Source organism: Carcharhinus amblyrhynchos, chromosome 19 (assembly GCF_965287045.1).
Source record: "Carcharhinus amblyrhynchos chromosome 19, sCarAmb.v2.hapA, whole genome shotgun sequence".
NCBI lineage: Eukaryota > Metazoa > Chordata > Chondrichthyes > Carcharhiniformes > Carcharhinidae > Carcharhinus > Carcharhinus amblyrhynchos.
The window spans coordinates 4448918-4737275 of record NC_137342.1 but is presented as its reverse complement, the minus strand read 5'-3'; the positions used below and the strand labels follow the sequence as shown (position 1 = coordinate 4737275).

At 43.5% G+C, this 288358-nt stretch overlaps 2 protein-coding genes across 3 annotated transcripts; one reads left to right on the top strand and one right to left on the bottom strand.

Moving 5' to 3' along the window:
- The first annotated feature begins 54890 nt into the window (after positions 1–54890).
- plxnc1 (plexin C1) lies at positions 54891–212750 on the top strand. The gene is made up of 34 exons (XM_080207165.1): positions 54891–55972; positions 80238–80368; positions 83092–83226; positions 90105–90205; positions 99313–99445; positions 100777–100945; positions 101822–101930; positions 103887–103977; positions 104062–104148; positions 108979–109071; positions 118052–118139; positions 119265–119326; positions 121129–121268; positions 122908–123096; positions 125650–125740; positions 125915–126112; positions 126210–126365; positions 141128–141233; positions 149674–149775; positions 163194–163303; positions 163447–163506; positions 169186–169313; positions 171191–171386; positions 172704–172850; positions 181626–181812; positions 186530–186633; positions 189703–189757; positions 190537–190568; positions 190669–190770; positions 193324–193487; positions 199182–199329; positions 206685–206825; positions 206913–206987; positions 212229–212750. Exons 1-34 carry the CDS (start codon positions 54970–54972, stop codon positions 212328–212330), a joined length of 4935 nt encoding a protein of 1644 aa, XP_080063291.1. The 5' UTR covers positions 54891–54969; the 3' UTR covers positions 212331–212750.
- Positions 212751–215536: 2786 nt separating this feature from the next.
- Positions 215537–281756, bottom strand: cep83 (centrosomal protein 83). Of its 2 annotated transcripts, XM_080207163.1 has the most exons (16): positions 281612–281756; positions 279476–279757; positions 275337–275487; positions 271942–272034; positions 271706–271837; positions 261511–261762; positions 251195–251326; positions 249988–250102; positions 248863–249007; positions 247302–247451; positions 243353–243428; positions 242527–242684; positions 240406–240535; positions 239463–239563; positions 231199–231385; positions 215537–219341 (listed from the first exon to the last, which is right to left on the bottom strand). In XM_080207163.1, exons 2-16 carry the CDS (start codon positions 279625–279627, stop codon positions 219240–219242), a joined length of 2076 nt encoding a protein of 691 aa, XP_080063289.1. In that variant the 5' UTR covers positions 279628–279757; positions 281612–281756; the 3' UTR covers positions 215537–219239. The 2 variants fall into 2 exon arrangements, with proteins under 2 accessions (XP_080063289.1, XP_080063290.1); XM_080207164.1 differs by lacking the exons at positions 275337–275487; positions 279476–279757; positions 281612–281756 and adding an exon at positions 272666–273214.
- Between the last annotated feature and the right edge of the window lie 6602 nt (positions 281757–288358).

Here is a 288358-nt window from a genome sequence, read left to right as displayed (position 1 = left end):
TAAACGCCCCCAAACTAGACGCATTTACAACTGCAGCAGGCAGGGCATTCCAATCCTTCACCACCCGCTGGGTAAAGAACCTACCCCTGACATCTGTCCTGTAGCTACCCCCCCTTAATTTAAAGCCATGCCCCCTCGTGCTAGCTTTCTCCATCCGAGGAAAAAGGCTATCACTATCCACCCTATCTAAACCTCTAATCATCTTATATGTTTCAATAAGATCCCCTCTTAGCCGCCTTCTTTCCAATGAAAACAACCCTAAATCCCTCAGTCTCTCCTCATAGGACCTCCCCACCATACCAGGCACCATCCTAGTAAACCTCCTCTGCACCCTCTCCAACGCCTCCACATCCTTCTTGTAATGCGGGGACCAGAACTGCACACAGTACTCCAAGTGCGGCCGCACTAGAGTAGTGTACAGTTGCAACATTACACTGCGACTCCTAAATTCAATCCCCCTACCAATAAACGCCAAGACACCGTACGCCTTCTTAACAACCTTATCTACTTGATTCTATGTACACACACACCTAGATCCCTCTGTTCATCCACACTATTCAAAGTCCTCCCGTTAGCCCTATACTCGACACATCTGTTGCTCCTACCAAAGTGAATTACCTCACACTTCTCCGCATTAAATTCCATCCGCCACCTCTCGGCCCAGCTCTGCAACCTAAGTCTCCCTGCAGACTATGACACTGGAAGAGTATTAAGTGACTGTGTCTCTTAATTTAGGATGAGGGACTGTGAGGAACGTGCACAGTTTGACACAGGAAGTAAGAAGGTATTGTAAGGAAATAAGAAGGAATGGAGGCCTGTGACTAGTGGTGTGCCACAGGAATCAGTGCAGGGTCCATTGTTGTTTGTTATCTATATCAATGATCTGGATGATTATGTGGTAAATTGGATCAGCAAATCTGCTGATTATACAAAGATTGGAGGAGTAGTGGACAGTGAGGAAAGTTTTCAAAGCTTGCAGAAGGATTTGGACCAACTAGAAAAATGGGCTGAAAAATGGCAGATGGAGTTTAACGCAGACAAGTGTGAGGTATTGCACTTTGGAAGGACAAACCAAGGTGGAACACACAAGGTAAATGGTAGGACACCGAAGAGTGCAGTAGAACAGAGGGATCTGGGAATACAGATACATAATTCCCTCAAAGTGGCGTCACAGGTAGATTAGGGTCGTAAAGAGTGCTTTTGGTACATTGGCCTTTATAAATCAAAGTATTGAGTATAAGAGTTGGAATGTTATGGTGAGGTTGTATAAGACATTGGTGAGGCCGAATTTAGAGTATTGTGTGCAGTTTTGGTCACCTAATTACAGGAAGGAAATTAATAAGGTTGAAAGAGTACAGAGAAGGTTTACAAGGATGTTGCCGGGACTTGAGAAACTGAGTTACAGAGAAAGGTTGAATAGGTTAGGACTTTATTCCCTAGAACGTAGAAGAATGAGGGGAGATTTGATAGAGGTGTATAAAATTATGATGGGTATAGATAGTGAATGCAAGCAGGCTTTTTCCATTGAAGCTACAGGAGGAAAAAACCAGGGGGCACGGGTTAAGGGTGAAAAGTTTAAAGGGAATATTAGGGTGGGCTTCTTCACACAGAGAGTGGTGAGAGTGTGGAATGAGCTGCCAGATGAAGTGGTAAATGTGGGCTCACTTTTAACATTTTAAAAAAAACTTGGACTGGTACATGGATGAGTGGGGTGTGGAGGGATATGGTCCAGGTGCAGGTCAGTGGAACTAGGCAGAAAAATGGTTCGGCACAGCCAAGAAGGGCCAAAAGGCCTGTTTCTGTGCTGTAATGTTCTATGGTATTGGAGGTTTGGACAGGCATAAAAATGGACAAATTCCCTAGCCTGGATGAACTGCATCCCAGGGTGTTGTGGGAGGTGAGGCAGGAAACTGCAGCCACTCTGACACAATTTTTAAATTCCTCTCTGTTCACAGTGGAAATGCCAGAGGATGGATAATGTGGTTCCACTTTTCAAGAAAGGTGGTAGAAATGAACCAGGAAATTACAGACTGGTGAGTCTCATGTCATTGGTAGGGAAACTATTGGAGAGAATTCTGAAGGAGTGAAAAGGCAGGGGTTATCAGGATAGTCAGCATAGTTTTGTCAGAGGGAGGTCGGAGGAACAGAGACCTTGTGGTAATTATTCACAGATCCCTGAAGTTGGCAGAGCGCATTAATAGAATAGTTAAGGAGGCATATGAGACACCTGCTTTCATCAGTCGCAGTATAAAGTATAAGCATTAGGAGGTAATGGAGTTGTACAGAGCATTGGTTAGGCCACAGCTGGTCACCTCACTATAGGAAGGATATAATTGCAGTAGAGTGGCCACAGAAGGGCTTTTCCTGGGATGGAGCATTTGAGCTCGAAGGAGAGAGTGCATAGGCTTCTATTATTTTCTTTAGGGCATAGAAGGCTAAGGAGGGACATGATTGAGGTGTATAAGATTGTGAGGGAAATGAAAGATAAGCCCCCATCTCCAAGGTCAACAGCCAGCCTTCGCTGAGAGAGATATCAGATTTTGCACCCAATACAAGGGGCAAAGGTTACAGAGCTGAATAGGCAGCTTTGATTCACCAAGTGTTGCAGCAGTGTTCCACTACCTGAATGTGCAGGTCATCTGCGGTAATGCCTGTATTGTTCCTGTCAAGCGTGACAACAGCTACATCCTTGACTATTCCCAGATCTCGGGGGTCTTTATCGGACAGCAGTAGCTGGAGGGCCGTCTCCATGGGTAGGAGGGGTATTGGCTGATGACACAAGTGAGGAGGCCACAGAGTAGAGCTAAGACACAATATGGTAAGGCTCATGCTGCCTATGACAGGAGAAATTGCCGAGATAATATCCTGCTGAAATGAAGGCCCAGACCCCATGGGGGGACATTACTGCCCAAGCTTGTTTTGTCATTTCCAAAATGAGAGACTATCAGGACATCCTAAGTCTTGTGCCTCACTTGGATCCTAGCCATCTCCCAAGGTGCAAGCTCAGCCTCCTTCTGGGTTTCTCACATGGTACACTTCTTGATGTCTTCCTCACCAGAGGAGATGTGGCAGTTGTCTATTTCCTCCATTGCCAGCTCCTTGCTCCACTGCAGCAGCAGGTTATGGGGTGTACAGCACTCCTCAAGATTACGCCACTTGGGGCTGTACTGCAGGCACCCCCCCACAACCAGCCCAAGCACCAGAACTACATCCTGAGGAAGCTGATCACCTGCTCAACAATGTGCAAGCTGCAGCATGAACTCCATTGTATGAATTCTCAGCTGCACATTGTAGCTTCCACCTGTTCTGGCTAATAGACACTTCACAGCTTATCAGTGAATGACCCAGAAGCCTGTCTACTTGTTACTCCCACTGAGCTGCCAGTATCTATGCATCTGGAGGGTGCAGGTGACAGCTGGGAAATTACTCTGATGCTAATCTCTAATATATTTTCCTCAGAGCTGTTTGGCTATGATGTCTCTAAAGGCCAAGATGGAACAGGCTGGTTGACTGATTAGTGCATCGTAGGGGCATTAGGATAGCAGAAATACAACTCAAATGAGGCTGGTGCACCATGGCTGGATCTGTTGTAGGTTCTCAATTTTGTCTCCTGCCCCACCTCTCCCTCAGCATCGGTCCTGCTCCTCTCCAACCAATTGAAGTGCTCGTTCCTCAAATGGTATGAGGATCTTCATCTCCGATAGCACTCTAGCCAGGTTGTGCTCGCTCCAGCTGATTGTGCTAAATTTGTCCTGCAATGAGGGACCAGTGTAGCCAGGACATAATGACAATGATGCCTGGCATGTGTGGTTGGTGAATATGATGAGGAGAGGAGCCACAGGGGAATAAAGAGGAGTGCGTGAAGGTGACTGGTGGGACCCCATGAGGCAATTGTAAGTGTGTGCATGAGTGGGTGCACAAAGGAGGTTATTTGTCGTCTTCCTGCGCTGGATTCACATCCACCTATGCAGCGAGCTGGCACTCAGTGCTGCCACCACCACCTACATGGGGTTGGTGACCTTGCAGGCAGGCTGTCTGCCCGTCTAAAGGAAGAAGATCATTCGTCTCTGCTCCACCCTATTGCCGTTTCTTGGTGAGGGATCTCTCTGAAACCCTTGATGCTATTATCCTATCTGCCATCTCCCTGACTGGACTTAAAAAAAAAGTACGAGAAGGCATTTAGTAGGTGCACCTCCTGATTGATGATCTAAAGTGATGCAGGCTGCCATGAACACGTGAAACTCATGCGGCAAAATCTTGTTGCTGTTGAAGCTGGAGGGATCTTATGGTCCAGTACACGGTGCATTCCTGCCTTAGGCTTCTGGTGGCGAGGGGTTCTTTCAATGGGAAACCCCATTAACAGCAACAAGATCCCACTGCCAACAAGCAGCATACTGCCTCCCACCACCACAAAACACACCTCGGAGGGTGAGGAATATCTTTCCATGGAAATTCTTTTTTAAGGGCTGGAGATACCCCGTGATTTCTCGTTGATAGCACCAGTGGAATTCTCTGATTCTCCTGCTGAACTTGAAACTTTGTCAAAGTATCAGAAGATTCCACCTTTTGGCTGGAATTTTCCAGCTGTTCCTGCCTGCGGGATGTTTTGATATTTTGGTATTGCTGGTGGCAGGGAGAGAGAGTGAGTAGAAGGGTGGGTAGCACATACAATCGGAATTCCTGCTGACAGCAGCTGGAACAAATGGCCAATGGTGGGCCACCTCCGCTGTGGGGTTATGGAAAATCCTGTCATATAGGGAATTTTCACTGGGAAATGGGATTAGAGTGGGTGTTGGCTTAAAGTTGAAGCCCAGCTGGCTTTAGTTTTCCCTGCACTATGAGCCTGATCTGTGTGCTGTAGGTGAGCTCCTAACCCAGAACAGATGGGCATGACTAGTAATCCAGTTGCAAGAAGTCAGGTATGTCTCAGAAAGGGGTTTTGGTGAGTGAAACCTGGGCACTTCCCTTGTCAGGCTCAGAGGAGCACACAACACCCAAAGGCAAGTTAAAAATAAACACAGCTTGATGTGGACACTTCATCTCTTCATCATTCATGATCTCTTAACAATCTCCTTGAGTTGTATACTCAGAGCCAAATTATCCATGTCTCTAACTGCATCACTCCAACATAATCCTTTACCCCCAGCCTTTATCAGGTAATCTCTCACCTATTCTCGAAAACCTCCTTAAACCTGTTGCTTCCATTGTGTTGGGCTGTACTCCCTCCCCGATCTAACATTTTCCTAGCTCCTTGCCCACTTCCTTGCACCAATGGGATAGTTTTGGGCAATTCTCCCAAAAAAGTTCTAAGTGCTGAATTTGCAGGAAAAATAATGTAAATCACAATTATTTTTTCAGTGGGTGTTCACATTCATCCCAAAACAATTAGTGTGGTGGGATGGGAAAATCGCTCCCTTTGTTTCCAATATATTAACAAATCTTTTCAAAGTTGATTATAATCCATCCAAAGCAAATAGGAATGGAGTGTATTTATACAGCACATTTAAGATGGTGAAAACATCCCACTCACCTCACAGAAGTGTTGGCAGTCAACCTTTCATTCCAAGCCACATAAAGAGATGCTACAGCTCAACATTTGGTGAAAGAGCATAGAAAATAGGAACAGGAATGGGACAAAGAACAAAGAAAATTACCGCACAGGAACCAGCCCCTTAGCCCTTCAAGCCTGCACGGCCATTCTGCCCATCTGAACTAAATCCTCCTACCTTTCCAGGGACCATATCTCCTTTATTCCCATCCTATTCATGTATTTCTTAAGATACCCCTTTAAAATCACCATCATATCTACTTCCATCTCCTCCCCCTGCAGCAAGTTCCAGGTACCCACCACCCTCTGTGTTTAAAAAAAAAACTTGCCTCATACATCTTCTTTATACCTTGTCCTCCACGCCTTAAACCTGTGCCCCTTAGTAATTGACTCTTCCACCTAGGGGAAAAAGCTTCTGGCTATCCACTCTGCCCAAGCCCTCATAATCTTGTAGATTTCTATCAGGTTGTCCTTCAACCTTCATTGTTCCAGTGAGAACAAATCAAGTTTTTCTAACATCTCGTCATAGCTAATGCCCTCCATCCAAGGAAACATCCTGGTAAATCTCTTCTATATCCTCTCTAAAGTCTCCACATCCTTCTGGTACTGGAGCGACCAGAATTGAACACTATATTCCAAGTGTGGCCTAACTAAGGTTTTATAAAGCTGCAACATGAATTGCCAATTTTTAAACCCAAAGCCCTAGTCGATGGAGGCAAGCTTGCCATATACCTTCTTGACTGACTTCTCCATCTGCATGGCCACTTCCAGTGACCTGTGTACCTGTACACACAGATCCCGCTGCCTATCAGTACTCTTAAAGGTTCGGCCATTTAACGTACATTTCCCATCTGTATTAGATATTCCAAAATGCATTACCTCATGTTTATTCTGATTAAACACCATTTGTCATCTCTCCAAGTCTCCAACTGATCTATATCCTCTGATGGTCCTCATCACTATTCCCAATTCCACCAACCTTTGTGTTGTCCGCAAACTTACTAATCAAACCAGTTAATTTTCCTCCAAATCATTTATATATTATATATTATATATTATTAACAGCAAAGGTCCCAGCACTGATCCCTGAGGAACTCCACTAGCCACAACCCTACATTCAGAAATGCACCCTTCCACTGCCACCTTCTGTCTTGTATGAACGAGCCAGTTCTAAATCCATCTTGCCAGCTCATCTCTGATCCTGTTCAACTTCACCTTCTGTACCAGTCTGCCATCAGGTGAGGGACCTTGTCAAAGGTCTTACTGAAGTCCAGGTGGAGAATACCCATTGCTTTACCCTCATCAATCATTTTCATCACTTCCTCAAACAACTTGATAAAGTTAGTGAGACATGACCTCCCCTTCATAAAACCATGTTGGCTCTTGCTAATACAACCACTTATTTCCAAGTGTGACTAAATCCTGTCTCGAAGAATTCTCTCCAATAATTTCCCTACTATTGATATAAGGCTCATCGGCCTATAGTTACCTGGATTATCCTTGCCACCCTTCTTAAACAAAGGAACAACACTGGTTATTCTCCAGTCCTTTGGGACCTCCCCTGTAGCCAGTAGGATTTCTCTCAAGGCCCCAGCAATTTCCTCCCTTGCCTCTCTCAGTATTCTGGACTATATCCCATTGGGCCCTGGGCACTTGTTTACCTTAATGTTTTTCAAGAACCCCAATACACCTTTTTGATCTCAACATGACCCACCTACCTACACACCTTCCCCAGACTCATCATCCACCAAGTCCTTCTCTTTGGAGAATATTGACGCAAAGTACTCATTTAATACCTCGCCCATTTCCTCTAGCTCCATACATGGATTTCCTCCCTGTCCTTGAGTGGGCCAACCCTCTTCCTGGCTACCCTCTTGCTCTTTATATATGTATAAAAAGCCTTGAAATTTTCCTTAATCCTACTGGCCAGTGACTTTTCGTACCTCCTTTTAGCCCTCCCGAGTCCTTGCTTCAGTTTCTACTTTTCTTGTATTCCACACTAGCTTCGTGTGTTGCTCGCCTTGAAAAATGCTTACTTTTTCTTTCTGACCAGATTGTCAATATCTCTCATTATCCAAGCTTCCCAAAACTTACTATACTTATCCTTCATCCTTACAAGAACATGACAGTCCTGAATTCCTATCAGTTTAAACTTGAAAGTCTCCCACATGCCAGATGTTGGTCTGCTCTCAAACAGCTGCCCTCAAGCTACATTCTTCAATTCCTGCCTAATATTGTTGTAATTAGCCTTCCCCCAATTTAGCACCTTCACCTAGGGACTACACTTATCTTCATCCATCAGTACCTTAAAGCTTACTGAATTATGGTTATTGTCTCTGAACTGCTCTCCTACTGAAAAGTCGACTACCTGGTCGGGCTCATTCCCCAATACCAGTATGGCCCCTTCCCTAGTTGGACTATCTACATACTGTTTCAAGAAGCCTTCCTGGATGCTCCTTAGAAGTTCTGCACCATTCATGCCCCTAGCACTAAGTGAGTCTCAATCAATATGGGGGAAATTAAAATCACCCATCACAACAACCCTGTTACTTTGCCAAAATACGTGTTCCTCCATCTCCTGCTGGCTGTTTGGAGGTCTACAGTAAATCTTCAACATTGTGACACCTTTTCTATTCCTGAGCTCTAACTGTATTGCCTTGCTGTATGAGGCCCTTTGAGGTGTCCTCCCACATTACAGCTGTGATATTCTCCTTAACCAATGGTGCAACTCCCTCACCCCTTTTACATCCCCCTCTATCCCGTCTGAAACATCTGTTTCCTGGAACGATAAGCTGTCAATCCTGTTCTTCCCTTAACCAAGTCTCTGTAATGGCAGCAACATCATAGTTCCAGGTGCTAATCTTAGTTCATCTGCCTTACCTGTTACACTTCTTGCATTGAAACAAATGCACTTCAGTCCATCAGACTCTCTTTGATTAGCAACCACACCCTGCCTGCTCTTGCTCTGAGTCTTACTGGTCCTACTCTCTAGTTCCTCTTCAGTTAACTCTTTGCTTTTGGTTTCCACCCTCTACCAAAATAATTTAAATCCTCCACTGTAATACTAGCAGATCTCCTGACCAGAGTATTTATGCTCCTCCAGTCTAGATGCAACCCCATCTTTCTTGTGCAGATTCCACCTATCCCAGAAGAGATCCCAATGGTCCAGATATCGGAAATCCTCCCTCCTACAACCAGCTACTTAGCCACATGTTAAGCTGCACTATCTTCCTATTCCTAGCCTCATTGGCATGTGACACAGGGAGTAATCCTGAAATTACAACCTGAGAGATCCTGCTCTTTAACTTTCCACCTAACTGCCTAAACTGCTGCTGCAGGACTCCATCACTCTTCACACCAATATCGTTAATACCAACATGGACCTCTGGCTGTTCACCCTCTCCCTTCAGAATGCTTTCTGCCCGTTCAGAGACCTCTTGATCCTGACACCAGGGAGGCAACATACCATCTTGGAGTCTCTTTCACGTCCAAAGAAGCACCTATCTGTATCCCATTTGGCCCTTCGAACCTGCTCTGCCAACGCCACTTCCTCCCCATGCTCTTGACACCTTTAGAGTCTAGGGAGTACATTTTCCAGTCCTGCCCATCATGGGAATCGTTGCGGGCAGGATGCAAAATTTGACAGATTGTTTAAAGGTCCGTTGATCTCAGGCAGGAATTTCCAGTCTTGGGATGAGCATGACAAGGAAATCCCACTATAGAAATCTATTTAGTTGCTTCTTAAATATGGTTCAATGACTTAGAGTTCACAGCCTTCTATTATAGAGAACTCCACAAGTTCAATAACTTTTAATGGATGTTTCTTAGTGTTAAATGCCCAACCCTGTATTCTGAGACTGTGACCCCTTGTTCTAGACCCTACCCCTGGCCAGAAAGAAGACCATCACTGCATTCAGTTTGTCCAACCCAGTCAGAATTGTATACTATCAGGATTATATATTGGTTCATCCCGATCTATTCTGCCAGGAAGGTTTTAAAAATAGATTTAATGAGAAAGAGGTTGAGAGCTTTAAGGCAATTTCCGTATTCAGCAAAACACCTGGGCAGACACAAGATGCCAAAATTGGAGGAACGGAGAAATCTCAGAGGACTGGAGATAGGAACCCAGATTTTCACTCCCAGGTCAAGTCTACAGAAATGGGAAAATTCCTGGCTTGATGAACACATCTTTAAAAAAACCTCAGCCTTTGAAAGATGTTAGAATTTATGCATAGGTGAGATGAAAGCAAGTTCTCTCAATAAAGTTCCAAGTGTCCATAATTGTCTATTACAGACATCACCATTGAAATAAAACTCATTCACAAAAACCCATTTTCAACAATAACGTTTCTTTAGCTAAGTAAAATCTTATAACTACAAACATTTCATTCAAGGGCACAATCCCTTCTAACAACAAGCACTGGAATTCATAGACCCACATCAAAGAGACTGTAATCACTTGCAGCTGTCTATCAAACTGAAATGACAGGCACACTATGTGGTAATGGATCGTTGTGAAATCAGTCATACAGCAACAAATAAATAAATAAAAGAACCCTTGTACTTTTGACACTAAAATGAAATAGCAAGCAATAAATTTGTTGAACACTACAGCTGGACTTATAAATGCTTTCATACATGACAGATCCCTTTATTTTCATGCACTGAGTTGAGATCTTGAGTGCATTGTCTAAAAGAGTGTAAGCAGATTCAGTAATAACTTTCAAAGGGCAATTGGAAAGATACTTTGAAAGGTGAGATTGCACGGCTAAGAGAAAAGAGCGGAGCTGTGTAAAACTGGTTCTTCTATTCTTGGCTTCCTTGAAGTTAAAGAAACTTCATGTGCTATTAGGATGTCCAAGTCAAATTATTAATTAAAGGGCACAGTGTTTCTTTTGAAAGGAATCACAGAAACATTTGATTAAATGTGACAATTTCACAATACTTTCAAAGGTCTAAACTCCACAATCTATAAAAAAAGGCAAAGCTGGGCTATTCTAAAAACAATGCTTCTGTAGATGTTATTTATATAAAGAACGTGTGGTTCAAAATGATTAAACTGAATTTGGCCAATTCATCTCCTGACCTTCCAGCATTTTACACAGTATTTTAAGCCTTATAGAACAATTGGAACATATCAGGCAACCTTGTGACTCAGCTGAAAAATGTGGCACATAATCCTGCTGATGCTTCTGAATGGAATTTCTAAAAAAAAGGAGTCTTTTGCAGTTTCCGGCAAATAATCAGAGTACAAAACTCCCTCCAAGCAAATGGGGCTCATTTTAGTCCAGTTTAATTCCCTGTCATGATTCTGTTGGTGATTACTGTCTCTACAAATTGTCTGTGCAGTCTTTTCCCTGTCCTCCTCCTGTGCATGTCTTACAGCTGCAACTCCCACTATGTGTTGATCTTTTACACTTTGATTTTTCAATATTGCTACTGCTTTTCTCATATTTGTCTTAAGTTTTTTGCTTCGTGGGGGGGAAGAGGGGAACTATAGTCTGAACTATTGATCCCTTAGGTCCTAATATAAGGTTCCCCATATTGGCACCCTTCTTATCAGTCCCAGCCATCCTTATGCCCTCTATCCTCGTGGTATTCTCCTTTGCAGTTCCATCCTCTAGTGGAATTCTCCTTTGCGGCTACTCCTCCCCGCAGTGACTGAGACCCTTCAACCCTTATGTCCTGCAGAATTCTGTTTTGCAGTTTTATCTTCCAGGGGACCCCAGGGTGGAACACTCCAATGCGGCTTCGCTCTTGATCAAACTCATACGTCTAACTCTTCCTTCCGTTAAGTTCTGCTTTTCCGAGGCAACGGGAAGTATAGACATGGATGGGAGGCTGGTTTGCACAATGGACTGGGCTACTTTCACAACCCTTTGTAGTTTTTTGTGGTCTTGGTCAGAGCAGAAGCCAGACCAAACTGTGATACATCCAGAAAGGATGTTTTCTATGGTACGCCTGTAAAGTTGGTGAGAGTCATAGCAGACATGCCAAATTTCCTTAGCCTCATGAGAAAGTAGAAGCATTGTTGGGCTTTCTTAACTATAGCATCAGTATGGAGGGACCAGGACAAGTTGTTGGTGATCTGGACATCTAGAAACTTGAAGCACTCAACCATTTCCACTTCCTCTGTGTTGATATTGACAGGGGCATAACACTCCACCGCATTTCCTGAAGTTGATGACTACTTCATTTTACTGACATTGAGAGACAGATTGTTATCATCATACCAGTTCACCAGATTCTCCATCTTTTTCCTGTACTTCATCTCATCGTTGTTTTAGATCTGACCAACTACGGTGATGTCATCAGCAAACTTCATAATTGAATTGGAGGGGATTTTGGTTGCACAGTCATAGGTGTATAAGGGATATAGTAAGGAACTGAGGACACAGCCTTGCAGGGCCCTGGTGTTGAGGATAATTGTGGAGGAAGCGTTGTTGCCTATCCTTACTGATTGCAGTGTGTACGTTAGGAAGTCTAGGATCCACTTACAAATCTGTTGCAGCTGCAATCACTGTGGAGCCCATCAAGCCTAGGGACATTAACTGTAAGACAGTGCTGCCACTAGGCTGTACTTCTCATTATCAAATTCAGTCAAAATGAAAGTGTATATACACGGACGACTAAGGCTTAGACAAAACAAACATAATGTCAACATTTGAGAATTTGGCAAACAGAGATCTATAGCAGACTGCAGCAAACAAACTAATTGCAAGGAAACTGAAAACAGAGAAATAAAAGATTCTGTAAGTTGGAAGGTATACATTGAATGTAAAAAATGACGTAAGGCCACGATTCTCCCGAATTGGGTCTAAGTGCCCATGCCAACAGGAGTTCTGGAGGTTTACCCCGCTGGTGTTAGCAGCATCTATCTGGTGGGATTTGCTTATAGCTGGAAACTGATTCATATCAGACAACCTGCCAGCCAGCCCCACTTCTTTAAATGGTGATCCGATCTCTGTCCTTGTTTACTGGACATCCCCCCCACAAAATGAAACGGTTGCCCCCCCCCTCCGCAGCCCCATCCCATCCTGCCACAACTGACCAGAGGAGCACCACCAACCTCTCACCAGAGAGCAGTATCCTCCAACCCACCCACAAGTAACAGGTGACCTTCCCACTGCAGCAGATAAACTGATGCAGAGGAAACTGAAAGCAGAGAAATAAAAGATTCTGTACATTGGAAGTGATGTAAAAAATGACATAAGGACGTGATTCTCCCAAATTGTGATGAAGCGCCCACGCCAGGGGGAGATCTGGAAGTTTACCCACTGATGTTAGCAGCATCTATCCATCTAGCTCACAACACGCAGGCGTGAGGGTGACCTAAGCTCCTCCAACCGCTCAGATCTTCACTCAACCTACCTTCGGTCCAAGCACTTTGGCAGTGCCAACAGTGTATCACCCCCTTGCAGTCATACTCTAACCTGGTGCCTTGGGCCCTGAGTGGGTGAGGGGGAGAGGGGCTGTGTGGTGGGTTGGGTCAGATAAACCTCGTGGTGTGGTTGCAGGGAGCAGAGGATGCCACTCATTGCTGAGGGATTGATTGGTGGTGCTTCCTCAATCCTCGGGATCCAACATGTCAAGTCCATGCTTGTAAGGACCTATACCAAAGCCCACCTGGTGCAGATCCTATTGCGGAGGTGGGTGAGTAGCGCGGGCCATGTGACTCAGGCTGCAAGCTCACTAATTGTATTTAAATCTGTGTATTTGAATATTCATAGGCTTCCCATCTGCTCTGGCTGGGAACCAAATTAATGCCAGCAACGCTTCATAGTGGCTCACAGCAAGCTTGGCGACTGGCGCAAAACCCACATTCCTGTCGAGTTCCAATTCTCCAGGCCATCACAATTTGCAATCAGGGCTAGCTGGCCTGGAGAATCCTGCCCTAAGTGTTATAATGGCAGTAAAACCAGAGTGACCTGTGCCAAGCTGTCTGGCGTGGACTGGACCGCAATCGTCCCACACTTAGTTTTTTTATGGGAGAGTGGTGAATTGTGTGCCTGTTGAGAGACGGTGGGGCCTAAACACATTGGTGAGCCTAGTTGCAAAGAAATCAGGTGCCATTTTTGAAAGGGCATCCTGATTTCACAATGCTTTGGAAGACCCCTTCCCTCTAACCACTGACATCAGGCCCCCACTCCCCAATCAGTGACATGTTTCGTCATGTCCTCCCTGACATGGATCGCACCGGGGCTCTCCCAATGGGATCCCATTCACAACCCTCCTGCACAGCACACCCTTCATGATCCCCACTCAGACCCCACCCACACTCAGGCCGCAACACCTTGGAATTGCAATTGGCATACTGGCAATGCCCACCTAGCATCACTAGTGTGCAATATGTGCCAAGGTGCAGCAAGGTCAAAAAATCACCCCAGATACAAAGGGGGAAATAGAGGCTGCAATCTTATAACTCATGCCACCCAACTTTTGGCGAGGTAAGGAGAGGTTGTAGGATGAAAGGTTTGCACCTGTTTCTTTCGTCTCCCCAATTGTATCTGCTTTCCCGATTTAAATATTAATAATATTATTTGAACGTCATTAATGAGTTCCGGACACTACAGTCCTGGCTCACTGCATCACCTCACTGGCCGAGGTTCACCCCAATGAGTAGTACATATGGTCCCCACCAACGTGGGGTGTGGGGAAATAGAGGCGATTGAAGCCTCCTGGGTAGTCGAGGATAGGGCCTGGCACCATGGCACTGCCCGCTGGCCACCCAGGCATTGCCCTAATCCCAACTCCCCCACTAGTGAGAATCACATGCTGGCACTTTTATTTGCACTAAATGCTACAAGATTGTACTTTCAAATTTGCCCAAAAAACGAGCCTGAAACTCTCCTTTGGCACTTTGAATTTTTTTCCTGTAAAATTCTGTCCAGAGAGCGAAAAAGGGTTATTAGAAGTTGATTTTCTCGAACTTTCCTTGATATTCAAATTGTGTCTTGATAAAATGAAATAAGAATACTCCTGGAATTAATTTTAGCCTTATTGTCTTTTTGAAATATTTTTATCACTATTTTAGGTAGCCAATGAAACCTTACCTCCAATCCACAACACAGCAGTGTTTGAATATCCTGGATTACTCTCTGTGTCAGCCACCATTGTACAAGACTGGATTGTTCTATTTCTTGGGACAGAGAATGGACAATTAATTAAGGTCAGAATCGATGTTTGTTGGTAAATTATATTTTTTGTTCAAAATGCAGTACAACCAACTGGAAACCATCACCTGCTGCTTTCTAGTAAAGAAAACATACACATTAATTTTAAAATGTGTTAATTCAATTTATCTACAGTTCTGACATGGAGAATGTTTTTTTTCCTCAGATATAAATGAATAATTTTACTTAGAAATAACTTGGTGACCTCAACATACAGATGTTAAGAGTCAGCATCTGCTGGCACTATCAGTGGAACAGGAATATTTGTTTGAAAATATTTGTGGTTCCCCCACCAGTGAGTCCAAAGAATTTGAAAGGCAGAAGTGTCTTCAGTCTAGCATTCCTCACAGGGAATGGCCCTTGTGGAGTGTGTCACAGGCATCTGGGGCAGAATTTAATGTTCGCAATGGGATCTCATCTTCCTGGAGAACCAGTGAGAACACAAGCTGCCTCTGTTTGCAAAAGGCCCACGGAAATTGGTCAGGAACAGAAGTGGCCTTTTTGGAAACCTCATCTCCTAAGCGCTGCTGGCCAATCAGATGCCATTGCCTCAGCATTTCACTTGATGCCTCCAGGAGCAGTGTTAATGGCAGATTGCTCCTCCGGAGACAACCAAGGGATGTGGAGGAGGGACTGCAAGTGTTTGACAGGGTGGGGGAGGAGGTCGCAGAAAAGGGCTCACTAGCAAGGATCGCTGAGGGGGTATCGAGTGGGAGGTGTCAGCAAAAAGAATAGAGTTAGCCCTCAGCAGTTTTCCCTTTCCGATGCCTGCTCCCTGATCAGATACTGAATGCCTTTGCATGAGAGAACCTTCCAGGTTACAGCATGATGATGCCCCCACCCATCACTTTTTAAATACCAATAGTGTCAGGTCGAGGTCTCTTGGTGGGCATTAATGACCCACTTAAGGCCCTCAGTTAGTGCCCAAGAGCCTCTCTCTCCAAACTAATTTTGGGAAAGGTGGGAAAGTGTCAGTCCTGCGCTATCCCATCTGATTGAATGTCCCTCTAGTTACAAATGCACCACCCATGGCCTGTTATTCTCTGACAATTTTAACAAATGGAAAATTATGTGTTGTGGCTTTGAGATCCCACGTCACAGGTGACCTAGACAGCAACAGTGTTCAGCTCAGAGTCAGGAGATTGTGGTTTCAAGCCTCTCTAGAATCTTGAGGTGGCTGACACACTGCTGAGGGAGTGCTGCATTGTTGGGGATGCTGTATTTCATATGAGACATTAAACCAAAAGATCAATCTGCCCTCTCAGGTGGACACAAAATATCCCTAGATGCTGTTTCTAAGAAGAGCAGGTAAGTTATCCCCAGTGTCCTGGCCAATATTGATCCTTCAAATAATGTCAGTAAAACAGATTAACTGGTCTTTGTCACATTTCTCTTAATAGGAATTTACTGCACACAAATTATACATTTGTCACAGTTATTCCGTGTCAGAAACTATGGCCCATAAGTTCCTGGTTGCCCACAGTCACATTTTGAGGGTACCCTAGTAATGCACTGGGGAATCCCTCCAGGAAATTCCCACACAAGAGTTCATCCAGCAATTGCCCAGAAGGGCTGATTTACTCTGGATAGTTATACTGGGCTGGGAACCATTGACAGAAATGATTTGAATCACTAGCTTTGAACGGTTCTGCCAGTTTTAACCTGACAGTTACTCTGAAAAAGTTAAAGGAAAAAATCTCTTCTAACTCCAGAGTAACTAAAAACCCAGACCCAATCTTACAGATGACCCACCACACCACTCATGGTCTGAACCCTCCTCCTAATGTGGGATATCCCCGCCCCACCACTCAACCTGTATTTTGTAAAATGGGGACACACCGCACAGCTCCTGCCTCACTCAGGTTAAGTGCAGAAGGTTGGGAGTGACAGGAGCTGTTAAACAAGGTTAAGTCTGTCAAGCTTGCAATTGGCATCGGAAGTTACTGGTCTACAATTTCTCACCGATTACACACACAAATGAAAAGCACCATGTTAATACACGTTGTTCTATCTCTCTCTCCTTCTCGCTGACTCCCTCTCTCTATAGGGTGACTTTATTGAGACAAGTAAGATTCTCAGAGGGCTTGGGAAGGGTAGATGCTGAGAGGTCATTTCCCCTGTGGGACAGTCTAGAACCAGAGGGCATAATCTCAGAACAAGAGTTTGCACTCAAGACAGAGGCGAGGAAGAATTTCTTCTCTCTGTGAATCTGTGAGATTATTTACTGCAGAGGGCTATAGCAGCTGGGACGTTCAAGACCAAGATGGACAGATTTTTAATCATTAAGGGAATCAAGGGTTATAGGGATAAAGTGAGAATGTGGAATTAAGGAATATATCAGATCAGCCACGATCTCATTGAATGGTGGAGGAGACTCAATGGGCCAAATGGCCTACTTCTACTCCTGTGTCTTATGGTCCAAAATATAATCAAATCCTCCAGTAATGTACCTCAATTCAACTCTGCATGTGATTGGTTGAAAAAATGTTGGAAAATTTGAGAAAACTTTAATAAACCAAATTTCCAGCAAATCCATTTACATTATATTCATGGGAATACCCACTAAACTGCTGGTTTTCGTCAGTAAGTGTTTAATATATGTAAGTATTTTTGCAGGATAACTGATCACTCTTGGCGCTGCTCTAGTAAAATAATCTTTGTCTTTTAAATTGCTATAATTGTTTCACTTCGTCTTTTTAGACCAGAACTGCCATGGATGGAGAGGAGGACGGTGATGGAGGAAGGTTTGATGGCTGGAGGAAGAAATGGGATAGAGGGAGGGTTAGATGGAGAGGAAGATTTATGGGGTGGAGGGAAGATGGATGAATGTAGAGGAACGGATTGACATAGTGAAGGATCAGTGGATGAAGAGAAGTCAATGGAGCGAGATGGATGGGTGGACAGATAGATGGAAGGAAGGATGGATGGAATAGAGAGTGAGATAAATAGATAAAGCAGGATGAGAGGAATGGATGAATGGAAAATAAAAACTGAACATCTGTACAAAGTAAAAATAATTATGGCATGAAGAGATACTTATTGTATACCACTTATTGCAATTGTTTCAAAATGTTATTCTGTTCACCAAGTGATGCTGGTTAAATTATTGTATTACTCAGTTTAAGCAATGATCCCAGTATTTGAAGGATTTAAAGAAAATTGTATAAAGTCACTTTACCATTGGGGTTTGGTGATTTTAGATTTAAATTTTCCTTTCAGCTGTCTTTGCCACTTCTTCTTCTTCCTCTAGCCCATCATGACAAACTTCTCCAAGATTACCCCCCCGCCCTCGTCCTGAACCTATGTCTTTCTTTAGATTCCATCCCATTTCTTGCAATGCTTTCTTTGACCTTATCTTTCCTATGAAACCTATTTCCTGCTCCCTCAATCCTCTTCTAAACAAAACTGTTTATCATTCAACTTACATGTTAGCTGATATTGTCAGCATTTACCTTTCCTCAGGTATTTTCTCACTGTTCTCTAACTTGCCCATTATTATCCTCCCTTCAACAATCCTATTCTTGAACAAAAACAGAAAATGCTGGAGAAACTCAACAGGTCTGACAGCATCTGTTGAGAGAATAAAGCCAATATTTTGAGTCTGGAGGACCTATTGTCAGAAGTGGAGAATTCTATTCTTAAAGTCTCTGCTCCTTCCAATGAGACAGCAATTTTCAACCTTCGTTTCCTCTCCAAATATGTCTGCTCTGTACTTACTTGCACTGTCGCCTGTAGTTCACAAGGTTTAGGGTTTATGTCCCATTCCACAGTTTCAGTATGAGGAACTTTTGATCTTTCAGAGATACCACCTTCCGGGTGAGAAGTTAATGCTCCATCTGTCTCCTTGGGTGGCTATTAAAAATCCCATGGTACTCTTTCAAAGAAGAACAGGGAGTTCTGTCAGGTGTCCCAGGCCAATGTTTATCCCTCAGTCAACATCGTGTAAACAGATTATCTGGTCACTGTCACATTGATGTTTGTGGGAGGTTGGTGAGTGGAAATTGGCTGCTATATTTCCTGTAACAATAACTGCACTTCAAGAAGTACTTCATTGTCTGTAAAGTACATAGAAATGTCCAGTGGTTATGAACAGCACTATAGAAATTAAAGTCTTTCTTTCTTTTAAATCATTACTACTTTCAAAATCAATGCCCATTTTCTCCCATTTTTTTGTCTGAAGCGCTTCAAACAGGTTTTCATAATATTTGACTCCAAGTTGGATTTCTGACCATGAATCCATCCAATCACTGGGACCTCTTAAGGATCAACAAGGTAATCTATGTGAGTATCCACAACAAATGGGTGAGATCCTAAATGAATATTTCTCATCAGTGCTTACTGTTGAGAAAAACATGGTTGTTATGGAACTCTGGGAAATAAATATGATGTCTTGAGGAGTGTACATATTAGTGAAGGCGGTGTGGTAGCCTCAAAGCCCATCAAGGTAGATGGATCCCCAGGACCTGATGAAACATGTCCCTGGACATTGTGGGAGGCTAAGGAGGATATTGCAGGTCCCCGAGCAGAGAATATTTGAATAAACGACAGTCACAGAAGTACCTGAAGATCGGAGGGTAGCAAATGTCTTTGTTTTAAGAGGGGCTGCAGGGAAAAGCCTGAGAACTATAGACCGGTGAACCAAATGACTGTAATGGGTAAGTTGTTAGAAGGTATTCTGAGAGACAGGATCTACAAGCATTTAGAGACACAAGGACTGATTAGGGACAGTCAGCTTGGCTTTGTGAGTGGAAAATCATGTCTCACAAATTTGAGTTTTTTGAAGGGGTAACCAAGAAGATAAATGAGGGCAGTGATGTTGTCGACATGGACTTTGGCAAGGCCTTTGACAAGGTACCACATGGTAGGTTATTGCATAAGGTTAAATCTCACAGGGTCCAGGGTGAGGTGATGACAGAAGACAGAGGGTGGTTGTAGAGGGTTGTTTTTCAAAGTGGAGGCCTGTGACCTTTGCTGTGTCTCAGGGATCGGTGTTGGTTCCACTCTTATTTGTTATTTATATTAATGACTTGGATGAGAAATTAGGAGGCATGGTTAATAAGTTTTGCAGATGACTCCAAGATTGGTGACATAGTGAACAGTGAAGAAAGTTATCTAGGATTGCAACAGGATCTTGATCAATTGGGCCAATGAATGGCAAATGGAGTTTAGATAAATGTGAGGTGATACATTTTGGTAGATCGAATTGGGGCAAGACCTACTCAGTTAATGGTAGGGCATTGGGGAGAGCTTTAGAACAAAGAGATCTAGGAGTACAAGTTCATAGTTCCTTGAAAGTGGAGTCACAATTGGACAGGGTGGTGAAGAAGTCATTCAGCATGCTTGGTTTCATTGATCAGAGCATTGAATACAGGAGGTGGATGCCTTGTTGAGGTTGTACAAGATATTGGTAAAGCTACAGTTGGAATACTGGATACAGTTCTGGTCACCCTATTATAGAAAGGATATTATTAAACTAGAAAATGTACAGAAAAGACTCACTAGGATGCTACCGGGACTTGATGGTTTGAGTTTCAAGGACAGACTGGGTCTTTTTTTCCCTGGAGCCTAGGAGACTTAGGGGTGATCTTAAAGAGGTCCACAAAATAATTAGGGGCATAGACAACATATTTTTCCAAAGGTAAGGGAGTCTTAAACTAGAAGGCATAGGTTTAAGGTGAGAGGGGCAGTTTTTTCACTCAAAGGATAGTGAGTGTCAGGAACAAGCTGCCAGAGGCAGTAGTAGAGGCAGGTACAATTTTGTCTTTGAAAAAGTATTTAGATAGTTATATGGGTAACATGGGTACAGACGGATATGGGCTACATGCGGAAAATTGGGACTTAGTGCAAAAACTGGGTGGCATGGACAAGTTGGGCCGACGGGCCTGTTTCCATACTGTAAACCTCTGTAACTCTATTCAGAATTAACATGCTCAGCAATCCACTAGTGACACCGTGAGCCACAATGGCCTGTAATCTCTGGCCTGAATCCCAACTTAAGTGGATGTCGAGAGAATGCAGAAGTACAGATCCACGGACAAGCACACTGAAAGCATATTCATCATGGAGTTCGGTTACGAGTGGTGTGCCTCAGGGATCTGTTTTGGGGCCACTGCTGTTTGTAAATTTTTTTAATGATCTGGATGAGGGTATAGTTGGGTGGATTAGTAAATTTGCTGATGACACCAAAGTCGGAGGTGTGGTAGGTAGTGAGGAAGGGTGTCATAGTTTGCAGGAAGACTTAGACAGGTTGCAGAGCTGGGCCGAGAGGTGGCGGATGGAGTTTAATGTGGAGAAGTGTGAGGTAATTCACTTTGGTAGGAATAACAGATGTGTCGAGTATAGGGCTAACGGGAGGACTTTGAATAGTGTGGATGAGCAGAGGGATCTAGGTGTATGTGTACATAGATCCCTGAAAGTTGGGAATCAAGTAGGTAAGGTTGTTAAGAAGGCATACGGTGTCTTGGCGTTTATTGGTAGGGGGATTGAATTTAGGAGTCGCAGCGTTATGTTGCAACTGTACACAACTCTGGTGTGGCCGCACTTGGAGTACTGTGTGCAGTTCTGGTCCCCACATTACAGGAAGGATGTGGAGGCTTTGGAGAGGGTGCAGAGGAGGTTTACCAGGATGTTGCCTGGTATGCTTCAGGAAGGACAGGGAGGGAGGCAAAAAGAGGTGGTGGAGTGGCATTGTTGATCAGGGACACTGTCATGGCTGTAGAGAAGGTGGATGCCATGGACAGACTTTCTATGGAGTCTCTGTGGGTGGAAGTTAGGAACAGCAAAGGGTCGATAACTTTGCTGCGTGTTTTCTATAGGCTGTCCAATAGTGACAGGCAAGTTGAGGTGCAGATAGGGAAACAGATCCTAGAGAGATCTAGTAATAACAGAGTTGTCGTGATTTAATTTCCCAAGCATCAACTGGAATATCCCTAGGGTAAGGGGTTTGGATGGGGAGGAGTTTGTTAGGTGTGTTCAGGAGGGTTTCCTGACACAACACGTGGATAAGCCTATGAGAGGAGAGGCTGTACTTGACCTGGTGCTGGCTATTGATGATGTGGGTATGCCGGCGTTGGACTGGCGTAAACACAGTAAAAAGTCTGACAACACCAGGTGAGTATATTATCAAATAAATAGGTTGGACTAAAACCTGGTGTTGTCAGACTTTTTACTGTGCTGGCTATTGAACCAGGATAGGTGTCGGATCTCTCGGTGGGAGAGCATCTCAGGGATGGAGATCATATCTCCTTCACGATAGCACTGGGAAGAGATAGGATCAGGCAGGCTAGGAAGGTGTTTATCTGGAGTAAGGGGAAATATGAAGACATCAGGCAGAAAACTGGACGAGTAAACTGGAAGGTGGTGTTCTTGGGGAAAAGTACTGAAAGAAGGTGGCGGATTTTCAAAGAATGTTTGTCTGGAGCTCTGCACGACAATGTTCCGATGAGACAAGGAGGTTTTGGTAGGTCGCGGGAACCGTGGTGTATGAAGGTTGTGATGAACCTAGTCAAGAAGAAAAGAAAGGTGTACAAAAGGTTCAGAGAGCTAGGAGATGTTAAGGATCTAGAGGAGTATAAGACTTGTAGAAAGGAGCTTAAAAAGGAAATTAGGATGGCCAGAAGGGGTCATGAGAAGGCCTTGGCGGGTAAGATTAAGAAGAATCCCAAGGCGTTTTACAAATATGTGAAGAGTATAAGGATAAGAAGTGAAGGGATAGGACCCATAAAAGGTGAAGGGTGAAAAGTCTGGGTGGAACCGGAAGAAATGGCAGAGGTGCTTAATGAGTACTTTGCCTCGGTATTCACGGTGGAAAGTGATCTGGGAGGTTGTGCTACAGGTTTGCGGTGGACTGAAAACATTGAGTATGTGGACATTAAGAAAGAGGATGTGTTGGAACTTTTAAATTCTGTCAAGATAGATAAGTCGCCAGGACCGGATGGGATATATCCCAGGTTACTGTGGAAGGTGAGGGAAGTGATTGCAGAGCCCCTGGCGATGACCTTTGCATCGTCGATGGAGACGGGAGAGGTTCTGGAGGATTAGAGGATTGCGGATGTGGTTCCTATTTTCAAGAAAGGGAACAGGGATAGCCCGGGAGATTACCTAACGGCGTGTCTGACCTCAGTGGTTGGTAAGTTGACGGACAGGATTTATGAGCATTTAGAGAAGTTTAGAATACATACATAAGAACATAAAAACTAGGAGCAGGAGTAGGCCATCTAGCCCTTCGAGCCTGACCCGCCATTCAGTAAGATCATGGCTGATATGAAGTGGCTCAGTTCCACTTTCCCGCCTTCTCCCCATAACCCTTAATACCGTTGCCTACCAAAAACCTATCTACCCGTGTCTTAAATATATTTAGTGAGGCAGCCTCCACCACTTCAACTGGCAGAGAATTCCAGAGATTCATCACCCTTTGAGTGAAGAAGTTCCTCCTCAACTCTGTTCTAAACTGCCCCCCCTTATCTTGAGGCTGTGCCCTCTAGTCCTGCTGTCCTCTCTGAGTGGGAAGAACCTCTCCACCTCTACCCTATCCATCCTTTTCATCATCTTGTACGTCTCAATGAGATCTCCCCTCATCCTTCTAAACTCTAATGAGTACAAGCCTAGTTTATTCAGCCTCTCCTCATAGCTCAACCCCCTCAACTCCGGTATCAGCCTAGTAAACCTCCTCTGCACTCCAAGGCCAAAATATCCTTGCGCAAGTGCGGCGACCAAAACTGCACACAGTACTCCAGCTGCGGCCTCACCAGTGCCCTATATAGCCGCAGCAAGACTTCCCTACTTTTATATTCAATCCCCCTCGCTATGAAGGCCAGCATCCCATTCGCCTTCCTGACCATCTGCTGCACCTGCAGGCTGGGTTTTTGTGACTCATGCACAAGGACCCCCAGGTCCCTCTGCACCGTAGCATGCTGCAGCTTTTCGCCATGTAAGTAGTAGTCCTTCCTACCATTAGTCCTACCAAAGTGGACAACTTCACACTTGCCAACATTATATACCATCTGCCAGTTCCTCACCCATTCGCTCAGCCTACCTAGATCCCTCTGCAGACTTTCCACACCCTCCGCACAATTTGCCGTTCCACCAATCTTTGTGTCATCAGCAAATTTCGACATCTTACACTCGGTTCCCTCCTCCAGATCATCTATATAAATGGTAAATAGCTGAGGCCCCAGCACCGATCCCTGGGGCACTCCACTAGTCACCAACCGCCAATCCGAATAGCACCCACTGACACCCACTCACTGCCTCCTATTTGACAGCCAATCCCCTATCCACGCTAACACCCTACCCCCAACTCCATGCCCCCTAACCTTCTGTAACAACCTCTCGTGTGGCACCTTATCAAACGCCTTCTGAAAATCGAGAAACACCACATCCACCGGTTCCCCTCTATCCACCGCACTAGACACATCCTCATAGAATGATCAGAAATAGTCAGCACAGCTTTGTCGAGGGCAGGTCGTGCCTTACGAGCCTAGTTGAGTTCTTTGAAAATGTGACTGAACACATTGACGAAGGAAGAGCGGTGGATATGGTTTACATGGACTTCAGCAAGGCATTTGATAAGGTCCCCCATGCAAGACTTCTTGAGAAGGTGAGAGAGCATGGGATCCAAGGGGCTTTGGCCTTGTGAATCCAGAACTGGCTTGCCTGCAGAAGGCAGAGAGTGGTTGTGGATGGATCTTTTTCTGCATGGAGATCGGTCATCAGTGGAGTGCCCCAGGGACCCTTGCTGTTTGTCATTTTCATAAATGACCTGGATGAGGAGGTGGAGGGATGGGTTAGTAAGTTCGCCAATGATACGAAGGTTGGTAGTGTTGTGGATAGTCTGGAGGAATGTCAGAAGTTGCAGCGTGACATAGATAGGATGCAAGACTGGGCAGAGAAGTGGCAGATGGACTTCAAAGCAGATAAATGTGTAGTGGTCCATTTTGACAGGATCAATGGGATGAAGGAGTACAATATCAAGGGTAGGAGTCTTAGCAGTGTTAAGGAGCAGAAGGATCTTGGGGTCCGGGTCCATGGGACTCTTAAATTGGTCTCGCAGGTGGAGGATGTGGTCAAGAAGGCGTATGGTGTACTGGCCTTCATTAATCGAGGGATTGGGTTTAGGAGTCGGAAGGTAATGCTGCAACTTTATAAGACCCTTGTCAGACCCCACTTGGAGTACTGTGTGCAGTTCTGGTCGCCTCACTACAGGAAGGATGTGGAAGCTATTGAGAGGGTGCAAATGTTGCCTGGATTGGGAGGCATGCCTTATGAAGATAGGCTGAGGGAGCTAGGGCTCTTCTCCCTGGAGAGACGAAGGTTGAGAGGCGACCTGATAGAGGTTTATAAAATGTTGAGAGGAATAGATAGGGTGGATTCTTGGAGGCTATTTCCCAGGGCTGAAATGATCGCTACGAGAGGACACAGGTTTAAGGTGCTGGGGAGCAAGTACAGAGGAGATGTTAGGGGAAAGGTTTTCACTCAGAGGGTGGTGAGTGAGTGGAATCAGCTGCCGTCGGTGGTGGTACAGGCAAACTCGCTGGGGTCTTTTAAAAGACTTCTGGATGAGTACATGGGATTTAATGGGATTAGGAGTTACAGATAGTTCTATGGGCTGGTAGGTATGGATGTGATCGGCGCAACTTGTGGGCCGAACGGCCTGTTTGTGCTGTAGTGTTCTATGTTTTCCTAAGGTCATAAGTGTTTCAATAAGAATAATAGTTCTCTAGGGCCCCAGCCAACCAGTCAAAATGAAAGTGGCAAGTGGATAGGATCGTAGATGAGTGAGATGGAATGTTGGCAAGTGGATAAGGATGCAGGATGCCAGGTGGTTAGGGTGGCAAGTGATGGGGTGGAAGGGTGGCAGGTGGGTAAGGTGATAGGTGGGTAGGATGGATGTGTGAGAGAGTGGGGCTAGAATTAGTTTGGGTTGGGGTGTAGTCAGGTCTGGTCAGGAGAATAAGTCGGGGCAGTAGTCCAAGGTCTGGGAGTCATTGAGAGGTCAAGTGGTAGGCAGGAGTGGGTTAAGGGGTAAAGAGTCATTATGAGAGATTGGGATGTTCAGTAATACAGTTACCCAAGAGTTAGACTGGGATTCTTCCAATATTTTTTGGGTAGCTTTCCAGGTAAATGAGTTTAAACTGTCTGAAGCCTACCACTGTAACTCAGATTTAGAGACTTTTTGAGAGGTCTCAGGGATAAAAACTACCTATCAGAAGTTCAAATTTCTCAGGCAACTCCCATGGCGTCAACACGTTGGGATTTCCATGGCATTCTGATGTGCATCTTGGATTGTACGTCCAGTATCATAATCCAGAGACCAAAGATCTGAGCCAGCTAACATATTGATCATTAGAATCTTTCTGTTATCTGGATTCAAAGTTTAACTATCATTAGAGTTCATCATTGTGCAGATGAGGTACGATACGAGATATTCTTAAATATTGTTGGTTTTACATTTTAATTTTTTTTTAGCCCATTGCCAGTAGCTGGTATGAAATCAGTCTGCTGTCAACAAGTAGTGATTTTTGGAGTTTGACAGCGATCTCACAAAGGAACGACAGAGTTGATCACATCTCTCGTTAAATAGGTCCAGGCTGCAATCAGGTAAAGCATCTCAGTACAATATTATCAGCGTCCAGAAATTAACCCCAAAATTAAGTGATTGTTGTTTAAGTAACTGATTACTATTAGTAACTGATACCAAAATCATTTAAGATATTTCAAACATGTTTTGTGACAGATTGGGTTGGTACAACGATGTGAATTCTAAAATCTAGCAAAGGAATCTCAGCTAACATATCAACAAGACATTATTTCCTACATACCACCGGTGACTACATTTCAAAAAGCACTGATATCTATAAAGCACTTGAAGCATTCTGAAATAATGAATGGTACTATAAAGATGCAAAATTTATTTATTAAATTTGAAAAAGCCTGAATAATAAACTGTCAATAATATTTTATTAACATTCAGATTGAGTGAATGAACACTCATGAATATAAAAATGGGTGCAGCATGAAATAGTTGTTACATCAGTGAGTATTTGATAAGGACAACAGCCCAAAGGACCTTTGAGCCTTAAACATATTATTTCAAGATATTCAACCTCCAAACAAGTCTGTCTTATCCGGAATCTGATGGTAGAGATTCAAAATCTTGCAGCAGGGTTACAGATGTCACAAGAAAAGTGGGAAAGTTACATAAATATGACCATTGAATCATAAAATGATTACAACACAGAAGGAGATGATGGAGCCTGTCACATCTGCTGGTTCTGCAAGAACCAGGGAGTTCCCCCTCCTTGCCTTTCCCCATAGCACTGCATTTTTTTTCTCTTCAGATATTGGTCCATTTTTTTTTCAAAACAAATTTGCATTTGCCTTCACCACATTCTCAGTCACTGAATTCCAGACTTTAACCACTCGCTGCATAAAAATAGATTTTTCTCATGTCACCGTGGCTACTTTTACCAATGACTTTAAATGTGTGTCCTCTGGTTTTCAATCCATCTGCAAATGGAAACAACTTCTCCCAATCTATTTTGGCCAGATCCCTCACGATTTTGAACTCCACTAGCAAATTTCATCTCAACTTTCTTCCTATAATGATAACAGCTGCAGTTTCACTAATCTATCTGCACAACTGAAGTTCCTCATTCCTGGAACTACTGTTGAGAGTCTTTTGCAACCTGAAGTCGTTATATCCTAAAGTGTGATGCCCAGAATTGGATACAATACCCCAATTGAGACTGAGCCAGTTTTTCAATTTCTCATAACTTCCCTGCTTTTGTAATCTGTGCCCCCATTTCTCATCTTTTCCTGTCACCTTCAATGATTCATGTATATACAACCTTATGACCCTCTGCTCTGCACAATATTGCCTTTAATTCAATACATTTGGCTCTGAGCATTACAGATCCACTGCAATGATTCTAGCTGATGCTCAAACTCTGAAAACTAGAGCTTAAGCTCCTGTAGCGATGATACTTCCTGCACTAGTGATTCTCCAGGACATGGAAAGGTTCCTGCAATTTCCATATGGAACAGGATGTGCATTTGACACGTACCCCTGCTGTGTCTCTAGTTATAAGGTTACAATTGAAAGTCAGGAAAAAAAAACTTAAGACTTAAAAGCTTAAAATTTTAAAGCCCAGTTCAATTGTTATTGTTCTTTCTCTTTAATCTAAAAGGTTCTTCTAGATACTGGCTTTAGTTCCCTTGGGTTTTGCTGCTACTTCCTCTCTGCACTGATCCCGACCTGTCTGACCCCGTCTAATCAACTTCTATCTTTGAATTGGTCTCAGCTTCTTCTTATGCGCTGGTGCCATTTCTGACCCAACACTTTACCCCTTATTCAGTTCTCACTCCTGGTATCCTTTGTCATTTCTCACAGATGTCCCATGTGATGGATAGCCATGTCATTGCTCATTGTTATGTCACTTTCCCATATCTAGTGTAATACAGCAGCGCTCCTTAAATTTGACTGAGATGCCTGGTCGTATTATAGATCAGGTTCATTGAGGAAGTATATCTTTATTGTTAACTTAATATAACCCCAGACAATGGCCATCATGATCAGAAAAGCAAATGTTCTGAAAAATAATTCAACTAGTTTGAATTCCACTTTAACAACAATATACATTCAATTAGCGACACTAATATGATTAAACTTCCAATGGTATTTCACAGGAGAACAATTAGGCAGAACTTGACACTAGGCCATGGAAGGAGATGTTAGGACAGGTAGAAATGGGGATTAGAGTGGCAGGCGGGTGCATGGAGGAAGTCCCTAATTGTGGACTGAAATGGGTGGAGGTAGAGAGAGGAGGAAACTGGGGATGTGCGATTTCCAGAATTGGAGGGTTCCAGAGTTGGAGGGGGTTACAAACACAGGGGGGGGATTTGAAGATAATGATAAAACTTTTTATGCTGTGATGTTGATGCACGAGGAGTTGATGTAATTCAGTATGAACAGGGATGAGGGTAAATGGACTTGGTGCAAACTGGATATGAGCAGCAGAGTTTTGAATGAGCTCAAGTTTACAATCAGGACATAATTTACTTTTGTTCTCCTGAAACATATATAATCATAGGGGAAGCCTCAGAACAAACAGTGACAGAATGCAAGGTTGGAATACTCCAAGGAAGTGAGAGTCCTTTGCAACTTTATCTACGTGACATATCTCCAGCAAGTGTATCATTTTCACCCTTGATATTCCAAAACACTGACCCCCATGTCCTCTCTCTTCCAGGATTTCCATCAAATGACACTGGGCCATCTGGGGTCATGCCCCCTTCCTCCCACCACATCTAACCCATCAGAGCACCCCAGACCACAATTCCAGAGAGGACTCAGATTTGTCATCCCTGCTTTCAGCAGCACCATCCACCAGCCTAGGAACACTCACCTCACTGGGACACATTGGACAGACTTCTAGGGCACTCACTGGTGGCCTCCACACAGCTGCTATTGCACACTGGGTGGAGGTAGGAACTTTGTAGATCTGCTGGTTTCTAGGAAACGGATGCTCCCAAGCCAAATGCCAGACCTCTGTCAGTGGTCACCACTGCTTGAGATGCAAATGCATAGTCAGGCTTTACAGGAGTGGTTATCAGCTGCATTCCAGCAACTGCAAGACCATCTGGAGGAGTCCAAAGCCCTTCTTTCACAGGAGATGGTGCTGGCATTGCTTAATACAGAGGCCAACACTGCAAGGGGGGCATCCAAAGTGGAAAGCCTGGGCCAAGGGATTTAACGTCTGTGGAGATCACTGAATTATCAAGGATGATGGAGTATTGATCAGGGCTAGCATGAACCTGAGAGGACACAGTTACTCTCCGAAGTGAGGGAGGATGCCTGATGGAACCTCCTGTGTGAACACCACACCACCTTCTTCTAGGCAGGTAGTCACAGATTCCAAAGAGTTGGACAGTTGCGCAATGACCTGGCACAAAGATCAAATGGTGGAACATTATCCGCCCCCAATCCTCAGACCCCCTTCCAGGATATAGACTTGACACTACAGTCCTGTACCATTCATGGAGTTGCTGGTCGTCCCTCAGTGCAAAAGCTCCACTCCTGACAATCCCTCCCGCACACGAGGAGCCAATGGGCACAAAATTGGGTGTTTGCGATAAGTCCTGTGACCATTCTCATGGGTTTCATTAGGAGTCCAGCAGTGAGGCTCCTCAGTGATAGTCCTTTGAGCTTTCTTGTCTGAGCTGTGGCAGCTATTTTTGTGGTGCAGGCAACTGTTTACAGCCAAGTGGTTCCTTCTGAAGAATGTGCTGTGGTGCCACAGAGTGAAGAATTTAGTCAGTGAGAAGTGTACCTTTGGTGGAACATGTGCAGTGTTGAGTGATAGAGCCAACGTTTACAATGAGAGACTTGTCAGAAAACATTTGTGATCTCCACGAAGGGTCGGAGATTATGAATGTTATCCAACGGGATAAAAATGAGGCCAGAGTGACCAGTTGCAGATCAGAAGCCTTCATGGAGCGTTGACTGACTGTATCAATAATGAAGTTTTGCTATGAAATGGATTGGCTGCCAACACATCTTTCTGCTGCTACAGGGGCATCTGATTCTTGTGTGCAATAACCTAGGTGATTCTCTTCCTTCTGCCATGGACTGTCAATGAAGGGATTTCCAAGAGTGCCAACAGCTTGGGCTCATTCAGGCTTGAAAGGAAGAGAGCCCGAGTGAGACTAACACTTCCTGTGAGCGAGAGTTCAGACAGGGCTGCCAACAGTTTAAGGTGGTGGACTGGGCATTGATGAAATCACTTCTTGGCAGCACTGTGGGTATACATACACCACACAGATTGCGACAATACAAGAAGGCAACTCATCATCAACTCTCAAGGACAATGTGGGATAGGCAATAAATGCTGGTCTAGCCAGTGACACCTCATGACATAGCATTGCAAGAATTGGGCAAAGTTTGGTAGGTCTTATTAAGGTATTCGTAATTCTGGATGGTGTTGAGCTTGTGTTATTGGAGCTGCACTCATCCAGTCAAGTCAAATAAAGATCAAGTTGCCATAGTCCCAGATGATCTCCAGCTGCTCTCCCCTTACAGGGGGAGAGCTGACTGGTGGTTATTTTCACCTTGGGATCTCCAAATCTCAGGCGAGGGACAAGATTGAGAAGGCAGACCTTCACGAATAGCCTCAGCTGGTACAGAAATTCAGCCCATGCTCTTTGTGCACTCTGTATCACAAACCAATCATCCCACCAGGGAGGTATTCCATCACACTCCTGACTTATACATGGTCTACAGGTTTTGAGGAATCAGGATGATTTATCCACCATAGAATTCCCACCTTTTGACCCGCTCTAGTCATATCAGTATTTTATATGGCTGGTGCAGTTCAGTTTCTGGTTAATGGTAACAATCGGATGTGATATTGGGGGACTAAGCAATGGCATTGCCTTTGAACATCAAGAGAAATTGTTAGAATATTGAGATGGTCATTGCTTGGCAATTCTGTAATGTAAATGTTACTTGTCACTTATCAGCCTAAAGGTCCTGCTATAACTTAGCATGAGCTGTTTCTGTATCAATAGAACATTACAGTGCAGTACAGGCCCTTTGACCCTCGATGTTGCACCGACCAGTGGAACGAATCTAATGACTCTCTAACCGAATCTAATCCAATGTTATCCATATGCCTATCCACTGACCATTTGAATGCCCTTAAAGTTGGCGAGTCCACAACTGCTGCAGGCAGGACATTCCACGCCCTTATTACCCTCTGAGTAAAGAACCTACCTCTGACATCTGTCATATAATTACCACCCCTCAATTTAAAGCTATGTCCCCTCGTGTTAGCCATCACCATCCGAGGAAAAAGGCTCTCACTGTCTACCCTATCTAACCCTCTGATCATCTTGTATGCCTCAATTAGGTCACCTGTTAACCTTCTTCTAATGAAAATAACCTCAAGTCCCTCAGCCTTTCCTCATAAGACCCTCCCACCATACCAGGCAACAACCTGGTAAACCTCCTCTGCACCCTTTCCAATGCTTCCACGTCTTTCTTATAATGCGGCGACCAGAACTGTACGCAATACTCCAAGTGCGGCCGCACCAGAGTTTTGTACAGTTGCAACATGATCTCACGGCTTCAAAATTCAATCCCTCTACCAATAAAAGCTAACACAGCGTACGCCTTCTTAACAACCTTCTTTCATCTATAGGCAAACTTATCAACATATCAAAACATTCGTTCCAACCAGCTAACCTGCCTTTACTTAAGTTTCCATCAGTAAATTTTTTTTAAAAAACAATCACTAGAACACATTTCCAATTACTGGATTTCCTTATTTTTCATTTTATGATGATTTCCTAACACATCTCATTTTTAGACAATGCCTGGTGCTGCTCCCGACATGTTATCTTACACTCCTCATTGAGCCATTCTTGCTGGTAGTGGTGGAATGGGCAATATACCGGTGCCATGAGATTACAGATTTTGCTGCTGCTGGTGGCCCACTGGTTGCCCAGTCCTGAGTTGCTAGATCTGTTCAAAATCTATTCCATTTAGTATGATGGTAGTGCCACACATGATGAAGGTATCCTCAATGTGAAGACAGGTCTTCTTCTCCATAAGGACAGTACAGTGAGGCATTCCTACTCAGACTATCACAGACAGATGGATCTGCAGCAGATAGGTTGCTGAAGATGAGGTCAATTATGTTTTCCATCTTGGTTCCCTCACCACCTGCTGCAGACCCCACCCAGTAGCAATGTCCTCTGGGACTCTGCTACCGATCCACTCATGGTTATAAGTGTTGAAGTCCCCAAGTGGTGACCTGACTAGTGTCAACAAAACCCAAAACAAACAACCTAAACATTTAACAAAGAACAACCCAGCACGGGAAACAGGCCCTTCGGCCCAACGAGCCCGTGCCGCCGCATCACCCTACACCTATTTTACCCTGCATGTCTACGAATGGGACCCTACTCAGTCAGATTCAGGGAAGAAATAGTGTCAATTTGGTGGAAACCGATTAGCCTAAGAGCACATCTTTGGGGTGTGGGAGGAAACCGGAGCGTCCGGAGGAAACCCACGCAACCACAGGGAGAATGCGCAAACTCCCACAGACACAGGCCCAAATCCATGTATCTGCACAGCTAGCAGTGCTAGTCACTGAGCTGTTGTGGCGCCCGTCTATCGGTCCAGGATCAAGCACACACACCGACATGAAGTACTAGGCCACTCCTGGACTTCCAAGAGCAGCCCACGCACGACCCGCCGTGTGCATGCCCCTCGCTTGACATGAGGTGGACCTCCACCTGTGGAATAAAGACAAAAAATATTAATCATACAGCCTGCCCTTCCGGTGTCTCCCGAGGTTTAACCCTATGTAATAGCCCCTACCATATCCCTCCATTCTTGTTTCACTCATGTGCCTATCTAACTGCATCTTAAACGAGTCCAACGTTCCTGCCTCCACCACCCTACTCGGTAGCGCATTCCAGACCCCCACAACTCTCTGTGTAAAGAACCTTCCTCTTACCTCCAAATTATACCTCCCCCCCTCACCCTTAAGTGATGACCTCTCGTGTTCGTACCCAGTCTAGGGAGCAGTCTCTCACTATTAACTCTATCTATTCCCTTCAGTATCTTATATACCTCTATCATGTCCCCTCTCAATCTCCGTCTTTCCAAGGAGAATAGCCCCAGTCTCTTCAATCTCTCCTCGTAACCCAGTCCCCCCATGCCAGGCAACATCCTGGTAAACCTCCTCTGCACCCTTTCCAGAGACTCCACGTCCTTCCGGTAATAAGGTGACCAGAACTGGACGCAGTACTCCAAATGCTGTCTAACCAACGTTCTGTATAACTGAAGCATTAGACGGCAGCTTTTATACTCTAAGCCCCTTCCTATAAAGGCTAACATCCCATAAGCCTTCCTAACAACGTTCTCCACTTGTGACGCAACCTTCATGGATTTGTGAACCTGCACTCCCAGGTCCCTCTGTACATCTATACTCCTAATCGGCCTACCTTTTATCACATAGCTCCTCTCTGCATTATTCCGTCCAAAATGCATCACCTCGCATTTGTCAGGATTAAATGCCATCTGCCACCTATCTGCCCACTGCACCAACCTATTTCTTCCATTGCTCTATGTTACATTTTGTAATCACAACAACTACACTTCCAAAGTAGTTCATCGACTGTGAAACACTTTTGGAGTTTTTGAGATGGCGAAAGGTGCTAGAAAAATGCTAGTCTGGTTCTTTTATTGCACATTCAATACTGTTCCCTAGTGACAGCTCCTTATAAAATTTATCAGTCATTCTGTGAGTCACTCATTGAACCAAGTTGTAATTATTGAAATAGGAAATGCTGGAAAAACCCTAGCAGCATCAGTAGAGAGACAGAGGTAGCCTTCTGAATCCAATATTCTTCAGAGCAGTTCTAATTTACCCCGTACATCACTGTCTGTGACGTATGGGGTGAATTAGAATGATAAACACATAACCATAGATTTAGGAACACTAACATTAGAATGAATGATTTTGGATTATGGGAACGTAGCCAGCCAGGGCTGTTGCCATAGAAGACAGCTCTGCATAATTATAAAAATTCTCATTTAAAACATGTATTTTGAATTTACAAGATGAATGAATTTTGCTTTTTGTTACATTTTGTGAAACTTCAATCTGTGACAAAACACAGGGAGAGGAAAGGAACAATAGATTCACTGAAAGCTATAATGCTATCAGCAGTGGTTGGGAACAAGACGGCTACCAATGCTAGCTGTATGAATACGGTCAAACAACTCTGAGAGATAACACAGGTGGTAAGCAGACATGAAGAATTTCTCAGGGTTGGTTCAATTCAGTGGGAATCAATCATTCTCCCATTTCACTGTCCAGATGCCATTTTGCTGAGCAACAGAAGGGACATAACATCCATAATTTAACAACAAATGAAATCCCACTAGGTCATGATGTGCGTTGTTATTGGCTGGAGTTAATGACAGGATGATTATTGACTGATTTATATTAATGTTCACTGGATAACGCCACCAGGAAGGTGGGCAATATGATTGAGGGAATGTATAATTGCTTTCACAGGGGCATTGTTCTTCAGACTGATAGCCGGCTGCCTGCATTCTATACCTTGAGGACAGAGCTTCCTCATATTATTCTCCCATTTGATCATTTGGTTAAATAAAGTCATGTCTTCAACATCAGTACACTGCATTGTGAGTTTATGTATTAGCTTTAGTAGCTATACATAACCTTAGAGGAAAACCCCCATCTGAGACTGTAAATTTTTTTTAATTTCAGGACCTGTAGTTTCTGTGCAGTAGCAATCAGTACGATTGAATTATCCCGTAAGGAGCCTTGTGGGGGTAGTTCAGGATTCCCCTGTGGTTATATGAATCAGTGTTGTGTGAATCAGTTCTTTATTTCCTTGGACGTAGAAGTGGTTTAAATTTTTCTAACCTTTTCTGGGTGAATTTGTTGTAAGGTAGTCAGAATCATCTGAAATTTTTGCTTTAAGTTGGAACTTCAGATGTTTCCAAGTTGCTGGACAATTGCCCAACGGAAGTATGAACTTCACATCAATTTCCATGCAATTCTAACATGGGGATTTCTGAGGGGAAGGTGGGGGGGTTCCCAGTACTTCTCTCAAGAACCCATGGTACGACACCCCGGAGCTCGAAAGTTATAGGCTCAGGCTGCGTGGATGTGCAGTACTTTGCTTTTATTACATTGGAATCCTTGTTAATCTTCAGCTTTGACAACCATTTAGAGATTAGCAGATCGGTCTTATGATCTAACTAAGAGTAATCATCGAGATGTTTGGCATATTTCCAATTGCCATGGCACCACAACTTCAGAAAGCCCACTAAACCTCAGATCTGGAACTTTTCACCTTATTAGCCTCTGACGTTGAGGTGCAAAGTATGTGTGGCAGGGCTGCTGATGGTCTTGCTGGAACCTGTAAGTGTACAAATTTGAGATGTTTGCTCTGTCTTTACATTAGTTAGGCTACTTCCAGAAGATGCAGAACTTGCTGAACGATGCAGCTCTTTAATTAAACAGTAGTTTCAAAACGCTTCCTCCCTCTCATCCTCACTCCCCTGAGATCCATTCCCTGGTACCAACCCCTCACCTCTGGGACCACTAGCAATTCTGGCTCTGCTATAACTCCTATATTACGGCACTGACAACACTTTAAAACACATTGGTTGTAAAGTGCTGGGGACATCCTGAGGTTAAAGAACATAGTACAGAAACGCAAACGTTTCTACAACATGCAGTACAATTCCAGAATCAAATGGATTTTCATGCATTTTATAGGAACAGGAGGCCCCTTAAACCTGTTCCACCATTTAATATGATCAAAGCTAATCTGTGACCTAACTTTGTATCATATTCCTTAGTGCAGGGCTTGCAAAATGTGGGTCACAACCAGATTGGATCAGCTTTGAGGCTGCAATGGCTGTCATCAGTCACCGATGGCTGAGAGATAGGGGTCCATAAGGTGCAAAGCACAAGGACCAGTGCCCTAGGGGGTTCATGTAAACATTTTCTGTATTATGATTCTGAGGTCTATCTCTGTCACTCCATCTGATAGCTAGCTGCCTTGGCCTGTTACTATGACATTGGGTGGGTCCAGTTTGATGGTTTGTGTTATTTAGTCCTGAGCCCCAGTATGATAGTGGCAGCTTCTTCTGGTCACATAAAAAAGTACATAAAACATTAAATGGCTGGGAGTTTGCACTTGACTTTGCTTTCAGTCATTCTTATGTGAGTATATGCTGTTTTTATGACAATTTCCAGCACACCTTTCAACAACTCCAATGCTGTTTGCCTGAATGATCTTGTTAACTACAGGAATGTTCTAGAGTTTCATAAAGCTTACTGTTCAGAAGATTTCCAGACCAGATTGATTTACGATTTCTGTTGCATTCACTGGTACTGAATGAGTGCATCCAGTTGATGTGAGAGGCCATGAAATTCTTAAACAAGAGTTTTGGGTGGATTAATAAAAAACGGAAAAGCATTTCAACTTAAAAAGTTATTAAACATGCAGCAATGAAGACAGGAAACACTGGATAAACTCAGCCAGTCTGGCAGCACTTGTGGAGAGAGAAACAGTTAATGTTTCAAGTCTGTAAGACTTCTTCAGAGCTGAACAGGATTAGAAATGTGGTGGATTTTTTAGTTGGAGAGGGGGGTGGAGAAGGTGGAGGATAAATGGGAGTTAAGGAGATTGTCTTCTGTCCATGACATCTTTGCCAAAGAGAATGTTAACTGTGACATTAAGAACTAAAGAAAGTCCTGATAGCGACGTAAAAGTAAGATGTCAGAACGTGTTAATAGGAGAATGAAGGTCAGTGCTCAGTGAAAGCAAAATTAAAGGATAAGTAACAGATGGTCCTGTGGGAGAGAGTGAGAGGGCTGCACTTTGGGACAAAGAAAACAAAAAATGGAAGGAAAATGTCACAATACAAAGTTATTGAACTCAATGTTGAGTCCAGAGCCTGTGACATGCCTAATCAGATGTTCCTCCAATGGATTTCCTCTGGGTGCTCTGGTTTCCTCCCACAGTCCGAAAGACGTGCTAGTTAGGAGCACTGGTTATGCTAATTTCTCCCTCATTGTGGTGACTAGGGGATTTTCACAGTAACTTCACTGTAGTGTTAATGTAAACCTACTTGTGACACTGATAAATAAACGTTCAATTTAACTTTACATTGGGCTTCACTGGAACATCGCAGCAAGCCAAGGTCAGACAATGTAGCCATGAGAGATAGTGAGTTGAAATGGTAAGCAACAAGGAGGTTCAGGTCCTGCTTTGCAACTGAGCTCTGACGTCTTAGACTCAAAATGTCAACTCTGTTTCTGTCAAATAATCTCAGAAACTCGTCTGCACTAATGAAAAGATAAGCTTCAGTTATTCCAGTCTTTCTTCGAACCCAATCTATCCTTTCCCCACGGTCTCTCAACTTATTTCCTGAAGCCGATAAATAGACCGGGCCGCGAACCCTGAAAGAACATTAACAACCCGCGAGCAGGTAAAGATCAGGACAGCGGGCTCACCTACACACTATTGCTGACAACATGGCGCCTCCCCTCAGGAGCTCCGGCAGTTGGGCAAACAACAACATGGCTGATCAGCAAGTCCGTGCGCGAGACCCAACTCATCCTCCAATCACGGCGGCCCTCTCTCCCGCTCTTGCGGCTGCTACTCCAGTCACATCGCCGCTCTCTCCCCGCCCGCTCGGCTCCTCATGAAACAGCTTCTGTGATTGGAGGAGATGCAAGGGGAGGCGAGGCAAGGGTGGGAGAGTGAAGCCCTGCGATTGGAGGGAATTGAGCAGTGGCATGGGGAAGAAGGGAGGCTACGATGGCGACGTAGTCTACTTAACGAAAATGGACCCGGCTCTATCTGAGGGACAGAATGAACGAGAGAGGAGTTTTTTTTGATACTTTTTCAAAGTGTAAAAGACCAGAAAGCCGAAGAGAATCGCGTTGACCTGAAAAGTCGCCGTAGATTCAACATCTTTAAGGAAAAAACGTTTCCATGAGTTTCACGCTATACCTATGGTCGTCTGCCTCAAATTTTCACGCCCTGCTGCAACGTAATGGTTGCCATCAGTGGGGCACACCGTTTAAACGCTTCCCCTGCACTTATTCCAACTGCAGTCAGGTGATGTCTGCCAGAAAGACAGCACCAGGCTTCACCAAAGGAGCCCTCAGCAAGCTTCTGGATAGGTTGGGCAGAGGTGAGAGATCCTCTATCCTTGATCAGACAGAATTTCTGCCAGCAAGATGACCAACCTTGCCTAGACTGTGGCTGTGATTGTGAGTGCCAACTCTCTCCACAAGAGGATGGGACTGCAGTTCCAGAAGAAGCTTAATGACTTCCTTCATGCAGCTAAGCTAAGTCTGCATGTTTCCCACACACCTCAACACACCACACCTCCATGATGATCTCATGGGGCCCCAGTACTTTTCATGCCACCCCAACACTTGTCATGCCATCCTTCTCCCACCCTGTTATCTCCTCTCTACTCACACCCCCATTCTGACTCGCCTCCCATGCATGCCAGACTTCATTCCCATTTAACCTGGCAAGCCAACCACCTACATTCTTCCCATCTGTCTCTTGCTGGACAAACTCTAGCACAACCTATGGACACACAGCAGTAGTGATGCTGAAGCAGTTGGGGGGGGGGTGCGTTCCAGGATTTTGACCCATATTTAATGAAAAAAATAGTGTGGACGCATTTAAGGTATATCCTCTTGAAAGAGAAAGGTAGGAATAAAAATCCAGAACTCACTCAGTGAAGAAAGAGAGAGAAATTAACATGAAAGAAGAAAAAGTTTATTTTTGACTGGTGTCCAACAGAAAATACAGTCGAGAACCAAGTTAACTAAAGAAGGTTCAGAGAAGATGTGGAGAAGCAAAGGAGGAACATGAACAGAGACTGGCAGATAATATAAAAAGAATCCCAAAGTTTTCTACAGACATATAAAAATAAAAAAAGTTGGTAAAAAGACGAGCAGAGCCAATTAACAACCAAAACAGGGATTTACACATGGAGTTAGAGGTGTTGAATATTTTGCATCTGTCTACCAAGAAAGAAGATGTTCCCAGATAACGATGGAAGAGGAAGTAATTCAGACAATGGACAAGTTTAAAGTTGATGAGGTGACATTGGAAAGGCTGTGCTTAAACTTGTTAAGTCACCAGGACTGGACGAGATGCATCCAAGAAGACTAAAGAAGGTGAGAGTGGCATTGGCCATCATTTTTAGTCTTCTTTAGATTCGCAGGTAGTGCTAATGAACTGGAGAATTGAAAACATTACATCCTTGTTCAAGAAAGGATTTGAATAAGTCCAGGCATTACTGGCCAGTTAATTTAACATTAGAGGTGGGGAAACTTCTAGAAATAATAGTCACATGGACTATAATAATAATAGTCACATGGACAAGTGTGGATCAATTAAGGAAACACTTCATTATGAAGTGTTTCGAAAGGTGATGGCACAAATCAATTCCGGCCTCCTGGACTACCTGGATCCACTACAGTTTACCTACTGCTGCAACAGGTCCACAGCAGACGCCATTTCCCTGGCCCTACCAACCCAGGAACACCTAAATAATAAGGACACCTATGTCAGACTCCTATTTATTGACTACAGCTCAGCCTTCAACACTATTATTCCCACGAAACTCATCTCCAAATTCTGGCTTGGGCCTCGGCAATTCCCTCTGTGACTGGATCCTGAACTTCCTAACTCACAAACCACAATCAGTAAGGATAGGAAACAACAGCTCCTCCATGATCATCCTCAACACTGGTGCCCCACAAAGATTGTATTCTCAGCCCCCTACTATACTCCTTATATACCTATGACTGTGTGGCCAAATTCCCCTGCAATCTGATTTTCAAGTTTGCTGACGACACCACTGTAGTGGTTGGATCTTAATGATGAGACAGAGTACAGGAATGAGACAGAGAATCTGGTGAACTGATGCGGCAAAAATCATCTCTCCGTCAATGTCAACAAAACGAAGGAGGTTATCATTAAGAAGTGTAAAGGAGAACATGCCCCTGTCTACATCTAACGGGGACAAAGTAGAAAAGGTTGAGAACTTCAAGTTTTTAGGTATCCAAGTCACCAACAATCTGTCCTGATCCCCCCATGCTGACACTATAGTTAAGAAAACCCATCAGTGCCTCTATCTTCTCAGAAGACTAAGAAAATTTGGCATGTCAGCTACGATTCTCACCAACGTTTACAGATGCACCACAGAAAGCATTCTTTCTGGTTATATCACAGCTTGGTATGGCTCCTGCTCTGCCCAAGACTGCAAGGAACTACAAAAGGAACTACAAAATGTTCAGCTAAAGCTAAAAGAAACAGTATATATAGGGAAAAGTATTATCTATAATCTGAATTTAGAATTATTATAGGCTAAGGCATTAATTGTAAATCTAAGTTGTCAGATGAGAACAGCCAAGCGGAATGTGTCGCTTGTCACGAGGGGTGCCCTGGAGTTATGGGGAGTTACATGTTTAAAGTGTTAGTCACACTGCAGCTAAAGGGACTAAAGGAAAGAAGGGACTGGGTGATCACCCAAGAGTCTAGAAAGAACAGGCAAGAAGTACAGGAGTCCCCTAGGGTCCTGCTCACTAACCGGTATTCCATTTTGGAAATGAATGAGGGCACTGGTACCTCATAGGAGTGCAGTCAGAGCGAAATTTCTGGCATGACGAGCAGTTTGATTTTATGGGGAATGGGATGCAGAGAGATGTTTTTGTGGCGAAAGACGGCTCCAGGAATGGTGTGTTGTATCTCTGGTGCCAGGGTCAGGGATGTCACTGAACAGGGCATCTTGAAAGGGGAGGGTAATGAGATGTTGTTGTGCATGCTGATGCCAAGGATATGGGGAAAGTGAGGAATGAGGTTCTACATCAAGAATTCAGGAAGCTGGGCTGTAGATTAAAAAGCAGGACCTCAATGGTTGTAATCTCTGGATTGATCCTGCTGGCATGTATAAAAATGATGTGGAGATGCCGGCGTTAGACTGGGGTAAACACGGTAAGAAGTATAAAAACAGGAAATAATAAGTATAGAAACAGGAAAAGAGAACAAACGAATGCTTGGCTCAAGAGCTGGTGCAGTTGGGAGAGTTTTAGGTTCCTGGATCACTGGGACATTTCTGGGAAAGATGGAACATATACAAGCAGGAGGTCTGCACCTGAATCACATTGGGGCCAACATCCTTGCAGATACTTTTGCAGGTACTAGTGCTGTTGGGAGGAGTTTAAATTAGTTTGGCAAGGGAAGGGGACACAGATTATTGGTGAAATAGAGACACGTCATGATACAGCAAAGGAGGCAAATCAGAATGAGTTTAGCCATGTTGAGAGAGTAAGGCAAGGTTGAATGATGTTCACTTTAATGCTGGGAATGTAATAGATAAGACTGATGAGTTAAGAGCATGGATTGACACCTGGAAGTGTGATATTGTTGCCATCACAGAAGAGTGGTGGAAGGAAAGACAGGACTGGCAACTCAAAGTTCTGGGATATAGGATCTTTAGGTGAGACAGAGGAGATTGTAAGAAGGGAGGTGGCATAGCATTACAAATTAAGGAATCAATTACTGCAATAAGGAGAGATGATATCTTTGAAGGTCTTCAAACAAGGCTTTGTGGATAGAACAAATTTTCAGAGGGAAATAGAGGAGCAAATATGTAGAAAATTCAGAGAGGTATGTAAGATTAATAATCGGATAATTGTGCTCGAGTATTTCAATTTTCCAAACATAAATTGGGGTAGTCACAGTGTTAAGGGTTTAGAGGGGGTGGAATGTACATTTCTTGAAATGTATCCAGGAAAGTTTTTTGTATCAATATGTATAAGGCCCAACAAGGGATTGGACAGTACTGGATCTAGTTCTGGGGAATGAACCAGACAAGTGTTCAGTGGGGGAGCATTTTACCAATAGCGACAGTAACATGGTACATAGAACATTACAGTGCAGTACAGGCCCTTCGGCCCTCAATGTGCACCGACCAGTGGAACCAATCTAATGACCCTCTAATCTAAACTATTCCAGTGTTATCCATGTGCCTATCCACTGACTATTTGAATGCCCTTAAAGTTTGCAAGTCCACAACTGCTGCAGACAGGGCATTCCATGCCCTTACTATGCTCTGAGTAAAGAACCTATCTCTGACATCCTTCCTATAATTACCACCTCTTAATTTAAAGCTATGTCCCCTCATGTTAGCCATCACCATCCGAGGAAAAAGGCTCTCACTATCCACCCTATCTAACCCTCTGATCATCTTGTATGCCTCAATTAGGTCACCTCTTAACCTTCTTCCCTCTAACGAAAATAACCTCAAGTCCTTCAGCCTTTCCTCATAAGACCTTCCCACCATACCAAGCAACATCCTGGTAAACCTCCTCTGCACCCTTTCCAATGCCTCCACATCCTTCTTATAATGCAGCAACCAGAGTTTTGTACAGTTGAATCATGACCTCACGGCTCCGAAATTCAATCCCTCTACCCATAAAAGCTAACACACCGTACGCCTTCTTAACAACCTTATCAACCTGGTTGCCAACTTTCAGGGATCTATGCACATGTACACCGAGATCTCTGCTCGTCGACACTAACAAGAGTCCTCCCATTAGTCCTATATTCTGTACTCCTGTTACTCTTACCAAAGTGAATCACCTCACACTTTTCTGCATTAAACTCCATTTGCCACCTCTCAGCCCAGCTCTGCAGCTTATCTATGTCCCTCTTCAAACTGGAACATCCATCCTCACTGTCTACAACTCCTCAGACATTGGTGTCATCAGCAAATTTAATAACCCATCTTTCTACACCCTTATCTAGGTCATTTATAATAATGACAAACAGCAGTGGCCCCAAAACAGATCTCTGAGGTACACCACTTGTAACTGAACTCCGGGTTGAATATTTCCCATCAACCACCACCCTCTGTCTTCTATCAGCTGGCCAATTCTTGATCCAAACTGCTAAATCACCCTCAGTCCCATGTATTTGCATTTTCTTCAGTAGCCTAGCATGGGGAATGTTATCAAACGCTTTGCTAAAATCCATATACACCACATCAACTGCCTTACCGTTATCCACCTCTTTGGTCACCTTTTAAAAAAACTCGATACAGTTTTATATACAATACAGTTCAAATTTGTTATGAACAGGGAGAAAGATGGCCTGCAAAAGATGGCTTTTGATTGGGGGAAGGTAGATTTTATTAAAATAAGGCAGAATCTGGCCAAAGTTGACTGGGAATAGCTCCTTGCGGATAATCAACAGCAGAGCAGTTGTGGGTGGAGAAGGCGTGAGAGAAGGCTGTTTGATGCTGGTGTCCAGAAGTATACCATGAGGTTCAGTACTGGGAACCTTATTGTTTGTTATGTGCATAAGTTATATAGATGAATGTGTGGGGGAATGATAAGCAAATTTGCAGGTGACATCCAGATTGTAGAGTAGTTAATAGTGAAGAAGATGGTTGTAGGTTACAGGAAGATATATTGATCAGATAGGCAGAGCAGTGGCAGATGGTATTTAACTCTGATAAGTGCAAGATGATGCACTTTGGAAGAAGAAACAAGACAAAGACACTGGGAAGCTCAGAGGAACGGAGAAGTCTTGTGATTATTATTCACAGATCCCTGAAGTCAGCAGAACTCATTCATAGGATAGTTAAGAAGGCATTTGGGATATTGCTTTCATCAGTTGTGGTATAAAGAGTAGGGTAGTAATTTTGGAGTCATACATAACATTGGTTAGGCCACAGGTGGATGAGTACTGTGTGCAGTTCTGGTCACCTCATCAAAGGAAGAATGTGATTGCACTAGATTGGGTACAGAGGAGTTTCACCAGGATGTTGCCTGGGATGGAGCATTTGAGCTCTAAGGAGAGTCTGGACAAGTTTATATTATTTTCTTTAGAGCAGAGAAGACTAAGGAGGGACATGATTGAAGTGTATAAGATTATGAGGGAAATGGACATGGTGAGTAAAGAGCAGCTGTTCCCTTGGTTGGGAGTTCATAATTTTAGGGTAAGGGGCAGGAGGTCCAGAGGGGAAAAAAAATCACTGAGGGTAGTGAGAGTCTGGAATGCACTGCCTGGGAAGATAGTCAAGGCACAAACCTTACAACCTTTAAAAAATATTTGGATGACCACTTGAAATATAATTTTCCAGGATATGGAAAATGGGATTAGCGCACCTTTAGCGGTAGTTAATGTCAGTGCAGGCCAAAGAGTCTTTACTGCACTGTATGACTCTGACTCTATAGGCCGAATTCTCCCATCCTGCCACAGGAATCGTAGCGGGTGGGACAGAAAATCCAGCAGACCATGCAAAGTTCTGGGTAGGAATTTCTGGTTTTGGGCTGAGCACGGCAGAAAAACCGCCCGAGCTCAATGGTTCTTAAGCTCAAGAAGTCAGTTTGTCTTTGTGGGGAATATAGACTAAAAGTCAATTGAGTCTCCAACTTGATAGGTCGCCCATGCCTCAAATCAAAGTAATTCTAAAAGATGTACTTGAGTCTGCAGGATTTATTCTCTGCGTGCAAAAACCATATCTGGAACCTTTCTCTTGAATAGCTTTTGAGTTCAAAATAAAATCCACATTCAAAATCATTTTTGAATGGTACCATGGCTCAGCATTATACACGAGGTTAATAGGCAGCAAGACATACTCCAAGTTGGACATGAGTCACACCTATCTTCACCTTGAACCGGGTGAGTCCTGCTGGCAATATGTGACAATCACACACATAAGGAACCCAATGAGTATACCCACTTGCCCTTTGTGGTTTTGTCAGCATGTGCCATTTTCCGAAGAGTTATGTGGAGAATCCTTCAAGGGCTGCCCAAGGTAGCAGTACAGTTAGATGAAGCCTTGGTTGTGGGGGCTTTGGAACTGGAACACCTGGCCAACTTAGAAGTCTTGCAGAAATTGCTTAGAGTGGGAGTTTGCTTGAAGAGGGAGAAATGCATCTTCAAATCAGCTGAAGTAACCAATTTAAGTTACCAAGAAGTTGGCAATGGTTACATCCAGTAGAGATTAAGGTAAAGGCCATCAAGGTAGCACAGATCCCAAAGAACATCATGAGTGTGAAATCCTTCCTTGAATTAGTAAGTTTTTTCCTGAATTTTTTTCCTGAACTTGACTTCCATGCTGGCCCAATGTATATCCTGCCAGACATGATCCTGGGAAGCTCTGTGGCAGAGGCTCTCACTAAAGTCAAATTTCAGCTGGTGTAATCGAACCTACAGGCCAATCTTGACTCGAAGGAAGAAGTTATATTGATTTGCGATGCTTTCTCAAATGAGGTGTGTGATGCTGTCACATTGCTGGAAAGACGGGATGGAAAAGTCCATTGCGTATGTAGAGTGAAGGAATTTTTAGATTGAGAAAGAATGGTTGGTGGTCGTATTTGGTGTGAAAAGATTCCATCAGTATGTCCAATGCTGAAGCTTTTTTTTATAGTTACCAACCATAAACTTAATGTAAGTTATTTGGCCTTTTCAAAGAGGATAAGACAATCCCCCATTGCCTGTGCTGAGGTACAGTGCTGGGCCTTGTTACTGGCAGCCTATGAATATCTTCGAGAACACCAACCTGGAATCCGGATAGTCAGTGCTAATACGGAGTCACTTCCTGTTGCCCAAAAGCCTTACTCCTTTACCAGCATTGGAAGAGGTCATGATGACTCTAAATTGTTTGGAGACTTTGATAGTGTCTGCAAGGCAGATTAAAGCCTGGACCCAAAATGTTTGTTTCACAGTATCTTCATTGTAGTGTTAATGTAAGCCTACTAGTGACATTAATAGATAAACTTTAGGCAATCCAACCTCATCTAAAATAAAGCACATGATCCTACACAATGGATTCCAAGGATGAACCTTCAAAGAAATGTAACCCAACTTACCAAGAAAGACAAACTTTGTGTTCAGGACGGGGATCATTCTTTTAGGGTCCTGAGTAATTCTTCTGCCCCCAGGATAACGTCCAATATTCACGGAACTATATAATGGCCACTGGAAAATCAAAAATGAAAATGCTGACTAGGAGTTACATCTGATGGGCCAATCTTGACTGACATCACAGACTTGCTGAAGCAATGTGAGCTGTGCCAAATCAAAATCACCCTCCTCAGCCTTCATATGCCCATGGTGGTAGTCTGGTAGGCCGTGAATGAATATGCATGTGGACTTTGCAGGATCCTTACAGGATGCAAGACTGAGCGGAGAAGTGGCAGATGGACTTCAACGTGGATAAATGTGTAGCGGTCCATTTTGGCAGGTCCAATGGGATGAAGGAGTATAATATCAAGGGTAGGACTCTTAGCGGTGTTGAGGAGCAGAAGGACCTTGGGGTCCTGGTTCATAGGACTCTTAAACCGGCCTCGCAGGTGGAGGATGTGGTCAAGAAGGCGTATGGTGTACTGGCCTTCATCAGTTGAGGGATTGAATTTAGGAGTCGAGAGATAATGCTGCAACTTTATAAGACCCTTGTCAGACCCCACTTGGAGTACTATGTGCAGTTCTGGTTGCCTCACTACAAGAAGGATGTGGAGGCTATTGAAAGGGTGCAGAAGAGATTTACAAGGATGTTGCCTGGGTTGGGTGGCATGCCTTATGAGGATAGGTTGAGGGAGCTAGGTCTTTTCTCGCTGGAGAGATGAAGGATGAGAGATGATCTGATAGAGGTTTATAAGTTGTTGAGAGGTATAGATAGGGTGGATTCTCAGAGGCTATTTCCCAGGGCTGAAATGGTCGCTACGAGAGGACACAGGTTTTAAGGTGCTGTGGAGTAGTAACAGAGGAGATGTCAGGGGTAAGTTTTTCACTCAGAGGGTGGTGAGTGAGTGGAATTGGCTGCCATCGGTCGTGGTGGAGGCAAACTCACTCGGGTCTTTCAAGAGACTTCTGGATGAGTACATGGGATTTAATGGGATTGAGGGTTATAGATAGGCCTGGTAGGTTGGGATATGATCGGTGCAACTTATGGGCCGAAAGGCCTGTTTGTGCTGTAGTGTTCTATGTTCTATGTTCTTTATGGGTTCCATGGTTTTTAATCATGGTAGCAGAAACTCCAGATGGATGGAGGTGCACTGCATGGGTTCCATGACCACTTGGTATGATTGAGAAACTACAACAAAGCTTCAGTACACATGGAATACCAGCAGTCCTGGTTTCTGATAATGACACAGCCTTTACTAGTGGCGATTTCCAGAAACCTGCGCTCTCTAATGTCATTCAACACGTTCAAACAGCACTTTATCACCCATCGTCAAATGGTCTGGCAGAACGGGCAGATCAAACCTTCAAAAATGGCTTGACGAAGCAACTTCATGGAGACCAGATCGGCACGATTTTGTTCGATTATAGGATCAAATCATACGCAATAACAGGTAAGTCCCAGCTGAGCTGTTGATGGGTGATGGTTTCATTCCAGATTAAGCCTACTGTTCCCAATCTTGCTGGGGAGGGTGGAGGCCCAAAAAGAAAACCAAAAAATAGGTTATCATAGAATCATAGAACACTACAATGCGGAAAGAGGCCATTCGGCCCATCGAGTCTGCACTGACCACAATCCCACCCAGGCCCTACCCCCATATCCCTACATTATGATTATGATTCTACAATGACAGAAATAACTTTTGCAATGGGTGATCTGGTTCACATGATAAACTTCGAGGATGATCCCATTTGCGTCCTTGGGATTGTTATCGTGAAAATGGGACCAGTATCTTTCAAGGTCAAAGTCCAGGGTAAAAGCTTAAAGAAATACTTGGATGATCTCAGAGCCAGGGAGTTCTTGCCTGAGCAGACCACACTGCTGGCCATGTAGATGGGTGCTTCCAGTATCAATCCTCAGCTCAAAATGGACTTTGTTATCCTCTCCAGATAATCAACTTGGAGATGGAGGGTGAGGAAGTAGACCTCCGGGCTGAAACAGAACCTGAGGAGGAACCCACATCAGTGACCCTGCAATGCTCCCTCTGGAAACAAAGGTCCCCAGTTCAATTTAGACAGTCTGGCCCAGTCCCATCCTCAACGGTCCTCAGACAGATCACTAATCAGTGGAAAGGATCTTCTCACAGTGGGGGTGCTGAGGAAAGACACAGGGAGGAGGGATGTTATGATGGCTGCAAAGGACATGGGGGATCATCAATAGATCTCCCTGTGGGCTTAGTGTATTACAAGCTTTCTTATTGAGTGAGCGGAGGTTCACCTACTGAACATAGAACACTACAGCACAAACAGGCCCTTTGGCCCACTAGTTGCACCGATCACTTCTATACCTACTAAGTCGTAGACCTATCTATAACCCTCAATCCCATTAGATCCCATATACTCATCCAGCAGCCTTTTAAAAGACGCCAGCGAGTTCGCCTCCACCACCACTGATGGCAGCCGATTCCATTCACTCACCACCCTCTGAGTGAAAAACTTTCCCCTAACATCTCCTCTGTACTTGCTTCCCTGCACCTTAAATCTGTGTCCTCTCGTAGCAACCATTTCAGCCCTGGGAAATAGCCTCTGAGAATCCACCCTATCTATTTCCTCTCAACATCTTATAAACCTCTATCAGGTCGCCTCTCAACCTTCGTCTCTCCAGGGAGAAGAGTCCCGGCTCCCTCAACCTATCTTCATAAGGCATGCCTCCCAATCCAGGCAACATCCTTGTAAATCTCCTCTGCACCCTTTCAATAGCTTCCATGTCCTTCCTATAGTGAGGCGACCAGAACTGCACACAGTACTCCAAGTGGGGTCTGACAAGGGTCCTACAAAGTTGCAGCATTACCTCCCGACTCCTAAACTCAATCCCTCGATTAATGAAGGCCAGTACACCATACGCCTTCTTGACCACATCCTCCACCTGCGAGGCCAATTTAAGAGTCCTATGGACCCGGACCCCAAGATCCCTCTGCTCTTCAACACAGCTAAGACTCCTACCCTTGATATTGTATTCCTTCATCCCATTGGTCCTGCCAAAATGGACCACTACACATTTATCTGCGTTGAAGTCCATCTGCCACTTCTCCGCCCAGTCTTGCATCCTATCTATGTCCCGCTGCAACTTCTGACATCCCTCCAGACCATCCACAACACCACCAACCTTCGTATCGTCTGCGAACTTGCTAACCCATCCCTCCACTTCCTCATCCTGGTCATTTATGAAAATGACCAACAGCAAGGGTCCTAGAACAGATCCCTGGGGCACTCCACTGGTGACCGACCGCCATGCAGAAAAAGACCCATCCACAACCACTCTCTGCCTTCTGTAGGCAAGCCAGTTCTGGATCCACAAGGCCAAAGCCCCCTGGATGCCATGCCCTCTCACCTTGCTGAAGTCCATGTAAACCACGTCTGCCGGTCTTCCTTCGTCAATGTGCTCAGTCACATTCTCAAAGAACTCAACTAGGCTCGTAAGGCACGATCTGCCCTCGACAAAACCATGTTGACTATTTCTGATCATTCTAAACGTCTCCAAATGCTCATAAATCTTGTCCCTCAGAAGCCTCTCCATCAACTTACCAACCACTGAGGTCAGACTCACCGGTTGGTAATTTCCCAGGCTATCCCTGTTCCCTTTCTTGAAAATAGGAACCACATCCGCAATCCTCCGGAACCATTGACGACGCAAAGATCATCGCCAGGGGCTCTGCAATCACTTCCCTTACCTCCCAGAGTAACCTGGGGTACATCCCATCCGGTCCCGGCAACTTGTCTATCTTGATAGAGTTTAAAAGTTCTAACACATCCTCTTCCTTAACATCCACATACTCAATCTTTTCAGACTGCCCCAAACCTGTAGTACAACCTCCCAGATCACTTTCCACCGTGAATACCGAGGCAAAGTACTCATTAAGCACCTCTGCCATTTCTTCCGGTTCCACACAGACTTTTCCCTCTTCACCTTTTATAGGTCCTATCCCTTCTCTTCTCATCCTTTTACTTTTTACATATTTGTAGAAGGTCTTGGGATTCTCCTTAATCTTACCTGCCAAGGCCTTCTCATGACCCCTTCTGGCTCTCCTAATTTCCTTTTTAAGCTCCTTTCTACAAGCCTTATACTCCTCTAGATCCTTACCATCTCCTAGCTCTCTGAACCTTTTATACACCTTTCCTTTCTTCCTGACTAGGTTCACCACAACCTTCGTACACCACGGTTCCCGTGCCCTACCAAAACCTCCTTGTCTCATCGGAACATTATCGTGCAGAGCTCCAGTCAAACATTCCTTGAATATCCGCCACCTTCCTTCTGTACGCCTCCTTCCAGTTTATTCGTCCAATTATCTGCCCGATGTCTTCATATTTATGAGAAGTGAACAGTGGGAGCTTATAAATGTGCTGCTCTACCTGGGCCAGCCTTGTAGGTCCCAAGGTGTAGACTGTCTAGATGTAAGCTGCAGTTGCACAATATGGGGTTTTTAGTGATGGGAGAGATTGGCATTGGGCTGACTTACTGCAGCCTCCATCAGCACAGTAACAATGCTGTGATTCTGTAATGTAATTTAATGTAATTGTCATAATTTTTATATCCCTTTCAAGTTTCATTGCATACTTCCATTTTGTACTCATACAATCTGCTTCATTATGCTTTGCTGCTCTCCTTTTTTGCCTTTGCTATTTTCCATTACTTATGCTATTCATTGTGTTTTGTATGCTTTTTCTTTTAGTTTTATGTTGTCACTTTTTTAAATTGTCCATGGCTGTCTGTCTTTCCAAATAGATCTCTTACCGTTAGGTTTATAACCTACTTCTCTCACTTTGTTATTTTTGAACACATTGACTATCTGAATTTTATCCACTAACAGATTTGCCCAGTTTTCTGTGAACTGTCCCTGTCTTATTGGATTGAAGTCAACCTTATCCAAATGTAGAATCTTGGGAACCATTTTCTGTTGCTCCCTTTCAAATACTTCATTGATCTCGATCATACTGTGATTGTTATTAGATAAACATTCACAATCCTTTAGGCTGGTAACTAAATCTGGCTGATTACTCAATACTATATCTGGTAACTGGGTGTTTCTGATCATGGGTTGAATGCCAATTGTGATGGGTTTTTCATGTGATAGCTTTGCTTAAAGTTATTGTGATATCTTTGTTTAAAGGTGTGGAGTTTAGCTGGCACAATGTATACGAACATTTGCAGCCTCAGGATGCTGTGGGTTGGGTGTGGTTTCTGTCTCTCTACTGAGGTTAGAAAGTAAAGCCACTCTCTGTTCTGTGTCATTGTATATTTTAGTGTAGAGAGGCTTGCTCCCAAGATGTAATCCTCTTGTTTCTTTGTTTTGAGCCATGCCTGAAGATGTTGCCTCTTATATAATTCAGTAATTCTGGAATTCTTGGTGAATTACATTAGGCCATAATCAAACCAAGGGCTGAGTTTCTCTGAAATTCTGGCAATATGCTGAGAACAAAATTCCTTTTCAATGAACTGTTTAGTTTCCGTCTGCTGAACGTTCGGTTTTAAAAAATCTAAACCTGATTTACTGGTGGAAGTCAGAGCTTGTACATTAAAAGAAAATGAAAGGTTATCTCAATCGTTCAATTTACACAAACATTCCATAGGTTGGTTTACTTTACTTTCAGTTAATATAGTGTGATGTATTCATTCATTACCTATGTGAAAATGATAGTGAGTTTTCTTTACTCAGAGGGTAGTAAGGTTGTGGAATGCCCTGCCTGCAGCAGTTGTGGACTCGCCAACTTTAAGGGCGTTCAAATGGTCAGTGGATAGGCATATGGATAACATTGGAATAGTTTAGGTTAGAGGGTCATTATATTGGTTCCACTGGTTGGCGCAACATTGAGGGCTGAAGGGCCTGTACTGCGCTGTAATGTTGTATGTTCTATGTGCCTTATTTGCACATTTGAGTGCAGTTAAGAGTCAAGTGCTTTGCTGTGACTCTGAAGTCACATGTAGGCCAGACCAGATATTGATAGTGAATTTCCTTCCTTGAAGGGGTTTAGTGAATCAGACAATCCAATAACTTTATGTTGATATTAGCTATTTGTTCCTGGATTATTTAATAACTGATTTTTAAACACCTTCAATTGAGACATCACTGAGCTCTTGGATTCTCAGCCCAATAACATAGCCACTATTATAACTTTCCTGAGAAGGACAGCAGTAAACAGGAGGCTTAAGATTCAGTAATGTTGCATTGCTACTTTCAAAATATTTTTTATATCTACATATAAAGCTGAGTAAATTGAGAACCACACGGAGACTATAACATTGAAACAGGCCATTTGACCCAATCAGTCTGTGTCCACACGATCCACTATGTTGGTGTTTTCCAAATTCCTTTACCCCTTTCCTTCAACCATTCATCTAATGCTACTGTTTCACCACCCTCTACTGAATGCAAATAGCAACAGGCAATAAATTGCTTACTCCTTTGTGATGTATCAATGCTGTACTTCCGTTGGGACAGACTAGAGTTTCGTGAATCTCCTGTTGAAGAAGCCCTGGTGAGTTACTACAGTGTGCCCTGTGGATAGTGCATAGTGCAGCCACAATGTGTCAGTAGTGGAAAGTGTATGTTAAAGGTCATCTTTTATCAATATCACAGCATTTTAAATGAGCAACTGTAATGATCTTTGATGTACAGAATTGGAGTATTTCAATTTGAAGGAGTTTCTCCAAGTTGCTTGCAGGTTTAGAAGTAAAATTATGGAGGCTAGCTTTTATTTCAGGCATGTATAAGCCATGTTATTTAAACGCACCAAGTAGGTTTTTTCACTGGAAATTTACCAAATTGGAGTAACCAACTGGAAGTATGTTGTGCTGTAGTGGCTAGAGCAATTGACTAAGAACCAAAGGATGTGAATTCCCAATCCCACCTTCAGGTGGTATGAAAGTTAATTCCGTTAATCATGTAATAACATGGTGGAACTGTGGAACGAACCTATCAACCGGCTCTGACCTGTGTGTTCTCAAAACGTTCTGTGGCAGGATGTTGTGCTTGTGTTAGCTGTGAGCATAAATGGTGATGTGGGCCCAAAATCCTGCATGAGCTAGGAAAGGAGATTCTTGCTGGTGAGAATTTCCCATTCGCTGCAGTGCCCACCGCAAGCAAAGAAGGCCTTGATGCTGCTGGTAGTCACTGCATGCTCCGTCTCTTGAGGACACCTGCCCACGAATGTAGAAGCGATAGAGGAACAGACAGTCAGGTTGGACGACCCACTCAATAAAGGTTTTAAACTACATCTAACAGGCACCATGCTAGCTTTAAGATATGCCTCTTGTCACTATAGGGGCCAAACCCCTGACCGTGGTGTTATTAGAACCACACTTTAATTGTAACATTCATAGGCAAGTCAATTATGCCCATTAAGGCACCTACCCCAAAGGGCACCTGAGCTCGCCTAAAGGTATCTGAAAATCCAAAAAGGAAAATTACCTCTCCAGAAGGGAATCCTAACTGTCCAAAGTTCAGATTCACTCTTGGGTCTAATCTGCACTCTTTGTGTTTCACATTTGTCGCCTACAAAAATTTGACTTTGGTGTGGGCAACTGTGGCCAACTGACTTTGTAATCCATGGATGAGTGAAAAGCCTTTGGCACTAATTCCTGTTCCTACATAAATGGTAAGTGACATGATTGGGAGGGGAATTTTAGATTTTTGGACACTTCAGCCATTCTCACCATGATGTACAATGTCTTGTGGTGAAAATCTGGGTCAGCAAATCATTCACTAACTTGCAATCTCAATTTGCATAGGCTAATGGCACACAGTAAAAAAAAATGAAAATAATGTTATACTATTCACTCTCATGGTTTCCGAGTTCTCTTCTATTCACAGTGAAGTTCAGATGCAGTGAAGGCTTTCAGTGATTTGTTATACTAATGTTTGCACTTTTGGGAAATAATATGTTTCTAATGTTGAGGAAGCTATTTCCTCAGGCAGTGTGGTTGGTAACCAGAGGACATAAATTTAAAATAATTGGTAAAGAAATCAGGGAGGAGGTGAGTTTTATTTTCATGTAGTGAGTTGAGATCTTAAGTGCATTGCCTAAAAGAGGAGTGTAAACAAATTCAGTAAAGACTTTTAAAGGGGCATTGGAAAGATACTTTGAAAGGTGAGATTGCACGGCTAAGAGAAAAGAGCAGGGAAGTGGGAATAGTTAGCTCTTTCAAAAAGTTGGGGAATGGACTGGAGAATGGACTGAGTACTGCCCAGCCACCATTTCACGCCCCACCCACATCAATCAAACTAAGTCAGCGTCTTTAAAATTGCAGCTACTGTTCCATTGCCTCTTTCCACGTAGGGCAGTGAGGATGTGAAATTCCCCACAATATGGAGTGGCTGAAACTGATAGCACTGATGTTTTAACGAGATGCTTGATGCAGAGAGAAAGGAATAGAGAGAAACATGAGAGTGGGGTAAAGGCATTGACTAGTTGGGCTGACTGGCCTGTTTCTCTGCTACCGATTCCATGTAATATGATGTAATTGCTGTTTACAAAAGAGGTACTGGAGATACGAACAGGAAGCCACAAAAACGGAAAAGGAAGCAAGTGGCACTGTAAGCTGGGCTGAAGGCAGCTTCATACTACACTGAAGACATTGAGAGCGCAGTTGAACGGACAGAATGCAAGTTCTGACTTGAACCAGTTCCGTAGATGTTTTGTATGGACTGAACCAAGCACAATTTGTGTGTATGTTTCCCTGGGACAATGGATCCAGTAAAGGATGTTTCTCTCCATCTTCTGTTCTTTGACATTTTAATTGTCTTGGCCACAGAGATTAATTCAAGGGATGTGTTCCTATTTCAGTCCCACATTGATAATATAGCGGTGAGTGCTAATGGCAGTGTGTTTGTGGCCACCAAGAATTCCTTGCACCAGCTGAACCAGAACTTGAGCCTAGAAGTTCTCGCAAAGACGGGGCCTCGTTTCGATGGGCCGTGCAGAAATTCTGATGGCTGCTGTGTAAAATGGGAAGAAAAGGCCAACATGAACAAGATCCTGGTCGTGGATGAGAATAGGAAGCGAGTCCTGACCTGTGGGACATTAAGGCAGGGAGCCTGTGAGGTTAGGGAGCTGCAGAATATCAGTCACTATGAAACTGACGAGCTCTCGCATGTTGCTGCTATCCACCCGGAAGCCTCGACGATCGCCTTTCTGGTAAAAGTCAAGGCACTTGAGTATTTGGTGACAGCCGTCACATATACTGGAAAGTTCAGTAGGTTTTTCCCACCTACCTGCAAAGACAACAGCAGTTACACTGAGAATACTGATAGCATCGCCCTAAGGAATCCTACTGATTCAAAGTTTTTGCGCTTTGATGTGGGAGAGTTTGGTGATGCAGCCATCAAGCTTTGTCATGGTGTCGAACTGCAGTATGTTCACGGCTTCCAATGGGAGAAACACGTTTATATTTTGTTTAATGCCAACATCTCAGGCCCGGAGTTCATCCACATGGCTATTGAAGAGGTTGTCAGACACACTTTTCATTCCTTCTCCCAAGCCACCCTGCTCTGCCCCATGGCTAAGAAACAAGCTGTCAGGGTCCTGTCCTCTGCCCTCATCAATCTCTCTCACTCCGAAGCCTTTATGGTTGCAATCTTCTCTGAACAAAAACAGACCGAGGTCAGATCACTCTACTTCTACAACTTAACTCAGTTTAATGAATACAAAGCAGGCAGAAAAAACTACTTCCAAATTGATGTGCAGGTAAGTTTTCTAATGATAACACTTTAAAATATATTTCAGATTTACTATTTTTAGTTAAGGAAAAATCAAGTCAGTAAAAGGTCATGTTCTCACTGGAGCTGCAGATAAACTGTTAATTAAAGAGTGAAATTGCTAATTGCCCCGTGAATCTTTGATGTTTAAGCAGTTTCACAAATACTGTCCAAGTTGATGGTATTCAAATCAATTAAACATGTATACTACTTTAAGACTTAAAGGTAATATATTCAGTATTAATATTCTGGTCACTGTGTCATCTAATAATTTCTCACTGAGTGACTTTTAATCATACAAGAAACGTAGGCTCAGACCTTCTGGTCTCCGAATGGGGTGAGACGTGTGTAAAGGGATCCCTCTGAAATCCCAACAAACTTACTCCACAGGAATTGTCTGTGAAGTTTGAACTTCCATTCCCTCTGGCAATTCCCCTGTTGCCTGGGACCTATCAAAGTTAATGTTTATTTATTAGCCACAAGTAAGGCTTACATTAACACTGCAATGAAGTTACTGTGAAATTCCCTTAGTCGCCACAGTCTGGTGTCTGTTCGGGTCAATCCACCTAACCCGCACATCTTTGGACTGCGGGAGGATACTGGAGTACCTGGAGGAAACCCATGCAGAGAAGAGGAGAACATGCAAACTCCACACAGACAGTGACCCAAGCTGGGAATGGAACCCAGGTCCCTCGTGCTGTGAAGCAGCAGTGCTAACCACTGTGCTACTGTGCCGCCCTCAAAAGGTATTTGGCTGAATGTTTTGGCCCATCTCGCCAGCAGGATCTCCCGGTCCCACGATGGTAAGCACTGCCAATGGGTTCCCCTGTGGCAAGGCCAAGAAGAATGCAAAATTCTGTATACATTGACAGGACTGTGAAAGATCCTGCCATCGGCCAGTGGTGAGCCACCTTTGCCTCCAGAAAAGATACCATAGGTGGAGCCGGTCATCCCTTTGGCAAGATTTTGCAGCCGTTCATGCCAACGGGATCTTCTGTCCTGTCGACAATGCACCCTCACTGCCAGTTTCATGGCACAAGGGGTATGTTCAATGGGGAAAACCTGTTGACAATGGCTGGCATGATATGGAGATGCTGGTGTTGGACTGGGGTAAACACAGTAAGAAGTCTCACAACACCAGGTTAAAGTCCAACCAGTTTATTTGATAGTAAACCCACAAGCTTTAGGAAACGCTGTTCCTTCATCAGGTGTGTGGAAGGAATGGCTGGACCAGAAGATCATGCACCAGAAGACGCTTGCCAATGTCAAGCTGCTCTCTTGCCTGGAAAATCCCATCCTTTGATTTTTAGTGCAGTGCAGCAGAGAAACAGCTCCAATTCAGGTATAGGCAGTGTTTTTGGAGAAGCTGGGCTCAGAAGTACCACCAGAATTACAAAGCTCTCTCTAGCATTGGCACAACAAAAGTAGAAGTGGAGAGACAATCTGATGTTGATTGCTGGTCCTCAGAAGGTTCAGGCCATGTTTTCATTGGGTCAACAGCTAAGAGTTTCCTGAGTTTTTGAGCTTCACGGATTAATAATAAACCTGGAATGGTTTCACAACAACAATCTCACTTCCAGGATTCAGTTATTAATTACAAATTATTATTATTAACTCAATATCTTGTTTTGGCATTATCTTGGTGCAGAGTTTTTATTACTGTACTATCAAATCCATAGTATCAATTATTCCATAATTCAATCTATTCTAACCAAAGACCACAGTCGGACTGAAGTCCAGGCCAATAGCTCACACCAGTGGTGAGAAATGCTCCTATGTCAGAGGTGGGGGAGGGGAGTTGTGACAAACTGGTAAGATTGCGAGAGAGGTGAAAAACAGGGTTCACGCCCGGTTCCTTGCCTTTCGCGTTGATACCAGCACTGATTTGCTGCTGCAATCAGCCTCATGTCTATGAAAAAATGGGTCTGAAACTCCCCTGTTTTCACTTGTCCGGCACTTGGAATTTTTTTGGTAAAATTGCTGCTGTGGTGTGAGGCTCTGACTCTACACTCTGTTGGATGTAAAATATCGCACAGCACCACTTGATGAACATATCAAACTTGCTATGCTATTCAATAAGATTATGGCTGATTTGATTGTAACCTCAACTCCTCATTCCTTTTACCTCTGTACTTATCAAGAATCCAACTTGCTCTGCTTTAAAAATATTCAAAGATTCTGCTTTCCCTGCTTTTTGAGGAAGAGAATTCCAAAAACATACTACCATCTGGGAACAAAAAAATTTTCCTCATCATAGAGCCAACTAAATAATAGAATGAAATATAAGATGAGAAATATGTGGTTAGAGCATGCATTGTTTATGATGGAGAGCCAGTCAGGAATGTGAGAGTGTGGGATGGAGATTAACACACAATTTGTTTGTGGACAAGTTTTTGCATATTCCTCTCTTGTATTTCCTGGTTAGGTGCATTGGCCATGCTAAATTCCCCCTCAGTGTACCCAAACAGGCGCCAGAGTGTGACGACTAGGGGATTTTCACGGTAATATCCATTGCAGTGTTAATGTGAGCCTACTTGTCACACTAATAAATAAACTTTAAACTTTAAATCTTCTGATTGTAAAATGGCTTGGTAAGTGAAGATTTTAAACTGATTATGGCAAACTAAACTCCAAGCTTACAAAAAACAGTTAACGATCACTGTTTGCCTTGAGTTCCTCGTGTTACATTGGCCATGCTTCACAGTGCCAGGGATCTGTGTTTTTCTTCACTCTTCGGGTTGCAACTTGAGAAATTTGGTTTTGTTTCTTGAGGGGGGGGACAGGGGGTAGTGGGTTAATGTTTCCAGTTGCACTGTCCTGTTCTTGTTGATGTGGAATTTCAATATGTATGTGCGTCTGTGACTACCATAGTTTATTCAGTCCCGGACCAGTTTTGTGTATCTTATATTTGTTTTAACTCAGTAAATCCTCTGAAATGAAGGACTTTTCTGTTTCATTTGGCTTGTTTTCTCAAGTTAAAGCAGTGTGGTTAATGCTTCTTTAAAGAGTTGTAAGTTTGCCTCTTCTGAGTCACTGGGATCAGAAGTACATTATCAACATATTGTTCAGCTTTTAATTTTGGTGCATATTTATCACAAACTGCACAGACACAATTGTTGTTGATGACTCCTTTCTGTCCTTCCTGAGGATGCCTGCTCATGGATTGATTGCTTTTAGAGATGGTGAGGAGAAAGACACATTGTCCTCTGAATTTGTGTTGTGCATTACTTTGCTGGACATTGTTGTAAATGTGTTTATGCTGCACTGAGAAAGTGCTGTCCTGTTGAAGCTGTCACCTTTCAAATGATTAATTAAACTGAGGCTTTGTCTCCTGTCCAGGATTATTAGCCACAGCCTTATTTGAAGAACAGGGAGAGTTCTTCTTGGTGATCCTGATCAAAAACGTTAAATACAGATTATTTGGTTATTGTCACATTGCTGCTTGTGAGATCATACTGTGTATAAATTGGTTGCCCTGTATCCTACAGTACAATGTATTGACAGAAAGCTGTATAAATACAAGTTCTTCCGTACAGGGAGGTTTGGAACTAATAATATGAAATATTATGGTGAAAGAAATAGGAAGTGTAGTTGGGAGCTGAAGAGGAAGATTGCAAACAATTTAAATCAGAATGTATCAAAATACTGATGTATAACATAAAAGGAAATAGTAAATTTTTATATAAGCATATAAAATGTACAAAGATGTAGATAGACGTGGACCATTCAGGAATGAAGGAGAGCATGTAATTGTGAAGGATGAGCATCTTACCCAGGCCCATCCATTTGAGCTATCCCCATAACCTGTGCATTTTCCATGGCTAATCCACCTAACCTACAAATCTGTGGACACTAAGAAGCAATTTGCTTAGCCAATCCATCTAAGCTGCAAAGCATTGATAGTAGAGATATGTTAAAATTTAGCAAATGCATTAACAAATAGATGGTGGAGGTGACAATCTGTATGTACTAGAGGAGGGAATGGAACGTTATTAAAGATAATATGCTTCAGGGATTTGGAGATTCCAAAAAATGAAAATAGGTGGGTGACAGTGAGAGGGGCTGGGAGGAAGCAGCCAGTGCGGAGATCCCCTGTAGTTGTTCCCTTCAGCAACAAGTATTTTGTATTGGATTCTGTTGAGGGGGATGACCTATCAGTGGTAAGCCAGAGTGACCGGACTTCGAGCACTGAGTCCTTCCCTGTGCCTCAGAAAGGAAGGCAGGAGAGCAATAGTAATTGGGGACACAATGGTTAGAGGGACAGATAGGAGGTTCGGCGGCAGCAAAAGAGACTCACGGATGGTATGCTGCCTCCCAGGTGCAAGAGTCCGTAATGTCTCCGACCGTGTTTTCAAGATCCTTAAAGGGGAGGAGGATCAGTCACAGGTCGTGGTGCATGTTGGTATCAACGATGTAGGTAGAAAGAGAGGTTGGGATTTAAAACAGGAATTTAGGGAGCTAGGCTGGAAGCTGAAAGCTAGGTCAAAGCATGTTGTCATCTGTGGTTTGTTGCCAGTGCCACGTGCTAGTGAGTTGAGGAACAGGGAGAGAGTGCAGATTAACATGTAGCTGCAGGGATGGTGTAGAAGAGAAGGTTTCATTTACTTGGAAAATTGGAGCACATTCTGGGGAAGGTGGGACCTGTACAAACAGGACAGTTTGCGCCTGAACCAGAAGGGAACAAATATCCTGGGAGGGAAATTTCCATCTGCTCTTCGGGGGGGTTTAAACTAATTTGTCAGGGGGTTGGGAAAATGAGATGTAGTCCAAAAGCCAGTCTTGAGGATCGTGAGGTACTGAGGAAGGTACCAAGGTCGCTGGAGTGTACAGGCAGGCAGGATGGTGGATTGAAGTGTATCTACTTCAATGCAAGGAGCATCAGGACTAAGGTAGCTGAATTTGGAATGTGGATTGGCACTTGGGACTATGATGTTGTGGCCATTACGAAGACATGGTTAGAAAAGGGACAAGAATGGCTGTTGGCTGTTCTGGGGTATAGCTGTTTCAGTAAGAGTAGGGAAAGTGGTAAAAGAAGTGGAGGAAGTAGCATTGTTAATCAAGGATAGTTTAAAAGCTGCTGAAAGGCATTTCGAGGGCGATCTGCCTACTGAGGTAATATGGGCTGAAGTTAGGAATAGGGAAGGATCGGTCACGCTGTTAGGAGTTTTCTATAGGCCCCCAAATAGTAATAGAGATATGGAGGAGGAAATGGCAAAGCAGATTATGGATAGGTGTGGAGGTCACAAGGTAGTTATCATGGGTGACTTTAACTTTCCAAATATTGATTGGAACCTTTATAGGTCGAATAGTTCGGATGGGGACTTTTTGTACAGTGTGTGCAGGAGAGTTTCCTGCACACAATATATGGATAAGTCGACAAGAGGTGGGGCCACATTGGACTTGGTACTTGGTAATGAACCAGGCCAAGTGTTAGATTTGTTTGTGGGAGAGCACTTTGGAGATAGTGACCACAATTCGGTGTCCTTCATTATTGCAAAGGAGAGGGATAGGATCACACGACAGGGCAAGGTTTGTAATTGGGGCAGGGGTAATTATGATGCAATTAGGCAAGAATTAGGGAGGATAAGATGGGAGCAGAAACTGTTAGGTATGGACACAAACGAAAAGTGGAGCTTTTTCAAGGAACAAATACTGCGTGTCCTTGATTGGTATGTCCCTGGCAGGCAGGGAGGAAATGGCCGAATGAGGGAACCATGGTTCACAAAGGAGGTTGAATGTCTTGTCAAGAGGAAAAAGGAAGTGTATGTAAGGATGAAAAAACAAGGTTCATTTGGGTTGCTTGACTGTTACAAGGTAGCTAGGAATGAGTTAAAGAAAGGGCTTAGGAAAGTCAGGAGGGGGCATGAGAAGTCCTTGGAGAGTCAGATAAAAGAAAGCCCCAAGGCTTTTTACTCTTATGTGAGAAATAAAAGAATAACCAGGGTGAGATTAGGGCCAGATAAGGACAGTAGTGGGAACTTGTGCACGGAGTCAGAAGAGATAGGTGAGACGTTGAATGAATACTTTTCACTAAGGAGAGGGGCCATGTTTTTGAGGAGGAGTGTGTGATACAGGCTGATAGGATGGAGGAGGCAGATGTTGTGAGGGAAGATGTAGTAGCAATTTTGAAAAACCTGAGGGTGGATAAGTCCCCTGGGCCAGATGGGATATAGCCTAGGATACTTTGGGAGGCAAGGGATGAGATTGCGGAGCCTTTAGCTTTGATCTTTGGGTCCTCACTGTCCACAGGGATTGTGCCAGAGGACTGGAGAGTGGCAAATGTTGTTCCTCTTTTAAGAAAGGAAATAGGAATGACCCTGGTAATTATAGGCCAGTTAGTCTTACTTCTGTGGTTGGTAAGTTAATGGAAAGTTTCCTGAGAGGATTTATGACCATTTGGAAAGATTCAGTTTAATCGGGGATAGTCAGCACGGTTTCATGAGGGGTAAGTCCTGCCTCACAAATTTGATTGAATTCTTTGAGGAAGTAACTAAGTGTGTGGACGAAGGTAGAGCTGTTGATGGCGTATGCATGGAATTTAGTAAGGCGTTTGATAAGGTTCCCTATGGTAGGCTCATGAAGAAGACAAGGAGGTATGGGATAGAAGGAAATTTGGCCAATTGGATAAGTAACTGGCTGTGTCATTGAAGACAGAGGGTGGTGGTGGAGGGAGAATTTTCAGACTGGAGGCCAGTTACCAGCGGTGTACCACAGGGGTCAGTGCTGGGTCCTCTGTTTTTTGTGATTTTTAAAAATGACTTGGAAGAAGGGACTGAAGGGTGGATTAGTACATTTGCTGACGACACCAAGATTGGTGGAGTAGTGGATGAGGTGGAGGGCTCTTGCAGGCTGCAAAGAGACATTGATAGGATGCAGAGCTGGGCTGAAAAGTGGCAGATGGAGTTTAACCCTGATAAGTGTGAGGTGATTCATTTTGGTAGGACAGACTTGAATGCAGATTACAGGGTCAACGGCAGGTTTCTAAGGGATGTGGAGGAACAGAGAGACCTTGGGGTTCATATCCACAGATCTCTGAAGGTTGCCACTCAAGTGAATAGAGCCATGAAGAAGGCTTCTAGTGTGTTAGCACTTAGTAACAGGGGGTTTGAGTTTAAGAGCCGTGGGGTTATGCTGCAGCTATACTGGACATTGGTAAGACCACCTTTGGAATATTGTGTTCAGTTCTGGCCAGCTCATTATAAGAAGGATGTGGAAGCATTGGAGAGAAGGCAGAGGAGATTTACGAGGATGCTGCCTGGCTTGGAGGGTAGGTCTTATGAGGAAAGGTTGAGGGAGCTGGGGCTTTTCTCTTTGGAGTGGAGGAGGATGAGAGGCGATTTTAATAGAGGTTTATAAGATGATGAGAGGGATTGATAGAGTGGACGTGCAGAGACTATTTCCTCGGGTGGATGTAGCTGTTACTAGGGAGCATAACTGTAAGGTTCATGTTGGGAGATATAAGAGGGATGTCCGAGGTAGATTCTTCACTCAGAGAGTGGTTGAGGTGTGGAATAGACTGCCTGCTGTGAAAGTGGAGTCGGACACTTTAGGAACTTTCAAGCAGTTATCGGATAGGCACAAGGAGCACACCAGAATTATAGGGAGGGGATAGCTTGATCTTGGGATTGGACATAACTCGGCACAACATTGACGGCCGAAGGGCCTGTACTGTGCTGTAATTTTCTATGTTTCTATAACAAGATAATATTGGTTCTAAAAGGAGACCAGTGGCCCGAGATTTTTTGTCCCATTTTTGGCAGGTAGGAATGACAGCAGCAGCGAAAATTCCAGCGTGAATCCCAAAATGACTTTTACACTGATGGGATTTCCTCACTGGGTTGTCCAACCAATGATGTAACAAGTTTCCGATCACACATTGATAGAAGCACAATTTAAATACATTTTAATATCATTTGTGGCTTCCCTACTCAACTACTCTCCCACATTAGGATTCTCCCCATTCCCGTTGATAAGCTGCCATGGCAGCGTTTACAACAGCTTTTGTAAGATGAGAAGTCGGTGAATGGTCCCTGCCAAGGGCACTCAGGTAAGTTATGACCCCATGGGAAAGAGGTCCATGTGCTGGCACTGCCTCTGGCAATAGGGGGGCAATACTGGTTTGGGCAGGGTAGTGCTTTCTTTGAGGAGGTCCATGGGGGTATGTTCCTTGTCCATGAAGGGGGGATTTCCATGTTGGTAGTGGGGATTCTTGTTGTTTTATTGCTGTTAAGGCACCAATTTTAAAGGGCATTTTGATCTCTTGAAGCCAGAGGTTGCAATTGGGCTGGGTTGCCAGCATGACAACATGGAACACGCTTCCAGCATTTTTTTCAATTAAGATTTGAAAAGTAAGGAGAGAAAAGTTGTCAGTGGAATCAGTGGACTGCTAACTGCTTTTCCTGCCCAAAAAAATCACTTTAACAAAATACAGAAAATCCTGCTTAGATTTCGTGTTGGGGAAGCAAATCCTGATAGCTGTACCTGGGCTGTTGAAAGACATTGGAGGTAAGAACGGAGGTTCTGGTCACAAGTATGCAATCCTCCTCAAATATGCAAATTGTATACGCAGGGATTAAGGGGAGCCAATGAAACACTTCTTTAAGAAGGGGTGAGACAATAACCCAGGAAACTCAGGACTGGATTCTCCCACAGCAGGTTTGCTGACAGATGTGAGAGGAAAATCCATTGGATCAGAAAATTTGGAAATCTGCCAGTGTAAAAACAGTTTGAAATCCTCCCAGTGACAGATTAATGATGAGTCAATTCTCCCGTTACCAAATGGTGTGAACATCATTTACATTAATATGCATTTCATGAATGCTCATTAAAATAACTGCTTCCTTTCAATCTTGTGTTCAAATCTGTTCGAAAAAGAATGAAGTGTGCAAGTTGGACCTCAGTTCACTTGAGGCTTCGAAGTGAATGCCCTATACGTAGTGTACCTGTCATAGTGCTGCACTCCTCCTGTTGCATTGAACACCACTCTGCTGGGGCAGACTGATTCATCCTCTGCAGTTCCACACTGAGCTGGCCTTTCTGGACAGCACTGTATCATCCCTGAGATGTGGCGATGTCGGTGTTGGACTGGGGTAAACACAGTAAGAAGTCTTACAAAACCAGGTTAAAGTCCAACAGGTTTCTTTGGTAGTAAACACCACTAGCTTTTGGGGTTTGCCCCTTCATCAGGTGAGTGGGAGTTCTGATCACAAGCAGAGCGTATAAAGGCACACAGTTTACAGAATACTGATTAGAAAGCAAGTCTTTACAGCTAATCAAGTCTTAAAGGTGCAGACTTGGGTATTAGTTCCGCACACATGAGGACGGCCTCAACCAAGATTTTGGGTTCATATCACGCTCTCTGTAACCCCCATGACTTGCCTGGGCTTGCAACATCTAACTTAATATCCTGTCTGGAGACAAAACGCACCTCTATAACCTATGCTTAATGCTATCTCCACTCATATTGTCTGCACCTTTAAGACTTGATTAACTGTAAAGACTCGCATTCTAATCAGTATTCTGTAAACTGTGTGTGCCTTTATATGCCCTGTTTGTGATCAGAACTCCTACTCACCTGACGAAGGGGCAAACCCCGGAAACTAGTGGCATTAACTACCAAATAAACCTGTTGGACTTTAACCTGGTGTTGTGAGACTTCTTACCATCCCTGAGACTCATGGACCCTCCCCTTCAATGGACCAAAGTTCGACCCAGGGTGGGTGTGAGGAGAGGAGGGGGTTGAAGGAGAGCTGTTCAAGGGCAGGCTGTGGGTGGCTGCATGGGGCAGGGTAGGAATGTCTATCACAAAAACAACTGGATTCAGAACATCTACACAAATGGTTGCTGGGGGATAAGGGTTACCCATTTAAACAATGGTTGATGACTACAGTGCCTTGCCCTTATATTTGTGCCAAGGAGAAGTTCAATGTTGCTCACAGATCCACAAGCACTCTCATGGGGCAGACAGTAAGACTTCTGAAGATATGACTAAGCTGCCTGAACCGCTCTGGTGGCTCTCTGCAACAGACATTGGAGAGGGTTCCCTGCAACATGGCAGTTTCTGTGCTGTTCACAATCAGGCTATGCAAAGAGGTGCTCCCTCCCCAGAAGGACCAGAGGAATATGACAGATGGGACGATGGTGATGTGAAAGTGTCCATGAGAGAATATATGTCTCCCACTAATGGGTATTTGATATCTGTGATGAGAGTCACTGTTTGAGTACACGATGCTATGATGAGAATTTGACAATGGAGTGAGCTGAGAGAGGACTTTCCCTGCTAGAGTAGATGAGATCATTCATCCACTTCCTGTACATCATGATGCTTCTGCTGCAGTTGCCAGCTGTGCTGATCTCATGGACAGCAGCCTTGCAGGCCAGAGAAGTGAGGTTGTCGTGTCTCCTGAAGCCATACCTTGGGTACAGGACATGCCTGTGCCTCTGGACTCCTCAATTCAAAGCCTCATGGGCATGATGGTTGAATTGAGGTGCAGACTTCTTCATGGTGGTTGAATCAGGGTGCACATTTTTTTCTTGAGGCTGCTAGCTTTTAACCTCTGGGATCCAGATATCCTTCATGGTTGCATGAAGACAATGGAGAGGTGGACTGAAGAGGGGCGTATGATAGTGCTGGACTGGTGTTTACATATGGTGTAAGATCTGGACCTTTGAACCCACTAGCTGGAGGCAGCCAGATGATTTGAAGAAATGCTCGCTTATACTTAATTACAAGAGCAGAATCGTGCACAGGTTCATGTTATTCCAGCCAGCAGGAACCACCTTCCACCACGCTGAGAAAGGAAATGGAGAATTTCACATTTGGCATCTATAACTCAAGATGAAATTGTGTATATTGAAATGCAATGAGTCATGAGCAGTCAGCATTGAATCATAATGTCAAACCACAAACCAGAATAATAAAGGGAATGCGATAAACATCTATATGGGTTTTTGAGCAAATATTGAGAACATTAGATCCTTTATCTTGATCCTATCTTCCTGGATTGTCCCCAGATCCCATGATCCCTTGATATCCATAATCTTTGATTTGATTTCCAAAGGGTAGAATTTTCTTACTTTTTTGCAGAATGCCAGGCCCCAATGGCAGCATCCTCTGCCACATTCTAAACAATGCAGAGAAAATATCAAAGAGGTGGCTTCCACAACATTATGCTGGCAGTGCGGTTCAATCATTTAAAATGTCTTTTTTTAAGAATACCTCCATAAATAAAACCAAAAATTGAACCCCTTCAACAGAACCTTGAAACCAATCCCCCTCCTCCAAGCCATGCTGGCACGCTACCTCCAGTATTACCTGGATGTGGACAAGGGGCAGTGCCAGGGAATACCACAAGACAGTGCCAGAGGAAGTGCCCAGGTATGACCCTTTCCCCACCAAGTCAGGTACTCACCTGAACTTCTCTGGCAGGTTCTGCTCGCCAGTTGCACACTGTAGGAGACCAGCTGTAATTCACATTGGTGTGCCCTCATGCCAAAATGAATGAAAAATCTAACAGAGGGATGGAGGGAATTATCAGGCATGGAGGCCTGTTAATAACATTTGAGTTTATTCTAATGCTCCTCATCTCAATCCAAAATGGCAGACCCCGTACTCCCAGACTGTAATGCTTAGTTCATGATTCTCTTGGCAAAGGAAACATCTCAGTATGTATCCTATCAAGCTGCTTAAAAATTTTATATATTTCATGAGATCACCTCACTTTGTTATAATCTCTAGGAATATTGGCTTTGATCTCACCGAACTACACACAGCATTCATATCTAGACTCATTCAGTCCTATATAATTGTTATCAGACTGCTTTGCTCCAATCTAGTTTTTGGAAAGGCTAACAGATTCTTTGCTGTATCTCTGCATGTTAACTTCCTGTGATTCATGTGCAGGAGCAGCCAGGTCCCTCTGAATTTCACATTCCCCAACCTCTCGCCATTTAAAAAAATATTTTGCTGTTTTTAATTTTCCCATCAAAGTTCGTATATTCACATTTCCCTGTGTTATGGGCAGAATGTTTTATTCTGATAGTAACCCTGATTCTCTCTCAGACATTTTCACATCATCATCCATCAATCACGTTGCTTCCATTCTATGTTCTGGCTCTTCTGGGGAGGGTTCACCACACATGGGGGGAAATGCATTTCAACAAAACCTTGTTATATCCCCTCCGATCACATGCCTTTCTTCCATCTTCCTGCAGGCTAAACTGACACACAACAAACGAGAGAGAGCCTAGACCAAATAAAGGTCTATGGTGAGCGTCATCACCCTCAGAGAATTTGAGTTTGCAGTCGACCTTGCAGGGAAAGACATGGATTGCTCCTGTGGAGAAGGAGAGATTGACTTCTCCCAACAACTTAGTATGGATCTCAGCTCCATCACTTCATCAAATCCTGACAATCACAATGAGTCAAATGTAGTCTGATACAGCTGATGCATATCAACTAAAATTCTTCTATCTTCTAAGCATTGGCAGCTCAAGTGCAATCGTTGCAGCTGAGTAGCACTCTAAACACATGACACGTCCAAAGGTGAAGAGGCTCAAGAAGAATAGTCACAGTGCTCACCCACACCCTCCACTAGCACAGAAACCTCAGTCAGGCACAGCTCTAGATTAGACTCTGAGTCACTTACTGGAGAAAACCTCATTGACATTTTCTGCAGCAGCCAGAGGCAGAAACACCTCTGGTCTCTAGGTCTCAGAGAGCTACTAGAGAGTAGCTATCTGCTCTGTTCCAGTCAGATGCTGAGCCTCTGGAAGCAAAGATGTGTGGACTGTGGATTGGCCATGGTAAATTGCCCCTTAGTGTCAGGGTGACAACTAGTGTAATTGCATGAGGTTATGGGGATATGGCCTGGGTGTAATTGTCATCAGTGCAGACTTGATCGGCCAAATGGCCTCCTTCTGCACTATAGAGATTCCATGATTCTAACTGTCAGCTGAATGGTGGAGATGCAATGACAGGCAGTGGAATATCAGTCAGAGATTTAAGAGTCACTCAGCAAACTAGAGTGAACGGTGAAAGAGTTTATCTGCGATCTGTCTGATGTTATGGCCCCAACATGTGAGGTTGCCATGAGAAGGTAGATATTCATCATGGAGACCATGGTCCAGCAGATGTTGCTGGATTTGCACATGGTTCTGCGCTCCATGACCACATGTCCTGGGTAGCACCATCAGGATGCAGAGACAGTGGGACGAGACAGCTTGATCTCCCTCCATGTACCCCATCTCTGGTAGAGCCCTCTGGCACCCACAGGGAGGATGAGCATCAATTGGACCTGCAAAGGCCTCCACTCAGGACACTCCTAAGTGTTTGCAGCCGCTCACAGTCCCTCGTCCGCACACACTACAGCAGCGCAGGCCATCGAAGGCACTTCTGAACCTGAGCAGTATACCAGAGCCACCAGAAGACATCTGCTAAAGTCATCATAAACATCAGGACAAAGCAGTCCATGAGCTGCTTCCATCTCTCTGCGAATGTCTGGGCTGTACCATAGTATATTAGTATGGTTAGGAAAGTTAAAAATTGTTGATCTCACTTTTGGTTCATGGGTTGCTACTGCAGCAAATAAATTGCACTTTTGCGGAATTATTTGATGGGTATGTGAATGTTCTGATCAACCAAAGGCATCGTGAATTTGTATATTGGAATGCTCTTATCTCGAGGGTTAGCCATCCTCTGAGATTAACATTCATGTGATATAAACCTCAGTTGAAGTAGTCTCTGCATCCTGTGTATTGTCAGGTAGATGTGTTTAAATCTTTATTTGAAGTGCATGATACAATTGTATCTATTCCTTCTTCCTCAAGAAAAACCAATGAGTGAGTGTTACTCATAAGGACTAATACAATAAGGGTTGACCTTGGGGGTCATGCACGTTAGCACTTGTCTCAATCACGGCAGCGTTAGCATAATAGATAGCATTGAAAATGCCATGGCTACTCTTGCATCATTGTTCTTCCTCGCTGAGTGAATACATTAGTAGGACACCACTAACTAAGGCTGAGATCATGTTCTAGCAGTCATGAGGTCAGAATGCATAAGTGTGATTGCAGGGCTCATTCTCTCGGCAATTATTTGACTGTCCCTGACATGGAAATGGCTTTAGAGGCTAGGATAGTTGTGACCATATGATCTTACTTAGTTTTCCTCTTCCTGAAACCTGTCAGCAATGTAATATAATGGGCATATCTCCTATGTCTTAATTTCTTCAAGATATCAGTGAGCTCAAATTATCCCTCAGCAGCCCCCTGAGCTTCCTGGAATTCTGCATCTTCATTTTCTGATGATATCTCATCTTCCACCAGTTCACCTTCTGTCAAGGGTTCACCCTTTTGCATAGCCAAATTGTGAATGGCAGAACACGCTACGATCATGTGAGAAACTCTCTTCAGAGTGCATTGCAGAGAGCCACCTGAGTGGTCCAGGTATCCGAAATGCATCTTCAGAAGTCCTATAGTCTGCTCTAGAAGGGAGTGTGTAGAGTTGTGAGTTGTACCTCTCGTTGGCATGTGTGACACCTAGCTCTCCTATTGATCCCTGGAAAAACCCACAGACAAAAAAATTGAGTGCTATCATCACATTCAAAGCCACTGGCAGGGAAAGCCTCCCACCCCACATAGTGTCAGGTCTTCACAAAGACTGTGGCATATGTGATGAATGAGGTTACAGGACAATTGTAGGCATGCCTGGCACTGCCTCTCACTCATTTAAAAGTAGGATAATCTTTTCATGATAAACCTTTGGTATGGTGAGTTGCCTCCTCCACAATCTGGGTCTGTCTTGTTCACCCTCCTGCTAATGCTCTGTTTCGCCTTGGCGGTGCTTCCTGCTGGAAGACAGTGATGATTAAGATGTGCAGAAAAATATGTTCTGATATAGAAACTGTTATAATTGAGGTCAGAAACTCCAAAATGATCTATGAGGTCCGCCTGGATCATAAGTTTTGCACTTTGAATTTGGCTAGGGTGATCATGAGATAGCTCTTTTCGGATATGATTCAAATGACCCACTAAGGAGCTTTCACCAAACAAAGTTTATTTAACTATACAGTTAACATGTATAGAAATAAAATTAGCAATAAATTTTACTAATTATAAACAAGAAAAAAAATTCATGATATTGTATAAACCTTAACAGCTGAACACTGTTCCAATGAAACAAATCCCATAAACAAAACCTTTGCCATAGGTTTAACACAGTAAGACTTGCATGACACTGGAATTTAGTCCTTTGGTTGAATGCTGCAATTCTCTTGAGGCACACACAGACAAGCTCGGAGTCAGAACAGCTTCAGTCCTTTGGTTGGAGAATTAAAATCCTGACTTCCCAGACTTGTAACACCCAGAAGAGCTTCCCAAAACACCAGGGAGACTCTAGTCAAGCCAACCACCAATAGCAGATTTTCTATCCAGAATGGCCAGGAACCTTGCTTCCAGCTAACAGCAAAATTTCCAAAATCAGGCAGTGTCCTTCTAAACTAAAACTAAAAATGAATCCTTAGATTTTTTTCTGGGGAGGAACCACCTAACTTTGACTTGTCAATCAATCTTCCCCCTCACAATTTAAGGTCATAAAAGAACCCAGAATAAAAATAAACAAAACCCATTTAAGCCATTGAATTAGCAATAAAAGGATTTCTAGCAGTCAGCCGGCAACACTGAAACCTAAAAGGCTTTTTTACAACTGCAGAGAACGCGATTTAAAGAAAAAGTTCATAAAGGTACACTAACATTCCTATTTCATGGGAAAAGACTGGTCCACAACTTTGGCTGCCTTACTTGCATTTTTGCCTGCTGCAGTCTTGCCTCTGAGAGGCAAGCGCACATATTGAGGTGATCAAGATACCATTCCAGAAATCTGACAAATGGTCAGTGATGTGATAAGGTGCAAATGAGATGATTTAGCCAAGGTAACTCAGAGCTCCAGTCTTTGAAGAGTCATTCTAATGACCTGTGATGATGGGACAATGGGCCTCTTGCTACACTGTAAAACCTTACTTTTTTTTGTCAATGAGTGGAAGCTGTTTGGCCAGTGATGAACAACAGTTATTGTGAACCCATAATTGGCTTTCATTGATGGCTTGCCAAATATGATGCAATTGTACTGCCCCCTTTGCTATTGCCTTCATGGAGAAGACTGCATTCCTACTTTATACTGTTGATGTTGCGTCTTTGATGTGAGTCTAGTGAATTATACTTGTAACAGCACTGAAGGAAAGTATTTGCTTTCTGTTGGTTCCTGGGCAATGAAGTCTTCGTAACTGACCTGGTCGCACCAATAGGTGACAGTACGTTACTTGTGTGCATGCAGTTTTGGTAACTTATCTGTTCTTGCTATAAAAGGAATGCAGTGAAGGTTCACCAGGCTGATTCCTGGGATGGCAAGTCTGTCATATGAGGAGAGACTGAGTCAGTTAGGATTATATTAATTGGAGTTTAAAAGAGTGAGAGGGAATCTCATAAGAACTTATAAAATTCTAATATGATTAGACTGGTGGACTTGGAAAGAATGTTCTTGATGGTGGGGACTTCGGAACTAGGCGTCATAATTTATGGAAAAGGGGTAACCCTTTTAGGACTGAGGTGAGGAGGAATTTCTTCACCCAGAGGGTGGTGAATGTGAGGAATTTACTACCACACAAAGTAATTGAGGCCAAAACATTGTATGATTTCAAGAGGAAATTAGATATAGCTAAAAGGAATCAAGGGATTATGTGGGGAAGGCGGGATCAGGGTATTGAGTTTGATGATCAGCCATCTTCAAAATGAACAGCGGAACAGGTTCAAAGAGTCAAACGATCTACTCCTGCTTCTAGTTTCCATGTGTCTATATATTTGTGTCCCAAGAAATGGCTCTATCACCCAGCATCACGGTCTTCACACACTGCCTCATTGCCCTACCGAACATAACCCATCTAACTTTTGTTTTTCCTCAATGCCATTGCTCAGGATCTCAGAATAATGCTGTTAGACCTTTACTTCATGGTTGAGTTTGACACTCTCTCCCTCAGTGTCTGTGTGCCTCTGATTTTTCTTGAGCCTCATGATGTGATGATAGAACTACCTGCTATTATTCTCCAGCCTCCCACTGTAATACTAGATGGTGGTGGTAGACATTCTGAAAGCAAAAATACTGAAGAGTGTGCATTAACAAGCGAACCGTAGGATTTCAGCGCAAACATATTCCAGAAGAAAAAAGAGCTCAGCAAGAAAATCCATCTGTGGCTTACACAGGATGTTAAAGATAGCTAAAATCAAATTACTTCAAATGCTGGAATCTGAAACAAAAACAGAAAATTGTTGAAAACTTCAGCAGGTCTGACAGCACCTATGGAGAGAGAACAGAGCTTGTTTTCAGTCTGGACGACTTCATCAGAGCTCTTTTTTTAAAGAAGAAATTGTTGAGTGAGAGAACAAGTTCAGCCAGATGGAGGAGAGTAGTGCTTTTACATATAAGAACATAAGAACATAAGAAATAGGAGCAGGAGTAGGCCATCTAGCCCTTCGAGCCTGCCCCGCCATTCAATAAGATCATGGCTGATCTGTTGTGGCTCAGTTCCACTTTCCCGCCCTCTCCCCATAACCCTTAATCCCCTCTCTTATCAAGAACCCATCAACCCGCTTCTTAAAAATATTTAGCGAGGCAGCCTCCACCACTTCAACGGGCAGAGAATTCCAGAGATTCACCACCCTTTGAGTGAAGAAGTTCCTCCTCAACTCCGTTCTAAACCGCCTCCCCTTTATCTTGAGGCTGTGCCCCCTAGTCCTACTGTCTTTTTTGAGCGGGAAGAGTCTCTCCACCTCTATCCTATCCATCCCATTCATCATTTTATACGTCTCAATGAGATCTCCCCTCATTCTTCTAAACTCTAAAGAGTACAAGCCTAGTTTATTCAGCCTCTCCTCATAGCTCAATCCCCTCAACTCCGGTATCAGCCTAGTAAACCTCCTCTGCACTCCCTCCAGGGCCAAAATATCCTTGCGCAGGTGCGGCGCCCAAAACTGCACACAGTACTCCAGCTGCGGCCTCACTCTGTTCAAGGAAGAAGCAGAAAGTCCTGAGGCCATTCTTGTGGGGAATGGAGGTATAAAAGTATTGGATATACATGGTATAGAAGAAGTCGTTGATATGACATAGGGCATCAGAAGCATCAATAGGTCAAAAAGGACTGGATTAGAGGAGAGAGGATAATGTCAAGATGGGAAGAAATGAGTTCAGTGGGGCAGGAACAAGTGGACATGATGGGCCTATCAGGACAGTCCTGTTTGTGGATTTTGGGAAGGAGCTAGAAATGGGCTGTCCGGGGTTGGGAGACTAAGATTGGAAGCTGTGGAGGGAAGATCTCTGGAAGAGGTGAGGTCAGTGACAGTTCTAGAAACAATGGCTTGATGCTTAGTGATGGTGTCATGGTCCAGGGGGAGGTAGGAGGAAATATCTGAGAATTGGTGCTTGGCTTCTGTGAGGTAGAGGCCAGACAAAACAGCCCCACTCACATCAGTGGGTTTGATGACAGTCAGGGTTGGCAAAGTGCAACAAGTTCAGAAGGAGACAGATTAGAGTGGGGTGAGAGGAGCAGAGAAATTGAGATGACTGATGTCACATCATGAGTTCTCAATGAAAAGATCAAGAGACGTAGGAGGCTAGAGGGAGGGTCCATATGGAGGAAGAATACTGGAAGTGGATGAAAGGACCTGTTGCATGAGGGAAGGAATTCTGTCCAGTGAAGTGAGCATGAAGTCAAAGGCGGCGAAAGAGGAATTCAGCAAGGTGTTGAGCCCAAAATTCGCAAGGCTATGAAACCAAGTCCTTGCTGAGTACAGCATATTAAGCCTCAGTGAGGGTAAGGTCAGAGAGTATGATTTGACTTACTATTGTCACATGTAATGGGATACAATAAAAATTATTGTTTCTTGCATGCATCAGAAGGGAAATGGTAAAACATACCGTTCACAAAGTAGATAGGGGAAAAGGAAAGGATAGAGTGCAGAATATAATGTTGCAGTTGCAGATAGGGTGAAGAGAAAAAATGAGCTGAATATCTTATAGGACCATTCAAAAGTCTGATGACAGGTGGGAACAAGCTATTATTGAGTCTGTCGGTACGTGTCTGCCGACTTTTGTATATTTTTCCCAACGGAAGAAGGTGGAAGAGAGTGTATCCGGGGTGCATGGGATCCTTGATTATGGTGGCTGCCTTCTTGGGGCAGCGGGAAGTGTGGATGGAGTCAGTGGATGGGAGGCTGGTTGATGGACTGGGCTTCGTTCACAATCCTTTGTAGTTTCTTGCAGTCTTGGTCAGAGCAGGAGCCATACCATGATGTGATACATCTGAATAGGATGCTTTCAATGGTGCATGTAGAAAAATTGCTAAGAATCGTAGTGGGCATGCCAAATTTCCTTATGAGAAACTAGAGGCATTGCTGAGCTTACTTAACTGTAGAGGTTCTATACATGGCAAGTTCTGTGGTTAGAACGGATAGGGTCTGAAGGACAGGAACCTGTGGAGGTTCCCGGATGGGTTTTGGTATCGATGAGTTGTTGGAGCTTATGTTCCATAAAATCCGAAAGGAAGAGAAAAAGTTTCTTGTTAAGGCATTAGCTGAGACAAATAATGAAATGGAACTGGGAATAAGGACAGCTTTGAGATAGGGTGATTTGATGCTGCTGCAAAGACATATTGCATGTGTGCATGTTGCAGTACATGGCGTTGAGTGTGGATCTCAAGATGCAGTGAGAACAGCAATCTGAGGAGCGTTACATACCTCGGAGAACCTGTAATCCTGGGTGGATTCGAAACATGAGAGGTGGAGCCTCAGTTGGAATCCACATGGGGTAAATGGTGACAGAGACAGTCACTGATGAAGGAAGTATGGCTGTGAAAGCAAGTTTTGGTAAACACCTTGTCAGACATCAGAAGGGAAATGGAAAACAATGAAAGTGGACAGGATGAAAGAGACAAACAGAAATTCTGTTGGAAAGAAGAGCTGTACTTCTTCAGGGTAGGCATTCCTGGAAGTGAAGCGGCTGTGAGTTAAACAGTAAGAAAAAGGGAATTACTGCGGATACTGGAATCTGAAACAAAAACAGAAAATGCTGGAAAATCTCAGCAGGTCTGGCAACATCTGTGGGGAGAGAATAGCTAATGTTTTGAGTCTGGATGACCCTTCATCAGTGCTGTTAAGGATGGCACACGGGCTCACTCGCTTACACATGCACTCGCCTCTTACAAACTGTAATGAACTCAATGACGCCTGTGCAATTTTCCTCTTGGGGTATGAGCTTCCTGATTGAGGTAATGAATACTGCCCAATCAGGGAGTCTCATCTGTATATATATCGAGGAGTGTCAGGCCTACTGGCACTCCAGCTTCTGACTTTGTATTCAAAGCATTCATAGGAGTGGAATTGAGTTTGTAAATCAAGAAAATATGGTGAAGGGACACCAGTCTCTGAAAAGTTCTTTCAGTGGTGATGGGGAAAAAGAAGACCCTAAGGAACTGGTTCGCTAAAAACTGGCTTCACTTGGGTTAAGCCATTTTCAAGTATCACGCCTCTGTTTGGAAAACTGGATTCTTTTGATCCTGCTGTGGAGTACTGGGCCCAATATTTGGAACGCATGCGTTACTTTTTTAGGGCTAATGACATTGTGACAGATGAAAAGCTGAGAACCATTCTTCAGACAGTTTACGGACTGTCAGCACTCGCTGTTATTTTCAGCTTAACTTTCTCGAACGCACCAGATACCAAAATCTTCCAGAAATTTGCGGACCTAGTGAGGGAATATTATGACCTAAGCCACCGCTGATCCTGAGAAGGTCCCGGTTTTACTTGGCACTCCAGGAGATGGGGAGTCTGTTACTGGTTTCCTAACAAGTTTGAGACAAATGGCGTCATAGGTAGATGGGGTCATGAAGAATGCTTTTGGAACATTGGCCTTTATAAATAAAAGTATTGAGTATAAGAGTTGGAATGTTATGGTGAGGTTGTATAAGACATTGGTGAGGCTGAATTTAGAATATCGTGTGCAATTTTGGTCACCTAATTATAGGAAGGATATTATTAAGGTTGAAAGGGTGTGGAGAAGGTTTACAAGGATGTTGTCAGGACTTGAGAAACTGAGTTACAGAGAAAGGTTGAATATGTTGGGACTTTATTCCCTGGAGCATAGAAGAATGAAGGGAGATTTGACAAAGGTGTATAAAATTATGATGGGTATAGGTAGAGTGAATGCAAGCAGGTTTTTTCCACTGAGGCTAGGGAAGAAAAAAACTAGAGGATGTGGGTTAAGGGTGAAGGGGGAAAAGTTTAAAGAGAATATTAGGGGGGACGGGTTCTTCATACAGAGACTGATGGGAGTGTGGAATGAGCTGCCAGATGAAGTGGTAAATGCGGGCTCACTTTTAACATTTAAGAAAAACTTGGACAGGTACATGGATGAGAGGGGTGTGAAGGAATATGGTCCAAGTGCAGGTCACTGGGACTAGGCAGAAAAATGGTTTGGCACAGACAAGAAGGGCCAAAAGGCCTGTTTCTGTGCTGTAATGTTCTGTGGTTCTAAGTGGCGGAAGCATGTGAATTCAGGTTGACGCTTAATGAGATGCTTAAAGACCGTTTGGTATGTGGGTTAAATAATATAACTATCTAAAAATGCCCATTGGCTGAAGCCCAACTGGACTTCAAACAGGTGCCACGCTGGCCTTATCACTGGAAAATGCTGCAAGTGGGGCATATGATTTGCAAGGTATCTCGATGAAAGTGGACATCCATGCCAGTTTGACTGACTACTTGAGCATAGGCAATTACATTGCCTCCCTTAGCAAGTATCTGGATACAGATAAATCCAGATCTGACCACAGTATAGCCCCAATGCAAAGCCAAGCCTTGACCACACAGTCAGCAGTTCTTTCAGAATCCCGCTGGCAAGGCATTGTAATTGCTGCTGGTATACGAAGTTGAAGCAGCAAAATAAGCTCTCAAGACCTAGATTTAGGAAAACGACATATAGACCAGTGTCCAGGAAAGTGCACAGCCTGAAAGGTTACCAACTTTTCATGTGGAGCAAGTAAATTTCAAAGCAATGTCCAAGTCGGATCCAATTCAGATAACCGTAAATGAATATCCAATATTAGTAGAGGTCGATACAGGTATGGCCATATCGGCGGTGAATTAGTCAGTGTTCAGTAAAATTCTCACTGGACTCCAACCCTTAAGTTTATCAAGACTGAAGACCTATACAGGGGACCCGCTGAGAAATGTGGGTACAACCTTTGTTCCTGTCTCTCACAAAAGACATTGGTTCACTTACCATTAATGGAGTGGAGGGCTTGGCCTGAGCTGAATGGTGTGAAACTGTAAATAAAGGGAATCTGTTGCAGGGGCACCAGCCTCTGAGGAGTTACTTCACAAATTCCCCCTCACACCCAAACTGACCTCTTCCGTGCACACTCATTTTTGTGCAGACTCGTTGAAACACACACACTCATCCTGATACATTCTCACTGTCCTTTTTCAAATCATTCTCCCCTCCTTTTCCAAGGCCCCAATTGTGCCCACTCCTCCTTTCCCAAGGCCCCACTGCCTCTGGGCCACACACACAAGCTGTCCTTACTGTCCCACTTTTGACCGATTTGTCTCCTGCCAGCTCCCACCTTAATTGGCCATCGAATAAATCAAATGCACCAATTACAGCAAGGCCTCTCAGAGCACTAGATACTAATAGGCCAATTAATCAGCTTGCTCTGACTGGCCCATTTGATTTGACTAATTCTTTTAAAATTTTGTGCATACAAACCGGCGTTTGCCAGCCATGTGACAACCTCCAGCTTTGTGAATCCCCTGGAGACCCTTGACAAACCCTGGGGTCTGAGGACCCCAGTTCGGAAATGAACACTTGTCATAGGGAATGACAAAATGGTAGAGATTTTGAACAAATACATCTGTCTTCACTGTAGAAGACACAAGTTGTACACCAGAAACAGAAAGTAACCCAGGTGATAGCTTTTGACCTGGAAGCAGTACAGAAAGCAACATTTGTGATTTCTTTATCATGTCTAAAATCCATAATTTCCAGCCACTGGTGCCAAGCAAGCCACTGAGATAATTGGGAAGAGTTAACAACAGAAAATGCACTTAGAAAATTGTAGTATAGTCAAACAAAGTAAATATGATTTTACGAAAGAGAAATCACATTTGACAAATCTGTTTTGAGTGTTTTGGGGATATAACTTAGTGGGGTAGATAAAGGGGAAGTAGTAGATGTTTCTACTTTGGGTTTGAGGAAGTATTCATTAAAGTGCCACACAAAATAATAATGGCTCATGAAGACAAGAACATTACAGTAGCATGAACTGGTTAACAGACAGGATAAAAGGGGGCATTTTTGAGTTTGCAGACTGTGACAAGTGGAGTGCTGCAACTTCTTATCTGTGCATTTATATTTGCCCTGATAATGTGCCAGAATGTTTCCACAGATAATTTTGTGAGAAATCTTATTTTATGATCTTGTGAGAAGATCATTCACTATACCTGCTGAGTTCACTTTATTAATCTACTCTGCAAAACAGTCAACTCTCCAAATAAATCCCTTACATTTCATCAAACATGACTTCTCTCTTTCCATCCTATGCTGGCTATTTTTGGTTAAAGAATATATCTCATAATGCTCACTAGTTTGATTTTGATTTCTAGATTTTAAAAGGTTGTCTGCAGACTTATTGGTCAATGGCTAATCTGTGTCCACTTCTCTCTCCTTGATCTAGGGTCTTGCATCAATAACTCACTAACCATACCACATCTATATGTCAGGAATCTTCAAAACTTCTGGCCAGACGACATCTCTGCTGTCTGTCTGTCTCTGAAGAAAATAGTAACAGGACAAGAGAGAGAGAGGGAAAGATGCTCAGAGAGAATGAAAGAAATGAAGAGAGAGAGAAATGAAGGCAATAAGAGATAAGGATGTCGAGAGATACGGAGCAAAAGAGAGGCATCAGTGCGAGTCAGCGAGAGACAGAAACCGAGATAAAAAGAACCAAAGCACAGCGAAAGAGAAGTACAGAGATAGAATGAGAGATAGAGACAAAGGAAAAAATAGTGAGCGAGAAAGCGTTGTTAAACAATTGATTTTCCAGAGCTTTTCTTGACATTTCAAATTGTGTCTGATCAAAATGAAATAAGAATACTCCTAGCATTAATTTCAGCTTTATTGTCTTTTTGACGTATTTTTATCACTATTTTAGGAAGCCAATGAAACCTTACCTCCAATCCACAACAAAGCAGTGTTTGGATGTCCTGGATTACGCTCTGTGTCAGCCACCATTGTAAAAGACTGGATTGTTCTATTTCTTGGGACAGAGAATGGACAACTAATTAAGGTCAGAATCGATGTTTGTGGATAAATTAAATTTTTGTCCAAAATGAAATATAACCAACTGGAAGCCATCACCTGCTGCTTTCTATTAAAGGAACCATGCACATCCCCACCCCACCGCTTAACCTCAGTCCCTCATTAAAAGGGAGCATGACCTTGTTCTTTGTGCCCCAGATACACTGTATTGATGCTGCTGGGGGCACGCTGCATAGCTACTGTCTCCCCCAGCATGAGTGTAGAAGGTTGGGAGAGATGGGAGGTGTGCAATTACAGTGAAGGTAAGTCTGTCAAGTTTTGCAATCTCCATCAGAAGTCATAGACCTACAGTTCCTCACCAATGAAATATATAAATGAAAAGCACCATGTTCATATATATTGTTCTATTCCTCTCCCCTTCTCGCTCACTGCCCCCCCTCTCTGTAAGCTGTCCTTATTGAGACAAATAGGGTTCTCAGGGGGTGTGACAAGTTGAGAGGTTGTTTCCCCTTGCGGGAGAGTCTAGGACCAGAGGGCATGATCTCAGAATTAGGGGTTGCCTGTTTAAGACAGAGATGAGACTTTATAAGACCCTTGTCAGGCCTCATTTAGAGTATTGTGCGCAGTTCTGGTCGCCTCACTATAGGAAAGATGTAGAAGCTATTGAGAGGGTACAGAGGAGATTTACAAGGATGTTGTCTGGACTGGGAGGCATGCCTTATGAAGTTAGGTTGAGGGAGCTGGGACTCTTTTCCCTGGAGAGACGAAGGTTGAGAGGCGACCTGATAGAAGTTTACAAAATGTTGAGAGGAATAGATAGGGTGGACTCTCAGAGGCTATTTCCCCGGGTTGAAATGGTTGCTACGAGAGGACACAGATTTAAGGTGCAAGGAGGGAAGTTCAGAAGTGATGTTAGGGGTAAGTTTTTCACTCAGAGGGTGGTGAGTGAATGGAATCGGCTGCCGTCAGTGGTGGTGGAGGCGAACTCGCTGGGGTCTTTTAAAAGACTTCTGGATGAGTATATGGGGTTTAATGAGATTGAGGGTTATAGATAGGTCTGTAGGTTGGTAGGTGTTGATGTGATCGGCGCAACTCGTGGGCCGAAGGGCCTGTTTGTGCTGTAGTGTTCTATGTTCTATGTTCTATGAGGAGGAATCCCTTCTTTCAGAGGGTGGTTAAACTGTGAGATTCTTTACTGCTGAGGGCTGTGGAGGCTGGTCGTTCAAGACTGAGATAGCCAGACTTTTAGTCGGTCAGAGAGTCAGGGGTTATGAGGATAAGACGGGAAAGTGGAATTGAACATTATCATTTCAGATCAGCCATGATTTCGTTGAATAGTAGAGGAAACTCGATGGGCCGAATTACCTACTTCTGCATCTTATGGTCCAAAATATAATCTAATCCTCCGGTAAATGCACCTCAGTTCAAACGCTGCATGTGACTGTTGAAAAGATGTCAGTTGCGAGGAGTCCATTTGCTATGAATTGATTTCAGTAATCTCTAACTGGATAGAGTGAGTGATGGAGCAGTAGAGAGTTAATTCACAACTTTGACTACAGACAACGCTGCAAATTACTATTTGGTGTTCTAAACAAGATTAATCATGGGTAATCTGACATTTTACAATCACCCCAGTGTCATTAGAATAAAGAAAATTACAGCACGGAACAGGCCCTTCAGCCCTCCAAGCCTGCACCAACCATGCTGCCTGACTGAACTAAAACCTCCTACCCTTCCAGGGACCATATCCCTCTTCCCATTTTATTCATGCATTTGTCCAGACCCCCCCTTAAAAGTCACTATCGTATCTGCCCCGGCAGCGAGTTCCAGGCACCCACCACCTTCTGTATAAAAAACTTGCCTCGTATATCTCCTTTAAACCTTGCCCCTTGTACCTTAAACCTATGCCCCATAGTAATTGACTCTTCCACTCTGGGACTATCCACTTTGTCCAAGCTCCTCATGACGTTGTAGACTTTTCTCAGATCACCCCTCAAGCTCTGTCGTTCCAGTTAGAACAAATCAAGTTTCTCCAACTTCTCCTCATTGCTAATGCCCTCCATACCAGGCAACATCCTGGTAAATCTTTTCTGTACCCTCCACATCTTTCTGGTAGTGTGGTGACCAGAATTGAACACTATATTCCAAGTGCGGCTTAACTAAAGTTCTATAAAGCTGCAACATGACTTGCCAATTTTTAAACTCAATGCTCCGGCTGATGAAGGCAAGCATGCCGTCATTAGAACTGACTATTTCTAATTGCCCTGCATCTTTACATACTTCCCTTTGCTTAAATCTGAAAGTAATAAAGAAATAAGTGTTGCATTTGGGGGCGGTTTAGAACAGAGTTGAGGAGGAACTTCTTCACTCAAAGGGTGGTGAATCTCTGGAATTCTCTGCCCGTTGAAGTGGTGGAGGCTGCCTTGCTAAATATTTTTAAGACGCGGGTTGATAGGTTTTTGATAGGCAAGGGGATTAAGGGTTATGGGGAGAGGGCGGGAATGTGGAGCTGAGACACGACAGATCAGCCATGATCTTATTGAATGGTGGGGCAGGCTCGAAGGGCTAGATGGCCTACTCCTGCTCCTATTTCTTATGTTCTTATGTTCTTATTTATAAAGCATCTGCCACAACTATAGGACATCCCTAAGCTCATTATCCAGGCAAAGATGTACTATTGAAGTGTAGTCACCGTTGTAATTTAAGCAGATGCAACTCTAGAGGCAGATTTGTTAACTTTATTTTTTGCAGCTGATTATGGACAGAGAAATGAATGTTATTCGCCCAATTGTTCTACATGAATTGAAAAGTGAAGCTTCAATTCTTCACAAAGCGATATTTGATGCTTTGGACCCAAATTATTTGTATCTAGCAGCTGAGATGGAGGTAAGCTGATGATCTCCTTGTACATTTTATCATAGCATTCTTGTTGTGATCAATTTGTTTAATTTATTCTTGAGATGTGAGTGTCATTGGCAAGGCTGGTGCATATTACCCCTCCCAATTTGCCCTGAGAAGATTATGGTGGGTGTTCCTGTTATGCTTGTCATTGTTTGGCATCACTGAGTGTAATAATTAAGGAAACAACTGGAAAGGAACAACATTTTACTTATATGACCATAAGATGTAGGAGCACAATTAGGACTTTCGGCTCATTGAGTCTGCTCTGCCATTCAATCATGGCTGATAAGTTTTACCAATCAAGAACTTATCTAGCTCTGTCTTAATTACACTCAATGACTGTCCACCACAGCCTTTTGTGGCAATGAATTCCATAGATTCACCACCCCTCTGGTTGAAGAAATTCTTCCATATCTCAATTCTGAAGAGGTTGTCCCTTTACTCTGAGGCTATGCCCTTGATCCTAGTCTCTCCTACGAATAGAATATCTTCCCCACATCCACTCTATGCAAGTCTTTCATTCTGCAAGTTTCAACGAGATCCCCCTCATCTTTCTAAACTCCATCGAGCACAGACCCAGAGTCCTCAGATACACCTCATACGTCAAACTTTTCATTGTCAAATCATTTTCATGAACCTCCTCTGGACCCTCTCCAAGGCCAGACTATCCTTCCTTAAATACCGGGTCCAAAATTGCTCACAATGTTCTAAATGTGGTCTGACCAGAGCCTTATAAAGCCTCAACAGTACATTTCTGCATTTGTATTCAAGTCTATTGTTCCTTGATAGTGGCTCCTGTCCTCTGGGAATATTCCTCTCGGTATCATTGCAGTATATTTTCATTACTGTTTGGAAAATGGCGTAAGCCGACGATATCCCCCAAAAGGTAAACGAGAATGCTCATACAACCCTATGCATGTGTTTACCATCATGCATTTTCTGGATGATGCTTCTAATTCCAATTGGAGGTAGGCATGGCTCACATCCAGTTTTGTAAACATATAGCCCCTCAACCAATTTTATGTATAGGTCCTCTATTTGCAGCATCGGGTATTTGTCCAATTAGGAAACCCCCTGGGGGGGGTGCGGTGTCAGGGAGGCAGATGCATGGCCATTTTCCCCTCTGCTACTGCCAGGCTGTGGAGGAAGGGTCCTTCAAGGTTCCTGAGAGTTGGATGGGTTTGGGCTGGGGCCAAGGAGTTGACCTCTCAATTCTCTGCTGGGATGGAGGGTCTCATCGCTATTCTGCCCCTTCTAGCCCTAGCAAACCTAAAGATCACCCCTGGTATGGTGATTCAGGAAGCCCTGTGATCAACATGAATGGGTTCTGAAAGAAATGGCAGAGGTGATAGCGGATGCCTTAGTAATTACTTATCAAAATTCACTGGACTCTGGGGAAGTGGCAGAAGATTGGAAAACGGCTAATGTTATGCCGCTGTTTAAAAAAGGTAGCAGACAAAAGGCAGGGAATTATAGGCCGGTTAGTTTAACGTCCGTAGTTGGAAAAATGCTAGAATCCGTCATCAAAGAAGAAATAGCGAGGTACCTAGAAAAGAACGTTTGATCAAGCAGACGCAGCACGGATTTGTTAAGGGGAAGTTGAATTTATTGGATTTCTATGAGGATGTGACGACTGTGGTAGACAGAGGGGAACCGGTGGATGTGGTGTTTTTAGATTTCAAGAAGGCATTTGATAAGGTGCCTCACAAAAGGTTGCTGTAAAAGGTTAGGGTGCACGGAGTTGGGGGTAAGGTGTTAGTGTGGATAGAGGATTGGTTGTCTAATAGGAAGCAGAGAGTTGGAATCAGTGGGTGCTATTCTAGTTGCAGTTGGTGACTAGTGGAGTGCCACAGGGATCGGTGCTGGGGCCTCAACTGTTTACCATTTATGTAGATGATCTGGAGGAGGGGGCTGAGTGTAGGGTAATGAAATTTGCTGATGACACGAAGATGAGTGGAAATGCAAATTGTGTGGAGGACGCGGAAAGTCTGCAGAGTGATCTGGATAGGCTGAGTGAGTGGACGAGTGGGCAGATGGAGTATAATGTTAGCAAATGTGAGGTTATCCACTTTGGTAGAAATAATAGTAGGAGGGATTATTATTTAAAAGGCAAAAAGCTGCAGCATGCTACGGTGCAGAGAAGGTGATCAAGAAGGTGGATGGAATGTTGGCCTTTATAGCGAGGGAGATAGAATATAAAAGCAAGGAGGTCTTGCTGCAACTGTACAGGGCACTGGTGAGGCCACAACTGGAGTACTGTGTGCAGTTTTGGTCGCCGCATTTGTGAAAGGATATATTGGCCTTGGAGGGAGTGCAGAGAAGGCTCACTAGGCTGATACCAGAGATGAGGGGGTTAGCATATGAAGAGAGATTGAATAGACTGGGTCTGTACTCGTTGGAGTTTAGAAGGTTGATGGGGGGCTCTTATAGAGACATATAAGACTTTAATATAATACATGAGAAGACTTTGGCGGATAGGATCAAGGAGAACCCTAAAGCTTTCTATAGGTATGTCAAGAATAAGAGATTGGTTAGGGCAAGATTAGGGCCAGTCAGAGACAGTAGTGGGAAGTTGTGCGTGGAGCCTGAAGAGATAGGAGAGGCACTAACGCAGGAAAAAGTCAATGTAGTCGAGGAGAATACTGAGATACAGGCTCTTAGATTAGACGGGATTGAGGTACATAAGGAGGAGGTGTTAGCAATTCTTGAGAGTATGAAAATAGATAAGTCCCCTGGGCCGGATGGGATTTACCCTAGGATTCTCTGGGAGGCTAGGGAGGGGATTGCAGAGCTTTGGCTTTGATCTTCATGTCATCATTGGCTACAGGTATAGTGCCGGAAGATTGGAGGATAGCAAATGCTGTCCCCTTGTTCAAGAAGGGGAGTAGAGACTATCCTGGGAATTATAGACCGGTGAGCCTTACTTCTGTTGTGGGCAAAGTTTTGGAAAGAATTAAAAGGGATAGGATTTATAGTCATCGAGAGAGAAATAAATTGATTAGGGATAGTCAACACAGTTTTGTGAAGGGTAGGTCGTGCCTCACAAACCTTATCGAGTTTGTTGAAAAGGTGACCAAAGAGGTGGATAACGGTAAGGCAGTTGATTTGGTGTATATGGATTTTAGCAAAGCATTTGATAACGTTCCCCATGGTAGGCTATTGCAGAAAATGCAGATGCATGGGACTGAGGGTGATTTAGCAGTTTGGATCAGGAATTGGCTAGCTGATAGAAGACAGAGGGTGGTGGTTGATGGGAAATATTCAACCCGGAGTTCAGTTACAAGTGGTGTACCTCAGGGATCTGTTTTGGGGCCACTGCTGTTTGTCATTTTTATAAATGACCTAGATGAGGGTGTAGAAGGATGGGTTAGTGAATTTGCTGACGACACCAAAGTCAGAGGAGTTGTAGACAGTGAGGATGGATGTTACAGTTTGCAGAGGGACATAGACAAGCTGCAGAGCTGGGCTGAGAGGTGGCAAATGGAGTTTAATGCGGAAAAGTGTGAGGTGATTCACTTTGGTAAGAGTAACAGGAGTACAGAATATAGGGCTAATGGAAGGACTCTTGTTAGTGTCGACGAGCAGAGAGATCTCGGTGTACATGTGCATAGATCCCTGAAAGTTGGCACCCAGGTTGATAAAGTTGTTAAGAAGGTGTACGGTGTGTTAGCTTTTATTGGTAGAGGGATTGAATTTTGGAGCTGTGAGGTCATGTTGTAACTGTACAAAACTCTGGTGCGGCTGCACTTGGAGTATTGCGTACAGTTCTGGTCGCCGCATTATAAGAAGGATGTGGAGGCATTGGAAAGGGTGCAGAGGAGGTTTACCAGGATGTTGCTTGGTATGGTGGGAAGGTCTTTTGAGGAAAAGCTGAGGGACTTGAGGTTATTTTCGTTAGAGAGAAGAAGGTTAAGAGGTAACCTAATTGAGGCATACAAGATGATCAGAGGGTTAGATAGGGTGGACAGTGAGAGCCATTTTCCTCGGATGGTGATGGCTAACACGAGGGGACATAGCTTTAAATTAAGGGGTGGTAATCATGGGACAGATGTCAGAGGTAGGTTCTTTACTCAGAGGGTAGTAAGGGCGCAGAATGCCCTGCCTGCAGCAGTTGTGGATTCGCCAACTTTAAGGGTGTTCAAATGGTCAGTGGATAGGCATATGGATAACATTGGAATAGTTAGGCTAGCAGGCCATTAGATTGGTTTCACTGGTCGGCGCAACATCGATGGCCGAAGGGCCTGTACTGTGCTGTAATGTTCTATGTTCTATAAGATAATGAAGGGGCTAGATAGGGTAGAGGTAGAGAGATTCTTCCAACTTAGACAGGATAGCAGAACTAGAGGGCACAGCCTCAAAATAAGGGGAGGGAGCAGTTTAGATTGCAGTTGAGGAGGAACTTCTTCACTCAAAGGGTGGTGAGTCTCTGGAATTCTCTGCCCATTGAAGTAGTGGAGGCTACCTCACTGAATATATTTAAGTCATGGGTAGATAGGTTTCTGATAGTCAAGGGAATTAAGGGTTATGGGGAGAAAGCAGGAAAGTGGAACTGATCCACTTCAGATCAGCCATGATCTTGTTGAATAGCAGGGCAGGCTCGAAGGGCTAGATGGCCTAATCCTGCTCCTATTTTTTATGTTCTTATGTTCACAGCGGTTAGCACCTCTGCTTCACAACAGTCGGGTTCAATTCCGGCCTCGGGTCACTGTATGTGTGGAGTTTGCACATTCTTCCCGTGTTTCGTGGGTTTCCCCCAGGTGCTCCAGTTCCCTCCCACAGTCCAATCAATTGCGAGTCAGTGCAAACATGCCCCCGAGCTTCTAGTTGCCTGTCTTTTTAATTCTCTACTGCACACCTACTCTAATCTGTCAAACTGCACTGTTCCAATGAAGCTCAATGGAAGTTTGAGAACTACAAACCTTGTAGTTTGACTGGGTGCTTTATCACCTTCCAGACTTAATATTGAATTCAACTAATCTGGATCGTAACCATTTTGATTGGGTTTTTTCAGACATCTCTAGACTCATCTTCGGTTTCTTCACTTTTACTTTTCTCTTTTATCTTGCACCATCATCCATTTTGTCATTTACTCACTCCTTCCTTCCACCTTATTACATACCTCTCTTTTTATTTCATATTTCCAACACTCGTATTTCACTTTTGTTTTAATGCTGATGTTTTTGAATTCGTCTCTAGATCACAATTGCTCTTTCTCGCTTTTTAATATCTTCACTCGATGTTTTCATCCTGTTTTCAAGTGAACAGACTTTTGTTAATGTCTTTCCTCCTGTTTGTTCCTCTGAAACTCTGGGCATGATTTTCCAGCCGCACTTGCCCAAGGCCGAAAAATCCCGCTCAAAATCCATGGATCGTTGCATAGTTTGTGTCCCGCCCATTACAGTTCCCTTGGTGGACAGGACTGGAAAATTCTGCCCCCTGTCTTGAAATGTTTTGCTGCTTTCAAATATTGCTGTGGAAACATACAATAAAAACATTTGATGCCAAGCCTGGAATTGAATCACAACTTCGAGGGTGATAGCCTGTGTGGAGTTTGCACGTTCTCCACGTATCTGTGTGGATTTTCTCCAGATGCTCCGGTTTCCTCCCATATTCCAAAGATGTGCAGGTTAGGTGGATTGCCCATGCTAAATTGCCCCTTGGTGTCCTAAGATGTTAGGGGAATTGGTGGGGTAAATGTGTGGGTTTATGGGGATGAGATAGGTAAGATACTCTTTCAGAGAGTTGGTGCAGACTCAATGAGCCAAATGACCTCCTTCTGCACTGTAGGAATTCTATGATTCTATGAATATAATAAAGTCACTCCATCTTCTGCAAATGTTGCTTCTTAGAAATGTTCGGACTGTGTCAGTGAGACTTAAGCTCTGTTTTCTGTATCTTTCTCCATCTAGCTCTCTTCTATTTTCTTGTACGGGTAAGACTAGTAGACAAGATTACAAACCACACAAGTGTTGATGGAAGCATCTCTCATCACCACTTTTAGCAAAACAACATTTCGACTTGTAAGTTTGCTGGCATGTAAGCTGAGTAGAGTGTTTTCTAATTATAGTGCAGTTGACTGTTGTTACATTTCTGTTGTAGATGTGCTTGATAAGTGCAGCATTTGCACATTACATTTGGGCTTTATTTAAAGTGAATTTAAGTGTGAACAACGGCTTCAGAATTTACAAATGGAATTGCTACCATTGAGCCATTGAATGCAGAAAGAGAGCTAAAATTTGGAAGTATATCTTAATTTTTTCATTGTCTCTGGGTCAAAATGCTAGAACTCCCTCCCTAACAGCACTGAGGGTATATCTACACCACATGAACTGCAGGCTTCAACAATGCAGCTCAACATCATCTTCTTGAGGATGTTTCGGTATGAGCAACAGATGCTGCCCTTGTTAATGATACCCACATCTAAAGAATGAATGAAACCTACATTGTGTTTGTTATTAATTGTATCTTTACAATTCTTATGTTCACATCTCAAATGAAATTTCATTTGTCATATGCCTGCCCATTTTTTGAACCTGGCTGTCTTTCTGTCTTTTTTCCCTTCAGTATTCCCTTCCCAAAAGCCTTATGTTTGTATCATCAGCAAATTTAGAGATTGTGTTTCCCATTGCCTAACTCCAAATGATCTTAAAATCTAGCACTGTCCCTGGAAAATTCCACTTCCAACACTGCTCCACTCCAAGAAATACCTGTTAAGTCTGGATTTCCTGTCCATCAATCAATTTTCTGTCCATGTTGTGACATTTTCTCTAATGCAGCAAGACTGAATTAAGTGACGTGCAAATGAATAGAATCAGTCTGTGAGTAATGAGTATCCTAAAGTTGTCTTGTTCTTGTGTCTGTAGGTCAGAAGGATAAAAGTGGCTTCCTGTGCCCAATACAAGACGTGCGCTGATTGCTTGTCTGCACAAGATCCATACTGTGGTTGGTGCACTCTGGAGAAAAGGTCTGTTTAGTGAAGGTTATCAGTAAAACTGTCCAACTCTTACAATATTCTGCTGTCTCCATGCTTCATTGGTGTTGCTCCAATTTGTAACAATAACAAAATATTTTATGAGCAGGATAATCTATTTTCCCCAGAAAGCACATCCTCTTTAGACTGGATTTCACAGCTGATTTTGGATTGTACTGTTTTTACCACCTGGACAAATCTTTCTGCTATTTCTTGAGATAACAAATGATTTGTGTTCACTGGAATTTCCAATGCATGCAAACTACTCCCAACTTATTCATCATTCTTGTCTCCTTCAAAAATAGGTTTTTGATTTGTTCAATATTTAGCTTTTGCTGAAACATAGTTATTGTTCACTAAAAAATGTCCCCAAATACAGAATGAAATTTTTATTTTATTTCTATCCATATTTTGTATTTAAATTTCATACTTCATTATTAATTTTCTCTCTCACCCATTTTACATTTTTTGTGATGTATACCAGTCTGCATTTATTGGCCTCCCAAGTGGAAAAGATTTGTACAACTTGGTGATCTGCTGTGTCATTAATGATCATAGTGGAGGAATTGGAGACACATGTAGACCAGAGTAGGTAATAAGAATGGGTGGGATTTTCTGGCCACACTCGCCCCAAAGGTGGAGAACCTTGCCTGAGGTCAGTGGACCCGGCGCTGCCGCCACCGCGCTCCCCCCCCCACCCCCAGGATGGAAAAATTCCCTCCAACATGTTTCTTTCCGAGTAGGATATTACTTGCCCGGTTCAGTTATTGCTCCAGGATGAATTTTATTTTACTCTTCTTGTGAAGTTAGGAGAAGCAGGAGAGCTTGTCCACCTCCACAGGACTGATTCCCCACTTGTCACAGTCCAAATTAACTCCTCTCCCAGGTCTTAACGTTAGACAAGCTGGTTGTGGAGCAGCAACCAGTGACAGCAGCTTGAGCCGAGATAAGTGATAAGGCGTGAGGACAAACTTCCTTCATTCTTGAGCCTCTCGGTTTGGGGTGGGTGCTGACCACTGACTAATTTCTGCGCTATTATTCTAAATTTATTTTCTCCTTCCTTGTGGGCTTGTATTGTCTAATTTGGTTGTAGGATCATTTTTCAGAACACTGCATTCTCACCACTTGATAACCAACTGTAAGGACAGTTTTACAGCATATTGTGAACCCCAAATTGTCGGCTAATCAGAGAGAGGCAGCATGGATTTGTACCGGGAAGGTGAAGTCTGACAGATCTGCTTGAACACATCAAAGTAGTGGATTGGGGAATGTTTGTAGATGTAATTGTGATGGCTTTCAAAAAATCATTTAATGTATTCCCTCATTACTGTTCCTCCGGCCATCGTTTGACTTTTGGCCAAAATGAACTTCATGGATTGAAGGCAAATTAGTGACCTGGTTGTGGAATTGACTGAACCAAAGGAGACAGAGAGTAGAGATAGTGAGCAGGTACTCTATTCGGCAATGAAATGCCCATTGGTATACTGCAGGAACTTGTTTTGGACATCAGCTATTCGCTATATTAATGGCTTTGGATGATGGGATAGAGAGCTACATATACGAATTTGCTGATGCTACAAAGATGGGAGAAATTCCAAGTAGTGTAGATGAGAGCAGAATTGTGACAACGTGGGCAAATGTCAGGTCATCCACTTTGGATCTTAAAATGATAGAACAGGATACATTCTGAATGGTGAAAAATTAGAAATAGTGGTGGTCCAAAAAGACTTGGTGTTTGTGTACACATATTAAAATGTCTACAACAGATAGAGAAAATAGAACAAAAACAGATAGAACAAAAATTATAATGGAATGCTGGCCTTTATAATTAGAGGACTAGAATACAGAGGGGTAGAAAATCATAATTCAACTACACAATATCTGGTTAGAACGCATCTAGAATACTATGAGCAGTTCTGGGCACCTCAACCTTAGGAAGGATATATTAGCTATGGAGGAACTGCAGTGTAGGTTAACCAGAATGATATGCGGGTTAAAGTATAAAGACTGCGGCATGGTGGCACAATGATTAAAATATAATGAGTGGCATGGTGACACAGTGGTTTGCACTTCAACCTTTTAGCACCAGGGACTGGGTTCAATTCCAGCCTTGGATGACTGGAGAGGTTGGAGAAACTTAGTTTGTTCTCACTGGAACAATGGAGGTTAAGGGGGCGACCTGATAGAAGTCTACACGATTATGAGGGGCATGGACAGAGTGGATAGTCAGAAGCTTTTTCCCAGGGTGGAAGAATCAATTACTCGGGGACATAGATTTAAGGTGCGAGGAGGTTTAAGGTTTAAAGGAGATGTATGAGGCAAGCCAAATGGCACCTCCTGCACTATAGGGATTCTATGGTTCTATGGAGAGAGTTTATAGAATTTAGAAGGTTAAGGGGTGATTTGATCAAAATTTTCAAGCTATTAAAGAGAACAATGGGTAGATTATGAGAAACTATTTCTGCTGGTTGGGAACTTTAGGCCAAGGAGACATAATCAGCAAATTGGATCATGACATTTCAGCTGTGAAATAAGGAAATACTGGCTCTGCAAGAATGGTAAAAATTTGGAACTCTCTTCTACCTGTTCTGCTATAATGCTTGATAAATTGTTAATTTTAATACTAATATTATAGATTTTTAACAACCAAAAGATATGGGGTGCGATTCTCCCATCAAGGTTCTCAGTGCTGAATTTGCGGGAAAGCTGGTGTAAATCACGATTGTTTTTTAGTAGGCATTCACACTCGAATCTCCCATACTCTGTGCAATGCAGAAGTAAACACGGTGAGAAGTCTCACAACACTAGGTTAAAGTCCAACAGGTTTATTTGGTAGCATAAGCCACTAGCTTTTGGAGCGTTGCCGCTTCATCAGGTGAATGGGATCTCAGTTCACAAACAGGGCATATAAAGACACAAACTCAATTTACAAAATAATGGTTGGAATGTGAGTCTTTACAGGTAATCAAGACTTAAAGGTACAGATCATGTGAGTGGAGAGAGGGTTAAGCACAGGTTAAAGAGATGCGTACTGTCTCCAGCCAGGACAGCTGGTGAGATTTTGCAAGACCAGGCAAGCCATGAGGGTTGTATGCCATGAACCCAGTTGAGGCTGTCCTCATGTGTGCGGAACTTGGCTATCAGTCTCTGCTCAGCGACTCTGCGTTGTCGTGTGTCGTGAAGACCGCCTTGGAGAACGCTTACCCGCAGATCAGAGGCCAAATGCCTGTGACTGCTGAAGTGTTCCCCATCAGGAAGAGAACTCTCTTGCCTGGTGATTTGTCGAGCAGTGTTCATTCATCCATTGTCGTAGCGTCTGCATGGTCTCCCCAATGTACCATGCCTTGGGATATCCTTTCCTGCAGCGTAAAAGGTAGACAACGTTGGCTGAATTGCAAGTGTATGTACTGTGTACTTGGTGGATGGTGTTCTCACATGAGATGATGGCATCTGTGTCAATGATCCGGCAGGTCTTGCAGAAGTTACTGTGGCAAGGTTACGTGATGTTGTGGCCGCTGTTCTCATGAAGGCTGGGCAGTTTGCTGCGGACAGTGGTCTGTTTGAGGTTGTGCGGTTGTTTGAAGGCAAGATGTGGGGATGGCCTTGGCAAGATGTTTGTCTTCATCAATCACATGTTGAAGGCCCTGGAGAAGATTCGTAGCTTCTCCACTCCAGGGAAGTACTGGACGACGAATGGTACTCTGACCGCCATGTCCCATGTTTGTCTTCTGAGGAGGTCGGTGTGGTTTTTCGCTGTGGCACGTTGGAACTGTCGATCGATGAGTTGAGTGCCGTACCCTGTTCTTGTGAGAGCATCTTTCAGCGTCTGGAGGTGTCTGCTGCGATCCTCCTCATCTGAGAGGGCTTGTGCATAGGGGAAGGCCTTATTAACGTGGTTAGGGTGGAAGCTGGAGAAGTGGAGAATCATGAGGTCGTCTGTGGGCTTGCGGTACAGTGAAGTGATGAGGTGATCATCCTTGATGGAGATGCGTGTGACCAAGAATGCAACCGATTCTGGACAGTAGTCCATGGTGGGATGGAACTTGTTGATGTCATCATATAGTTGTTTCAGTGATTGTTCACCATGAGTCCAAAGGAAGAAAATGTCATCAGTGTATCTAGTGTATAGCATCAGTTGAAGGTCCTGTGTGGTGAAGAGATCTTGTTCGAACTTGTGCATAAAGATGTTGGCATATTGAGGTGCGAATTTGGTCTGCATGGCTGTTCCTTGTGTCTGGATGAAGAACTGGTTGTTGAAGGTGAAGACATTGTGGTCCAAGATGAAGCAGATGAGTTGTAAAATTTCGTCTGGAGATTGACAGTTATCGGCGTTGAGTACTCAGGTAGTTGCAGCAATGCCATCGTCGTGGGGGTTGCTGGTGTAGAGTGCCATTGTGACGAGGAATACTCCTGGTTCAACTGCTCCATGTGTGCTGAGTTTCCGTAGAAAGTCAGTAGTGTTGCGACAAAAACTGGGGGTTCTTTGTACAATGGGTTTCAGGATGCCTTTGACATAGCCGGAGAGGTTCTTGCACAGGATCCCGTTGCCCGATACAATGGGATGGTCGGGTGTGTTTGCCTTGTGTATCTCTGGGAGGCAGTAGAGATCTCCAGCGCGGGGAGTTGAGAGCAAGGAGGGTGCTCTGCAGGCCCGGATCAAATGTCTTGATCAGTCTGTTGAGTTGATGGGTATGTTCTTTGGTCAGATCTGCGGGTAACTTTCTGTAGTGTTCCTTGTTGTTCAGTTGTTGGTACACTTCTTTGCAGTAATCTGTTCAGTACGACAATGGTCCCTCCTTTGTCTGCTGGTTTGATGACAATGTTGGGGTTGGTTTGAGAGCGCGGATGGCGTTGCGTTGTGCTTGGGTGATGTTCGAGGCTGTCTTGTGAGCGCGGCTGATGAATCTGGCTTTGACACATCTCCTGATAGCTTGGGCAGACATGTCAAGTCGAGGGAGAGGCCATAATCATGAATATCATTAAAAGCTCAGGGCGCGGGGCCTATTCATGCCATAATCTGACAGTTCCAGAACTCTGTGCATAGTGGTGGTCCCGAGCTGTCAGCCTGCAGTTTTATGGCCAGCTCAATCGCTGCCAGCTGGCCTGATCACAGCCTCCATGAGCATTCCTGGGCCAGCCCTGAAACTCCCCACACACCCCTCCCCCAACCATCCCAGAGCAGCCCAATCTCTAACACCCCCCCACCCAGCAGTGATGATTTCCCCACCACAGGAGGCAGACTACCCCCCTCCCCGCCAAGCCTACCCCAATCACTGGGCTGAACTCCAGCCCTGAATGGTCCCAATGGCAGTGGGATCTCCTAACCCCACCGATTGCCCCTAAGATCCACCCCCTTAGCACTGTCCAATGCCTGGTGGGCAGTGCCAAGGCACTCCCTTGGCATGGGCACTTTGCCCCTTGGGCACTGCTGGGGGCACAGGCTGGCATTGCCCAGTGCCCACAGGGCATCACCCCCCAGCCCCCAGGGGGGGCCCTGATTGCCCCCTCCCTTCACTTCAGTGGGGTCTCCAGTTCGTTCCCCAAAAGTGGAGAGCTATTCTAAACCCCAGTGGGGTGAAATTGTACTGGCAGGTTGTGAGATGCTGTCAGGCCAGGAGACTCAGTCCTGGAGCCGATAAAGGCATTTAAATGACATTAAAATAAGATTTAAGTTACTTACCTGCTGGTCCCTCCGGTTTCCAGCTTGGGCCTGACTGTGCCAGATATCCAGCGCTAGGGGATGCGCGAATCCCGTAAATTGGCCCACACCCTATTCACCTGGCATATCAGGATGGGAGAATCACCGCCATGGAGTTAAGCTGCAGATCAGCTGTGATCTTATTGAATATTGGAACACCTTTGAGTGATTAAGTCGTAAAGGTTTATAGCATGGAAACAGGCCCTTCAGCCCAACTTGTCCATGCTGCCCTTTTTTTTAACCACTAAGCTAGTCCCAATTGCCAATGTTTGGCCCTTATCCCTCTATACCCATCGTAGCCATATAACTGCCTAAATGCTTTTTAAAAGGCAAAATTGTACCTGCCTCTACTACTACCTCTGGCAGCTTGTTCCATACATTCACCACCCTCTGTGTGAAAAGATTGCTGCTGTGGGTCCTTCTGTATCTCTCTCTCCTCTCACCTTAAACCTATGCCCTCTAGTTTAGACTTCCTTACCTTTGGAGAAAGATGTTGACTATCTAACTCATCTATGCCCCTCTATTTTATAGACCTCTATAAGATCACCTGTAAACTTCCTGCACTTCAGGGAAAAAAGGCCCAGTGTATCCAGCCTCTCCTTATAACTCAAACCATCAAGTCCCGGTAGCATCCTAGTAAATCTTTTCTGCACTATTTCTAGTTTAATAATATCCTTCCTAAAATAGGGTGACCTGAACTGTACACAGTATTCCAAGTGTAGCCTTACCAATGTCTTGTACAACTTCAGAGAAAGAGGAAGCATTTGTCAAACTTAGGAGGCTGGGAACACATGAAGCAAGTGTGGAATACAACAAAAGTAGAAAGAAACTTAAGCAAGGAGTAAGGAGGGCTAAAAGGGGTCATGCAAAACATTGGCCAGCAGGATTAAGGACAATCCCAACGCTTTTTATACATATACAAAGAGCGCAAGGGTAGCCAGGGAGAGGGTTGGCCACTAAAGGACAAGGGTGGGAATCTATGCATGGAGCCAAAGGAAAAGGGTGAGGTATTAAATGAAGACTTTGTGTCAGTATTCACCAAAGAGAATAATTTGGAGGATGATGAGTCTGGAAAATGATGTGTAGATAATTTGAGTCATGTTGAGATCAAAAAGGAGGAGGTATTGGGGTTCTTGAGAAACATTAAGTTAGACACATCCCCAGGGCATGACGGGATATACCCTAGAATACTGAGAGGGGCAAGGTAGGAAATTGCTGGGACCTTGAGAGAAATCTTTGTATCCTCACTGGCTACAGAAGAGGTTCCAGAGGGTTGGAGAATAGCCAATAGCAAAGGGTAGCAAGAATAATCCAACTAATTACAGGCCAGTGAGCCTTACATCAGTAGTAGGGAAATTATTGGAGAGGATTCTTTGAGACAGGATTTATTCCCAGTTGGAACTAAGTGGATGTATTAGTGAGAGGCAGCATGGTTTTGTGAAGGGGAGGTTGTGTCTCACAAACTTGATTGAGTTTTTTGAGGAAGAAACAAAGATGATTGATGAGGTTGGGCAATGGATGTTGTCTACATGGATTTCAGTAATGCCTTCGATAAGGTCCTTCATGGCAGACTGGTTCAGAAGGTGAAGTCGCATGGAATCAGAGGTGAGCTGGCAAGGTGGATACAAAACTGGCTCAGTCAAAGAAGACAGGGAGTAGCAGTGGAAGGGTGCGTTTCTGAATGGAGCGTTGTGACAAGTGGCGTTCCCCAGGGATCAATGCTGGAACCTTTGCTGTTTGTAATATATATAAATGATTTGGAGGAAAATGTAACTGGTTTGATTGATAAGTTTGTGGATGACACAAAGGTTGGTGGATTTGCGGATAGCGATGAAGACCATCGAGGATACAGCAGGATATAGATCAGTTGGAGACTTGGGCGGAGAGGTGGCAGGTAGAGCTTAATCTGGACAAATGTGAGGTAATGCATTTTGGAAGGTCTAATACAGATAGGAAACATACAGTGAATGGCAAAACCCTTAAGAGTATTGATAGGCAAAGGGATCTAGGTGTACAGGTACACAGGTCACTGAAAGTGACAATGCAAGTGCACCTTTATAGAACCTTAGTTAGGCCACACATGGAATATAGCATTCAATTGTGGTCGCCACACTATCAGAAGGATTTGGAGGCTTTGGAGAGGGCACAGAAAAGATTTACCAGGATGTTGTCTGATATGGAGGGCATTAGCTATGAGGAGAGATTGGAGAAACTTGGTTTGTTCTCACTGGAACGACAGAGGTTGAGGGGTGACCTGAAAGAAGTGGACAAGATTATGAGAGGCATGGACAGAATGGATAGTCAGAAGCTTTTTCCCAGGGTGGAAGAGTCAATTACTAAGGGGCACAGGTTTAAGGTGCGAGGGGCAAGGTTTAAAAGAGATGTACAAGATAGATTTATTACACAGAGAGTAGTGGGTGCCTGGAACTTGTTGCCGGGGAAGGTAGTGGAAGCGGGTATGGTAGTGACTTTTAAGGGGCATCTTGACAAATACATGAATAGGAAGGGAATAGAGGGATATGGTCCCCAGAAGGGTAGGGGGGGTTTAGTTAAGTCGGGCAGCATGATCAGTGCAGGCTTGGAGGGCTGAAGGGCCTGTTCCTGTGCTGTAATTTTCTTTCTCTTCGCTCTTTCAACAAGACATCCCAACTCGTGTATTCATTGTTCTGACCAATGAAACCAAGCATGCTGAATGCCTTCTTCACCACTCTATCCACCTGTGATTCCACTTTCAAGGAAATATGAACCTTTACCCCTAGATCTCTTTGCTCAATAACTATACCCAATATCCTTCCATTAACTGAATAAGTCCTGCCCTGGTTCGCTTTACTAAAATGTATCACCTCACATTTATCTAAATTAAACTCCATCTGCCATTCGTCAGCCCACTGGCCCAATTGATCAAGATTCCATTGCAATCCTAGATAACCTTCTTCACTGTCCACCTTTCTACGAGTTTTGGTGTCATCTGCAAACTTACTAACCATGCATTTATGCATCCTAAATTCTCATGCAAATCATTAACATAAATGACAAATATGAATAGACCCAGCATCAATCCTTGAGGCACACCACTGGTTACAGGCCTCCACTTTGAAAAACAATCCTATACAAATGCCCTACAGCTCTCTTGTTCTAACGTTCCTTTGGAGTGGCAGAGAGATGGCATACTGAGGTAACCTTGGTGTTAACCTCCAAAGCTTGGTTACAAGGGAGGAGTACACCCATCTACAATGTTCTAAGTGAAAAAATACAAACAATTTCTTGACAAGAAACTAAAATTAACTTGTTTCTAACTTGCACATTTAAGGACTTATCCAGTATTATGTGGTTTGGAGCCACTAGATTATCAGCTATGGATGTTATCACTATATTTCCCATTTGTAAAACTCGTCTTTTTAAGGTGCTCCTTTGCTCATGAATGTAAAAACTCGAATGATTCAGTTTACTGGATTACCGTGAAAGAAAAAATCAACAGCTGTCCAGAAGTGATATTAATACCTTTGGCGATAGATAGTTCCTTCAAGGACACAAAGGTAATGGTCTAAAATATCTTTATATTTAGAAATTATATCTTGGGAAATTTGATGATAAATTTGTATCAAACTTTGATAGCTCACACCGTGCTCAGTTCTGGCCTCCACATTATATAAAAGATATTGAGGCACTGGAGAAGGTGCAAAATGAGTTACAAGGATGATACCAAAATTGAGAGGTTATGCTCATCAGAAAAGAGTGAACAGGCTTTTACATTGTATGAAATCTTTTGGCCCATTGTAATTGTACTGATCAAAAGGAACGAGATCTCCGGTCTAATTTGTTTTTATTCTTTCATGAGATTTGTGTAATTGGCTGAGCCAGCATTTATTATCCATTTTGAATGTACACAACTTTTAACTGTGGCATAATTAGGGTGTGATCTTTTTGTTACGCTGTGCTGGTTGATTAGCGGGGCAGGAAAATTGAGCAGGAGGCTAAAAACGCAAATCATGCTCGGCCTCAGGTCTTTCACAATCCTCCCAGGCTGATTTAAATGTTTCTAAACTTATTTAAATATGATTAGTGAGACTAGGATGTAATAATCCAGGCTCACTTAGCTTTCCGACCTTGCTGGTGGAGGTCCTCACCCGCAAGGATAACAGATAGTCCCCGCCAATGAGGACCAGTTGTGATGGCCTTGCCATGGGACCAGTGAAGCTCCTCAGGTGGTTAGGGACAGGGACGGTCGTGTCCCTGAGAATTTCACTGATATTTTTTGCCTCCTGTCAGGTTAATTGAGCCACAACTACCACGATTCTGGCTGCTGATGGAGCCAGAAGATATTACCTGATTTTTTTGTCCCCACTTGTTGGAGAGATGAAAACTGACAGCCTTAAGCATAAGGTAGTAGCCACAAGCAAATTCAATAGGGAATTCCAATAATCTTCTTCAGCCAAAGTGCTGTTATAATGTGGAGCTATCTGGCACATGGGCTGGAATTTCCTTCTCCCCTCTGCCTGCCAACCGTCCTCTAGGAAAGTGAGGAAAGCCCTAGGGTGATGTGGTGGGAGTAGAATATAATTCTTACCAAGGAATAATTGAGTCAGTTAACACATGTATTTAAGAGAAAGCTACATAAAACATATGAGGGAGAATGGATAATGGAAGGATAGGTTAGTGGGGTTACATGAAGAAAGATTGGAGGAGTCTAGCATGGAGTGTAGATGCCAAGATAGAAAAGTTGGGACAAATGGATTGTTTCTGTGCTATAAGTTCTGTCTAATTCTCAATAAAAGTGTTATAAAATTTCAAGTTGATGTGGTTGCAATGTCCTAATCCCATGAATTTGTTGTGAGGCTGTATTTTCATGTCAAACATCTTCTTCCAGCTTTTTATAGTGAAAACAAGTGGGAAACTCAGCAAGCTAACGAACAAAAATACAACTTGTGTGCTGAGGAACGTCAGAAACAATGAAGTCATTTGCAGAGCCAAATACACAACCAACTGTTCCTGCCCACTGTCCAACGAAATCTACACTCAGCTCGAAGATCAACCAGGTACCACATAACTTCACTGAACTGCTCGTATTTTGGGAAGTCCTTCAATTCTTGCAAACCAGAGATTGTTCAGGATTTAATATAAAGTAGCCCTAGATACAGAAAGGGCTTCTCTTTGTTCCCTTATCAAAACTTTACATTTGATGTGTCACTATCACAGTTTAATAATTGGATTTCCAGTCAATGTAATCTTCAAACCTGTAGAATAATCCCATTCCCTGGTGTAACTGAAGCCCTGATTTCATCCATCCCATGCAGTGCAATTCAAGTGTTTACCTAGTTAAAATAATGGTGGGCTGGACAGTTTGCACCATATCAAAGACACTTTCCTGCCTCTTTCGCAATTTCAACTACTAGGATTTTGACAGCGTGGAGGCAGCCCTCCCCAGGCAGGTGGGCACCTAATTAAAATGAGGTGATTGAAGCCCATTTGACACCATGCCACCATTTTAATTCTCGGGATTGGGAGAGCTGAGCGACTTTGAATCCCCCAGCACAGCATAATGGCAGGAAAGGGCCAGGTTTCTGTGGTCTAGAGGAGCAGGAATTCCCTTTCTGAGTCAACAAGAACACCTTAGGGCTTCACTCCCCCAACAACAAGATTTTCCTCCCATCATCTTGGTCCATTATGAAGCTGGTCCCTCTACTTCCTCCCTTCATTCACCTTCCCTTCTCCCCACAAATTTCCTGTTCTTCTGTCATTCCCACTGGTTTTGAGCAGACAAGTATGAATGAGCCTGGTTGTTAAACCAGGCTCTGGTGTCCACAAGAGTTTTCCCCGAATCTCATAATCTATCCATCCGAAATTAACATCAGCCCTCAGAACTCTGCAATGTACAATAACTTTAACATGTGTTTCTTTCCTGTTTTTTGTAGAACCAGTCATCATAGAGACATCTCTTGAACTTGGATCCTTGAATTTCACCACCCAGTCCATGATCCATAATTGTTACAAGATTGCAGCAGCTCAGTTAAATAATACTACGTAAGTTTTGCATCATATTTACATAAATAAGAACCTAGTTTTGTTTAGGAGGAGAAACGGGTGCCTAGAAAAGTAAAATGGGAAAGATTTTGTTCTCGGGTGTTGGTTACAGTTGGTTAAAACTTTTGTAATCATAATTAGGTAAACTGTAGGTTTTTATTGACTCTTAGAACTATTTACAAATGTCCTATAAAGGGTTTAAGCTAGGAGCTGTCTTCATATTTGCTGGTTAACACAGCTCTCTCAAACTAGGCAGGCGTTTGGATAATGTGCTCTTTTACACCACTGTGTGGGCAGTAGTGTACTCAGTCCAACACAGAATAATAAAACCCCTAAAACAGTGCAGAAGGAGACCATTTAGCCCATTGAGTCTGCACCAAAACATACCCAGGCTTTTCACGTAACACCACGTATTTACCCCACTAATCCACCTATCCTATATATTTTAGGATACTAAGCGACAATTTAGCCAGGTCAATCGACCTAACCTACATATCTTTGGACTGTGAGAGGAAACCAGAGCACCTGAAAGAAACCCACGCAGATATGGGTGTACTCTGGAACAGACAAGGTTGGAATTGAACCCAGATCCCTTGCGCTGCGAGGCAGCAGTGCTAACCACTGTGCCATCATGTCACCCACACAAACCCTGTATGTGATGGACCCGCCTATTACACTTCCCTCCAAGTCCTTACGCAATGTATTTTAAGTGATTACAGTGTACTTAAGTTTTACATTGTTATTACTATCATACATTTACATTGTCATTATTGCATTATCACTACCACAACTCCTCTCTTCAAGTCCTTGAACTTAAAGATTCAGGTGGTCTGATGGCCTTATAACACTTCCATATCTTGTTTGCACTACGTTGGATGAATACTAGACTCCATCACTGCTTGTTCTTTCTGTAAGTCTGGAGGTCATTCTGTCACCTGGATATGTTTGCAGCCTTCTCTTCTGTTCTTCAGTGTTAAATTACATTTGGTCATTTTGGCAATTGTGCTGGTTAGTGGTTGCTACCCTGAATTGCTTATTGCAGTGCACGTGAACATTGCATTCGTCTCTTTGTCATTTTATTTGTCACCATGTGGATCTTGGCAATGTTCTGTGTGGTGAACAATGAGCAGTCCTGTGACAAGAATGAAGTTTACTGCTACGCATACCTTTGTATTTTACTGCCGGCAATGGATGGCTGCCACCAGGGCTGGAATTTTCTGGCCATTCACGCTGGCAGGATTCTCTGGACCCGCCAGTGGCACATCTTCTTCCACAGTTCCACCCCGGCAAGCCTGGAAAATCCCGGCCCAAGTGTTATGATACTGAGGTTCCTGTCCTGTTAAGTTTCTGAGTTTGAAAGGGTTGTGTGTAATCTAAAGACAGGAAGTTGAATTTGGCTATGTTTATATCCTGTTCTGGAGAAAAGTTGTCATATTTTAAAATGTTTCATTGGAAGCAGCAGTGGAAAGATTAGTGTGAACACTGTGTTTCAGAGATTTTGGAAGTGAAGTCTGATCTTGGTTCCAGCCTGGATTTTGACTGTTTCTTTTCGTTGTAAATTAAGACCTTGCTGTGTAAACAGCCTGGGAAGCTGTTGGTCAGTGGAAAATGAAGGAGTATCCATGTGTCCCTGTCTAGTGTCAGATCCATTCTCTTCCCAAGATCCAGGAGAGTCTTTTTTTTAGGTTTTCAATGAGCTGTAGATGTTAATGTTGTTGTGATGTTTCTTAGTGTTGAGATTGTTCTTTCTGCTATCTCCTGGCCTCTGAATGTGAACGCTGCCTCACCTTTGACACTTCAACTGCCCTATGATCCTTCTGCCAATTCCATGAGCAAATGCTAGCACAGATTGGTTGAGCTGATTAGACTGTTTCTGTATTGTAATCTATGTATTTCTATGTATAACTCTGATTTCCAGCTGTTAATGAAGAACAACATTCTCCCTTCTTTAACCAGATGTTCTGAATGTCTCAACTCTGGATGTCACTGGTGTGTGGTAGAACAACGATGTTCACACAACTCGTCTTGCCGTGGAAATGTTGGAAAGGTAACCAGCGATTACTGAGATTGATGTTACTTTTTTTTTAAAGGGAAAACAGACTTAAAAATTAATAACAACTGATTTTTTCAGTCCTGCCCTCAGATCGATGAAGCAAAATTAAACACATCTTCAACCATGGATCTTGACATTTTGCTGAAACATGCCAAAGTGTTAAAAGTAAGTCTTAAAATAAGCCTAATATTTACCATGGGATATTTCAAATAAGAGCAGACAGTTCAACTTTGTGTCCTGGCAAATATTTATCCCTCAATTAACCTCACTAAAACAGATGACTCTGATCATTATCACATTTCTGTTTCTGGGAGTTTGCTGCACATAAATTAGCCACTGTGATTCTTGAATTACAACAGCGACTAAACTTTAAAAAGTACTTTGTTGTCTGTGAAATGCTCTGGGATGTTCTAAGATCACAAATGCCATTATTTGCCATGGCGTGATTCGAACCTGGATCTGGATTACTAGTGCAGTGACATTACTACTACACCACTGCTTCCCCAGTGCACCCCTCACCACCTAGAAGGACACGGGTAACAGCTGCACAAGAGCATCATCACTTCCAGGTTCCCCTCTGGTGTGATAGCACCAGAGCGGGTACAGAGGAGTTTCACCAGGATGTTGCCTGGGATGGAGCATTTGAGCTCTAAGGAAAGATTAGCTTGGCTTGGACTGTTTCCTTCAGAGCAGAGAAAACTGAAGGGGGACATCCTTGAAGTGTATAAGATTATGAGCGATATAGACAGGGTGAATAGGGAGCAGCTGCTCCCCATGGTTGCGGGGTCAATTACAACAGTGTAGAGTTTTAGGATAAAAGGAATTTGAGAAAAGACTTTTTCACTCAGAGGATGGTGGAAATGTGGAATGCACTACCTGAGAAGGCGGTGGAAGCTGAAAACCTTATAACCTTTAAAAAATATTTGGATGAGTACTTGAAATATCATAATATTCAAGGCTATGGGACAAGTACAGGAAAATGGATTAGCGCACCTTTAGTGGTAGTTATTGTCGGTGCAGACACAATGGGCCAAAGGACCTTTTTTGCGCTATATGACTCTATAACTCACAATCCATTCTAAACTTCCTTCAATGCTCCTTACCCATTGTGGCAGCTCCCATCTCCCTCACTTCAGCCTACAGTATTTGAGAAGGTACCCGTTTGCCTTTTCTGGACTAATGGAGATGAACAAGAAATGCCTGTCTTAGACATTACACCTACATCCCATAAATAAATGAAAAGAATTGTCAAATAGAGACTCAGACCCAACTGTTGTATATTGCAACCCTCAATCACCGCTAACTGACAGTCATGGTCTTCAAAATAAATGTCTGCTCCTCACAGATGTTACAAATTTTAACCAACATTTCCTGTTTCAGTAAGCTGGTTCCTCTTAGCTTTGTGCACAAGAAGGAATTCTGCTTCATGGACTCATAACATAATCCATAGGATGACTTGTTTTCTATTTTTTGCTGAGGAGGAAGATTGCTAAATTCTGTGAAAAGCATTTCAAAAGGCCTTTTCTGTATGGCGTTCTTGATCAAGACTCATTCTCATAGTTTAAACAGGACAGAGGGAGGCCACTCAGCCCATCTAGTGTGTGTCAGCTCTCTGTAGAGCAATTCAGTCAATCTAGTTTTCCCAGTCAAGTATATTGGACAATTTATAGTCTCAGCTATACTGCTGCAGAACACTATTTGATTCCCTGTTAAACTTACTTAACACCTTGGCCCACGATGAAACGTGCTTGGCTGATATTGTCAGTGATGAAAGGTGCAGTGAAATTTCACATACAACCCAGTAGCAAGTCTGTAGGAAAATGGAATTTGTTCAGCTGCATTCTGTAACCCAAATACTAACTCAATTGTATTAGAATTTCTGTAATTGCGTGTGACAATTGTGTTTAATTGTTCTGTGTTTATGAGAGTGTGGCACTTATTGCACTTGATTGGTTTAGCCTACACTGACAGCAATCCCACCCTGGTCCTATCCTTGTAACCACATGTATTTACCCTGTTAATCCCCCTGACACCAAGGGGCAATCTATCATGGGCAATTAACCCAACTGCTCATCTTTAGAGTATGGGAGAAACTGGAGGAACCTCATGGAGATACGGGGAGAACATGCAGACTCCACGCAGACGGTGACCCGATGGCAGAATTGAACCAGGCTCCCTGTTGTTGTGAGGCAGCAGTATTAACCACTATGCCAATGTGCCACCGTTAAATAAAATCCACAGAATGAACCTTGTGCTAGAAGCATAGGAAAGGACATTATAATGCTCTGTGTAATCTTCGTAAATAAAGTTCCTGCAGATGTAGAAATAACTGATATCTCTGTAATACTCTTTGGTAATATAAAATATATACAAAGACCCTCATTCAGCAAACCCATGGATAACAAATACCCAAGGGTAGACCCAGAATTAATAGAGATCCCAAGCCACTTTTGGAGGCTGCCCAGAATACTGTTAGGATTTGTCAGTGGACACTGGATCAATGTTGCACTCATTTTACACCCAAAATCTGGGCACAGCGCAGCACTGAGCAATTTCTACCTCAAAGATAGATTTTCAACTTGCTGCCACGGTGTAAATCTTGCATCAACTGCCCATCATAGAAAAAGCCTTGATTTTCATCTGCATTTCTTTAAATTGATTTGGGGTGCTGCACCCACTGCTGAAACCCATGCCCATCTTCCCCAACCCATTTACCAATTATCCCAGCTCCATGCCTGGTTGCCAGTTCCCATCTCCGCAATCTAAATGGCCACACTCCAATCCAAACATGATTGTACTGCAATTTCTAGATCATTGGCCCCTATCGCAGCTACTGATTAATTTTACTTGTCGGGAGTACGCTAATGACTGACATTAAACTGGATATAGTCTTTAGGACTGCACTGAGAATGAAGTCTTCCACATCTTAAATAACTATTATTATTGTTCATCATTGTTTAAGTTCAGAATAGTTGTGGAAAACTAAAGGGTTCATTAATGTCCTTTAATGAAGGAATTCTGCCACTTATGCCCTTTCTGATTGACCCCTATATGGTTACATCTAAAAGTGGCTTAGCAAGTTACTTAAATGGACAGAAGAAATTGCAAAATAAATCAACAGCAGATAGTCAAGAAGAAAGCTAAGCAACTAAATATGGGAAATGAATGCCAACCTTGCCACTCACATTCCAAAGATCAATTTAATAATATTCAGACTTACCAGGTTGCTAACTGCTGACAGCATGATTTGATAAATTCAGGTTTGTTGCTATAATGGGAAGACTGTGTTTAGTGACAGAAGCTAGAGACTTTACTACTGAGAACTGATCTTAGATTCAGCCACTTTTCATTGACATTTTAAGTGTTTAGTTAATATTGGTCATGTAGACTCAGAAAGTTCAAGGGTAATTCTTCAACTTCCAATGCCACCTATCTTCTGAATAATCTTTAGGAAGTAGCCAGGATGTATTTGCTGGCTCTGGTTGAAGACTGGAACTCCCTACAAGTGGTACAAGTTGAAATGTTGCACTTGTTTATGTGCAAAGGTAAAAGATCATGGGAGCAGCACATGGGATCATGTGCTGGTATTAAAGGGGGAATAATAGAGCAGGGCAGCCCAATAATGATATATTAATGTATGGTAATCGGGTTCCCAACCTTTCACGGCATTACATTACATCATCATCAAAGGGCGGGACAGTTTGAATGGGAAATCCTGCTGGTGCAAATGCCGTTTGGAGTCTCCCATTGGACTCTCTGCTTTCCCAGCCACCAAAAACAAGTTAGGAGAATCTGGGCTCTTGTGTCCTTGCAACTTATTTTCCTACGTATCTTTCTATCCTCAGAAAATATGGCTACAATATCATCTGCCCTTTATCCAAGTCATTAATTGTAAATAGTTGAGATCCCAGCATTGATTGGGCCAACCTGAAAATGGTTTTATCTTGACACTCTGGGTGGAATTTACCTTTGGGGATGAGGGTCCTGCCCATCATCCTGAGAACAGGCAGGTGCCTAGCTGCCCTGAAGGGGCTTTACCTGGGATTTAGGACCCCAGGGTTGAAATCTCAGGCAGTGAGAGCTGCCAGCCAATCAGAGACTGGTAACAATCCACTGACAGTCAGCACAACTGCAGGCAGTGGCAACTGCTGGTAATGTACCCACCAGAGGCCTAGGATCTGTGAGGACCCATACCACAGGCCACAGAGGGGATATGGTTTTACTAGTTAATGATGGGAAATAGGGGGTCAGAAGAAAGAGTGAAGGGACTCACTGAGAGCCAACCCTTTCCCACTGCCTGGTCCCTCAATCAGGCACTGAGTGCCTATAAACGAGGGAAACCCCCACTCCTCCAAAGTCCAGCAAGGGAACTCAATACCAGTAGCGCTGGGGTAAGGGCCCCTAAATGTGCATGATAGGCATTTGTTGCAGTGTTTATGTGGGGAGTGTTAAGGATGATTGCAATTGTATAAAATGGGCATTAATTGCTCATTTATGGACCTCAGTTACCATTTGGGTAGAAGGCTACCCACAAGCTTTCCTGCACTCCTTTTAACTGCGGAGAAGTGGGAAAAGTATGGAATATCTACCGTGAACCCTCCAAACCCATTGCCAGGCGAGCAGTTTTCACTCTTTGTTTTCTGTTAGTTAGCCAGTCCACTATCTATGCTAATAGATTACCCTTGGCACCATGAGATGTCAATGGCAGTAAATTTTTATATGGCATCTTACCAAATGCCTTTTGCAAATCTAAATACGTTACTTCTACTTCCCCTTTAGATAAAGGTTTGCCTTTATCCAGCCAGCTTGCTATGTCCTCAAAGATTCTATAAATTTGCTAAACAGAATTTCCCTTTTATTAAACCATGTGTTGACTTTCCCTAATTGTATTATGACTTTCTAAATGTCCTGCTAATATTTCCATAATAACAGAATAAAGAGTTGCATTATAAAAGATAAATATTTGAAGAAGCTTCACATTGCACTATTTTCTAGGACTCTAATATCGATCTGAAATGTGCGTTTGATGGGAGTTTACAAGCGGCCAAGTGGATCGACAGTTCTACCATCCAATGTGTCAGGCCTCAGGTCAGCAGCATGTATTGCATTGATTAATTTAAAAATTTTTTTTGAGGATGGGTATACACTTTCTCGGTAGCCTCTTGGTCTTGCACTGTTACACCATGTTCAGTAAAATATAAATCTGCTTCATGATTGAACTGTGAGCTTCCATTTGTTTTGAAGGATGGAAGATCATATTCGTTTGCCATATTTGATCATATTTGTTAGTGTCAGTGTGGGTAACACATTTTGAGTTTCCTTTTAGCTACGCAATTGCTTCCATCAACATGGCTTTAAATTCAACATTTTATAACTAAATATGGTGTCTCCCTCCATGTGCAGGGGTGTTAATCTGGATTTGAGATTATTATGTTTGCGTTGAATTATAAACTATAAAAAGACCATGAGGCAGATCAGTATAAGTAAAACAAGGAACAGTTTATTGAACATCTGAACAGTTGCACAGTCAGCCCAAGACTGACTCCCCCAAGTCTTGAGAGCTTGGATGGAGCTTGTTCCTGAGGGTCAACTGACCCACTCTCTTAAAGGTACGTAACATGTCACTTCTGTACATAACATCCCATTAATAACATATATATATAATTTTAAATATTATGTGAGCATGGAACCCAACATATGTACAAAATCAGAACTATATACAAGAAAACATGGAAAATGACTTCAACCTCCTTAAGCAAGACATCCAATCAGTGTCTACATCTACATAATTAGTCTTTCTATGGGATGAAAGCTCCTGCTTTTCAACTAGGGCAGCATGGTGTCATATTAGTTAGCACTGCTGCCTCACAGCACCAGAGACCTAGGTTCAATTCCAGCCTCGGGTCACTGTCTCTGTGGAGATTGCATGTTCTCCTAGGTCTGCGTGGGTTTCCCCCAGATCCTCCAGTTTCATCCCACAGTCCAAAGATGTGTGGGTTAGGTTGATTGGCCATGCTAAATTGACCCTAGTGTCAGGGGGATTAGCAGGGTAAATATGTGGGGTTATGAGAATAGGATCTGGGCGGGATTGTGGCTGATGCACTCAATGGGCCAAATGATCTCCTTCTGCACTCTGCACTGTAGAGATTCTATGATTCCATGAGTTGCTTCCCCATCAGGTCAGTTTCTGTCTTCCTTGGAGTCTCTCTCTCCCCCACTGCCCCCACCCCAGTAGTGCAGCAACCAGCTGGTCCACATACCTCCTCCAGACCTCTTCTGGGTTGTCATGTATGGTGTTACAGTACATGCTGGGGAACCTGTTTATTCATTGTCCTAGTGAACTCCCCCCTTGTGAAGTGATCAACACCTGCTTCAAGGCTTGGACAAATCTCTTCGCCTGGCTAATTGCTGCCGGGTGGTGCGGAGCCGACCTCCCCTGCTTGATTCCATGGTGGCCAAGGTAGTCCCTGAGCATCTTCGCCACAAACTGTGGTCCATTGTCACTCGCAACTTATTCAGGGTTTCCAAATCTGGTGAATATTTCATTCAGTCGGATGACCGTCACTTCCACTGACACTGACTTCTTGACTGCCATCTCGGGCCACTTGGAGTGGGCATCTGCTACCACCAATAACATCTGTCCTTCTACTGGATCTACAAAATCAACGTGAATCCACTGCCATAGAGATTAGGTCATTCACATGGGTGCAGGGGTGACAAAGACACTGCCTTCCTTACTAATGTTCAGGATTGGAAAGATCTTGCCTTCACCTCAATCTGGGAGGTTACATTCAGCCATCAAAATTAGCTCCTGGCTATCTCCTTCATTTGCACCATGCACTTGTTCCAGTTTCCTTTTAACGGGGGAGGAATGATAATTCTCATCCTCCACAATAGGTATCCATCTGGTATAGACGATTCCCCCTCATTGACAGTAGGGATATAAATCTGGCTGATTCCTATGACTAGTCCTCACTCTCAGGACTAAGTCCATCACTTGTTTTAAAACCGGGTCATTCCGCGTAACATTCCACACCTGGATCGCACACACCAATACCTTGTCTTCCTGGGAGAAATTCATGTTTTTAGATTCCAACCTGGAACATCTTTCTCCCCTGATAGACGCAGCCTTGCCATGCTTCTCTGATTGTCAGTATTTTATCTCAGAGTAGGCTGATAGAGACAGTGTGCCCATGTCTGTAGGTGGCATATATATCCCCTGTATATATCCCATATACAACTCAGTAATGGTGGTTAGTGGCCTGTGGTCAGTCAGCAGCACAAAATGCCCTCCGTAAAGGAAATGTGTGAACTTCAGAGAAAATAATGCTCAATCCTTCTTTTTCGACTTGGGCATAATTTTTCTCCATCTTCATCAAAGATCTCGAAGCGAAGGCAATTGGTCTTTCCTCTCCATTTGACAAAAGATGCAACAGTACTGCGCCAATCCTATAAGGCAAAGTGCACAGATTAACTGCAGTGGCAACTTCGAATTGAAATAAGTTAACACTTCTGATGTCCTGAAGGCTTTTATCACCTCCCAGCAAGCCTCCTCGCACCCCATTTCCATAGCCATCCTTTTCCAAGCGACCAATGTAGGGGCTTTAATATAGTTGCCAGATCTGGCACGAACTTGCCATAGTGGTTCACCAAGAACAATCGTAATTGAGACACGTTCTCTGGTCGACAGGCCTTCATGATGGCCTCCATCTTCTTGGATGCCTTGTGTAGACGTTCACCATCAATTACATACCCCAAGTATTTGGTGCAGCCTCTTAAGAAATCACATTTCTCCTTTTTTATTTGCAGGCTGTGCTCCTGCAACCTTCTGAGGGTTTCTTCCAGGTTCTTCTCTTCAGTGGAGCCTGTCATCTAACGATCGTACAGATAATTCTGGACCCCTGACAAGCCACTTAATATTTGATCCATGGAATAGAGCCATTGCCAACGTGATGCCAAAGGGAAGGAGCGTAAAAGCCCCTGGTGTGCCACTATTATCAGTAGTGGCTGGGACTCTGCCGTGATCTCCATTTTTAAATAGCTCTGTGACAGGTTCATTTTGAAAATTTATTTTCCCCTGTCAGTCCACTGAACAGATTCTCAATGAGAGGAAGTGTGTATTGATCCACACTGTGTGCAGTTTTGGTCGCCGTACTTACGCAAGGATATTTTGGCCTTGGAGGGAGTGCAGAGGAGGTTTACTAGGCTGATACCAGAGTTGAGGGGGTTGAGCTATGAGGAGAGGCTGAATAAACTAGGCTTGTACTCGTTAGAGTTTAGAAGAATGAGGGGAGATCTCATTGAGACATATAAGATGATGAATGGGATGGATAGGATAGAGGTGGAGAGACTCTTCCCGCTCAGAAAGGACAGTAGGACTAGGGGGCACAGCCTCAAGATAAAGGGGGGGGTGGTTTAGAACGGAGTTGAGGAGGAACTTCTTCACTCAAAGGGTGGTGAATCTCTGGAATTCTCTGCCCGTTGAGGTGGTGGAGGCTGCCTCGCTAAATATTTTTAAGACGCGGGTTGATGGGTTTTTGATAAGTGAGGGGATTAAGGGTTATGGGGAGAGGGCGGGAATGTGAAACTGAGACACAACAGATCAGCCATGATCTTATTGAATGGCGGGGCAGGCTCGAAGGGCTGGATGGCCTACTCCTGCTCCTATTTCTTATGTTCTTATGTAACTGTGACTTTAAAGTCACCACAGATTCTGACAGTGCCACCTGTTTTTAAAACTTGAAAAATTGGAGTGGCTCATTCCCTGATGGTTACTGGTTCCAACATTCCAAGTTCACCAGCCACTCAAGTTCTGCTTCCACTTTAGACCGGATTGCTTACAGTACTGGGCATGTCTTTAGGCTGCTCAGACAAGCCTCTGACTTCAGCTGAATTCATAATTTTGACTCCTTTCATTTCTCCTAGTGTCCTCTTGAACACATCTTTATACTTGTCCAGGACATTTTGTAGACTTGGTTTTGAGTCCGATGCGCTAATTTAACTTAAATTTTTGGAAACCAGGAGGATCTAAATAATGGCAGGGTAGTCTCTTTTAACTCAGTTCAGTGGCAGCTCTGCACAGTGATCCCTTAGCTGTTCTTTAGCCAGTACATAGTCCTTCAGTGGCACCACTTGTTCCATCTGTATACATAGAGTAATCCTGGCAGGCTTCAGTGCAAATGCCCTTAATTTTTCTTATATGCTGAATCAAGAATCAGCAACATCACTGTATCCATTTCCTTCTTAATTGTCTTCTCCTCTGATTGACCATAAATCAATCGGCTTCACCCCTTACCAACTGGATATTTAACTAAAATTCAACTGATTTTGGCTCTTCTGCTTCCTCTACAGATTTGACTGACTCCCTGTCTCCTTTCTGGCTAGTACCTTTTCCTCTGGTTTGTCTCTTTTCGGCTCCCCTTCTCTTCTTTGGGTTGTGCTGGCAATTTTGGGCAATATGACCCACCCACTTACAAAAGCGACATTGAGCTTCTCGAGTCCAACACGTTAACTCTTTGGGCAGATGTGTCTGCTGTGCCCATTTATAAAAATGGAACTGTTCGGCAATCGTTAGTGGCTTGGTTGCAAAATGGTTTCTTAACACCTCATACAGTTTCCCAAGAGTTGTCTCCATGAGTTTTGCTGGTTACAGCAGATTGCTTGGATTGCAAAAGTCCTGCTTCTGATGGTGCTCAGAGAAACTGCCACCACCAGGTCTTTCTCCACTTTATTTGCTTTCAGATAGAATCAAAATTTTTGGTGTACAAGGTCCAACTTTCTGCCTCTTCATTAAACAGTCCTATCACTCCGAATCGACCGGTCATTTTATTTTCCCACTCGTGTTTCAGTAGCCTCTTGCAGCCCGAGTCCTCTCGTTTTGCGCTCTTCATGTCAGCTGCTCCCTCACTGACTGTGCTAATGATCCTCTCACTAATTTTCTATGTTGACCACAGCCTGATTTCCCCTCACAACCACTCTCCACAACGATTTTGGTACTTCTGGCTTTAACTTGGCCATCGACTGCAACCCAAGTTCCCCCATGACCATTTCCCTTGATGCTTATGCCTTTTCCCTGTAAGTCTACTATGCTATCTCTTCAATCCGTATTATTTCAAAGTCCAGGCGATATCTGATCTTCTCCTTCTTCTGAAAAACAGCGGTAGTATGCTGCCTGTTGGCCGTGACTGTCTCGTCACCAATTATTATGTTTGGGTCTATTACCTGACATGTAATCAAGTTAAGTTATCCAATTAGTTTACTTTCTGATGTACTTTTGTATTCGTCCTCACTTTTAGGTGCAACACCTTATTATCAAATCCAACGTTAATACAAATTCTGAATAATAGAAGTTCCAGTACTGATGTTAACGAAATATCACTTCCCATAGTTTTATGTCTGAATTAGTCCCCTTTACCACACCCTTTACTTATAAACTATAAAAAGACTGCGACATAGGTCGGTACAGTTCAATCAAGGGACTGTTTATTGAACATCTTAACAGGTGCACAGTCAGTCCAAGACTAACTCCAAGGGTGAAGATTGTTCCCCCGGGTCACTTGACACACTTCCTAAAAGGGCACAACACCCCAACTACATACATAACAGAGAGAGCCCATGCCTGCTATGCACTATGATCCAATGATCATGGTGCCAGGTGTAATTCCAGTACAAATGATATTACTTTATTGGCGAGAATGTGGATGGACAGCTGAGTGAATAATCCAAACTGGCATTCCAGTGCAATACTGAGGAGAATGCTACACTATCAGAAGTGATGTATTTTGGACATGATGTTAAGCAGAGGCGGTGTCTGCTCCTTTAGGTGAAAGTAAAAGATCCTGTGTCACTATTTAAAAGAAGGGGAAAAAAATTCTCCACAGTAATCTGGGCAATATTCGTCACTCCACTAACACCATAAAAAAATTATTTTTTCACTGCTGTCTATGGGATCTTACTATGTACAAATTATTTGCAGCGTTTCTTACAATATTACTACATTTGATAAGTGTTTAATTGGCTTTTAAACACTTGGGATGTTCTGAAGTTTTAAAAGGAGAATATGAACATTATGTATCATGCAGACACGTAGGTCAAAAATCTCCCATCTTGCCTACCACAGGAATCATAGTAGATGAGACAGGAAATTCGGCAGACCATTTAAAGGTCTGTTGAGCTCGAGCGGGAATCTCCAGTCTTGGGGCATGCATGATCGGAGAATCCTGTCTGTTTAAAGCCATGCACTTGCACACACATATGTATAAAAATATATGCAAAGATTCCCGCCCCCACCATGGGACTTAGACCCTAGATGAAAGAATTCCACCCACGGGCACCTAATTCCACCCAATCTTTTGCTCCCACCTGCCTGGGCATCAGAAACTCCCGCCCAAGGTCAACAGATCTTTTAGTGGTGCACTAAATTGTCCACCCCACCTCCAGCCATTCCCGCAGCAAGTGGGATCAGAAGATTTATCCCAATGTTTGTTTTCTTGCCATATTATCTGACGTGTAATCAAGTTAAATTACCCAATTAGTATATTTTCTGATGTATTTTTGTATTCTTCCTCACTTTTAGGTGCAACGCCTTATTACCAAATCCAACATTAATACAAATTCTGAATAATAGAAGTTCCAGTACTGATGTTATGAAATACCACTTCCTATAGTCTTATAATCTGAATTAGTCCCCTTTATCAGTCCTTCTGCTTCCTTTACCACCCATCCAGTGATATGCCCTCTTCAAATGGTCCCATCTCAAAGGCTTTTTGAAATTTCCAAGCATATGGCTTTAATGCATACTCTTTTTCTATTAATTCTGTTACTTCTTCAAATAATTCTGAGGTTAGTATGAACAAACCATTTCACAGAATATCAAACTATTGGGATTGAAGGCAGACAAATTCCCAGAGCCTGATGGCCTACATCCTCGGGTCTTAAAGGAAGTGACAGTAGACTTAGTGGATTCTTTGGTAATATTCCAAAATTCCCTGGATGTAGGAAAAATTCCAGTGGATTGGAAAAATATGAATATATTCTAAAAGTGAGGGAGGCAGAAAGTAGAAAATTATAGACCAGTTAGTTTCACATCTATTGTTGGGAAATCATTTGAATCTATTGTAAAGGAGGTAATAACAGGACATTTGGAAAGTCAAAATGCAACCCTTCAGAGTCAGCATGATTTTGTGAAAGGTAAATCATGTTTGACTAATTTGCTAGAGTTCTTCGACAGTGTAACAAGCCAAGTAGTTAATGGGGATCCTGTAGATGTAGTGTATTTGGACTTCAGGAAGGCGTTTGATAGTGCCACACAGAAGGTTCATACACGGGTAAGATCACACAGGGTTGGGGTAATTTATTAGCTGGTATAGAAGACTTGCTAAATGGCAGATAGCAGAGAGTTGGAATAAATGGGTCTTTTTCTGGTTAGCAACATGTAACTAGAAGGATGTCACAGGAGTCGATCCTCAGGCCCCAACTATTTACAATCTATATTAATGTCTTGGATGCAGGGATAGAAAGTACTTCAGCCAGATTTGCAGATGACACTAAAATATGTGGGATAATAAGTTGCTACGAGGAAATAAGAAATTTCCAAATGTACGTATAGAATCATAGAATCCCTGCAGTGCAGAAGGAGATCATTTGGCCCATTGAGTCTGCAGCAATTCTCTGATAGAACATCTTGTCCCCATAACCCCACATATTTACCCTGCTAATCCCTCTAACCTATATGCCTTGGGGCAGTAAGGAGCAATTAAGCGTGGCAATCCATCTAACCTGCACATCTTTGGACTGTGGGAGGAAATTGGAGCACCTGAGGAAACCCATGCAGACACGAGGAGAATGTGTAAACTCCACACAGACAATGACCCAAGCCGGGAATTGAACTCCAGTCCCTGGTGCTGTGAGGCAGCAATGCAAATCACTGTTCCACCATGCCGCTTGGAAGCAATGGGGAGGGGGTTTCAGCTGGCATTTGCTGTGGGTGAAAATGGCAATGCCGGCTGAAAATCCCACGGGACTGCGGGGACAAGAATCCCATTGGCAAGATTTCATTCTTGGATTTTCCCCACCCCTCGCTGGTGATGCAGTGAGGTTCACGCTTACTCATTTAAATACATTTAAATAAATGTAATTGCATTTATCGGGCTTCATTACCATATGATCCCCCAGGGAATGAATTCCCCTTTGCTAATGTGCTGAGGTTTACTACAGCAGAAATCACTGGGGTGCTTAGGTCAGTGTAGCCCCGTTGTGGTGGTGGTGGTAGCAGTGGCAGTGGTATGCCTGAGCACTGTCCTGACCAGGGCAGGAGGGAATCCACCTTTTAGCAACTCTATCAGACTCTGCCCCATCACATGGATGGCAAAAACCATGCCCCCACATTTTCTTTCCACAGAGAGCATTAACATCTAGAGAGACAAATTTAGCTGGATTTCTCACCCCGAGGGGAAGGTTCTACCCTATGGTTTGCTATTTGGTAATGAGGTCATGGTCCAGTGGAGATAGGAAGAAGTGTGTGAGGCTTGTACTCAGTCACTGTAAGGTAGAGGTCGGTAAGACAGACACCATCCTTATCAGCAGGTTGAACATAAGAACAGGAAGTAGGCCATTCAGCCCATCAAGCCTGTTCTTCCCTTTAATGAGATCATGGCTGATCTCTGTCCTGGCTCCATATACTTGCCTTTGGCCCATGCCCCTTAATATCTTTGCTTAACAAACATTTGTCTATCTCAAACTTAAAATTAGCAACTGATCTATCATCAACTGCTGTCTGTGGAAGAGAGTTCCAAACCTCTACCACTGTTTGTATGCAGAAGTGCTTCCTAACGTCTGTCCTGATTTGATAGTAAAATCAGTGTTGGACCTGAGAGAACAGTTTTATACATCCACCGAACTGCTGATTTGAGATTTTTAGAAGTCAATTCACTTTTGGCCGATCACCTACAATGATGCCAACCGCTGCTGGGACTGGAAAATCCAGCCTTTGTTTTGGCTGATAATTTTATTAAAAAATGCATGAAGTAATATATGATTAACTAAATGAACGTTGTTGCTTTCGTTGCAGTTTGTGGTTGAAAGGAGGATAATCCCTGTGAATGTTGTCTACAAAAAAAATTCCAGAATCATTATTGATAATCCTAACAGTATCACAGGTAATAAAATATTAATCTTTTAAAATTTAAGGGATTTGTTCCATTGGTTCACCAATAACAACAGTATTTATAAGCAATCATTTCAACTTTTTTTCATTTCCAAAGAAGTGGGCTGAGAATAAGGCAGGTTCTATAACAAACATTCAATCCGTTATCTTAGTTTAACATCCAGAGAGTAAGTTGAAACATCCCCTGCCTCACCTTGGGATGACTGGCTTCTCATAACAGAGTTAACAATCTGGATTTTTATGGTTGCTTAGGAGCAACAGACTGGCAGTAAGGTGGTGGAGGTGGGGGCCATAAATACTGAACCACGTTATGGCATTCCTCATGGCAGAACCATCCCCCACCCTGCTCCCCATGCATGCTTCAATTCTAATAACTCAGGGAGGCAGGACTTGTGTCTTGATGGAGCCATAAAATCTGACTCAAGCCAATGAATGGCCTGAAACTCCAGGTTGGCAGGCTGACGACCAACTTTTTCACACACCCCCACTTATAGTTCTAGCCCAACAGTCCTGAGTCCCATGAACAAAATTCTAATTTGTGTCTGTTCACCAACTGCAAATTGACAATGTCAATTCTCTTTTTTTTATTATGTAAGATTGAAGGGTAAAATTGGTCCCAGGCAGTAGCACAGAATGGGCAATAATGAATCATCTGCCTGATTATACCCTGGCCAATTTTCCTATTTTTTGAATTCAGTGTCATTGACAATGGCTTCAATTAAGATGGAGATTAGGGCTTATTGACAGTGGCCTGAGATTGGATGGAGGTTAGGGATCATTAATAATGACTTGAGGTAAGATGGAGACTAGAGTATTAAACAGTGGCCTTCAACACAAACACTGAAAACCAATTTCACCTCCTGAAAGTCAATCACAATTTTAATTGATAAAATCAGTGAACTTGATAGCAAATGTGTTAAGGTGTTCATTTGTTACTGAATCGTTGTTCTTCTCCAAAATAATTATAAGATATTAACATTGCACTGCTAAGTAATTTTAAAACAAAAGGATGAATCTGTTGCAGTTATTTCCATCCTAATCTAAGTTACTGGTGTATGAGCTTCCTTGTTGCACTGGACGTTATATTCCAATTGTATTGATGTTTCTGTTTTAACAGTTTACAGTTGTGATGTCCAGAAACCAGGCTGTGTTTTCTGTTCTCCAAAAAGGATTTGTGAGGTAAGGAATTCTTTGAGTTAATAGAGTTTTATGTTTGAATTGTATGAATAAAGTTTTGATTAGCTTTTGTTTATAGCTCTTGAAATGAATCACCATGCCAAGGAATGCAATTTCCACCAATTCCAGGTTTTTAAAAATTCATTTTTGGGACATGGGTGTTGCTGGTTGACCATCATTATGGCCCATCCCTAGAAGCCCTTGAAACCGAGTGGTTGGCTCAGCCATTTCACAGGGCAGTTGAGAGTCGACCACATTGCTGTGGTTCTGCTGTAGGCCAGACCAGGTGAGGACAACAGATTTCCTTCCCTGAAGAACACTAGTGAACCAGATGGGTTTTTCTGACAATTCACAATGGTTTTGTGGTCATCAACAGATTCTTAATTCCAGAAATTTTTTAATTGATTTCAAATTCCACATTTGTTATGGCAGGATTTGAATCTAAGCCCCCAGAACTTTAGCTAAGTTTCTGGATTAATAGTCTAGCAATAATACCTCCCCAATCTGCAGAAGAATGTTCCATGTTTTCTGCATATTTTATAATCTTTGAGTCCATGGCTCTGATAGGCTAGTGGTTAGACTAGTAACCCAGTGATGTTGAGTTCAAATTCCACCAAGGGCAATTTGTGAAGGTCGACTTAATGAAGTTGGCACTTTGTTCCAGAAGTTAATATCCTGCAGAAAAGGTGGTTCCATCCCATCTCTCTGTGCTCCCTCCTCAGTTAAAATCAGTATAAATCAGATTTTACCCTAGCCTTGCATTAACTGTCCTCAGATTGTAAACAGTCACCTTGAATAATAACATTGCGTAGTGCCTTCACCACAAGGACTGCAGTGGTTCAGGAGAAAGGCCCATCACTTTCTTAGGGCAACTAGGGTTGGGTGATAAATGCTGTCTTTCTGGAGTTACTCACATGCTACAGCCAAATAATAACAAATAGATCGTTCCTCAATTCTAATCTAAGAAGTCAGGAGATCGAGAGATTTAGGGAAGGAATTCTAGAACTTTAGGGACAATGCAACTGAACACATAGCTGCTAATGGTGGAACAACTTTTTAAATTCTTTCAAAGGAAGTGCCTAAACCAGTATTTTTTTATTGCCTACGCCGATTGCCCTTGAGAAGGTGGTGGTGAACCATCTTGTTGAACTGCTGCAATCCACAGTACTATTAGAAAGGGAGTTCCAAGATTTTGACCCAGCAATACTGAAGGAACAGTGATATTGTTCAAAGTCAAGATGTAGGGCAACTTGCAGGTGGTGGTCTTTCCACGTGTCTGCTTTCCTTATCCTTCTTGGTGGTAGTGGTTGTGAGTTTTGCAGCTGCTGATAAAGGACCTTTGGTGAGTTTGCAGTTGGTAAACACTGCTGCAACTCGCATTGATAGTGGAGGGCGTGGATGTTGAAGGTGATCGAAGGGGTGCCAATCAAGCAAGCTGTTTTGTCCTGGATGGTGTTGAGCAAATCTGTTGAACTTTTGTATGGGTCACATTTCCATTTTTTGTCACTCAAGGGGCCAGTGAACAAATTTTAGAAAGATGCATGAATTTCAGAAAAATTGACTTTGAAGAAAACAAACAACTTGCTGAACAAATTAAGACAATGTCAAAGCAATAAATTGATAATTAAAAAAAAATAACAATTACCATTAGAATGCAGGTCAGACAGGAGAATTTTGGCAATTGCACTTCAGAAGTGTTTCAGTGGTTTTGATTTGGAACACCCTGAGATTATTAAAGGTATTATAGAAATGCAAGTCTTTCTTGTTCAAATAAATGATAATTTTGAAACATTTCATTTCTTCAGGAATCAGTTGTTACGTCTGTCGAACCAAAACGTGTGCTTTCATCCCGGAGGGCCACAGTGACCATTATTGGTTCTGGTCTAAATGTGGGATACAGCGCTATGATTCGCGTCAATGGAACGAGTGACTTTGTTACAGCTAAGTAAGTGCAAATTGTAGTAAACTATGAAAAGTAGTTAGATTTGTTCCTTTTGAATAGATTGGATTGAGGATTGACTGATTGACAAAAAAGCAGAGGGTCAGGATAAATGGGTCCTTTCCTGCTGATGAAATGTAACTAACAGGGTGCTCCGGGGTCAGTCCTTGGGCCTCAACTGTTTATAATCTATATAAATGATCTGCAAGCAGAGACACAGTGCAACATAACAAAATTTGTGGATGATACCAAAGTAGGTGGAAAGCAGGCTGTGAAGAGGATATAAAGATTTTATGGGCAGATATAAATATTCTAGGATAATGGGCCAAAAGTTGGCAGATGGAGTTTAACATAGATAAGTGTAAGGTTATCCATTTTGGCAGACAAAATAGAAAGGTAAGTTATAATCTAAATGGAAAGCAGATTCAAAACGCGTCCGGGCAGAGGGATCTGGGTGTGTATGTGGATGAATCGCAAAAAGTCGGTACGCAGGTGCAGCATGTAATAAAAAAGGCAAATGGGATGCTGGCATTTATTGCAAAAGGACTGAAGGATAAAATTAGAGAAGTGTTGTTGCAATTGTATGGGGTGTTGGTGAGACCACATCTGGAGAATTGTGTCCAGGTTTGGTCTCCTTATTTGAGGAAGAATGTGGTGGCATTGGAGACAGTTCAGGGAAGGTTCACCACATTGATTCCAGGGCTGAAGGGGTTGACATGTGAGGCTTATTCTTACTGGAGTTTTGAAGGAGGAGAGGGGATCTGATCGAGGTGTATAAAATTTTAAAAGGGATTGATGAAGCAAATGTAGACTAAATGTTTCCTCTTGTGGGCCAATCTAGAACAAGAGGTCACAGGTTTTGGTTGAGAAGCAGTAGATTTAAAACTGAGATGAGGAGGAACTACTTCATGTAGACAGTGATGAATTTATGGAACTTGCTGCCCTATAGCGAGATGGAGACTGAATTGTTGAATGGTTTCAAGAGGGGGAATGGAGATATTTCTAAATAAAGAATGGGGAAGAGGGGTATGGGGAACTGGTGGGGAGATGGATTTGAGACCAGGGAGACATCTGCCATGATCTGATTGAATGGCAGAGCAAGCTCGAAGGGCTGAATTTACCTACTTCTGCTCATAGTTCCTATGTTCCTAAATAAAGTTATTAATTTGTTTTGACTCGGCATGCAAACAAAGGAACAGGAGGAGGATATTTGGCCCCTTGCTCCACCATTCGGTAAATCTCAACTGACCCATGACCTATAATCAGAAATCCCTAAATGCTTTTAGCTGACAAAAACCTTTAATTTCTAGATTTAAAATTAACAATTGACTAGCATCAGTTCCATTTAAAGAAGAGAGCCTCACATTTACATCACTGTGTACGATCCAGTGTTTCCCAGTTTCAGTCCTGAAAGGTCTGGTTATTGATAAGAGGAGTATTGAGGGTTAGTGTATCTTTGTTTATAATATAGACGGAGTTATTCTTACCCTGGCTGTGAAGTAGCTGATCTGTGGGCACTTAACAAAACTCCCCTTGTCTAGGAAATGAGTCTTTCAGACAGCTGGTCACAAAAACAAAATAAGTGAAATTTGGACAATAAACAGAATATTAATGTTTACTGTCTTAAAATATATTTCTCCACCAGCTCAAGGAATTGCACAATCAAGAACAGTACGTCCATAAGATGTGTTTTACCAAAGACAACCCATGGTATAAAGAGAGTGTGCTTACTGTTTGATTCTGAAAAGGACTGTATGGATAACAGAACTGCTATACTGGAGTATGTCAGTAACATTTTCATTACAAAGATTCACCCAAGTGCATCCTGGGTCAGGTGAGTATAATGGCGATAGGAGGAGGAGATGTTTTGTTCTTGGGTTGTTTTGGATCTTATTTAGATTACTTTGCCTTTTGTACCTTAAATCTTTCTTAGGGCTCTGTTCCAACTGCCAAACCATTTTGATCTTGAGATCCAAGAAGCATTTAAGTAGCTGCATTGTGAACAAACAATAAGCTTGCTTTAATAACTGTTTCTAATAGTTCATGGCAAGATCTTGGTAAGATTCCATTTAAATCTTCAGAAGTGACAAGAGTATCACAGCAGAACTTCTTTAAAGTATCAATGTGAATCAAATTTATTCAAAACATTAACAAGTGAACAATCAAAATTACACAATAGTTATTCTTTTACAGTATAAGGTCTTCAGTTAATTTCCTGAGTAGATAAAATATATTTTAGCTTGAATAATTGAACTTCTCTACATGTCATAGAGTCATAGAGGTTTACAGCATGGAAACAGGCCTTTCGACCCAACTTGTCTAGGCCATCCTTTTTAAACCCCAAAGCTAATCCCAACTGCCCGCATTTGGCCCATATCCCTCGATACCCATCTTAGCCATGTGACTACCTAAATGCTTTTCAAAAGACAAAATTGTGCCCACCTCTACTACTACTTCTGGCAACAGACACTCACCACCCTCTGTGTGAAAAAATTGCCCCTCTGGACACTTTTGTATCTCTCCCCTCTCACTTTAAACCTATGCCCTCTAGTTTTAGACTCCCCTACCTTTGGGAAAAGATATTACTGTCTAGCTGATCAATGTCCTTCATTATCTTACAGACCTCTATAAGGTCACCCCTCAGCCTCCTATGCTACAGAGAGAAAAGTCCCAATCTATTCAGCCTCTCCTCATAACTCAAACCATCAAGCCCTGACAGCATCCTAGTAAATCCTTTCTGCACTCTTTCTAGTTTAATGATATCCTTTCTATAATAGGGTGACCAGAACTGTACACAGTATTCCAAGTGTGGCCTTATGTCTTGTACAACTTCAACAAGACATCCCAACTCCTGTATTCAGTGCTCTGACCAATGAAATCAAGCATGCTGAATGCCATCTTCGTCACTCTGTCCACCTGTGACTCCACTTTCAAGGAGCTATGAACATGTACCCCTAGACCTCTTTGTTCTGTAACTCTCCCCAGCACCCTACCATTAAATCTTTAAGTCCTGTCCTGGTTCAATCTACTAAAATGCATCACCTTGCATTTATCTGAATTAAACTCCATCTGCCATTTGTCAGCCCACAGGTCCAATTGATCAAGATCCCGTTGCAATCAGAAATTACTTTCTTCACTGTCCAATATGCCACGAATCTTGGTGTCACCTGCAAACTTATTAACCATGCCTCCTGCATTCTCATCCAAATCATTAATATAAATGATAAATAACACTGGACCCATCACTGATCCCTGAGGCACACCACTTGTCACAGGCCTCCAGTTTGAAAAGCAACCCTCTACAAACACCCTCTGGCTTCTGTTGTCAAGCCAATTTTGTATCCATTTAGCTACCTCACCCTGGATCCCGTGAAATTTAGCATTATGCAACAACCTAACATGCAGTACCTTCTCAAAGGCCTTGCTAAAGTCCATGTAGACAGCATCAACTGCACTGCCCTCATCTACATTCTTGGTTAGCCCTTCAAAAAATTCAATCACATTTCTGAGACATGATGTTTCCACTTACAAAGCCATGTCAACTGTCGCTGATCAGTTCTTGCATCTCTAAATGCCTATAGGTCCTGTCTCTCAAAATACCTTCCAAAAACTTATTCACCACAGATGTGAGGCTCACTGGCCTGTAGTTCCCTGGCTTTTCCTTGCAGCCTTTTCTAAATAAAGGCACAACATATGCCATCCTCCAATCTTCAGGCACCTCACCTGTGACTATCGATGATCGAAATATTTCTGCTCAGATCCTGCACAGGAATAGCCCACTGTCAAAGTTCAAAGAATACAGCACAGGAACAGGCTCTTCGGCCCTCCAAGCCTGCGCTGCTCATCTGCCCAGCTAGACCATTCGTTTATATCCCTCTATTCCCAGTCTGTTCGTGTGGCTATCTAGACAAGTCTTAAATGATCCCAGCGTGTCTGCCTCAATCACCTTGCTTGGCAGTGCATTCCAGGCCCCCACCACCCTCTGTGTAAAACATGTCCCCCTGACATCTGTGTTGAACTTTGCTCCCTTCACCTTGAACTTGTGACCCCTTGTGTTCGTCACCTCCGACCTGGGAAGAAGCTTCACCCTATCTGTGTCCTTCATAATTTTATACACCTCTATTAGGTCGCCCCTCATCCTCCGTCTTTCCAGAGAGAACAACCCCAGTTTACCCAATCTCTCCTCATAGCTAAGACCCTCCATACCAGGCAACATCCTACACAGCACTGTCAACGTTCAGATCCTACACAGGAATATTCCACTGTCAAAGCTCAAATCTTATATGAGAAGATCCCAGTGTTATAGACCAGACTCTAGGCAGAAGATCTTCATGGCCATATTTCTTGTTGCAGTTTGACTTTCTCATCTCTGGTTTGCTTTCTCCAGTGGAGGCCGAAGCATAACAGTAAGAGGCAGAAATTTAGATGTGGTTGAACAGATGCAGATGCGGTTAGTTGAAGACCCAAAGGAAGTGGCTGTAAGTTTGTTTTATTTCCAATAACTGAAATTTTCCTATTTTAATCTCAGTTCATCACGAGTGACGTGTGTAATTTGGATGCAACTAGTTCTTATTTTGCATCAATAGCAAAAGCACAATTTAATCTTTGATGTTATTTATTCAATATATCAATGTTTTCTGTTTGTGCAACAGGAATGTTTAATTATTAATTCAACCTGGGTCTGTGACTCACCATCTCCTCAGAGGATTGGAAGTCCTGGCAATTATACCGTGTCGTTCCATGTGTCTGGATCGAGGGAGCAAAATTTCTCTGTGTCGTACAAAGAGGATCCTGAATTTTACAACTTTACAACGATTACCCTTGACAAACAACTCCTGATAACAATAAGGGTAAAAACCATTTCATTCCCTCACTTGTTGAGCACCAGTTATCATTTATTTTAGGGCTCTTTTTCACTGTTTTCCTTTTGAATTGTTCATTTTGCAGAAAAAGGAAGATAATTTACAACTTGACAAAAGTGAAATTCAGATTTCTGTTCTGATGGACAAGGGTGATCGATGGGAATGTAATGTTACAGAGGTGATGAAAGATAAAATAAAATGTGTACTAATCACATCCAATGCTTCAATATCAGAATTAGAAGTAAGTTTTTTTTTCTATCAATTCATTCCTGGGTAGCCAATATATGCACCACATCCCTAATTGCCCTTGAGAACGTGGTGTAAGCTGCCTTCTTGAACTACGATGTGGGTATGCCGGCGTTGGACTGGCGTAAACACAGTAAAAAGTCTGACAACACCAGGTTTTAGTCCAACCGATTTATTTGATAATAGACTCACAAGCTTTCGGGGTTAGCCCCTTCATCAGGTGAATGGAGAGTTCTGGCCTCAGACAGAGCATATAAAGCACAGACAGTTTAGAGATTACTGATTAGAATGCGAATCCTTACACCTAACCTGCTGTTCAAGACCTGAAGTGGCTGACAATGTGAGTGGAAGGAGCACTGATCACAGGTTAAAGAGATGTGTATTGTCTCCAGACAGTACAGTAAGTGAGGTTTTGCAAACCCAGGCAAGTCACGGGGGTTACAGATAGTGCGACATGAACCCAAGATCCCTGTTGAGACTGTCCTCGTGTGCAGAACTTGGCTATCAGTCTCTGTTCAGCGACTCTGCGCTGTCGTGTGTTGTGAAGGCTGCCTTGGAGAATGCTTACCCGAAGGTCAGAGGCGGAATGCCCGTGACCACTGACGTGTTCGCCAACAGGGAGGGAACAGTCTTGCCTGGTGATTGTCAGTTCACGTGGTGTAGATAGACCCAGAGTGTTGTTAGCAAAGGTGTTGTAGGATTTCAACTCAATGGCATTGGAGGAATGGCGATAGAGTTTCAAGTCAGGATTGTGTATTGCTTGGTGGGGAACTTGCAGGTGGTAGTGTTCCCATGCTTTTGCTGATCTTGTCCTTCTAGATGGTAGAGGTCACAGTTTTGGAAGATGCTGTCGAAGAGGCATTGGTGTGTTGCTGCACTGTGTGTCGATGGTGGAGGATGTGAATGTCTAATGCAGGTGGTAATGTCATTGATAGTCAAGAGAGGTGTTTAGATTGCCTCTTGTTGGAGATGATCATTGCCGGGCATGAGTGAGGCACACATGTTGTTGCCAATTATCAGACCAAGTCTGAATTTTGTTCAGGAACAGATGAATTCTTAAGTCATTTCTCTGTTACCATTTTTTGTTGATAAACATTGTCCCATAAAGACCGATTGTCTACATAACACTCAGCTGGTATTTTCCTACCCAATGTGCCCATAAAAAATAATTCTGTTAATGTGTTAGACAAATATATCCCCATATCCAACACTTCCACTAAGGGTTTCAGCTGTCAATAAGCTTTTGACTACCCTTTTAATTTTCTTTGCTTCCCAGGCCAAGGGGCAACATTTTTTTTCCTTACCTACCAGGAATATTATGAATCCAGTACCACTTAAATGTCCATGTGGTAGATTGGCATGTGGGGCATCACTAAACACAACCAATTTTATATCTTCTGGTTCTCCTAGTGCTGGGAATTTAATCACACATTCCTCTAATTTTAGCTTTATTAATGTTTTATCAGTCTGCAAGATCTCTGACTATGGTGCGCTTCAACATATTACTGAGCTCTAGGACATTATAGCTCCCATCTGGTCTTGTCTGTGTGCATAGCCAGTTAAGCTGTCCTATCATGGGCTCGAGGTGGAGTTCTTGGAATGCTGCCGGGATAGTTTCCTGGAACAGTGTGTGTTGGAGCCGACGAGGGAGCGAGCTATCTTGGATCTGGTGCTATGTAATGAGGCGGGTAGAATTAGGGACCTTGCGGTGAAGGATCCTCTTGGAGAGAGTGATCATTGTATGGTGGAGTTTCTGGTGCAGATGGAGGAGGAGAAAGTGGGTTCCTGGACATGCGTCCTTTGTTTGAATAGAGGGGAGTACGGTAGGATGAGAGAAGAATTGGCGAATGTTGACTGGGGGAGCACGTTGGAGGGAGGGTCTGCTGAGGAGCAGTGGAGGATCTTTAAGGAGATCTTTCTTGGTGCTCAGCGGAAATTTATTCCGATGGTCAAAAAGGACCGTAGGAGGAGAGGTAATAAGCCGTGGATAACGAAGGAGGTGAAGGAAAGTGTTAAATTAAAAGCGGAGGAATTTAGAGTAGCTAAGAGTAGTGGGCAAGAAGAGGATTGGGAGAGGTTTAAATGTCAACAAAGATTGACAAAGAAGTTGATAAAGAAGGGTAGGAGAAACTATGAAGCTGGGCTAGCGCTTAATATAAAAAAGGATAGCAAGAGTTTTTATAAATATATAAAAAGGAAGAGGCTGGCTAGGGTGAACATTGGCCCTTTAGAGGATGAGAAAGGGGACCTAGTGGTAGGGGATGGGGATATGGCTAAGGTATTGAATAACTTTTTTGTTTCGGTTTTCACGGAGGAGGACGTGAATAATTTGCCGGGTGTTAGCGATGGAAAGGTGGTAGGACTGGAGGGTCTTAATGACATTACTGTTACTAGAGAGGCGGTGCTCGACAGACTGGAGGGGGCTGATTGTGGACAAGTCCCCAGGACCGGATGGAATGCATCCGAGGGTTCTGAAAGAAATGGCGGAGGTGATAGTGGATGCCTTGATGGTTATTTTCCAAACGTTGCTGGATTCCGGGGAAGTGCCGGAAGATTGGAAAACGGCTAATGTTACGCCGTTGTTTAAGAAGGGTGCCAGGCAAAAGGCGGGGAATTATAGGCCGGTTATTTTAACGTCTGTGGTAGGTAAAATGTTAGAATCCGTCATTAAGGAGGAAATTGCGAGGCAGCTTGAAGGGAATTGCTTGATAGAGCAGACGCAGCACGGTTTCATTAAAGGGAAGTCGTGTCTGACAAATTTACTGCAGTTCTATGAGGATGTGTCTAGGGCGGTGGATAGAGGAGAGCCGGTGGATGTGGTCTTTCTGGATTTTCAGAAGGCGTTTGACGAAGTACCTCACAAGACGTTATTGCAGAAGGTCGAGGGACATGGAATTGGGGGTAGGGTGTTAGCGTGGATAGAGGATTGGTTGTCAGATAGGAGGCAGAGAGTGGGGGTCAATGGGTGCTATTCGGATTGGCGGTTGGTGACCAGTGGAGTGCCCCAGGGGTCGGTGCTGGGGCCTCAGCTTTTTACCATTTATATAGATGATCTGGAGGAGGGAACCGAGTGTAGGGTGTCGAAATTTGCTGATGACACCAAGATTGGTGGAACGGCAAATTGTGCGGAGGGTGTGGAGAGTCTGCAGAAGGATCTAGATACGCTGGGCGAATGGGCCAGGAAATGGCAAATGGAACTTAATGTTGGCAAGTGTGAGGTGGTCCACTTTGGTAGGAATAATGGTAGGAAGGACTATTACTTACGTGGCGAAAAACTGCAGCAGGCGACGGTGCAGAGGGACCTCGGGGTCCTTGTGCATGAGTCGCAAAAACCCAGCTTGCAGGTGCAGCAGGTGGTCAGGAAGGCGAATGGGATGCTGGCCTTCATAGCGAGGGGGATTGAATATAAAAGTAGGGAGGTCTTGCTGCAGCTGTATAGGGCATTGGTGAGGCCGCAGCTGGAGTACTGTGTGCAGTTTTGGGCGCCGCACCTGCGCAAGGATATTTTGGCCTTGGAGGGAGTGCAGAGGAGGTTTACTAGGCTGATACCGGAGTTGAGGGGGTTGAGCTATGAGGAGAGGCTGAATAAACTAGGCTTGTACTCGTTAGAGTTTAGAAGAATGAGGGGAGATCTCATTGAGATGTATAAGATGATGAATGGGATGGATAGGATAGAGGTGGAGAGACTTTTCCTGCTCAAAAAAGACAGTAGGACTAGGGGGGACAGCCTCAAGATAAAGGGGGGGCGGTTTAGAACGGAGTTGAGGAGGAACTTCTTCACTCAAAGGGTGGTGAATCTCTGGAATTCTCTGCCCGTTGAAGTGGTGGAGGCTGCCTCGCTAAATATTTTTAAGACGTGGGTTGATGGGTTTTTGATAGGAGAGGGGATTAAGGGCTATGGGGAGAGGGCGGGAATGTGGAACTGAGCCACGACAGATCAGCCATGATCTTATTGAATGGCGGGGCAGGCTCGAAGGGCTGGATGGCCTACTCCTGCTCCTATTTCTTATGTTCTTATGTTCTTATCATATTCCTCAACAATTCTGTTTCTTTTTTGTTGACCCATTCCTCTTTTTTCTATTGACCTTTCTCTGGTGATGGGAATGGGATCAATATTGTTCAGATATCTCTCTTGACTCATTGTTACACCAGAGGTACTTTGTCAGATGTCAAGACCAAGATATCGAAAAGCACCAGGTACTTGACTCCCTATTTTAAATTCTGTTTTCAGCTTCTCAATTACCCTTTTTTAAATTCTTCTGTGCCATCACATAGGAAATCATCCATGTGCATCACAAAAATTCCAGCTACTTTTCCTTTAGCCTTCCAGTAAAACATTGTTGGATCTGCTTTTAATTGGACACAGCCAGTCTTCAACAATACAGATCATACAGAGAAATACCAAATCCTTGATACATCACTTAACCTATAAACACATTTGTTCAATTTCCACAAATGTCCCTGGTATTACCTGCTTCTTTAGGTGACCTCGAAAAAGCTTTTCTCTGAAATGCTTCACCCTGTAGAAATGCATCTTTGATATTAATTGATTTATACATCCAATTATTAGATGCTAGAACAGCGGGAAAGAAAAGTTCAGTGTCACTTTCCCTGCTGTGGGTGAAGCAGCCCTAGTGTTTCTCCCATCCAACTGTTCCTCTTACCCACAGGCTGCTAGTCTGGCTTTAGCTTTATACGTTCCATCTTGCAAAACTTTCTCTGTGCAAACTCTGGGCAAAGCAAGCTGTCCTTCATCTGGTACCTTGATGTATACCCCAAATTCTTTCCAACTATCCAGCTCCCTTTGTTTGGCCTCTCTAACTTCCATGAGTTCCATTTTGTTTGCAGCTATCAATACTCCCTTATCATGAGCCTTCAACTCCTATTCCTATAATTGGTTTGATTCCCAGCCTTCCTTGTTAAACTCCGGCCACTGCTGTCATGTCTGTTTCTGTCAGGGCTGCTACTCTCAGACCGCTGTTCTCTGTTGATACACCTTCAGTCACAGATTCGTGACTTTTTCCTGGGTTCACAAATACTTACTGTCTCATCCTCAGGACTTGGGTCTCACTTTTTTTGTTTCCATCTGTCCACCCCATTTTCCCATCTATAGCTTTGGCTTCTTGCCCTCGCTCTTGGATGTTGAGCCAGTGTTTGTACTTTCCTGAGGCCTTTCCTGCTTTCCCAATTATAGTGGCCTCCCTCCACTCACTTGACTATTTGGTTTTGTATGATGCCACTGTGCCAACTTTGAGTAGTTGAACCTTTGAAGTAGTAGCTTCATTCCCTGCTTCACTGGTAATTTGATGATCATCATATTCCCTCTCATCTATTGTTGACTGCTCTTCGTAATAATTCAGGGTATATGCATGTGATGCACTTCTGCATCTTGCTCAGATACTCCAAAATCATGCCCAATTCCCACTATCCTCGAAGAATGGGCTCACACTGTCTGGTTACCATGTTGTATTATAACTACCTTGGTGTTTGTTTGTACCCCTTTCCACTCTTTTTTGCCCTCTCTTTTATAGTAGACCCTATCCCCTTTCTCAAAGTATGCCCCTGATGGTCTAATGCGATGTCTCAGGGCCCTTCTGAAGTCCTAAACTTCAGCCTTAATGAAGGCCTTTCTTCCTGCATGCATAGTGCTTAAGTGTGCAGAAAACAAGGAGCTAATGCATGTCCCTTCTAGCGCCAGAGGAGCATCTGTTAATACTGACGGCAACTTTGGATTCCTCCTGTATACCAACTGGTATGGACTATAGCCCCCCCACCATTTTAACGAATTTTTTTCGTGCACTGCCCATGCTAATGCAACCTGTAATTTACAGCCCAGTTGATCTGCCAAAATTTTATGCAACATGTCTTTTATAACTGTGTAATTCCTGTCACAGAGGCCATTGTTTAATGGGCCCTCTGCTGCAATGCGCATTATTTCAATATTTAAATTTTCACACATATCTTGAAACTCATCATTTGCAAATTCGTCCCCATTGTCCGTCAAAAAATTAGACAGTGCCCCCAATCCTGTTCCAGTCCAATGGGTCACAATTTTATCTATAATGTTCTTTTTATCTTTGCTATAAATCACCATGGATATGCTAAACTGGGTGGCCAAGACCACAAAGTACAATAGATAGCCTTTGTTCTTGTCCCATATCTTTGAATCCATTGCCATCATTGAAATCTCATGCTAATGGTAGATTCACAACTGGACGCGAGAGTGTCATTCTATGTTTTATGCAAATTTCACACTGGGCTGATATTTGTTCTGTGAGTTCATTACATCCTTTGTCCAGCACACCTGCATCCCGCAGCAGCGCTCTCAGTCTCTGTGGTGCTGGATGACCAAACTGCTTATGGAGTTTCAAAATAATCCATCATCATGCTGTTGTCTGTTTGCGACACGAATGTCTCATGAATCCTTCACTTAAAGGAAGACAATAATGGCCAGACCTTTTAAAATATAGGTCCGCAATTTTCCCAATACCACAGCCTTATCCTGTTTTAAATCAGTGGTCATCTGAGCTTTCTTCGTTGCAGACCTGCTTAACAACAAAGGTATATCACTGGAAACTATACCGGTACTTATAAATAAACTGATTCCTGCAATCCTACAGGGAAGTATCTTCCTTTTGGAGGACATCAGAGTGTTGTCACTTCCAAATCTAAAGCAGGTGGAAGTATCTCGTTCTTTTACTTTCTTTTGCTCTTTATGTTCAAGAGACTCTGAATGACAACTTAGCCAATCCTGGCCGCAGACAGTGGACGTACATCCATTCTCGAAAACAGCACAGTTGAAAGAGTCTATCATTAGGACACTCATTATGGAACTCAACTTTTCTGCCACCGAAACAAATGCCTTCTTGGTCCTTATCCTCGTCACTGTTGCTTTCCATGTATTCTGTGTCACGTAGTTTCAAAGACAGATTTCTTCTTTTCACACAGTTTACCAGTGTAGTGGTATGGGGATTCGCACTGGATACAGTAATCCACAATCCTTCTAGCATTCCTTCGATTTAAACGTCTTCTATCAGTTTCCTATGTGCATCTTTCCCCATGTTCAAATCGGTTATCACCATTTTTGACACCAGATCTGTTATTAAAGTAACTGTCTCTGTTTAAAGGCCTTCATGTACCATTTGGTCTGGCACACAGTTGAGTCACCATTAACTCCTTCATTCTTGGCACTATGGCATTCCGGTCTGCATTGAACAAGGTGACAGGGAAGGATTGTTTCCTGAAAAACGTTTTAATGATGCTGCCATCTGATCGAAGAGGGGATCTGTTCCCCTCAATTGTATCCCAGCTTGTAAGGGGAAGTTTTGCTAACTACCAGCATAAAAGACAAGCAGACATGAGTACAGTTTAAAAGGCAACACAAACTTTATTCCCTGTCCAAAATAACAAACCACAGGCCTGGGGGAACACAGCTGCTAGCCAACTGCTTCCCCTGGCCATTGTGCACTTTCCAATTTACAGAGTTTTGAACTTCGCGCCAAACGTATGGTAATGGGTTCATTCAAAGCGATTGCTGATAGCATGAATGGGACCCATGTGGGTTATTGTCATTTACTACAAGTTACGCGATTAGCATCTACTCAAACAATCAGCAATAACACAAAGCAGTAACACAATAGCAAAATATTGAAAAGCTATTACAGATAGGTGGGATTGATCTGTGGCTATGGTGAAGTGATCCTTTTCCTCCTGGGCCGATCTCTTTCTGGAGAGTACGCTTTGTGATTTGAACTTCTTGCGTAATCTAATCAGTTGAGCTATTGTCTATGTTTCCCTGCCTGGAGTCTAAAGTGATTAAAATCGTCTGTAGTGATGAGTCATCGCATTGCTGTGAGCTGCTGACAGTATTTCCCATGATTCATTGCCAGGCAAAATAAATTTGATATAAATACGTACACACGTAAAAATGTCCATGATATTAAGCATAAAAGTCGTCCCCTTCACAGCTATTACTAAAAGAGTATCCATGTGCGACAGACATGCACAGTTCAACAACTTAAAGGTCAATACTGCATCTGGAATCTCCAAATTAAATTTCATTAGCCTGTTACAGCTCTTATCAAAATTCCTGATATACTCTTCCATGGACTGGGTGTCTTGTCTCCCAATCCGGTCAAACATCACCTATCCTTTATAATTCTCCAAGAACTCATCTTGCTGGTAAAAATCTAAGTATTTTCTTCAGGAGCTGTAGCCCTTCTTTCCTATTTAGGGCATCTACCATCCAATGGGAAAATACTTTGCTTCTTACCTTGCTTCTAATTGAAGTAACAAAGCTAATGCCATACCTTGCTTTTTTGTTGGTATCGAGGTAACAAGGGTCCACATTTCCACTTTCGCCTTCCGTTGCCGATATGGTTTGGTATGTGAAAAAACGAGGATAATCTAATCCCATTGGTTCACTTCTACTGTCTGTCATAGTTGTAGCACATCTTCAAAAACAAACACCAAGCTATGATGGGTTTTCCTCTGCTACTAATGTTGCATCAGAAGTAACTCTTCAAATGCAGCCAATAAAAATAGAACAAAACTTACTCCAACTAATAAATCAAAGAAAGGGTTTAATAAAGAAACATCATTACTCCAAACATGGGGCCTCGCCCTGGGCCAATCCAAGCTCCCCACAATTCTACACATGTTTTTATTTATAGTGAGTCAGGTGGTCAGTTGACTCTTACATCATGCTGCAATTACTGGGTTTTCTGGGTCACCGGACCCTTACATCTTGTTGCCATTGGTCACATTACATCCGATACAAAATTGTCACCATTTACATTCTAACATACGTTGCTTGGTTAGCGAGACCATGCGGAAGCTATGAGAATGGATGAACGGACACGGTGCGACAATCGCCAGGCAGGAGTATTCCCTTCCAGTTGGGGAATATTTCAGCGCTCGAGGGCATTCTGCTTCTGATCTTTGAGTAAGTGTTCTGTAAGGTGGCCTTCCAGACATACGACAACACAAAATCACCTAACAGAAACTAATAGCCGAGTTCTGCACACATGTCTCAACCAGGATTTTGGGTTCGTGTCACATTGCATGTAACCCCCATCATGCTGTCTGGGTTTGCAAAATCCTAATGACTGTCCTGGCTTAAGAAAACTCACAGCTCTTTAACCTGTCATTATCCTTCTCTCCACTTGCACTGTCTGTACCTGTAATGACTTGATTACCTGTAAAGACTCGCATTCCAGCCATTTTTTACACTTCAATCTGTAATTATCTTATAATTGTGTCTTTACCTATATATATGCCATGTTTGTGAACCCCACATCTCCACTCACCTGATGAAGGAACAGTGCTCTGAAAGCTTATGATTCCAAATAAACCTCTGAGAGAAGAAATCCATCCTTATCTATCTGAAATTATGCCCTCTGGTCCTAGACTCTCCCACAGGGGGAACAACATCTCAGCATCTGCCCTGTGAAGCCCTCTAAGAATCCTATCTGTCTCAAAAAGGTTGCCTCTCATTCTTCTGAACTCCAATGAGTACAGGCCCCAACCTCTCCTCATAAGAAAATCCATCCATACCTGTGATCAACCTAGTGAAACTTCTCTGAACTGCCTCCAGTGCCACTATGTCTTGTCTTAGATAAGGGAACCAGAACTGTTGGTCTAACTAGCGCCTCGTATAGTTTTAGCAAGACCTTTTTTTGTACTCCATTCCACTTCTGAAATTTCAATTGCCTTCTGTAGGGTCCGTTCATTCCTCAGAATAGACATAGACGGCACTGATACGAAGTTGAACCTCTTTTATTGAGCAGCATTTAAAAATAGCACATTAAAGTAAGTGCAAAAACTGATTTACTGGAAGAGAGAGATAGAGATACCAGCAAAGGCTTGGCCTAACATGGACTCGATCCAACCTTACACTGCCCACATATAGCTATAGAGAGCATTATAACTTTTCGGTTATCTGTGTTATGAAACTATTTGGTACAAGCAGTGTCTCTAACTTTCATAAACAAGCTGACGGTTGACGCCTTTTAAAATAATGACAGCCACAATTGCAATGTTAACATGGCACAAGACCACTTAGCCCATTTTGTCACCATTACCCCCTACCTTTCCAAACTAAAGGGAATGAGAATCAACTCCAGTGGGAGAAAAATTACCCCCATTACCCCCTTCCTTTCCAAACTAAAGGGAATGAGAATCAACTCCAGTGGGAGAAAAATGTATAGTGCTGAAAAAGCAGATATGCTGTTGAAGCTTTTCATCCTACACTCATCAGGACAAGTTAAAGAATGCCAACAATTTATACTGCATGAGAAAAGAGTGATTGTTTGACCAGTCCACTCTGATTGGTCTGGGCATTGCTACGGAGAATGGACCAGGAACTATTGTACCTCACGGTTTTGTTTTGGGGCCTCACCTATTTACCATCTATATCAAAGACTTGGATGAAGGGGCCAAAAGTCTGGTAGCTAAGTCTGCTGATCACACCAAGATAGGTAGGACAGTTAGTTGTCAAGAGGACATTTAGAGTGGAAATTTCCAATCCCACCAGTTAGTTGTCAAGAGGACATTTAGAGTAGAATTTTCCAATCCCACCCATCATGAGAATCGTAGCAGGCAAGGCAGACAATGCAAAGGTCCATTGACCTTGGGCAGGATTTTCCCATCTTGGGGTGAGCGCGACCAGAAAATCCCACTCCTGGAGTCTGCAGATATAGACAGGTAAATGACTGGGCAAAATGTATAACGTGGGAAAATGTGAATTCCTGCATTTTGGCAGCTAAAAAATAGAAAAGCAGCATGTTATTTAAATGAAGCGAGATTGCAGAACTCCATGGTACAGAGGGATCTGGTTGTCCTGGTCCATGAATCACACAAAATTAATTTGTCGTTGAGGGGAGAGCAGCCTACTGTCCTCTGGGACTATGGCGATATTTCATTTCAGGTACAGCAAGTAATGGGATGTCCCATGGGGAAAGAACCCGAGCCTATTAAATCTTTCATCACTACTAAGATTTTCCAGTCCAGGCTGTGTCCTCACAACTCTCCATTGTACCATTTCTACTGCAATCACATCTTTTCTATATGGAAATAAAGTGACCAGAACTGTATGCAATATTCCAGCAGTGGACTAACTGCTGCATCGCACAATATTTTTAAATTATTTGTTGTCCATCCCTAATTACCCTCGAACTGAGTGGCTTGCTAGACCATATCGGAGAGCACTTAATAGTCATTCACATTGCTGTTGGTCTGGACATGTAACCCAGACCAGGTAAGGAAGGCAGATTTCCTAAAGGACATTAGTGAACAAGATTTTATTTTTAACTGACAATTGATGATAATTCATGGTCACCATGACTGCGACTAACTTTCAATTCCAGATTAATTGATTTAATTGAATTGAATTCAGCCACTGCTGTGGTGGGATCTGTGCTCATGATCCCAGATCCATAGCCTGGATTACTAGTCCAGTGACATCAGCACCATGCCACCATCTACTTGAGGTTTAAATATCAACAAAGAATGACGAAGAAGTTGATAAAGAAAGGTAGGATAAACGATGAAGCTGGGCTAGCGCTTAATATAAAAAAGGATAGTAAGAGTTTTTATAAATATATAAAAAGGAAGAGGCTGACTAGGGTGAACATTGGACCCTTAGAGGATGAGAGAACATAAGAACATAAGACTTAGTGGTAGGGGATGGGGAAATGGCTGAGGCCTTGAATAACTTTTCTGTTTCGGTCTTCACGGAGGAGGATGTGAATAATTTGCCGGGTGTTAGCGATGGAGAGATGGTAGGAGTGGAGGGCCTGAATGACGTTATTGTTACTAGAGAGGCAGTGCTTGACAGACTGGAGGGACTGATTGTGGACAAGTCCCCAGGACCTGATGGAATGCATCCAAGGGTTCTAAAAGAAATGGCGGAGGTGATAGTGGATGCCTTGATGATTATTTTCCAAACATCGCTGGATTCCGGGGAAGTGCCGGAAGATTGGAAAGCGGCTAATGTTATGCCGTTGTTTAAGAAGGGTGGCAGGCAAAAGGCAGGGAATTATAGGCCGGTGAGTTTAACGTCTTTTAGATCAAGGAGAAAATAGCGAGGTGTCTTGAGGAGAATTGTTTGATAGAGCAGACGCAGCACGGTTTCGTTAAGGGGAAGCCGTGTCTGATGAATTTTTTGGAGTTCTATGAGGATGTGTCTAGGGCGGTGGATAGAAGAGAGCCGGTGGATGTGGTGTTTCTTGATTTTCAGAAGGCGTTTGACAAGGTGCCGCACAAGAGGTTATTACAGAAGGTTAGGGGGCATGGAGTTGGGGGTAGGGTGTTAGCGTGGATAGGGGATTGGCTGTCAAATAGGAGGCAGAGAGTGGGGGTCAATGGGTGCTATTCGGATTGGCGGTTGGTGACTAGTGGAGTGCCCCAGGGGTCGGTGCTGGGGCCTCAGCTATTTACCATTTATATAGATGATCTGGAGGAGGGAACCGAGCGTATGGTGTCAAAATTTGCTGATGACACCAAGATTGGTGGAACGGCAAATTGTGCGGAGGGTGTGGAGAGTCTGCAGAAGGATCTAGATAGGCTGGGCGAATGGGCCAGGAACTGGCAAATGGAATTTAATGTTGGCAAGTGTGAAGTTGTCCACTTTGGTAGGAATAATGGTAGGAAGGACTATTACTTACATGGCGAAAAACTGCAGCATGCAACGGTGCAGAGGGACCTAGGGGTCCTTATGCATGAGTCGCAAAAACCCAACCTGCAGGTGCAGCAGGTGGTCAGGAAGGCGAATGGGATGCTGGCCTTCATAGCGAGGGGGATTGAATATAAAAGTAGGGAGGTCTTGCTGCAACTGTACAGGGCACTGGTGAGGCCGCAGCTGGAGTACTGTGTGCAGTTTTGGTTGCCGCACTTACGCAAGGATATTTTGGCCTTGGAGGGAGTGCAGAGGAGGTTTACTAGGCTGATACCGGAGTTGAGGGGGTTGAACTATGAGGAGATGCTGAATAAACTGGACTTGTACTCGTTAGAGTTTAGAAGAATGAGGAGAGATCTCATTGAGACATATAAGATGATGAATGGGATGGATAGGATAGAGGTGGAGAGGCACTTCCCGCTCAGAAAGGACAGTAGGACTAGAGGGCACAGTCTCAAGATAAAGGGGGGGCGGTTTAGAACGGAGTTGAGGAGGAACCTCTTCACTCAAAGGGTGGTGAATCTCTGGAGTTCTCTGCCCGTTGAAGTGGTGGAGGCTGCCTCGCTAAATATATTTAAGACGTGGGTTGATAGGTTTTTGATAGGCAAGGGGATTAAGGGTTATGGGGAGAGGGCGGGAAAGTGGAACTGAGCCACGACAGATCAGCCATGATCTTATTGAATGGCGGGGCAGGCTCGAAGGGCTAGATGGCCTACTCCTGCTCCTATTTCTTACGTTATTATGTTCTCATGAATAAATGTTAGAACATAGAAAAACTACATCACAAACAGGCCCTTCAGCCCACAAATTGCGCCGATCATATCCCTACCTACTAGGCTTACCTCTTACCCTCAATCCTATTAAGTCCCATGTACTCATCCAGAAGTCTCTTAAAAGACCCTATCGAATTTGCCTCCACCACCACCGACAGCAGCCGATTCCACTCACCCGCCACCCTCTGAGTGAAAAACTTACCCCTGACATCTCCCCTGTACCTACTCCCCATCACCTTAACCCTATGTCCTCTTGTAGCAACCATTTCAGCCCTGGAAAAAAGCCTCTGAGAATCCACCCAATCAATACCTCTCAACATCTTATACACCTCTATTAGGTCACCTTTCATCCTTCGTCTCTCCAAGGAGAAAAGACCGAGCTCCCTCAACCTACCCTCATAAGGGATGCCACCCAATCCAGGCAACATCCTTGTAAATCTCCTCTCCACCCTTTCAATAGCTTCCACACCCCTCCTGTAATGAGGCAACCTGAACTGAGCACAGTACTCCAAGTGGGGTCTGACTAGGGTCTTATAAAGCTGCAGCATTTTCTCCCGACTCCTAAACTCAATCACTCAATTGATGAAGGTCGGTACCCCATACACTTTCTTAACCACCATAAGCCTTCTTAACCACAGTGTTGCAGTTGCAGTGTTCAGACCTTCTCAAATAAAGCTGGCCATGTTCCAACGCCTAGGAATGAATTCTTCATTATTCTTAACCCTTAAGTGCATATGTGCATATTTAGTGATAGAATATTTACTGGAAACATTGAAAAGATCAAGCTCCCTCAACCTACCCTCATAAGGGATGCCACCCAATCCAGGCAACCTCCTTGTAAATCTCCTCTGCACCCTTTCAATAGCTTCCACATCCCTTCTGTAATGAGGCGACCTGAACTGAGCATAGCACTCCAAGTGGGGTCTGACTAGGATCTTATAAAGCTGCAGCATTATCTCCCGACTCCTAAACTCAGTCCCTCAATTGATGAAGGTCGGTACCCCATACACTTTCTTAACCACCATACGCCTTCTTAACCACAGTGTTGCAGTTGCGGTGTTCAGAGCTTCTCAAATAAAGCTGGCCATATTCCAACGCCTAGGGATGAATTCTTCATTATTCTTAACCCTTAAGTGCATATTTAGTGATAGAATACTTACTGGAAACATTGAAAAGTAACTGTGCCGATAACAAATATTTACTGTCAGTGATGGGCTTTGACCTCACACTTGTTACAAAATGTGGTGTAATTTGTTGTAATTCACAGTAAAGCGTCCAAAATGTGTTAAAATTGTGTTTTCTACCTAGGTGAAAGTTGGGAAATATGAAAAAACTTTAATAAGCAAAACTCCCAGCAAATCCATTTACATTATGTTGATTATAATACCTATTATGTTGCTGGTTTTCATCATCAGTAAGTATCTAATATATATTTTGTAAATTTTTAAAGTATTTTTGCAGGGTAACTGATCATTCTCGGTGCTGCTTTGATAAAATAATCTTTATCTTTTAAATTGCTATAATAGTTTCACTTAGTCTGTTTAGACCAAAATTGCAATTGATGGAGAGAAGGGTGATGGATGACGGTTTGATGGCTGGAGGGAGAAATGGGATTGAGGGAGAGTTAGATGGAGAGAAGGATTTATGGGGTGGAGAGAAGATGGGTGAATGCAGAAAAGGAACAAATTGATGTAGTGAAGGATCAGTGGATGAAGAGAAGTCAATGGGGAGAGAAATGGATGGATGGATAGATGGAAGGAAGGATGTGATGGAATGGAGAGCAAGATGAGTAGATAAAGCAGGATGAGAGGAATGGATGAATGGAAAATAAAAATTGAACACCTGTACAAAGTGAAAATAATTATGGCATGAAGAAATAATTATTGGATGCCACTTATTGCAATTGTTTCAAAATGTTATTCTGTTCACCAAATGCTGCTGGTTAAATTATTGTATTAGACTGAAGCAATGATCACCAATATTTGAAAGATTTAAGGAAAAATGTATGAAGTCACTTTACAATGGGGTTTGGTGATTTTAGATTTAAATCATCTTTCCAGCTGTCTTTGCCACTTCTCTGTCTTCCCGTAGCCCATCATGACAAACTTCTTCAAAATTACCCTCCTACCCTAGTCTTGAACCTATGTCTTTCTTTAGATTCCGTCCCATTTCTTGCAGTGCTTTCTTTGACCTTATCTTTCCCATGAAACCTATTTCCTGCTCCCTTAATCCTATTTCAAACAAACTGTTTACCACTCAACTTGCATATTAGCTGATATTGTCAGCATTTACCTTTCCTCTGGTATTTTCTCACTCTTCTCCAAATTGCACATTATTATCCTCTCCTCAACAATCCTATTCTTGAATTCTCTGTACCTTCAAACTACCGTCTCATTTCCAACTTTTTTTTCCTCATCAAATGTGTCTGCTCTGTACTTATTAGCATTCTCGCATGTAGGTCATAAGGTTTAAGGTTTATGTCCCACTCCAGTTTCAGTGCAAAAAAATCAAGAGCGATCCTTCAGTGCAGTACTGAGGAATTATTGATTTTTCAAAAGTACCACCTTCCACATGAGAAGTTAATGTTCCATCTGTCTCCTTGGGTGGATGTAAAAAATCCCATGGTACTCTTTCAAAAAAAGAACAAGGAGTTCTGTCTGCTGTCCAGGCCAATGTTGATTCCTCAGTCAACATTGTGTAAACAGATTATTTGGTCATTGTCACATTGCTGTTTATGGGACTTCGATGAGTGCAAATGGACGGGATTATCTGGCCATTCATATCGGTTGCGTACCTCTGCCTGTGGGTTCCCTGGAGGTGTGGGGTGGCTTCAATAAGAAATCCCATTGTTATCGGTGTTAGCAGTGACCAGATCAGAAACGACAAGACATATTATTTAGGTAGCCTAAACCCTAACTTTTTGATTTTGGCATTAGTGAGAGCATAAGGAGTTTTACTCCAGGTATGATTCTACTGACCCACTAGCTAGTTTTTATTAAACCAAACTTCATTTAGGAACATAGAATATAACAAAAGAATTAGCATGAATTTTATCACTTAAAATACATAAACATGACAAAGTACAATTCATAACAGCTATCTATATCTATAGCTCCAATTTAAGCAATATCCCCATAGATAGGCTTCCTTCTTCAGAATCAATTAGTGCCAAACACAGATATGCTCATGGGGATGCTAGATTTCCAGCCTTTTAAACACTTTGGTCAGATACAGAAAGGTACCTGCCTTCTGATTCCCAAGCAGCAATTTCCAAAGTAAGATATAACTTCCAAACTTTAGAGAAAGAGACCTGTTTCCTGGCAGATCCCAGTCTCCAATCTTCAGAGAGAGAAAGGAATACATTTCTCTGAAGCTCCCAAGCAATTATTGAACTCTCTGTGAGCCTAGCCCCGCCCAATCCTGTGATATTTTCTGTCAATCCACCAAATCAAGCCCCACTCTGAAAAAACCCGGGGCGAAACACTAAAATAACAGATCTGCATTAGCCCAGATGAAAACAAACATTCGTGCAATTAAGATTATTGCTGCAATAACAACATGTAGGTTGTTGGTTATAGACAAAGCAGCACCAATAATAGAACTGACTACTAAAAGAAATCCTGCACCAGAGATATTTTCCACTTGACATAAACTTGTGTTCATCCAAAACTCTGTTGCCTGTATCTTAACTTGCTCCAAATCTCATGTAGCCATCACTGATCTTTACTGGCTTCTCGAATTGCACATCCAGATTTTAAAATTCTCATTCTTGTTTTCCAATACCTCTTTGATTGTTTTCCTTTCTATCTCTGTAATCTCCAGCCTTACAACCCTTTGAGAAATCTTCGCTCCTCCACTTCTGGCCTCCTGTACCTCTGATTTTAATTGCTCCATGATTGACTGTCATGCTATCAGCAGCCAAGACCGAAAGCTCTAGAATTCCTTACTTAAACCCCTCTGCTTCTGTACATCTGTCACATCTTTTAAGATGCTCCTTAAAATCCACCTCATTGATTAAGCTTTTGGTCAACTTTTCTGATTTCTATGATTCAGTGTCAAAACGAACGTTAGAAATGTTTTAATTGCTATTGTCCTTGTTCACAATCTTGGGACTTTTAACAACATTAATTACAGTACACTCCAGCATTGGTCCAAACATGGACAAAAGAGCTGAATTTGAAGTGAGGTGAGAGTGACTGCCATTGACATTAAGGCAGCATTAGACCGTGTGTGACATCAGTGAGGGAGATGGTGACACAGTGATGGAAATGTCACTGGACTAGTAAACCAGAGGCCCAGACTAATGATCTGAGGACATGGATTCAAACCCCACATGGCTGGTGGAATTTAAATTCAATTAATAAATATGAATATAAAGCCATTCTCAGTTATGGTGATCATGGCAACTTAGTTGTTATTAAAATATATGTGGTTCACTAATGTCCCTTTAGGGAAGGAAGTTTGCCTTCCTTCCCCGCTCTGGCCAACATGTCTGGTCAACTAGTTAAAGGAGCCGAGGGCTCAGGAGGAGTTAGTAAAGTTTCCAGACAATGTAATAGAACAGAGAGTATAGAAGGTGGCAGGAATCTAACCTCAGGCAGAGCAAAAAAGGTGACAAGTATGAGAGGGGAGGTGATCAATGCATGCAGTATACGGAACAAAGTAAATGAGCTTGATGCGCGCATTGAAATTGGCCGGTATGATGTTGTGGGCATCACAGAGACGTGTCTGCAAGAGGATCAGGGCTGGGATCTAAATACCCAAGGATATGTGTCCTATTGAAAGGACAGGCAGATGGGCAAAGGGGGCGGGGTTGCATTGTTAATAAGGAATGAAGTTAAATCGATAGCAGGAAGTGATATAAGAGCGGAAGGCATAGAATCTCCATGGGTAGAGTTGAAGAATCGCAGTGGTAAAAAGACTCTGATGGGAGTTATGTATAGGCCTAGCAGTAGTCAGAATGTGGGGCAGAAAATAAATCAGGAGATATAAAAGGCATGTATAAAAAAACCCAATATTACAATAATTGTGGGGGACTTCAATATGAAGGTGGACTGGGAAAATGAGGTAGGTAGTGGATCCCAAGAAAAGGAATTTGTGGAATGTCTAAGGGATTTTTTTGGAGCAGTTTGTGACTGAGCCTATAAGGGAACAGGCAATTCTAGATTTAGTGATGTGTAATGAGGCAGAATTGATTAGGAGATTTAAGGTGAAGGAACTCTTAGGAAGCAGTGACCACAATATGATAGAATTTACCCTGAGGGAGAAACTAGAATCAAATGTAACGGTATTACAATTAAATAAAGCTAACTACAAAGACATGAGGGAGGAGCTGGCTAGCGTTGATTGGAAAGGGAGCCTAGCAGGGAAGACAATGCTACAGCACTGGCAGGAGTTTTTGGGGGTTATTTAGGAGGCACAACAGAAATTCATCCCAAGGAGGAGGAAACATACTAAGGGGAGGACGAGGGAATTCAAGGACAGCATAAAAGCGAATGAAAGAGCATACAAAGTGGCGAGGATTATTGGGAAGCCTTTAAAAATGAGCAGAGGACAACTAAAAAGCAATAAGGGGGGAGAAGATAAAATATGAGTATAAGCTAGCTAGTAATATAAAAGATAGGAAGAGTTTTTTTCAATATATAAAAAGTAAGAGAGAAGCAAAAATAAACATTGGAGGGAAAGAAATGGCAGAGGAACTGAATAATTATTTGCATCAGCCTTCATGGTGGAAGACTCCAGTGGAATGCCAGAGCTCCAGGAGAATCAGGGGGCACAGGTGAGTGTAGTGGCCATCACTGAGGAGAAGGTTCTGGGGAAACTGAAAGGTCTGAAGATGGATAAATCACCTGGACCGGATGGACTATACACCAGAGTTCTGAAAGCGATAGCTGAGGGAATTGTGGAGGCATTGGTCGTGATTTTTCAGAAATCAAGGAAGCAGGAATAGTCCCAGAGGACTGGAAAATAGCAAATGTAACACCACTGTTTAAGAAGGGAGAGGCAAGCAGATGGCAAATTATAGGCGAGTTAGCTTGACTTCGGTCATTGGCGAGATTTTAGAGTCCATTATTAAAAATGAGATCATGGAGTACTTGGAAGTGCATGATAAAATAGGACTGAATCAGCACGGCTTCGTCAAGGGGTGGTCATGTCTAACAAATCTGTTAGAGTTCTTTGAGGCGATAACAAGGAAGTTAGATAAAGCAGAACCAATGGATGTGATTTATTTAGATTTGCAGAAGGCCCTTGTCAAAGTTCCGTATAGGAGACTATAAGTTAAGAGCCCATGGTGTTAAAGTTAAGATCCTGGCATGGATAGAGGATTGGCTGAATGGCAAAAGGCAGAGAGTGGGGATAAAGGGGCCCTTTTCAGGATGATAGCTGGTGACTAGTGATGTGCCTTCAGGTGTGGTGCTGGGACCACAACTTTTCACAATATACATTAACAATTTGGAAGAAGGAACTGAAGGCACCTGTTGCCAGGTTTGCAGATGGTGTCAAGATATGTAGAAGGACAGGCAGTATTGAGGAAGCAGGGGGCTGCAGAAGTACTTGGACAGGCTGGGAGAGTGGGCAAAGAAGTGGCAGATGGAATACAATGTGGAAAAGTATGAGGTTATGCACTTTGGAAGGAGTAATGGAGGCATAGACTACTTTCTAAATGGGAAAATGCTTAGGAAGTCAAAAACACAAAGGGACTTCGGCGTCATTGTTCAAGAGTCCCTTACAGTTAATGTGCAGGTTCAGTCGGCAGTTTGGAAGGCAAATGCAATGTTAGCATTCATGTCAAGAGGGCTAGAAAGAAGAGCAGGGATGCACTTCTGAGGCTGTACAAGGCTCTGGTCAAACCCAATTGGAGTATTGGTGGCAGTTTTGGGCCCTGTATCTAAGGAAGAATGTGCGGGCCTTGGAAAGAATCCAGAGGAGGTTCACAAGAATGATCCCTGGAATGAAGAGCTTGTCGTATGAGGAATGGTTGAGGACACTGGATCTGTATTCATTGGAGTTTAGAAGGATGGGGGGGGGGTACTTATTGAAATTTACAGGATACTGAGAGAGGCAAAGGAGGAAATTGCTAGGGCTGTGAGAGAAATCTTTGTGTCCTCACTGACTACAGGGGAGGTCCCAGAGGATTGGAAAATAGCCAATGTTGTTCCTTTGTTTAAGACGGGTAGCAAGAATAATCCAGGTAATTACAAGCCGGTGAGCCTTACATCAGTGGTAGGGAAATTATTGGAGAGGATTTATTCCCACTTGGAAATAAGTGGACGTATTAGTGAGAGGCAACATGGTTTTGTAAAAGGGAGGTCGTGTCTCACAAACTTGATTGAGGTTTTCGAGGAAGTGACGAAGTTGATGTGGATGTTGTCTACATGGACTTCAATAAGGCCTTTGACAAGGTCCCTCATGGCAGACTGGTGCAGAAGGTGAAGCCGCATGGGATCAGAGGTGAGCTGGCAAGGTGGATACAAAACTGGGTCAGTCAAAGAAGTCATGATGTGGAGATGCCGGCATTGGACTGGGGTAAACACAGTAAGAAGTCTCACAACACCAGGTTAAAGTCCAACAGATGTATTTGTAGCAAACGCCACTAGCTTTCTGAACTAAACTCCCACCCACCTGACAAAGGAACAGCCAATTCCGAAAGCTAGGGTGTTTGCTGCAAGTAAGCCTGTTGGACGTTAACCTGGTGTTGTGAGACTTCTTACTCGGTCAAAGAAGACAGAGGGTAACAGTGGAAGGGTGTGCTTTTGAATGGAGAGTTGTGACTAGTGATGTTCCTCAGGGATCAATGCTGGGACCTTTGCCTTTTGTAATATATGTAAATGATTTGGAGGAAAATGTAACTGGTTTGATTAGTAAACTTGCGGATGACACAAAGGTTGGTGGATTTGCGGATGGTGATGAAGACCATCAGAGGATACAGCAGGAGATAGATCATTTGGAGACTTGGGCTGAAAGATGGCAGATGGAGTTTAATTCAGACAAATGTGAGATAATGCTTTTTGGAACATCTAATACAGATAGGAAATACACAGTAAATGGTAGAACCCTTAAGAGTATTGATAGGCAAAGGAATCTAGATGTACAGGTACACAGGTCTCTGAAAGTGATAATGCAGGTGGAGAAGGTAGTCAAAAAGACATACGGCATGCTTTCCTTAATCAGCCGGGATATTGAGTTTAAAAATTTGGCAAATCATGTTGCAGATTTATAGAACTTCAGTTAGGCTGCAATTAGAATATAGTGTTCAATTCTGGTTGCCACACTACCAGAAGGATGTGGAGGCTTTGGAGAGGATACAGAAAAGATTTACCAGGATGTTGCCTGGTATGGAGGGCATTAGCTATGAGGAGAGGTTGGAGAAACCTGGTTTGTTCTCACTGGAGCAACGGAGGTTGAGGGGAGACCTGATAGAAGTCTACAAGATTATGAGAGGCATGGACAGAATGGATAATCAGAAGCTTTTTCCCAGGGTGGAGAAGTCAACTACTAGGAGACATAGGTTTAAGGTACGAGGGGCAAGGTTTATAGGAGATGTACGAGGCAGATTTTTTATACAGAGAGTACTGGGTGCCTGGAACACGTTGCAGGGGGATATAGTGGAAGCAGATACAATAGTGACTTCTAAGGGGCGTCTTGACAAGAATAGGATGGGAATAGAGGGATATGGTCCCCGGAAGGGTAGGGGGTTTTAGTTAAGTCGAGCAGCATGGTTGGTCCAGGCTTGGAGGGCCAAAGGGCCTGTTCCTGTGCTGTAATTTTCTTTGAAAATTGTTTTTTGATACTGCAAGGCCTGGATAGAGTGGACATGGAGAGGCTATTTTCATTAGGAGAAAAAACTAGAACAAGAGGGCACAACCTCAAACTGAAAAGATGATCCTTTAAAACAGAGATGAGGAGGAATTTCTTCAGCCAGAGAGTGGTGAATCTGTGGAGCTCCTTGCCGCAAAAAGCTGTGAATGTCTGGTCATTGAGTGGCTTTAAGACAGTGATAAATAGGTTCTTGTCTAAGAAGGGGATTGGGGTTATGGGGAAAAGGCAGGAGAATGGGGATGAGAAAAATATCTGCCATGATTGAATGGTGGAGCAGACTCAATGAGCTGAGTGGCCTAATTCTGCTCCTGTGTCTTATATGACTCTAGAGACCCACAGCAATATGGCTGACTGTTAACTGCACTCTGCAATGGCCTAGCAAGCCACTCAGTTTCAGGGCAATTAGGTATGGGCAACAAAAATTACCAGTGATGCCCACATCCCACGAAAGAATTTAAAAAAACAAAAGTCGTTGGTGGTGTATCTTTAACACTTACCATTTTCTGTGATTAACTGTACTTTTGGTCAATGCAATCTAACTTCTTTGCCACGTGGGGTGACAATGGCCTAGTGGTATTATCACTAGAATATTAATCCAGAAATTAAGTTCAGGTTCTGGGAACCTGGGCTTGAATCCCATCATAGCAGATTATGGAATTTGAATTCAAATAAAAAATACCTGCAATTAACAATTTACTGATGTCTATGAAACCATTATCAATTGGAAAAACCCATCTGGTTCACTAATGTCCTTTAGGGAAGGAAATCTGCCGTCCTTCACTGGTCTGGCCGACATGTGACTCCAGAGCCACAGCAATGTATTGACTCTCAATGCCCTCAGGCCACTAGGGATGGGCAATAAATGCTGGCCAGCCAGTGATGCCTATGTCCCATGAATGAATTTTTAAAAAACATTTCAGTCGTTACTGTTAGCACACGGTGGTTGGGGATGTTCAGAATCACTCCTGCCCTTATCTGAAGTGGAATCTCTTGCTTTTGTTTAATTTAAAACTGATCAAATTTTTTGTCTTTAGCTTATTTTTGGGCAACTCATCGCAAGGCCATGCAATACTCGGAGAAACTAAACACCCAAATGGAACTTTTGGAAAGTCAATTTCGAAATCAAATTCGAGAAGGTAACTGGGAGCAAATATTGTACCTCAGCAGTTTCAGTATTACAATTGTTACTGCAGTGTTATTCAGCTACTAATTTAAACTCATTTGAAGCGTTTAGTTTAATGTGACAAGCTAAGGACAGAAGTCAACTCAGATCCTCTCAACAAACTTCCGTTTATTTAACACTTTACAAATTTCAAACTTACAAAAGTTGCAATACTTTAACGCTTAACTGGACTTAACTTTTAACTGAACATTAAGGGGGCAATTCTCTCAATCCGACCCACTAATTTTTTGCTGGGTCAGGCTGGGAGATGTTCACGAGCGCCAATTTGCAGGATTCGCGCATGTTCCCAACATGCACATATCTCCCTCCACTGGATATCTGGCACGGTTGGGACCGTGCAGGAAACCAGCAGAAACACCAGGTAAGTAATTTTCATCTATTTTTAATGTGATTTAAATGTGATTATTGGGCCTGGGACTGAATTCTTCGGACCCAATAGCATCTCATAAGAACATAAGAAATAGGAGCAGGAGTAGGCCATCCAGCCCTTCGAGCCTGCCCCGCCATTCAATAAGATCATGGCTGATCTGTCGTGGCTCAGTTCCACTTTCCCGCCCTCTCCCCATAACCCTTAATCCCCTCGCTTATCAAAAACCCATCAACCCGCGTCTTAAAAATATTTAGCGAGGCAGCCTCCACCACCTCAACGGACAGAGAATTCCAGAGATTCACCACCCTTTGAGTGAAGAAGTTCCTCCTCAACTCCGTTCTAAACCGCCCCCCCTTTATCTTGAGGCTGTCCCCCCTAGTCCTACTGTCCTTTCTGAGCGGGAAGAGTCTCTCCACCTCTATCCTATCCATCCCATTCATCATCTTATATGTCTCAATGAGATCTCCCCTCATTCTTCTATACTCTAACGAGTACAAGCCTAGTTTATTCAGCCTCTCCTCGTAGCTCAACCCCCTCAACTCCGGTATCAGCCTAGTAAACCTCCTCTGCACTCCCTCCAAGGCCAAAATATCCTTGCGTAAGTACAGCGGCCAAAACTGCACACAGTACTCCAGCTGCGGCCTCACCAATGCCTTATACAGCCGCAGCAAGACCTCCCTACTTTTATATTCAATCCCCCTCGCTATGAAGGCCAGCATCCCATTCACCTTCCTGACCACCTGCTGCACCTGCAAGCTGGGTTTTTGCGACTCATGCACAAGGACCCCGAGGTCCCTCTGCACCGTCGCCTGCTGCAGTTTTTCGCCACGTAAGTAATAATCCTTCCGACCATTATTCCTACCAAAGTGGACCACCTCACACTTGCCAACATTAAATTCCATTTGCCATTTCCTGGCCCATTCGCCCAGCCTATCTAGATCCTTCTGCAGACTCTCCACACCCTCTGCGCAATTTGCCGTTCCACTAATCTTGGTGTCATCAGCAAATTTCGACACCGTACACTTGGTTCCCTCCTCCAGATCATCTATAAAAATGGTAAATAGCTGAGGCCCCAGCACCGACCCCTGAGGCACTCCACTAGTCACCAACCGCCAATCCGAATAGCACCCATCAACCCCCACTCTCTGCCTCCTATTTGACAACCATTCCTCTATCCACGCTAACACCCTACCCCCAACTCCATGTCCCCTAACCTTCTGCAGTAACCTCTTGTGAGGTACCTTGTCAAATGCCTTCTGAAAATCAAGAAAGACCATGTCCACCGGCTCTCCTCTATCCACTGCCCTAGACACATCCTCATAGAACTCCAATAAATTTGTCAGACACGACTTCCCCTTAACGAAACCATGCTGCATCTGCTCTATCAAGCAATTCCCCTCAAGATGCCTCGCTATTTCCTCCTTGATGACGGATTCGAACATTTTACCTACAACAGACGTTAAACTAACCAGCCTATAATTCCCTGCCTTTTGCCTGGCACCCTTCTTAAACAACGGCGTAACATTAGCCGTTTTCCAATCTTCCGGCACTTCCCCAGAATCCAGCGACATTTGGAAAGTAACCACCAAGGCATCCACTATCACCTCCACCATTTCTTTCAGAACCCTCGGATGCATTCCATCTGGTCCTGGGGACTTGTCCACAATCAGTCCCTCCAGTCTGTCGAGCACCGCCTCTCTAGTAACAATAATGTCATTGAGACCCTCCCGTTCTACCACCTTTCCATCGTTAACACCCGGCAAATTATTCACATCTTCCTCCGTGAAGACCGAAACAAAAAAGTTATTCAAGACCTCAGCCATTTCCCCATCCCCAACCACTAAGTCCCCCCTCTCATCCTCATCTCCCACCCTGTCAGTACAGTTTCACTCCAGCACAGTTCAGAGTAGCTCCCCACTTTCGGTGAACTAGTGGAAGACCCCACTGGAACGAAGATGGGGGGAACAATGGGGCCCACCCAAGGGCCGGGGTGATATCCCGTATGCATGGGCACTCTGGCAGTGCCAGCCTGGCACTGCCCAAGGGGCAAAGTGCCCATACCCATTGGGCATTGGACAGTGCCAAGGAGGCAAGACTAGATGGCAGGGTTTAGCAGGCGTTATCAAGGGGCAGAACCAGTTCAGGGTGGGGCCTAGAGGCAATCGGTAGAGGTGGGGGATCCTGCTACCACTCTGCAGACAGGATCGGTTGGGGCTGGAGGGAGGCCAGCCATCGGGGTGGGCTTGGGGGAGGGGGGTGGGCTGCCAGGGAGATCTACCCCCCCACCCCCGCCCATGGGAGAAGGGGCATCTGCCGAGGTGGTGTGGGTGGAGATTATCACTGCTGTGGGGAGGGTGGGGTGCTCCAGGACAGTTGGTGGAGGGGTTGGGGCTGACCTGGGAATAGTTGTCACGGCCATGATTGGGCTGTGGGGTGCAGGGAGAGGTTTGTTGGTGGGTAGCACTGCAGGGGACCCGGCTGGCCAGTGATCGAGCTGGCCAGCAAACAGGGAAACTGACAGATTGGAGCCACTGCGCATGCGCAGACTTCTGAAACTGTCAGACTCTGGTGTGAATAGGCCCCTGTGCTTTTAATGATATTCACGATTATGACCTCTGCATTGCATAGAAAGTGGGAGATTCAAGTCTGAACTCCCACTGAAGAAACAGTCATGATTTGCATCATTTTTCCCATAAATTCAGCACATAGAACTTTTTTTGGGAGAATCACCCCTTAAGCCTTCACTGAAAATGAACTCTTCATTGAACATTAACTCTTTAACTGAACATTAATTCTAATTCTTCAACTGATACTACCTGGTTTAGAACAAAATGGTCAGGACTGATTTTGATGTATATTCGACCTTCATGGTTCTTCTCTTAACATGGAATTTAATCCAGATAAATGCGAGGTGATGCATTTTGGAAGAAATAATGTAGGTGGGAGTTACACGATAAATGGTAGGCCTATTAAGAGTATAGAAGCACAGAGGGACCTGGGGGTGCAAGTACACAAGTCCTTGAAGGTGGCAGTACAGGTGGAGAAAGTGGCGAAGAAGTCCTATGGTATGCTTGCCTTTATAGGAAGGGGTATAGAATATAAAAGCTGGCGTCTAATGTTGCAGTTGTATAGATTGTTGGTTCGCCCACATTTGGAGTACTGCGTCCAGTTCTGGTCGCCTTACTACCAGAAGGACGTGGAGACCCTGGAGAGAGTGCAGAGGAGGTTTACCAGGATGCTGCCTGGTATGGAACTATGAACTATGGATACTGAGCTATGAGGAGAGATTGGGCAAATTGGGGCTGTTCTCCTTAGAAAGGCGGAGAATGAGGGGAGATCTAATAGAGTTGTATAAGATCATGAAGGGTTTAGATAGAGTGAACAGAGGCTTTTTCCTCAGTTGGAAACAAAAATTACGAGGGGCCACAGGCTTAGGGTGAAGGGGGCGCGAGGTATAATTTGGATGTTAGAGGGAGGTTTTTCACACAGAGGGTGGTGGGGGCCTGGAATGCACTGCCAAGTAGGGTGGTGGAGCCAGACATGCTAGAGTTGTTTAAGGCTTACTTAGATAGGCACATGAGCAGACTAGAGATGGAGGGATACAGGATACTGTTCTAAATAAAGATCAAGAGCCTTGGGTTGTCCCTGGGAATCAGTTGATTCCTGTGGACCTTGCAGCATATTTCATGGCTCACTTGTCTTACTTCTGAGCTTCTGGGCATTCTATAAATGTCTAAGTTTTGTATGTTTATTGATGTCTTTTCTTTTACTTCTCGGGTGATTCTGTCCGCCTTATTGTCCAACAAGGGGCATACACGCGGTGGGTTGTGCAAAGGCTGCTCTTGGATGTTGCTTCGAGAGTTACCTAGTGCTTCACGTCGTTAGTGTACGCTTAAACTGGACCATCTGATGGGCAACATGACAGCTCAGTGACTATCACTGTTTGCTGTGCAGATATGTGGATTTGGGCCAGTGTCTGCGGGAGTTCGCACATTCTCCCCGTGGGTTTTCTCCGGGTGCTCCGATATCCTCCCACACCCCAAAAATGTGCTCTTAGGCTGATTGGTGTAACCAGTTGTCCCTAAATTAGTCTTCCCTCAATCTTCCCCAATAGGCGTAGACAAAGGTCATAGGTAGAGGAGGGCACTCATAATGTTAAAATGGCGGCGTGGTCTCATTGGGCCGAAGGGCCTGTTTCCCGTGCTATGTTGTTCTTTGTATGTTGTTCAGGACACTCTTGCAATGGTTGATCTCTGAGTTACCTCTGGAGACAAAGGGCTGAAACATCTCGTCTTTACCCTTAAACTGTCGTAACCTTCCCGAAGGTTCTGTGGCACTCAGCCAATGGTGTAACCAGGAACCAAACGCATTGTCTGACCAGGCCAATGGAGTTACTCACAGTTACTCCATAATGTTTAGCTTAGATGGTATGTAGATCACATTGCCTTAACCCATAAATGGGTTTGGCAGGAAATCGCAGTACCAAAGAGTCTAGCCTTATGCAAACATGCTCCCTTATTTGGTCAACAAAGGAAGTGTCAGGCCACAGCTCACAGACCAGATCACAGCAACAGCAACTTTGCAGCTTGCATCTGTGCTTGATTATAGCTTGACCAAAAATCCCAGCATACTTAAGTCTTATTCACAATTGCTCTTTAAAGCCAACATTGCCATTATTGTTGTTAAAATCATTGTGGTAGTCGTTCTTTGTCTGTCCGTGGCATGAGACAATCTGTGGTATGAATGGCCTTACAGACCATACTAAATCTCTAACTATCACCAGTCTACTTTCAGCCACTTCATCCCTGCAGTCCCATCAGATCAACAGCAATCCTGGAATTCAGTGGGAAAATTTCATCCCCACATTCCAAGAATGGAAATATTCCAAACTCCCTTCAGGGTTTGTTTCCATACCATTATAGTTAGGTCAGGAGCTCCAAGGTGTTTTATGAAGTCTGCCTGGATCATAAGTTTTGCAATCTGAATTTGGCTAAGATAAGACACAGGTTTAAGGTGCGGGGAGGAAAGTACAGAAGTGATGTTAGGGGTAAGTTTTTCACTCAGAGGGTGGTGAGTGAATGGAATCGGCTGCCGTCAGTGGTGGTGGAGGCGAACTCGCTGGGGTCTTTTAAAAGACTTCTGGATGTGTATATGGGGTTTTATGGGATTGGGGGTTATAGATAGGTGTTGATGTGATCGGCGCAACTCGTGGGCCGAAGGGCCTGTTTGTGCTGTAGTGTTCTATGTTCTATGCTCTATAAGCATGAGATGTTTCACTTCAGGTATGATTCATATGACCCACTAGGGATCTTTTATCAAACAAACATAAGAACATACGAAATAGGAGCAGGAGTAGGCCATCTGGCCCTTTGAGCCTGCCCCGCCATTCAGTAAGATCATGGCTGATCTGTCGTGGCTTAGTTCCACATTCCCGCCCTCTCCCCATAACCCTTAATCCCCTCTCTTATCAAAAACCCATCAACCCGCGTCTTAAAAATATTTAGCGAGGTAGCCTCCACCACTTCAACGGGCAGAGAATTCCAGAGATTCACCACCCTTTGAGTGAAGAAGTTCTTCCTCAACTCCGTTCTAAACCACCCCCCTTTTATCTTGAGGCTGTGCCCCCTAGTCCTACTGTCCTTTCTGAGCGGGAAGAGTCTCTCCACCTCTATCCTATCCATCCCATTCATCATCTTATATGTCTCAATGAGATCTCCCCTCATTCTTCTAAATTCTAACAAGTACAAGCCTAGTTTATTCAGCCTCTCCTCATAGCTCAACCCCCTCAACTCCAGCATCAGCCTAGTAAACCTCCTCTGCACTCCCTCCAAGGCCAAAATATCCTTGCGTAAGTACGGTGCCCAAAACTGCACACAGTACTCCAGCTGCGGCCTCACCAATGCCCTATACAGCTGCAGCAAGACCTCCCTACTTTTATATTCAATCCCCCTCGCTATGAAGGCCAGCATCCATTCACCTTCCTGACCACCTGCTGCACCTGCAAGCTGGGTTTTTGCGACTCATGCACAAGGACCCCGAGGTCCCTCTGCACCGTCGCCTGCTGCAGTTTTTCTCCACGTAAGTAATAATCCTTCCTACCATTATTCCTACCAAAGTGGACCACCTCGCACTTGCCAACATTAAATTCCATTTGCCATTTCCTGGCCCATTCGCCCAGCCTATCTAGATCCTTCTGCAGACTCTCCCCACCCTCCGCACAATTTGCCGTTCCACCAATCTTGGTGTCATCAGCAAATTTCGACTACAGTGAATAATGGAGGGGCATGTGATGTGTTGTTTCTGTATGATGTGGGAACTGGTGGACCCCAGGGTCCTCCCAGGTGACCACGTCTGCAGTAAGTGCAGGTTACTGGAGGAGCTCCAGCTCAAGGTAGACGAGCTGGCCTCTGAGCTACAGACGCTGAGGCTCATCAGGGAGAGAGAGGGTGCCATTGTCAATGGGGTGCAAGTGACATCCACCCCCCCTAGACTGGCTAACTCTAAGGGTCAGGAACAAGAGGGGGCTGCTGAGAGGAGGAAGGGGGGTGGGGAGAGGAGGAAGGGGGGTGGGGAGCGGAGGCCTCAGCCTCTCAATCTGCATAACAGGTTTGAGGTTCTTGCTTCCAGTGTGGACGAGGACGAGGGAGGTGAGGTCGGTGAGCAAACTGCACACGGTACAGTGATGCAGCAGGGCATAGGCAAAGAGAAGGTGAAAAGGAACGTAGTAGTAGTTGGGGATAGTGGGGTGAAGGGTATTGACACTGTCCTTTGTCACAATGACAAAGTCCACAGAAGGGTGGACTCGGGACCTGGTGCTCGGGTCCGGGATGTCGCATCTGGGCTGCAGAGGAACCTGGAGTGGGAGGGTGAGAATCCAGTCGTTGTGGTACATGTGGGTGCCAACGACGTAGGCAAAATGAGAACTGAGGATCTGGGGAGGGAGTATGAAAAGCTGGGAATGGAATTAAAAAGTAGAACCGACAAGGTGGTTATCTCTGGGCTACTGCCTGAACCGAGTGCAGACGGGCGTAGGGTTGACAGGATTAAGGAAGTGAATGGGTGGCTCAGGGATTGGTGTGGGAGGAATGGGTTTGAATTTATGGGGCATTGGCATCAGTATTGGGGTTGGTGGGACCTGTTCGGGCGGGATGAGGTGGGTCTGAACCGTGCTGGGACCAGAGTCCTGGTGAATCGTGTAAAGAGGACTGTAGACAGGGCTTTAAACTAATTGGGGGGGGAGGGTGCGAGGGTAGGTGACATTAAGAGGCCTAAAGTTAAGGAGAGGGTACAGGTAAGGGTAGAGGCCGAGGATGTCCCAATAATAAAGGGAGTAGGGGGCGTGAGTATGGTTGGTGGCATTCCGGCAAATAGGGTCCAGGTGAAGGCTGGGATGAAGGCACTTTATCTGAATGCACGAAGCATTCGGAATAAAGTGGATGAGCTGGTGGTGCAGATCGGCACAAATGGATATGATCTGGTGGCCATTACAGAGATGTGGCTGCAAGGTGACAGGGACTGGGAGCTGAATGTCCGGGGGTATCAAGTGTTTAGGAAGGATAGGCGGGAGGAAAAAGGGGGTGGCGTAGCTCTGCTGATTAAGGATAGCATCAGGGTGGTAGCAAGGGATGATATTGTAGCCAAAGAGCAGAAAGTAGAATCGTTGTGGGTAGAGATTAGGAACAGCAAAGGGAGGAAGACGCTGGTGGGTGTCGTCTATAGGCCCCCGAATAATGATCTGGAGGTGGGGCGGGCTGTTAACGCGCAAGTAAGTGCGGCGTGCAGGAATGGGACGGCCGTAATTATGGGGGATTTCAATCTGCATATTGATTGGTCGACCCATGTTGGACGTGGGGGGCTCGAGGAGGAGTTCTTGGAATGCTGCCGGGATAGTTTCCTTGAACAGTGTGTGTTGGAGCCGACGAGGGAGCGAGCGAGCTATCTTGGATCTGGTGTTATGTAATGAGGCGGGTAGAATCAGGGACCTTGCGGTGAAGGATCCTCTTGGGGAGAGTGATCATTGTATGGTGGAGTTTCTGGTGCAGATGGAGGAGGACAAAGTGGGTTCCCGGACACGTGCCCTTTGTTTGAACAGAGGGGAGTACGGTAGGATGAGAGAGGAATTGGCGAATGTGGACTGGGGGAGCGCGTTGGAAGGTAGGTCTGCTGAGGAGCAGTGGAGGATTTTTAAGGAGATCTTTCTTGGTGCTCAGCAGAAATTTATTCCGATGGTCAAAAAGGACTGTAGGAGGAGAGGTAATAAGCCGTGGATAACGAGTTTATTTAAGAATACAGTTAACATATAACAATAACGTTTACCAACTACAAACCAAAAAAAAACATGATATTGTGTAACCTTCACAACTGTATGAAATGTTCCAACCAAACAAACTTCCTTAAAACGTACCCCTGCCACAGGTTTAACACAGAAATTAGAATGCTCATGTGATGTTGGACTTTCGTCCTTTGGTTGCAGAATTTGACATCCCAGCCTTTTAACTTCCAGCAGAGGTCGAGATAATGCCACTGTGGCCTCTAGCTTTCAGCCAGCATACCACTGCAAGAGACAGAATTCTTACTCCAGGAAGGGAAAAAGACCTGCTTCCAGCTAGCCAGCAGAATCTATAATGCCAGGGGGAGAGAGAGAGAGAAAACTGCCTGCAACTTGACAAACAGAACAGCATCTGACTCTGAACCAAAACTGAAAGTTAATCCTTGGATTCTTCTGGAGAGGAACCACTTGACTTTGACTTATCAATCTTCCACCTAATAATTCAAAAGGCCGTAAAATCCCAGACACTGCATGAAGCCCAGAGTAAAAAATAGACAAAATTTTAACCATTGAAGCAGCACTAAAGGGATTGCTAAGCAGGCAGCTGGTGCCACAATGAAAAAGTCTTTTTACAATCTGCACAGAACATGATTTTTAAAAGAAACATTTCTTAAAGGCACACTAGCATCACAATTCTTACATTTCACACTGATAGGCCAATCAGGACAACCTTCTTGGGAGTTTTGAAATGGCATAAAGTCCATTAAAAGACAATGAAGTCCATCATCCTACATTCATAAATAAGAATTGCCTAAGATATGAAGTATATTGTAAATTAGAAGTGCTTGATTGGTCTTCCCTAAAGGAAGCAATGAGGGAATCTCAGTGGCTCTCCAGCCAGTGGATAAGACTTCTATTTTCTTGATTATATTCAATGTGTGGGCCTCAAACAGGTGTCAAGCCCATTATTTGTAAATACAAAAATATTTTTGACTGCTTCACCGTTAGGTAAAGGAAATACATTTCTTTGCCTTCCTCAACCCATCTTTGTTTAACATAGCCAAAGTTTGAAATCCCAGTTAACCACTAGTTGAATAAAGCCACAAGATTCCATGATTTTAAACAAACAAAATAAACTTTACTCTGCAAAGTCAGAAAAGTAAAATAATTTGCTATTTCCAACTTACTCTCTGACGTTTAGAATTAACATGAGGTTAAATATGATTTAACAGGCAAGCTGTGGTCAGACACGCCATACTGTTGGTTAAATGGCAGATACAACCAAGACAGATCCCACAGATTGCTCAACAACCCACTAGTGACTACTGTGAGCCACGATATCTCAGTAAAACTCAGGAGGGATTTCAGCTCTTCTCTTTCAAAGATCTAGCCTCTTATTTCCCTCAAAGTCTGCTCCAATTTAGACAGCCTCAGTGACTATTCATCTCCCAATAGTTCGATCTCTCCTACTGAGACTGTTTCACAGGAACTGCAAAGCTGCACTCCTGCCTCTAATTTTTTACCATTCATTTTTACGGGATGTGGGCATCACTGGCCAGGCCAGCATTTATTATCCATCCCTAATTGTCCTTCAGAAGGTGTTGGTGAGCTGCCTTGAACCGCTGTGGTCCCTTGAGATGTAGTTACACCTGTAGTGCTGTTAGGGTGGGAATTCCAAGATTTTGGCCCAGCGATAGTGAAGGAATAGTGATATATTTCCAAGTTAGGATGGTGAGTGACTTGAGACAAATCTTCAGGTGGTGATGTTCCCTGCTATATGTTACTCTTGTCCTTCTAGATGGTAGTGGTCATGGGTTTGGAAATTGCTACCTCAGGAACCTTGGAGAGTTCCTGCAGCTCATCTTATAGATGGTGCACACGGCACACTATTCTTCATTGAAGGAGGGATTGAAAGTTTGTGGAAGATGTAGCAGTCAAGCATGCTTCAATGTCCTGGATGGCGTTGAGCTTCTTGAGTGTTAATGGAGCTACACTTCTCACCAGGCAAGTGGAGAGAATTCCATTACACTCCTAACTTGTGCCCTTTAGATGGTGGACAAACTCTGGGGAGTCAGGAGATGAGTTACTCACCACAAGATTCCTAACTTTGAGCTGCTCAAGTAGCCATAGTATTTATATGGCTTGTCCAGTTCAGTTTGTAGTCTAAGGTAACCCCTGGGATATTGATAGTGGTGAACTGAGTGATAGTAATGCCATTGAATGTCATGGGGCAATGACTAGATTCTCTCTTGTTGGACATGGTCATTTCTTGGCAACTATGTGGCATGAATGTTACTTGCCACTTGTCAGCCCAAGCCTGGATATTGTCCAGGTGCTGCTATATTTAGACAAGAACTGTTTCAATATCTAAGAAGTCATGAATGATGTTAAATATTGTGCAGTCATCTGCAAACATCCCCCACTTATTACCTTATGATGGAAGGGAGCTCATTGATGAAGCAGCTAAAGACAGACACAATCTTAAGGAACCCCTGCAGTGATATCCTGGAGATGAGATGATTGACCGCTAACCACGACAATCATTTTCCTTTACTGGCACAATTCCAACTCTCACACAAATTGCTAGGTTCACAAAGCTGGCACTGCCCCTGGTTTTCTCTGAACCCCAGTCTCCTGGCTGCATCAATCTACAAATGGCTTGCAGGGCTTCTCCTGAGTCCTAACCCTCTCTAAGCACAGGATCAGTGACCTTTCACCAACTTCACAACTCCCCAGGACTTCTCTTGAGCCCTAACTGCACCAAATGGCTTGCATGGCTTCTCTGTGTGCTGCAAACCAAACAAGGTGCAAACTCTAACCAAAAGCTGAACCAAATAGCCCCCAGCCTTCTCTTGAGTTCTAACTGCCTGGAACCTACAAACAGCACCGTTTCAAATCTTCCCCAGCTGTGAAGCACTCAGATACATTGAAACCAAAAAAAGTCTTAAATTCTATCCATCTCCATGACACCATGGTCTTGTTGCACAGTGAGTAGCATCCCTGACTCTGAGCTTGAAGGTCCAGGTTTGAGTCCCACAAGGAAGGTGCGTTCATAATGTGGACAAACAGGTTGACTGTCAACCTGCAAAATCCTTCCAAATGTGCCAGTGGCTGGCGGTAAGAGTGGGAGAGTCTCTTGGTCAGCCACACTTGCTGTTGAATGGCGTCCCTCAGGCTATAAACCTCTGGCAACAGACTAGCGACCTGTTCCAGGAATAACTAGCTATGGAAACAGATGAATGTCTGCCTAAGTGTGTCACGGTGTGCAGGAAGAGTATTGGAATTGGAATCCATAACAACATACTCTTTCACTGAATGCTTTTAATCAAATTTAGATCTAACAAAACATTTCTCTGGACTGCACTTCTTTGCATGCAGTATAAGCATCACATCTCCAGCTCTCTTTCTAAATGAGACCACCTGCTGTTTCATTGCTGTTACCTTTCTAGCTATTGAACAACTGGGCCATGTTGACTTCAAAGTTAAATAAACTGCAAACTGCTTTAGTTGCATTTATCCTATTTTCTTCAGTAAAACTTTAATCTCTCCAGAACTACGTGGGCGGCATGGTAGCACAGTGGTTAGCACTGCTGGTTCACAGCTGCAGGGACCTGGGTTCGATTCCCAGCTCGGGTCACTGTCTGTGTGGAGTTTGCACATTCTCCTCATGTCTGTGTGGGTTTTCTCCGGGTGCTCCAGTTTCCTCCCACAGTCCAAAGATGTGCGGGTTAGGTTGATTGTCCATGTTAAAATTGCCCTTAGTGTCCTGAGATGTGTAGGTTAGAGGGATTAGTGGGTAAATATGTAGGGATATGGAGGTTGGGCCTGGGTGGGATTGTGGTCGGTGCAGACTCAATGGGCCAAATAGCCTCTTTCTATACTGTAGGGTTTCTATGATTCTATTTCTAACTAAACATTGGCCAGAATTCTCTGGCTGCTCACATTGGTGGGCAGGATTCTCTGGTCCCGCTACAGTGAACGGTGATTTAGCTGAGCACCGAATCCTTTGTCCTCACTTGCAGCAGCAGCAGGGTGTGAACAGCTGTAAAATTCCGACTGTTGCATCTAAAATGCTAACATAAACCATGGACTAGATATTCGCAACAAATTAAAGTACCTCACACTAAATATGAGGAACATAGAAACAGATGTTAAGACCTCACAAATGAAATGGGATGCAGAGCGACTCAAGGTTTATGTGCCCTAAATAAATGGCCACTAAGCACCACACACACTCTGGGAATTAGTCGTCTTAGCACTGATATGCAAAGGAAAGAAAATAAAGGACTGCTGGGTCTTTTTGTAGGAGCTGGTTACAAGGTAATATTAGATTAGAACTAATCAGGGGCTTACAGTGTAATATAGTGTGATTAAAATTTATATTGATGAGTGGTGTACAGAGTAACATTGGAGGAGAGAATAGTAACTAATATTAGAGTGGGGGTTACAGTGTAGTATTGGAGGAGAGGTTATTGAGTAATTTTGTAGGGTACAGAGTAATATTAAGTGGCGACTGCAGAATAATTTGAAGTGTGGGTTATGTAGTAACATTGGAGGTGGAGTTTACAGAGTAATATTGGATGGCATTTTCAGGGAAAACCAAAGGCGGATAAATTGTTCTTCAGTTCTTAATTGGGGAATTATGAGTGACTTGAAAGTGAAGTAACTGATGGGGAAACATCCTCCACTGACTGTATCTGAATTGAATCAGTTAAATACCCTTTTTTCTCAGGTTTTGTTGAGCTTCAGACTGAAGGATCAGATGTACATTTAATTGATGATTGTGGCAGCATCCCATTCCTGGATTACAAACATTTTGCTGCCCGAACATTCTTTCCTGAGGTAACCTTTATAACTTTATCTTTTTTCAACACATTTCATATTTACAGCGATTAAATTATTTTAGAGCAGGGTTTTGATGATGCCTGTGAACCTGTCTCTTAAGTGACTGGGCTTACATTTTGTCCTTTTTATGCTTTCTGTAGCAGGGAAATGGAGAATATGTGCCCAACTTTATCAGAGATCCAATCATCACTGCATCTCCGGTATGTTTTGTACTTATATCCATAACAATTACTTTCTGGAACTTTCTAGTTTGAATTATTGTGTACAATAGAGTTAAAATTGGTCCTGCATGTTAACTCCATAACTAACTGGAGTTTAAATTAGATGATAGTGAATATGAACAAAAGAACAAAGAACAGTAAAACACAAGAACAGACCCTTCGCTATCCAAGCCTGCGCCAATCACATTTACCTATCTATCCAACCACTTATATCCCTCTATTGCCCGTTTGTTCATATGCCTGTCAAAATGTGCCGAATGTAACTACCTCAAGCACCTCAATTGGCAGTGCATTCCAGGCCCCTACCACCCTCTGTGTAAAAAAAAACACCACACATCTCTGCTGAACCTTTCCCCCTTATCTTTAATTTGTGCCCCTTTGTAATTGTCATTTCTGCTGTAGGAGGGTGGAGGGCAGGGGAATGGCGAGGAGAGGAAAATGGAAAGGGAAGGGGAATGGAGAGGGAGCATGGGTAGTGAATGGGAAGGGTGGAAAGGGAGAGGGGAATGGGGTGGGGAATGACAAATGGGGTGAGGAATGGGGAGGGGGAAATGAGGTGGGGAATGGCGGGGTGGGGAATTGGGTGGGGAATGATGAGGGCAGGGTAAGGGAAGAGGAGGATGGGGCGAGTGTTACAACTCGCTCATATTACCCTTCACACGCACTGCACTCAACCCACTGCGCTTTTTCATTGAAGCCAAAGAACAGTCATTCTCCTTCGTTTGATGTTTTTCCATTGTGAGAGCCTAATTTTCTTGGAGGTGGGGACCCATTTTAAATGACTGTTAAAGCGTCCAGTAATAGTGGATAAAATAACTCTCCAGCTCTTGGCTAACAGGAAAATGTGGGTGGTTCATGAGAAGAAAATGGGCACCCTGCTCAAGGTGTTCCCAATTAGAATCCCTACAGTGCAGGAATAGGCCATTCGACTCATCGAATCTGCACCAACAACAATCCCAGAGCCTTTCCTTGTAACGCCACCTATTTACCCTGCTACTCCATCTGACACTAAGGAGCAATTTGGCATGGGCAATTAACCTAACCTGCATGTCTTTGGACTGTGGAAGGAAACCAGAACACCCGGAGAAAATCCATGCAGACGTTGGAGGCACTTATCATTCTGTGCCCTCGGCCCATAAGTTGGAGTACCAAGTGCTGCCTCCTATCCTAATGACTGAGTTTGCCCCTGCACAAGTGCAGGTGGGGTATTCTCCTCTAGGGCCACATTGGCCCCAAATCCAGAGGGTATTCGCACAAATATCTAAGCTGTCTAATGTCATGACTTCTACCACCTAAAAGGACAAGTGTGGTAGGTACATGACAAGACCACTCATTATCCTGACATGGAACCCTATTGCTGTTCCTATACTGTTGCTGAGTCAGAACCCTGGAACTCTCCCCACACAGCACTATGGGTGTACCTACATAACATGGACTGCAGAAGTTCAAGAAGGTGGCTTACCACCGCCGAGGGAAATTAGGCACAAAATTAGAATAAAAGAAACAGAATGGATGGCACAGTGGTTAACACTGCTGCCTCACAGCTCCAGCCACTGGGTTCAATTCCAACCATAGGCGACCGTGTGGAGTTTTCGCATTCTCCCCGTGTCTGTGTAGATACTCCAGTTTCTTCCCACAGTCCGAAAGACATGCTGGTTAGATGCACTGGCCATGCTAAATCCTCCCTCGGTGTACCCGAACAAGTGCCCGAGTGTGGCAACTAGGGAATTTTCATAGTAACTTCAATGCAGTATTAATGTAAGCCTATCTGTGACACTAATAAATAAACTTTTTTAAAAACTGTCAGAGAGTCGGTGCAGACTTGATGAGCCAAGTGGCCTCTTCTGCACTATAGGGATTCTAGGAGAAGAAGAAGACACTAGAGTAAAAGCGATGTACTGCAGATACTGGAAATCTGAAATAAGAATGGAAAATGCTGGAAAAACTTGAGCAAAGATAATGAGGGACCTAGGAGATTGTGACAAAGATGTGTGGGGCACAAGACAAAATAAGTGTAACGGCATTGCCTGGTGACCTTCACACACCATAATACTACCATGGTATGTAGGAGCAGAAGTAAGCCATTTGACCATCAAGTCTGCACCACATTTGATGAGATCATGACTGATCTGATGTATCTTTCCTTTGATAAGGAACCAAGTTTTTCATAGTATTCCAGCTGTGGTTGAACTGGTTGAGCAAGATTTCCCTTTTTTTGCCACTGGCAATGCACACCCACCTGGGCCACTGGCAATGTATACTCACCTTGTCCATTGGCAATGTGTGCCTACCTAGTTCACTGGCAATGTGTACTCTCCTTGTCCACTGGCTATGTGTACTCACCTTGTCCACTGGCTATGTGTACTCACCTTGTCCACTGGCTATGTGTACTCACCTTGTCCGCTGGCAATATGTACTCACCTTGTCCGCTGGCAGTGTGTACTCACCTTGTCCGCTGGCAGTGTGTACTCACCTTGTCCACTGGCAGTGTGTACTCACCTTGTCTGCTGGCAGTGTGTACTCACCTTGTCCACTGGCAGTGTGTACTCATCTTGTCCACTGGCAGTGTGTACTCACCTGGTCCGCTGGCAATGAAGATCAGCTAGATCAAGATGAGTGAAGTCCAAGGTAGCAGTAATGTCATCCAACATGTTGGAAATCACCTGCAAAACAATGAATAGACACTCAGAAGGAACTCTGTCAGCAAAGGCCTTTACTTAGCCAAAGAAAGCAGTCGTCCTTTTTCAGTCTTTAAAGGCTTTTCAGATTATCAAGTTTGCAGAACAGTCATTACAGGGTCCATTCAGTTTGAGAAATTCAGCTGTTAACACTGAGGAAAAGGGTAAATTTACAGTTGTCTCTTAACATATTCAAGTAACAGACCAGACAGGTTCACTGGGTGTTTTGTTTGCACCTCCAAACACACTCCTGGTTAAAGGCAAAAATGAGCAGGATCATGTCTGGTTTCCTACATGCCAGGCTCACAGACACCCACCTCTCCAACCCACCCTACACACTGGATGTGATCTTGTTGTAGGTAAAATAATACCTCGAAGACTGTTAGTGAGTCAAAATACAGTGGTTTTTATTTCAAAACTCTGGGGTTTATTCCAGAATTTTGGGAGAAGCAGGGACTACCAAACTTCTCTTAGAACACAAACACAAGTGGGCATTTATATATCATGAGTCTTAGTGTTAATCACGATTCAAAGTTCCAATTCCCACCAGACCTCGTGTCTTCCTTCCTTGGTCATGATTCAGGCCCAGATTTAACCAGGAACCACAGTCCTGCAGTCACGACACAGGCTTCAACCTGGTCACGATTCAAAACCCCTCTGCAGCAGTACCGGCATCCCTGTCTTTGAAGTTACTTGTGCGATTGCGGCTGTCGCAGCAGGACTCTTCCTATTAAAAGCCGGTATTGCGATCTGCCATCAGCAGCTGTCAAAAGCTGGTATTGTAAACTACCATCTGTGTAACAATGTCCAACTAACACAAATAGGTAAGATTTGCAAAGTCTACAAAATAACAGCCACATTAAACTATCTGTCTTTATACAAATGAGAGTTAAAGCATGTAACACATGAACAAATAACTTATATTATTGCCAGGAGCAGTATAAGCTTGAGAGGATCAGTCATGATGAAGCATTATGCTTGTTACATATTCTAGGTACAAAATTCATTAACCCTTTCCCTTCTGGGAGATTTTGTTATGGATTTGCAGCAGATGGAAAGGATTGAGTATGTGAATATTAAGGAGGAGGATGTGTTGGAACTTTTGAATTCTATCAAGGTAGATAAGTCGCCGGGACCAGATGGGATGTACCCCAGGATACTGTGGGAGGCGAGGGAAGAGATTGCAGAACCCCTGGCGATGATCTTTGCGTCGTCAATGGAGACGGGAGAGGTTCCAGAGGATTGGAGGATTGCGGATGTAGTTCCTATTTTTAAGAAAGGGAACAGAGATAGCCCGGGAAATTACCGACCGGTGAGTCTGACCTCAGTGGTTGGTAAGCTGATGGAGAGGCTTCTGAGGGACAAGATTTACGAACATTTGGAGAGGTTTGACATGATCAGGAATAGTCAGCATGGATTTGTCAAGGGCAGGTCGTGCCTTACAAGCCTAGTTGAGTTCTTCGATAATGTGACTGAACACATTGACGAAGGAAGTGCCGTGGACGTAGTGTACATGGACTTCAGCAAGGCGTTTGATAAGGTCCCCCATGCAAGACTTCTTGAGAAGGTGAGAGGGCATGGGATCCAAGGGCCTTTGGCCTTGTGGATCCAGAACTGGCTTGCCTGCAGAAGGCAGAGAGTGGTTGTGGATGGGGCTTTTTCTGAATGGAGGTCAGTCACCAGCGGAGTGCCTCAAGGATCTGTTCTGGGACCCTTGTTGTTTGTCATTTTCATAAATGACCTGGATGAGGAAGTGGAGGGATGGGTAAGTAAGTTCGCTGATGACACGAAGGTCGGTGGTGTTGTGGATGATCTGGAAGGATGGCAAAAGTTGCAGCAGGACATAGATAGGATGCAGGACTGGGCGGAGAAGTGGCAGATGGACTTCAACGCGGATAAATGTGTTGTCGTCCATTTTGGCAGAACCAACGGGATGAACGAGTACACTATTAAGGGCAGAAGTCTGAGTAGTGTTGAGGAGCAGAAGGATCTTGGGGTCCGGGTCCACAGGACTCTTAAATCGGCCTCGCAGGTGGAGGAGGTGGTCAAGAAGGCGTATGGTGTACTGGCCTTCATTAATCGAGGGATTGAGTTTAGGAGTCGGGAGGTAATGCTGGAACTTTATAAGACCCTTGTCAGGCCTCATTTGGAGTATTGTGCGCAGTTCTGGTCGCCTCACTATAGGAAAGATGTAGAAGCTATTGAAAGGGTGCAGAGGAGATTTACAAGGATGTTGCCTGGACTGGGAGGCATGCCTTATGAAGTTAGGTTGAGGGAGCTGGGACTCTTTTCCCTGGAGAGACGAAGGTTGAGAGGCGACCTGATAGAAGTTTACAAAATGTTGAGAGGAATAGATAGGGTGGACTCTCAGAGGCTATTTCCCCGGTTTGAAATGGTCGCTACGAGAGGACACAGATTTAAGGTGCGGGGAGGGAGGTTCAGAAGTGATGTTAGGGGTAAGTTTTTCACTCAGAGGGTGGTGAGTGAATGGAATCGGCTGCCGTCAGTGGTGGTGGAGGCGAACTCGCTGGGGTCTTTTAAAAGACTTCTGGATGAGTATATGGGGTTTAATGAGATTGAGGGTTATAGATAGGTCTGTAGGTTGGTAGGTGATGTGGTCGGCGCAACTTGTGGGCCGAAGGGCCTGTTTGTGCTGTAGTGTTCTATGTTCTATGTTCTATGTTCAGGTACAACATTCATTCACCTTTTCCCTACTTAAATCTTATCACCCGTTCACGCCACACTCCAGCTGCAGTGAAGACAGAGATTTTGGTGACAAGCCAAATCTCCATTCGCTGCAGCAGGATGGGAAAATCCCACTGGTATGAATGATGAAAAAATTCCTGCCATTATGATTTTAGAAGGCATTTTTCCATTAATACTGAAAATACCTGATCCACCGTTCTAGATTAATATACAAAATAACCTATGTATGAAGAGATTTTATGCAACCATCTTCCCATTACTGTTTTATTTGAAGCAGGCACATGGAGATGACAATCTGAATGAAGGATATAACGCCTTGTACGACTTCCTGAGTAACAAACAGTTTTTGGTGACTTTAATACACAGTCTTGATCAACAAAAGGATTTCTCCATTAAAGACAGGTTAGCTAATCGATATCTCTATCGGTTAATTGCTTTTCAATACAGTTAGGCTTTCTTTTGTTCCCTGGGTTGATTCTCTCAAAATGCTATTGTCATTGTCAATATGTGATACTGAGAGAGTGGTTCAGAGGGTTTAACTAGAATTAACTGTGTTTTGTATCAGAACAAATGCACTCAATAATCACTTTTCCTTTGGTTAATTCTTTATATTCATATGGGGCTTCGGGAGGAAGGAGTTACTAAAAATAATTAATTGTCTGTTGTGGTGGATATAGAGATGGTGGAGATTACTGGGACAATTGCATATGTTCGTTTCCAAAGGTAAACAAGCAGGTAAGGAGGGATAGAGTGACTTTCCTCCTTTCCCACTCCTTGTTTGACCTTAACAAGTGTTATTAAAAGGATAAACTTGCCAATTCAGAGAATATTTACCTGTTTACGTGCTGTGACTATAAAGAGTGACTCCAAGAGTCACTTCTAGGCTACAGTTCAGTGTCCAAAGTGATTATATCCAATGCTCGTTCCACACCCAATTGAATGCCCAGGTGATTGGATGTTTTGTTACTGGGGTCAAGAATTGGTCTATTTACACTCCTCCAAGGTGATTGTTTCCGATGAGGTTTTCTGGACAGGCTGACTCAATTTTACTGGCTTGGAAACTTGTAAGGTACAGTGAAGTAAATGTTCATTCATCTTAGTAGCTGTTGTTTTAAGTCACTTTTTAAAAGAATGTTGGTGTTCACTCCTTTTCAAACTCCACCAGTGTTTGTCAACCCATGGCTTTATAACAACATGATAACAGTACTGGCATTGATAGGAACTTAAATAGAATTGGTGATGATCAAAACCATGGAAATAAGCATGCAGTCCCTCCAGCCTGTTCTGTGATTCAACTAGATTCTGGCTGATCTGTGTCTTAGACCTGTTTCCGACCTTAGCTCCAGATCCTTTGATATCTGTTGATTTCAGGCTTGAAAGCTCCAATTTACATGCATGGACCTTTGAGTGAGAGAGTTACAGATTTCACTACCCTTTATTTTAAGCAATGCTTGAAAGTAATTGCATTGGAAGTAACTCAGAGAGGATTCACTAATCTGATTTCTGGGATGAAGGGTCTGTCTTATGGAAAAGCTTGAACAGGTTGAGCCTCTACACAATGGAGTTTAGAAGAATAAAAGGTGATCTTATTCAAACACATAAGATCCTGAGGGTTGCCAGAATAAATGCTGAGAGGATGGTTCTCTTTTTTGCAGAATCTAGAACTAGGAGGTAGAGTTTCAAAATAAGGAGTCACCCATTTAAGATGGTGATGAGGAATTTCTTCTCTTAGAGGATCGTTAGTATTTGGAATTCTCTCCCACAGAGAAGAGTGAAGGCTTGGTCATTGAATATATTTGGGGCTGAGTTAGACAGATCTTTGATTGACAAGGGAGTCAAGGTTATTAGAGTACAGGCAGGGAAGTAGAGTCAGGTTACATCTCTGTTCTGATGTAACCTGACTCTCATTAACCACCAGGTCAAGCTGCAGGGCCAGAATGGTCTACTTCTGTTCCTATTTCTTATGTTCTTATGCTTCTTGATTTCATTCCTGAATGGCTTAGCTCTAACTTGAAGGCTATACCCATGTGTTTGGCTTCCCCTCTGGAGAAAACAGATCACTCTAAATCTTCTAAACTCAAGGGAATACAATCCAGCTTTAATTTAACCTGTTATGCCCTGGTATCTTACATGTTCACTGATGTAAAACTCTATCCATGTGTTGGCGTTCAAGAGAGTAAACACTGAACTGGACTCTTTGACTTTAGAGCAGTATCCAAACACTGTCATTTGAATTCCTAGATGCCACTCTAAAAATGCCAACTATTTGTCATTAACAGGTGTAAGTTCGCTTCGTTCCTCACCATTGCATTTCACAGTAAATTAGTTTATCTGACGAGTGTGCTTGATCACCTCCTCAAAGACTTGATGGATGGATCGACTGCCCAGCCAAAGCTGCTGTTACGTGGCACAGAAACGGTGGTTGAGAAACTGTTAACCAATTGGGTGTCCCTGTGCATGTACGGCTTTCTGAGGGTAAGGACTATTCATGGTGCGCTTTGGAGTCATGGTGCATGGTGGGTATAATTTTGGCTATTGTAAAGTCCCTTCTTGCAGTTCAGTTTTCAAATCATCCTGACTTATTCTTTAATTCTTGGATTGTGCAAATCACTAACATTTATTTCCCACCCCTAACTGCCGCAAGAAGGTGGTGGTGAGCCAGTTTTTTGAACTCCTGGGTAGCAGTTTGACAAACCTGAGCACTTGTTTTGGTACTTTTTGAGTTAGCCATATTGGTGTGGGACTGGAGTCACATGTAGTCCAAACTGGGTAAAGACAGCTGGTTTCTTTCCCTGAAGAACATTGGTAAGTCAGTTGAGTTTTTGCAACAGTCTGACAACCATGATCTTACTGAATGGTAGAGCAGGCTTGAGGGGCTGAGTGCTCTCTACTCTTGCTTCTAATCTTCAGATTTTAAAAAACTGAATTCAAATTCGCAAACTGCCATGATAGGATTATGAACTCAATTTTCCTGGAAAATTGGTTCTGTAACTTACCCACTACACCAATGCTAAATTTACTGACAGCTGTTCCTCTTGTGGGAAGAAGTTGTGTGACCCTTGTGTTACAGTTTGTGTAAATTTTTCAGCAGACACGATGCTGAGTCAAACACTCCAGGATGGTCTTGGGTGTTGAGTTATACCAACTAAAAGCATCTCAGATCTTTGCTCAGTTAGTCATTCATAGTTGAGATCACAGTAAGAATGATATATTTGGCCTCATGACCTCTACGTTAAAGGGAAGTTGTTTTTAATGTCAGCCCGAATTTTTGATCCTGATTGTAAAAATTCACTTAACACTGTTGAGTTCACAGCAAAAAGAGAACTTCCGCTGCAGGCTAAGCTTTCAAAGAAGAGAGAGCTGTATCTGATGCTTACTGAGAACAGGATGTGCTGACAGACAGTTCTCCTTTAACTATGATTTTAATGCCCCAGAAACCAATGAACTGACCACCACCCACACATATCTGTTAACAATCTATCAGATGTTTAGAGGAACTCAGTAGTCTTCCCAATATGCACATGATGGGCAAAACTTGTTCCAGGCTCTAAAGGTCAAAGGGTATGGGGGGAGAGCTGTAGTATGGCATTGAGATGGAGGATCAGCCATGATCAAAATAAATGGCAGAGCTGGCTCGAAGGGCCGAACAATCTCCTGCTCGTATTTTCTATGTTCATGTCCTAAGGTTTTGAAAGGTGCTATAGAAATGCAAGTCTTTCTTTCTTTTAATAATTTGGCTTCATTAAATGGCTGATGTATTTCTCATGAGAGTTGTCGTCTTTCTGAATGTAGGAATCTGTTGGCGAGCCATTATTTAAGTTAGTGTCAGCAATAAAGCAACGGATCAACCTGGGTCCAGTGGATGCAGTCAGTGGTAAGGCATTATACACAATAAACGAAGACTGGCTATTGTGGGAGGTTACAGACTTTAAAACTCTGGTACGTACAATCTTAATGAAAACTCATTTGCACATGTTAATTAATTGTCATTAATTGAATAAAGATGGAACTCCTTGCTGCTACTAAACTCTGGCTTATATGTAATATATGCTGTGTAATAGAGTGGGACCTTAAGCCTACATTCACCATCCGCGGGAAAGGTATATGGGCTCAAAATGTCGAGAGTATTAAAAAGCGTGATTCTTGCAGCGAGATCACGTTTTCTGATATTGAACTAACTTTGCCAGTGGAGTGAAATGGAACATGCTGGAAAAGGCCTGGAACCTAATTTGGTTGCATCAGCACATCATTAATGAGCATTCAGTCTGGGTCTGGGTATTGAACCTGTACCAAATATTCAGCTGGTACCAGCATGGCCATTTACAAGAGCCCTAAGTAAGTGTGAACCTGGCACCGTCAATTCCGTGGGGGATATCAGAGATGAGTGCTCAGGCAACCGTTACTCCCCAGGCAGTCCAACACTCAAGGAGCACCAGTAAGAATGCTGGGGATGCATACAAGTACAGCTCAGGGCCAGGGTGAAGGTCACTGTCACCATCGTGGGGGGGTTGAGAGTGTGTTTGGGGAACTCAGAGACCTTACCTTTCTTGGTAATTGGGTCACCTCCTGCGCTGAGGGAATATGCTGACTGCCAAGCAGGCATCTGCTCTTAGTTTCTCCATTCTGTATTAGTGTTCAAACTGTAGCTGAGTGGTTCTTTGCTGGTGCTGCAAATTGAGTGGAAGGTAGCCACAACAAAAGGTAGTACTGGTTGCAACTGTGAGGTACTGGGGTCTTGCTTTGGGATAGGCCAGTTTGAAGGGCACTGTGGAGGTATCAGTGATAAGAGCTACCTTGCCTCAAGACTCATAAAGACTTTCTCACTTAGGTGAATGCAGTGAAACCTACAATCCTCATTCTATTAATGGTGCGAGACCAGAGAGAATTATTGGCAGGAAGTTTAAATCCACTTCTCTGCAAACTCTCTCAGGACGGGCACTAAGAATGCACTGATTGCTCATATACAAGGCTGCTTAACTGCGCAGCATCAAAGAGGCTGAAGAACGAGACCATCATCTAGGAAATTGCTTGAAAAGCTAATTGCATGCATCAGCTGCGTCTCATCAAAGTGAATGTTATTGCCAGAGCAACTTACTGATGATTCTTGGAGGAGTTTACCATGCCAATTTATATATATCCTGAGTTAGATCTAGTTGCACACTATTCATCCAACTGGAGCGCAGAAAAGCTATGTGGAGATGTGGCTGCAGCATCAGAAGGGATAGTAGGAAGTAGAGCAATAATGGGATCTAGTTGCACAGTCTGGGGTCTGGAACACCAAGCCCCAAGAACGTAGACGAGACTTTTAATAGGAGCCTTAGCAGTACACAGCTCACACTGGACCACACCCTGGCAAGGTAGGATGGTGGTAACTGGTACCACTCCCCCTGTTCAATATCATATTTGGCATCATTTTTGAAGTGTCCTGTCAGGATACAGACCTTATTATCATGCTGTATAGGGCCTGGACTTATGTTCTTTGTGGGTGCTGAAAGGGTGGGAGTTGGTGGACATAAAATATGTGGGTCAGATGTCAAAAGACAATAGAGGCTCAACACTATTCGTCAACTGGAGCACAGAGAAGCAATGTGGAAATGTGGCTGCAGCGTCAGAGGGGATGGTGGGAAGTAGAGCAGTAATGGGAAGCACAAGGGTGGAAGTTACAGACACGTGGTGCAAAGAGGATTAGATTCTGTTATGACTCCTCAGCGCTCATGGTGGTGGTCTTAATCTTTCAGCGCATAATTCATGAAAATCATGAGGCTTGTTGAGTTCTACTTTCTACTGATCGAGATTGACCAGCAGCAGAGACAGTGACATGCTGATGGACGTAGCCAGGACCAGCAGCCTGCACCAGTAACTTACAGCTGCTTGGGGAGCAAGACTGCACATGGCAGAACAATGTTGGAAGCAGTGGCAGCTAACAGTCTTCTGGCATTGGTGTTCCAACCTTCAGTTGTCCGCACTGCAGTACTTGAGAAGACTGCAACTATCCCGGGACAGTGGACCATCTCTACCACATACTGCACAAGCTGGCACCAGATGAAACTGGAGGACAGCCAATGCCTATGGCCATTAAATTTATAGCTGCTGTGAACTTTATTTATGACCACACAATGCCCTTCATGCACATGTGTGCCCGTTTCCCAGGGAGCGCCCATGACAGTTGCGTCTTGGACTATTCACAGATCCTGGCTGTCTTTGAGGGAAATCGAATCCAATGGGGATGTGGGAAGTTTCACCATGGTGCACTTCTGCCTATGGCTAAAGCGACTAGTTGATGTGAGGCAGGTTCTGCCACAAGTGCTGCAGGTGAAGTTGTTACCAGACGTGGTTGTTTTTGGTGTTGATGTCTGTTATCAAGTTGCTGTCGCTGATCACCATAGTGGTGCATTTTATATTCCTTTGTTGTCAGCTAGTGTCTCCCAGGTGCAAAAATCTATATTCAGGACATTCCTTTCATGTTTACAAACATTTCTGAAGCGGAACTTGAACATCTCACTGCTCATCTGCGCCTGGTCACCTCGCCATACAGATAATGCAGGAAATTGCCTCAATGCCAACATACTTGGGAGGTCTGGCCTTTGAGAGAACATTTATCAGTTTGTTTTCCATGAATTTTCCAGAATATGCTAGGAGTGGTAAAGGTGAAAAATGGTCAAAGCTGGAAAGCTTACAACCTTTAAAAAATATTTGGATGAGCAGTTGAAATGTCATAATATTCAGGGAGATTGGACAAGTGTAAATAAATGGGATTCGTTCCTTTAGTGTTGGATATTGTCAGTGCAAACTCAATGGGCCAAAGGATCTTTTCTGCACTGTGTGACTCTTTGACTCCATTGACAAGCGATCAGTATAATCGGCAAGGAAAATCTCATCCCTCCCCCGCATCATTTACCAAGACAGCCTAGAATGTGCAGTAATGATCATTCATTGGGTTAATGAGTGAGCCTTCAATTTCCAAACTGACTCAGAGACAGGAATTTAGACAGAACCACAAGAAAATAGTTAATAGGACATGGGAAAGTTACAGAAAGTGTGGTTAAGGGGGTGTCATGCATAAAGAGATGATAGCATGAATACATGGGAGCCATGTACAAAAGGAGAGAAAGTAATAACAGATGGTTACTGAGCTGTACTCCTCATGAGTTATCACTCTTAGAGAATTGGAAAGGTTCATTGCTAGCGTTGTGATTCAGCAATAATGCTCTCACATATTGACCTAAATTTCAAATCAAATCACGTCCAGAGGCTTGAGCACATAACCATTATCGTACTGAGGGAGTTTCCAGAGTTTCTATCTTTCAAATTAAGGTTACATTGAGGCTGTGTCTGTACTCTCAGACAGACACAAAAGTTGACTGGAAACTGGTGAATTTCCCAGTTAGCAGGTGTCCAGATCAACATTTCTCCCTCAACCAAAACCTAAAGTAAAATTTTCCGGTAATTATTTCATTGCTGTTTGTGACAGCTTTATATAGTAAAACTGACCAACACATTTCCTAGCGTACAGAGTAACCACAGTGCAACAAAACGAGTATTTCATTGGCTGAAGTTGTGAAAGGCAGAGGCACAAGTTCTTTCTTTTTGAGCTCTGACTTCAGAGGATCAGTAATCACTGTTCTGCTTTTTTCTGTTGGTCTAATGTTTTAATTCTGCAAAGTCATGTTTCTGACAAAATGATGAAGTTACCTACATCAGTTCCTTTTTTATTTAACCACTTAGCCTCTGTCTTGTGTTAAAGTATGGGGAAATGGTTCCATTTACAAACTGTAGTACATTATTTTTTCTTTTACTCATGTGGACAACTGCTCCCGACTGCTGCGTGCATTTTGCACAAGGAAACGAAGGGATATCTTGCATTTATACAGCATGTTAGTATCTCTCCAAAACTCTCTCAAACCACATTGCGCACAACAAGTTACCTCAAACTGAAGTATAGGCAAACATGAGAGATACTTTCAATATAGTTGAATCCTGCGTTGAAATAAGTAACCAGTGGCCATAGATTTCCCAGTTTAATTCCAAATTATACGTAAATTAACACCTTAGTTGAAAGACGTTGGGGGTGATTTAGAGCCCACACACACTATCTGCAGTAATGGCGGCGTTTGTTCAAAATTCAGAGATTTGTGCCGGTGAGTTTCTTAGCTCCAGTCTTCCTGGCCCCTCAGTTGTGATGTGGCCTGAAACTTGCCATGGGACTGCAGAATGCTCATTTTAATACATTAGCATTTCATTAGCTGGAAGTCTGTCCAAGATTCCCACCATCCCCTCTCATCAGATATTCAGTGGGTGCTAGCGTGGCCATTTACAACAGGTCTACGGAAACCAAGGGGGGTTTCAGAGATGAGTGCTCAGGCAGCCAGCACCCTCTGTGGTGTGCTCTGCTCAGGGGGCATTGGAGAAGACTTGGGGGACACGGATAAGTTCAACTCGGGGCCAGGGGTGGAGGTCCCTAAATTGCCATTTCAGGGAGAGGGGTTGGGAAGGGTCCATTGCAGGCCTTCTCTATCCTTCAGGTCAGTGTGGCCCCTGCTCTAAAAGGGGTTGCAAAGGCTGCCTGTGTCCTCTTTCCTGGGTTCCTGTCCATATCACAGCTTCAGGAATGCCCTTCCTTAGTGAGGGCTGGCAAGAGGATGGGAGAGACATAACACTGTCATTCTCACACTCCATAGAGATGAGACGTCCAGTGAGCGCGGTGGTTCCCCCAAGCTTGGCAATAATAACAGAATGGATGAACAAAGTGAAACTTATTGACAAATATTCAGAATAAAATGGTGACCTATATTTATCCAGAGGTATGTCGCTCTGAATGGGGGCTGTCGGATGGGCCAGGGATGCCCAGGGTCCCCTGGCTGGAGGCCCCAAGATTATATTCCTGCTGATTCTCTTCCCTTCAGGTTCCCGGGGCCCCCTGTGCTCCTTCATGGGATGGGGAGCAGTGGGAGTGAGATCCAGAAGCCCTGCTATCCTCTGGTGCTGACAGTCATGAATTCCCACCAGTGCCTGCACTATGCAGTTGAAGCCTTGCACGTTGGGGCGGACACCTTCAGCCATGGGGTGCACATGCTGCACTGAGGTCTCCACTGTGGATGCCAACCTTGCAGTGTTGGCCTGAGTACACTGCAGTGACTCCACCATCTCCTTGGATAGAAGCAATGGGACTCTTTGCATCGGCCTTGCAGTCCAAGGAGAACTGCTGTCATCCCTTCCTAATACTCATGACTCTGTCTTTGCAGCTCCAGCAGCTGTGGGATGAATGGGCCCAGAGGCTCATCATCACCCTGAAGCTCAGCAGAGTCCTGGGCTCTTGCATTCCTCCCAGTGTTAGTTCCCTGGGACATTCCTGCCTCTGTGATCGTCAGTTGTGAGGTGGTCACCATGAGTGACTCAGGAGACTGCCCACCGAGGTCTGAGTATCTGTGCTGGTGCTGAGTGCGGGTGACAGCTGGGATGCATTCTCCACAGTGGGGTCCAGCTGTTCCAGGTGGCGCGAAGATAGTCTGGCCTGTTTTGGTGGTCAGCTTGTGAGAGGGAGCACATGGCATCAGTGCATTACATAAGACACGGTGGGAAAATTGTTCACTCACTTGAGCCTTGAGAAATGACAGCATTGTATTGAGGTTTCTCACACTTCTTTGCTGTTCTCACTTCACTAGCAGCACAGGCACGCTCTTCCTCCTCCCCGGCCAGCTTAAGGGCTCACTCCTCAAAACGTGAGCGGGTTCGCAGCTTGGGCATAACTCCAGCTAGCTACGCTCACTCATGCCTATTGTGCTACAGTTTGTCCTTCAGTGACACAGATAGAGAGGGTGTAGGTGGGAGTGTGGACATTTAAGACAGTGATGTGGTATGGCAGGCACAGCGTTTGGGTGGTAGCTGGAGTGTGTGGAGCAGAGCAGCTACTAGGGGAACAAGGTGATTGTGGGAGGGATGGAGGGAAACTGGTGCCTGTTGCTGGCAGAAGCCAAGGCTGAGTGTGAAAGGTGTTAGAGGTGCGAGGGGTCCAGTGGGAGAGCGGGGGTGGTTTACTTAACCTGGCTGAGCTAAGAAGGCTATTCAGCTTCTTCCGACAATGCCAACCTGTCCTATTCTGTACTGCACTTGGGCGGCATGGTAGCACAGTGGTTAGCACTGCTGCTTCACAGCTCCAGGGTCCTGCGTTCAATTCTTGGCTCGGGTCACTGTCTATGTGGAGTTAGCACATTCTCCTCATGTCTGCGTGGGTTTCCTCCAGTTACTTTGGTTTCCTCCCACAGTCCAAAGATGTGTGGGTTAGGTTGATTGGCTGTGCTAAGAAATTGCCCCTTAGTGTCCAGGGTAGTGGAGGTTAGAGGGATTAGTGGGTATAATATGGAGGGATATGGGGGTAGGGCCTGGGTGGGATTGTGTTCGGTGCAGACTCAATGGGCCGAAGGGCCTCTTTCTGCACTGTAGGGTTCTGTGTTCTGTGCACTCAGCAGGACTGCCACTGCAGCCCAGATGGGGATGGCCACCCTGCTGGACAGCTGTCTCCTGGATTGTGGGTATAGGGTTTCAGCCTCTGCACCACTCCATCAAGCAGTCTGGTGACCAGCAGTAATAATGATTACCATCTCCTCCATTAGGGGAAGACATACAGCTATACCTATCACTCACCAGTGTGATAGGTATAGCTGTACCTACTGCCTGCAGTTGTATGCCATCTTTTTCTGCAACAGAGAGGGAACTGTGTCAGAGAGTGTAGTGTGATGCGTTTGTATAATGTGGTTGTTATGGATATATAATAGGCTGTGTGCAAGCTGTAAGATGCGGGTGAGAGATTTGCAGGAAGACCATGTGAGAAAGGGTGGGGTGAAGCTATGAGTGTTAGATCAGATTCTTGGTTGATCAAGAATGTTCGTAAATGAGTGGTGAAGTATATGATGTGTTTCTCAGCGTGTGAGCTTTTGGTGCAGTTGACGGGAAATAACATTCACTCATGTGAGGTAATTGATGGCGTTTTATGCAAGTCTTCAACGTGAAACTCCTGACAGTGACTGTCACAGCTACTGCTCCCAATTCCATTGTAAACTTTGTCTGGAGGGTCTCTTTTGCATAGATGACCTTTCTCCCCTGCACTGGATCATGCTGTCTACCATGTTGGGCTATCGCTGAGTTTTTCCCAGAACAGAATCAATTGTAGAATGACTTCCTCCACCTACTTCAGCCAGAATACACCTCTCCTTTAGGGCAAACTAGCTTTAAATGGTGAAGGCATCACAATTTTACATTCCTTGCTCAGGCATGCAGCCATTCAATAGCGTGCAGGGTTCTGGCTGCATACAACAATCATGTAAATTAAAAGGCAGGAAAAAGTTTCTGAAATATCGCAATCCCCAGACCTATTTGGGAGTTACCGAGTTTCATGGCTGACACCTCTGACTGTGTAGTATCCCTTAAGTACTGCACTGGAATGTGTATATGAGTGGCTCATGAATCCCAACCTTCTGAGCCAGAGGTAGGATTGCCAGCAACAAACAGAAGCTGACATGTGAGTACACTGTACAGCTCAGAGACATTATGAGGCTTTGTTGTGGATCAAGCTCAATGTTATGTTTCCTGCCCCATGAGTGATTGGTGGGGGTGGGTTAGTGTTTGAAACTTGGCATAAATCAATGTGATGTCAGTGCTCCGTTTCCGAACAGGAACAGAGGGAGGCCATTCAGCCCCTTGGGACTGTTATTGCTAGTCAAACAGATCATGCTGTTTTGTATCTGATAACCATCTTGCTCTTAATTTGTTATTCCCTCACCTAACAAAAGTCTCCCAATCTCAGTTCTAAAATGTCCAGGTGAACTCCAGCTTTATCAGCTTTCTATGGGAGAGAGTTGCAGAACTTGTGTATGTTTTTGCTGAAACTATCCCTGAATGGTCTGACTCTAATTTTATGTTTATGTCCTCTTGTTCTGGACTCCCCACCAGAGGAAATATTTTCTCTCCCTCTACCCTGACTCCTTTAATCATTTAAATACTTCCATTTGATCACCTTTAACCTTTTAAACTGAAGGGAATACAAGTCCAGTCTATGTGACCTGTCATCACACTTCACCTCTTTGTCCCAGTATCATGTTGGCGAACACAAAAAGCTGGAACCAATATCAGGTTTGGACCTCATTAGGATGCAGTGGGCATTCTGTCCGGTTCACAACTGGGAGGCAGGAAAATCTGGCAACTTCTTGAACAAACTCTGCTAGAAGATGCCAGTACAGTGATGAGTGAGCTAATTGAGAAAACTCTGCTATCGATGTTCATATGGTGTGTGGGGTGGAGGAACAGTGCCTTATTACCATCAGACGGTAGACAACAGTCTGAGTGTGAAGCCAGGAGGAGCAGTGCTGCTGCACCAGGTATAACCTGTGAAGCAGATAATGTCCAATTCTTCTCCAGTTATTGCAATCAGTCTTACAGTCTTTTTATTTCTCACTTGACTTGTGTGTAACTTGAATCAACAACAATTCTGACATGAACCCCAGGAATATTCTTCAACAATATTCATAAATGATGAGTGTGACATGATGTGTGGAACTTTATCAGATATCTTCTGAAAATCCACTTTGTGGGAGCTCCCAGCAGTTCATAGTCTGAAAGATCACTGTGACATTTTGCACAGGTTAATGCCATAATGATGAAATGATGAAGATTGTTTTAAATGTGTTGGGCCTTATTACTGTGTGATCTCTCTCCTGGCAGAAACTGGATGTTTCATTTCAGCTGAACACTGAGGCTGATGATGACAGTGATCTGGACAGCCAGCCCAATATTGAAGTAGATGTTTTGGATTGTGACACTATAAGTCAAGCAAAGGAGAAGATTTTTGAGACGTTCTTCAACAAATTTGGTTATTCACAGAGATTCCAAATGGAAGACATTGACCTGGGTAATTTCTCTCATGCATTTTCAATTCAATTTTAATTTAAATTTCCTTTACAAGCCTGGGGCATCTAAACTCATGATGCGGATATGCCGGCGTTGGACTGGCGTAAACACAGTAAAAAGTCTGACAACACCAGGTTTTAGTCCAACCTATTTATTTGATAATATACTCACAAGCTTTCGGGGTTAGCCCCTTCGTCAGGTGGCACCTGACGAAGGGGCTAACCCCGAAAGCTTGTGAGTATATTATCAAATAAATAGGTTGGACTAAAACCTGGTGTTGTCAGACTTTTTACTGCATCTAAACTCAACAGATTCATGCAAATTGCAATGCCCCTTGCTGCTCCAGTTCACGTTCTGAAATAAAACCTAATGTTTCAATAATAAAAGGCTTCTGGCTTTTGGCCATTCAGTTTAACATCCGGTGGGGTACTCGCACCAATGGGAGTGGACTAATAAAAATCTCCCCATTGAGTCAGGTGGCTCAATGGCTTCTCCACATGTGACATAAAAGGGTCTTTGTTACAAGTGTAAACACAATACTTTGTGTTTATATAGAACCTGTAACAAAATAAAGCCATCCAAAGGCACTTCACAAATTATAATAAGGCCAAAACTTCCTATGTGAAAGTCCTGCCATATGCCAATCAATGGCAATGTAATGTGGTATTGGGGCTGCTGGAGTCAGCAGGGCCGAGCCCTGCTATCCTGAAAATTCAGGGCTTGGAATTCTCTCTGTAAATCTCTCCACCTCTCTTTCCTTAAAACCTGCCTCTTTGGCCAAGCGTAGGGTCATCTAAACTAAGTAGTAGAGGTGGAGAGGTTTAGAGAGAGAATTCCAAGCTTTGAATTTTCAGGGTAGCAGGGCTCAGCCCCTGCTGACTCCAGCAGTCCCTATACCACATTACATTGCCATTGATTGGCATAGGCAGGACTTTCACTTAGGGAGAACCACCACTTTGGAGAGCACTTGGCCAGACATCACTGCAGTGGTCGGAAGAGGGACTGCAGGGAGCTTCTTCGCACTAAGTCCCGAGAACTGGAGAACATGGTATGTGGCAGGCCCCAGGTTGGAGAAGGTAGGGAACCCCCTAGGGAGTTGCAAGGGGGGTAATCAGGATCATGGAGGATAGGACAGGGGCACGGAGGGACTGGAGCTTAAGAGTAGGACACTCCCTGTCAGCACAGGGCTTCTGACAGAGGTTCCCTCACCTGAAATCCAACTACCTTTATTTGAACATTTCCTCATTGAACTGTCATCTGCCTGCCAACCAGAGAATTGAGACTGGGCAGGAAACAGCCATTAAGTAGCTACTTAAAGGCCTTATTTGGGACAGGGGTGGGTTTCCCGAGGACTTGCCTATCCCAGTACAAAATGGCCATCAGGTCAGGGCAGGTGAGAACCTGAATGGAATTCCACCCATGCATTTTCACACCCCTCCCCCACCCTCTCAGAACCTGCTGGGGTGGGGGAAGCATAAAATTCTGGCTCAAAGCTTAGGGGGTCAGGCAGCTGAAGGTACAGCTTCCAAGTTGTGGAGCAAAGAAAGTGGAAGATGCACTAGAGGCCAAATTCCAAGGAGAGTAGCGATCTCAGTAGGTTACAGGGCTGGGAAGGTTACAGTGATGTGAGGCACGAGTTGGCCTTGATAAATTGGGGAGAATTACTTAAAGGGATGACAGTGGATAGGCAATGGCAAACATTCAAGAAAAGCGTGGAGGAATTGCAGCAAATGTTTATTCCCATCTGGCACAAAAGCAAAATGGATAAGGGCCATCCATGGCTTACAAAGGAAATTAGAAAGAGTATCCAGTCCAAGGAAGAAGCATACAGATTGGCCAAGAAAAATAATGACTGGGAGCAGTTTAGAATTCGGCAAAGAAGGACTAAGGCATTGATTAAGAAGGGGAAAATACAGTACGAGTGTAAGTTAGCAGGGAACATAAAGATTGACACTAAGAGTTTCTATAAATATATGAAGAGAAAGAGGTTGGTGAAGACAAATTTAGATGAATGTATAATAGGGGACAAAGAAATGGCTGAGCAACTGAATACATGCTTTGGTTCTGTCTTCACAAAAGAAGACACAAATCAGGTGCTAGAAATGTTGGAAGATGCAAGATTTAGTGAAAGGGAAGAACTGAGGGAGATCAATATTCATAAAGAAATGGTGCTGGGAAAATTGACGGGATTGAAGGTGGTTAAATCCCCAGGGCCTGATAATCTACATCCCACAGCACTTAAGGAAGTGGCTCGAGAAATAGTGGATGCATTGGCCGTCATCTCCCAGGATTCTATAGACTCTGGAACAGTCCCTGCAGATTGGAGGGTAGCTAATGTCACTCCAACATTCAAAAAGGGAGGCAGAGCAAAAACAGGGAATTATAGACCAGTAAGCTTAACATCGGTAATGGGGAAAGTTCTCAAATCCATTATCAAGAACTTTATAGCGGAGCATTTAGAAAGTACTGGCAGGATCAGACAGAGTCAACATAGATTTATGAAGGGGAAATCATGCTTGACAAATCTGTTGGAATTCTTTGAAGAAATGTGCAGCAGGACCTGGGTGTCCTTGTGCACCAGTCATTGAAGGTAAGCACACAGGTGCAGCAGATGATAAAGAAGGCAAATGGTATGTTGGACTTGATTGTGAGAGGTTTTGAGAACAGGAACAGGAATGTGTTGTTGCAATTATAGAGAGCCTTGGTGAGGCCACACCTAGAATATTGTGTGTGGTTTTGATCTCCTTTTCTGAAGAAGGATGTTCTTGCTCTCGAGGAAGTGCAGCAGAGGTTTATCAGGCTGATTCCAGGAATGGTGGGACTAATGTATGAGGAGAGATTGACTAGGCTTGGATTGTTTTCACTGGAGTTCAGACGAATAGGGGAGATCTCATAGACACTAATAAAGTTCTAACAGGACCAAACAGGGTAGATGCAGTGAGGTTGTTCCCAATGGTGGGTGTGTCCAGAACCCGTGATCACAATCTGAGGATTCAGGTTGGACCATTTAGGATGAAAGTGAGGAGACATATCTTTACCCAAAGAGTGGTGAGCCTGTGGAATTCATTACTGCAGGAAGTAGTTGATGCCAAAACATTGAATGTATTCAAGAGGCGGCTAGATATAGCACTTGGGGAAAATGGGATCAAAGGTTATGAGGAGAAAGCGGAATTAGGTGATTGAGTTGGACAATCAGCCATGATTGTAATGAATGGCAGAGCAGGCTTGAAGGGCCAAATGGCCTCGTCGTGCTCCTAACATCTATGTTTCTATGCAATACTGGGAGAAATAGGTTGTCTCATATCCTGTTGGTCATAGAGGAGAGTAAAGAAGAATGAAAGCTTGCAACATGTCAAAACCATAACGTTGTTTTCATATCTTCTGATAACTTCACAACTTGTAGATAAACTCGCTTCATTGTTTTACTTTCCCACTGTGGTTCACCTTCAGTTGAGGATGTGGAGGAGACAATATCATATTTATCCTTCAATTTGCTGAAAACCATTCTGCAGTTCTTTTATCTCAGAGTAGACCTCACCACCATATCAAATCTGATCACTGAGCAAGGAGGCGGTTTACCAAATGCTGCACAATTTATTTATTATTATTTGATATCACAAAACTTGAATATTGCTGAAATAAGAGACACATTTCCGAAGCCTTTCATCTCACACTCATCAGGACAAACACAAGAATACAAAATTGCAAACGATCAAAGCACTATACTGCAGAAGAAAAGGGTGCTAATAGATTGGCAAGTTGGTTTTGATGAACCTCCCACGCTGCTACAAACAACAAATGCAATTAAATTCCTGTCTTGTGGCAGTGCTTTAGGAGCTGATGCCATTCCAGCTGAGGTCCACAAGGCTGGAGGTCAGTGCCTGGTCAAGAAACTCACTGAGCTCTTTCAGTCAATGTGGGAGCAAGGAACCATCCACAAGAACACAAAGGTGCTTCTTTGTCCACCAGTAGAAGTGGAAAGAAACTTACCACAGTCAGGGATGTGTCTCACTTCCCTGCATTGCTGGTATAATCTTCACCCCTTGTCATGCCACAAACTTCACCACTTTCACTTGAGGTGCCTTCGGAAGCTACTGAAGATCAAATAGCAGAACCAAATATTAGACAGTGAGGCTTTCACCTGAGCAGGCAGGCCAAGCATCCACATCACACTGAGGTAGTCACAACTGAGTTAGACTGAACATATAACCCAAATCCTTAGCACCTGCTTACCAAAGTAAATAATCTGTAGTCAGTTTGAGTCAGAGGTGTGTTCTCATGCAGCTTACAGGAAGTGCTAGAAAAATACTCTGAAGGTTTCACTTTTGGGGTTTAACCTCGAGTTAACTCCTGAGAGAAGCTTGCCCAGAATCTCTGCATCTGGTGCCACCAACTAAAAAATGGTGGGGACTCCTTCGAAAGCAAGCTGATATCTGAGGCAGAAAATACGAGGTGAGGGTATCTCAAGTAACCCATCTGAAATTCGGTTGTCTGCTACATCCTGTCCTATTTACAGCAGAACATACTAGGTGCAGTCAGCTCAGCAGCCTCTGGTGTACTCACTGAAACCTGAGCCAACACCCCAGATGATGATGGTTATCTTTACCTTGCAGGATGAACAAGGATTGGTGTTTACAGGCAGTACAGAGAATAATCATATCTGCTTGGTTAGATTAGCCCAGTCACTGATTATTTTACTGTTTCTGTATTGGTTCTAGAACTTGTTAAGGATGGAGGAAACCAAATACTACAGGATATCGACCAGTCATCACAAGTTCTGGAAAATGGGATAAAGAAGTTAAACACAATTGGTCACTATCAGGTATGAGTCTGTTCAAGGTCCAACTATTGCACTAATCAATTAGCAGCAGTTTTACTTTAAAGGAGATCAGAACATGGAAGGGGTGAGCAGGATGTGGAAAGGAGAGAACACGGTATGGCGAGGGGAGAGAGAAGGGCGTTCACACTCATATATACTGACACACTCACATCCAAACACAGCTCTGCCCTGAATGTGGGAGAGGGGAGAGCAGGGTATGGGGCAAGGTAGAGCAGGGTGTAGGAGAAGGGATCCAGTTATAGGATTTGGGCAGAGCAGTGTTTGGGAGTGAGTGTGTCAGTATATAGGGAAGTGTGTTTAGCTGAATTGGCTGGTCAGCTGGTTAGTGATGCAGAATGACACCAACAGTGTCTGAGATGTGGTGACTCTCAGGTTAAAACATCTCAAAAGGTAGAGCAATCTATGTTTATCTAGGACCATGGTGACTTTTGAGTGTGAGTGTAATGTGAGTGTATGAGCAGAATTTTACAACATTTTGTCTAAGCGTCGGGCAGGTGTGGAACTGGGCGAGTTATTGGGTGCATTCTCAGGCCTCTCCACATTCACTCTGGCTGCAAAATTTTGATCAAGTCCGTTGCTCACTGCAGAAGTATGTGGGCAGGGTTTAACGCACCCAAAAGCCTGTAGAGAGAGGTAGTGTGCATGTGCAGGCCTCTGATGCTGCACATGCACATTAACAGTAGCAGGGGTCTGACAGACAATGAGAGAGCTGTCAGGCCCCTGCTACTGCAGACAGCCTGAAACTGCACCCCCCCCCCCCCCCATTGAGGACCTGCCACGCTCCCCCCCAATCGCTTGCAGAGTGGCAGCGAGTCCCTAGCCCCACAGGCCACACCCCCAGGCACTGCAACTCCCTCTTTACCCTCAGCCTCTCCAGGAAGCCGCAATGGCCTACGGTTCCACCTGCAAGGCCAATACAATTGCTCCCGGTTCATGGGGCACAGATGTATTCCTCCCTAGCGAGAACCTCTCCCAGCGAGACCATAAAGGCAAGCGAGCCCGGACAATTGAGTGGCAGGCTTGCTAACGCATTGAAATTGACATTTCAATAAATTTAAATAAATTAACCAGCCTATCTCCCGCAAGAGACTGAATGGGCCGGAAATTCCATATGTCGAAGTGTGAGTCACTGTGTGTGTCTGTGTCTGTGTCTGTGTGTGTGTGAGAGAGAATGAGAGTGGATGTGTGTGTGTGTGTGTGCACGTGCACACGTGCAGATACAAATGTTAATACGAGCAAACAAATAGGAGCAGAAGGCCATTCAGCCCTTTGAGCCTGCTCCGTCATTCAGCCCCTCAAGCCTGCTTCATCATTCAATAAGATCATGACTAATCTGATTGTGCTCCCTAAAATAGTACCCCCTAATTCTGGACAAGAGAAAATATCCCTTCCATCTCTGCCTTGTCCATATCTTTCAGGATATTATATACTTCCATCTCTGCCTTGTCCATATCTTTCAGGATATTATATACTTAATCAAGTCACCTCTCACTCTTCTAAACTGTAGTGAAAACAAGCCCCACCTGTACAACCTATTCCCATCAGACAAATCATTCATTCAATCCAGTAAATCTTTGATCCGCCTCCAATGCATTTACATCCTTTCTTAAATAAGGAAATCAAAACTATTCGAGACACAGTCTCACCAATGCCCTACATAACTGGAGCATAATATTCTTACTTTTAATGTACAATTAATCTCAAAATAAAGGGTGTATACAAGTCAATGTGTGTGTAAATAAGGGATTGCTTTTTGTGTTTTTTTGTGTGTTTGTGTGAGAAGGAATGCTTGTGTGTGTCTTGAGTGTGAGAGTTGAGATGAGCGTGAGGACCAAACTTTCACCATCAATCCAGGAATTTCAAATCAGGAAAATTTCCTTTAAATTCTCCTCCTGTCCTTTTTCGTTTTTGGGAGATCAGGATGGGACGGAGTCAGAGGTAGCCATGGAGGTGGGCGAGTTCCAACATAGGCTGGTTAGAAGGATTGCCTCAGTGCTCTAAGACTTTGGCCTAGTTGCATGAAAGTCTGATTAATCCTCTAGCCCCTTCCTTCACCCACCTTCATCTCTGTTCCATCTCATAACCCCCATTCCCCTTCATACACCCCATTCCCTTCTATGCCCCCTAGTATTCATAATGGGCAGACCTCATGAGCCAAGTGGAGATGGAAACAAAATTGAATCACTAACAATCTAAGAGCACTTTCACTGTACCTTTGATACTGAAAAAAATCTCATTCTTGAAACCCATTCATAAATTCAAATCTGCTCAAATGGTCATTCTGTTATAAAAACAAACATCTGTTTAAAACAGCAAAGGCTTCTAAAGCTTTAGCAGCATCTTAAAACTGTCAGCCAACATGTGAATAGCCCACTACTGAGATGTGATTTGGGAGCTCTTGAAAGTCAGCCAAGCATTCATAATAATAATGCTTGGGAAATGTTAACAGTTAGGTCTATTGAAACTGTAGCAACAGATAGCTTTTGTTTTCTAATTTGCACCAGATCAGTGCATTTCAACAGTAGGTAATAGCAGCTTTTTATTCTAATTGACAGCTGTAGTCTGGTTTAATTCATTTTTAAAGGGGTGGGGATTTAAGTTGCTTCAGATCATGTGATGTAAAGCGACCCTATCCAGTCTTCAAGACTATTTGTGTCTCTCCATAAAATCATGGCTCCCAAAATGTGGGTTAAGATCCTTGGAACAGCGACATTGGGGTTTGTATGAACCAAGCATTAATTTCAAATGGAGCTGCTGAGTTCACGTTTCGCACTTCTGTGATTTATACACACCCCTTCCATTGTAGGCAGCAATGGGATTTGCAAACATTTGGCATGGGACTCGTATATCTGTGTCCTGTCTGCCATTTTTAAAGGCCTCTGGTGATTCTGCAAAAATCTAGCCCTGAGCATTAGTGTGTCTGCACACACATGAGTATGAGGGTTAGTGTGTGTATGTGCAAGTGAGCGTATGAATTACTGTGTGTATGTAATTGTACGTGTGTGGGAATATTTGGTGTCTGTAACTATATTTTCATATATTCCCATTCAGATTACAGCTGTATCATCATTAGTTGCAATTAGAAGATTAAACCGAGCAAAAACAGGTAAAATAAATCACTAATCCTTAAAAGAATTGCATTTCTCTCTTTAGTCTCTATTCAGTTGACTTAACAATTTATGTTTCTGTGAAACACTTGGAATATTAAAGATTTTAAACAGTGAGTTTTTTCTGTCCATTGAAACAGCTCATTATATCATTGGATTTCAGAATATCATTTTTTTGGTAGCATTTACTTCTCTGTGTCTTAAAGACTCTTGAATATTTTTAATCTTGTGATTCCTTCAATATTTTTATCTGTTTTTACAATGAATCAACACTGAGGAGATTGTGTTTTTTTTCTTATTTCTCATTACCTGAGGGTAATGAAAACCATCCACATACAATGTGTGCCAGTCTGTTGGGATTTTAACAAGTTGGCAGTTACTGTGTTACTGCTCACCCAATAAGTCAACCAATTTTTTAAAAAATTCAATTTCATCACCTACCAGGATGGATTTGAATCCCTAACCTCTGGATTCCTAGTCCAGTAAAAGAGCCGCTCAAATGTCACATCCCTAGAATATCAACCTCGCCCAACTCTGTGATTGTTTTAAAACTGAGATATATCTGAGTGAAAATTCTTCTAAGGTTCATATATAGATCTAACAATCAGTCACATGTACCCCATATTGAATGCCATTTAACCAACAGATCTATTGAAAGAGACATGTGTTTCATTTTCCAACCTTGCTTGTTTTCAGTGCAAAATCCACAACAATAAATTCTGTAATTATTTAAGAGACAAGAACCAACTCACAAATTACCCTCTTTCATTTACTCTAGATAGTGGATCTGCAGACAAACTTTGTCACCTGGTATGTATTTCACATTTCAGCTTAATTCATTCTCATGATTTCCAGTGATTTGATCTTTTTGTTCATCGATCATAAGATTTGATCATCTTATCTTCTTTAGATTTCACCACATTCTGCATCTGCAGAACCCCCTGTGCCAGATGAAGGCAAACAAAAGTTCAAGGTGAAAGAAATGTATCTACCAAAGCTGCTGTCCTCAAAGGTACTGTTACATCTGTTACTCACCAAGTAAAATCAGCTGTGATTTTCCAAATGGTTTGAAATCTAATAGCTACCTATTTCCCTCAACAAGCTACTGCAGAGGAAAGAATTTGCATTTATATAGCACCTTTCATGATATCATAATGTTCCAAAGCACTCTATAGCCAATGAAGTAGTTTTGAAATGCAGACACTGTTGAAGTAGAGAAAACAGCAAATAATTTGTGCACATGTTCCCATAAACAGCAATGAGATAATGACCAGGTAATGTTTAGCTGGTGGATAAAAATTAGCCAGGACATGGGGAGAACTATCCTGCTCTACTTTGTTAGAATATAACCAATGGTAACATGCTGTGAGGGTCAGGTAGACAATGTAATCAATGACAAAATGATGTGGTGGTCAGCTGACCGGCTGACCCAGGAATTGAGAGAGCTTGAGTAGCCCAGGGTATGGCCGCAAGTGTCAGAGTAATGATGTTTCTTTATTAAACTCTTTTCTTTGATTTACTTTTTGAAATAAGATACTTTTATTGCCTGCAACTGAAAAATTCCTTCCGCTGGATGAACATACAGCCATTGGTAGCCGTAGTGCCATAGGTTATTTCAGGTTCCTGAGAGGGCCTTGGTTTAGCCTTTCAACCAATCTTAGTTGTAGTAAAACTATCAGTACTCAGCACTATTACTCCTGTGAAACTGACAGACGTTTCTGGAGCGTGCACACGTGTCACTAAAAATGGAAATCCAGGGCGGCACGGTAGCACAGTGGTTAGCACTGCTGCTTCACAGCTCCAGGGACCTGGGTTCGATTCCCGGCTCGGGCCACTGTCTGTGTGGAGTTTGCACATTCTCCTTGTGTCTGCATGGGTTTCCTCCGGGTACTTCAGTTTCCTCCCATAGTCCAAAGGTGTGCGGGTTAGGTTGATTGGCCATGCTAAAAAAATTGCTCCTTAGTGTCCTGGGATGTGGAGGTTAGAGGAATTAGCGGGTAGATGTGTAGGGATAGGGCCTGGGTGGGATTGTGGTCGGTGCAGACTCGATGGGCTGAAGGGCCTATTTCTGCACTGTAGGGTTCTAGGGTTCTAGAAGTCGCTGTCGCTAATTCTAAGCTTCTCTTGACTCCGGTTACAAAGCAATGTTAAGAAAGAGGGAATCCACATCACAGAGAGTGTTGGATCTTTATGGGCATTACATTCAACATCAGAGGAGAGTCTCATTGCTTCATTGCTAATCACACAACCTGGCCTTTAATTAGGTGAGGTGATTGAGAGATAAATAACAGCCAGCACACCAGGGCGAACTCTCCCATTCTTCTACAAAATACTGCCATGGAATCTTTTATGTCCCTCAGAGAAGGCAGATGTGACAGTGTAACACACCCTCAGTATAGCACTGCAGTGTCAACCTGAATTAACGGCTGAAGTTGCTGGTGTAGGATTTCACCTTGAGGCCAACTGACTCAAAAGGTGAAAGTACCACTGTTATCAATGTATTTGAATTTACTGGATTGTTAATCCAGTAATTAAAGTAGAACACTGCCATCCCCTCCATGCCAGTTTTGTTTCCTGATAGTTTTACAGCATGACAAGAGGCCCTTCGGCCCATCATCTCTGTGCCAGTCATCAAAGATCTCTTTATTCTAACCCCATTTTCCAACACCTGGTCTGTAGCCTTGTCTGCTTTGAATTTCATGTGCTCGTTTAAAAGCTTCTTAAATGTTGTGAGGGTTCTCTCCTGTGCCAGGTTCAATTCTAGCCTTGGGTCTCTGTCTGTGTGGAGTTTGCACGTTTTCCCTGTGTCTGCCTGGGTTTCCTCCGGGTGCTCCGATTTCCTCTCACAATCCAAAGTGCAGTTAGGTGGATAAACTGTGGTTAATGTGTAGGATTATCGGGGATAGGGCAGAGGGAAGGGCCTGGGTAAAATACTCTGTCAGCAAGTTTGTGCAGACTCAATCAACCAAATAATCTCCTCCTACTTTGTAGGGATTCTGTGATTCTGCTATCCTTTCAGGCAGTGAGTTCCAGATTTCCATCACCCTCTGAATCCCCTCTAAATCTCCTGCCACTTACCTTAAATCCATGCCCCCCTGGTTATTATCCCTCTTCTAAGGGGGAAAGTTTTTTCCTAACTATCTTATCTATCTCATTTCACTCTTGAGAACTGTGTCCGAGCTGTTTTTTTTTATTGCTGCAAGGACAGCTTTCTCCCTTGTCTTCACTTCCTCTTGCTTTCTTCCTCACTTTTTCTCTCTATGCCTCTCTCTCTCTTGCTCTCGCTCCTCGCTCCTCCTCTTCTTTTTTGCTTTCTCACTCTCTCCATTCCTCTCTCTTGCTCTCCCCCCCTCTCCTTCTCTGCCTCTTTCACCCACTCCCCTTCTCTCTCTCACTGTCTCCATCACTTTCCCTTGCTCTCACTCTCTCTTGCTCTGTCCCTCTCACTCTCGTCTCTCTCTCTCTCCCTCTGTAGTTTAATTATATTGTAAATTTGTTGTAAAATGTTAGATAGATCAACTCTGCTCCTCTTCATGCCCCTACCATGAGTGTTTTCTTGTTTCAGGTTGCACTTCACTCTTTTGTTGAGGACCTTTTTACGAGCATCTGGACTATGCCAAATAACAAGGCACCAGTGGCCATTAGGCACATCTTTGACATCTTGCATGCTCAGGCCAACAATAAGAAGATCACTGATCCCGATGTGTTACATATATGGAAGACTAACAGGTACTGAATGTCACATGTTGTAGGGGCATTATTAAGGTTTCTGTTACAACTTGCCTGGTTCACCATTTTAAAAATAGTGAATATGATCTGAGCATCTTGAGAAGAGGACAGGACGATCATAAGTCATTCAAGGCTTGAGGGTCTTCAACTCCCCACTTCGTGCTGAAGGAAGAAGTTCAGACCGGTTACCATCTGTCCAGGGGACTGGCTGATGGGAGTTGCCTCACTTGGGATTGGGAAACACCATAGAAAATACTTGAGGTTCAATATAGGTAAAATCAACACTGGCATTCTGCTGGCTGCACCGTTCTTTTCTACATAAGAACATAAGAAATAGGAGCAGGAGTAGGCCATCTAGCCCCTCAAGCCTGCCCCGCCATTCAATAAGATCATGGCTGATCTGAAGTGGCTCAGTTCCACTTTCCTGCTTTCTCCCCATTACCCTTAATTCCCTTGCCTACCAAAAACCTATCTACCCGTGTCTTAAATATATTTAGCGAGGTAGCCTCCACCACTTCAACAGGCAGAGAATTCCAGAGATTCACCACCCTTTGAGTGAAGAAGTTCCTCCTCAACTCCGTTGTCTACATATTGACAGTTTTCTATTACTTGGGTAACCAGCTCTATTTAAAGATGGCATTGGCAGCTAATCAGTCAGCCTTGGGTTCATTGTGGAGGATGGATTTGGAAAAGACCCAGAATTGGGGAAATCCAGCTCAAAGCTGAGTACACATCCTTTTTTAATGATTGCAGCTTTAACCTTGTCTATTCAGCCATGGAGTTCTAATTTCTATAAAGAATGTTTGGACAAGAAAGATAGCCCTGCCCTTCTCTCTGCCCAGACACTGCTGACCCACTGCCTCTTTCCAGCATTTTGTTTCTAGTTTTTGCCTACTTTTTCGTAAATTGCACGAACATGTGGAGGCTGAATGTTGTGTAATCCATTGTGGATATGGTCTTGCATATTCTCTGAATGTATTCCAATCCCTTGGTTCTCCTTCTGGCCTGCTAATACACGGGGGCGAAATTTGCCGTCCCTCCTGAACACAAGAATTGTAGCGGGCGAGACACGGACTGTAGAAAGGTCTGTTGAACTTGGGCGAACGCAGCTGGAAAATCCTGCCCATGGTGTTTCTGATCATTTTGTGTTTGTGCTTAAATTATTCCTTCCCTCTCTCTACTGCCTGCTTCTGTTTAAAAAAAACAGGGAGTGGTCAAGAACAATGTATGTGCCATAGAGATGGAGTATATCAAGTGTCCAAATGATGCAAGTCTACTAAAATGAGGACTTGAATAAGTATTGCATCTTTCCAAGATTACAACAGTGAGGCACTTCACTGGCAGTAATATACATTGAAACGTTTGGCAGTTGTGAAAAGCCCTATATAAATGCAAGGCTTTGTTACTTTCTCAATCTCAGGACTGTCCCACAGTGTTTGCCAGTTAAACACTTTTGAGGTATAGTTGCTGTTGTAGTGTAGGAAATGTGACAGCCAATTTGTGCACAGCAAGCTCCCACAAACAGCAATGAAATGTAATCTGTTTCAGTCACGTTGGCTGAGGAATCAGTATTGGCCAGAATACAAGGAAAGCTTTGCTTTCTTTCGGATAGTGCCATGGGATCTTTCATAGTCACTTGAGAGGATCGCTGTTTAATTTCTTATCTGTAAGACAGGTGATCAGTAGAGTTAGTTTTCATCTTCACCACATGGGCAGCTGTTCTCTTGCCTGTTATAAACCCTGTCCGTCCCACTGATTCTCGGGACAGTGGTATGTGATGTACAGATGGGTTCTAACAGGTTGAATCTGTCTGATTACCAGGTGTAGAAGTGGATCACTTTCCCCAACTTTTTGATTTGTTTTGATTTATTATTGTTACATGTATTAACATACAGTGAAAAGTTATTGTTTCTTGTGCACTGTACATTCAAAACATACCATTCATAGAGAAGGAAATGAGAGAGTGCAGAATGTAAAAATTGCATTAAAGCATTGTTAGAGTTTTAAAGAGTTAGAATGAAGTTTTGGAAGCATAGAATGAGAGTAAAAGATAGAATTAGAAGGTATGCTGGACACAGCTTGTAAGAAATTTCCTCGCTCTGGCACCATCTTGGAAAAAAGAACTTCAGACTCCCACTCCCTTTGGAAAGAAATGTCTTATTAGTAGTGTAATGATGCCAAATTTCTCTATCCCATGTAGATTCAGTGATAACATTGTTGCATTGAAACAGCACAGAGGAGGATCCAAAACTGGAACTGTGACTAATCAACACTGCAAAGAAGGGCAGCACTGGCAGCTAAATATTCCTGGCTATAAATGTTTTAGGCGTGACAGAGGGTCAAAAAGAGGTGGGGGAATGGCGTTGTTAGTTAGGGAGCACATCACAGCGGTGCAGAGGGAGGATAATATAGAGGAGTTAGGAATTGAGTCGCTGTGGGTGGAGTTGAGGAATAGGAAGGGAGCGATTACTATGCTAGGGGTGTACTACAAACCATCCAACAGCCCTCAGGCAGTGGAAGAAGGTAGATGTAGAGACATTTTGGACAGGTGTAGGAAGAACAGGGTTGTTGTAGTGGGAGATTTTAATCTCCCTGGGGTGGATTGGAAAGTGCCTAGAGCTGGGGGTTCGGACGGGGAGGAATTCGTAAAATGTGTATTGGAACGTTCCTTGCAACAGTATGTAGATGGCCCGACTAGAGAAGGGGCTGTACTGGATTTAGTTCTGGGTAATGAGCCAGGTCAGGTTGTGGAGGTTGCAGTAGGTGAACATGTGGCTAACAGTGACCACAACTCTGTCTACTTTAGGATATTAATGGAAAAAGATGAGTGCTGTCCTAAGGGGAGGGTGCTAAATTGGGGGAAGGCTAGCTACAGCCAGATCAGGCAGGAACTTAGGGATACAGACTGGGATAGGCTGTTTGAGGGCAAGTCCACGTTCAGTATGTGGGAGTCTTTCAAGGGAAAACTGAATTGGTTGCAGGAAAGACATGTGCCGGTTAAGAGGAAGGATGGGAAACGTAGGATTAGAGAGCCGTGGATTACTAGGGATATTGAGGACTTGGTCAGGAAGAAACGAGAGGCGTATGTTAGGTCTAAGCAACTGGGAACGGAGAGAGTATTGGAGGAATACAGAGAGAGTAGGAGGGAGCTCAAACGGGGAGTTAGAAGGGCAAAAAGGGGACATGAAATGGCTTTGGCAGACAGGATTAGGGTAAATCCAGAGGCATTTTACTCCTATGTCAGGAACAAAAGGGTGGTTAGAGGAAAAATCGGCCCTCTCAGGGACAGAGGAGGGGAATTGTGCTTAGAGTCTGAGGGAATAGGGGAGATCCTGAATGAATACTTTGCGTCGGTATTCACAAAGGAGAGGGGCTTGATGTCTGGAAGGACATGGAGGGAGGGAGCTGTAGACCAGTTGAAGGAACTATCCATTACGAGGGAGGAAGTGTTAGGGCTTTTAGGTAGCATTAAAACTGATAAATCTCGGGGGCCTGATGACATTTATCCTAGACTGCTTAGGGAGGCGAGAGATGAAATTGCTGGGCCTCTGACGCAAATCTTTGTCTCTTCTTTGGACATGGGTAAGGTCCCAGAGGACTGGAGGATAGCGAACATGGTACCATTGTTTAAAAAGGGTAGGAGGGATAACCCTGGTAACTATAGGCCGGTGAGTTTGACGTCAGTGGTAGGCAAGTTGATGGAGAGGATTCTTAGGGATAGGATATATGAGCATTTAGAGTGTTGCGATCTGATTAGGGGTACGCAGCATGGCTTTGTTAAGGGGAAGTCTTGCCTTACGAATCTGGTAGAATTTTTTGAGGAGATGACAAAAACGATCAACAAAGGACAAGCCGTTGATGTCGTTTATATGGATTTCAGTAAGGCGTTTGGCAAAGTCCCTCATGGTAGGTTGGTTGAAAAGGTTAAGGCTCATGGAATACGAGGACAGGTATCTAGATGGATTGAGAACTGGCTTGGTGATAGGAGACAGAAAGTAGTAGTGGAAGGGTCCTTTTCTAGCTGGAGGTCTGTCACTAGTGGTGTGCCTCAGGGCTCAGTACTGGGACCTCTTCTATTTGTAATATACATAAATGACTTGGAAGAGGGAATACGTGGTGTGATCAGCAGATTTGCAGATGACACTAAGATGGCTGGATTGGCGGACAGTGAGGAGCAGTGTCAGGCAATACAATGGGATATAGATAGGCTGCTATATTGGGCAGATAAATGGCAGATGGAATTTAATCCTGACAAATGTGAGGTGATGCATTTTGGGGGAAATAATGTAGATGGGAGTTATATGATAAAGGGTAGACCTATAAAGAGTATAGGAATGCAGAGGGATCTGGGGGTGCAAGTGCACAAGTCTTTGAAGGTGGTAGTACAAGTGGAGAAGCTTGTAAAGAAAGCTTATGGTATGTTAGCCTTTATAGGAAGGGATGTAGAGTATAAGAGCTGGAGTCTAATGTTGCAGTTGTATAGAACGTTGGTTAGGCCGCATTTGGAGTACTGCGTCCAGTTCTGGTCGCCTTACTACCGGAAGGACGTGGAGACCCTGGAGAGAGTGCAGAGGAGGTTTACCAGGATGCTGCCTGGAATGGAAGGACTGGGTTATGAGGAAAGATTGAGCCAATTGGGGCTGTTTTCCCTTGAAAGACGGCGAATGAGGGGAGATCTAATAGAGGTATATAAGATTATGAAGGGTATAGATAGAGTAAACAGTGGTAAGCTTTTTCCTAGATTGGAAACGCACATTATGAGGGGCCATGGGCTTAGGGTGGGGGGGGCGAGGTATAATTCGGATGTCAGAGGGAGGTTTTTCACACAGAGGGTAGTGGGTGTATGGAATGCTCTGCCAAGCAAGGTGGTGGAGGCAGGCACGCTGGAGTTGTTTAAGAATTACTTAGATAGGCACATGAGCGGGATGGAGATGGAGGGATATAGGAGACTGTTTAAATAGGGTTTAGGAGCCTTGGGACGTCCCTGGGAATCAATTGATTCCTATGGACCTTCCAACATATTTTCTGGCTCACTTGTTTCACTTGGGGATTCCCTTGAATGTTTGTATAAGGATGTGGACGGTATTGATGTTTTTCTCTTTTAATCTGCAGGTGCTTCAGTCCGCCTTGTTGTCCAACAAGGGGCTTAACACGATGGGTCGTATGAGGGCTGCTCTTGGTTGTTTCAAGAGTGGCCTAGTGCTTCATGTCGTTAGTGTACGCTTAAACTGGACCAGATGCTGCGTAACACAACAGCTCAGTGACTATCACTGTTTGCTGTGCAGATGCATGGATTTGAACCAGTGTCTGCAGGAGTTTGCACATTCTCCCCGTGCTTGCGTGGGTTTTCTCCGGGTGCTCCAGTTTCCTCCCACACCCCAAAGATGTGCTGTTAGGCTGATTGGTGTAACAAATTGTCCCTAAATTAGTCTTCCCTCAATGTGGAATGCCATAAGCATAGACAAGGGTCATGGGTGGAGGGGGGACTCATAATGTTAAAATGGCAGTGCGGGCTCATTGGGCCGAAGGGCCTGTTTCCCGTGCTGTGTTGTTCTTTGTTCTTAGTCTGCTTCAGCTACTTAGATCCAATCACTGGGGATCAGCATGGAAAAGAACAAGACAAGAACACCTCAATGTTCTGATATTTGATAATGACACTGTCAGCTTTTAATATTATTATTCTTCCTTCTCCAGCCTTCCTCTGCGCTTTTGGATAAACATCCTTAAAAATCCTCAGTTTGTGTTTGATATCGAGAAAACCCCACATTTGGATGGCTGCCTGTCTGTCATTGCACAGGCCTTCATGGATTCCTTCTCTTTAACATCACACCAGCTTGGGAAGGTAATTATGTTGGAGCTGATTTAGCTGATTTTAACCATTTGGGGGAGAAAAGGAACCGCCTTTCAGCTGCTTCCAACCCATTACACCCCTGTCCCGTTACACCCCTGTCCCGTTACACCCCTGTCCCGTTACACCTCTGTCCTGTTATACCTGCATCCATTATACCCCCCACCCAATTACACCCCCATCCATTAAACCACCAACCCATTACACACTGTTTGTTACACCTTCTATCTGTTACACTCCCACCCCATTACACCCCTGCCCATCCTATTCACATTCACTACACCCCCTCCTCTTGTACTTTACACCACCACCCCAATACACTTTTGTCTGTTATACCCCCTGCCCATTACAATCCCTGCACATTCAATTTACATTTGTTACACTCTCTTCCCATATGCCGCACTCCTTTAAACCCCCTGCCAATTCCACCCTTGCCTATTAAAACAGGGTTTCAGAGGAATATTTGTAGCACAATCAATGGCTCCGCTGAGGGGATGTGTGGGGGGAAGATGAACTGGGGGTGGGATTTGAGAAACATAGATAGGTAAGTGGGGAGAGATGAACAGGGTGGCAGGTGAGTGGGAATGGGCGTTGGTAGGTGCTGCATATCCCAGAGTGGACCGTAATCCTAGGGAGTCTGGGAATGGGGAGGCCCAATCTCAGCTTTCAGGCCATTTGATACAGTCTGAAAACGGCTACATTCACAACCCGGCTGGTGAGTCAGAACAAGAAGCCCCAGCTGGGCTTTGTATGGAGGAGTCTCTGGACATCACTAGAGAGAGCGGGGAGAGCTCAGGGTATGGAAAGCCTCAGGTTTCCATGTGAGACCTGGAGGTGCATCACCTCGCACAAGGAAACAAATGTAAACCTCTCAAACAAGCATACGAAGAGCAGGAGTAGGCCACTCAGCCCTTCAAGCCTGTTATTCAATAAAATCATGACTAATATGGTTATAAGTTTACATCTCCTTCCCGTCCTGATAATCTTTCACCCTTTTTAATTCAACTCTGCCTTAAAAACATTCAAAGATTCTGCTTCTACCACCTGTTGAGGAAGAGAGTTCCGGAGACTCTCAGCTCTCTGAGAGAAAAAAATTCCCCTCATCATGTCCAAAATGGGTTTATTTTTAGACAGCGGCCCCGAGTACTAGATTCTTCCACAAGAGGAAACATCGTCTCCAAATCCACCCTGTCAGGACTCCAGAGGATCTTGTATGTTTCAAACATGTCATTTCTTACTCTCCTAAACCTCAGAGGACACAAACCTAACCCATCGGATTGTTACTCATAAGATAGCACATCCAATCCAGGTATCAGTCTAATAAATCTTCTCAGAACTGCTTCAAACACATTTACATTCTTCCTTAAGTAATATCAGTACTGTTCATAGTACTCCAGATTTGGTATCACTAATGCCCTTTTGCTATGTTTGTATTCAGTCACCTTTGCAACAACTTCTATTAACTTTCCTAATAACTTGCTGTTCCTGTATACTAACCTTTTGCAATTGATTCACTAGGAACCCTAGATCTCTCTGCATCCCAGAGCTCTGCAGTCTCTCACCATTTAAATATACTTTCTTTTATTTTTCCTGTCAAAAGGGACAGCTTCATACCTTCCATTTGCCAGGTTTTTGCCCACTCACTTAATCTAGTTAACCTCCTTGTACGCTGTTCACATCTTCCCACCCTCTCTGTCTATGTATCATCAGCAAATTTAGCAACTATACCTTCTATATTTCCATCCAAGACCATTTAATAATTGTAAAAATTTGAGGCCCCAGCACTGATCCTTGTGGCACATCTCTTGTTATATCTTGCCAACTAGACACTGGCTCATTTATTTAAGTTCTCTGTTTCCTGTTAGCATGTCAATATATAATTCCCTATAACTTGAGCTTTTATCTTTTGCAACAACCTCTGATGTGGTGCCTTATCAAGTGCCTTCTGGAAACCTAAGTACAGTACATCCACTGGTACCCCTTTGTCCACAGCACATGTTGCTTCTTCAAAGAACTCCAAAAAATTGGTTAAACATAGGCTGAAATTTTCCAGCTTTTGGGATGGCACAGTGGCATAGTAGTTAGCACTGCTGCCTACAGTGCCAGGGGTTCAATTCCGGCCTTGAGTGACTTGTCTGTATGGAGTTTACACACTCTCCCTATGTCTGTGTGGATTTCCTCCCACAGTCCAAAGATGTGCAGGTTAGGTGAAATGGCTATGCTAAATTGCCCTTTAGTATCCAAAGAAGTATAGGTGAGAGGAATTAGTGGGGTAAATATGTGGAGTTACGGGATAGGGCCTGGGTAAATTGCAGTATTGGAGAATTGGTGCAGAATGGTCTCCTTCTGCACTGTAAGAGATCTTTTGGTGCAGTCTGATTCTTTCCTGCCAGCAGGATCTTCTGATCCTGTAGACAGTGACCCTCCCTTGTAGCAGAGGCTGCAGACAAGGGGAAAAGCCGTTGACAGTGGCAGGACCAGAAGATCACACCTCCAGCTAATGGCAGGCCACCTCCTTCGCTACTGCAAAACATGCTGTGGGGGGAGGATGGAAATCCCGCCCATGATTTCCCTTTCACAAAGCCGTGTTGATTCAGCCTGATTATCTTGAAGTTTTCCAACTGTCTTGCTGTAGTGTCTTTATTAATAGTCTCAGACATTTTTCCTATTAGCAATGTTAAGTTAACTGGTGTCTAGTTTCCTGCTTTCTGCCTCTCTCTATGGCCCAGGATTCCCTTCTCAACCACTCAAACCTGATTGGAAATGAATGTTTTTATTTATATGCCTCTCTGGAACTAATAGAAATTGGAACCTATGTTTCTCTGTTATATTGGACTTGATGTTAATAGCTTGCCGGATGTTAAAGATAGAAGGATGGTAGGAGATGAGGTCCTTAATGCGATTATTGTCACTAGAGAGGTGGTGCTTGATAGACTAACGGGACTGAAGGTGGACAAGTCCCCGGGACCGGATGGAATGCATCCCAGGGTTCTGAAAGAAATGGCAGAGGTGATTGCGGACGCCTTAGTAATTATTTATCAAAATTCACTGGACTCTGGGGAAGTGCCGGAAGATTGGAAAATGGCTAGTGTTATGCCACTGTTTAAAAAAGGTAGCAGACAAAATGCAGGGAATTATAGGCCGGTTAGTTTAACATCCATAGTTGGAAAAATGCTAGAATCCGTCATCAAAGAAGAAATAGCGAGGCACCTAGAAAAGAACGTTTGATCAAGCAGACGCAGCACGGATTTGTTAAGGGGAATCGTGTTGAACGAATTTATTGGATTTCTATGAGGATGTGACTAGTGCGGTAGACAGACGGGAACCGGTGGATGTGGTGTTGTTAGATTTCCAAAAGGCGTTTGATAAGATGCCTCACAAAAGGTTGTTGCAAAAGGTTAGGGTGCATGGAGTTGGGGGTAAGGTGTTAGTGTGGATAGACGATTGGTTGTCTAATAGGAAGCAGAGAGTTGGAATCAATGGGTGCTATTCTGGTTGGCAGTTGGTTACTAGTGGAGTGCCACAGGGATCGGTGCTGGGGCCTCAACTGTTTACCATTTACGTAGATGATCTGGAGGAGGGGGCTGAGTGTAGGGTAACGAAATTTGCTGATGACACGAAGATGAGTGGAAAAGCAAATTGCGTGGAAGGTGCGGAAAGTCTGCAGAGAGATCTGGATAGGCTGTGTGAGTGGGCGAGGACCTGGCAGATGGAGTATAATGTTAGCAAATGTGAGGTTATCCACTTCGGTAGAAATAATAGTAGGAGGGATTATAGGGCAAAAAGCTGCAGCATGCTACAGTGCAGAAGGACCTGGGGGTCCTTGTGCACGAGTCGCGAAAACCCAGTCTGCAGGTGCAGCAGGTGATCAAGAAGGCGAATGGAATGTTGGCCTTTATAGCGAGGGGGATAGAATATAAAAGCAGGGAGGTCTTGCTGAAACTGTACAGGGTACTGGTGAGGCCACAACTGGAGTACTGTGTGCAGATTTGGTCGCCGCACTTGCGGAAGGATATATTGGCCTTGGAGGGAGTGCAGAGAAGGTTCACTAGGCTGATACCAGAGATGAGGAGGGATTGAATAGACTGGGTCTGTACTCGTTGGAGTTTAGAAGGCTGAGGGGGGATCTTGTAGAGACATATAAGATAATGAAGGGGATAGATAGGGTGGAGGTAGAGAGATTCTTCCTGCTTAGAAAGGATAGCAGAGCTAGAGGGCACAGACTCAAGATAAGGGGGGGACAGTTTAGATTGGAGTTGAGGAGGAACTTCTTCACTCAAAGAGTGGTGAATCTCTGGAATTCTCTGCCCATTGAAGTGGTGGAGGATACCTCGCTGAATATCTTTAAGTCACAGGTAGATAGGTTTCTGATAGACAAGGGGAATTAAGGGTTATGGGGAGAAAGCGGGAAAGTGGAACTGATCCACTTCAGATCAGCCATGATCTTATTGAATGGCGGGGCAGGCTCGAAGGGCTAGATGGCCTACTCCTGCTCCTATTTCCTATGTTCTTATGTCACTTCCTTCCCTTATGTTGCTTTGTTTCTGTACTTTGTGGTCAGTTATGAAGAAGTCTCAATGGAATGCTTTAAAACGGAATTCAAAATTTACACTTTAAATATATATATTATGTTGCGGTAGATTACAAATACTTGTGCCATTAAGTGTATCAGAACAGGGATAGGCCATTCAGCCCCTCAAGGCTATCCCCCTTTTCAAACAAATCTTGGTTGCTCTGTATCTCAGTCAAATTACATTTGTCCACCTTTAAAATTCGTGCTTGCGTGGGTTTTCTCCGGGTGCTCCGGTTTCCTCCCACACCCCAAAGATGTGCTATTAGGCTGATTGGCAGTAATAAATTGTCCCTAAATTAGTTTCCCTCAATGTGGATGGCCATAAAACAATAGATAAGGGTCATGAGTGGAGGGGGGGGACTGTTAGTGTTAAAATGGCGGTGTGGGCTCGTTGGGCCGAAGGGCCTGTTTCCCAGGCTGTTTTTGTTCTTTGTTCTTTGAAATTTTTTATTGTTGGATTGTGTGATCGATTCTGCTTTTCCTGCTGTAATTCAATGTTTAAAATTATTTAGTAGGGTCACCCAGGACCGGATGGAATGCATCCCAGGGTTCTGAAGGAAATGGCAGAGGTGATAGTGGATGCCTTAGTGATTATTTTCCAAACCTCGCTGGATTCCGGGGAAGTGCCGCAAGATTGGAAAACGGCTAATGTTACGCCACTGTTTAAAAAGGGTAGCAGGCAAAAGGCAGGGAATTATAGGCCGGTTAGTTTAACGTCTGTTGTAGGAAAAATGCTTGAATCCGTCATCAAAGAAGAAATAGCAAGGCACCTTGAGAAGAATTGTTTGATAGAGCAGACGCAGCACGGATTCGTTAAGGGGAAGTCGTGTTTGACGAATTTATTGGAATTCTATGAGGATGTGACTAGTGCGGTGGACAGAGGGGAACCGGTGAATGTGGTGTTTCTCGATTTTCAGAAGGCGTTTGAAAAGGTGCCGCACAAAAGGTTGCTACAGAAGGTTAGGGGGCATGGAGTTGGGGGTAAGGTGTTAGCGTGTATAGAGGATTGGCTGTCTAATAGGAGGCAGAGAGTAGGTATCAATGGGTGCTATTCGGATTGGCGGTTGGTGACTAGTGGAGTGCCCCAAGGATCGGTGCTGGGGCCTCAGCTATTTACCATTTATATAGATGATCTGGAGGAGGGGGCTGAGTGTAGGGTGTCAAAATTTGCTGATGACACAAAGACAAGTGGAAAAGCAAATTGTGCAGAGGGTGTGGAAAGTCTGCAGAGGGATCTAGATAGGCTAAGCAAGTGGGCGAGGACCTGGCAGATGGAGTACAATGTTAGCAAGTGTGAGGTTATCCACTTTGGCAGGAATAATAGTGGGAGGGATTACTATTTAAAGGGTGAAAAGCTGCAGCATGCTACAGTGCAGAGGGACCTGGGGGTCCTTGTGCAAGAGTCGCAAAAACCCAGCCTACAGGTGCAGCAGGTGACCAGGAAGGCAAATGGGATGCTGGCCTTCATAGCGAGGGGGATTGAATATAAAATTAGGGAGGTCTTGCTGCAACTGTACAGGGCACTGGTGAGGCCGCAGCTGGAGTACTGTGTGCAGTTTTGGTTGCCGCACTTACGCAAGGATATTTTGGCCTTGGAGGGAGTGCAGAGGAGGTTCACTAGGCTGATACTGGAGTTGAGGGGGTTGAACTATGAAGAGAGGCTGAATAGACTGGGCTTGTACTCGTTGGAGTTTAGAAGGATGAGGGGAGATCTTATAGAGACGTATAAGATGATGAAGGGGATGGATAGGGTAGAGGTAGAGAGATTCTTCCCGCTCAGAAAAGACAGCAAGACTAGAGGGCACAGCCTCAAGATAAGGGGGGGTGCAGTGTAGAATGGATTTGAGGAGGAACTTCTTCACTCAAAGGGTGGTGAATCTCTGGAATTCTCTGCCTGTTGAAGTGGTGGAGGCTGCCTCGCTAAATATATTTAAGACACGGGTAGATAGGTTTTTGGTAGGCAAGGGGATTAAGGGTTATGGGGAGAAAGCGGGAAAGTGGAACTGAGCCACTTCAGATCAGCCATGATCTTATTGAATGGTGGGGCAGGCTTGAGGGGCTAGATGGCCTATTCCTGCTCCTATTTCTTATGTTCTTATGTCACAAGTAGGCTTACATTAACACTGCAATGAAGTTACTGTGAAAATCTCCTAGTCGTCACACTCCGTCGCCTGTTCGGGTACACTGAGGGAGAATTTAGCATGGCCAATGCACCTACCCAGCACATCGTTCGGAATGTGGGAGGAAACCCATGCAGATTCAGGGAGAACATGTAGACTCCATACAGACTGTGACCCAAGCCGGGAATAGAACCCGGGCACTGTGAGGCAGCAGTGCTAACCACCGTGCCACCCCAATGGGAAGCACTTTGGAATCTCTGGAGTCAGAAGGTTATGGATTCAAGTCCTATTCCAAAGCCTTGAGGACACTCCAGTGTAATACTGAGAGGGTATTGAACTGATAGAGGTGATACCTTTTAAATGAGAGTCTGTAAATCTGGCTGTCCTCTCAAGATCCTGCAATATTATCTGAAGATGGTCAGGGGAGTTCTCCCAGGTGTCTTACAGAATTTTTAGCCTTCAACCAATGTCACAAAACAGATTAGTCATTAGTACATTGCTGTTTGTGGGAGTTTGCTGTGAACAAATCGGTTGCCCCAATTCCTACATTACAATAGTGACTACTGTTTAAAAAAAAACACCTCATTATCTGTAAAATACAGGGACATCCTGAGGTTTTGAAAGGCTTTAATTAAATCCAAGGTCTTCCTTCTCAGCACTCTCCAACCAATAAAGTGCTTTACGCCAGAGACATTCCACGCTACAAGGAAGAAGTGAAAGCCTACTACCGACAGATTGCTGAAATGGGCACAGTGACCAAGGAGGAGATGGAGATCTTTCTCACTGAGGAATCAAAGGTAATTAGAGGTATCTTATGATGCGTCATTCACTTCATCCCACTGGTCAGGACAACATCCTTAAACAACATGATCATTTTCTTTCAGAAGCATGAGAATGAATTTAAAGAAAGGGATGCTACGATCGAACTTGGGAAATATATCCAAAAGTATTCTGTTCAGGTGAGGAGAGCATACAGCTTTGTATCTGTGGCAGTGGGTTCAACCTTTATACATCCTATAGTTTTAAAGACTGCTTCAAACCTGGTAGGCCACTAATCACAGGTACTGGATCTCCAGCCACCCCTCCTCCAGCTGGTGTTAGCTAGGTCGGGATGGGCCGGGGGGGGGACCTAAAATCTGCAGATCTTTGATACCAGGCATCTCCATTGTCTGGCTCTGGGAGAGGGGGAGGGTTGCTTCACTTAAGCAATGGCAGCTTGTACCTGAATCATGAGAGGCATATCTCAGCTCATGGCATTTTGGGAAGATCAGAAATTGTGACCAAGGTGAAGGACTGTAACAATTTGGTTGGAGAATGTGAGTCCTCCTGTGTCCAGTACCAGGTTTCCAGTACATTCCAGATCAGAGGTATGGAAGCTTCCCCCTCTGAGTCTGCCTCCCAGCCATGCTGCTGCCTTTGCTTGAGCTTGATGTGGAGATGCTGGTATTAAGAACATAAGAAATAGGAGCAGGAGTAGGCCATCTAGCCCTTCAAGCCTTCCCTGCCATTCAATAAGATCATGGCTGATCTAAAGTGGATCAGTTCCACTTTCCCGCTCTTTCCCATAACCCTTAATTCCCTTGTCTATCAGAAACCTATCTACCCGTGACTTAAATATATTTAGCGAGGTAGCCTCCACCACTTCAATGGGCAGAGAATTCCAGAGATTTACCACCCTTTGAGTGAAGAAGTTCCTCCTCAACTCCGATCTAAACTGTCCCACCCTTATCTTGAGGCTGTGCCCTCTAGTCCTGCTATCCTTTCTAAGCGGGAAGAATCTGTCTACCTCTACCCTATCCATCCCTTTCATTATCTTATACGTCACTATAAGATCCCCCCTCATCCTTCTAAACTCCAACGACTACAGACCCAGCCTATTTAGTCTCTCTTCATAGTCCGGTGTTGGACTGGGTTAAACACAGTAAGAAGTCTCACAACACCAGGTTAAAGTCCAACAGGTTTATTTGGTAGCAAATGCTACTAGCTTTTGGGGCTCTGCCCCTTCGTCAAGTGAGTGGGGAGTTCTGACCACAAACAAGGCATCACAAATATGGTGGCACGGTAGCACAGTGGTTAGCACTGTTGCTTCACAGCCCCAGGGACCTGGATTCGATTCCTGACTCGGGTCACTGTCTGTGTGGAGTTTGCACATTCTCCTTGTGTCTGCGAAGGTTTTCTGCGGTTGCTCCAGTTTCCTCCCACAGTCCAAAGATGTGCGAGTTAGATTGATTGGCCGTGCTAAGAAAGAATTGCCCCTTAGTGTCCTGAGATGCTTAGGTTAGAGGGATTAGTGGGTAAATGTGTAGGGATATGGGGCTAGGGCCTGGGTGGAATTGTGGTCGGTGCAGACTCAATGGGCTGAAGGGCCTCTCTGCACTGTCGCGTTTCTATGAACAAAGAACAAAAACAGCCCGGGAAACAGGCCCTTCAGCCCAACAAGCCCGTGCCGCTATTTTAACATTACCAGTCCCCCCCTCCACCCATGACCCTTATCTATTGTTTATGGCATTCCACATTAAGGGAAACTAATTTAGGGACAATTTATTACCTCCAATCAGCCTAACAGCACATCTTTGGGGTGTGGGAGGAAACCGGAGCACCCGGAGAAAACCCACACAAGCACGGGGAGAATGCGCAAACTCCCACAGACACTGGCCCAAATCCATGTGTCTGCACAGCAATCAGTGATAGTCACTGAGCTGTTGTGTTGCCCAGCATCTGGTCCAGTTTAAGCACACACTGACGACATGAAGCACTAGGCTACTCTCGAACATTCAAGAGCAGTACGACCCATCGCATGTATGCCCCTCGTTGGACAACAAGGTGGACCGACTTAAAACCTGTGAATTAAAAGAGAAAAACATCATTATCATACCACATCCTTTTACATTACCAGGGACGTCCCAATGCTAATGAACCTTATTTAAAACAATCTCCTATATCCTCCCATCTCCAACCCACTCATGTGCCTGTCTAAGTTACTCTTAAACAACTCCAGCGTGCCTGCCTCCACCACCTTACTTGGCAGAGCATTACATACCCCCACTACCCTCTGTGTGAAAAACCTCCCTCTAATATCTGTGTTATATCTCTCCCCCCTCCCTTAAGCCCACGGCCCCTCGTACTGTGTGTCTCTAACATAGGAAATCGCTTACCTCTGTTTACTCTATCTATACCCTTCATAATCTTATGTACCTCTATTAGATTCCCCCTCAGTCGCCGTCTTTCAAGGGAAAACAGCCCCAATTTGCTCAATCTTTCCTCATAACCCAGTCCTTCCATACCAGGCAATATCCTGGTAAACCTCCTCTGCACTCTCTCCAGAGCCTCCACGTCCTTCCGGTAGTAAGGCGACCAGAACTGGACGCAGTACTCTAAATGCAGCCTAACCAAGGTTCTATACAACTGCAACATTAGACTCCAGCTCTTATATTCTATATCCCTTCCTATAAAGGCTAACATACCATAGGCTTTCTTCACAACCTTCTCCACTTGTACTGCCACCTTCAAAGACTTGTGCACTTGCACCACCAGGTCTCGCTGCATTTCTGTACTCTTTATAAGCTTACCCTTTATCATATAACTCCCCCCTACATTACTCTGGCCAAAATGCATCACCTCACATTTATCCGGATTAAACTCCATTTGCCATATATCTGCCCAATATACCAGCCTATCAATATCCCGTTGTATTGCCAGACACTGCTCCTCACTGCCCGCCAATCCAGCCATCTTAGTGTCATCTGCAAATTTGCTGATCACACCACTTACTCCCTCTTCCAAGTCATTTACATATACTACAAAGAGAAGAGGTCCCTGCGACACACCACTAGTGACAGACCTCCAGCGACAGACCTCCAGCTAGAAAAGGACCCCACCACTACTACTCTCTGTCTCCTCTTAGCAAGCCAGTTCTCAACCCATCCAGATACCTGGCCTTGTATCCCATGAGCCTTAATCTTTTCTACCAACCTACCATGAGGGACTTTATCAAATGCCTTACTGAAATCCACATAGACGCCATCAACGGCTTGTCCTTCGTCGACCGTTTTTATCACCTCCTCAAAAAATTCTACCAGATTCGTAAGGCAAGACTTCCCCTTTACAAAGCCATGCTGCGTATCCTTAATCAGATCGCAACGCTCTAAGTGCTCATACATCCTATCCCTAAGAATCCTCTATCAACTTGACTACCACTGACGTCAAACTCACCGGCCTATAGTTACCCGGGTTATCCCTCCTACCCTTTTTAAACAACGGTACCACGTTCGCTATCCTCCAGTCCTCTGGGACCTCACCTGTGTCCAAAGAAGAGACAAAGATTTGCGTCAGAGGCCCAGCAATTTCATCTCTCGCCTCCCTAAGCAGACTAGGATAAATGCCATCAGGCCCTGGAGATTTATCAGTTTTAATGCTACCTAAAAGCCCTAACACTTCTTCCCTCGTAATCGATAGTTCCTTCAATTGGTCTAAAGCTCCCTCGAAGACCGTACCAGACATCAAGCCCCTCTCCTTCGTGAATACCGACGCAACTTATTCATTCAGGACTTCCCCCATTCCCTCGGGCTGTAAGCACAATTTCCCTCCTCTGTCCCTGAGGGGACCGATTTTTCCCCTAGCCACCCTTTTGTTCCTAACATAGGAGTAAAACGCCTTTGGATTTTCCTTAATCCTACCTGCCAAAGCCATTTCATGCCCCCTTTTTGCCCTCCTAACTCCCCTTTTGAGATCCCTCCTACTCTCTCTATACTCCTCCAACGCTCTCTCCGTTCCCAGTTGCTTAAACCTAACATACGCCTCTCGCTTCTTCCTGACCAGGTCCTCAATATCTCTCGTAATCCACGGCTCTCTAAACCTACCTTTCCCATCCTTCCTCCTAACCGGCACATGCCTTTCCTGCACCCATTTCAATTTTCCCTTGAAAGACTCCCACATACCTAACGTGGACTTGCCTTTCAACAGCCTATCCCAGTCTGTATCCCTAAGCTCCTGCCTAATCCGGCTGTATCTAGCCTTCCCTCAATTTAGCACCCTCCCTTTAGGACAGCACTTATCTTTTTCCATTAGTATCCTAAAGTAGACAGAGTTGTGGTCACTATTAGCCACATGTTCACCCACTGCAACTTCAACCACCTGACCTGGCTCATTACCCAGAACTAAATCCAGCCCCTTCTCTAATCGGGCTACCTACACACTGCTCCAATACACATCTTACGAATTCCTCCCCGTCCGAACTCCCGGCTCTAGGCACCTTCCAATCCACCCCAGGGAGATTAAAATCTCCCACTACAACAATCCTGTTCTTCCTACACTTATCCAAAATGTCTCTACATATACCCTCTTCCACTGCCTGCGGGCTGTTGGGCGGCCTGTAGTACACCCCTAGCATAGTAATCGCTCCCTTCCTATTCCTCAACTCCACCTACAGAGACTCAATTCCTAACCCCTCTATATTATCCTCCCTCTGCACCGCTGTGATGTGCTCCCTAACTAACATTGCCACTCCCCCTCCTTTCAACCCTCCCCTGTCATGCCTAAAACACTTATACCCAGGAATATTTATCTGCCAGTCCTGCCCTTCCTTTAACCACGTCTCTGTCACTGCCACCACATCTAAATTCCTCACGAACATTAAGGCCTTAAGTTCATCCATCTTAGCTGTCACACTCCTTGCATTAAAACAGATGCACTGAAGACACTCAGGCCCACTCAGAACCTCCTTCTCCTGGGAGATTTTCCCATCATCTAGACTTACCCTGTCACCCAACTCACTCCCCATCCCAGTCTCTACTGAGCTATCTGTCTCTTCCCCATCCCCCCTCCATATTAGTTGATTCCATATGATTCAAATAAATCCGTTGGACTTTAATCTGGTGTTGTGAGACTTTTTACTTTGCTTGAGCAGGGAGATGCTTCACTCCCAACCATGTATACCCAGGGCTGCTAAGCCTGGTCTGGTCTTTGCTTGGTTTAGAGCTTTTGCCTGAGCCCTAAAGGGTGAGTGCTATAAACCCACAGACTTTTGGGCCTTTTATATTTAAAGTTCATAAAACGTACTGTTATGTTTTACATCTTTTTAACAACACAAAACAAAGAGAACTGCATTTACTCAGTACATCATTAACACTGACTTGGACAGGTTATGTGCTGCACGTTTTATGTAGAGTCAGTTCATGATCACTTCTGAATTTGCTTTACAGTTGAAAAGTAAACTGGAGAATGAAGGTATGCAAGAAATGAGTGAAGGCATTTTAAAAATAAAAGAATATTTTAACAACAAATCAAAGTGTGGATGGGAGTGAACATATGTTCTGGGACAAATACTACAAAAGAGGCAGCCATAAGGGAAAAAAGCAGGAGGTATTTCCTTTTATTGATCCTGCCATCTCTGCTAACGTTAAAGCAAACACTTCAAGCGAGACCAAACCCCAGGAGAAAGGCCCGTTGTCTGCTTTATCCTGCAGCAGCACCACCAGAGAGTTCAAGACTTCCATTGAGGAGCAGCATCGCCTACTTTAGGCTGCTGATGGATGGTGTTGTTGAATCAGAAGTAACAAAACAATTCCTCTAAATTCAGATTTATTTGTGTTGTTTGTTTTTCTGTTGGACAATAATTATGTGAAGATTCCCATTTTGTCTTTTGGAAGTTCTGTATATTTTGACATGTTTACTAAAATCAATTTCTGAAAATAGATAATTGTTCAAAACAATACATTTTTCACATCATAAGACTGCTATTTTTGCTTTAAGAAAAATAACTATGTTACTGTTAAGATCAAAGGTCTATATTTTAAACAATGTGTTTTTGCACAAGTGTTAATTAAAACACAAGTAGAAGAGGTGATGTTTGAATACCAGATGGTCTATCTTTCATCTGTGGCCTTCTCTCCTTTTTAATATTCTACTTTTACTAACAAGAATCACAAACTATGTTTTATTATTGCAACAACAGACTGTGACTAGATATATAGTTATAATTACTGGTTTGTTTGATTGTGTAACTGTATTGTCATACAGTCAGCAATAACCTTTGGTGCATAATGCAATCAATGTAAACAAGCTATCCATACGTGACAGTACAGTTCAGCTATAAATCCTAGCATTAGATACAGCTGCTTACTAAGCATCTATTTTATTTGAAGATCGTGGTTGATCCGAATAACTGAGTGTCCCACATAGCGTCGCTGCTCAGAGTTCAGAGCTGTCCCCCTTCCCCTCTTGCCTCGTGAGAAGGAAGGATTTAATTTGAAAATAAGCTGAAATGGCAGTTAGGATGTAGGATCTTATATACACAGTTAAATTAGAAAAATACCAATTGGTAAATAGTTTAACACAGGCCCAAACTCGGAGTGATTGAAACTGCTAAGAGAAAAAAAAAATTTGCAAACAGCATCATACAGCCACTGCACAAACCTCAATTCCCTACCCTCCCTTCCCAGCCCTTTTGAGTGCTGTGTTGTTGCCCCTGCCCCCTCCCTCGGGTCTCTCTGTACGGGCAGCAGTGACCTCCAGCATCAATGCACCTATTGGTGCCAGCATCCTCCTGTTGTCAATCGCCCATGGGAGATGTTTGCCATTATACCTCATAACTCAGCAACATCCCATGTAATTTTTCAGCATTAATACACATTTTTGCTGTCACTCTGTGTTATTGATTCTCTAACAATTTAATGAGCTTTGATGACATTTCCTGTCACCATTTGCATTGACTGATATTCCTCTGTTGGTAATTGTATTCCAAAAAGTGCTCTATTAATCTTGTTAATTTGTCTTTGTGCCTTTACACACAATTTCATGTTCACTCAAGTATTAGTATGTACATTGCCTCATTAAGACAGTAAATGTGATAAATTACTTTGTTCTATTTCCCAATTCAACTAGAAAATTACAGCAAGTGCAATAAAATTCAACTTGTCTCCCTACAGTTTATCCTATTTTGAGTTTCCTCAATACAATTTCACTGTTCTAGGTATTAACAACATCCAGTCCTTATCAAATACAGCTGAGAGTTTCTAACCGCTCAGTGTACTTTGGTTGAAAAGCAACATTTCCCAATTGTGGCTCTGTGCTGTACCTACATAGTGCTAAATTTTGTGCTTTATGCACCAGGACACCCAGATCCCTCTGTACCAGAGTTTTGAAATCTGTCTCCATTTAAATAATATTCCAATTTTCTATTCTTTCTGCCAAAATGGATATTATCCCACATTATACTCTCATCTTCAAGTTCACTCACTTAAACCTAGCAATATCCCTTGGTAGACTATTTTCCTTTCCCACCTTGGTATCATTGGCTATAGCTACCAAACATTTGATCCCTGCATCCAAGTCAGATATAGATGATAAACAGTTGAGGCTCCAGTACTGATCCTTGTGACATTCCAATTGTCACAGCTTGCCAACCCAGGCTTGAGCTCCTGTAGATCATAAACAGGCTTGCTGCACTCTCGCCCAGATTATTTCACAATAAATCTGTCTGTGAGGTTCATGATGTGTTTAAAATACGTAACCCAGTCCTATAATGGCTTCCCCCTCTCAGAGTCCATTTATGTGACAACATGAATCACATTGGCTTTGTATCCAGGTAGAAATGCTAATTACCCATCCTTTGGAGTCCCAATCCCACTCTATCTTGAAATTAAGTGCAGAGTTTTAAACAGAACTGTTTATAAAACATCACATTCCTAACAATTCCCTTGAACTTGGAGACTATTCATATCAGCACAGGTGCCTTGGTCACTGTTTATGAGTTTGAATATCTTGCACTTTCTTCCCAGTAGGATACCTAGCTCCCCCTTTAATCTAAACATGGAAATCACTCAAGAGATCACAGGACCCCCTTCAGTCCTCCATTTTATCCTGTATTGAAGAGACATCCCAAACTACAGCAATCTTATAAAACCTTGCATTTGTAACAATGGGACCGTTAAGTTACAATCAGGGCATGGGGTCAGTATAATACTTGAAATGTAACAGATAGGATTTTGCCTTGAAGCCAAAACAATTGGTCCGCAAGAGAGACTTGGTGACTGTGGCTCATTTATACTATCAAAGCATTTGAAAATATTCCTGTACTCTGTAAACCAAATAGTTCTTGGTAACAAGACAGATCCTTGGTCATGCTACTAGCACTTCCAGAAGCAGTGATTAACCTCTGCAAATAGCAATGGTTAGTTAACCTTCTGGGAGAATTTTGCATCTATCTCGCGAAGGAATTCACCAATGAAATTTCATATTAAGCCACCCCACCTTTATCATTAACAAGGAAACATCCATGCAGCATATGCCCACAACTATCATTATGTTTACAATCATTCTAAATTACACACTTATTGTACTCTATGTCAAGTAAATGAACATTTTTGTTTGATGCAGACGTGATGGAGTTTACTGCAAAATAGATACAAGAATATGTTGTATTGATTGAAAGATCTGATCTCACTGTACATATCACGCCAAGAGCTAGGTGAGTTGAACATTTGGCAGCCAAACTTCAGTCTCAAATTCAAATAGATCAGGTGGACCTGTTGTCCTGATCTCAGTAGCTATCTTCCCACCAATCAGGGGTCTAAAGTTCTAAAGTGGTCTTTAATGGATCTTTCTAACACTTTGCCCACTCCTGCCACATTATTCAAACCATTTGCCTTAGAGACAGTTTTCAGAATTCCATAATCTGGTGTGATCAGATGTTCAGATTGACAGTGAAACCTTCAATGGGATTGTAATATCCGTTTTATAAACAGAGACGCGTGCATACAACACACAAATACAGACAAGTATTGAAATGTCGATGATTTTTCAAAGTCACTGTACAGTCATACCAATTAAGAATTTAAGTTTTGAATTGTACAAAAACGGTTATCAGAGCATTAGGAATAATAACCAGCATCTTCAATAACTTGTTTTTATTAGGAATAATAATTTATTTTTAAAAAGCTCAAAACAAAATGGTGAGTGACAAACGTGTCAAAAAATAATTTGACACAAGTTAATAATAAATTAAAATGTCAAATTTGGAACAATTATGTATTTAAAAATGAAAATATAATGACTCGATAACACTGCTGCTTCTGTTCTTGGCGAGGGCTTTCTAACTGTGCCAATATGTATTAACCACAGAATGAAGGCCCTAGATTGTGCTTGCAGCTTAATTAATGCAAGTATTTGCAGACACACCACAACACAATTCAGTAGTTGTCGAAATATAAAGAAAGCTGGTAAAGCAGTTCAAAGTAATTTTTAAAATGGATTCAGACAGGCACACACATCATCACAATCAAATAGAGAACATTCTTGAATTTGCAATGCTTTTGTTCATTAAAATTGTATTTGATCCTCTATAGGAATTCCATAATACTCCATTTTCCACTTTGAAAGCTTATTTAAAAGTTTTTTTATTAGTCACAAGTAGGCTTACATTCACACTGCAATGAAGTTACCATGACAATCCCCTAGTCGCCACACTCCAACACCTGTTCGGGAGAATTTAGCATGGACAATGCACTTAATCAACGCGTCTTTTGATCTTGCGGGTCGAACCAAGTAAACAAACTTAAATTACGTTCAGACAAAGAAAAAGGGGGCAGCTCCCCAAAAGGAGGGGGAACAGCCCGAACAGAACTGCGGAAGGAAACCGGAGCACCCGGAGGAAACCCATGCAGACACAGGAAGAACGTGCAAACTCCACAAGCCAGGAATTGAACCCGGATCCCTGGCACTGTGAGGCAGCAGTTCTAACCACAGTGCCGCAGAAAACTTAAACAGAGCAATGTTTCCTTGCATACTGCTGGAGATTTGAGCTTTGGCGAAAGAGCTTTGATTTCTTGTTAAGCTACATTCATAAACTAGACTACTACTGTGGGTTCATATGTGTGTGTTATAGCTCCATGGTTTGCAGGAACAATTCGATTTAGCCAGGAATCTCCAAAGTGGTGCCTTTTTGCTTCAAGCTAACTTAAATAAGTCGAGGAATAAGCAAGTTTTATTCCTGTTAAAAACTCACTTTTCTCCCTTTCAACTCTCCTCCATTCCATCGAATTCCCATTGTTTTAGATTTGGGAATTATAAAAATCTCTTAAGCATTCACTGAACATCTGGAATCTGATCTTCTTCCTTTTTCGTTTCAATTATAATTTCAAAGGCCCTTTTTGAACTTCCTCTTGCAGAGTAAACAGAACCAAACAAGTTTAGTAAAGCTGGCAAAAAGGGAGCAGAATTCCAGAAATGAAGCCTGACCACTACTATATTCTGAAAGAGAAAATAAATTCATATTTTGGGTGGGACAGTTTTTCTGCTACGATGAAAGTTAACACATGAAACAAAATCCCAGCTTTCTTTAGAAAAACCATAACAAAGGAACAACGGGGACAGGAGGGAACCTCTACTCCATTTACCATTCAACCAACATCATAGCTCATCTGTATTTCAATTCAATTTTCTTGCCTCTGCTCTGTTTTCTTTGATATTCATATCAACCAAAATCGATTAAAATCTATCAGTGACCTTGCAAATTATTATTGAGTCAATGGGCAAGGGGGGTTCGTAAGTGAGTTCCAGGTTCTATTATCTTCTGTGTGACTGAACTTCGAGTGGTAATCATGAAAATGTTGAAAAGGGCAACTCCTATTATTAAACAGCAAACACCCAAAATGGTTAAATAATCAACTCACCAAAGGCCATTGTTGCGTAGATCACAGATGCTAGAGAATTGGGATTAAGATGTGGGGATTAAGGAAACAGAACTGGAAGTATAGGAAAATGCCCATAACATCCCAGGTGTGAAATATATTTTCAGAGCTCCATGTCATAAATTCCAACATTACCTTTCCTGCAGCATATAGCTGAATAAACAGATCATTATCAATTTGGCAGACTGAGATTAGTGGGTACTGTAAGCATCAGTGCTTGGGACCCAGCTATGCACTAATTTTGATGTTTACTGGTAACACAAAACTTGGTGGGGATGAGATGTGAGGAGGATGAAAGAGGTTTCGAGGGGATTTAGACAAATGAGTGGGCAAGCGCGTGGCCGATGGAATACAACATGGAAAAATGTGAACTTCTTCATATAGGTAGGAAAAACTGAAATGCAGTGTATTTCTTAAATGGGAGAGATTGGAAAGTGTTGATGTCCAAAGGGACCTGGGTGTCATTGAAAATTAACATTCACGTGCAACAAGCAAGGCAAATGGTATGTTAGCCTTTATTGCAAGGGGATTGGAGTGCAGGAATAAGGAAGTCATGTTGTTAAAGAGTCTTGGTGAGACTACACTTGGAGTACTATGTGCAGTTTTGGTCTCCTTACCTAAGAAAGGATACTCTGGGCACAAGGAGTGCAATGAAAATTCACCAGACTAATCCGTGGTATGGCAGAATTGAGGAAAAATTAAGGAGCTTTCCCTAGAAGTTAGCAAAATGAGGGATGATCTGATTGAAGTTTATACAGGGTAGATGCAGGAAGAATGTTTCCCCTGGTTGAGGGGTTCGAGAACCAGGGGACACAGTCTCAGAATAACAGACAGGCCATTTAGCACTGAGATGAGGAGGAATTCATTCACTCAGAGGGTGGCAAATCTTTGGAATTTTCTACCATAGAGAGCTGTGGAGGCTCAGCCACTAAGTCTGTTCAAAGCAGAGGTCAGGAGATACCTAGATACCAACGACATTAAGTGATATAGTGCTGCAGGAAGAAGGCATTGAGGTAGATCAGCTCTGATCTACTTAAATGGCGGAGTAAACGCGAGGAACTGAATGGTCTTCTCACTTCTATATTCTAAATATAGACTTCCCAAAATGCTGTCACTGTTTCATTTTCCTTTGAACTTCTACAAGTGCAGAATCATCAGAAAAATGGCAGAATGTCTCCTTAACAATATCATCACTAAGTTTTGTACATGAGATAGAAATGAGGTGAAATAACTGTAGACTTTTTGTGAGATATCATTACAGTTCAGCCAATCTACGGACTGCAGTGCACATAGAATCAAATCAGAACTTTTTCAAGGCACAAGAAGCTATTTGTAAAAACACTGTGATGTGTTATGTAAACATGCTATGTATAGCTTGCTCAACCTGTGGAGAATTCTTTCCAAATTCAAAACTGTGCAATAGTTGGCAACAATAAATGATCACAAGTCAAGAAGAGCAGAACTAATCCAAAGATTTTTGAAGTCTCATACAAAGTGCATCCTCACATGGCCGTGAACATCTGATCAATCCAGAGCACCAAGTTCTTGTAACTGCTGTTTCTGATTAGTCTCCAGTTCCTCCAGTCGCTTGCGGAGCAGGCACAGCTCTCTTTGATGCTGCTCTTCCTTAAAGGGAAAATGTTATTCAATTTTTAAAAAGTGTACAATTATGAAACATTGGTTAAGACCTTCAAAAGATGATGTAATTCACTTTATTGTGCTTAAATAGTCATCTAAATCAATTAGCTCACTAAAAGAACTAAAATTACCTACTCCAATTTGAGACAAATGACACCTTCACATACAGTCTCAACTTTAGGAAACTTTCATTCAGTAATGCCACATTATCTAGGAGGTTAACAAGACAGAAAAACAGGGATGCCCGTTTTACTAAGTACTACCTCTGCTTTCAAAACTGGCAAGAGATTTTTGTTAGCCAAGGATTTTAAGGGATATGAAGCAAAGTTGGTTAACTGGGTTGAAGTGCAGATCATTAGTCATCAAAGCTGATCCATACCTCCATCAGGAGCTAAGTGGCTTACTCCCATTCCCACATTTCTATCGCCAAAACATGATCTTCCCTTTCCTGCACTATATGAAAGTGGCTTCTCTCCTCAAAGTTACGTTCAATCTGTTCAAGCACTAATAAGCAGCATAAATGTCAACAAAAACTCCACAAACATAAGAACATAAGAAAAAGGAGCAGGAGTAGGCCATCTAGCCCTTCGAGCCTGCCTTGCCATTCAATAAGATCATGGCTGATCTGAAAGTGGTTCAGTTCCACTTACCCGCCTGCTCCCCCTAACCCTTAATTCCCTTATCAATCAGAAATCTATCTACCCGTGGCTTAAACATATTCAACGAGGTAGCCTCCACCACTTCAATGGGCAGAGAATTCCAGAGATTCACTACCCTCTGAGAGAAGAAATTCCTCCTCAACTCTGTTCTAAACTGAACCCCCCCCCCATTATTTTGAGGCTGTGTCCTCTAGGTCTTGTTTCCTTTCTAAGCGGAAAGAATCTCTCTACCTCTACACTATCTAGCCCCTTCATTATCTTGTGAGTCTCTATAAGATCACCCCTCAGCCTTCTAAACTCCAACGAGTACAGGCCCAATCTATTCAATCTCTCCTCATAAGCTAACCCCCTCATCTCCGGTATCAACCTGGTGAACCTTCTCTGCACTCCCTCCAAGGCCAATATATCTTTTCGCAAATAAGGGGACCAAAATTGCACACAGTACTCTAGTTGCGGCCTCACCACTACCTTGTACAACTGTAGTAAGACCCCCCTGCTTTTATATTCTAATCCCAACATGTCTGAATAAATGTAAGAAACAAGGCTTGGTGAATAAATATTTCCTTTATAAACCAAATGAACTATTAACTTGCTTTAAGCTGCAGGGACTATTTGTATAATTAATAATGGCTAATGACCATCAATCCCAAGAGTCACTTTCTCTTGTATAACAAACAACTCTAGCAAAGATTTAACATAAATGTCAGATATCTACCTCTTCTGCCACATGCAGGGTGACCTCTCAAAAAAAAAACTCCTCACTCTTTTGGGAACATTGGAACTCCATAAGAAATAATTGCAGGAATTGGGCACGAAGGCAGCCACAGTTCTCCCCCTATCCGCCAACTCCCACTTTTAATCTTGATTCCAATCTTCCATCCAATCCCGATTCCATTAGAATCCAAACATCTATGATCTCAGCCATAAATAAACTGGAGTAGACCTAGCTCGCATTAAGCTGATGTTTCTCTACACCCTAGCTATGACTCTAACACTACATTCTGCACTCTCTTGTTTCCTTCTCTATAAATGCTTTGTCTGTGCAGCGCGGAAGAAACAATACATTTCACTGCATAGTAATACATTTAATAATAATAAATCAAATCAAAAATCTGAATGGAACAATTTCTCAACCTTGAATGACCCTATACTCTCTGGGGTTTTAGGTGAATGAGAAGATGATCTCATTGAAACATGTAAGATTCTGAGAAAGTCTCTCCTTGGCTGGAAAGTCTTATTCTGAGACTATTCATTACCTTAACCCTAGATTCGCCTGCCATTGGAACATCTCAGCATCTACCCTGCCAAACTCTCTTAGAATCTTACATGTTTCAATGAGATCACCTTCTCATTCATCTAAAACTCCACTGACCACAAGGTAATTCTTAACCTCGTCTCACAAGACAAATCTTTTATCCCAGGGATCAATCTAGTGAACCTCTGTTGTGCCCCCTGTAAGGAAATGATATCCTACCCTGGGTTGAGAGATCAAAACCACATACAGCACCCCAGCTATGTTGTCACCATTGTTCTATACAAATGCAGCAAAACTTTCTCACTTTTGTACTTCGGCCGTCTTTGCAATAAATGCCAACATACCATTTGCCTTCTAATTGCTCGCTGTACCTACATGTAACCTCTATGTGTCATGAACAGGGACAAACAATCTTTCAACAGCAACATTTCATGTGTTTGGTACTGTTTTATAAAAATATGCTTTACCATTTTTCATGCAAAAGTGCATAACTTCCTCTTACCCCTGATTATACCCTATCTACTACTTTCTCTTCCGCATACCATTGATGGCCCTTTGCAGATCCCTGGGCTCAGGTTTTCACCAAGTCTTGGAAAAAGATGTTGTATACACATTTCTGACAGATCCTATTTTCACCAGTCAGAGCAAGGGGCTGGGATTTGATTCACCAATGGGAAACCTAGACTCAGCAGGTCATTTCAGCTCAATGCTCAGTTTAAACAGACCCTATTTTCACCAATAGAAAGGGCACAGAAGTTATGACTTTATAAGAGCAGTCGTAAGTGCTGTTTAGGTGGGAGGAGGTGGGTGGGGGAAGAAAAGCTGTTGAACTGTTGTCCGGGTGCTCCGGTTTCCTCCCACAGTCCAAAGATGTTAGGTTGATGGGCCGTGCTAAAATACTCCTAAGTGTCAGGAGGACTGGCAGAGTAAATACATGGGGTTATGTGTGAGACTGTGGTTAGTGTAGACTTGATAGACTGAATGGCCTCCTTCTGCAGTATAGGGATTCTATGATTCTATGTAAAGTTGTAAAGTTATTTAAATGTCCAGCCCTTTAAAAATTGAAGAAAACCAATCTGTGTCAGAAGACAAAAAATGCAAACTGTAAAGTTCTTAAAATCTCCAACATTATTCTTTTTTAAAGGTTGCATGTGTCAGCGAGAGTAGAAATAAATCTGTTCCAGCAATTACAATAGTTGTTTTTTGGCATAACCCTAAGGCCTATTATTATAAATGCTTGGTTGTGTTCCACAAACTGCCACAGCAATCACCTGTTCCCCATATATCTGAAAGAGAGAGATATGGGAACACCATAATACATCTGCTGCTTTTGTCTTTCCAGGTGGAAAGTTTGGAAGTTGCTATCAAGGGAACCATGGTAAGTTTTGCAGTGTATCTTGTACCTAGTACACACCGCTGCATTGGTGATGATGGAAGTGAATATGGTGAATGGGATGTCAATCAAGTTGGCTGCTTTGTCTTGGATGGTGTCGAGTTTTGCTGGAGTTGCACTGGTAAGTACAGCATATTTCATCATACTCCTGATTTGTGCCTTGTGGATGGTGGACAAGCTTTCAGACACATGGATTGAGCAGGGACAGGAATGGCTGTTGCAGGTTCCAGGGTTTAGATGTTTCAGTAAGATCAGGGAAGGTGGTAAAAGAGGGGGAGGTATGGCATTCTTAGTCAAGGACAGTATTACGGTGGTAGGAAGAACATTTGATGAGGACTTGTCTACTGAGGTAGTATGGGCTGAGATTAGAAACAGAAAAGGAGAGGTCACCCTGTTGGGAGTTTTCTATATGTCTCCGAAAACTTCCAGAGATGTAGAGGAAAGGATTGCAAAGATGATTCTGGCTAGGAGCAAAAGTAACAGGGTAGTTGTTATGGAGGACTTTAATTTTACAAATATTGACTGGAAACGCTACGGTTCGAGTACTTTAGATGAGTCAGTTTTTGTCCAATGTGTGCAGGAGGGTTTCCTAACACAGTATGTAGATAAACCAATAAGAGGCGAGGCCACATTGGATGAACCAGGCCAGGTGTCAGATTTGGAGGTAGATGAGCACTTTGGTGATAGTGACCACAGTTCAGTTACGTTTACTTTAGCAATGGAAAGGGATAGGTATATACCGCAGGGCAAGAGTTATAGCTGGGGGAAAGGAAATTATAATGCAATTAGGCAAGATTTAGGATGCATTGGATGAGGAAGAAATCTGCAGGGGATGAGCACAATTGAAACGTAGAGCTTGTTCAAGGAACAACTACTGCGTGTCCTTGAGAAGTATGTACCTGTCAAACAGGGAGGAAGTGGTTGAACGAGGGAACCATGGTTTACTAAAGAAGTTGAATCTCTTGTGAAGAGGAAAAAGACTTATGTAAAGATGAGACATGAAGGCTCAGTTAGGGCACTTGAGAGTTAAAAGTTAACCAGGAAGGACCTAAAGAGAGAGCTAAGAAGAACCAGGAGGAGCCATGAGAAGTCTTTGGCAGGTAGGATTAAGGAAAACCCTAAAGCCTTCTATAGGTATGTCAGGAATAAAAGAATGGCTAGGTAAGATTAGGGCCGGTCAAAGACAGTAGTGGGAAGTTTGCATGGAGTCCGAAGAGACAGGAGAGGCGCTAAATGAATATTTTTCGTCAGTATTCACACAGGAAAAAGACAATGTTGTCAAAGAGAATACTGAGATGCAGGTTATTAAACTAGACGGATTTGAGGTTCATAAGGAGGAGGTGTTAGCAATCCTGGAAAGTGTGAAAATAAGTAAGACCCCTGGGCCAGATGGGATTTATCCTAGGATTGTCTGGAAAGCTAGGGAGGAGACTGCAGAACCTTTGGCTTAGATCTTTATGTCGTCATTGTCTACAGGAATAGTACCAGAAGACTGGATGATAGCAAATGTTGTCCCTTTGTTCAAGAAGGGGAGTAGAGACAACCCTGGTAATTATAGACCAGTTAACCTTACTTATGTTGTGGGCAAAATTTTGGAAAGAACGATAAAAGGTAGGATTTATAATCTTCTAGAAAGAAACAATTTGATTAGGGATAGTCAATACGATTTTGTGAAGGGTGAGTCATGCCTCACAAACTTATTGAGTTCTTTGAGAAGATGACCAAAGAGGTGGATACGGGTAAAGCAGATGATGTGGTATATATGGATTTCAGTAAAGCATTTGACAAGGTTCCTCACGGTAAGCTATTGCAGAAAATATGGAGGCATGGGATTGAGGGTGATCTTGCAGTTTGGATCAGAAATTGTTGGTGAAAGAATGTCATGATGTGGATATGCTGGCGCTGGACTGGGGTGAACACAGTAAAAAGTCTGACAACACCAGGTTTAAGTCCAACTGATTTATTTGATAATAAACTCACAAGCTTTCGGGGTTTGTCCCTTCATCAGGTGAATGGAGAGTTCTGACCTCAGACAGAGCATATAAAGCACAGACACTTTACAGATTACTGATTAGAATCCGAATCTTTACACCTAACCTGCTGTTCAAGTCCTGAAGTGGCCGACAATGTGACTGGAAGGAGCACTGATCACAGGTTAATGAGATGGTTAACCCCCGTGACTTGCCTGGGTTTGCAAAACCTCACTTACTGTACTGTCTGGAGACAATACACATCTCTCTAACCTGTGATCAGTGCTCCTTCCACTCACATTGTCGGCCACTTTAGGATTTGAACAGCAGGTTAGGTGTAAAGATTCGCATTCTAATCAGTAATCTGTAAACTGTCTGTGCTTTATATGCTCTGTCTGAGGCCAGAACTCTCCATTCACCTGACGAAGGGACAAACCCCGAAAGCTTGTGAGTTTACTATCAAATAAATCGGTTGGACTTAAACCTGGTGTTGTCAGACTTTTTACTGTGTAGCTGAAAGAAGACAGAGGGTTGTGGTTGATGGGAAATGTTCATAGAACATAGAACACTACAGCACAAACAGGCCCTTCGGCCCACAAGTTGCGCCGATCACATCAATACCTACCAATCCATAGACCTATCTATAACCCCCAATCCCATTAAATCCCATATACTCATCCAGAAGTCTTTTAAAAGACCCCAGCGAGTTCGCCTCCACCACCACTGACGGCAGCCGATTCCATTCACTCACCACCCTCTGAGTGAAAAACTTACCCCTAATGTCACCTCTGTACTTGCCTCCCTGCACCTTATATCTGTGTCCTCTCGTAGCGACCATTTCAAGCCGGGGAAATAGCCTCTGAGAATCCACCCTATCTATTCCTCTCAACATTTTATAAACCTCTATCAGGTCGCCTCTCAACCTTCGTCTCTCCAGGGAGAAGAGTCCCAGCTCCCTCAACCTATCTCCATAAGGCATGCCTCCCAATCCAGGCAACATCCTTCTAAATCTCCTCTGTACCCTTTCAATAGTTTCTACGTCCTTCCTATAGTGAGGCGACCAGAACTGCGCACAGTACTCCAAGTGGGGCCTGACAAGGGACTTATAAAGTTGCAGCATTACCTCCCGACTCCTAAACTCAATCCCTCGATTAATGAAGGCCAGTACACCGTACGCCCTCTTGACCACATCCTCCACCTGCGAGGCCGATTTAAGAGTCCTGTGGACCCGGACCCCAAGATCCTTCTGCTCTTCAACACTGCTAAGACTCCTACCCTTGATAGTGTACTCGTTCATCCTGGAGTTCAGTTACCAGTGGACTGCAAGGATCTGTTTTGGGGCTACTGCTGTTTGTCACTTTTATAAATGACCTGGATGAGGGCATACAAGGGTGGGTTAGTAAATTTGCAGATGACACTAAAATCAGTGGAGTTGTGGACAGTGTGGAAGGATGGGAACCGAGTGTAGGGTGTCGAAATTTGCTGATGACACCAAGATTGGGGGAACAGCAAATTGTGCGGAGGGTGTGGAGAGTCTACAGAAGGATCTAGGTAGGCTGGGCGAATGGGCCAGGAAATGGCAAATGGAATTTAATGTTGGCAAGTGCAAGGTGGTCCACTTTGGTAGGAATAATGGTAGGAAGGATTATTACTTACGTGGCGAAAAACTGCAGCAGGCGATGGTGCAGAGGGACCTAGGGGTCCTTGTGCATGAGTCGCAAAAACCCAGCTTGCAGGTGCAGCAGGTGGTCAGGAAGGAGAATGGGATGCTGGCCTTCATAGCGAGGGGGATTGAATATAAAAGTAGGGAGGTCTTGCTGCGGCTGTATAGGGCATTGGTGAGGCCGCAGCTGGAGTACTGTGTGCAGTTTTGGGCGCCGTACTTACGCAAGGATATTTTGGCCTTGGAGGGAGTGCAGAGGAGGTTTACTAGGCTGATGCCGGAGTTGAGGGGGTTGAGCTATGAGGAGAGGCTGAATAAACTAGGCTTGTACTCGTTAGAGTTTAGAAGAATGAGGGGAGATCTCATTGAGACATATAAGATGATGAATGGGATGGATAGGATAGAGGTGGAGAGACTCTTCCCGCTCAGAAAGGATAGTAGGACTAGGGGGCACAGCCTCAAGATAAAGGGGGGGCGGTTTAGAATGGAGTTGAGGAGGAACTTCTTCACTCAAAGGGTGGTGAATCTCTGGAATTCTCTGCCCGTTGAAGTGGTGGAGGCTACCTCGCTAAATATTTTTAAGACGCAGGTTGATGGGTTTTTGATAAGAGAGGGGATTAAGGGTTATGGGGAGAGGGCGGGAATGTGGAACTGAGTCACGACAGATCAGCCATGATCTTATTGAATGGCAGGGCAGGCTCGAAGGGCTAGATGGCCTACTCCTGCTCCTATTTCTCATGTTCTTATGTTGCAGGTTACAGAGGGACATATATTTCTTACGTTCTTATGTTCTTATAAGCTGCAGAGCTGGGATAAGAGGTGGCAAATGGAGTTTAATGCAGAAAAGTGTGAGGTGATTCTCTTTGGAAGGAGTAACAGGAATACAGAGTACTGGGCTAATGGTAAGATACTTGGTAGTGTAGATGAGCACAGAGATCTCAGTGTCCATGTGCATAGATCCCTGAAAGTTGGCACCCAGGTTGATAGGATTGTTAAGAAGGCGTACAGTGTGTTAGCTTTTATTGGTAAAGGGATTGAGTTTTGGAGCCATGATGTCATGTTGCAGCTGTATAAAACTCTGGTGCCGCTGCACTTGGAATATTGTGTACACTTCTGGTCGCCGCATTATAGAAACGATGTGGAAGCATTGGAAAGGGTGCAGAGGAGATTTACCAGGATGTTGCCTGGTATGGTGGGAAGGTCTTATGAGGAAAGGCTGAGTGACTTGAGGATACAAAGAACAAAAACAGCCCGGGGAACAGGCCCTTCAGCCCAACGAGCCCGCACCGCCATTTTAACATTACCAGCCTCCCCCCCCCCTCCACCCATGACCCTTATCTATTGTTTATGGCATTCCACACTGAGAGAAACTAATTTAGGGGCAATTTATTGCCTCCAATCAGCCTAATAGCACACCTTTGGGGTGCAGGAGGAAACTGGAGCACCCGGAGAAAACCCACGCAAGCACGGGGAGAATGCGCAAACTCCCACAGACACTGGCCCAAATCCATGTGTCTGCACAGCAAACTGTGATAGTCACTGAGCTGTCGTGTTGCCCAGCATCTGGTCCAGTTTAAGCACACACTAACGACATGAAGCACTAGGCTACTCTCGAACATTCAAGACCAGCCCAAGTACGACCCATTGCGTGTATGCCCCTCGTTGGACAACAAAGCGGACCGACTTAAAACCTGTGAATTAAAAGAGAAAAACATTATTATCATACCACATCCTTTTACATTACCAGGGACGTCCCAATGCTAACGAACCTTATTTAAAACAATCTCCTATATCCTCCCATCTCCAATCTACTCATGTGCCTAAGTTACTCTTAAACAATTCTAGCGTGCCTGCCTCCACCACCTTACTTGGCAGAGCATTCCATACCCCCACTACCCTGTGTGTGAAAAATCTCCCTCTAATATCTGTGTTATACCTCTCCCCCCTCACCTTAAGCCCGTGGCCCCTCGTACTGTGTGTCATACATAGGAAATCGCTTACCTCTATTCACTCTATCTATAGCCTTCACAATCTTATATACCTCTATTAGATCCCCCCTCAGTCGTCGTCTTTCAAGGGAAAACGGCCCCAATTTGCTCAATCTTTCCTCATAACCCAGTCCTTCCATACCAGGCAACATCCTGGTAAACCTCCTCTGCACTCTCTCCAGAGTCTCCACATCCTTCCGGTAGTAAGGCGACCAGAACTGGACGCAGTACTCTAAATGCGGCCTAACCAACGTTCTACACAACTGCAACATTAGACTCCAGCTCTTATATGCCATACCTCTTCCTATAAAGGCTAACATACCATAGGCTTTCTTCACAACCTTCTCCACTTGTACTGCCACCTTCAAAGACTTGTGCACTTGCACCCCCAGGTCCCGCTGCGTTTCTATACTCTTTATAGGCTTACCCTTTATCATATAATTCCCCCCTACGTTATTCCGGCCAAAATGCATCACCTCACATTTATCAGGATTGAAGTCCATTTGCCATATATCTGCCCAATATACCAGCCTATCAATATCCCGTTGTATTGCCAGACACTGCTCCTCACTGCCCAGCAATCCAGCCATTTTAGTGTCATCTGCAAATTTGCTGATCACACCACTTACAAGTCATTTATATATACTACAAAGAGAAAAGGTCTCAGTACTGAGCCCTGCAGCACACCACTAGTGACAGACCTCCAGCTAGAAAAGGACCCCTCCACTACTACTCTCTGTCTCCTCTTAGCAAGCCAGTTCGCAACCCATCTAGATACCTGGCCTTGTATCCCATGAGCCTTAATCTTTTCTACCAACCTACCATAAGGGACTTTGTCAAACTTCTTACTGAAACTTCAGTACTGATGTTTTCATTAGAGAGAATAAGGTTAAGAGGTGACTTAATGGAGGCATATAAGATGATCAGAGGATTAGATAGGGTGGACAGTGTGAATCTTTTTCCTCGGATAGTGATGGCTAGTACGAGGGGACATAGCTTTAATTGAGGGGTGATAGATATAGGACAGATGTCAAAGGTAGATTCTTTACTCAGAGTAGAAAGGGTGTGGAATTCCCTTCCTGCAATAGTAGTGGACTCATCAACAATAAGGGCATTTGAAGGGTCAATGGGTAAGCATATGGACGATATTGGTGTAGGTTAGATGGGCTTTAGATTTGTTTCACAGGTCGGCGCAACATCGAGGGCTGAAGGGCCTGTACTGCGCTGTAATGTTCTATCATAGATAGAATCATAGAACCCTATAGTGCAGAAAGAGGCCCTTCGGCCCATCGAGTCTGCACCGAACACAAGCCCACCCAGGCCATACCCCATATCCCTATGTATTATACCCACTAATCTCTCTAACCTATGCATCCCTGGACACTAAGGGGCAATTTCTTAGCATGGCCAATCAACCTAACCCGCACATCTTTGGACTGTGGGACGAAACCAGAGCACCCAGTGGAAACCCATGCAGACACGAGGAGAATGTGCAAACTCCACACAGACAGTGACCCGAGCCAGGAATTGAACCCAGGACCCTGGAGCTGTGAAGCAGCAGTGCTAACCATTGTGCTACCGTGCCACCCAAATGTTCTATGAAGCTTTGGGAAGTCAGGAGGTAAGTTACTTTCTGCAGAATTCCCAGCTCTAACCTACTCTCATAGTTCAGTGTGTCTTCAATGGTAATCCCCAAGATGTTAATAATTGGAGATTCAATGAGAGAGAATGGAGATTGTCTCACATTGGAGATGGTCCTTGCCTAGCACTTATATGATATTGTGTTACTTGTCACTTATTAACCCAAGCCTGAATGTTATCCAGGTCTTGCTGCATATGGATACGTATCTAACGAGTCGCAAGTGGTGCTGAACATTGTGCAATCATCAGTGAATATCACCACCCACTTCTGATCTTATGAAGGAAGGAAGGTCATTGATGAAGCAGCTGAAGATCATAGAAACCCTACTGTGCAGATGATTAGGCCTTGGACACTATCCTGAGGAACTCCTGCAGTGCTGTTGAGACTGAGATGACTGACCTCCAACAAGGACAGCATCTTCCTTTCTGCTAGGATGGTGATAAAGAGGGTAATGATGGCAGTGCAGGAAGGAATTGCAAGACTGTTTTCTAAATGACTTGCAATCTGTGCAGGATGTAGTCAAGAGATGTGGCTAGAAAGGCATTGAGTCCAGGGCAGCAATGTGCAGATTAGGTTTTCCACAACAGTGGAAGAAATGTTTTAGAGATAGAGAAAAGTGGCCTTGGTAATGGAAGGGAATGGGGAAGGGTGCTCAGTTCATTGTTGAGAAGTACTTGAGATCCCATAGTTATGGGTTTAGCCTAAAATGGCAGCCGAGGAGGTTTGTTAGAGTGAAGGCCAGAAGCTACCAAAGCTTAGGAGGATAACTTTGACTGATGAAAAGAAATTAATTCAATTGCTTAAAATTGGACAACCGCTGGGTATTTACCCTCTTAGCATCAAAAGAAAGAAGCATAAAGGTAAGTTGTTGCACCTTGTACATTGGTGTATATGTGGAAGCTTACCCTTTGCTTTTAATTTAAGGGGTACTTTTTCATAGGATCACTCAGCACAGAGGTAAGAAATTCAGCCCATCACATCTGTGCTAGCTCTTTGAAAGCCAATTAGTCCCAATTTTCAGTTCTTTTCCGAAATGTTTCTTTTTGCTCGAAGAGTTTGCCAAAATGATCTAAACTATAAAACTAGTGATGTTCAGACAAAGCTCCTCTCATAGCAGAGCTGACAATGTGATTACAACAAGCAATGAGTAAGATGCTCTTTCAGACTCGGTACAGACTTGATGGGTCAAATGGCCTGCTTCTGCACTGTATGGATTCTATGATTCTAAATTAATTCAATACAAAATTACAATTGGTAATTTTTAGAATTAGGTACCTGAATATTTATGAATGATGCTTCTGTGCCTTGGACCAAAGTAGATGATAGAAAATTAGTCGAATTACACAAACCAGTAGTTGAAAAATTTGGTCCTAAGATGAGTCTTCGGAATTCATTGTGTCTACGCTGTAAATCCTTTAATCTTTTCTGAAGCCTCATATGATTTTCATAAGGAACATTTTGTCTGAAAAAAGAGGTGATAATTCAAAAGGTTGAACATGGTGTCCAACAGATTATAGCTTCTATGTCCCATCCACACAAAAGTCTAGATTTATTCCACACTGTTATTACTGAGACTTGTAATGCTCATACAAACAACCAGAACACAGGGAGAAAACAGTTTTCTGAAGAAATGTAGAAATGTCAATAGAAAGTTGTAAATGTTTTAATTCCCTGAGTCAGCATTAATACATCATTACATTTTGTAGTTTATTCCAAGTCTTTCATGACTATCTGTGGAGAAAGAATATTTGGAACATTGTCTCACTTTTGAACTGTGTAAAGTGCATGGTTTGGAAGTAGTTACATGGGCCATCTCCATCAGTTTGCAATGTCACGCCGCCTATCATAATTTCATTGGGTCTGAAAGCAAAAAACTAGCTCTAACTCCATTATCTGCACTTCTTAACTCTCTGGCCTGTCAGCTACACTACATCTCTGTTCAACTCAGTGGTTATCTTGCCTCTCCCAGCAAAGTAATGGCCTCACCACCTCCCACTCTCACTATACCCCAACACCTACCTTCACAGTAGTCCACAGACTACCTGCTATCTAACCAATCTGCTTAGCTAATACAAGATCTGGCTTGAGCACTTCAGGCAGTTCAATCTCACCCTCTCCATGACCAAATCCTATTACTTCAGGAATATTCCGGACGGAAATCCATAGCTCCCCTCTTCAAAGCAAACCTTCTGCCTCTATTATCTCTGATTCTATGCAGGAAAACTCACAGACCTTTTCCTTTCAATCAAGGCTATTCCTTGGCTGCTTTGCCTCACACAGAAGTATTACAGTGCAGAAGGAGGCCATTGACCCCACTGTGTTTACACCAGCGCTCCCAAATAAGCAGCTCACCCAGTGCCATTCCCCTGCTGAGAATCATAGAACATTACAGCACAGAAACAGGCCTCCTGGCCCTTCTTGGCTACGCCAAACCATTTCTCTGCCTACTCCCACTGACCTGCACCTGGACCATTTCCCTCCACACCCCTCTCATCCATGTACCTGTCCAAGTTTTTCTTAAATGTTAAAAGTGAGCCCGCTTTCACCACTTCATCTGGCAGCTCATTCCACACTCCCACCACTCTCTGTGTGAAGAAGCCCCCCTAGTATTCCCTTTAAACTTTTCCCCCTTCACCCTTAACCCATGTCCTCTAGTTTTTTTCTCCCTTAGCCTCAGTGGAAAAAGCCTGCTTGCATTCACTCTATCTATACCCATCATAATTTTATACACCTCTATCATAAGAACATAAGAAATAGGAGCAGGAGTAGGCCATCTAGCCCCTCAAGCCTGCCCCGCCATTCAATAAGATCATGGCTGATCTGAAGTGGCTCAGTTCCACCTTCCCGTTTTCTCCCCATAACCCTTAATCCCCTTGCCTACCAAAAACCTATCTACCCGCATCTTAAATATATTTAGCGAGGTAGCCTCCACCACTTCAATGGGCAGAGAATTCCAGAGATTCACCACCCTTTGAGTGAAGAAGTTCCTCCTCAACTCTGTTCTAAACTGCCCCCCACCCCCCTTACCTTGAGGCTGTGCCCTCTTGTCCTGCAGTCCTTTCTGAGCGGGAAGAATCTCTCTAACTCTACCCTATCCATCCCCTTCATCATCTTATACGTCTCAATAAGATCCCCCCTCATCCTTCTAAACTCTAACGAGTGCAAGCCCAGTCTATTCAGCCTCTCTTCATAGTTCAACCCCCTCAACTCCAGTATCAGCCTAGTAAACCTCCTCTGCACTCCCTCCAAGGCCAAAATATCCTTGCGCAAGTGCGGCGACCAAAACTGCACACAGTACTCCAGCTGCGGCCTCATCAGTGCCCTGTACAGTTGCAGCAAGACCTCCCTAATTTTATATTCAATCCCCCTCGCTATGAAGGCCAGCATCCCATTTGCCTTCCTGACCACCTGCTGCACCTGTAGGCTGGGTTTTTGCGACTCATGCACAAGGACCTCCAGGTCCCTCTGCACCGTAGCATGCTGCAGCTTTTCGCCCTGTAAGTAGTCCTTCCTACTATTATTCCTACCAAAGTAGATAACCTTACACTTGCCAACATTGTATTCCATCTGCCAGGTCCTCGCCCACTCGCTCAGCCTACCTAGATCCCTCTGCAGACTTTCTACACCCTCCGCACAATTCGCTGTTCCACTTATCTTTGTGTCATCAGCAAATTTCGCCACCTTACACTCGGCTCCCTCCTCCAGATCATCTATATAAATGGTAAATAGCTGAGGCCCCAGCACCGATCCTTGGGGCATTCCACTAGTCACCAACCGCCAATCTGAATAGCACCCATTGACACCCACTCTCTGCCTCCTATTTGACAGCCAATCCCCTATCCACGCTAACACCTTACCCCCAACTCCATGCCCCCTAACCTTCTGTAGCAACCTTTTGTGCGGCACCTTATCAAACACCTTCTGAAAATCGAGAAACACCACATCCACCGGTTCCCCTCTATCCACCACACTAGACACATCCTCATAGAATTCCAATAAATTCGTCAGACACGACTTCCCCTTAATGAATCCGTGCTGCGTCTGCTCTATCAAACAATTCTTCTCAAGATGCCTCGCGACTTCCTCTTTGATGACGGATTCAAGCATTTTTCCTACAACAGACGTTAAACTAACCGGCCTATAATTCCCTGCCTTTTGCCTGCCATCCTTTTAAATAGTGGCTTAACATTAGCTGTTTTCCAATCTTCCGGCACTTCCCCGGAATCCAGCAAGGTTTGGAAAATAATCACTAAGGCATCCACTATCACCTCCGCCATTTCCTTCAGAACCCTTGGATGCATTCCATCCGGTCCTGGGGACTTGTCCACCATCAGTCCCTCTAGTCTGTCGAGCACTACCTCTCTAGTAACAATGATCTCATTCAGGCCCTCCACTCCTACCATCTTTCCATCGTTAACACCCGGCAAACTATTCGCGTCCTCCTCCGTGAAGACCGAAGCAAAAAAGTTATTCAAGGCCTCAGCCATTTCCTCATCCCCCACCACTAAATCCCCCCTCTTATCCTCTAAGGGTCCAACATTCACCCTAGCCAGCCTCCTCCTTTCTATATATTTATAAAAATTCTTACTATCCTTTTTTATATTTAGCTTTAGCCTAGATTCATCGTCTATCCTTCCTTTCTTTATCAAATCTCCCCTCATTCTTTTACGCTCCAGGGAATAAAGTCCTAACCTATTCAACCTTTCTCTGTAACTCAGTTTCTCAAGTCCCAGCAACATCCTTGTAAACCTTCTCGACACTCTTTCAACCTTATTAATATCCTTCCTGTAATTAGGTGACCAAAACTGCACACAATACTCTAAATTCAGCCTCATCAATGTCTTATACAACCTCACCATAACATTCCAACTCTTATACTCAATACTTTGTGTAACTCAGCACACTCTTCCTTTTCAGATAAGTCTAATTCCCTTTTGAATGTTTCTTGACCGTTTCAGAGTAGAAACAGTTTACTTCCTTAACTACCTCAGCCAGGTCCCTCTTGCCTTTAAATACCACTATCAAAACTCCTCTCAACCATTTTTTCACCAAGGGAAACAGTCTTAACTTCTCCAATGTGTCTTCATAACTGATGTTTATCATCCCTGGAGTCATTCTCGTGAATCTTTTCTTCACTCTCCCCTCACATACTTCCTAAAATGTGACAACCAGAACTGCATGCAATACTCCAGCTGAGGCCAAACTAGTGATTCACACAAGCCCAGCATATGCTCCTTGTCCTTGTATTCTATGCGCTTATTAATAAAACCCAAGATACTGTATGCTTTACTAACTGCTTTCTCAACTTGTCCTGCTACCTTCACTGTTGATGCACATATTTATCTGGTCCCTCTCCTTTCTTTCTCCCATCAATCTCCTACCCAACTGCATTTCAAAACTTTGTGTCTTTTACCCACCACCCCCCATCCATCAATCAAACTCATTTCTGCCACATATTCAATCACGTTTCCCCAATCTTGCACACACGACCACCCACCCGCGAGCTCCCTTTCAATCTAGGTCCGAATTATTTATACCTCCTTTTCATTCTTGCTGTTGCTACCAATCTCACCATGACTTTTGATGTTTCTAACCCATACAAAACTAACACTGATCCATCTGGAAATGTTCACCCTTGAATGTCACCAATGTTATTTGTAATCTGCTCTTTTATTCCCCCAACATTATTGAATATATCATTGTCATCCAACTAAATTTTTCCCTATCAGCCACCATTTAAATTCCTCTAGAACCAGATTCTTCAGCTTGTCACAGTCAATAAAATCACCCTGCACCCTTGTGACTGAAATTTGCTGCCTTTTTGGTGTTTTTGCTACTGTTGACCAATTTACTTTTCACCATTGTCACTGGCATTATCATTGGTACTGCGGTCTTGCAGTTGCATTTGCCCCATCCTGCGTAAGCAGTGCCCCTCTTTGCAATCTCTTCCCTACATTATAATAGATTACATTTCAAAAACGTTTCTCTGGCTGCAGAGTAGGTTGGGACATCCTGAAGTGTGAACAGAAATGAAAATCCTTTCATTCTCTCCTTACCATAGCCATAACAGTACCTTCACTGTGCTTCAGGGTTCTATCCTTAGTGCTGGCCAATGCGTTATGTAGATGCTATTTCAGATGATCATCCATAAGCATGAGTTCAGTTTCCACAAGCATTATGACAGCAACAAATGCTACTCTCTCTTTAACCACCATAAACTCCAGATTTCCTGTCCTTCTATCCGACATCCTGATCAGCATTACGCAACCTTTCTGTACCACAAACTGACCCTAGCCTGCCTGATTGACTGTCCTGGCTGAAAAAGCCAGCATTGCAGATCCTCAGCAATGTTTGACAATGAGATCAATTTTCAATCTCAAATCCAATTCTTTGCCAACACCATTTTACCCCACTTCACAATCCATGATCCACTTACACCTTTCTCTTCCTCTACAGCTGAAACACTGATCAACTGTATTCCACAACCCAGTTTCTGCCGCTTCCTCTTTTTTAAAACAATCCAAGTTTCTTTTGACTTTGAGCAGAAAGTTATGGTCACTGGGTGAAGGAAATTCCGCTGCAAGCAGAAGCATATAGAGGAACTGAGAACCAGATTTTTTACTGAGAATCTCATCTCCGGTTCTGTGGGCTGTATAGCCAAACTATTAAATCTATATGAGTCACACAAAGTATTAAATATATAAAAGCAGAACGGCCACCAGAGCTTCAGAATATAGAATTTTGAGGGGTTAATTGAGATACTTACGATGTTGGAAGGATTTTATAAAGATTAATACACTAGAACAGCACAATTCTGCTGCCTCACTGCACCAGGATTAAGCCTACTTGTGACACTAATAAATAAACTTAAAATTTAACTTCCATGGATGAATCAAGAATGAGGGAGCATAATCTTACAATTAGAGCTCGCTCATTCTGAAGACAAATTTCAAGCATTTTTTCACAAAAAGGTGAGTGGAAGTATGGAACACTATTCATAAAAGTCTGTTCTTATGGCTCCAGCAACACCTGTTCAGCCAATCAGGGGAGCAGGATCCCGCACCAGAATCAGCGATTGGAAGCTTGTTAATTATGTACAAGTGAGTTCCCGTCCATCAGTCTTGGCAGCCGACAACTGATTCATCCACTGGTCCTCAGCTGCTGGTTGGAATGTCCCAGCGCCATGTTTAAACATTAGTCTAGCACACTCATATCATTCTCTCCAGTCCCCGGTTTCAAGAAGTCTGTCCTTTGATCCAATCATCACCCCCACCCCACCCCACCACACCCCCACCCCCAGCCCCCCGCCCCTCTTGCCAACTGAACCCATCACCTGTGAGACACCAATGTCCCACTTGGACCTCTAAGCACTATATCTGGAGTCTTCATCCATCCCCTTTACAGTAAACAATGTGGTTATCCATTTAACCCCCTTGCTACTTTGGGGAGCGGAGAGCACCTAACCTGTGAGAAACACTCTTCTAGGAGAGGAGGATAAAAAGGAATGGGAGGCTCGGGCCCCTCGGGAGGGCGAGGCACAGGGGCCTGTGGGAGTCAGTATTCTAGGGATGGAGGATAAAGGGAGGGCAAGGCTTGGGGTGGGACAAGGTTCAGGGCTCTCGGTGAGCCTTGAGGGACAGCTATATTATATATTAATTGACGAGGGAATTAAATGTATTTTCTCTAATTCTGCAGAAGATACAACGTTAGGTGGGAAGGTGAGCTGCGAGGAGAATGCAGGAATACTGCAGCATGAATGGGACAGGCTAAGAGAGCGGGCATATGCATGGCAGATGCAGTATAATGTGGATAAATATGGGGTTGGTAGCAAAATTAAGATGACAGATGATTACTTGAATGGGTGTAAATTGAGAGAGGTGGATACTCAGCAAGACTCCTTGGTGTCCTACTGCATCAGTCACTAAAAGTAAGCGTGCAGGTATGACAGGCAATAAAGAAGGCAAATGATATGTTGGCCTTCATAGTGAGAGGATTTGTGTATAGGTGTAGGCATTTTTTACTGCAATTGTATAGGGCATTGGTGTGCAGTTTTTGATGTCCTTACCTGGGGAAGCATATTCTTGCTATAGAGGGAGCGTAGCAAAGATTTACCAGGCTGATTCCTGGGAAGGTAGAACTGTCATATGGGGAAAGATTAAATTGTTTAGGATTATATTCACTGGAGTTTATAACAATGAGTGGGGATCTCATAGAAGCTAACGGATCAGGCAGGAATTTCCCGATGGTAGAGAGTCCAGAACTAGGGGTCACAGTTTGAGGATAGGAGGTAAACCTTTCAGGACTGAGGTGAGGAGACATTTTCATCAACAGAATGGTGAATCTGTGGAATTCACTGTCACAGAAAGTAATTGAAGCCAAAACGTTATGTAATTTCAAGGAACTGGATATAGCTCTTGAGGCTAAGGGGATCAAAGGATATGGAGATGGGGGAAAGGCGGGATCAGGATGTTGATTAGCCATGATCATAGTGAATGGCGGAGCAGGCTTGAAAGGCCAAATGGCCTACTCCTGCTTCTTTCTATGATGTGGAGATGCTGGCATTGAACTGGGGTGCACACAGTAAGAAGTCTCACAACACCAGGCTGAAGTCAAAAGAACAAAGAACAAAATCAGCCCGGGAAACAGGCCCTTCGGCCCAACAAGCCCGCATCGCCATCTCAACACCACCAGCCCCCCTCTCCACCGGTTATTTGGTAGCATGAGCTTTCGGAGCGCTGCTCCTTCATCAGGTGGGCGCTGCTCCTATATTACTTCCTCACCTCTTGAAGGAGCATCGCTCCGAAAGCTCATCCTACCAAATAACCTGCTGGACTTTAACCTGGTGTTGTAAGAATTGTTACTGCTTCTTTCTATGTGTGTTTCTATGTTTGGAAGCTTTTCATGCTGGCTTGTTGGAATCCAATCTTCTCTCTGCCTTTCATTGTTCATCATCCTCATCCACCTCCTTGTCCTCCCACCCCTCCCCTCACCCTTCTTCCACATTGCCACCCCTTATCTTCTTTAGGCCAGAACCCCTAGTCTCACATTGCACTTCATCCCCAAATAAACTTAAGACCTTTGTTACAGTGGCAGCATGGGCCCCACATCCCAGTTCTGTACAGATAGACACTGGTGTGTGGCACTGCTGGGAGGGGGGACCTCTACACTCACCAACCCCGGCCACTGTGCTGCTCCGACTCAGTTGTTGCAATCACCTCAAAATCTCTAGTGAATTAAGGATCATAATGTGCATGCCACTTGTTAGTGATCAGTTTGATGCTGGCGTAAATTCCAACTGGGTGTGACACGAGATTGGAAGGCCTGATGGGATGCCGCAAGCAACTGTTTTAATGAGCATTCATATGAAGGTGTTTGCCCACCTGCCAGCAGGAAGAGAAACCCGGACATTAACTTACCACTGGGGGAATTGCAATGTGATTTTATGCTGGTGCGTTTTGTTGCCCCCTGTCAGATTCACCGTGCCCAACTGCCACCCACACCCTCCGCGGGTTGGTTGAGAGAATTCCACCCTAACTTACTTGTATGTGTGCTTCTCAATTTCTAGTTCTTCTTTCTTTGCCTCCAGCAATTGTACTTTTTCCTGTAATCTTTTCTGCTTACTTTCATTCAGTGTTTTCCTCTGTAAAAATAGAAACAAGGAGAGATAGAGGCCGCTATTTTACCATTTTTATTCTAAGTGCTGGGCGGACTTGAAACTGGGAGTGTTTCAGATCTACTTTCTGGACGTTTGCAGGTCCCCCATACACACTCTACCTGAAAAAATATCAGCAAGTCTGTAGCTCTCTGCAGAAGCCTGTGGATGGGGCCTAATGCACCCGAAACTCTGCAGAGGGAGGTAGTGCGCATGTACAGGCCTCTGAAGCTGCACATGTGCATTAGCATAGCAGAGATCTGACAGAAAACAGAGAACTATCAGGCTCCTGCTAGGGCAGGCAGTCTGAAACAGCTTCCCTCCCTGCAATCGTAGAGGCCCGGGGCCCAAGATATAGCTTCCGCTGACCCCCACCGCGCCCCCCCCTCCTTCCCCATCAATCACGGACACACCACTCTCCCCCAGTTGATTGCTGCAGAGTGGCATTGGGCCTCCTCTCCCTCCCTCCACCCCCACCAATCACTGCAGAATGCCAGCAGGCCCCCTCCCCAATTAGCTCTAGCCCATTAACCCCCTCCCCACAGGCCCCACCAGGGGGGCTGGATGACTAAGTGCTGAGCTCACCAAGCAGATTAAAACAGCATTATAATACATTTCCATATATTAACCTACCATTTCCAGCACAGGCTGACCGCACCGGAAAAGGGGCGCTATAAATGGCACCGGTCGCGCTAAATGCTCTGCAGCTGACTTTACCACCATGTCACACCCAAAAATGGGCACAACGCAATGGTAAAATCGTCCCCAGAATTTCTGTGGCAAGGGTGGATTTCATACAAATTTGTGGTGATTAAAGGAATGTACAAGACCTTCTTTTGAGCTAAAGCAGCACGCTGCAGTCGATCTTTGGCCTGGCAGTACTTCTCCTCCAGCTCTGCATTACGATTCTGTAACTCACGTCTCTCTTCCGCCCACTCTACGCGCCTGTCCTCCACCAGTCTGTACAAAATAATATATAGGTAATCCAACTGTCCCATTTGGAGGGTTACTGTACAGCACAAATGTTTACAAAGTAAAACTTTAAAGAAAATCAGCTGGACTAAGAAACTACTTTGTTCTGTCAGTAAAAAATAAATTTGCATTTATTTAGCACTGTTCACAATCACAGGCGTACCAAAGCACTGTACAGTCAATGAAGAAAGAATTTTCAAGTGTAGTCACTGCAATGCAGGAAACGCAGCAGCCAGTTTCATACAACAAGTTCCTGCAATTGGTAATGGAAAAATGACTGGATATTGCAGTTTTGGTGCTGGTTAAGGCTAGGACACAGGGAATAACCCCCTGCTTTTATTTTCAACATAGCGTTGGGAGGGTTTTACATCTCCGCAAACTGGCAGACAGGACCTGCTTTAATGATTCAACCAGAAGAAAAATCCATCATTTAAATATTTTACAGTCATTATACTTTAAGTACTGCAGTCCATTATAGATGATCCCTTTGATGCATAGTGACAAAACAAAATTACGGTTAGCAACATATTACTTCTCATTGAGTGAGTAAATAAAGACTCAAAAAATCAAGTGAGTTTACTGCAATTAAAAAAAAGCATAATGCCACGGCATAGATTTCACCCTTTGCTTCCAGTTAGCTGTTTTGTGGTTTCCTGAAACCAAAATCAGCTTCATTGTTAAGCTCATACACCCTTTTTTAACATAATCGTGGGTGGGTGTGAAAATGTGCAAGGGAGTCCGAAATATGCAACTCTGACACTTGTGGATCACTGAACAGATTTTGCAGTTAAGTGGAAGTGCAATAATGGAAAAACAGAAGTGAAAGAAGACAACCAATGATGTTTGTGCGCCTTAAAAAAAAACAGCTGGCAATTCAACAACAAGCAAGGGGGAAGGGGGCCACTGGAGCCTGACTTTGTAGCTATGTTCTCCCACCAATTACTATTTAAGGTCGATCTTTTTGCTGCCTTAATTTGGTGCCAATAAACATTTCCAATAGATATCCATAGTAGTGTGACAATGACTACACTTATGAAAATTTTTATTTGGTTTTAAGGTAAACTTGGGAACATCCTGATATGAAAAATGCTATATAAACAGAACTTCAGGGAGTCAGTGCAGATTTGATTGGTTGAATGACCTCATTCTGCACTGTAGGCATTGTACTGCTCTTCTTTCCTGAGAACAGAACATGCGAATACATGTGCATTTTTATCACATGGTCACTGAACACTGAACTGTACCAAGTGCTTTGAGCTACTGGGATGGGGGGAGTGAAGGCAAGGGACTTCAGTAATAACAGGTGAAATTATTAGGGGAAACTGCTAGAACTAGATGCAAGGGAACTCTGCATTCTTATTGACTCTCCCCATCTTATTAATTCAATGATTGACACATGTGCATTCTATACAATGACAGAATTAAGTCAGTACTAAAAAAGACATCTTTAAATGGAATTACATATGAATATTAAAGAATATGAAGAATCACATTTGTTTTTCCCCTTTGAAATCCCAAGGTATCAAACATGCTGCAGTTGTCATGTACTTTTTCGGAAGTACTCTTCCTTAAAGCTCTTAATAATTCAGACAAACTTTGAGGGAAGAAAGATAACATGGTCAGAGAATACATAACACTCTCCTCAAGTAGCGTAATTCATATTGTGACTACATTCCAAACTATTAAAAGATAGGCAGTAATTAAATTGTATCCAGTATTCTAATACAATTTATTGTTGTCAGTGCCCAAGGCAATGATGTAATTGAGTAGCAGAAAGCACTACAATGATAGTCTTCATGCATCCAGAGAACACCACCACACTTATTCACTGCTACACCTGACTGGGGCAAGTGTTCCAGCTATTAACTTAAAAAGGCTTTGTGTAGAGAAGTCAGTTCCACATTTACTACAGTAAACAGGGAAAGATACCAAATGTGCAACTTAACGGTTAGAATATGTCACAAGAAATAGCTGCTTACTTTACACCTTCTTGCTGTGCCCGCTCTGCTTGGCTTCTTGCATTCCGTATTTCCTCTTTTAAACGTTCCAGCATTTCTCGCAGCTTGTTATTGGTCTCAAGTAAATCATTCTCTGACTGTGAAATAGTGTTAAGTTGCATCTGGAGTTCACCAAGTTGCTTTTGGGAAAAAGAAAAATCAAATAACTTGGTTCCAAGTGAAATGAAATTGAATTTTAAATGCAACCTACTCTCTTCTGAGATCATGTTTATTGTTCAGAATTGCTCTGTATTTAGGGACTTTTCAACATGCAACATGTTACAAAGGTTTTTTCCAGCAAAGTCTCAATAAGAAATATTACACACAGTTCAAAAAGTGGTTTAAACGCGGTAAGAAGTATGCATTACGGGATTTGAAAAGTAACTGATCAGAAATTTGTTCTAACATAAGTAATTTTGCAAGCTTTCAGCAGCTATTGGAAAGAATGAGCAAGGATTCTAAAATTAAATTCTGCAAAATGCTATTATAAATTTAAGTCACGGGTAGATAGGTTTCTGATAGACAAGAGAAATAAGAGTTATGGGGAGAAAGCGGGAAAGTGGAACTGATCCACTTCAGATCAGCCATGATCTTGCTGAATGGCGGGGCAGGCTTGAAGGGCTAGATGGCCTACTCCTGCTCCTATTTCTTATGTTCTTAAATCGGCTCTGTAGCAGATATTACAATGGGGTGGAACAAATATATATCACAGACAGAATTCTTCCCATTCCATAACTTTCCCATTTTGGGAAGTCTCTTCAGTAATATAACTAAATCAAGAGGATTGTTGAGTGATTTAGTGAGGTACCTGTCTTAACTCTGCACTGTCATTCTTCTCTTTTTCAAATTCTTCTGTTTGAAGCATTTGCTGTTGAAGTTTTGACCTACAACATAAAGCAGCAAATCAGCACCAAAATTTACAATGCACTAGAAGAGTACTTTCCATGCAAGTCCTTTAATCAAAAGCACAACAGATCACTTTGTTTACTGAGCAGCTGAGGAATATCTTTGTATTCCAGGTAGTGGAAAAAAGGCCCTGATGGTGCTTTATGAGATGCAGCCAAATGTTAAACCAATTGTCCACCATAAAGGTTCAAGGCTGCATCCTGATGTGTGCCTCTACTCTTTCGGCAATTTCTCCCCCTTTCAGCATCTTGTCTTATTCCACCCCTTTTGTCTGTCCTTTAAAATCCCCGTTGTCTACCAACCATGCAAGTACCATTTGAGTTTTTCACTGAGATGGTTTCTATTTATTTACTGATCATAAGTAGGCTTACATTAACACTGCAATGATGTTACTGTGAAAATCCCCTAGTCACCACATTCCAGCACCTGTTCGGGTACACTGAGGGAGAATTTAGCATGGACAATGCACCTAACCCACACATCTTTTGGACTGTGGGAACAAACTGAAGCACCCAAAAAAAACCCATGCAGACAGAGGGAGAACATGCAAACTTCACACAGAGTGTGACCCAAGCTGGGAATCGAACCAGGTCCTTGGCACCGTGAGGGAGCAGTGCTAACCTGGAGGTTTGCTCCTCTCCTCCCTCAGTCTCTCCACTGAGCATTCCCCATCCTCAACAATTCCAACTTCCATCACATCATGCTATCTCTTCCAAGTTCACTGCCCTCTTATCCTCCCTAAAATGTCTCCTTTTATCTAATTATCTCTATCCCTTGACACGCTCCCATTGTCTCAATCATGGATAAGGCCAATTTTTGTCCACTTCTTGGTTTCGCTATCCACTTACATTGACTTTTCTCTCTTCCCTCTGGGTCCAGCTGCAAAAAACTCTCATCCAAGTCACTTATGAATTAACTTTTAAGGTCTAAACAGTCCAGACTTTGACCCTTCATTCACCATATCTCTGCAGCCACCAATCTGCTCAATCACTTACAACTTTGTTCCCTAATCCCTACTGAAAGCATTCTTCTCTCTCACCCCCGAATGGCTCTCTGATCTGCTCCCTGCAGTTGAAGGGATGCATCATTGAACTTTTATGGTGGGGAACTGGTTTAACATTTGGTTGTGCCTCACAAAGCACCATATCAGGTCCATTCTCCACCACCTGGAATACAAAGATATTCCCCAGCTCCTCTTCTCAATAAAAACAATTTATTGGATTTAGCTAAAATACAACACATTGGATATTCACAGAATTCTCAACCCTAGAGGGCTGTGGATGCTCAGCCGACGAACATATTCAAGGCAGAACTGGTAGACTTATGTGGATCAAGGGAATCAAATGAAATGTAAATAATTGTGGGAAAATGGAGTTTGGCAGTCATTCATAAGAACATAAGAAATAGGAGCAGGAGTAGGCCATCTAGCCCCTCGAGCCTGCCCCGCCATTCAATAAGAACATGGCTGATCTGTCGTGGCTCAGTTGCACATTCCCGCCCTCTCCCCATAACCCTTAATCCCCTCTCCTATCAAAAACCCATCAACCCGCGTCTTAAAAATATTTAGCGAGGCAGCCTCCACCACTTCAACGGGCAGAGAATTCCAGAGATTCACCACCCTTTGAGTGAAGAAGTTCCTCCTCAACTCCGTTCTAAACCGCACCCCCTTTATCTTGAGGCTGTGCCCTCTAGTCCTCCTGTCCTTTCTGAGCGGGAAGAGCCTCTCCACCTCTATCCTATCCATCCCATTCAACATCTTATACGTCTCAATGAGATCTCCCCTCATTCTTCTAAACTCTAACGAGTACAAGCCTAGTTTATTCAGCCTCTCCTCATAGTTCAACCCCCTCAAATCTGGAATCAGCCTCGTAAACCTCCTCTGCACTCCCTCCAAGGCCAAAATATCCTTGCGTAAGTGCGGCGACCAAAACCGCACACAGTACTCCAGCTGCAGCCTCACCAGTGCCCTGTACAGTTGCAGCAAGACCTCCCTACTTTTATATTCAATCCCCCTCGCTATGAAGGCCAGCATCCCATTTGCCTTCCTGACCACCACAAGGACCCCAAGGTCCCTCTGCACCGTCACATGCTGCAGTTTTTCGCCACGTAAGTAATAGTCCTTCCTACCATTATTCCTACCAAAGTGGACAACCTCATATTTGCCAACATTAAATTCCATTTGCCAGTTCCTGGCCCATTCGCCCAGCCTATCTAGATCCTTCTGCAGACTCTCCACACCCTCCAGCCATGATTTTACTAAATGATGGTTCAGATTTAAGTAGGCTTGGCCTACTCCTACTCCTTCTTGTGCTCTCATATTATAATGCACTCACAGCAGATTATTTATGATTCCTTACAAATTCAAGATTAGAAGATAAGTGATTAAGATTTATCTTTTCTTTTGATACAAGTTCCAAAAGGAAACTGCTTGCATGCTGTCCTTTTATCCACTGGTCCAGGCTTAATTCAAGCTGACTGACAGGGTTGAAGTTTCTCTCTGCTGGTTGAGCAGTTTGATGGGCACAGCATACTGCATCAATGCCACAAGTCAACTGAAATAGACAATTTCTCTTGAAGCTCAGGCTCAAGGTCAGCTTGTGTGGGAAAATAGAAATTTTCAAAGATGCACAACCTGCTTCAATGATCTACCTTCCATCATAAGGTCAGGAATGGGGATTTTTGCTGATGATTGTATAATATTCAACATCATTCATGGCTCCTCAGATCTGAAGCAGCCTAAGTCCAAATGCAGCAACACCGGGACAATATCTAGACTTGAACTGACAAGTGGCAAGCAAAATACATGCCACACAAGTGCCAGACAATGACCATCTCCAACAACAGAAAATCTAACCATTGCCCTTGACATTCAATGGCATCACCATCATTTAGTCTTCCACTATCAACATTCTGGGGGTTACCATTAACCAGAAACTGAATTGGACTAGCCATATAAATACTGTGGCTACAAAGGCAGGCCAAAGGCTAGGAAACCTGCAGTAAGTAACTCACATCCTGTCTCTCCAAAGCCTGTCCTCAAGGCACAAGTCAGGAGTTGATGGAATATTCCCCCTTCGTCTGGATAAGTGCAGCTCCAACAATACTCAAGATGCTTAACACCATCTATGACAAAGCAGCCTGTATAATCCTAATCAAGAACATTCACTACTTCCACCACTGGCACACAGTTGCAGCAGTATATACCATCTACTGCAGGAACTCACCAAGGCACCTAAGACAACATCTTCCAAACACACGATCACTATATTCTAGAAGGACAAAGCAGCAAATATATGGGAATACCACCCATGTTCCTCTCCAAGCCACTCACCATCCTGACTTGGAAATGAATCACTGTTCCATAACTGTCGTTGGGTCAATATCCTGGAACTTTCTCCCTAACAGCATTGTGGATATACCTACACCATAGATTGTAGCAGTTCAAGAAGGCAGCTCACCACCACTTTCTTAACTAGGGATGGGCAATAAATGCTGGACTAATCAGCAAGGTCCACATCCTCTAATGAATAAAAAATAAGGGAACACCTTTTTGTGTTAACGCACCTTAACGCACTTTACTGCAATAAAACAATGGAAGTATCCAATGCTGGGTGATTAAAGTGGGAAGGATCAGCCTTGCTCAGCCCTGACATTCGCCCACATTCCCCCAAAAGACACAATTTTTAAAAATCTTGCAAATAGTTTCCATCTCAAGAATTGCACAAAAATATTTGTATAAAAAAAGACATCGTCAAATGTTTTTATGATGCAAAAGTATTTCAAAGTCAAGCATTGTGAAATTACTGAAAGTATAGATCCGTACTGTATAGTTTTAGCGCTCCATTTCTAACCTGAGGTTCTGGACCTCCCTCTTGGACGCTTCCTCTGCTAACTGTACAACTTTCAGCTTCTCTTCCAAATGCTCCTTTTCAGAATGAAACGTTATGTCCTGCTCAGCCTTTAGTCTTTCCAGGTCAGCAACTTTATTCTCTAGCTCTAACCTTTGAATAAGTAAACAATTTAATTATGTTTTCAACACGAACAAACTGGGCATGTCACTAGATTTCATATGAAGCAATTGGAAGTTTCATGTACAAGAGACGGAACAAAACATATGTGGCAGTGCATCAGTACAAGTAGAATCATAGAACCCTACAGTGCAGAAAGAGGCCCTTCAGCCCATCGAGTCTGCACCGAACACAATCCCACCCAGGCCCTACCCCCATATCCCTACATGTTATACCCACTAATCCCTAACCTACGCATCCCTGGACACTAAGGAGCGATTTCTTAGCATGGCCAATCAACCTAACCTGCACATCTTTGGACTGAGAGGGGAAACCGGAGCACCCGGAGGAAACCCACGCAGACACGGGGAGAATGTGCAAACTCCACACAGACAGTGACCCGAGCCAGGAATTGAACCCAGTACCCTGGAGCTGTGAGGCAGCAGAAGTTAGCACTGATGCTTCACAGTTCCAGGGTCCTGGGTTCGATTCCTGGCTTGGGTCACTGTCTGCGTGGAGTTTGCACATTCTCCTTGTGTCTGCATGGGTTTCCTCCGGGTACTCCAGTTTCCTCCACAGTCCAAAGATGTGCAGGTTAGGTTGATTGGCTATGCTAAAAAAAAAATTGCCCCTTAGTGTCCAGGGATGTGTAGGTTAGAGGGATTAGTGGGTATAATATAAGGATATTGGGGTAAGGTTGGGGTGGGATTGTGTTCGGTGCAGACTCGATAGGCCGAAGGGCCTCTTTCTGCTCTGTAGGATTCTAAGTAGCACCTGACATTCAGTTCCACTGACTTGAATAGATCTGATTATGAGGCTTCTCCCCAACCATTTCCAAGTTCAGCATCCTCTCCCCTTCCCTGCCCATTTCAGAAAAAGTATATCATTATATGACAACTGTTGATTAGGAGATTGGGTAAAACTCTGGTAAATATTTTATTTTGTATAAAATAATGCTTTCCTCCCACCTCATACACCCATGTGACTGCCAGTGACTGTATCGTGAGCCCCCACCAAACGTGCAGGAAGTGCGCAAGTACAATACAAGTCAGCTGGTTTACCTTGCTCATGTGGAAGTGCAGTTGTCTCTTAACCTTGTCAATTTCAGTAAAGTTAAGATTAGGCATTCAGCATGTGCAGAACCATAGCACAAAACTAGCCATCCAAGGTTAAGCACACTGGATTCAGATAAACTTCCACTGTGTACCAATAGAGAGGTGTTCAAGTTCTTGAAAAGAATGCGCGGGGAATTAAGTATAACCTTACACTCTACTTTCAACAGATTGCCAGTATTTTCATAAGAGGGTCGATTGTGAGAAAACCAATAAAAAGCCATTTGTACCTGAAAAAATAGTAAATATAAACAGAGACATTGATCAGTACAAGTTTCCAGAACATTACTCACTTTTCATCTTGGAGTGCTGTAAGTTTCTGGAAATCATCTTCTTTAGCTGCCTGAACCTTCCGTATAAGCTCTCTCTCCTTTTCTGTCAACAGCCCTTTGTGTCTTTCAATATTGGCCTTGAGAATTTCAACATCGGACTGCAATCCTGCAGAAACAATATGTACGTTTTAAAACAGCTATTTTTTCATAAGTCACTAACTGAGCAATTTAAAATGAGACAAAACACCTCGCCCTCCCAAATAGATGGCAGTAATTCCAATTCATAGGAATTGGTTAAAATCTTGGTCATTTCAATTTAGCTCTTTTAGCAGCTTTTTCAATTTAGCAGCTTTAGACAATACAAGCAAATTACCTGTGGCAATTTGAGAGGGATTAACTTTTGCAATAACTCCAGTCCCACCTAACTGAACATAACCAATACATTGTTAGTAATGGACTCTTACTTGTAATGTCATTGCCAAAGTTCTCCAAGGATCTTTGGTCCTCTCATTCACCTCATCAATGCACAACGGGCTCGCTTTAAAAATAATAGTGATGGCATTCAGCACTATCTCTCCTTCACTTTAGTCAAATTGCCAGTCAACACTAATCTTGAATGAGTCATAAGTTGCTCCAGCTCAAAGTTCAAAAGACTGACTCTTCTTCTGCTTGGTCACTGTCTCAGGCTGAAGGTGACATTGGCATTGTTGTTAAACATTTCAACATTGAGCTGCATCACGAAGACTATTTACTTCAAGCATCACAATAATACCTGTCTTAGCCACTATGCTGCTGAAATTCTCCACGTCCAAAACTACATCCTGTCCCACCTTGTTCTCCATGAACTATATTGTATCCCAACACATTCAACACATTACATTTTTGCTTCCTTTTCCTTTCCTTTAAATTGCCTCAAAATTGCTTCAAAATCTGAAAGTTAATACAGAGGTAGAGTGGGCAGCTGAACCAACATCAGTTGGTTTACATTATTGCCCAAAGGCACAATTTTACTCCCAAAGTTTCTTTTGCATTTTGAAAATAGCCAAAGGTTACAGGCCAGTGGGCAAAACAATTATTACATTACCATCAGAAAATCTATGGTTAAAAAAAGCAGTGTGTGAATCAAATAGAAATTAGTAAATATACCATTCATTTGGCTTTGCATATTATCTCTTTCTCTCTCAACTTCCCCTTTGGTTCTCGCTGCTTCTAGTTTGATGTTTGTAACTTCCAGCTTATGAGAGTGTTTACATTCTTCAAGCTGTAACGATTAAAAATATAATTTAGGTCCTCCAATCTCTTTATATGCTGAAAAGTTTATAGTACTACTTACAATTCTTCAGTGTTCAAAAAAACTTTACTAAAATGCCCCTAAAACAAAGAACCACACAGAAACTGGCCCTTCGGTTCAATGCTGCGCCAATATGCAGTTTCTATTCCTCTGTTCACTTCCCGTTCACATGTCTGTCAAGATTGAATATTGTTAATATGCCTACACATCACACCACCGGCAGTCTGTTCCAGGCACCCACCACCCCCTGAATGAAAAACTTTCCCCACACATCTCCCCTAAACTTAGCACTTCTCAACTTAAACCTGTGCCCTCCTGTAGTCGAGCCTTCCACCCTGAGAATTAGCCCCTGACTACCCACCTTATCTTTGCCTCTCATAATTTTGAAGAGGTCAGTTAGTCATTGGCAACTTATTGGAGAACTGCCATACGGAAGTGAAGATTTCAGCTCTCTCTATACTGAGGTAGCTGATCACGGATGGTCATGGAGATGCTACTGCTGGGCTCAATCAAGGTTTCCATGTTCCCCCTCTGCCAAAACCCAACTACCCCCAATCACTCTCCAGTGACTTCCTTCATGGTTCAATGGCCTACTGATTCTATCCATACAGGCATGGAAAACCTGGACATGTAGCACACATGAAATCACATTTGACCATGAGGTGGTGGTCTCCAGAGTGGAGGAAGGAAAAATAGAAGATGGATGTGGACGTGGAGAATGCAATTTCTCCTAACTTGAACTGGCATAACTCTTGTTATAGAGTGCATCAAATACCTCAAAGGAAATTAAACCTCATATTTAAAGTTATATTTTGTAAAATTTCATATAATCACACTTCCATGCAGGTTCTTAAACACAGGGTGGAATTGAAACTGGAAAATAAATCGAATGTCACAGATGCAAGCTGACTTCGATAACATTTTTTTGGAGGTTAATGACTAACTGCTACATAATGTTGTACAATAAACAACAAGTGAGATGAAATCTACAATGATCTGACGCAACTAGATAAAGTTCCAATGAATCCGGTGCACACATTCTTTATCAAGTCAATAACTCACTTTGCTTGTCAAAGTATTAACCTCTCGTTCTGTCTTGTACAACTTGGTAGTCAGCTGGGTATTCTGTTCAAGAACTAGCTGCAATTCCTTCTCCAAACGCTCCTGCTGTAGTTTAATCGACTGCTTCTCTGCCTGGGATCAACAAGAAAGATAAGTGGCAATAAAACACACCAAATAGAGCAAATTAGTAAAAAAAAAAATCAACTAACAGCTTCAAAACAAGCCAAGAATATAAGCCTGTGGTGAGGCCCACTGGCTGGCAAGAACAGAATAAGAACATAAGAACAAAGGTACATTTTTGTTCTATTATACAGCACACGAAGAGTTACAACAGCATTTCTGAATTACAATTTGGACCTTTTATCTATGAGAGGTGAACCTTCTATTTTTATGCAAAGTCAATACATAAGAACATAAGAAATAGGAGCAGGAGTAGGCCATCTAGCCCTTCGAGCCTGCCCCGCCATTCAATAAGATCATGGCTGATCTGTCGTGGCTCAGTTCCACATTCCCGCCCTCTCCCCATAACCCTTAATCCCCTCTCTTATCAAAAACCCATCAACCTGCGTCTTAAAAATATTTAGCGAGGTAGCCTCCACCACTTCAACGGGCAGAGAATTCCAGAGATTCACTACCCTTTGAGTGAAGAAGTTCCTCCTCAACTCCGTTCTAAACCACCCCCCCTTTATCTTGAGGCTGTGCCCCCTAGTCCTACTATCCTTTCTGAGCGGGAAGAGTCTCTCCACCTCTATCCTTTCCATCCCATTCATCATCTTATACGTCTCAATGAGATCTCCCCTCATTCTTCTAAACTCTAACGAGTACAAGCCTAATTTATTCAGCCTCTCCTCATAGCTCAACCCCCTCATCTCCGGCATCAGCCTAGTAAACCTCCTCTGCACTCCCTCCAAGGCCAAAATATCCTTGCGTAAGTACAGCGACCAAAACTGCACACAGTACTCCAGCTGCGGCCTCACCAATGCCCTATACAGCTGCAGCAAGACCTCCCTACTTTTATATTCAATCCCCCTTGCTATGAAGGCCAGCATCTCATTCGCCTTCCTGACCACCTGCTGCACCTGCAAGCTGGGTTTTTGCGACTCATGCACAAGGACCCCGAGGTCCCTCTGCACCGTCGTCTGCTGCAGTTTTTCGCCACTTAAGTAACAGTCCTTCCTACCATTATTCCTACCAAAGTTGACCACCTCGCACTTGCCAACATTAAATTCCATTTGCTATTTCCTGGCCCATTCGCCCAGCCTATCTAGATCCTTCTGCAGACTCTCCACACCCTCCGCACAATTTGCCGTTCCACCAATCTTGGTGTCATCAGCAAATTTCGACACCCTACACTCGGTTCTCTCCTCCAGATTATCTATATAAATGGTAAATAGCTGAGGCCCCAGCACTGACCCCTGGGGCACTCTACTAGTCACCATCCGCCAATCCGAATAGCACCCATTGACCCCCACTCTCTGCCTCCTATTTGACAACCAATCCTCTATCCACGCTAACACCCTACCCCCAACTCCATGTCCCCTGACCTTCTGCAATAACCTCTTGTGAGGTACCTTGTCAAACGCCTTCTGAAAATCAAGAAAGACCACATCCACCGGCTCTCCGGATAGGCTGAGAGTTATATTGGGACAACAGCTTGTTACAGTCTAAGCTTAGCATCCCCATGATATCTAATGTCTATATTGTAAAGAATAGCTACACAGTGGTGGGTCCAGAAATGTAAGAAAGGAACACAAACTGAACATTTGTTTCCAAGGGCTCTAGATCAGTTATCCCCCTTCTCTACCTAGAAGTCAGGTTTCACTTTCCAGTATTTCAGATTTCGCATTCTGCCCTTGAAACCAATTGAAGCCATCGTTTTGAACCATCATGTTTCTTTGGAGACACATTTATAATTCTTGAGGTGTAGCTCCAAACTACAAGAGGTCAAAAACAAAGAGGAAGACATAGGCTGAAAGGCAGCTTTGCAAGGTAGTCTTTGGAAGCATACGTTCCTAAGGGAAGTAATTTAATATTCTTCTATATTCATTCATATAATAGGGTCGAGCCAAGCAGCGTGCCTTAATGACTATTATCGTGGCTCTGACATCCATCATTATGAAGTGCTTCGAAAGGTTAGACATGACATGAATCAATATCGGCCTCCCAGATTGCCTGGATCATTTACAATTCCCCCATTGCCGTAACAGCTCCATAGCAGATGCCATCTTCCTGGCCCTGCACTCAACCCTGGAACACCTAGATAACAGAGACACCTATATCAGATCCTGTTTACTGACTACAGTTCAGCGTTCAACACCATTATTCCTACAAAACTCATCTCCAAACTTCATGGCCTGGGGCTCAGCTCTTCCCTCTGTGACTGAATCCTAGCCTTCCTAACCCACAGACCACAATCAGCAAGGATAGGCTACAACACCTCCTCCACGATCATCCTCAACACTGATGCCCCACAAGGCTGTGTCCTCAGTCCCTTACAATAGTCCTTATACACCTATGACTGCGTGGCCAAATTCCCCTCCAACTCAATTTTCAACTTTGCTGATGACACTACCGTAGTGGGTCAGTTCTCAAACAATGATGAGACAGAGTACAGTAATGAGATAGAGAATCTAGTGAACTGATGCAACGACAATAATCTCTTCCTCAAGATTAACGATGCGACAACAATAATTTCTCCCTCAACAAAACTAAGCAAATAGCTATCAACTTCAGGAAGCGTAATGGAGGACAGGCCCCTGTCTACATCAATGGCAGCGAAGTAGAAATGGTCGAGAACTTCAAGTTTTTAGGTGTCCACTTTACCAACAACCTGTCCTAGTCCCTCCATGCCGACACTATACTTAAGAAATCCCAGCAATGCCTCCACTTTCTTATGAGACTAAGGAACTTTGACATGTCCGCTATGACACTCACCAGCTTCTGCAGATGCACCACAAAAAGCATTCTTTCTGGATGTATCACAGCTTGGTATGACTCCTGCTCTGTCCAAAACCACAATAAACTACAAAAGTCGTGAACAAAGCTCAGTTCATCACTCAAATCAGCCTCCCATCCACTGACACTGTCTGTACTTGCCACTGCCCCAAAAATGTAGCCAGCATAATCATGCATCCCATACACCCCAGACATATTCTCTTCCATCTTCTTCCGTCAGAAAAAAGATACAAAAGTCTGAGGACATACCAACCGACTCAAGAACAGCTTCTTCCCTGTTGCCATCAGACTTTTAAATGGACCTACCTTGCATTAAGTTGATCTTTCTCTATAACCTAGCTATGACTATAACACTACATCTGCACTCTCTACTTGCCTTCTCTATGTATGGTATTCTTTGTCTGTATAGTGCAAAAAACAATACTTTTCACTGTGTATTGTGTTCATTGTGACAATAATAAATTAAACCAGGCATAGAATCCTTATAGTGCAGAAGGAGGCCATTTGGCTATCAAGTCTGCACCAATTCTCTGACAGAGTACCTTACCTAGGCCCTTTCCACCACCCTATCGCTGTAACCACACACATTTACTGCGGCTAATCCATCTAATCCACATATTTTGGAACACTAAGGCACAATTTAGCATGGTCAATCCACCTAACCTGCATATTTTTGGATCATGGGAGGAAACTAGGGCACTGGGAGGAAACCCATGCAGACATGGGAAAAATGTGCAAACTCTGCCAGTTATCCAACACCAGAATTGAACTCTGGCTCTGGCACTGTGAGGCAGCAATGCTAACCATTGTGCCACTCATTCAATATCTAGCCAACAAACAAAGCCTGATAATGGAATTGAGAGCACCTGCATAATTAGGCAAATTTGATTCACTTAAAATTGTAAGTTACGTCAAGAAGCCACAACCTTGTGAATATAGGCAAAATGTTCCAGCTATGTATCTGATAGATACCCCAAAGAGAGAGATTCAAATATTTATCACTGCGCGTGCAGAGTGGGCTCTCACTATAGTAGCTATAGAGCAGTACATACAGATCTGGAATTAACCTTGTGTTGGTGTCAAAAATACTCCTAATGTTGTGAGATATATTCAGACTAACCAACCTGAGTATGCACTGAAACCTCAGAAAAGCTTCCACTACAGACTAAAATTCCATAAATTAATTGGAAGTATACTGATTTAGTAATGAATCACTCCCAATACCTTATTAAAGCAGCTTTTCATTAGTTTCTCTGATCATGTGTAGATCAGGCATCCTTTAAAATCACATGCTAATGACCGAACTTTAATGTTTCAATGAAATGTAGAAGGGTGACTTCAAAGTAGACAAATGAATTCAGGATCTCCTCAGTTACAAAGGTCTCAAAAGGGATGCAAACAGCATAACAAGTATGCCTGCTGTCATCAGCTTCATAACTTGGTATGCAATGGTGAGCCTAAAACTTAATCTGCATTTGGATTTTTACAGTGTCTTTCACAACCTCAGGGCATCACAATGCATTTTGAGTAAGTAAAGTAGTTTTTAGCTATGATCACTTCATAATATAGGAAGCAAGGCAACTAATATGTGTACAGCACTATGATAACAAACAGATCAACTGTTAAGGGATCAATATTGGCTAGGGCATCAATGAGAACTCGTAACAGTAGAATGGAAAGTGTTAGAATCTATTATTAAAGACATGGTAACAGGACATTTAGAAAACCACAATATCATTAGGCAAATTGAAGAGACTTTTTAAAAGGAAATAATATTGGACAATTAGACTCTTTATAAAGGGAAATATGTTTTGACAAATATATTAGTTTCTTAGAGGACGTAGTTAGCAAGGAGAATCCAATGCATGGGATATATGTGGAATTTCAAAAGGTATTTGTTGAGGTCTCACACAAGTGGTTGAGGAATGTATAAAAATGCTTGGATTACAATCTTTAGAGAAAACTGATTTTTGATTTAGCTGAAGTTTATAAATTGATTCGTGGCCTTACGACCTCTAAGCCGGGAAAGTTCTTTATCACAATGACAATATTTTGCGTGGTTCAACATCTTGATGGTCACAATTCTGTTCTCCCACATAGAATTGTTAATACTTGCAATGTTTTGCCTGATTTTGTTGTCAATGCTGAAAATGTACCAATCTTTAGAAGATTTGTCAGAAATACAGTGTGATCGCTATGTATGTATTGTCTGATATTGCTGTTGTTGCTTTTAATACTGTGCCTAAATGCTTGCACTGTATGGTAATTAGGGAGTTGGGGTCCAAACTGAAGAGCAGGACCTCCAGGGTGGCATTCTCTGGGCTGCTGCCTCGTACCAGCAGGGCTAGGAATAATGAGATCATGCAGCTGAATGCATGGCTGAGGGATTGGTGCAAGGTAGAGGGCTTTACTTTTGTAGACCACTGGGAAGTATCTGTGAGAGAAGGGCACCTGTACAGGAGGGATGGGGAAAACTTGAATGGGAGGGGGACAAATGTCTTAGCACGGAGGTTAGCTGGAGTGTTTAGGCAGGGTTTAAACTAATAGGAAGGGGGGGTGGGGATGAGACGGATAGCTCATTAGACACTGGGGTTGGGAGTGAGTTGGGTGAGTTGGGAGTGAGTAGGTTTGGGTGAAAGGAAAATTATCAGGGGGAAGGAGGTTCCGAGTGGGCCTGGTGGGTTGGACTGCGTCTGTTTCAATGCGAGGAGTGTGACGGGTAAAACGGATGAGCTTGGGCCTTGATGTTTGTGAGGAATTTAGATGTGGTGGCAGCGACGGAGACGTGGTTAAAGGAAGGGCAGGACTGGCAGCTGAATGTTCCTGGGTATAAGTGTTTTAGGTGTGACAGAGGAGGGTTGAAGAGAGGTGGTGGGGTGGCATTGTTAGTAAAGGAGCACGTCACAGCGGTGCAGAGGGAGGACAATATGGAGGAGTTAGGGATTGAGTCACTGTGAGTGGAGTTGAGGAATAAAAAGGGAGAGATTACGATGCTAGGGGTATACTATAGGCCACCCAACAGCCCGAGGTCAGTGGAGGAAGGTATTTGCAGAGGCATTTTAGATAGGTGCAGAAAGAATAAGGTGGTTGTAGTGGGTGACTTTAATCTTCCTGGAGTGGATTGGAAGGTGCCTAGAGCTGGAGGTACGGATGGGGAGGAGTTTGTAAAATGTGTGTTGCAAGGGTCCTTGGAGCAGGATGTAACTAGCCCGACTAGGGAGGGGGCTATACTGGATTTAGTGTTGGGTAATGAGCCGGGGCAGGTGGTTGAGGTTGCGGTAGGCGAACATGTGGCTAACAGTGACCACAAGTCTGTCTACTTTAGGATAAAAATGGAAAGGGATGAGTGCCGTCCAAAGGGGAGGGTGCTGAACTGGGGGAAGGCGAGCTATAGCCGGATTAGGAGGGAGCTGAAGGACACTGATTGGGAGGTGTTGTTAGCTGGCAAGTCCACGGTTGGTAAGTGGGAGGCTTTCAAGGGCAAACTGATAATGTTGCAGGAAAGGCATGTGCCGGCAAAGAGGAAGGATGGGAAAGGCAGGATTAGAGAGCCGTGGATTACAGGGGGTATTGAAGACTTGGTCAGGAAGAAGAGAGGCATATGCTAGGTCGAAACAACTGGGAACGGAGAGAGCGCTGGAGGAATATAGAGAGAGTAGGAGGGAGCTTAAAAGGGGAGTTAGAAGGGCAAAAAGAGGGCATGAAATGGCTTTGGCTGATAGGATTAAGGAAAATCCAAAGGCATTTTACTCTTATATTAGGAGCAAGAGAGTGGTTAGAGGGAAAATTGGTTCTCTTAGGGACAAAGGAGGGGATGGGGGAGATCCTGAATGAATACTTTGCGTCGGTATTCACGAAGGAGAGGGGTTTGGTGTCATGTAATGTCTTGGAGGGAGCTGTAGATCATTTGAAGGAAATATCCATTACGAGGGAGGAAGTGCTAGGGTTTTTAGGTAGCATAAAAACGGATAAAGCTCCAGGACCTGATGGTATTTATCCCAGGCTGCTTAGAGAGGTGAAAGATGAAATTGCTGGGCCTCTGACGCAAATCTTTGTCTCTTCTTTGGACACAGGTGAGGTCCCAGAGGACCGGAGGGTAGCTAATGTGGTACCGCTGTTTAAAAAGGGCAGTAGGGATAACCCTGGTAATTATAGACCTGTGAGTTTGACATCGGTGGTCGGAAGATTATTGGAAAAAATTCTTAGGGATAGGATGTATAAGCATTTGGAGCATTGCGATCTGATTAGGTATACGCAACATGGCTTTGTTCAGGGGACGTCTTGCCTTACGAATCTGGTAGAATTTTTTGAGGAGGTGACAAAAACGGTTGACGATGGACGATCTGTTGATGTCATCTATATGGATTTCAGTAAGGCGTTTGACAAAGTCCCTCACGGTAGGCTGGTAGAAAAGGTTAAGGCACATGGGATACAAGGACAGGTAGCTAGATGGATTGAAAACTGGCTGGGCAACAGGAGACAGAGAGTAGTAGTGGAAGGGTCCTTTTCTGACTGGAGGTCAGTCACCAGTGGTATGCCGCAGGGCTCAGTACTGGGACCTCTCCTCTTTGTGATATATATAAACGACTTGGAAGAGGGCGTACGTGGTGTGATCAGCAAGTTTGCAGATGACACCAAGATGGCAGGATTGGCGGATACTGAGGAAGATTGTCAGGTGACACAGCAGGATATAGATAGGTTGGTATATTGGGCAGATAGATGGCAGATGGAATTTAATCCTGACAAATGCGAGGTGATGCATTTTGGAAGGAATAATGCAGGGAGGAGTTACATGATAAAAGGTAGACCGATTAAGAGTATAAAAATACAGAGGGACCTGGGAGTGCAGGTGCACAAGTCTCTGAAGGTGTCAACACAGGTAGAGAAGGTTGTGAAGAAAGCTTACGGAATGCTAGTCTTTATAGGAAGGGGTATGGAGTATAAGAGCTGTTGTCTAATGTTTCAGTTGTACAGAACGTTGGTTAGACCGCATTTGGAGTATTGCGTCCAGTTCTGGTCACCTTACTACCGGAAGGACGTGGAGACCCTGGAGAGAGTGCAGAGGAGGTTTACCAGGATGCTGCCTGGTATGGACGGACTGAGTTACGCGGAAAGATTGGAAAAACTGGGGCTCTTCTTCTTAGAAAGACGGAGATTAAGGGGGGATCTGATAGAGGTGTATAAAATAATGAAGGGAATAGATAGAGTCAACAGTGGCAGGCTTTTCCCTAGATTGGGGACAACTATTACGAGAGGTCGTGATCTAAGGGTGAGGGGGGAGAAGTATAATTTGGATACTAGAGGAAGGTTTTTCACGCAGAGGGTCGTGGGGGTATGGAACGCGCTACCAAGTAAGGTGGTGGAGGCAGGCACGTTGGACTTGTTTAAGGTTTACTTAGATAGACACATGAGTGAAACAGGGATGGAGGGTTATAGAAGACGGTATTAAAAAGGGTCAGAGCCTCGGGACAACACTGGAAATGTAATATTACATGTTAATGTTTTGTCTCTTTTAATCCACAGGTGTCGGTCCATCTCGTTGTCAAACGAGGGGCATGCACACGGTGGGTCGTGCGTGGGCTGCCCTTGGAGGTTCTGAGAGTGGCCTAATACTCCGTGTCGTTGTGTGTGCTTAATCCTGGACCAGCAGATGGGCACCACAACAGCTCAGTGACTATCACTGCTAGCTGTGCAGATACATGAATTTGGGCCTGTGTCTGTGGGAGTTTGCGCATTCTCCCTGTGGTCGTGTGGGTTTCCTCCGGGCGCTCCGGTTTCCTCCCACACCCCAAAGATGTGCTCTTAGGCTGATTGGTGTACCAAATTGACCCTACACTATTCTCCCCTGAATCTGGCTACATTAGGGGTACCATTAGGGGTTCTGGAGAGAGTGCAGAGGAGGTTTACCAGGATGTTGCCTGGTATGGAAGGACTGGGATATGACGAAAGATTGAAGAAATTGGGGCTCTTTTCCCTTGAAAGACGCCGACTGAGGGGGGATCTAACAGAGGTATATAAGATTATGAAGGGTATAGATAGAGTAAACAGAGGTAAGCTATTTCCTATGATAGAGACACTTAGGACAAGGGGCCATGGACTTAAGGTGAGGGGGGAGAGGTACAACACAGATATTAGAGGGAGGTTTTTCACACAGAGGGTAGTGGGGGTATGGAATGCTCTGCCAAGTAAGGTGGTGGAGGCAAACACACTAGAGTCATTTAAGAGTAACTTAGACAGGCACATGACTGGGTTGGAGATGGGTGGATATAGGAGATTGTTTTAAATAAGGGTCATTAGCATTAGGGCGTCCCTGGTAATGTAAATGGATATGGTATGATAATAATGTTTTTTCTCTTTTCATTCACAGGTTTTAAGTCGGTCCGCCTCGTGTTCAACGAGGGGCATACACGCGATGGGTCGTACTGGGGCTGCTCTTGGTTGTTCGAGATTGGCCTAGCGCTTCATGTTGTTAGTGTGTGCCTAAACTGGACAAGATACTGGGCAAGACGACAGCTCAGTAACTATCGCTGATTGCTGTGCAGACACATGGATTTGGGCCGGTGTCTGTGGGAGTTTGCGCATTCTCCCCGTGCTTGCGTGGGTTTTCTCCGGGTGCTCCGGTTTCCTCCCACACCCCAAAGATGTGCTGTTAGGCTGATTGGCAGGAATAAATTGTCCTTAAATCAGATTCCCTCAATCTGGGTGGCCATAAAATATTAGACAGGGGTCGTAGGTGGAGAGGGGGACTGGTGGTGTTGAGACGGCGGCGCGGGCTCGTTGGGCCGAAGGGCCTGTTTCCCGGGCTGATTTTGTTCTTTGTATTCACATACACACGGGGCAGGATAGGTGTAGGAAAATGCTTTGTTGAAATGGTGGCACGGGCTCATTTGGCCAAAGGGCCTGTTTCCCGTGCTGGGTTGTTCTTTGTTTAATAAAGATGAATAAATAACTAAATACTCTCTGGTGTTTAATAATTTAATTAAAATATATAAAATTCTTAGAAGGCTTAACAGTGTATATATGGAGAAGCCATTTCCCATTGGCTGGAGAGTCGAATTAAAGATCACAGTCACAGGATAAGGTGTCAGCCATTTAGGACTGAAGGTGAGGAGGAATATTTCCACTTACACAGTTGCAAATCTTTCGAATTCTCTACCTTAAGGGAGCTGTGGAAGCAATGAGTACATTCAAAATCAAAAACCAGTTGATTCTCTGGGCACAAGAGGAATCAAGAGATCTGGAGCTGTTGCAGTAAAATACAATTGATGGAGAAGTTCAACCATGATCTTATTGAATGGCGAGGCAGGCTTAATGGGCCGTCTGACCAATCCCTGCTCCTATGTTCTCATAGTCTAACCTACCTCCAAAGACTTAATGACAGTCTGGGTTTCAACTAATTGTCGCATTTGTATTCGCTGCACATTTTCAGCTTGCATGCCAGAATTCTCTCTCTCAGCTCGTAGCTCAGCAATCTCAGCCTCCAGGCTCTTGACCTTCTGGCAGAGTTGGGCTTTTTCCCTCAAGAGTGCTTCCACACGTTTACTGTCTCTGGTGGGATCAATACTCATCATCTGCTCATGTAGAGCCTCTTTGTCGGCTTCCAGTCTAGCAACCTGAGAAAAGAAATAAAGCCAGGCAGTAATTAAAGATTCCTAAAGTATCACTATAAAGTTTTGCATACCCAGCACTATAAAACAAAAGAACAAGTCAAACATTAGTTAAACTCACTGAAATGATAATGCTCCCAGATGGGCAGGAGATGAGGGGCAATAGGGTGTTAAATTTTGATAAGAGAAAAATCAGAAACCTGATCTTGACTCACAAACATATTTACTTTCAGTTTAGCTGGGACAAGCTGAGACACCGTAAAAGGAGTGCATGAGGCAAAGGTTAGTTGGTAATTCAAATATACTAATGATGCTGCATGCCTTGAATGATAATAGAATTTTGCACTTAATGACATGGGTCAGGTTTCTCATAGCTCAGGAAACAGTCGGTATTCAGGAATATTAAATCTCATTAGAGCTATCATTAACTTCTACCAGTCTTTTTTCCCAGTATTAATCCAACTCAAGTCTTGCTGACAGAATGAGTCCCTCTCCCCTTGCAGATTCTCTCTTGTAATCAGAAGCCAGCTGCAGAGTAGAGGAGGTATAAACAGCCAATAATACATTCAAGGATGCACAATTGATGCATAGAAATAATTCAAACATATGGCTAAGTGTGTGAGCAGTCTCAGATTCTTGTGGTTCTACAGGAAAAAAGCTCTAATTTTGTGATGCTCTACAATGAATTCAGGTGCTGTAGATTGGTAGGTGCGACAATTCAAGAGATGTGTATCAATAAAGGATGGTTTTCTGAAGCTGAGAGTAAAAATACAATGTCGAGCAAATCTACTCCTCAGCTATCTATGATCTAGGAATGTTTTAAGCTGATACTCTTGGAGCAACATTAATGCTCCCAGGATGGGCAGGAGGTGAGGGTTATAGGGTGTTAAATTTTGATAAGAGAAAAATCAGAAATATGACCTTGACCCACAGGTTTACTTTCAGTTATTTTCAGTTTAGCTGGGGCAAGCTGAGACACAATGAAAGAGGGGTGCGTGAGGCAAAGGTTAATCTGTAATTCAAATATACTGATGATGCTGCATGCCTCAAGTGGTAATAGAATTTCACACTTAATGACAGGGGTCAGGTTTCTCATAGCTCAGGAAACACTGCACTGGAGGGAGATGAGATTAGCTGATGCCAAGAGGTAAGAGTCTTTCCAGCAAAACCTTGGGACAGAAAAAGCAAAAGTAAAAGTATCAACCCCCTTCCCCAACCCACCACCACACACCACTTCAATTTCCAAACCAAACTCTCAATCTTGTTGGCTGCAGTGTGATAAAACAGAGAATAAAATTCAAATTAGGGTCTCTTGTTTCACACTGTGTCAATTCTGTTACCAGATTTTTTAAATTTCTCAACCTGGAACTGCTGAGGCCAATTGCAGTGCCGCACCTCCCAACTTGTATCCTGCCTGACAGCAACTAATGCAGCTGTATGATTCAGTTTTTCAGGGAATAAACTTATAACCATCTGGTGATGCCTATTTCTAGTGTTTTAAAGCCATAAATAAATTATCTCAACAAAAATAGAAAATGCTGGAAAATCTCAGCAGGTCTAACAACATTTGTGGAAAAAGAACAGAGCCAATATTTCTTATTTGGATGACTGTTTGTTAGAGCTTGGACAAAGGGACATCCAGACTCGGAATAATGATTCTACTTTCTCTCCACAGATGCTGTCAGACCTTCTGAGATTTTCAAGCATTTTCTGTTTTTGTTTCAGATTCCGGCATCCGCAGTATTTTGCTGTTAACAAATTGCCCCATGCTGTGTCAGTAAAGTTAACATAATCTTGAGAAAATTACAGCTGAACCACAAATCCGCAAAGCACAAAAATCAACAAGTGTAACACTGATTCTGGTGTTCTAGCGTAAACTTCATCCAGTAAAAATGCTGTCTACATAGTCGTGGATTCAATTCTTTTCATTAATTGCTACTTAAGTTTGCTGAATACACTGGATCATTATAATGCAAAGATTCAAAAGCATCCTATAAAATGCTCCATTGTTGATGAAACATACACAGAAAATAGAAGCCCGCGAGCTTACTCTGCCATTCATTTTGATCATGCCTGATCGTCAAATTCAATACCCTGATTCTGCCTTGCCCCATAACCCTTGATATCTTTAGCCTCAAGAGCTATATCTAATTCCTTCTTGAAATCCGGATAAATGTGAGGTGATGCATTTTGGCCGGAATAACGTAAGGAGCAGTTATATGATAAAGGGTAAGCCTATAAAGAGTATAGAAACGCAGCGGGACCTGGGGGTGCAGGTGCGCAAGTCTTTGAAGGTGTAAGTGGAGAAGGTTGTGAAGAAAGCCTATGGTATGTTAGCCTTTATAGAAGGGGTATAGAGTACAAGAGCTGGAGTCTAATGTTGCAGCTGTATAGAACATTGGTTAGGCCGCATTTAGAGTACTGCGTCCAGTTCTGGTCGCCTTACTACCGGAAGGACGTGGACACTCTGGAGAGAGTGCAGAGGAGGTTTACCAGGATGTTGCCTGGTATGGAAGGACTGGTTTATGAGGAAAGATTGAGCAAATTGGGGCCGCTTTCCCTTGAAAGACGGCGACTGAGGGGGGATCTAATAGAGGTATGTAAGATTATGAAGGGTATAGATAGAGTAAACAGAGGTAAGCGATTTCCTATGTTAGAGACACACAGTACGAGGGGCCACGGGCTTAGGTATAACACAGATATTAGAGGGAGGTTTTTCACACAGAGGGTAGTGGGGGTATGAAATGCTCTGCCAAGTAAGGTGGTGGAGGCAGGCATGCTAGAGTTGTTTAAGAGTAACTTAGACAGGCACATGAGTGGGTTGGAGATGGGAGAATATAGGAGATTGTTTTAATTAAGGTTCATTAGCATTGGGACGTCCCTGGAAATGTAAAAGAATGTGGTATGATACTAATGTTTTTCTCTTTTAATTCACAGATTTTAAGTCAGTCCGCCTTGTTGTCCAAAGAGGGGCATACACACAATGGGTAGCTCTGGGGCTGCTCTTGGATGTTCGAGAGTAGCCGAGTGCTTCAAGTCGTTAGTGTGTGCTTAAACTGGACCAGATGCTGGGCAACACGACAGCTCAGTGTCTATTACTGTTTGCTGTGCAGACACATGGATTTGGGCCAGTGTCTGTGGGAGTTTGCACATTCTCCCTGTGCTTGCCTGGGTTTTCTCCAGGTGCTCCAGTTTCCTCCCACACCCCAAAGGTGTGCTATTTAGGCTGATTGGAGGTAATAAACTGTCCCTAAATTAGTTTCCCTCAGTGTGGAATACCATAAACAATAGATAAGGGTCATGGGTGGAGGGGGGCTGGTAACGTTAAAATGGCGGCGCGGGCTCGTTGGGCCGAAGGGCCTGTTTCCCAGGTTGTTTTTGTTCTTTGAGATCACATGTTTTGGTCTCAACTACTTTATGGTTGCAAATTCCACAGATTCACCACTCTCTGGGTGAAGTAATTTCTCCTTTTCTCTAAAAAGGTTTACCCCTTATTCTCAAACTATGACCCCCAGTTCTGGACTCCCCCACCATCAGGAATATTCTTTCTGAACCTACTCTGAGTTTCCATGAGATCCTCCCTCATTCTTCTAACGCCAATGAATCCTAACTGACTTAGTTTCCCCTCATGAGACAGTCCTGCCATCCTAGGAATCAACCTGGTAAGCCTTCACTGCACTCCCTCTATAGCAAGAGCATCTTTCCTCAGACAAGACATCAAAACTTCACACAATTCCCTATATGTGGCCTCACCAAAACCATATACAATTGCAGTAAAACATCCCTATTCCTATACTCGAATTCTCTCACTTTAAAGGCCATCATACTATTTGCCTTCTTTACTATCTGCTGTACCTGCACACTTGCTTTACACGACTAACACATAAGGGCACCAAGGTCTCTCTGAGTATCCACCTCTCTCAATTTACGCCCATTCAAATAATAACATTTCTGTTTTACTACCAAAGTGGATAACCTCACAGTTATCCACTGCATTTGCCATGCATATGCTCACTCATTCAGCCTGGCCAAATCATGCTGAAACATCTCTGCATCCTCCTCACAGCTCACTCTCCCACCCAACTTTGTATCATCTGCAAATTTTGATAATACATTGTTCCCCCATCTAAATCATTAATATATGCGAACAGGTCGAGTGGTAGTAAAGATCCTCACTCGTCACTGCCTGCCAATTGGAAAAAGACCCATTTATGCCAGCTCTATGCTTCGTGTCTACCAACCAGTTTTAGATCTATCTCAAGATATGACCTACAATCCCTTGCGCTTTAATGTTACACAGTAATCTGCTATGTGACATCCTATTAAAAACCTTCTGAAAATCTAAATAAACATCTGTGCCACACGAATGCCAGGTGACGTCCATCAATCATTGCCCTGTGACATTGAACGGCATTACCATTGCTGAAATCCCACTATCAACAAACTGGGAGCAAAACACTCTGCGGCGAATAACATCTCCTGGCCCCCACCCCTGCAAAGCTTGTCTACCATCTACAAGATATAAGTCAGGAATGCAATGGATTACTCTCTACTTGCATGGATGAGTGCAGTTCCAGCAATGCTCAAGAAGCTCAACACCATCAAAGACAAAGCAACCCGCTTGATTGGCACCCCCTCTGCAAACATTCACTCCCTCCATCACAGTGGCAGCAATGTGTACCACCCACAAGGTGCACTCATCAAGAATCCGCAAAACCCTCGGTTGCTGCCACCTAGTTGCACAAAGACAGCAGAGACATGGCAACACTGCCACCTGCAGGTTCCCCTCCAAACCACACACCATCCTGGCTCGAAAATATATCACAGTTCATTCACTGTCACTGGATTAAAATCCTGGACCTCCCTCCCTAACGACATTGTGGGTGTACCTACACCACATGGACTGCAGCAGTTGAAGAAGGCAGCTCATCACCACATTTGCAAAAATAATCTGGGATGAGCAATAAATGCTGGCCTAGCCAGTAATGCCCATATCGCATGAATAACTATTAAACAAAAGTACTGCACTGGAGTGTCACCCTAGACTGTGCTCAAGTCTCTGTTGCGGGGCTTGAACATAGGATGTAATTCAGAGTCAAGGGTGCTACCAACTGAGGCAAGGCCATATATTCAACTTGCCCAAAACAGAATAAGCCCAACCAAGAAAAGAGAGAGAAAATCAATTAAATTTCAGGAGAATCAATAAAACATCACCAAGTTACCACACTGACAAGTTATCTTTGCATTACTATATGTTTATTTGTACATCATCCAATAACTTGACAGCTCCACGCCTACAGTTTTCAAAAGAATGTTAGTGCAGGCAGGCTTAAGTCGCTAATGTCCATTAGCTCTTTATCTGTCAAAGATAGAACAAATGCTAATCATGACCACTTCAAGAAGCAGCGTTGATGGAGACAGGGGTGGGCTTGTGAAGTTGAAAGTTATAAAATCTGAGGAGGGAACAAAATTTGCTGTCCTGTCTTGGGTATTCGAGCCCAACATGCAGTGAATACCTCTTGATAACCTCATGTTTTGAAGATGACTGAATTTAAATGCTCTTAAAGAAAATACCTTGAGCAATATTTTCAACTATGTGGAGATGCTGGTGTTGGACTGGCGTAAACACAGAAAGAAGTCTAACAACACCAGGTTTAAGTCCAACCAATTTATTTGGTAGTAAACTCACAAGCTTTCGGGGTTTGCCTCTTCGTCAAGTGAATGGAGAGTTCTAGCCTCAGACAGAGCATATAACAGCACAGTAATCTGTAAACTGTCTATGCTGTTATACGCTCTGTCTGAGGCCAGAACCGTCCATTCACCTGACGAAGGGGCAAACTCTGAAAGCCTGTGAGTTTACTATCAAATAAATAGGTTGGACTTAAACCTGGTGTTGTCAGACTTCTCACAACATTTTTAACACCATATGCCAGATAGGAACAGGACATGTGTTCGAATTAAAATCAAGAACAATGATCTACTTGACCAATCCATGATGTACACACACCTGCTCTCAGTCAGGCTTTGGACACAGAGGACCATTGCCCCAGGCAGACAGGGAGCTCAATAACATTCAAAATGTGGGTGCTAATTATGTATTCCAGTTTGATCAGGAGCAGCATGCCCAATGCCCAGTGTCGATATCGCCAGGGATAGGGTCCCCAAGCTGTAAGAACCAAGTAGTAAGTGGATCCAGATGAGAGCCAGAAATGTTGGTCAGTAAGATTTTTTAAAAGAAGAAAACATTGTCTCCTTGTGGGTCACGAAGAGCAGGATCATTGCTTGGGGATGCAAAGAAAGACACTTCCACTGCAACCACCGATCCCAATCCAATCCAGCCACCATTCCTACATGCTGTCAGCCTCATCACTAATATAATAATTGGGCAGGATCTGGCCTGGTCTATTTAAATGAGAGCCTAGAATTAAAACAGCCCTGGCCTTACTTTGGGAAAGCTAGGCTACCTTATGTCCACCATGTGTCCAGAGTTAAAAATCAGGCTCCTTTATATACAAGTACATCAAATAATGCTACCACAATCAGCTACAAGAATAAAAAGAGATAATGAGAAAGGTAGATATATGCCATTCACTACAACTGGAGAGAGAGAGAGGGAACATAGAACAAAGAACAATACAGCACAGGAACAGGCACTTCGGCCCTCCAAGCCTGGTGTGTCCGCAGGCTGAATACCTGATTGAATCCCTCCCCACACTGAGGGCAGGTGAACGGCCTCTCCCCAGTGTGGCTACACCAATGAACTTCCAGCTCAGATGGGGCTCTGTATCTCTTCCCACAGTCTACACATTTCCATGGTTTCTCCATGGTGTAGGTGTCCTTGTCTATCTCTTGGGTGGACAATCAGTTGAAGCCTCGTCCACACACAGAACATGTGTACAGCCTCTCCCCACTGTGAATGATATGATATTTATTCAGGCTGTGTAACTGGTTAAAGCTCTTTAGTCAGTGCACTGGAACACACTCACTCAAGTGTGGCAGTGTGCTGGTGTTTTTCCAGTCACACTGATGTTTGAAATCTTTTCAAATTGACAAACCGGACAATCATTTCTCCTTCCAAATTCACAGGCCGGTAACAAAGACAAAAGGCAGATAACTATAGGCTCGTTCACTTAACTTCTGTAGTAGAGAAAATGCTTGAATCTATCATCAAGGAAGAAATAGAGAGAGAAGAAAAATGTAGAAAGGAATGCTGAGACAGATGGTTCAATGACTGGAAAATTAGATTAATCTGGAGCCAACTCGGCCTGCGTTTTGAACTCATAGGAACAAGAGAAATGGCTTCCCCAATACAAACCTTGATCAATAACATATCTTTGCCTCCAACCACCTCAATAAAACCCAAATCAACACAGTTATGAGGGTAAAAAACAAGAAACATCAATTCTTAATTGTGAACCATAAATTTAAAAAATACATTCAAGGGAATGAACACTTTTGGTTCAAAATAGTCACTAATCCCTTCTGCAGTACATATATAATTGAAAAATAGTATGCAAATTTAACATGGTACAGAAGCACTGTATTGCCTCCCTTCATCTCAGGGCATCCCTTTAACCTGAATAGAGCAGGTTCATAGAATGCAACAACTTTGGGGAGTGAGAGCTCCACTCCAACACCATTCAACCCACCAGGTAAGGACAAGAGCACCAATGTCTTGAGAGCAACATCACCTGCAACTTCATCCAAGACACCATCCAGATAAAGACATACAATCATAATTCTCTCATCATTACGGGATCACCTATAGTAGAATTCCTTATCTAACATCATTGTAAAAGCACCATTAAGAAAAGTTGAACAAGTTAGACCCATCCATACCCATTGGAGCTTAGAAAATGAGAAGTGATCTTTAGATCTTGAGGGGACTACATAAAGTGAATACTGGGAGAATGTTTCACCATGTGGGGGGAGCTAGAACTTGGGGACATAATTTTTTTTAAAAGTCTCCCTTTTAAGATAGAGATTAACAGATTTTTTTTTCCTTGGTGAGATTCTTAGAATGTGGAATTCTGTTCCCCAAAAAGTAATGGAGGCTGGGTCATTGAATTTATTCAACGCTCAATTAGATAGCTGTTTGTTAGACAGGAGGTCAAGGGTTATTTGGTGCAGACAGGAAATTAGAGCTATGACTGCAACCAGCTCAGCCATGATCTTATTGAATAATGGAGTAGGCTTGAAAGAATGAATGGAGCTATGTTTCCATCTTCTCAACTTGCACCCTCAGTTTGAGGAAATCCAAAATCACCATCATGTCAGATATGAAGGGAGGGGTAATCTCCTCAGTATCATTAACATCACTGCAACAATATGCTGCTAGTTGAGTCATCAGGATGGGAATTCAGTAAAACGTTAATCTATGTTTGAAATGTAAATATAAAAAGAGAAAATATTTAAGGATAAAAAAAGCTGCAAACAGAGCCCATTAAGCAAAAACCCCATTATTTTTCATATCAGATAAAGGGAGAAAATATTTAAAAAACGAAGGAGAGATTACATCGGTAGTAGAGAACATGCCAGAATCTATTACAAAGGATGTGATAAATAGACACTTCGATAATTAGAATCTGGGCATAATCAGCATAGATGTGCAAATGGGAAATCGTGTTTAGTGAACTTGGAGCTTTTTGAGGATGATAAAATTGACAAAGGAGCGTCGATGGATGTCGCAAAATAAAAGGACATGGGATAGGAGATTACGTACTGTCATGAATTGAGGATTGGCTAACAGGCAGAAAATTGAGAGTAGGAATAAATGGGTCATTCTCACGTTGGCATGCTGTGGCTAGTGCAGTACCATGCAAATCAGTACTTGGGCCCCAGGTTTTGGACAGACTTAGGCAGGAACATGGGAGATGAAATATAAAGTGGGAAAATCTGAAGTAATCCACTTTGGCAGAAGGATCAGATGTGCAAAGTTGGGTATTCTTGTCCATAAGTCTCTGAAGGATAGAACACAGGTGCAGCAAACTATTAGGAAAGCTAATGGAATGTTAGTCTCAATCGCAAGAGGACTTGAGTAGAGGAATGGTGAAGTTTTGCTTCAATTGTATAGAAGCTTGGTTAGACTGCACCTGGAGTATTGTGTGCAGTTTTAGGTCCCCTTACCTCAGAAGAATATTATTCCCATAGGGGGAGTGCAAAATAGATTCATCAGACTTGTTCCAGGGATGGTGGGACTGTGATATGATGAGAGATTGGGCAAACAAGGCCTGTATTCTCAAGAGTTTCGAAGAACAAAAAGCGATCTCACTGAAACCTACAAAATATTTAAAAGGAATATGCAAGACAAATGCAGATAAGAACCAGGGGACACTATTTAAAAATAAGTGAGATGCTACTTAGGACCAAGATGAGAAGAAATTTCTTTACAGAGGGTTGTGAATCTCTACACCAGGGGGCCATGGAAGCTCGGTCATTGAGTATGTTTAAGGTAGAGATTGATAGATTTCCGACTAACAATAACGTAAAGGGTTATGGGGATGGTGTGTATTGAACCACTGAAGTGCCCAATCAGCCATTATCATATGCAGAGCAGGCTTAGCGAGCTGAAAGTCCTACTCCTGCTCCTAGGTACCCAATTGTGTGCTGAAGCTTATGATGTTATTATGGGGAGAAACAGATGCTCACAGATAAATATCCTTGTAATAAATTCCTCTCTGATTCTAGGGAATCAAGGTAGTTATGTTTACTAAAAACAAATAGCACTAATTGGCAGGTAATTGATACTGGGCAAAAAGCTTGGGAAATTTCCAGAGGTCAGGAATAGAATTTTGTGGCCGAACACAAGAATCCTAGTGGGTTACTGCATGCAACAGAATCAAAATGATTATTTGACAACAGATATCAGCATTCACAATCGGACCTGAAACAAACTGAATGACTTTGCAAATAGGAATTTATAGTGGAACCGTTCAGGTAGAAGACTGACCTCAGCTTCAAATCGGATCACCTTCTCATCCAAGAGCCGCTCATACTCTTCCTTTTGATGCTCAAGTTCTGATTTTAGGAAAGTGTATTCGTAACGCAACTTATTGTATTCTGCTCTGTACCTTTCAGCTTCCTAAAACATTGAAAGATCTCCAATTTTATACATTTATCAAATAAGCATATCATTTTAGTAATTCCAACAAAATTTCTAATAGATAGATTTTTCTTCATTCCCACCTCCTCCTGTTTCCTGAAGCGCTCCCTCATCGGTGCCTCCAGCTCTTGTTGGATTTGTGCTTTTAGAAGCTCCAGCTTTTGGGGTGTTAATACCTGCCAGCAATGAGAGTGAACATAGAGAGAATATCAGATGAAGAATGTGGAGTTATACTAAAGAATGGTTTTGCTTAATACCTATTTCTTCTGTTTATAGACATGGCCAGGTTTCTATATTTGCCGCATTCTTTTGGTTAAGTTATAATATAATTAGGTTTCTGGTAAAGTCAGTCACAAGCATTATGATTTTATCACCCACTCTTTTTATTTGTCAGCCAGATTTCTGAAATCCCTTAGAGAAATCAAAATCTTTACTCTCTAGCATCTGATCAGTGGAACCATTTTCACAGAGCTATGCTATCTTCAAGATTCCTAAATCACACATTGAATTCTTCACAAGTTTGTAATTCAATCCATAAGAACTGCTTATGAATTTCACCAAAAAGCAGATTCACATACAGTCTTATCCTCGCCAGCATTTTCCTTTTCTCATATAAAGCAGTGAAGTTTTTTTTAAACTTTAATTACCAATAAATTTAGGAGCAATTAACAGATAAATGAATCAACTGTGACATCAGAAATATTAAGCATCACAATTTGCCCTACAGTATAAATAGCAAAATAACTATATGTATTTTAAAATATGTTGCTAGATCCAGAAGTAACTGTTAAAAATCTCTCAATGTACCTTTTGCAGCATCCAATAATTTCCAAGATTTTTGCTTTCTGCAATCTTCCCACAAAGCCATTCCACGTTTTGCCACTTGTATGTTCTCAATGTACCTTCCCTTTAATGTTTCCTAAAGAACTTATTTTTCATCATGTCAAGGTGTATCAAAGCATTTCAAAGCTAATAAAGTGCTTTCAAACTAGTAATGCAGGATTATACAACAATCAAGTTTGACACAATAAGATTCTATTAATAACAATGTGATATCTGGGTTTAGATATGTTATTTGAGGAAAAAACAAATATTGGTCAGGACACTTGGTGAACCCCCTGCTTTTCCTCAAAATCGTATTTTTTTAGACCCCCTCAGAGAGGGAAAGGGGGTTTAACATCTTAACCAAAATTGTCTGCACATCACCTTCTTTGTTTTTATTCTAATTCAATCCAATCAAGTCCGATTCAAAGTCTCAACAAGTTGAGGCATTCTCGATCCAAGCTGACAAGACAGGGCTCTCACCTCCTGTCATGGGCTTGATCTACATGATCCAAGCTGATTGGAGTAGGCATAGCTCCTCCTCCAAGGCTTGATCTCATTTGCATCTTAGCCAAAAGGCTGAGATGCCGCTTTTAAAAATTGCTTCAAATGAAGCTGAAATGTAACATAATGACTTCAACCAAGCACAGCATGTCAATACTACACTTGATCTTAGCCAAAAGGAGAACTAAGTTTTTCCCATCATTCTTTAAAACCCAATCATCTGATGTTCAGAATCAGCCACATGACTCTTCTCTGTTCAGATTAAAGGTCACTGATCTGAAATATTGGGGGTGATTCTCCCAAAAATGCTGAATTGGCAGGAAAACTGGTCGAGATCATGACTGTTTTTCAGTGCAACTTCAGACAGGAATTTCCCCACTCTGTGCAATCCGAGGTCACAATTGTGAATCTCATTAAAAGCTCAGGGGGCGGAGCCTTCTCACACCCAGAGTCTGACAGTTCTGGAATTCTGCGCATGCACAGTGGCCCCAATCTGTCAGTCTCTCCACTTGCTGGCCAGTTTGACGACTGGCCAGCCCAGGACCCCCTCCCACGATCCCTGTGTGCAATCCCCGACCACTACCCACCACACAGGAGCGCCCCAATGTTCTGCCCCCACCCCCACTTCCAAACACCCAGCAATGGCGATCCCCTCCAACTCCTCCACCTCAACAGTGACGATCCCCCCATTCCCCTTATCCCAATAGATGATCCCCCCCACCCCCCCACGACGGGAGGCAGACCCTCTCCAAGAGAGGCAACGGCCCCCCACAACCCCAGCCCACCCCGATCGCTGGCGTCCCTCCAGCCCCGACCAATCCTGTCTGCAGAGTGCCAGAGGAACCCTCATCTCCGCCAATCTCCCCCCTCAGGCCTCGTCCACAATAGGCCCCAATCCCTTGGCACAGCCTGATGTCCGGTGGGTATTGCCAGGAAGTGCAGGCTGGCACTGCCAAGGTGCCCATGCCCAGAGAGCCCCACCCCCCACCACCCAATCCCCTGGGGCCCCGCATGCTCCCCCTTCACTTCTACTAGTTCCCAAAGTGTGGGGAGCTACTCTAAACCCTGCCGGAGTGCCTGGCAGGATGGGAGATGCTATCAGGCCTGGCAAGTTCTGTGCCGAGCACAATAATCACATTTAAAATACATTAAAAATAGATTTAAATGACTTACCTCTCTTCCTGCTAGTTTCCAGCACAGCCCTGACTGCAACTGTTCTCTGGCTGTGGGAGACATGCATGCATCAGGAACGCATGCACGAATCCCGCAAAATGGCCGACATGCAATTCTCCCATCCTGATGCGCCAAAAACATGTGCGTCGGGATGGGAGAATCGCCCCATTAATTCTGTTTCTCTCTCCTCACAAACCTGCCTGGCTTGCTGACTGTTTTCAATGTTTTTTGTTTATGTTTCACTAGTTCTTAATTGCTATAATGTACTTTGGAACTCCTGACTTCGTGAAAAGCACCATATAAAAAAAGTTATTTTGTGGTCTGCCAGAATACTATATCTTCCACTCGCTCTCTAGTTTAGTTAACTAATTATCTGCTTTTATTTATTTCTATTGCAGTGACAGAGCATGTCAGGGACAAGAATGCTCTCAGGTTCTTAGTTCTCCTTACTATATAAATGCACACATTTCCCTTCTTGCTTTCTCATACCTGCATGAAACATAAGATCCTGAGGGGTCTTAAGTGGGAAGATGTGGAAAGGATGTTTTCTCTTGTGGAAGAATCTAGAACTGGGAACATTGTTTAAAAATAAGGGGTCACCCATTGAAAACAGAGGAGAAGATTTTTCTTTCTCTCGCAGGGTAGTGAGTCTTTGAAATTCTCTTCTTCAAAAGGCAGCAAAGGCAGAGTCTTTGAATATTTTTGAAGCAGAGTGAGGTAAATTCTCGATAAGCAAGGGGTAGGTGGGAATGTGATGATGAGGTTACAATCAGATCAGTCATGATCTCATTGAATAGCAGAGAAGGCATGAGGAGCTGAGTAGCTTCCTCCTGCTTCTAATTTGTATGTTCACATGCACATTCATACGTAACCAATATTTTCAGAAACCTATTTTATAATTCACAGTTATACCAATTTTTTTCTATTGCCTGATTTTAATACAGTAGTAATTTTTTGTTCAAAAAACTGGTCACCTCACCTGCATTTTCAATTCCTCTTGCTCCCTTGTTTTGTCTAATAACTCCCCACGCAGTTCAGCTAGTAGAAGCTGAAATTTCTCCTGGATGCTTTGTTTATCCATGTTTAGTCGTTTTAATTCATGCTGAGCTTTTGTGTATTCATCCTGCAACCTGCAACAAGCAAAATTTCAACTTTTTTTCACACTGGTGCAATCACCAATGAGCGCTACTTTCAACCAACTTTGATTCCATAATCCATCAAATTGAAATTGACCCTACGAACTCAAGCATGCAGACTGATAAAATGTTTTGTTTCATCACTGAATATTAGGTGATATGATAGATTTTGAATAAGTAAGAATATTCATCCCCCAATTGTTTCTTCTTCAGAATAAACAACCACAAAGTTCTTCAACCTCTTCATGGCTCAGATATTGAGCTTACAGTATCCAAAAGTTTTCCTCTTCTGTATACTCTCAACAACAATTTTCAGTTATATAGTCCCTCTAACATAATAACATTCCACCATGCTTTACAGGAGAATAGTGAAGCAAAATCTGACACTGAGCTCCGGTTTCCTCCCACAGTCCAAAGATGTGCGGGTTAGGTTGATTGGCCATGCTATAAAATTGTCCCTTAGTGTCCTGAGATGTGTAGATTAGAGGGATTAGTGGGTAAAATATGTAGGATATGGGGGGTAGGGCCTGGGTGGGATTGTGTTCAGTGCAGATTCAATGGGCCGAAGTGCCTCTTTCTGCACTGTAGGGTTCTATGATTCTATGAGGAGATATTAGGACAGGTGACAAACAGCTTGATCAAAGGGATATTTCAAGGAATATCTTGAAAGGAGATACGAGAGATTGGGAGGCAGAGCAGTTTAATAAGGGAATTCCAGAACTTAGTACCTTGGCAGCTGACGACATGGTCTTCAATGGTGGATCAATTAAAGTCATGATGTGGATATGCCGGCATTGGACTGGGGTAAACACAGTAAAAAGTCTGACAACACCAGGTTTAAATCGGTTGGACTTAAACCTGGTGTTGTCAGACTTTTTACTGGATCAATTAAAATCAGGATTACTCGAGAGGCTAGAATTAACGCTCCAATATTTGAATGTTTTTGCTATAGTACAGTATCTAACTACTACACACCTGACCATATCAGTATCTTCTGCAGATTTCTCCTCACTTTCTAATTCTACGTTCATGATTCATCAACAAACTTTCTGATTAGCTTCTTTTAAAGCAGCTGCACATTGTGCTGTTGGTCTCAGTGCACAATTCAGGAATATCCCCAGGGCCTTTACCCAATAGCCTAAAGCTGTGTGTTTTAGGCTTCCTTTGTTTACTGCATTTCCTCAGTCTTCCTTCTCCATATTAAATGCTGTTTGTCATGTAACAGCTGACCTTCCTAATCTAGCTAGATATGTTTGTATTTCAGCACCACATCAACAACCAACTGCAGAAATCGGGCCACATTTCTATCCCAAAATCCTAAATATCCGTAAATAGTAATGACCATTCCGTGTCACCTCATTAGTAGCCCCTGTCACATTCATTCACGAACACTTTCTGATTTCTGTTACTTAGCCAATTTTTAATTCACCTCAGAAGCCTGTCTCATATTTCACACCTTTGCACAACTCTATTATCTAAATGGATGAACCCAATGAATGCTTACTGCTTGACAATCACCAGACAGGGGTGTTCACTTCCTGTAGGGGAACACTTCAGCTGTCAAGGGCATTCAGCCTCTGATCTTCAAGTAAGCTTTCTCCAATACGGCCTTGACGACACATGACAATGCAGAATTGCTGAGAAGAAACTGATAATCAAGTTCTGCACACATGAGGATGACCTCAACCAGGATCTCGGGCTCATGTCACACTATCTTTAACCCCCACAACCTGCCTGGGCTTGCAAAATCTCACTAACTGTCCTGGCTTGAGACAATTCACCCCTCTTTAACCTGTACACCCTAGCTATGACATAACACTACATTCTGCACACTCTCGTTTCCTTCTCTATGAATGGTATGAAACAAGAAACAATAATTTTCACTGTATGTTAATACATGTGACAATAATGAATCAAATCAAAGATAAAAACTTTGACAAAACATCTCTCTTTTTTTCAAGTTTTGTACTATTGAAAGACTATTTATATATCTTTAGAGATCTAAGTACTGGAATCTCAGATAACTCCCTCTTTGCTTTTTCCTGATGGGTGTTTGAAAGTTGAGCACACTGCTTGTTCACATGCATAATACTGAACTTGTTCAAGTTAAACATAATTTACCAGTTACAATCTCAATCTTTCAGCACATTAAGATTTGCCTGAACCAGTAGTGCACTGTTTATAGTCCTAAGACTTGTGAAGTAAAGTTGCAAGTCCTGTACTCCACACCTCCATCCAGATCATTAATAAAATTTGCAGAGAGCAATAATCTCCAACACCAATGCCTAAAGCACACTATTAGTGACCAGGGTCCAAACTGATCCAAATCCATCTATAACAATTTCAGTATACATCCTGCCAGCCAGTTCTCAATCTAGTTCAATAACATAGACTTCAATTTTAGAGAATCTTATCAAATGCTCTTCAGAAGTTTAAGTAGCCAGAATCTGCTGGATTTCTAATGTCTACTAATGTTGTAACTTCTTCAAAAAGTATACGAGATTTGTAAGACATGACCTTTCTATGAAGCCCTGTTGTATGTAACTAATATGCTCCTGTCTATCCTAGCGATCATATATTGCATCCTACTGATTCTCTCAAGTATCTTTCCTATAACTGATGTGAAACTAATCGACCTATAAAATGTGTACCATGTAGCCTCCTTCCAGTCCATGGGAACCATTCCAGAGCTATTGAAAATATAGGTTATGCATTCACACAGCATGTATCCCATTTCCTTAAAGATCCTCAAGTGGATATCATTGCTCTATTTTTGAGATTTTAATTTCTAATTTAATATTGCTAATTTATTATAATCAATTGTTTTTAATCTAATAATTGAGCATCAATTTCAAAACCTTTGCAAAATACACATTTAATATTTCTACCACACCCAGTAAACAATGTCCCTTCCCTTTAAAGCTCAGCTGTTGTGCATTGCCAGTTTTTTCAGATGTCCTTTAAAATGGTTTGCATGATATGCTGCTGCTTCACAGCTTCAGGGACCTGGGTTCGATTCCCGGCTTGGGTCACTGTCTGTGTGGAGCTTGCAAGTTCTCCTCATGTCTGTGTGGGTTTCCTCCGGGTGCTCTGGTTTCCTCCCACAGTCCAAAGATGTGTGGGTTAGGTTGATTGGCCATGCTAAAATTGCCTCTTAGTGTCCTAAAATACCTAGGTTAGAGGGATTAGTGGGTAATAATATGTAGGGATATGAGGGTAGGGCCTGGATGGGATTGTGGTCGGTGCAGACTCAATGGGCCAAAGGGCCTCTTTCTGCACTGTAGGGTTCTATGATTCTATATTTATTATAAAACAAGACCTGTGCAGTACCTTCCAAGCAGTGGCAGCCAGACATGCACACAACTCAGCAAGAACATTGTTAGTGAGTCCTTTCTAACCTGTCCTTGAACATCCTTCAATGGCCTAATACAGTCTTAACATTTCAAGTAAAATCATGCAGCATAGCAGGAGGCCATTCTGCCCATCACTTTACAAGAGCTATTCAATTAGTCCAATACCCTTGCTCTTTCCAAATAGTCATGTATTTGTTCAATTGTCTTTTGAAACTTAAGACTGAATCTGTTTGCACCAAAGTTTTAAGATTGTTCCTTGCTGATCTAAGTTCATTGGATAAAATAATTTTTACCTTCTTGTCCTTTTTGCCAATTATTTTAAAATCTGTATCCTCTAATTACAGGCTTTGCTAGCAGTGGAAACAATTTTTTTTTAGTCACTCGATCAAAACCCTTCTTAACTAATTAAATCCCCCCCTTAACTTCCCTGTCCTAAGGAAAGCAACCCCAGTTTTTCTTGTTTTTCCACAACACTGAAGTCTATTTTCCACTTCTACACGCTCTTCAAGACCTTGCCATTCTTATCAGAATTGCCCTTCTAACCACAGGGCCATAGTCAAATGTCCAGTGCCAAGTACTCCCAATATCAGATTTACAGCATCTGCAATTTTGTTTTGCTTTTAGCATACCTTGTGTGTTCAGCCTTCAGCGTCTGATAGTTGGTTTTGTGATGTTCGCATCTCATTCGCTCATCAATTAACATTTTCTGCAACTCTGTATCAGTCCCACAAAGGCCTGCTCCTGCATTTAGCGGAGACGGCTGATTAGACAAAGCCTCCATTGCAGACTGCAGGTGACCAGAAGTCTGTGCTAGAAAAGGACGATCCAACAAACCAGGAAACAAATAATTCCCTCCTAAGAATACTTTGAGTGCATGGGATTCCTCCCTTCCTGAAGCCACCTGAAATCAACTGTCACAAAAAGACACAAGCATCAGTACAGTCAGCTCATCACTTCCATTAACTGTTCCAAAAAGATAAGCATTAAAATAATGGGCTCATCGTTATTCAGGTTACAGAAATTATTGAGACGTACAATTAAAAAAGTTAATATGCAGCTGATTCTATTGGCACTATAGTACCGAGCCATACATGCCAGGCAGTCTTCTGATTTAGCCTTATGGGGCCTTTGGTACAGTTTCTTTGCTTCTGCATAGGTGAGGATAGGGATGGGGAAAAAAATCAGAGTTCCCACTCTGGATTCCATCTGAAATATCAACTGCATATACAATCAGACGAGTTAAAACATTGTCTTTGATGGCCTCCATATTGAATGACCCAACTATACTTTATTACCTGAGTTCAGGTGTGGAGGTGGCAATTTTAGCAATTTATTGGAGCGCTACCAACAACCATAGAACTATAATAGCTTCTGGAAAAGAGGGTTGCATTTTGTTAGAATTAATTTTCTACTGGATCAAAAAATTGTAGGGAAGGCTGTTCTACAATTCTTCTCTTCAGCTTTCAATAGTGTACCTCTGTACAAGTGGCTGTTTATTTTGTTTCTCCACTTGAATAACCCAGTAGAACTCCGGGAGCAGCTCACTCCTCCACATAACCTCCCCTTTCTGGACAGGACATGCATCAATGAACAATCACACCAAATCTGAGTACAGCATCACCACCCTACCCACTTAGAGATCAGGTTGTTACTTATGAAATTTATTTTGTGTATGTTTGTATAGTTTTGATATGATTATGTTGTGCAGTGAATTGAGGATTTTTAAAAATTCATTTTTGGGTTGTTGGCATTGAGTGCCTGTTCTTAATTTGTGGTGGTGAACCACCTTCTGAAATTGGTGCAATCCATGGTAGGTACATCACAGTGTTGTTAGGACAGGAGTTCGAAGATCTTGAGCCAACTACAGCGATATATTTCCAAGTCAGGATGGCATGTAACTTGAAGGTAGTAGTGAGGGAAATTTGGGGTGGGATTTTAAGGCCTTGCTCATCCCAAAACCATAAAATCCCATCTCAGATGGCACAGTGGTTAGCATTGCTGCCTCACAGCACCTGGGACCCAGGTTTGATTCCCAGCTTGGGTCATTGTGCACAGTCTGCATGTTTTCCCCAGGTCTGTGTGGGTTTCCTCCAGGTGCTCCGGTTTCTTCCCACAGTCTGGGTATGTGCAACGGCTATGCTAAATTCTCCCTCAGTGTACCCGAACAGGCACCAGAATGTGGTGACTGGGAAATTTTCACAGTAACTTCATTGCAGTGTTAACGTAAGCCTACTTGTAACACTAATAAACAAATTTTAAACCATGTGTCTGCTGCTCTTATCCTCCTAGGTGGAAGAGGTTGTTGGTTTTAAGGCAATCGGGTTGGGCATTGCTGGCCCTGCCAATGATGTACACATTCCACGTAGGAATAAAAAAAACTGTCCTGATTTTTATCCAGTTATTCTTTGGGCAAGGAAGGATTACACTTCTCATAAAGGAAGACCGACATTGAGTTCCCGTAAGTCTCAGTTCTGTGTATTCCAACTAGAGAAAAGCGAACAGCTTTAAGGTGACATTGTCCGATTTTAGCATTTTGTTTTCTCTTAACTTTCCTCAATTTGCTTTCAAATTGGACACGCTACCGAGATGAAAACAGAACTGAAATCAAAGTGGGCAGCGCAGATGGACATGAGTTAAAGGGAAGTTGTTGTAGTAGGTTTAAACGGAGAATATATGCGAATGGAGGAGATTCTCTCATGTTTGCCCTGGCACCCGGATCATTCACCTCCCAGCCACAGCTAAGGGAAGGCGCTTCTAGAACTCACCGAAGCCGGCTGGTTGCCGAGTGTCAGTGGAGAGGCGACTGGATATAGAGCTGCCGATCCCCCACACCCGCCACAGACCAGCTTCCCAGCCCAGCTCGGCCCGTTACCCCGGCAACGGTCAACGGCTTTCCAACTGCCGTCCGCCCCCCCCCCGCCCCGGGCTGATCTTTGGGCAGCACTTCAGGTCACCTCCCGCGAACGGTCTAGGCCCCGGTTCCTGCCGGCCCCGGTTACCTGGGTCCCTCTCACCCCCTCCCCCACTAGCCCTAGTGTCACCGCTAGTCGTTCGCCGAGAGACCGCTGCCACTTCCGCCCCGGGCCGCCCGCCCGCGTGCCCGCCTGTCGGCACCGCGCAGGCCCCCAGCCTCCCAGGGCCGACCGCCCACCCGCCTGCCAGCACCGCGCAGGCCCCGAGCCTCCCAGGGCCGGCCGCCAGCCGGCACCGCGCAAGCCCCGAACCTCCCAGGGCCGGCCGCCAGCCGGCACCGCGCAGGTCGCGCGGAAAGTCAGTGAGCGCGTGCGCACAACCGTCACTCTCCTCAGTCGCAAAGCTGTGTTCAAAGTGCCATCTTCCTCTCTCTCTAGGCTTTAAAACCAACCATAAAACTCTCCTGTTTCTCATTTTTTATTGACCTACCCAACACTAGTATTGAGGGAGCTCTACGTTGTCAGAAGTGCCATCCTTTGGATGAGATGTTAAAGCAAGACCTTACAGGTGGATGCAAAGGGCCCCTCAAAGCAGAGCAGGCAGGTTTTCCAAGGTGTTCTGGCAAATATTTATCCCTCACCAGCATCACTAAAACAGATTGTTTGGTCATTGCCACATTGCTTTTGGGTGCTGGCAGATTGGTTACCATTGATCCTGCTCTTCAGAAAAGTCATAAAAAGTACTACAGAATCATTGTGGCTTCCATGACAAATGAGGTATGATCAAGGTGAGAGTGAGTCGTTGAGTGGATTCCTAACTTGTCGGGCATCTGTTGGTCACTGTTCAGAGTTCACACTGAGTTGTAGATAGCAGAGAGGTATGTGAGCAATGACGTAACTGGTTATAGTGGTGCCTCTGTAATCTCCTCCACCCCCAGAGCTCCGAGATGTCTGTACCCTTCTAATTCTGACCTCTTGTGCATTCCCGATTTTAACCATTCAACCCATTGGTAGGTGTGCCTTCAGTTGCTTCAGCATCAAGCTCTGGTGAAGCAGTAATGTTTTCTTACATTGAAGGTGCTATAATCTGACCACTGGTCTTGCTTCAATTTGAGACTTCACAGCAACAATTGATTGATAACCGTCCTGAAAGATGACCCTATTATAGCTGTTGCAGATCATAGAACCCTACAGTGCAGAAACAGGTCCTTCGGCCCATTGAATCTGCACCAACCACAATCCCACCCAGGCCCTATCCCCATATCCCTACACATTTACCCGCTAATCCCTCTAACCTACACATCCCAGGACACTAAGGGGCAATTTTAGCATAGCCAATCAACCTAACCCGCACATCTTTGGACTGTGGGAGAAAACCGGAGTACCCAGAGGAAACCCACGCAGACACAAGGAGAATGTGCAAACTCCACACAGACAGTGACCCGAGCCGGGAATCGAACCCAGGTCCCTGGAGCTGTGAAGCAGCAGTGCTAACCACTGTGCTACCGTGCAGCCCATTGTCTACATTTAAAATGGTCATCTCAGCAAGTGCAACAGATGCAGTGATTTGTCCCATGGAAATGTGTCAGCAATTAAGCATTCATAAGTTCTCTAATGCAAAAAATTGTCAAAGCAAGCTTCACTGTAAGAGCCATTGCATCGCCAGCTGAAATCTGCCTGGATTTGAGAGACAAAGAAATGTTCACATTCCCAGTGACTGGTAAGCACCCTCTATAAGTTCACAAATCCCAGCTTCTGTTTTATATTGAAGTCTGTATCCTCCAGACAGCATCCAGAGATTTCTGAGGAATGGTTGTTTATCATTCTCATTGCTGTCCCTCACCTGTCAGTGATAGGTAGCTTACTAAGATATGATTGCTTCAATGAATCATTGTCTACTTTCGGTGTGCCTAAGTGTTGAATGTTGAAGGGAGTGATGGCAAAAGTTGAAGCTGTGAATTGTGTTTTAATTTAATGTTGGCAAGTGCGAGGTGGTCCACTTTGGTAGGAATAATGGTAGGAAGGATTATTACTTACGTGGCGAAAAACTGCAGCAGGCGACGGTGCAGAGGGACCTTGGGGTCCTTGTGCATGAGTCGCAAAAACCCAGCTTGCAGGTGCAGCAGGTGGTCAGGAAGGCGAATGGGATGCTGGCCTTCATAGCGAGGGGGATTGAATATAAAAGTAGGGAGGTCTTGCTGCAGCTGTATAGGGCATTGGTGAGGCCGCAGCTGGAGTACTTGTGCAGTTTTGGGCGCCGTACTTACGCAAGGATATTTTGGCCTTGGAGGGAGTGCAGAGGAGGTTTACTAGGCTGATGCCGGAGTTGAGGGGGTTGAGCTATGAGGAGAGGCTGAATAAACTAGGCTTGTACTCATTAGAGTTTAGAAGAATGAGGGGAGATCTCATTGAGACGTATAAGATGATGAATGGGATGGAAAGGATAGAGGTGGAGAGACTCTTCACGCTCAGAAAGGATAGTAGGACTAGGGGGCACAGCCTCAAGATAAAGGGGGGCGGTTTAGAACGGAGTTGAGGAGGAACTTCTTCACTCAAAGGGTGGTGAATCTCTGGAATTCTCTGCCCGTTGAAGCGGTGGAGGCTACCTCGCTAAATATTTTTAAGACGCGGGTTGATGGGTTCTTGATAAGAGAGGGGATTAAGGGTTATGGGGAGAGGGCGGGAATGTGGAACTGAGCCACGACAGATCAGCCATGATCTTATTGAATGGCGGGGCAGGCTCGAAGGGCTAGATGGCCTACTCCTGCTCCTATTTCTTATGTTCTTATGTGTTCCTTTTCAGCGGCAAATTCAGGTCTGTGATGAAAATATGGGATTTGCTTCACTTCGTATGTCTGGACGCAAGGTATGGTCATTGGCAGCACTACAAAGCCATTGTTAATGTCACACTGTCAGGGACAGTGAACAGAAGCATTGTAAACATTGAAGCTGCACCTCAGACCATGAGCAGATCCAACACCAAATGACTAACTATGCACTGGGATGAAACAGACAGGAGCCGCGTGGTACAATATTGGCTAAGAGACAAAAAGCAAATAGTTTTGATGAACAATTGATTGTCAGATTGGTGGAAAGTGTGAAGTGGTGACCTCATAGATTAGTATTAGAGTCATTACTCTTTAATATTATCAGGGTCTTAGAGAGGCTGCAGAAAACATTTACTGTAATAGCATCTGGAATAAAAGACTCAGTTACATGGCAAGACTAAAGAAACTGGTTAGTTTCCTTGAGAAGCTTAAAGAGATAGAACAAGAAAAGAACAGGCCTTTCAGCCCTCCAAGTCTGCACTGACCATGCTGCCTGACTGAACTAAAACCCGCTGCCCTTCCAAGGACCATATCCCTCTATTCCCATCCTATTCGTGTATTTGTCCAGACGCCCCTTAAAACTCACTATCGTATCTGCTTCCACCATTTCCCTCAGCAGCGAGTTCCAGGATATTTGATAGAGGTGTCCAAAATTATGAATGATCTTGATAAAAGTAAAAAAAATACAGTTTTTAGTGGCAGGAATGTTGGCAAACATAGCACACATTTAAGATGATTGGCAAAAGAACCAGCGGTGACAGGTGATAAAAATATTTCAAAGAGTGATTGCTATATATTTTATACCAGATCTATGCAGAGATAACAGTAGTTTTACTTTACAGGTGGGATTTCCCATGGCTCCACCACCACCCCCCAAAACCCCCAATGGGGTGTTGTGCCAGCAGGAAGGCAGCCTAACATTGGCCGTTGACAGGATATTCTGGTTCTGGCTCTGTCTGTGGGGTGGGGCTGAGGTGCCTTATAGATCCCGATAATCACATTTTGATTTGACTCATCCTAAGTTTCCTTTGTACTTTTTGTTTCCGTTGGGGCCGTTCCCCCTCCTTTTGGGGAGCCGCCCCCTTTTTCTTTGTCCGAACGTAATTTAAGTTTGTTTACTTGGTTCGACCTGCAAGAACAAGAATTACTGCAGTAGGGGTTCACTGTCGGCAGGACTGGAAGATCCCACCAGTGGGAACAGCCAGAAAATTTCAGCTTCTGTGTGTAATGGGTTTTATTCATTGTATATTGAAATGTCTTCTCCTGGCTCCAGCTCTAGCACCCAGCTGTTTCCACAACTTTGTGTAGTTTTCTGTAAGTCCACACCTAGGCTTAACCACTCAAGCATCAACTGTAAACAGACTCTCATAATCTTACTTAAAACAATTGAACACTACAGTTATGCTAAATTGTCTAGTAACTTTCAAATGAGAATTTGATCAGTGCTTAAATTTACAGGACAAGGGCAGCGAACTGTGAATATTTGGACAGCTCTTTTAAAGAACAGGTTGTTGGCTGTCCCTTGATTCAATGATGAAACTCAAGGTCATGAGTTTCTTCTGAACCCACAGACCTTTGGGCACGGGGCATTGGGGGTGGCACAGAGCACAGTGGTTAGCACTGTTGTTTCACATGTCAGTAACCAGGGTTTGATCCCCAGCTTGGGTCGCTGTCTGTTGGAGTTTGCACGTTCTTCCCATGTCTGCTTGGGTTTCCTCTGGGTTTTCCGATTTCCTCCCACATTCTGAAAGACATGCTGGTTAGGTGCATTGTCCCGAACAGGCGCTGGACTGTGGCAACTAGGGGAATTTCACAGTAACTTCATTGCAGTGTTAATATAGGACTTAGCTGTGACTAATAACTAAACTTTAAACTTCAGAATGTGCCACAAGGTAGTGGGATCCAGAGTGCAAGATATGCTTCCTTTTCTTTCCATCTCTGCCGCCACACTGCCTCATCATTAAGACGTCGTGGCTCAGAGCATGAGGTAGCTTGATAGACAAGTTGTCACCGTTTTGAAACGATTGGCCAATCATTAATGTCAAACAAAGGATCAGATGTTCTCCTTCAGGGCTGTATTTTTCAATAATTCTATAACTTTAACACTGGCACAGGCTTAATGACATTTCCTGAATCTCCCACCTCCAGACTGACCATCACTTTTGAATTGTGAGTAAGCTGAGTTTACAATCACGAGCACAATGTCATTACACGGGGAATTATTTGTTGACCATAACTTTGAAGACCAGCGTCTTATCATTGCAGATTTCCATGCTGGCTTGTGCTCTTTGTCACCCTGAATGCTTGCGTTATTCAGGGCTGGGTTAGCCGCACATCAGTTCCAAATATACATTAACTTGTTTCTTGTACCCCAGTGAAATGCAGAAGTCAGAACTCAATTTCTTCAGATAAGAAACTATTTAAGTGAGTTCACGTATGTGTGTTTGGTGATAAATATCTCCTGTCCACAGCATTTGCCACATTCTTAAAAATAATGCTGAAAACAAAGACATTTGCTAGCTGCAGCTGCCTGTGGTATTTGGCACAGCGAAAATACTGTTGTTGACATGGCATTAACTGCTTTCTGCATGTAATAAACATTTTGGGTGTGATTTTACATGCCTATTCTCTGTGGGCACAAATCAGGGTGGCATGGTGCACAGTGGTTAGCACTGCTGCTTCACAGTGTCAGGGACCTGGGTTCGATTCCTGGCTTGGGTCACTATGGAGTTTGCACGTTCTCCCCGTGACTGCATGGGTTTCCTTCGGATGCTTCGGTTTTCTCCCACATTGTGAGAGACTTGCTGGTGAGATGCAGGCACTGGACTGTGGCAACTAGGGGAATTTCACAGTAATTTCATTGCAGTGTTAATGTAAGCGTTGTTACTTGTAACTAATAAATAAAAAAACTCCTGTTATGGCTGTTAAATTTCACAAGAGGGCCATAATGGAATTTGCGTCAGGAAGATCTCAAGTTCATAGAAGAATCACAGAATCCCTACAGTGCAGAAAGAGGCCATTCGGCCCATCAAGTCTGCACTGACAACAATCCCTCCCAGATCCTATCCCCGTAAGTTGAGATCTTCCTCACCCCACCTACCAGTGACATGATCTGGGTATGAACCATATTTGCATGATTTCAAATATTATGATGTCACACCGATGGGACCAACTTGTTGAAAGCGTTTTAAGGAGGAGAAGCGCAATGCCTGTGTGGGAGGGGGGTTCACCCAGTAGCGCAATATGGGGGTACCCTGATCTTCGAGTGATCTGGGGAGGTACCTGCTCTGTGAGTATGGGGGGGAGGGGTCAGGGTGGTGTGCCCTAATCTCTGAGCACCCCTCTGCATCCAAGGGTCTGGGTGTCCACCAAGAATCCCGATGTCTGGGTGGGGCCCAATGCCCAGGGGGCGGGTGCCTGATTCCAGTGAGATGGTTCCAATTTTCTGTGGGGGCAAAGATTGGGGCCTTTATCTTAACTTTTGGGTTAGGTCACCCTGATTTCTGAGGAACCAGCCTTGCCAGCTTTATCAAGCCCCAGTCCACCAGAGGGACTATGCAAACCATGCAGAGTGTCAGATGGTCTGATGAGAAAACCTGGCTGTGTTTCTGGAGAGAAACATGCCAGTTTGCAGCCGGAACCTGATGCTTGGCCATTAGTTTGGAAAATCCTACCCTTTAAGTTTATATTTAATTTAGAAATGATCTGCACTGGCTTAGTCCTCATAGTCATAATTGTAGGAGTGGAAAATGGCATCAAGACTGCAAAAAAT

Bases quoted from the DNA above. Each gene is read 5' to 3' on its own strand.
- cep83 (XM_080207163.1), bottom strand. From the start codon at position 279,627: ATGGAGGCTTTGTCTAATCAGCCGTCTCCGCTAAATGCAGGAGCAGGC. The intron at 247,452-248,862 runs GTGAGTAATGTT...ACTTATTCAAAG, and splicing joins ACAGCACTCCAAGATGAAAA to GTTAGAGCTAGAGAATAAAG. The intron at 219,342-231,198 runs GTACCTAATTCT...TTTCCCTTTAAG, and splicing joins CATCATTCATAAATATTCAG to GAAGAGCAGCATCAAAGAGA.
- plxnc1 (XM_080207165.1), top strand. From the start codon at position 54,970: ATGGATCCAGTAAAGGATGTTTCTCTCCATCTTCTGTTCTTTGACATT. The intron at 104,149-108,978 runs GTAAGTCTTAAA...ACTATTTTCTAG, and splicing joins AACATGCCAAAGTGTTAAAA to GACTCTAATATCGATCTGAA. The intron at 125,741-125,914 runs GTAAGTTTGTTT...TTTGTGCAACAG, and splicing joins AAGACCCAAAGGAAGTGGCT to GAATGTTTAATTATTAATTC.